Here is a 206,004-nt window from a genome sequence, read left to right on the forward strand (position 1 = left end):
CCCAGCCTATGCCTCTGCAGCCATAAGCAAGCATCTTCTCACTGAATAAGCCTCCAAGAGTGCTTTTCCTAGCATTCTTTCTGTATTCTCTAATTCTCTTGTTATGTTCACTTTCTGATGCAGAGTACTGAAACCAGTCAGCTCATCAGGTTATAATTGCCATGGCTTCCTTTTGCCTTTTTTCCAGCCCCTGCATTGAGCTTAGTCACAGAGAGGTTTCTCTGAGCCTGAACTTAGAACCTTCTTCCCAGGATCTCTGTAATTTCTTGTGGATCTCTCAAGTTTGCAAATCTGACTCTAAAACATGCTGATAAGCTCAAAAGTGGTTAGGAAGAGCAGTGGTACAGCAGGCTGGGACAGGTGCTTGAGGCACCTCTGAGGGCAGTGGCACAGGACCAGCCTGCTGGGCTCCTGCAGTGTGGTGGCAGGGCCCTTTGCAGGAGGGAGGAGAGCACTGCCTGGGCAGCAAGGAGGAGCCAGCTGCATGGCTCTGAGGAGGGGCTTGTGTCACGCAGGAGCTGGTTTGTTTATTTTATAAAAATACCTGCGTATCTGCATTTGTTCTTACTTAGCTAAGTAGCAGGATTTTCAGGTGAATAGGTTCCATTTTTGCTTCCAGTGTAATCTTTCAGCAGTTTGTTCCTCAAGCTAATTATTATGCTAAAAAAACTCAAACCCAATCAACCAACCAACAAAAAGAGAGAAAACAAATCCCTCCCCCCATCCAAATTTACCTCAATACTAGACCATTTTTCTTTTGATTACACATTACATTAAACAGAATTATCTTTTATAACCTTTCTGAAAAATGACAGTTTTTATTGTGCTACATTATTTTTCTTCCATGTCTCTGTTCCAGGATGGACATTATTAGCCTTGATCGCTCTCAAAAGAAATCTATTTTTCTCATCCTCTTCAGCCTCTTTTGGCTTTGCACAAGACTTGAACTGTTTATTAAGTGACAGGTTACCACTGACAAAAAAATTCTGTTCCAACTTAAGGGTTGAAAAATTGGACAAAGCTTTTAAAATGTGTTTTGTCCTACTACCAGTAATTTTTCTACTTATTTACATGGCTCCTACTGTCCCACATGTTCCAATAACAACATCCTTCTGTGAAAGAAAGCAATGGGAAAGGAAAGTGTTCACAGCCCCTCTGAAAAAGAAACGATGTTGAGAGATTTAGGTCCTGGTTTTAAACAGTATGAAGGCTCTGATTCCTACTGTCACTGATGTCAGTGACGAGCCAGATGTCTGATGTCTTTAATTTGGACTTCAGTGATTTCTTCAAGGTATAAGAAAATCATGGTCCAGCTGAGATGTGAATATATCTATAGTGATAAATTGCCATCTTTTATCACCAGCCAAATGCCATCATCACAGGCATGCCTGTTTCTTTCTAATAAAGCCATCCCAGTCATTAAAAATGGTCCTTTCCTAAATAGCTTTTCCAGCTTAGCTGTCTGGTTCACAAGCCCTTCGAGCTCTGAGGCAGATTAAATCTACAAACACACTCATAACTTTTGTTTATGGAATGGGAAAGACTCAAAGAGAGCTCTAAGTAATGGTCAGGAGAATAGGATAGGCTACTGACATCACAGTTACAGGGCTTAAGGAAAAGAAATATTATTTCTAAACTCTGAAAATAGCTATTATGGTAAAAACGCTTCTTTCCCATGTCATTTTGTAAACATTAAGTAAAAACATAAAATACAAGTTATTAAGAACAATGGTGACAAAGTAATGCTTTTAATATTCTTCTTAGAAACACTTTTGAAAGCATTTATTTGAAATACTGAAAAAATTTAACTGTATTTAGTTTTTATAGTTATAAAATTTCGAACACTCTTCTGCATAAAATAAATAAAGCTACAGCATTTCTCAAATTTCTGAGTAACAGCCAAATAAACTACCAACAATTTCATCCTTCATGTAAGTATCCACTAAGAGGTATACAATCAAGACTGAACCGTACTTGTATTCTTAATTCATTAGTGGAACTTGAAGGCCCTCTTCTGGATTATAAATTACTGCATGGCCAGGCAAAGTACACGGAAATGACAAAGCCAACCAACACTATGAAAAGTGTCTTAAATACATTTTATTCATGTTATTACCAGCTTCATTTCTGGGTTTTCCCTTGTATTTGCCCATTTTCATTACTATAATTTAGTATATAATTATATATATATATATATATAAAAAATATATATATACACTAATATATATATAAAAAATATATATATTTAGTATATAATTTAGGAGCTCAGAACAACTTCTTAGTGGATTCTTAAAAATGAAGTATTTCTTATACTGATATTCACAAGAGGAGTGGACAGCCTAAAGAGAGTTGTGGAGTTTCTCCACAACTCTGTATGAAGGTGTTGTGCAGCCAAGTGATATTTGCTTATCCTTACTAAGCAACAGCAGACAGAAACGGACATGTAATTGTCTGTATGTCCCTGTCTACACAGGTATGTGACTTTCAGAAATTACCTCTGAAAATCTGGCTTGTGCTAAGGTAGAAAAAAATGAGGAAACATTTGCAATGGTCTTAAGTCTTCAAGGACTGTCCAATTCCTTTATATGCCTTTTGAATGAACATACACACACAGACTGTAAAGGACTTACAAATGTAACCTTCTAAGAGAGTTGCTTGCTTGCCTAAGCAAACATTTGCTATTGAAAAGCAAGATGCTTCTCCACACACAGAAGGAAAAAAATATTCTAGAATGTACTGTACAGAAGCACCATTTTAATGGATCTGTCTGTAAACAAGTGGACTTGAACCACCAATTTTCCTCTTTCTAAAAACAGCCATTTACTCTTGATTTGTCATGGTAACAAGAAACCATAAATATAAAAACGTAGGAACAGGTACTAAGTATCCTATTAGTAAAAACTCTGAAGAGAAAATGAAACATAGTTTGATTGAACTGCACATTTTCAAAAAGCAGCATGCTGAAGAAACCTTCACATATTATTTTTTGGTAAGTGTAGGGCTACTGACGACCATCCTTTTTCCGTACTTTGGATTTTGGTGCTGCCAAGAAACAGGAAAGGAGAAGAATCATCAGAAGTGAATTACAGTAATTTCAGTGCCAACATTCTTTTAAATTAGGTTGGGATCAAAATGGATGCATTAATGTAAAACCTACCATTGGGATTTTCTTGTCTGTAAAAAGCTTTTAACAATTCCACTGCTTCTTCAGCACGATAGCCAGAAGAGCACTGCTCAAATTAGAATGATGTTAGTGAGCACATCTGAGAATAACGTATTCCATGCTTCACAATAATGCCTTGAGTACAGAATAATTTTAAACAACTGTACTGTCAACTTAGGGGTCAAAAAAAAATTTCCTTTTTAGGTTTAATACTTAATACACTTTAAAAACACTACGTTGGGGCTTAATAGAATAAGTAATTTCTGTAATAACTTAATATTAGATAAAACAAACTTTCTTAGTAAATTCTGTAAGTTTTTTTATGAAATCTACAATTTCTTTCTTATTAATGTGTTTCCAACCTCCCATACTCCTCAAGCACTTGGAAACATAAGAAAAATACACCTAGGTATTTGCAGATAAGATTCCTGACAGAAAACACTCATCTACGTAACTAACAGTCACCTTTCAGATCTTTTTGGTCCTTCTAAAATACTTTTCTATGCCATGAACACTAATGACAAAGCATTTAAATGTCACTCATACTAGATAAATCTCCATCCATGCTAGGAAACAAGTATTTACTCCTATACATTCCACTGCAGTTGCCTACAGAAACAAAAGATTCATAGTATCGAGAACCTTCTCCTTTCTGTCTTCTGAATGTATAAAAAAATGAAATACCACATGCCAATGTTAGCAAATGAACACTCTTCCAGTCCCAACTACACCAATCAATTCAGATGTTAGTCTCACTGACACACTGACAGAAAGCTGCCTAATATGTTTACACTGGAGTGCCAAACAGTATTGTTTTCCTGACTGAAATTCTTTGAGCCTTGAGCCTTTAGTGCTTATTTGCAATGCTGAAATATGCTACTTGTTTTTTACATTCATTAAAATCATTAATGTGAAACATGGAAAAGAACTCCAGGAATCGGTATCACTGTCTAACGCAAAATCATGTACAACTGTGAATAATGTAATAAATAAAATGCTATAAATAATCTCTACATCTATGTATGGGTACATAGGTAGTATCATGCTGTAAAGCACCTAGATTTAATTTAAACTCTGCCTCCACTGAATGCTTGTCCAGCCTTTCTCACATGACAAAGATGCCTAAAGCATCTCAGACACTGTTCAGTCTTTCAGTATCCCTACTATTCAGAAAGTTTCTTGCTAGCTAAACTGAATTTCCTCTGCTACTGTTGCAGTTCAGATTTATTTTGGGATTTGAACTACATGAAGTAAGTCTAAGCTAATACATTTTATCTCATAAACACACAGACTGAAAACAAATACAATCATTTCCAGTGGCTCAGCTAAAACCCAGCAATTTTATAAGTTGCTGTTACTTGATATTTATTGATTATGTGTTTGTACATTGTGCAGCTTAAAATAATTTCCCCCCATCTCTTCCTGTAGCATATATTTACTGTTCTAAGTATTACACGTATTTTAGATATATTTAATTCTTACCTTGTCCCACAAGCATAATTCTTTCCCTTACCCTTTGACACATCCTTTTAAATAATTTAAGACTGTCATCAGGGTTTCCTCAGTTTTCTTTTAGGACCTAATTTTTTTTTACATTATTTTCTGATTAGGCCAACTTTACTTGACTTTGATCATCTTCCATCTGTGTCCTCTTGAAGTGATGCATAAGATTCTAAAAGCCTGGTAGCAAAGCCAGGCACAGTACCCTAGCTGGAAAACAAAGGGAAACATTTTACAGCCTACTTCAAATGGGTCTCCTGAGTCCACCATATCATCAGATGAGATGCTCAAAACGGAGCCACAGCCGCCAAATCGCTCATTTCGACAGCCGTACACGACCCGTGGAATTTATGGGAGTGAGTCAAGGTATTAAGTGAAAAACAAGCAGGAAGTACAGAAGCCTGATCTAGGCAGTCATCAAATTTCCTAAAATGTGCTAGTACTCTTCAAACTAAATTAGCTTGAGCTACAATTCCTCCCTCATAAAATCAGAACTTACTTTTGAATGATGTAAGATGTACTGCTGAAGATGCACATCCAGCCTTTCTCAGAAAAGGGGAAACATGAATCTCCAAAGCAGGGTCATACAAAGACATGGTTTACTGATTGACACAACATTCAAAGCTGAACACTGAACTGCATTTGACTCATTTTACATCCTAACAAACATCTCTAAAATGTATTTTTAATCTCTTAACAGTTGTTTGTATCTCTGTCATTCCTGAGTCCCTCGCTGTTCATCATGGACAGCTGGTGGGTGCAGACCCTCAAACCACCCCTCATGCCTTTCCCTGACACTGTCCAGCCTTTCTTTGTGGGCCCACCATGGAAGGAGTAATGGTTTGAGACAGTTTCCCAGAGTGAGTCAGCAGGAAAGGATACTCATCAAGCGCAGAGCAGCTGCACACATGATACAGGGCTCCACAGTTACGTACAGCACCAGCTGCGGGAACACCTCCCGATAATCCCTCTTGTGCTGCTTGCACCACTCAAGGACCTGGTCGATTGCCACCATTTCTGCATGTCGAGTCGCCTAGAAGATAAAAATAAGTATTTTCTTTAAAGTTTGCATTTATTCACTTTTGTTAGAGAAGTAATATAATGCTCTTTGCTGGTTCAAGTTGCAAAAGACATTTTATAGCACCCAAACTGCAGAAGAAATACTCAGTCCAAGAAAGAAAATATTCAACTCCAACCTCCTGTGTGTAGCACACAAGATCTACAAGTGACAGTTTTTTCTTCTACTTTTCCCAAGGCAGAGGAGCATGCTCAGAAGTTCTCCTCTCTCAGCCATGCCAGCACAGTGAGGCAAGACATGAAAGCTCTGCTTGATACTTCAGGGACACACAAAGCTCACTGGCACAACTGACATAGTCCATAGCCTGCTCTACTTCCAAAAGCAAGAATACAGGCTGGATTACTTTCTCTGGAAATATTAACAAAATGCTCCCTGCTGGTACCTTTCCTCCCTCTGACAATATTCCTGTGCTCACAAGGAACGTATACACTATGAACAGTTTGCCTCAGGTTTAATGCTGCCTGGGGATACATGTCCAGTAAGTCCCTCAAGTAATAGGCAGGAATTTCAGCATATGACTGATTACAAAAAGACAAAGGAATAATAATTTCTCTTTTTTTATCCAAGATAACTGAATGATTAGTATCTCAGTATCTATGGCACAAAAACCTGAATGGAAGTGTTGATTTTATTAGCAGAGAGACCAAAATAATCAGTAATGTCCCAGTAGCTCTCTGAAATGTCTGCAGCACTGTGTTACACCAATGAAATGTGACAGCAAAAATTTCAGGAAGTACTAGTTTTGAAAGGACTCTTCAGTTAGAGCCTGATGCTTATTTGAATTAAGACTGTTAGTATTTTCCTTCCTTTTCTATCTATTCTGAAAAACAAGATGTTTTTGACACAAGCATTAGAGTAAGACTTAATCAATCCAGATTGTATTTCTACTCCTCTTTTGTATGTCCTTACATGACCTTTGATAGCTTCCTCTCAAAACATGAACTTGGGTTAATGTTTTAGCACTGTGAAGATCTGTGGTGATAACACTGGGATGCTCTGCAATACATGGCAAAGGACTCATAACTCACTGCTATGTTTGATACTGTTCAAAAACATTTTAAAACTCCTAGAAAGGCCAAGCAGCTGCTGCAGGTCCTACCAGCTTCTGCAGTAATAGAAGACAGCTACACAAATGAGATTACACTAATATAGAACACTACTACACACCAGTGTGCCCATATCTTAAGTAAAACACACTGTTTTGGTCATGTCATGTCTTGAAGACACAGGAACATCAGGACAAAGTCTCACCTCAGGGTGAGAAAGGATTATCCAAGTTACAGAACAGTTTCCATTTAGAGACTAATTAGACTGTGGCTCTTAACAGATACAGCCAATAGTTTTCCAAGTTAAGAGGACTACAGTAGAGGTTTCTAAAATAATCAAGAAAAATGTGGAAAAATCACAGTTATAACTGTGATTTATTATTTCTCATAACAAGTGAGTATCCAATGAAATTATCAGGCAGCAGATATAAAATAAACAAAAGGAAGTACTCTTTCACAAATTATATTGTGAAACTCATTGCCACAGGATGCTATGGGAGCCAAAAACATAAATGAGCTCAAAAAAGGTTTAGACAAATTCATGGAGGATATGTGCATGGAGGATAGCTATCAGAAACAATGACCCAGATATAGGCCTTGGACTCTGGAAGTCCCCAAGCTATTCACTTCCAGAAGTGGAAAGGATGTGCAAGGAGAAGGTTTACACTTGTTTCTTGAGCTCCCTCCTTACACAACCTATTAAAAGTCCATCTTAAAGACAAGATAAAAGGGAAAAACTGACCTTCCAGGTCTGTCTTAAGATTTTATTTTGTATTAAGATAGCTTTTTTTTGATTTGCTGTGTATAAAGCAACATACAAGAGGGATTATTTTAATTTTGAATCACTGACTCAATTCATAAGCTTAACTTGCCAAATATTACACACTATTTTAAAACCAAGAAAGCAAAAGCAGGTTAAGAGTAGCAAGGGAAAATGAGAATTGTTACAGAGTGGCAAATGGTGTACCAAAGGAAAAAAAGCTGACTCAGTGGGGTAAAAGCCTTGACAGTGCCCCAAACTGTGGCAAACGTTTCACAGACAGTAAAGGTATCTAAAAAGCTTGCTTTCTAAATTTTAGACCATAATTAACAAGAAAGAGTAAAGGGGTCCAAAGCTCAAATTTCTGTGTCATTTTGTGGCTTCATTACACAAACAATACTTCAGTTTCAATTATCCCCTACTGTGCCTGCAGGACACTTGCTAAAATGACCCAAGAGAACAGAACAAAGAGGAGATGTCTGTGTGTATCAACAAAGGACCTAGGACAGAGAGCATTTTACTGGGAAGTGAATGATTTGATCACATGTTGGAATAAAGATGCCAAAAACACATTTCTTGATGGGCAGGGTCACATATGCTGTGAGGGAGAAAATTTTCAGGTTGGTCTGAGGCAAGACTGTGAACAAGCAAGCAAGTGTGGGAGCTGCCAGAGGGAACACAGCACTGGCACACGCTTGAGAACGAATCACCAAGCTGTCTAGACCCAATGTCTTACACAGACATTTGCTGCACTGTTGCCCAAGGAAGACAAGTAGTGTCATGTCTATTTTGAAATGCTGATGCCACAGCCATGCTCCTAAAAAATAAAATAAACCAAACACGGCTGCATACAAACTCCCTCCTCCCAAAAGCAACTTCTCCCAGAAGAATGTAATGATCAGAAATTTTGCAAATAACTTCCACAGAGTAAGCAGCAGTATTTCTGACATGAATGTGTTCTGCTGTGGACATGGCAAGCAAAAAAAAAAAAAAAGATGCAGGGTGACAAGAGATAGCAAGTTTTTGGCAACTAAATCTTTTTGCCAAAATGAGCAGTTTAGGAACGTACTGAAAGAGGGCATAAAGAAGACACTACCTGCTCCTAACTTCAGCCCATTACATCACAGGACGCAGGGACCTGCTTAAGGAGAAGACAGAATTTATTTGACAAAAGGCTCAGAGGCAAGCTGATTCCTGACCAAAGGCAGAATTGCAGGGAAGGACTGAAGATCTAGTTGGATAAATGATCACTTCTTCAAAGCAGGAACCAAGTTTTCATGGAGTTCAAAAAGTCAGTACGTTATAAAGCTGCATTTTTGGGAGCCAGAAAACTGCCAGTCTCATGGCAACACTTTAATGCATCAAGGTAGAGTGTTACATGAGTGAAACCTTCAGAGCAAACAGAGTCACAGTAATAAACACCAGGAAGGATAGGTGTCAGGATTGTACGACACCTATCCAGGAGGGTCTCAATAGTAAAGCAGGCAAGATACCAAACCTTTAAAAGTAGTGTCATAAGGGCTAGTCCTTATAAAAGGTAAATTAAACAAGAAGATAGCTGAGACTAAATTAACTTAGTAACTTTCTTTGACAAATGTTTTTTCTAGGCAAGAGAAACATCAGTCTCTCTGGACATCTCCAGTGCATCTGGCACAGCACAACCTGTGAAATTACTGTGAGTGGGGAAAACAGCCTAATGCAAGGAATGTAAGGTGAGCAAGAAAAGAAGAGACATTGCACTGACAGGGGAAATATTTGTCCAGGGGGAACTCATTACCACAGACACTCAAAGATCATTTGGCTTAAATGTTTTCAGTTGTGTCACTGACATTAACTGGAAAAACCCCTACAGAAAGCAGCTGATGATGTGATGTCTTTTGTATGATGAAAGACATCACGAGAAGTGACAGGGTGAGAGTGTCATTCAGGAGGTGGATGGCCTTCAAGACAGGAGTAAAGAAAATTACAAAAAAATAAAATTAAAAAAAATAACAAATGAAGAATAACAAAACAGCATAAAAGACCAAGGAAGCTCCAGAAAACATTGGTGGACTTTCTTCCAGGGAGAATGTGAAGTACTATTGTTATCAAACAAAGCACAAGTCCATCCAGAATAAAATTCCAGTTAAGTGTTCTTAAGAGTTCTGGTTAAGTGAATTCAAGAAAAAATGAATCAAAGCTGGAATGGCTATGTAAAAGAATTATTCTAATGAACACAGAAAGCCAGCCTGTCTTCTGAGAGGAAATTAAACAGCTGGCTTGAGAAAAACAAAAGCTGAAAAGGAATAAGACTTTAAATACATCCAAGCTATGTAAAGTAATGGATGGTGCTGGCACAAGAACAGGGAGATATAAACAGAACATTAAAAGTTTGAAACTGGAAATCAGACATTTTTTAGCCATCTGAGGAATGATGTTCTGGAGAGGTCCTTCAATATAAGGTAGGACAATAAATTAGTTTTAAAACAGACTTTGGCATTTATGATGTCTGCTGGAACTGCCTCAATGGTTCAAGAGGATTGGTTTTTTTCTCCAGGATGGTCCCTAAATAATGCCAGAAATCGTTAGAAGAAAACTGAAAACAATTTCCTTTGTTCACATTTCATAACAAGTACTGCTTTCAAGCTTAGATTTTTTTCAGACTACATGGAGCAATTACGTATCTGATAAAAAATTTAAAAGCACTAAGTACCCAGCATTTCCAATCACTATAATATAAACATTCATGAAAATTGAGCCACAAAAGAAGTGAAATTTGAGCTGAGCAGCAATTCGAAAAAAGCTTGGCTTTCAGAGATATTAACAGATTACTGTTTCCAAAATCCAGATGATTGTTTTTAAATCAGGCTCCTTGCATTTTAGTATGTACCTTCAAACAGTCCTGACACAAAAAATGCCTGAAAGCTTCCCTGACATTCTTAAGTTGATTTTGATTTTGTTATCAGTCTTGCAAGTTATGTTCTGTTTATTAACATGTGATTTCTACACAATATTACTATCTCTGGCATGATTTTCCCAAGTGTCTGCTTCCCCACAGTGCTTACAATGGTGTAACATGAGACACTTAACTTCTCTGTCACCTGGCTTTCTTAAAGCTGTATTAGAATCCTCTTAATACATTACAGATTGTCCTGCAGAACAAATTACTATAATAATTCATCTTTACTGTTACATTTTTCAGCTTAGAAGACCAATTTTAACTTTTTATTATGTTTTGAGATTTGAGACGTCTAATATGAATTACAGCCAGATCCTGCAGACAGATTAATTTATACACAACTTCCAGTTGTACAAAATCTCTGTTGGCACTAATGGGTCTCTCAGCGCCAGATCTTATAGTTGATTTGATGGTTAAAGTTGCAACAGGTCTAAAATATACAGGAAGTAGTTTTTTGTTCTGGCCTGTGGACAGAACTTCATCAGGAGAGGCTGCACAGTCATTTCTCACTCCTAACCCCCAGGTGACTTTAGGAGAGCACGTTTGAGACCCAGCCCCGGGACGAGCGCAGGGCAGGGCGGCATAGCCCCGATGTTCCCGGCCCACGGGACTCACGTTCTTCGTCTCGTTGACTTCGTTCCTGCCCCTGCCTATGACCTCGCCGTTGTAGACCAGCAGGCAGCCCACGGGAACCTCCCCTTTCTCCAGCGCCTCCTTAGCCTGTGGGACGGACAGACACACAGACAGACTGGCGAGAGGCACAGGACAGCGTTACAGCAGCGGGAGGAGCTTCCGCCGGCCCCATCCCCCGCCCCGCCCTTCCCCGCTGCCGTGAGGGGCCCGGGGCGCCCCGACGTTTCCCCGCGGCACAGCGGGAGCCCCGGCCCGCACTGACCACGTCGAGCGCCTGGTCCATCCAGGCCAGCACGGCCGCCTCCCCCGCCTCCGCCATCCCGGGCCCGGGCGCTGCTTCCGGGGCACCGCGGGCGGTGCCGCCGCCGCCTCCGCCCCCTTCCGCCGCCGCGGGGACCCGGGGCGGGCCAGGCTCGCAGGATGCTCCGGTCGCTCTGGAGTTTCCTTAAGCGGCACAAGAAGAAATGCCTGGTCCTTGGCACCTTCCTTGGCGGTGAGTGCCCGGTCGGGGGGCGGGGGCGATGATCTGGGGGAAAGGCGGTGTCGGCCCTGGGGCCTCCCCGCGGGGCTCCCATCGGAGCGGCCCCCCGGAGCTGGCGCTGGGCCCCCGCGACCGGGCGGGCCCCACGCCGGCTGGAGGGGATCTGGGGAAGCCGGAGTGCTCCCGTCCGCCGCCCAGAGAGCCCGCAGGACTTTCTCCCGAGGCTGGGAGGGAACCTACGCGCCGTCACTTAAGCCCTAAGAGACGGGAAGGATCTCGCGTTGCCCAAGTGCTCTTACGGCGGGTGATGGCGTTACTTTGAAACAACATTGAAGCGCGCAAAGCGTGGGTGTCACTGGGGTTGTTTTTGGGATGGAGGCTGACAACCTCCACTTTTCATATGTGACTTGTGTGTTGAGGTGAATTGTGAAATATCACAGAATCAATTAGGTTGGAAAAAAGGTCAAGGAGTCCAACCTTTGACTGAACACCACCTTGTCAGTTAGACTATGGCACTCAGTGCCACATGCAGTCTTCCTTAGACACCTCTAGGGACGGCGACTCCACCACCTCCCTGGGCAGCTCATTCCAATGTCTAATCCCCAATGGCATACCTGAACCTCCCCTGGCACACTGTGTGCTCTTGTTCTGTCACTTTTTACTTGGGAGAAGAGACCGACCCCACCTGGCTACAATTTCCTTTCAGGTATTTGTAGGCTCCCCCTGAGCCTACTTTTCTCCAGACTAAACACCCCCAACCAGCCACTCTTTACAGGACGTGTGCTGCAGACTCTTCACCAGCTTTGTTGCCCTTCTCTGGACAAATATAGATCAGTTGCAGACACAAAACTTTCACAGAGAGGATTTGCATTAATTATTCAAGCAATTTCTCCCTTAAAGCTCTTGTTGAACCTGTAGGGTGGTTATGGGCTAGTAAGCTCCACCTTCTGTTTAAGTTATTTTTGGGTTTTTTTTAGTTGGAAGTAGATTTAAAAGAGCACATTGGATCTGTCTTTCTGTTTAACAGTGAAGTGCATAGCTGTGCAGCTGGAGATTAGATGCTCCTCAAAAGGCACAGCCATGTCTTTGTGCACTCAGTGTTCAAATGTTCTTATATGCAGTGTAAATGACACAGAACTGGAACTTGCCTGAACAGTTGAATGTTCTGAGGGCTACAGGGCTTTTGTAGTATATTTTGTCATATATTCAGGTGAAGTCCCCTGTGAAGGTGAACTGTATTTACTTCTGGCTTGCTGTGGTTCTTGCGTTGTCTGCATTCTTTCATCATTAATTCCTTCTGGGGTTTTCCAAAGAGTGCTAATTAATCCACGATAACAGGCTGGGTGATGGTTACTGCCGTACTGGTAAAACTGCTCCTCCAGGTCACCCTCTCACCTGCAGGTTTGGTGGCTCTGTGAGTGCAGAGCTGTCATGTTTACCACCACACTTGCAGCCCACCACATTCAGTAAACAGATTTGGTTTCACACACCAGGAAGATGTTCTCCCTCCTTCAACTGTCTGTGTGAGAGTAGTGGAATAGTAAAAAATCACTTCTCCTAGTTTCAACAACTAAACATGGATCAGTTCCCAAGTGGGAAAGCAGGTGTCTGGGAACTTGGGGCTCTCATAGTCTGAAATCTTAAATTCCTCATGCATGAACAGCCTTCTGCCAGCCTGCAAACCAACCTAGCATAACTGAGTTTGCAGTTTTTTCCTTATCATTGGTTTTGTTTATATACAGCTCAGTGTCCCTTTCACTAAAATGCTACTGACTGAAGTGTGCTTAAACTAATAATTATGGCCTAAATTAATGTAAACTATGCTATCATTTTCTGCAGCATGGCTCAATTATCTGTTTCTTCAGGCCATGTAGTATTTGAGGACTGTAGAGAATTGCTTTTTATGCATTTGAGACAAGTAAATCTGGGCTTCCACAAGCAGCAGCTTTGCACCGTGGTGTTTTAAGGCAGGCAGGGAGATGGAGTGAATTACTGCAGAGTGCTGCTTTATAGCTGTTCAGCAGCTCAATCTTGAGTGCTTTGGTCATCTCTGTAAGTATGGATCAGATCTTAAAAAAAACCCACGAGCTACAGCAATGCCACCACCAGTGAATCAGAACTCTGAGATCCGTGGTGGACTCTCCAAAAAATACTGCTGAATCTTGAAAGATGGAATGCAACCTCACATACTGCTTTTAAACAAAGACAGAATATTTGGAAGTTGCTGAATGATTTAAGGAAAGTATCCAAATCTGCTGACTTAATAGCAGAGCCTGGAATCTACATTTCTGTGGTGTTTTTTTAAGAGCTACAGGTGCATATTCTGGGAAGGAGGGTATAACAAGGAAAATAGGACATGACAAAATTTAGTGATTTTAAGTCCTTAACGGGCACATGGTCAGAGATTAATGTGGATATTTAATGATCCATTAGACAATATAGAAAAGTTTCTACATTATTACTGATACAGTATTGTATCAGTGTTGTGTTACTGAATTACTGCACCAAAATCAGAGTTGATTGGTAGCTTTTTCTCTCTTTACTGAAGTGTATTCCATGTGTATTATCAGTGGCTGTCATTCTTCGCACAATTGCTTTCAATCCCAACACTACAACAGATTTTACTGCTTATGAAGATACAAATCTCATTAAATAAGAGCTCAAATTGAGGGAAAAAGCAACTGAAAAATATGTGTAACTCCCCCTTAACCACAGAGTCTGGTTGAGAAGGCCTCACCTTAGCAAAGACCCTGTACAAACCCTTTCTTTAGAAGTTTTTTTCTTTGACAATATAAAATACATTGCATACTGAAAAGACTTAAATCTCTTCTAGCAAGCAAAATCTAGTGATCTGTGATCAACCCACTAGAAATACGGAAAGTAGAGAGAGAGAGAGCATGATGGAGCTGTAAGGACAAATTAGGTTCAGGTCTTTATTGGATAGTTTGATTAAAGTAGTTTTTATTTCGGTGCTCAGCATTCGAGGTAGATTTCAGTAGATATTGCAAAACGATTCACCATTGAAATTCTGTTGCTACAGTGGAAGAACAAGCTCAGGGTGTGTCTGGAATGTATGGTTCTGATTTCCGTGGTGCATTAATTAGTGCTGAATTTAATCTGTTGCAACCTTTGGCCTGCAGAAAAAGCATTTCAATTCAGAAATCTCTCTGCTTAGCAGAGAAAGTTGGCTTGGTTTGTGAGTAAGCACAGGGGCATTAAATATGTTCTGGTGAAACTCAGTCTTACCAAGAGAATAAGGCTTTAGTGCCTGCATGTTTTAAAGATGGTTCCATAACAGGACAATTGTATGTCCCTTGATGCATGTCTTGCTTGAACATAAGGATAAACCACAACTTATGGAGCTGTTTATGTCCTGGAAGTCCTGGAAGGATGGAGGCTTCTGTGTGTCAGCACAATTTCTACATAAAACTGAGATTTTCCCTTTTTTTTTTCTTTTTTTTTTTTTTTTTTTCCCCTGAGGTAAGTATGGCAGTGAGGGCAAAATTAGGGTTGTAAAAGAGGTTTCCTGAAAAATTGATGCCTCCTTATTACCCATCCCATTCTTCTGCTCAGCTCTCCATTCCACCTGTGAAGAAGGGAAAGGGGCTGAGGGAGAGAGAAGCCATAACTTATGTGGTGTGAGAAATCCCCTACCTCTCAGAGGCTACTAGAGTGAACATGTAAGAGCCTGCAGACTTTGTAAACTTCTTGCATTGCTTACATTTAGGTGGGAAGAGACTCTACAGTGCTACAGCCAGAGAGGGATATGGAGACAAATCAGAGCATATTTGTCTCAAATCAAAGTGTTGCTTCCAGAGGATATAGGTGCTATAGACCCCAGGGTGCTTCCCAGCTGGCAGCTAAAGCACCACAGAGCCACTCACACACACCCCTTCTCCAGTGGAATGAGGGAGAGAATCAGGCCTGACCCATGCTCAGCTGTCCCTGAACATGCTCCCCCCTTCCCCTGTATTCCCCTAATTTTACTGCTCTGATGACATCCTATGATGTGACATGTCCCTTTGACCTTGTGGGATCAGCTGTGCTGGCTGTCTCCTCCCAGCTCCTTCTGACCCCCAGCCTCCTTGCTGGTGGGGTGGTGGGATAGGCAGCAAAGGCCTTGCCTTTGTGTAAGCCCTGTTCAGCAACTCCAAAACATCTCTCTACTACCAGCACTGTTCCCAGCTGTTGTGAAGAAAATTAACTCCATCCCAGCCAAATCCAGCATAGACAGCCAGTGCACATGTAAATATGTTTCAGTTCCTAGATCAGTTGTAAAACAGTATCAGTTGTAGTTTGAGATCCTTACTGAGGTTCCTGTTCTTGAAGGATCTGACTTCAGGTGATGTGTTTTTTTATCACTCATCTGTTTCTGAACCCTCCAAATCAGATGTGTTGGGACTATAGTATTTTCTGTAGTTCATATTTTGGTGAAGATAGAAAAAAGTTTCCGTAGGAATTATCTCCTGCACAGCCTCACTATTTCTGAATTTTCTTAATTCCTGGTTTTGTGTGTAACATATGGGAAGATTCAGCGTGAAGTTCCATCTATACAACAGTTTAGCTCATTAGACATGAATAAATCTTGCTGCTGCAGCTTTTTGCAGACCTCCTATCCTATACTGAGCGGCAAAACTAAGTTATATTAGTTATTATAAAAAGCTTATATTGGCTTTGCATGTTTATAACAAGGGACTTTCAAAATGTCAGCTTAGTTTTTTACAGGTTTGTTAGCTGACTTGACATCATGGCAGTTTTTGGATGTGGCTTTCTCAGGTCCTGCTTCCAACTTCACATGATGATTTTATGTGATGCATTAATTCTGGACTTAGAGTCTGTATTATTGTCAAGTCCTCTGAATTAATGCAACATATTAATATAGATACACATGGTTGTCCTGAAGAAAACTGCAAACACCCCTGCAAGCCAACCCCCCGGGTGGCAGCTCCTTGAAATGTCTCCTAAGCCGGAGACTTGCAGAGGCTCCACTGCTGTTCTCAGAGAATGAGTGCAGTGGGCAGAAGTTCATTGTCACAGCTGAGACTTGAGTTTCTCCAGTGACTGCTGTGTCCTCCAGACCACTTGGAGGTACTTACAAGCCCTGCAGCTGCTAACAGAGAGAGTCTGCTGCTGGCAGCCATACCTCAAGCTTACTGCTGTTTGCTGGGTTTGCTTAAGGTGGGTGAGTGGGAGGGTGGTGTTCAGCAGCTTTTCCTTTGGTTAACTTCTAATGCATCACTCTCCAGAGAAGAGGATAATCCTGGATCAAGCAACGTCTGTTAACAGTGGGTCAAAGTTAATACTTTAGTACAGGGAAGGGAGGGAGAAACAATGTTGTATTGTTGTGTTGTATTGTGTAAACGATGTGTTGCATTGTTTTGGACAAGTGGTTTTTTTCTGGAGACTCCTTGTTAAACCTGGATGAGAGCTACTGCAGCTTTGTACCCTCCCAGGCCACAGCAGCTCTGAGTACAGAGTGGGCACACAGCCCTAACAAGCCGGTGTTAAGCAATTCGCTGCTGTCTCAATCTCAAAGCTGCTGCTCCTGTGCATCCCTCCAGGGCACACACATGATTCTTGAACCGATTGCATGTCTGCTATGACATTCATGCCTGTCTACATTCAGGAAGTCTTGTGCTTGTGTGTGTGTGAGTGGCTCTGTGGTGCTTTAGTTGCCAGCTGGGAAGCACCCTGGGGTCTATAGCACCTATATCCTCTGGAAGCAACACTTGATTTGAGATAAATAGGCTCTACTTATGACTTTTCTGCTACCTGAAGTTAAAAGGATTTCTTTTGGGGTGTAGGGAAAGTAAACAAAAGTAGTAATTTGGACAAATGACTATATGTTAATGTAATGTGAAAAATGTAGTGGGGTAAAATGATTGGGAAAATCTTGTGTTCAAGAATTGATCAGTAATGCTAAAAAATTGTTTCTATTTCAATATGTTAGCTGAAAAAAAATCAGTAACCTGACAGTTGTATTCCAAATAGATATCTTTGGCAGGAATTGGTGACATTTTAGATTAAAATAATCTCGATTGTGAAATCTCATTTTTGATTAACAATTAATTGGTGGAATTGCATTTTTTGTATATGGACCCATAATATTTAAGTTTGCATCTGATGAAGTGAATATTTCATGTGGCACATGGGCAGTCTGCCCAAAGGCTGAAGTGAGGGAGAGACTTACCCATTTCTATTTTATGAGGCTTTTGGGAAATGGAAGTGACTGTGCTTGTTCCAGACTGGTCTGGCTTGTAGTTGCCTGTGAGCAAACATAATGCCAGTATAAATAGCTGGATTTTCTTACAACTATGGAACACAAAGTTGACAAGGCTTTTCAAACACTGATTATAGTTTTGGGGAATATTTCGGAAGGTTTTAATAACCTAAAAAATGTAGCAGAATTCAAAACCTTGGGAAGTTTGGGTTTGTTTATGGGGCTGGTGTGTTTGGTTTTGGTTGGGTTTTTTTGGTCTGGTTTTTTTTTTAGGTTTATAAAATTAGTTTTGAAATTTTCAGCTTTCAGCAACTGTTAGATGCCTCATTTGTTCCAATATTGGCTTCAAAATTGCACTTTGAAGAAAACTTTGTGTTTACAACTTTAGAAAGTACTTTGAAGAAAACAAAATTAAAAATACTTGATTTGTTACTTGCATTTCTTCTGTGTGCTGTTACTGACCTGGCAGATTTGGAGCTGACTCTCTGTAGAGGAGCTTCAGTAATTAAAGTATTAGTCCACACAGACAGCAGATTATTAACCTGTACTATAGTCCTCTTTTGCATGGATTTGTTCCTCCCTTATCTCTGTGCCCCCTCCAAATCTTTCATGAGAGAACACTGGTTACACACTCGAGCAGGAACCTGCTGCTGCCAGTGCATACAGGAGGCAGCAGATGAGCCTGGCACATGGTAGGTGCTGTAAGAAGGCCTGGGTGGAGGGGAGCAATTAATGGAAAGCAGCTTACAGTGGGCAGAGGTGCTGAGGATAAGCCTAGAGGGTGTAGTGGCACCTTGAGGAATGGCTTAGGAAAGGGGGCAGAGATGAGGCAAGGTGGGAAGAGGGCTGTGGGCAGCCTGGCTAGGTATCTGAACCCCTGGTGGTGTGAGACAAGCAGCTGGGGGAATCTTCACAGGGGTGGATGTTGGAAGAGATGAAAATGCAAAACAAAGATTTTTGATGTGTCTTAATGGAAATGACGAATCATAGTGAGAGTGATGAGGGATGGTCAGACTCTCAAGAGAAGAGTGTGGCTGGAAAGTAGGAATGGACTGTGCCTGTGTGAACAGGCACAATCAAGCCCCATTGGAGCTAAGGTTCTTCCTACAGAAGTTTCAGGACCAAATGAAGGAAGTGTTGATCTATAACATTTTTCTCATATGTGATCTTTAGTACTTGAATTTTATTTCTAATTTCTACTAATTTTAGAAATAGATTTTTTTAAAATTTTTAATTTTCATCCATCTCTAGACCTGTGCATTTCTGTTTGTTTTCTCTCTTTTTTTCTTACCCTACATTGCTTCTCTATTTTGTTTCAGTCTCTTCAGTGCTAGTTGTTCACATTGCAGTAGTACCAAAAATGTCTTCTATGAATGGCAAGATACCTCTTCTCAGGAAAGTTTCTTCTCCTGATTCAAGTCATAATCCCTGACATTTTAATTAATTTTGAAAACATTCTTTCTGAGTACTGCTTTGCCAATAATTATTAAAATACTCAAGACACCCATATCGAAAAAAAAAAACCTAAACCACTATATACCCTTATGCTTTAAAAAACAAATAGAGGTTAAAGGATCTTTCTCACTTTTTAAAAGCATCTTCTAATATGGCTATTTCTCTGTAGGAGTCTATTTACTGGGAAAATATGGGCAGAAGAAAATCAGAGAAATCCAAGAGCGAGAGGCGGCTGAGTACATTGCCCAGGCACGAAGGCAGTACCATTTTGAGAGTAATCAGAGGACATGCAATATGACAGGTAAGGAAAAGAAATAGCTACTGATTTAGATTAGGGGGAGGTATTTGGGGATTTATGCTACAGGTTGTCAGGATGGAAGAGCAGTAAGAAATGTAGGTAAATTCAACATCTTAATTAAATACTGGTACAAAATAGAGTTGTTTTGCAGATAAAGAGAATCTGAAGAGTAGAGAACTAAAGGGAATTTAAGGGGCATCAATAAATCTACAAGTATACATGCAGGTTACAATTTTTTGGACCAGGACCCTTTTGCCTTAAACTGCATGTAGTAATGAGGTGTGAAACAGCATTTAGATTCAAACAATACTGAATTTACAGCGAGATTATGTTATTCATTATATCACGTCATTAGTAAGCTGCATGGAGAACTTGGTGGACAATTTTTAATAAGAAGCACATCAGCCATCAGAGTGTGAAGGTTCCTGACTAGCTGGAGAGCAAAAAGAAAAAGTACTTTTTCTTACAGCACCAGTCTTAGGATTTTTGGAAAGGCGATGACAGAGAAGAATTTTAACAAATTCCTCATCACTGTAAAGACAGGCCATTCAAAACTATTTTTATTAAACAAATTAGGCAGTATTTTCTTATTCTGTCTAAATTTGTAATGGCTTCTTGGGTGGCTGTAAGTCTGACCTGTTTACCCAAACCAATTGGTATTTTATTTTCATCTTTTGCATTTTGTACTGCTGAGAGTGATCTTACTGCAAGGATTAGGTTTTTCTTTGCCCTTCTTTGTGCAAAATATCTTATGTTTGGCAGCATGCATTCCTGACAAGATTTTTCATACTTTGTTCTTAGTATTTATCATGTTTTCCATCTCCTGTTCCTGTCAAGTAACAGCAGATCAGACATTGTTCTGAAACTGAAAGATTTTTTTCCCACTAGCTTTCTCTCATTCATAACATACCTTTCTCCGGTTCTCTTGCTGGAAAAAACAAACCTCAGATCTTTTTCTTCTCACTGGGAGAAATGCAGCAGTGTAGGTTTTTGCCATATTTTCTTCTGGGGAGTTGGAGGCATGTATATGCAGGATGTGGATACACATCTGTAGCTGAGCCAGTAAAACCACGTGGTCACGTAAGGGCAGCATTGTGCCCCAGCTCCTGAGAGGCACACAGGTTATTGCCCTTCTGCATACTCTCTGGGCTTCCTATTTGCTTGTCTTCCCAGCTTTGCCTGTTGAGCAATGGGATGTGCATCCTATAGCAGCTATTCAGTGTGAGCTGAGGATGGGTTTATGATGGGGTTTTTTTGTTGTTGTTGATGCTAACAGGTTTTGTTGTTTGGTTTTTTTCCTTTTAATAACAGTACTGTCAATGCTTCCAACACTGAGGGATGCCTTAATGCATCAGTTAAACTCTGAGAGTCTCACATCTCTTCTTAAAAATAGGTAAGACTGTGTTAAATAGGTTGAACTTCACTTGTTTTGATGACAAGTTTTTTTCAATTTATATGATGTAGAGAGTATGCAGAATTTTGGTTTAGTGTCCCATTGAATCATTAGTCTAAAGGTGTTTTGAAATCACTATGTAAATATTTTGTCATGTTACATGTATTTTGATAGGTATGGCATTTTCCAAAAATTACAGGAAATAATACTTCCTTTCAGGTGCTGCAGTGAGAGCCATGTTTTTTCTTGAAATGGGTATAAAATAGGTAGATAAAAGTACTTGGAGGATCTAGTTCTCTCTTAAACAGAACAGAATATTATGATTGAGTATGACTGAGTTGTTGATGTTGTGTTTGTAAAAATGTTTATGTAATCTTACCAAGTTCAGACATGAGTAGCAGTGGAAAGTATCTAAGATGAGATTGCAAATGCCTGTAAGTGATGAAAAGTAATTTTTTAAAATTTATTTTTGAAGTTGAACAAATAGGGACATGTCATACATTAACAGAAATGCTTCCCTGTCAGAAAACACCTTGGAATTCCTTGCAACTGCAGGGACAAATAGCCTGTTTTTAAATACATAAAGTACATAATAGCATATCTTAAACCCAAATTGCTTGGCATATGGCACAGAGTAAGAGTGTTATGGAGGCAATTAACTACAGGATTTCTGACTCACTGTAGACTGTCTTTCTAGTTTACCTCCAGCTAGTTTATTTATACAGTTATAACTTCAGCTGTCCAGCATTTAATAGGTTACCTACTCAGTCACTGCTTTTTTCAGCCCAAAAACTTCCACAACAGAGCAGCCTGATTTCAAGGGGGAATTGCAGCCTGAATGATGTTTTTGTAATAAACTCTGGGTATTTGCAACTGTTATTGAATATTATTTACCCCAAACAAAAAGAAATTGGGAAAAGTTAATTTTAATGGAATAAATGTATTTATCATAATAGAAGTCTTATTCAATGAAAAAACTAAACTGAGTGAATAAAAGAGCTTGTGGGTCACCAGATAGGTCATCTGAACTGTGCAGCAAATACTCTGCAACACTTTGTAATCCTTTGTTCAGTGGTGAATACAAATAATACCTTAGTTTGTTCTCTGTAGCAAGCAATCTTATCAAGATACACCTCCTGTCTCTAAATTGTTTGACCAGTTGAAACAGCATAGGGGTACATTACTGCACCTCTGAGTTCCAACAATCCTACTGAAAATAGAGATAGGCTTTTTCGTTGTTACAGGTATGCACTTATGAAAACAAAAAAAAATTTAATGCTTGCTACATGCAACATTCCATAAGCATGGATGGCTGTTTAGAGTGGAATTTGTGTCTTAATACTTCTTATTTTACTAACACTGAGGAAGTTTTAACTGCATGCTTGAAAGTTTTGAACTAAAATGTAGGGAAGGGGTTGTGAAGGCACAAATAATGGAATCAGTCATCAAAGCTCACTCCACTTTGAAGTGATTCTTTGAAGAAGCTCTGCTATGCATGGAGGTATCGATTTCTTTGCTTTCCACTTCCATTTGAAATCAACCAAACAGCTCCAGATCCTTGAGTGCTGTTGTTGACTATACAAAAGAGCAGACACAGAGATTTACCTTTCTTTCATGTCCCTGAAGATGTATAGTTTTCTCACATAATCTGTGTTGTGGCTTAACATGTTATGGTTCTATGTTATCATATGTTACACATCATATTATGCCTTAGGTCATCTCCTTTAACTTAAAATCCACTGACTTCCTTAAGTTTGAGGTGGCCAGTGGTACACTGGGGGTGTAAGGAAGCTGAAGTTTTCAGACCTTCAGAGAAATTTTTGAAGAGGTATCAGCACCCAAGACCACAGATGTTCTTGCTTGAACTGTCCTCCTCTTTTTAAAGCCCAGTGATTGGATGAGATAAGGTGAAGGCCCTCCTTCTGCAGCCTTGCAGATGTTGCATATCTCCAACCTCTTCAGCACTTAGCTTTATTCCAAACCTCTGGTTTCTGTTTGCATTGGCCTTTCCTTCCATAGTGAGAACGGCCTTCCAAATAAATAATTATGAAGTAAAAGTTGAGTTTTGAGTAGCAGCTGAGTCTTAGTAAATTGCAGGAGATGAATTGCGGGAGATGAAAAATTAATTTCCACTGTTAGGCTTTATACTTGCAAACTTTAACTGTTATCTGGCTGCTGCCTTATGCTGTAAGGAGAAGCTCTGTAAGCTCTAGAAAATGTTTTGATATAGTACGTGCAAATGTGGTTGGCTGATGATGTATTGGCTTCTCTATATCTCTTCATTCTGCATGAAGAATTTAGCCCTGATAAGTAGCTTTGAGTCCCATTATATATTTTATGTATAGAAATACTATAGTATTTTTTTACAAAGTTCTTCCTTTGTTTTGTTTCAGCAAAGCTTTAAGAACTTGCATAGAGTAGCTTGCAAAATGTGAATTGGTTATGTTTGCCATGGATCCATGTATCTCTTTCAGCTACTGTTTATTTAATCTGTCTCTTTAGTTTTCAGAGTTGTAGACTTAATAGTTTATTGTATCAGTTTATTTGCATTATTTGATAGTGGTGAACATAAAAATTTTATATATTTGAGTAATAGAATGTTCAAACTAGTGCCAAAGTGCACATGTGGTGCCTGTAAAGAGAAATGATTTCTGGTGAGAAGTGCTGGGATTTGGGTGTTTTTTTTTAATAAACTGGGTTACTGTAAAGTATAGGTTAATTTGAACTCTTGGCTCTAAATATTTAATTGATAATTCTGATCCTAAGAAATTACCAAATGTTTCCTTAAGTAACTTTTGCAATATCTGTCCTCCACAATAGACATACAGTAGCCATTCTTTACTGACAGTGCTTAGCAGGTGAGAATGGCTGGTGAAAATTTTGGGTCGTTAGCTTGCTCTTATTGCTGCTACAGCTGCTGTATTGCTAAGATTACCTCTGAATAGTAGTTATAAATAGGCAATGTACTTCAGGCAGTTCAGGTGTATCTATGCAATCTACAGTCTTGCTTTGTTGACTGCAGAATATAAACTTCTAGGAACTGGTCAGGTCAAAAAAGTGAACACGCCTCTACAAAAGAAAAGAAATCAACATGTGTTGGTGTGGGTGGTGCAAGACTTCTTTTCCATGGATGGTTGTGATCTCTTTGGTTTTGATGATCATATATGAACTTAAAAGACATCAGGCAATGGTAAATCTTGCTTGCAAGAGAGTAGGACAATGAAATTCTGATCCTGCATTTATTGCACACAGAAAGTCCTGCTGAACTGAGTCAACATTAAATACAGAGTCAAGGGCCCAGAAAAGACCACTTTGTACCATCAGTGGCTTTTTCTGACTGCATACTGTAGTAACTCAAAACTGATCTTGTAAGTGTGTAATTGACATCACTAATGCTACATTTATACATTAATGTTTGAATATCTTTTCTATGCCTTTATAGTGTGTTGTTTATGTACTGCTTTCTTGAACAAGGCCTTTCTTGAATGAGATATCGACCTGGGTATGATTTGAGTAATTATGGTAGCTAAATAAGTTTGCCTTAAAGCACTACTATGTCATTTTCCATACTTGTTAATTTCCAAATAAATACAATTCTTAATATTTCCATTTATTTTTCCCATAGGCCAGCAAACAAGTTAGAAATCTGGGAGGATTTAAAGATAATAAGTAAGTGGAAATGAAAGATTACATCTGCATAATTATTTAGTGTAGATTTATAATCTCTTTCACACCATTTAAAACAAACTTTACACTGGGATGTTTCAGTAGATTTGAAGACAGTGTAACACACAGAGCAAACCTCCTCTCTGTCCCTGCACCCCCAAAGGCTTTTCATGAAGGAACTTTTCTTAGCTCCATGGTTAGAAGTTAGAAGTTCAGAGACCAAGATGAAGAATTCTATTGGCCTTCCTGTTACTCTACTCAATAAAATTTTGTGAGACCTTTCTGTGTCATTACAATAAAATGAAACTAGTTTCAGAAATTCTATGCTGAATGTAGTGGAAATTCAATCAGAAATGTAGGTTAGCCTTTACAGGGCCAGCAGTTCCCTCTTTTTGAGCCTGTTAGAGAGAACCACTATAGCAGTGGTCATGAAGCCTTTGGATCATCTTATTTATTGGCTGATGAAAGCAGTGGAAGGGAAAAAAAAGTAAACTCAGATAATTATGCAGTGAAATTCTACCATTGCTTCTTTGCTTCCTTTTGGTTTTCTTTCCTTTTCATTAACACCTTCACAGATCCTACTTTTGATCTGACTCCTTTCTTCCCTTCTGTTCTTCCCTGCTTCTTCTACACACCCTCATTGCCTACTGGCTGGTAACTGATAGTCATTTTAATTTTCCTTCTTCAGATCTTAGCTGCTCCTGTCTTAGGTAACTCTTTTGACAAGCTGCAGGTCGTGTCTAAATTGCATGATGAGGGCTAATATATGAACTGTGTATTTCCTGGCCTAATGAAGAAAGATGATTTGACATTAAACATTTTGCTTCTGGAACAACTTGTGATTTTTATTTTCTCAGAAATAACTTTGTTAATGTTTTGTGTAACTTTGTGTAAAGTGATATTAATGTAGGACTTTAAATGGGACACTTTAGCTGTAGATCCAGCACATTAGACTCATGACTATCTTGGGTATGCATTGTGAAAACGAGTGAGAGAAATGTGAGTGCATATTTAAAAGTAATCAGCACTTCTGAGTCTTGGGGAGCACTCTCTGCCCTTGGCTCACCCGTATTTCCCAGCCCTGGCAGTCCCTCTGTTGTGTTCCCAAGGTTTCACCCGCAGCATTGTGGCTGTGTACAGCACCTGCATGCTGGTGGTTCTCCTGCGAGTGCAGCTGAACATCATCGGCGGTTACATCTACCTGGATAACGCCGCGCTCGGCAAGAACGCCACCGTAAGTGTCTTGCTTGGTTTCACACGTAGGACTTGCACTTCCTTGGAAGGGAAAGGATTATTTGGTGAGATGAGAAGGGTGTAGCTTAGGACTACTGGAATGAAAACAAGGCTCCTTACAAGAGTAGGGTACGTGGGAGCATTACTGGCAGCGCAATATATTGATGTCCTTTAATAGCATCTAAATTTGGATGATGTGGTGATACTGTTGCTTACCTGAATACCAGCAATATTGGAGAATGCCTTTTGTCTGCATTTGTCTTGCCTGAAGAAGGCTGCTTTCTATCTAAACTCCAACAGGAAATTATCTTTGCTTTTTTTTGGTGAAATGGTAATACTATGTGAATGATTCAAGATATGTAAGCAAATGCATATAATAATATTAGGTCTTCCTAGTACATACATTAATTTCTCCACTTAAATTTTTCTGAGATTAAAGAAGAAAAATGTTGTCTTTGAAATTTTGAATGTTTGGTTTCACTCCGAAAGGTCATCTACATAAATGTCTGTTGGTGGGGTCAAGCAAGGTAGAAGAGCTGGTTTTTGTTGATATAGTGTATCACTGCTCAGTAAAAATGCATCCACTCCCACAGTAAGCAAGTACCCATTGTAGAGAGTGGGACCTGCAAATTGCTGGGTGGCTCATCTAAAAATAATGGATACAAGCTGATTAGTTCTCATCTGCCCCCCTGTGATAGCTCCTGCTGAGAGTCAAGGAACAGCATGTCAATGCAGGATGGAGAAGAGCTTTCAGTAGGAAGGCCAGAGTTGACTGAGGTAGTGCTTCATTTTGTAAAACCTGAAAAAGCTGTTTTAGAAGGGCAGAATGAATTTGAACCAGAAACATTTCCTCTCTGTTAGTTTCTCATAGAGAAGTGAGTTGACAGGGCCAACTCTGAGGCATTCCATTGGGACTGACTGGAATCCTGTCTTGGTTTCTGAAAGCTTCTTTCTGTCAGATAAGCTTTTAATAGATTTCAGCATAAATAACTTACTCCACTAGATTTAATTTCTGGGGTGGTGGAGAGTCTAGTTTCACCTGCAATGTAGGTTTTTAAGAGAGTTTCCTTTAGGTGAATGAAAAGTGAAAGATTTTTCTGTGCCACTGAAGATGGAAGAGAAATCTGTATAGGTTTGAAGAAAAGAATGCCAGAAGACTTATGACACATACAGGGGTTGATGGGTAGGAAGAGTCAGTACAAAGTTGAAGAAAGTGGGGCAATCTGTTTGCTGAAGAGTATTACAAAGATTAAGGATATTATTTTTGAAATTATTTTTGCATTGTTCTCTACTGTTGGCATGTTACAGAACTTGGTTTTTTTTTCCCCCACAGACACCACTAGCACCCCCTGAAGTCCAGCAGCAATATTTATCAAGCATTCAGCACCTTTTAGGAGATGGTATGCTGCTTATTAAGAGCTAACTACACTTACAAAATTCTGGTTTTTTTTGGGACTTGAACAAATCATTAGAATAATTTTTACTTTCTTACTTTTAGGACTGACTGAGTTAATAACTATTGTTAAACAAGCTGTGCATAAAGTTTTTGGAAGGTAAGAGCTTGCATTACTTTGTGGTAAGCTGTTAAGTTTTATTGTGATGACTGTTCCCAAAATAAAGAGTTTTATAAGAATTAGGGGGAAACAAAAGCAGGCATATTGACTTTTTCAAAACAATGTTTTTATTATAGCAGGCTGTGTCTGCCAGTGCAAACCCACGTAGCTGATTGGAAATTTGTTACTTGTGAATATGTTATTGGTAGAAAGAGAAAGCAGCATTACTCATTTTTCAATCAAAATCATAGTCTTTTTCCTTTCCAGTATTTCCCTTAAGCAGACCCTGTCTCTTCTGGAACTGGAACAGAAACTTAAAGATATCAGGGAAGTAGTGGAACATAAAGATTTGGATCAGATTGCATCTTATTCTCCCTTATGTCATTATCTGATGCCAGATGAAGAAAACCCTTTGGCTAGCCAGGTACTTGATTCAGTTCCTTTCACCTTTTTTCATTCTGCTTTTTTTTTGGGGGAAGGAAGGTGCATAACAGTCCTCTAGTGCACCATGGCATCTGTGTCTTTAATAAATGGTGAAGCCTCTTCCATCATAAATCAAATGTCCTTATCTCTTTAATCCAGGCACAGTTATATTTTCTTCAGATTTGATAGAAAACAAGTGTCACCCTCAGAATATCAGCTTTGTGCTCAGAAATGCAGCCCAGTTACTGCCTTTAGCCTGTAAAAGAAGCTGTGACACAGCTTAACTCAGGCCTAAGATAAATTGTGCCATCCACACTTGTCTACTGGCAATATTCATGGAGTGTTGGAGCATCTTGGCTGGTGCACAAGAGAATGGTGTGCTGGAGTCCTCTGGGCTGAAAAATGAACAGGAGTCAAGAGAAAAGTGTATCTAATCTCAGTTGCAACGTTAATTTCTTGAATTTTATGAAGGTGTTTGTCTCCATCCACACCACAGGCTGGAGAAAACTCATTCTGCACTTGGTGTTACAGTGGTGTAATAAGGAAACCTGGGCTTCAGCATGTGGCTACATGCACTTATGCTTTAACTTTATTTGATACGCAGGGATGATTTCAGTACTGAAGGTCAGAATTGAAAAAATTACTTCCTCAAACACTCTGGTATTTACTGCTAGTATTGTTTTTAGTTTAAAATCCTACAGTGACCATTTAAAACACAAATTATAAAGAATCTCATTTGCAACAATATTTCCTTTTATATTTGACTTAATTCCATGATACTCAACTTTCCTATTTCTGCTCTTACGGTCGCTGATGGCACTTGCTAATGGTGTCTGTCTTTGGTTTTTCTAGGCCTGTGGACTCACAGAAAGAGACATTGCTACAATTAAATTACTGAATGAAACTAGAGATATGCTAGAAAGGTATAGAGAAATATGCTGTATTCACATTAAACTCCTCCTCAAAACTATTGTTTATGTAAGACAATTACTTCCTTACAAAAAGCTGACAACTTTTCATTTGAGAAATGTGACCATTCTGCATTAAATTTTTCTATTTATCAGTTGTAGGCTGGGATTATTAAAATTTGTGAGCTCTGAAACTTTTAAAGAAATAATGCTGCCTTAATAAGATACCCAGAATGTCCTTGGCAATCAGACCTATTATCTCTTCCTTACCCACTCTGTAGTAATGTAGGAACAGAGGAGTACTTCACTTCTGCTAAAGCAGGGTAAATTGAGAGTAATTTTATTGGATTTACTTGCTTTGATAAAGTGAACACCGGTTTTGGCTTATTGGAATTTATTTTTAATACACGGTTTTGAGGGTGGTTGTAGGTGTCCTTTTACCAGAGAGCTGGTAAAAGTGAGGCTCCTATAATAAACCTAGGACATGAGGGAATTGAGACAAATGTCAAACTATTCTTACAGTTTGGCTGCTAGGGGTGCGGGGCACTTCAAGATTAAGTCCCTTCTATGTTATTACAATAACAGTAAGAAATAGAAGTGAGGAAGGCTTCAGGTTTATCTGGGTTTTAGTAATCTTAGGGCAGAGTTCAGGTTGCTGAGAGAGATGGTGTTTCATGAGGTGGCAATGCTAGTGGCATTTGTCTGGCTCACACATCACCTGTGAGGGGAGGCACACCTGTAGCACTGAACACTTGCAGGGCTTTTAGTTTGAAAAAAATTAAACCCAGGAATAATACCTTTTTTTCTGTTATTCTTTCTTTTCAGTCCAGACTTCAGTACAGTTTTGAGCACATGTTTAAATAGAGGATTCAGTCGGCTGCTGGACAATATGGCAGAATTTTTTAGACCTACTGAAAAGGACCTTTCTCAAAATAGCTCTGTAAATAGGTAAATATTTTCTTTTGTTGTGGCTCTCATGTCAGTAATCCTTTGGCTTCATAGCGAATTCCAAAAAGGCTCGTTCTTGATTTTCTTGCCTTCTTGGAGTTCTTGTGCTGGAAATATCATTCTGCTTCTTGCTCTTCAAGGATCACTGGGATCACAGGTAGGCAGGTAGGAGGATTCATGTTTCCTCCTGCCCATGAAATCACTAGAATTAGGTGACATTCTTTCCCACCATTACTTGCAGACCTAGAAGTAGAGATCAGATGACCTGTAGCCACTTCTTGCCCAAACACAGTACAGGCAGGCTGCCTTTTGGGCTGGGGAGGGTTCACCTTGTGCTGGTGACTCCTGACAGATGTGCCCAGGGAGGCTGTGAGAAGGAGAGCCCTCCCTCCCTCCACTGCAGCCCATGAGCTCCAAACACCCCAGCCTCCATCAGTTCCTGTGGCTCCCAAGGAAGGGAGGTGGGCATTGCCCTGATCTTCCAGTGACAGGGAGCCAAGCTGCCATGGAGCTTTAGGTTTTACTGGTATGCAGATAAAATGCAGTAACATGTAGGATTTTCTACATCCTCCTAGAAGAATGTTTAAAAATAGCTTTTAATCTGAAGCTAACTTGGGGTTTAAGCAGTGTGGTGAGAGCATTACAAATCCAAAAGCTGAGTTCAAATCCTTGAAATAATCTTTCTCAAATATTATAATTAAAACCTGGAATGATAGTTGGGTTTATGTATGTTTATTATAGTAACTTGGCTTTCAGAGAGTTGAGTTTTAATTTAAATATATACTATTTACATCACTTAAAATACCCCAAAGTCTGTAGTTTGGCTATCTGCCTAAGCCTGGTTTAGTTTGAAATAGCATGAAATTGTAGACAGGCACTTCTATGACCTGTCTACTTACATACACATGCAAAGACTCTGACTAAACCATAATGCTCTTGCATGAGAAGCAAGTATGAAACTGTAATAGGAACGTGGACTGGAATTGAATTGGTACTTCTCTGTATTAAAGGAAAACCTTGTTATGGAGAAAAATCCCTTCATCCATACATTTTAGTTTGCAGTCTTTCAATTCTTACTTTTTAAGTGTAATTACTTAGAATTATATAATCACAGTCTAGTGGCTTCATCTGTGTCTGAGCAGGTCACTATTTTTTGTTCTTTCCTAGTCTTTCCAGTGTCAGTCTTCCTTTAGCCAAGATAATTCCAATAATAAATGGACAGATCCATTCAGTATGCAGTGAAACACCCAGTCACTTTGTTCAGGTAAGAATCTGTCTTCTTTACAGTATCCCAAGTAAAATCTTGAAATTAATGTTGTTTATTTCTTTTTAATAATTGTTTAATTTCAGTGACTTTAAAAAATAAATTGAAAACAGTTGCCATAACAAACTTTTGTCACTTAATATCTTCCAAAAATACACTGTTTTTCTAAAACTTTCTTCTGCTGAACCATGCAGAAGCACAAACTTCTTGCCTTGGTTCTACTTGCAGGTCGGCTCCTAAACTTTTCTAAAGCAAGGAGTTTTGAGTTGTGCCTGTGGGAGTGCCAGGTGTTTTTCTTAGGAATTCTGTACTGCAGTACAGGCAGAACAGTGGGGAATGTGTTTGATTAAGGAAGTTTATTTTATACATTTCTTCCAGGACCTGTTGATGATGGAACAAGTGAAAGATTTTGCTGCTAATGTTTATGAAGCTTTTAGTACCCCTCAGCAACTAGAGAAATGACCTGCACATTTGTACAAATGGATGGTGTATTTATAACAAATCCCTGGTGACTACTGATGGGACTTGGGTTAATTTTATAATGGTGTAGGAGTGGCAGACCAGCAGAAAGAGCACTCTAAGGAAAGTGGGAGTGAGCCCACATTTTCTTCTAACTGAATTATACTTCACCCATTAAAAATATTCTCGTTGAAAGAAACATGGTAAATGAAGACTTTTCTATTTAAAAAGTGGTTAAACTCTTCTGTAATTCATTGGATTATTTTTTATTGCATCTAAAAGGCATCTGGTGGCAGTATTACAGCAAGTTACTAAAAAACCCATTTTTTTGCCTGGGGTGTGTAAGTTTGGGGAAGAACTAATGATAGTGATCTAAGAATAGCACAGAGCAGCAGAATGAAGTAATGCTTTTTTCTTCTTCTTCCCCCAGATTTTTCTTTCTATAAAGTAAATCTTTTTCCCCTTAACTTTACAAATCTTGTTCCAAAGTCTCTCATTCTTCAGAAAGCCTTTGCCAATGGATGCATGTTCCCCTTGAACAAGCTGGGGGTCTGCTCTCTCTGTTACTTAATACTAAAGGAATGTGGTTTTTTAGACATACTCTTGTTTATGCTGTTCAAACAGCTACACTGTACACATTACCTTGTAAATATTTTATCTTAATTTGTATTAATTTTGAGCCCAATTGTCTGTATTGTAATAAAATATTTTAATGTACAATTTGTGTGTGTATTAACATTACTAGGGAAGAGAATAACCTGACTGGCCAATCAACTCAAAATCCTGGCAGAGTTGAAAGAATAAATTTAACTTATACAGTACTTAATTTGCACTCACAAACATTATTCAGGGAAAATAAATCTTCAGTCTCTACATTGAAACAGAAATAATTCATGCTTTTTGTTGTCCTTTATCTCCTCCTCTTTGCAAGTTTCACCTTGTATGTCTATCCCTACAAATCATGACACATGATGAGTTTGGAAATTTTTCAAGTTGGATGCAGTCTAGTCTCTGCTTAAAATGTTGTCTCTTTGCCAGAGTTGAAGATCCTTAGCAACTCCTGATTATTTCTCTTTTTCAAGAGTTAGTCACTGAAGTATATATTTTGTTTAATAGTCCACAGAAGGCACCCTGGTAACTGTGTATAAACAAAGGCTGTAAACAAGAGACAAGTTTTACCCATGTAAAATCATACAAAATATCAAAAACCCAACCCTCTCCCAGTTCACCTGTGTCCCAATAATGGATGGAGTTACTCAAGAATAGGAACATGTAAAATTAATGACCCATGCTGAGAAATTATGATGTATATATGCATTGCCTGTATGCATTTATGATTAATTTCTAACCCTTACAGGCCTGTTCTTGCAGACATTACCCTATTCAGCTGAAACTGACAGCTACCACTAGCTAAACACACCTGGAAAAAGAATATTTTTTCTCTAAAACTGTCAGATTTTACTGTGCACTTTTGTGGAAGGTAAATTTCTTGCATTAAAGAGGGTGTACAGCTGACTTACGTGCATTTGAACACTGGCTTGAGCTTTATTCCTTCTTTTGTCTCTGAAAGTCTAGTGCCTGTTTCCCCCCACCTCATTCTTCATGTAATTTGGCCAGAAACTGACTAAACCAAGTGTAGAGGTCATGGTAGCTGCTCAATATTTCACAAAAGTTCAGAGAAACAAACTGTGCAGAGGATTAATTATCTAGTGCTAGACTTTGTGAGGTTTGTTCCATTCCATCCTTTAATAACAGCGCACCTCTCATAGAAAAAGTGAATTTATTGGTCTTTCTCAGTCAATCAAGTTTAAAACCAGTGATAAGAAAGAGCAAAGCATCAACCCTCCCTGCTAGCCAGGGCTCCAGCAGAGTATGGCTCAGTCTACATCAGTCAGTTGTAGGGTCCAGCCCCACTGACATGGCATTTGCTGAGGAGTCAATTGAGGTAGAGCAATAACCATTCCCTTTTCTCCCAGAGCAACCCATTTCAGCAGTTCCCTGTATCCAGCCAGCTTCACCTAAAATAGAAACACACATTATAATTAGAACAGTGCCTTTTTAAAGTACATATAAGTGCAATATTGACAAAGTAATTATTGATCCATAGCTACCTTACTCACCAAGTATCCTAAAAATGCCACTTACTAACCAAATGAGTGATAATTATTAAAGGTAATGGGAAAACATTTGCAAGTAGATATGCAAGTAAAAAAGCTACTCTTGTTGGGTCTTGAGAAGGACTTAGGGCTGTAGAAAGTGAATAAACATCTTTTGGAAGCATTTGGAGGAGGATTTAGGTCTAAGCAGAGATCTAGCAGCCACAGTACTGAGCTTTGCATTCCCTGTTTCCAAACTGCCTGCTTCCCATGATGAAACTTGTAGTCTTGAAAGAGCATGACTGTTTCTTACAGAGGGCAGCCAGGTATCTCGGAGAAAGCTGATCTGAAGAACTAAAAACCACAAATAGGTTGATGCTGTCACACCAGCTGGTGACTTGCTGGAGTGGCTGCAGACCAGTCTCTGCTACTGAGGAATAGTACTTTCTAGTGCACATAGAGTCTACTGCCCCCCTAAAATTCCAGAGGCATCTCCATCACTTCTGAAATTACTCTTTCTCCCCTATCACAGAGCTGTCTTGGCACCAGTCAGACTACTTTCATATGGAACTAGACCAGAAGGGGCAGTCCAGAAACACTCCTAATGCATTTCAGCAGCTAATGGACATGCAGTGCATAAGACCAGAGCAGAGCTAAACCAAAGTGAATCTCTCCTTAAATGCACAGAGTTGATACCAACTTCTGCTTCCATTGGGTTACTTGCTACTTGCCAGTGTAGGTGTGGCATCACTGTCCTCATCTTCTGACCTCCACTTGGTATAAGATCTAGGGTAACACTGATTGCTCTTCAGCCTACCTGGGCAACAAAAACCTCTGTGTACATTCCCTTCTGCAAGGCTTTGACTTCAAAAGTTGCACCACTGCAGCAACTCTGGTATCACTAGATGTCCTCAAAGTCATGAGGACAGCTGCTTCTAAAGAAAAGTCATGCTGAGTTAGGAGTCTACACAGGAAACAGGAGGGGTGGCACAGTTTTTTCCCCTGCTCCTTGGCCTCTTTGTGATTCTTAGTTTGCAAGCTAAAACATATCCCAGCGACATCTCAGTCTAAGAAACATCCGACTGAGAGGACTATGACAAGGAGGTCCCAGAAAGAAAACAAACATTTTGCTGGGTCTCTTCCAAAATACTCTGTCCTAAGAGCTATGCATTCCCAAAGATGCCAGAAACTTCAATAAACAAGATGGAACATGACACATCCTAGAGGGATGGGAGAGGAGTGTGTGTGCACTCTCTTTTACCTGTGTTTCTCCAGGCTTAGCCTGTGGCTCACCAAGTTCCAGAATCCCAGAGACTGGCCAGTTAAGGAAGATAGCGTTGACTTTCCCGTCTTTAGGGGTGAAAGTGTACCTGGTTGGAAATGGGGACCAAAAAGGCATGTCAGCTTTTCCCTGGCAATCTTTAGAAGTGATACATAAGAGTGCTTTCAAGACTGGAGAAATGGATTAGAAAGGTCAGGATTTATTACATTTTCACACACATAACCACCTGGTCCTTTAATAACGTGCTGTTCCTTGAAAATTTGTTTCAACAAACTAGAGGTAATGAAAACTATTAAAGAACTGAATTCAGAGGTGAACATCTGTTGTAACTTTAGTGCACTGTATCAACTCAGCCATATAGGAAGGAGATGCTTGCAGGATGGGGAATCATTAACAGATAACTGTAGGTTATATTCAGAAAGACATGGTAACTCCCATCTATACACTAACAAGCAGACTAAAAGAATTTAAAAATAGGATGGGCAACAGAGTTTCCACTTTGCATAGCTAGTTTTTAAAAATACTATTTTCATCACTATGCCATTGGAAATCTTGTGGCATACCCCTGAAACATTCCTCCCTCCTTCCTATTTAGTTACAGTTTTTTATTGCTCTTGAAAGGGATTTTACTTAACAGTCAACAGTTCAGCATCTCCAGGCTAAAGCCAGATGGCCAAATCTTGCTGGGAATGGGAATAAAAACATCCACTGAGACAAGGGGGCCAAGACCAAAACCCTGATGGATCATGAAGATGTTAGAGAACCTACAAGTAACAAGGGCAGAGGGGAGGCCAGAGACTGACTGTATTTAGCGACCAAATAATTGCTGTTATCTTCCCACTTTCTAAACACCAAGTGACATTGAGTATTCCTTTGTTCAGATAAACACTTCATAGCAATCTTGTATTTCCAGATTTTTTTTCATTTCTGTTGCCCACTAGAAGCAACCAGAATTACCTAATAGATTAGCCTACACCAAGAAGCAAAAGATGACCATAGAAATGCTTGCAGCTTTCCTTTCAGCCTCAGCATCATCCCAAAACTAGTCTCTACCTACAGCTTTATACACATTTTAGATGCAGTTGCTTACACTAACCAAAGGCATTAATTCCTTCACCACATACAAACTAAGATGGTGATTTCTGTAGCATCCAGTCCTTAGGGATTTCAAAACTTCATATATCATTGATGCTGCTTTCCAGAGCCTGCATTATGGCTCAGTAGACTTACCAGACTCCAGGTGTGACAGTGTCGTTCTGTGCTCTCCATGGTTTTGTTCCATAGATGGCCTCTCCATTGACCTCCAGCCAAGAGCCCACTTGCCTCAGGCGCTCCTCAAACACAACAGCGATGCGACCGTCGTGGGTGGGCCCAATATTCATCAGGAGGTTTCCTCCACAAGACACTGTTTCTACAAGTTGCTGAAGTGTTTTTAAACACACAAAGCACATGGTTATGAGTAATGAAATCACATATTTGCAGTACTTTCTAAAGTCTGCTGTACTGCTTCAGAATGATAAATAAACCACATGAGTTATGCTACTGCTGCATGCTGAGACTTTGGGGTTCATCCCAAAAGTTAATACAAAATTTAAGCTCTCATAAAACAAAGCTCTACTGTCAATTTTTACATCCAAAACCAGCCCCAAATACCTTCTTGCACCAATATGTCTGCCTGAATCTACATTAGAATCAGATCCTGCAACTCTTTATCATTTCAACTTCTGCAAGAATGTATTGAGGGTTTTACCAATAGGACAGATGACTTCTCTGCACCAGAGCAGAATAAGGTGAATAGTTGCTACTTCATCTTTATTGAATCTTAGAAAAGCAACTTCCTCCTTCCTCCTGTTTGATGCTTTTCCTATTTTATAGAAACATCTGTAAAACACAAGGAAGCCTCCTACAAAATTTGTGTTCACATCCACACTGCCCTCCAGAGATCATGGACTGAGATGCATAAGTCTGAGAAACAGACGGCTGCAGACATGCTGCTGAATTAATTCAAACCTTCTGCCTCTGAAAAGAGGTTACTTCAATTTCAAATTGTCTTTTGTGAGGACCACAGCAGAAACAGCAACAATATTACGCAACAGTAACAATCTTTCCCTTACTAGCTGAATTTTGCAACTGAATGCATTATTCTGGAAGACTGATTAGTCTTCCTTTCATTCAGGTTTTCTAAGCTTCAGATCTTTTTTAATACCTCAACCTAGTAAGAGAATCAATGTTCGAACAACACCAGCTGTCTGCTTCTGGTAGTGTATCTGTATGTCTGTAAGGAAATTTTCTCGCTACAAAGTAAAACTACTGCTGAGTCATAAACTGTTTCTATCATGTTGCAGTGTGATGTAATAGCCTGTTTCAGTCATCCCGGTTCTTTCCCCAGGTGTGCCAATACCCTCTCCCTTCCCCTCCCCTTGCCTCCTGCTGAGTGCTGTCCGTCAATCTTGGTATTCCAGCAAGGGCACCGTGTGATTGGCAAAGTTCTAAAGATGCCTCTCAGCCCTGGGGACATTGGGCATCCAGGTGTCATTTGGCCCCTGAGACTTCCCCCCCCTTACCTGGTTGGTGGGATCCCTACCCCTTCTCTTCCCCTCTCCCTGGGGTTAAAAGACCCAGCAACCACGTGGTTCTGGTTCTTCATTCTGTTGGAGCTGTTGCTGCATTCAGAGGCCTGTGTGCCAGGAATAAAGCTCTGGATTGAAACCCTCCAGCAGAACTCGACTCCTTTTCCTTCACCTCACCTAAAGCCTCTCCACCACAGGTAAACCTGAGTTCCTGCATGCCTGGACTTGTCCCAAGCGCCAGCTGCAGCACCCAGCCAGCCAAAGGTGTCTCTGAGGTGAAACCACCTCAGCTGCCGCCTCTGGTCAAGCAGCAAGGGCCAGACGAGCCCAGGCACGTTCCATCCGGCAATATTGGTATCTAATTCCAATACTATCTGTAGAAAGGGGAAAAGATGTAGCCTTCCAGTAGGAGTTCCTAAACAGGAGCTGTGAAACTGAAACTGTTTGCTTCCCATCAGCTTGCCTATGCAGTTACCAGAGAAACTTAGTCGAAAAGGTAATGATGAGACTGTCCAGAGCAGTCCTTGGCCAGTTACTCACAGGGAAAACAGCTTCTGAGAAACTGACTGAATTTCTACTAGAAATTCATTCTATGGAAACAACTAAGAGAAAGGTTAAGAATTACATGGGTTTTCCATCCTGCCAGTGTGAAGGCTGGAAATTAACAAAATTATTATTTCATGGATTCACTATTGAATTAAAATAATCTTATTCATAAAAATAGATACATAATTGATATGTTAAACAGCACAATGTAACAATCAGGAGAGAGAACGGGGAGTGGCAGCAGCTGCTGTGGCCCTGTACCTTGACCAAGTCCTCGATGGGGAGGTAGTCCCGGAGCCGCGCGTCCCGGCGGTAGCCCCAGGAGCCGCGGTCGATGGTCATGCAGTTCTCCCACTTGTGGGGCAGGAGGCGCCCGGGGTTGTAGCGGTCGCTGCACGTGTAGAAGCCACCATGGGCACAGATGCTGCCCGCTCCCCAGCGGTCATTGGTCACCACTGTGTCCCGGACCGGGCTGGGAACAGAGGAGTTTTATTATTTTTATTCTATGAAACGCGGTCACAGCCAGCGTAATCCCTTCGCACACACATCCCTCCCAGGAACTTATATTTTGGATGACTTCTGTACTATTAATTTTTTACAATAAGATTAAGTGCAATGTCAGGAATTCTCATGCTTTGCTAATAAAAGGTCCAGATCAGAATTTCTTAGGGAAATAAGTTCCAGACTTTAACAGGACCTCTGCCAGAAATCACTCTGCACTTCATATCCACTGCCAGATGTTCAGCCTGTGATGACAACGATGCACCCATATTCTCAAATTGTCCTGCTATCCTGTGTTTCTGTGCAACAGCAAATACTTAGGGAAGACTGTGATTAAGCAGAATAGCCAATACCATCTTAAATGATTAATTTGCAAATGTGTTTAAAAAATACAAAACAGTCTTTTTCTAAAGCCAGCTTTGATAGTTCTAGGAAAGATCTGGATTCTGTATCTCAGGAGAGTTAATATTTTGTAAAGTTCTCTTAAGCAGAGGTAGCAGGTTCCAAAAAACAAATAGAAAATGAAACAAACTAGACACAGCAGAATTTCAGATAAGGAGCTAAACCAGCATTGTCATGTACCTGTCATTATACAGCCAAGCCAAGAAACCGGTGCTGTTCCAGTAAGTATCTGGAGCATTTCCATCCCCATCAGACCAAATTATTTCTGGCTGGTACTTGGTCACAATTTCATAGAGTTCTGGTAATGATTTGCTGGTGGGAAACTTGCTTGTGTTAAAGGCATTGGTGGCATCCTCAAGGAAGAGAGGATTGAACCATTCAAACAGGGAATGGTACAACCCAAAATGCAAGTCAGTCCTGTTTCTAACAGATGTTGCTAGTTCAGCAACAAGATCTCGCTTTGGTCCCACATCAACAGCATTCCAGTTCCAAGAATATTTGGACCCCCACAAAGTAAAGCCTAAAAAGAGAAAAATCAGAGGATAAGAAAGAAAAGAAGAAGCGAGGACAATACAGTTCTTTCTGGAAAGTGGTTGGAAGTGTTGCAAAAAAGAAAAAAAAAATTATATCTGTAATAATATTGTTGCCATGGTATAAGGTGTGCCTATAACCTGTTTATGCACAATGGTAGTAGCTTTAGTATCAGAACACCATGTATTTTTATATGTATGCATATACATTTATATTTTCCAGTTCTGTACTGCTTAGGATAATTATTCCTTTTCTTTAATTATTCAGTTTATTCATATGTGCCAGTTAAATGAACTAGATGACTTTTAAGGCCCCTTCCAACACAATGCATTTTCTAACTCTACAACTCTGAAATCAACCAAAAATACAGCAGCTTTTGAGGCATCTAAATCAAATGTGAACTGTAAATACACAATCAGCAAGTGAAAGATAGAATTGTTTCTCAGCTGCAGAAAGCCCAAGCTATCATTTGCATTCAAAGACTGTTCTCTTTTCTGTTTCCATCTAATGCAAATGTTCACTTTTTGTTTGCCTTGATATTTATAACAGCTCAATCAACTACTCTGTACATGTATGAGGAGAGAGCAAAAACTCCTGAAACAGCTGTTAAAAGATCAAGATTAAATATCAGAAGGGATTTGACCTTTCAGACATCCATCAGTCCAGCACAACCACTTACAAATACTACTGCACTGCAGACTCACACCACTGCCAGAGGAGCTCCACTCTCACCTTCTAACCCCTTTATACTCACTGTCTAATCAATCTTGTGCTATTTCTGTGAACTGGATACATGCAATTGTATGGACTAAACAACCTAAAAATTCATGCACAAGGCTATTTGACAGACTAAATGAATCCTGGTTTTTTTGAAGTCACTGGGAATTTCACCACAAGTGAAATTCAAGATCAAGAATTATGTGTGTCAGAGCTGAGATTAAAATTGACACTTCACAAGTTGCCAGCCTTAAACCCACATCTCACAAAGACCAACAACATTCATTAGATGTATTGTAGAATATCTTAATATTTTATACTTTCTTTGCTAGTGTAGTTCCTTCCAGAAGCTTTCTTTTTCTTTACTTTTCTCTGCAAAGTACCTTACAATTACAGTGCTAAAAAAAAATGTGCCTGTAAAGCTACAGATCTGGTTCAAGGTCTTGGCTTCTGTCACTACATCAGGAAGAGTTATACCTTTCTAAATCTGAAGTTGACTCCTGGAACATCTTCCTAAATTCCTTGGAGAAACCAAGGGAGTTTGCTACCTGGCTGCTCACAGCAGCTCTCCAAATGTTAAACAGTGCAGAATTCACTTTTATGGTTCCTTCAGCACTAAATTGCACAGAAATAAAAAATAAACTGTGGCCACTGCAGGAGGCTCAGCTGCCACCACCACTTCAGGCTGTCTTACCTACAGCAAGAGAACAGTGGCACAATCTATTGCTCCTCCTATACAAACTCCATAGCCACAGCTTTTGTGTAAAGGTCAGGAAAACACCTGCACATCTCTTGGGTGTTTTTTGTTTCCTCTTTGGCTGTGGTGGGGCAGGTAAGCCTGGCTGGCTTTCTCTATGTCTCTTAGAGGTAAAAAAGTCACACGTTTTTTACATCTGTGACAGAAATGCAGCAATTACTAACATTCACAAAGCTCCCACTTACCCTCATGATGTTTTGAAGTTAAGACAACATATTTTGCACCTGAAGCCTTCAGAATATCTGCCCACTGGTTGGGATCAAAGAATTCTGCTGTAAACAGAGGACCAAAATCTTCATAGCTGAAGCCAGGTGGGTAATTTGCATCCATAAATTTCACATAGGGCTCTCTCTTTTCCTTCTGCCAGTACCACCTACAAAATACAGAACAAAGCATGTCTGCTGATGTATTTTTTGACAAAGAAAAGAGAATTTAAATGATCGGCTCCTATTCAACACTGAGAGGTAGAGGCATTGGAGGTACACGACACTGGCAATAAGACAAAATTCCTCCAGGAGAGTATTGATTAGCAAAGATTTCATTTTTTCTATCTTATTTGTCCATGTTCTGCATCTTTGTACTCCACTTTAGAAAGGTCTCAGGATTTCATTTGAAGCAATGAAAAAAGCAGCTACACTTTGAGAATGGAAAAATTACAGTGTTGATAAATACCCAAATCTCAAAACTGTACTAGAGACCACAGACAGTCTGTGTAAGCAGCTCAGGTGGCAAGAGAAATGCATTTTTCCTGGACTTGCATGTCTCACCTCCTCAAGTCTCACACCTCAGCCATCAGGCATCTCTGCTCTGCCCCCAGCATTGCAATCCCTGCCACCCACAAATATGGGGATCCTCACCTTTACCTCTCTGACAGTCCCAAGCCCTCTACACAACTGCAGCTGAGTGACCCAGTGTCCACAGCCCCAGGGCCAGAGAGAGCTGTGACCAGGTCACTGCAACTCTGCACACCTGAGGCCTGCAAGCAAAGCCACCCTGCCAGAAGAAGACACATCCTCCATCCAAAACCTGCCCCTGCAAGGACACCACACACTTACAAATGCACCTCTGTCACCTTTCTGTGAATGAAACCAAACAGCACAAATCCTCTTATTACAAATCCTCAAATTTAGACTTATATGAAAATAGATTGTAAAGTGAAGGAATAAAACAGGCCAGAATTTGAATGTTTGAAATTAATTTCTCTCTCCTGTCCTGAGCTGGACTCTGACCTCAGTTCTCTGAGATCACAGTGTGAGTATTGTTGTAACCTTCCCAAACCACTTCAGCATAAACCAACACAATCTCTGGCAGCCAACAATGGAAAAAAACTTAGAAGAAAGAGGCTGAGACAGCTTTCCTCATTGAAAGAGCCAGGGGCAGAGGAAATAACAACAATAAAGCAAACCAAATTTTTAAAAATAAAAACAAAAAACCCCTCTGATTTCAAAGTATGTAATTTCTTAAATTAAAAAGTAACAACCTTGCTTCTCTCCCATAGTCACATGGTTTGCTAACATGAACACTTCCATGCTGACAGGATTAGATTCTAGAAACATCCTTACCAAGGCTGTGGAGCGCTAAGGGAAGGCACACAGGATGGGTGATAACACTTTGTGACCTTCCATTTGACACTGCTAATGCAGGACCTCAGTCATCTGACTGCACAATCTGTCAGAAGGCCCTGAAGCAGCTCTAGACCCACACCTGCCATGGGATAGGAGAATACAGGAATATAAAAAACAATTCGAGTTTTGGGGTCAAAAACCAAATGCTCCATCCTGAGCCTGTACACCACTATCAGAGTACAGCACTGTGAGTGAGGCTTGAACCCAAACCTAGTTCTGTCCCAGCTCTCTAAAAGTAATTTATAAGTAAATGTAGTCTGCATTAAAAACCTGCTGAAACACTTGACCCTAATTCTGAAAAGAACAGGTGTCAGAAAACATTGGTTTGATTAGATACATGTTGGCTTGTTTTGCAAATATAGTAATTAAGGTTCGCCATAGCTCTGCCATAAAGCTACCCTTATCTTCAAATTGTAAATAATAATGTGTCTCACTTGCAGTCTCACAGGAAGTACCTGGTAGAGCATGGAAAGGTGACAGCAAAAACATGCTTAGGGGCTTGAACCAGTGAACACTCACAGTACAAAGATTTCATTGAGCCTCTGAACTAAAATTATCTGAAGAATCAGAGTTTTAGGTTGTCTTAGGTGCAAAGCACTCTTAAATAATAGTAATAATTGTAAAAAAAAAAAAAAAAAAAAAAAAAAAAAGAGAAGAAAATCATCAGCAGCACAGAATGTGCACAAGAAAACAGCAAGGCTGCTTGCCAGGTAAGGGTAGCAATGGGCTCTGCGGTCCCCACAGGTCTCCAGCAGGTGCGCAAGGCTGCTCCAGAGGCTGGCAGATCCCAAATGCCTGTCCCCACAAGGGAGACCCCCTTCACCCATCCCTTCATGGTGCTCCTGGAGAGGGCCCTTTTGGCTACTCCACCAACCACCTCTCACCAGCACTGTTGTGCTGCAAGGCCCTTCTCTCAGCTCTACCAGCTCTCTGCTTGATTTAGTCACCTCAGCCTGGGTATTCGGGACTTTAGGGGTTGGGCAGACAGGTGCTCAGACACACCAGAAGCACCTCAAACTCCACCTCCTCTGCAAACTGCGCCATGGAGTCCGTGACTCGGGTGGACACAGAGCTCTTCCCACACACCTGAGCTCCACGGTCAGCCTGCAGAGGGGCTCCAACCCAAACCTCCGCTGTCCGGGGGGACACCACACCATCCCCGCCTGCCCCGAGCGCTGCTCCGCAAGCAGAGCCCTGGTCCCGCCGGCACGGCCCGCCCGCCGCGGCGGTTCCGGTGCGACCGGAGCGCTCTGGCCGCAGCTCACCAGAACCACTCGCTGCCGAAGCTGGGTACCGAGAACACGCCCCAGTGGATGAAGACGCCGAACTTCGCCTCGTCAAACCAGGCGGGCAGCGGCCGGGCGTCCAGCGAGCCCCAGGTGGGCTCATAGCGGGGCCGGGCCTGCGGCAGCCCGGGCAGCCCCAGCAGCAGCAGCAGCGCCAGTGCGGCGCGCCCGCCCGGGCCCGACATGGCGGCGGCGGCGGCGGGGCCGGAGTTCGCGGCGCTGCTCGGCCGGGCCGGGCCGGGCCGGGCTGGGCTGGGCTGGGGAAGAGAAGAGGAAAGAAGCGGGAGACGGGCAGGCGGGCCCCGCGGCCCCTTCTCTCCTCCCCCGGCCCGCCCGCCGCCCGGGGGCTCTTCCCCATCGGAGCCGCTCCATCTGGCTGCTCGACCACTCCAGGGGCTGCTCTGCCCCCTGGATTTTAAGGATTTTAAGAAATTGAAGTAACTGGCTGATGCCTCAGCCGACATCCCGCCTTGCTTCCCCCGCCCCGCCGGCTCCTCCCCCCGAGAGCGGCCTGACGGTGTCCGCTGGATCTGCGGCCGGAGCCGGGTCCGAGCCTTGGATCTGCGGCCGCTCCGCTCCGGAGGTGGCCTCGGCACCTGCTGGGTTTGCCCTTCCAGCTTCCCCCGTCCTCCCAAGAAGGGCAGGGTGTAACATCGCTCTGCAGCTCCGTCCAGCCGACTTGTACGTGGAGGCTTCCAGGGCAGAGAGGTGGCCCAAAGCCTGTCAAGGAAACATTTCTTTCTTCCATCATTAGCATGGCCTGTGCGGAAGCTGCCTCAGTTCAGTAGACGACACTTGCCGTTTGTGCTGCGGATCACGGGTGGCAGGCACATACTTTAAAAGATACATTTTCCATCAATTTGTTTCCCACCCTGGTGCTTCTCCGGTCTTTCCTGATGCCCGAATTTTGTGTTTTTACTTCAGCCCCCAGCTGTCATGGGACAGACTTTGTGAAATAATTCAGTTTAATCAGCAAATACTAACTTTTCATAATCAGCACCACAAATAGAAATTTCTTTGGCAATCTCATCAGAACAGTCAAAAATGAATGAAATTAATTCAGGCAACTGAATTAATCTCTCTCCAGCTGGGAAGGACATATACTTTACTGCTGTGCTATGGAAGTAGAGCTTCAGTTTCCAGAGCCATTAACCACAACTGTTACATCTAATTAAAAAAATATTTAAAGGGCTGTGGAAACAAGATGTACATGATTTTGTAATTTTTTCATTTCTATACCTTGAATAATATAATAAGTTACGGGCAGATAAAAAACATTGTGATTTCCAGCACATTATTCTTTCTGACTGTTCACATTACTCTGATTTATTAAAGCACTTTGATATTACAACAGGAGCCTCTTCATATCTCTTTGATATTCACCATTGACCTACTTTATGTCTTCTTTTTGCTTCACTCCTTTAGGTGTCGCTTTGCTTCTCAAATGGAATCTTTAGATGCCTTTGACCTCTTGTATGGTATCCTTTCTAGTTTATCTTTCGATTTCTTCATGTTCTCCTTTTTGATTGCACCAAAGGATCGCAGACACTGAGCAGCTCCTTAATGTGGGAATTTTGAAGCATACATTCTGTACAGCATGACAAAGTTACAATTGCTCTGTAGCACAAAATGTTTGGAAGAAAAAATGATGTTAAAAAAAGTCAGAGTCTGACCCAAAGCTCGCTGACCTGCCATAACCTTTGGTGAGGTTTGGAGCAGGGACTGTGTATTTCAATATTGAACTTGAACACACCTCTTAAAGAAAAAAAAAAGGAAGGGAAAAGGAAAGTGGCAAACATTTCAGTAAACAGCAGTGATGAGTACACTTCTGATTAAGGCATAAACAGGTCCAGAAAATGTCACCAGCCCACACACGCCCAGGTACAGAAATCCCTGTTGGGTAAAAAGGTCTTTGGTGTACAATCACATTTGTAATGATGCAAGCTGCAAAGGGTAAATAATAAAAATAGCACATTGTCAGATTTTGTAAATAACACGGGGCTGGCGTGCACAGCTGCAAAAAGCTCTCTGGGCATGGGTACAACGTTCGTTCCTGTGTGACCATGGGACCTCTGGGCCCGTGAGAGGGGCTGTAAGCCTGGAGCTCACTGCCGTGCCCTGCGAGAAGCCCGTGCCTCTCCCTCTCCCAGCACAGTCCCGCTGGGAAAGCTCTGTGGCTGGAGAAGGAGCAGGCTGGCCTGTCAGCAGAGGGAAGAAGGAGAGGAAATAATGAAGGCAATCCCCTGGGGGAAGCTGAGCAGAAAAGACCTTTTGACCTGACTAATGGCTGACATACGAGACTTCTGTGCCGGATCAATTGCTTCCACAAATGCGGAGGGTGACGGCTGGAAGATCACAAAACCCCTGCGCCTGGGGAGCTGCACGGGCTCGGCATTGAGATGAAGGCACTCGCTTGCCTGGGTGGAAGCAGAAACCAGAAACTGAATTTCAAGTGGACAAATTTCACACTTCATAGGTTTTGATTCAGACCTGGAGAGTCGTAGTTGTTAAAATGCAGCCTGAATGCAACTTTCACATTGGATACCTAGATAATGCAACTCTGGATGAATTAAAAATATAGGGTGAAGTCTTTTCTGTGTTTGTCATTGTGGCTGCACAGCAGCGAAGATTTTATTCAAGGTAGAATGTAATATGACTTCCCTGTAAGAAGCAGAGTGAGCATAAAATATCCTTTTAAAGGTGCATCTTATTGTAAAAGGGTTTCTGTAAAACACCAGGAAACGAAACCATGAAGCTTGATTTTGCTTCTGCCTAGGTCTGTGTGGCTGATCTGAAAGGCAGTACCTTCCTGCCGAAGTTAGTTAAGTCTCTGACATGCAACCCAATCCTTAAGAAAGATGGGGAGGGAGGTGATGGGTTGGGGAGGATATTTGACTCGTCTCTCTCGCGGCTCTTTTGCAGGGATGCGGTGCCTTGTGCAACTTTCCGGCTTTGCGGGGGAGAGGGCACCCTGTTACACAAAACAGAAGTGGTGGTGTGGGTTACTCGGCTCTTTTTAACTGATTCTCTTTTCCCTTTTTTCCGTTTTTTTTTCCCCCGAGAGATGGCAATGGCGGGAGCATGAAGACACCCTGGGGGATGGGTGCATCCGCGCGCCCAACCCCCCACTTTGCTTTGCCCCTGTGCAAACACAAAATTTATGCTCCCAGAGACCCAAAATCGCCGCCGGCGTCCCGGCGGGGCGGTCGGAGGAGAGGGGCGGCTCTTCCTCTGCAAACTTTCCCTGTCCCCTCCCTCGCCGCCTCTCTCCGTCCTCTTCTCTCCTCCCTGCCCTTCTCGGCTGCCCGTCGACGATGGCAGAGAGGCCAGGGAGCAGCGGGACAGCCCCGCTGCCCGTCTGGTCCTTGCCCGGTCCCCGCGGCCGCTCCCAAAGCGACATCTCCTCCTTCTCCTCCTCCCGGAGGACCTGCCTGCTGCGGTCCAACGTGGGCGGCTCAGGTAAGGGGAAGGGAGGGAAGGGTCCTTGTGTCCGAGACCTCGGAGCCGAGCGGAATTTGGGAATTTGGGGAAAGACGTCCTCGCCGATACCCTGTCCTGCTCTCCCAGACGTAGGACCTGTCTTTTCTCGGTGGCCGGTGGTGTGGATTTCTGGGGTACGCGGTGCTTGATCTTCTCCTTGATAAGATGTTTGGAGAGTTCCAGGTTTTTATACCCATGTTCATACAAATGAATGAATGAATCCTAGTAGCATCGTGGCTGCACATCTGTTTACCAAAGCATCTCTGACTGCAAAGGCAGAAAATTCCCAGGGAAGCCTCAGGGTGTATTGCCAGGACACCAAAACCCCTCATCTTGCTGCTTCACACAATTACACTTCAACTACATGTCAGAATTTTACCTCGTGCCCTTGTATCTGCTTTGGGATTTTAATAGGTGAGAAAAGCCACTGTGTAAGTCAGAATCCCACCATCTTCCCTCAGGAGTCAATCCCTGCGAGTGCACACAGGATGATTGGGGGTGGAAGCTGGCCCTTTGGGACAGAGTAGGCTTCCTGCAGGATTTGGAGAAGATTCACTGTATAAAACAAGAGGAAGTGAGGGTCCTAGTGTACAGTGCAGAGACTTGAAAGTGGCCAGAGTGGCTGGGCTGTGCTTTACTCTGTCTGTTTCCTGAGGTAGGGCACTAAGGAAAATTGAATTCTGGTCTCTGTAGGGCTGAGTACATTTTGAAGATGTGTGCTTGCCCAGTTGCAAATCAGCCCTGCTCTGCTGACTAGAAAAAGTCTATAGGCACACACAGCCTGGCAATGTTGGTATTTTGGATGCACTCACACACTGCTGCACAGAGGTACCCCATGAAACACCGTCAGGGAAGCTCCAGAGTGCACTGAGGGACCTCCTCTGCTGCAGCACAGGGCAGTGCAGTGCGTGGTTGGGCCTGAAATGGACCACAGTGTTCTCTTATGTTTGTTCCTCAGGGAATCTTAAGATGAAGCAGAACATTTGCTTGGGGAAGATCAAGTATACAGCTATGCCTGCCTGATGAAGGGAGAGGGAATGAAAACTTGCTTAGTCTCATAGGAGCCAGTAGATTCAGCTTACGGGGCCAGAGGCTGCCATTTTCTGTATAATTTTCTGTTTTGCCTTTTTCTGTGCCTGCTTAAAATTTATGGTGAAGGACTTTTGGGACAGGGAGGAGGGAGGAGGTTCTAGTTCTTCAAAAAGGACTACTTTTAGGTGTATTTCAGCACCACCTGGGAGTGCTGCATGAGCAATGCCCTGTGACTGGATGTGTACACCCTGGATCCAGAGGGATCCCCACAGAGGGATCCCCACAGAGGCTGACAAGATTGAGACCATATCAATATAGACTGTGTTGGTTGGTGGTTTAAGTACTAAGACACCTGACAACGAGCTGAGATGTCATTATGAGAGACTGGCAAATCTAATGGAGGTAAAATGACAGTGTTTTCAAAGATGTGTTGTTATTTGTAGTTTCTTACACATGACATTTTAGCATCCTTGTTTCCTGACTTGATTTTTTATTTTAATTTTGAGGATGTGCTTCCTGCCATTAGAGAACAAGTGTTGCTTTCTTTGTTTTTCATTTTTTTTGGTAATATTTTTTTAATTGTATATTTTCTCCCTTGCTGCTTCCTGAATATTTTTTTGCAGTTGCTCATTGGACACAACAAAAACACTTACTTATGGCCACACAACTGTTGATTCTGTCTTCAAAAAGGAAAGTATGCATTAAAGATGCAAAGCTATTTAATGTTTAATATGGTGGTTAGAGAATTGGTTTTATACTGAGGTGCCATTAAAATAACCTGCTTTTTCATTCCCTTACTAACCTGGAGAACAACTGTAATGGGGGCAGAAATGTGAAGAAACAATATGAGTCATTGTTTTTGCTTCTACCTTTTTCTCTAGCCATATCATTTGATTAAAGTAGGTGACTCATTTACATCAGATGTTACCTGTGCTCCAACAGCTGCATGTATAGAAGAACAATTTGCATTTTAAATAACCTGCAAAATGTTTACTTTATGCCTGTTCCGGGACTGAGTCACTTGCAACTCTTGGCAGCTTCTGTTGCATTCTTGTTTCCATTTTCTAGAACCTGACATGAGTTGTGCTGAGAAGATGTTGTCTCCTCACACCCTTCCAGTGATGGGTTGGTATCCTTGTAGAGGTTCACACTGTCATTTATTTTACCACCTCCTGATCCACGATTCTCAATGCAGGGTCTATTATAAGGCAGTATTTTTAGAGACCCTTCTAGCCAGGGGAAATATAATGGCTTTTTATAAAGCAGTTTTGGCACTGGTTCATGAAACGCATCTGTTTGTTATTCTAGGTCAGTACTGTATGTATCTTGATAGTGCAGTGAGGCTAGTCGGGTGGTCCCCATGTTTATGCTCTCTGTGCTTTCTTAGCCCCACTCCTCCTTCTGCTGCTCCTACACACTGACAGAAGCAACTTCCTGGTATCACTTCACAGCATCTCACTTCATTAGCTGCTATCCAGGATGTGAGAACAATATATTTTCAGGATATTCTTCTTAAAGCTGACATTTCTTTTAGTGCTAGTGGTAAAAGATTATTTCATTTCTCTTTCTGGGCCATCACCTCCATCCACTGTTTTGACAGGCCTTTTTATTTGTGGTAAACTCCTGGGAGGAATGAAGTGATACTCATCACGAGTATGGGTGGCATGATCTAGAATTTTGATTTAGGTTCTGAAAAAGTGTAATGTTAGCAAAGTTCAAAACCTCTGTGGCAGGCATAGCTTGTGCATCACTTCAACATTGTGGTATGCCCCAGCTGACAGCTGGCTGGTTCGTCAGAGTATCTGAAGGAGATGAGTAAAGCAAAACATACTCTTGTAAAATTTCAGGCAACACCAGAGCCACTTGCAGAAAGCTGCTTGAATTACATACCTTTAAGCAGTTGTCCATATTTAGTGACTAGATTTAAACCCACCTTAAAGGTGGATCAATTTAGTCAAGTTTCTTAGTGTGTCCAACACAGATGGGGACAGAACTACAATTGGAAAAAAAGACCCTGTTCAAATGCTTTCCCAGAACTCATCCAAAACCTAGATTTGGTGGCTGTGAGGCTGAAGGTAGCTGTCAGCATGAGCTGTGGGTCCTGGGTTGCAGGGTGGAAGAGGTGCTGTTTCACATCACATCCGATGGCAAAGCAGTGGCAGTGGTTCTCTTTGTTACAGCTCTCAGGAACCTGACAGACCTCAGGCTGCCACGGTGCCTGCTCTTTATCTGCACTGATCTGCATGTCCGTGCAGTTTCCAGTTCGCTCTCCTTTTAGTGTTGTGGGTTTTGTTGTACAGCCTTGCACTTTGTTCCGAAGGTGGTGAGGTCTGTGGTGAGGTACATCTGGGTGAAAAGGGAACCTTGTTGCTCAGATCAGAAGTCAGAAAACCACCCATCTCTCTGCTCTGGGATTGATGCTCTCAAAATGTTGCAGTTCCTCTTGAGGTCTTGCTCTTTGGCAGCGAGAAGCTTCAGATAATTTGTTCCATTGGTGAGAAATGCACCTTTCAGGTGGAGGGGTGAGCACCTCACGCATCTTTCCATTTCTTTCATGGTGTTCTTTGAGCCCTTTTGATGACAGACAAAAAAAAACCTACCTAAGAATTCAGACAGCAATTCATCAGTACCACAGGCTTTAGCCCAGATGTTGGGTTGAAGAAGAAAAGAAAGCCTGAATGCAAATGGCAGTCCTGCCTCAAAACTTGTATATCCCAGGATGATTTTGGCTATTTTTGTGGGTTAATTTATTCAAAATGATAAAGAGTGACATCTATGATGCCATCTGCTGCTGACTCCAAAGTAGGGTGGGTGAAAAGATTACTTAAAATTCCCCAGTTAAGTGAAGAACTGAGGAAGCTTTCTTGTAGTGATCAGAGCATCAAAGTGGCTGATGCTGTATGAGAAGAAAATTTATGATTTTTGGACTTACTTAAGCTTTTCATGACTAGAGTAACCCACTTTGCAAACTTAACAAATGTCAGATTCTCTTTTTATTGAAAAAATTCTCTAGTTGATGCAAAGGACACATTTTTGACAGCTGAAGGAATATGAGAATCTAGAAAGGGTGAAACCCAGAATACGCTCTAGACATTGACCTCATTATCTGGGAGGGTGGATTTTAGGGGTAAAGGGAAATTTTGGGTGGTTGGATAGGTAGCTGTTAACGTGTGCCTTTATTTCCTTTTGCACTTGTATTTCCCCAAAAAACTACAGATTCCAGTCACAAAGAGCCTTACCAAGCTGTCTGGGAGCTAGGAAAATGTTGTTTTTCAGTCCTAAGATAGGGTTGATGAGGGAGAATATTCATGCTGTGGGAGAACATGATAAATAAAGCAGCTGATTTTGATACATTTTATGCAAATATGGGAGTTATGGGAAAACATGATTCTCCATCATATTAAGCAAGACTTGTTTACAACATAAATTGAAGTACAGAATTTTGCAAGAAGCCCAAGGCAGACAATTTTTGGCAGAAATCAATAGTACAAGTTAAGACAAATAATAATTTGGGGGGATTTAGGAACTCAACTCAGCATGACTAGGTCATTATCAAGAGTTAGTGTATCCTGTCCTAGGTTCACATTAATATTTTTGCATCAATTTTAAAATTCAAACTATCAGGAAGAGGCAACAAGCATAACCAAATGAAATTTGCCTTATGCTTATAGAACTGAAGCAGCTACTTTGTAATAATCTATTTAGGCCATCGTGATAATATTAAATCCCATCCTGGTCAACCTTACATGTAACTTGTAGTTTCAGAATGATGTTGAGGAAAAGTTTAGGAATCATTTGTACTGCATACACTGACAAAGTTCAAATCTGCCTGAAAAACAATTCCGTTTATAAAATAGATGGGCATATGGAGAAGAAGCATGTGTCAGAATATAGTCTGTCATTTCTAATGTGAGTTTATACCAAAATATACACAAAATAAGAACCTGCTTGTTTTATACTGGACTAAAAGACATTATTCCCCACCAACTCATGCAGCATGGCTGAAGTAAGTTCTTGTAATAGCCCAGCCTGATTAAGTGTGAAAGGGGAAACCCTGGGAATACCATGGTTTACAAATATAAACCATGTGTTCTACATGTCATTTACACATGGCATAGTTTCTGAGACAAAAGCTTTATAATAATATATTCAGACTTGGGTTCAGGCTTAAAAAAAAGAAGAAATTACATGTGATGACAATCTTCATGGTTGGCTAAGTAGAAATTTAACTCCAAAGAACTGCAGCAAAGTATTTAATGCATGTTTTGCAGCAGCTAGACCAGCAGCTGATGGTGAGATCTGCTTCGTGGTTTGCTGCTGAGTATTTTAGTTTCTCAAGGCCCTTTGGCATTTAGCACTTCCTGCTGCTCTGTGGCTCCTAGCAAGTAATCACTTAATATCAGACCGCATGCCAAGTATGAGGGCTGAAGAAGTGATTCAAAGAGTAGCTGAAGAAAAATTGTTCTTCTCTTACTGAATGTAAGCAACTTTTTCTAAAAAAGCTTTTGTTTTGGTTTTAAAACCTAAATGTTTAATTAGCCAAATCCATCATTAGCATAAATAGTTTATCTTTCTTTCCCACCTCACTCCTGCATGTCCTTCTCTTTTTGCCATTGTTTCCAGAAAAAGCATGCACAACTTATGGTCAAAAAACTGGGGAGAATTAGCAGGTTTTTTAAAGGTTCATGAAAAATTTACATTAAATTACATAATTTACATAAAATTTATTTAGGCTTTTTGAAATCATAATCTTTCCAGTGCCAGAAATCCTGCAAGATTTCAGCTTTCAATAACACCAATACTAGTTATGTTTCTGAATTTTCACTAACTCTCATTGAATATGCTTTATCAGAAAGCAAACATATTTTTACTGATAATCTTTTATTTTTCTTCCTTTTCCCCTAGCATTTTACCTAGCATGTTCCTACTTTTAACAAATGCAGAAATTGTTTTTTCTCAGGTACAAACTGAGTGGCACAAAAGGAAAAATATCCTGAAGAAAATAGAAAATTCTGACTTCAATGTTCTGAGTTCATTCACTTCTCACTTTATCTTTGAAATTGTCAGTCTTAAATCCCACCACAACAAGGGGTATCCATTCATGTGGAAAGCACTGTGATCTTCCTGAAATGCAAGCAGAGTTTGTAGGTACTTCCCTTGGTGGTGAGCTGAAAAAACTTGTTCCCCATCTTGAGGTTTTGATGCAGAACTGGACTTCTAAGACGGTGTGTTGTACAAATTCTGTTTGTGTCTTAGATGTTGTCACGATTTTTGAGTTTTGAAACAGTGAAATATTAGTAAATTTTATCAGCATCAAGGATTTAGTAAAATGGGCTTGGAATTCAGCCTGAAGCTGCAAAGCTGCCATGCTTTGCAAGTTGGCCGCACTCTCAGGTGGAGGGAGAGCTCCACAGTGGAGCTACAGAGCAGCTTAAACCACTGCATCCTTTGCTGATGAGACACTTTTCTACCCTCTCCCCTTTCTCTCACATTTCATGACACATGTTTCTGACACATCCTGCATTGCCCTTCACATTTCTCATGCCAGGCTCTATTCAGAGAAATACAGGACCTAAGAGAGTGGGGCTGGGAGGGAAATGTGGAAGAGGAAGCATTCAACCACAGATGGCAGCGTGGTGACACTTCACACGAGATAAAATATTTTTTAAAATCTTTTCAAAATAATTATAATATTTTTACAATATTTTTACAATATTTTTCAGACAATGTAACAGTTATTTTGAATTAAATATGTGCATTGTAGCTTGGTCCACATTTTCTAACATTTGCACAATTTACAGTATCCAGAAGAAAATTTGTTTAGAGAGAGTGGACTCCCATTAAAAGCAGATGCTTTTTGTTTCCCTTTAACTTCTGGCATGACTTCAGTCTCACACACATATTGTGGTGGCTCCTACTTGGGGAATTTGCCCAGTTGCACAGCACCTCATACTATTTCCCCCTGGATGGATTCATCAGTCAGCAGCTCTGTTTTGGCACCTTTACCAGGTTCTTCCTATCCAAAGTATACTAGAAGTAAGAGTCTTTCTTACTTTCTTTCTTTCATCTTTCTTCCTTTCAACTCTTTCTTGCTTTCATCTTCTGCCCAGTCTTTCACTCCCCTCTTTCCTACTAACTTCTTTTCTGCCTTCTCCATAGCTTCCATAGCAGTTAATGTCATTTATATTTTGTTGATAGCCTACACATCACTTTGGGTGATCCTCTGCCGAGGTCTGGTTAGGTACATGTGAGGTTGCTGTATCCTGCCCATCTGAGTCTAATACACTGAGATCTGAAGGGACTAGGAACCTCCAATTAATGACATTAGGTTTATAAAATAATAATGCAATCCTCTGCAATTAATATCATCAAGTAAATAAACAGTAAGTTTATTTTCTGTCTGTCACAGAGAGATAAAGGTCAGAATTTGTACAGGCTAAGCAGAGATTCCTTAAGAATTCATTGGGAAAGGGTAAAAGATCTCCTAAAAATTCTGAAAGAAAGGGTTGCTAAGTATTAGGAATGAAGGAGAAGTGCTTCAGAGCCTTTCCAAGATAAAGCCTAGCACAATGGCAAGGATCAGGAAACATGAACTCTGCATCATCCTTACTTTATTTAAGGTTATTAAGTTAAGTTTCTTTGAATACAGTTTTTTCCTGGTAAGAGTTTTGTGAAAATCAACTTTTCCTTTTTTTCTGTAGATCCCGATTTCAGGCATGTTTCTTAATTTTCAGGAGAAATATCTGACAAAAAATTTTGAAAATGGTAAATTGTCACTTCAAAAAATTAACTGAGGTTTCTATAACTTTTCATCATACAGATTTTTGGTGTAGGGTTTTTTTCTTCTAGTTTGGGAATAAGGAAGAGGAAATGAAGCAGCAGAGAAGTGCCAGAATTTCCCCGCCACAGAAATGTGATTATCCTGAGGGATCCTGTCCATCAAGTGCACACCCTTCCAAGGCAAGGATAACCACTGCCAGATTCCTTTACAAATTATTGGATATCAAAATGTGCAAATGCCTTCTTGACAGAGGTGTGGAATATATCAGAGAACCAGACTGCAAAGAGCATGTTGAGCAAAGCTCTCCCTCCAGAGCATGTGTGTTTGCTTTTCTTGTTTTTGGGGGTAGAATCACAGGTTTTAACATATGTCTGTGACTAAGACACACATTACTAAAGAAAATTACAGCCACTGAGTAGAATTGGTATTGAGGTATTGTTTTGCATCCTCTACAAGCACAGTAAAGAGGGGTTGTGGTGCATTTGCAATTGAATGTGCCCTAATTGCAGGCCTTCTTTGTGTTCAAACACAGGCAGCTATATTTAAACTTTATGAGTGAAAGGATAATTAGCAGTCATCTGCTTGCCACTTTTTAATTTAAGTCCTCTCTTGCCCAGTGTCAGGGCTGCCAGTAAATGTTAGTGGTTTAAACCACCAATGAAACTGTGACTTTTTATCTGAAAAAAGATTAGTGATACCAAGGCGTAGCACAAAAAGGCAGAGTCTGCAAGACATAATTCTGATTTTTATTCTGATTTAAAGCAGTTTTGGCAAGATCAGAAGGGTTGGATTTGAAATATGTTATTTTGCTTACACAGCCAGAGCCAGAGTAATTGATCAGGGACTAGTGGACATCCCAAACCAGGGTAAGAACTGCTTCAGTTCCAAGGATGAAGCACGGCAAAGCTCCCTTTGTTACTTAGGTTTATAGGAACCTCTGCCTGTGTTTCTGAGTAGACTCTCGACTCTGTATCCTTAGGAGTGAGCCAAGAGAGAGAATTACACCTCCCCAGGGGCATGGCATCTTTCTTCCAGCTGTCTGACTTTTGAGCCCTTAACATTTTTTTTAAAATCATGGTGCCTTCCTGTTATGTCTTCCTGCAAACAAAAGTGAGTGGCAAATTTCACATCATGTTTATTTTAGTGAAGAGCAACTAAAAAAAAAACAACTCTGCCACCCAGCTATTTAAGTATTTGGAGACAAATCTGCTATGAATTTTGCCTTTCTTTAGAAGTCGAGATAAACAATGGCTTTTGATCTACAAATAGCAAAAATCGTTTTGGGGAAAGATTTCCAAAATATCGATGCAGTAATTTTCAGAAATTTCTCATATTTAGCTGGTCATCTTGGGATTTGTCTAATGGGATTTTCCTGAAGCAAACTGGTGAATGTGTGTGCAATTTTGTAGGCGATTTCAGCTCTCAAGCCACAAGCCTCTCTGTGGTGCAGATGTTTATCACTGGCCACATGGCAAATGAGAGCCTTGTACACACTCCTGCATGTAGTGGTCTACCTGGAAGAAGCTGTGAAAGCTACGCCCTTGCAGTGCAGCACTTGCCAGGCCTGGAGGGAATGAGCAGAGTGAATTACTTCCCTCCACCTACAGGGACCAAAGACTTCAGGACTTCAGATGTGCTGCCTGCCCCTTTTTTGGCTCTGAATCAAATAGCTGTCCTGATGATCACCAGATCCTGGAAGAAAGTTTCCCCCCTTGAAATTTCCATAGGGATTTCTTTTTTTTTCAGTGACTGCTGTGGAGGCAGTGCCAGGCAGCTCCACAGGTTTGCCTATCCTTGGGTGAGGGAAGATGGCACACCATCTCAAATAGCAAGGTAATTGCCTAACAGCAGCTAAGGCATTACTTTGAAATCACTTTTAATTCAAGCTGGGTTAAGTAAAATGCAACCAAAGCACTTCTTTTTATAATTTCTAAAGTAATTTAGTTGCTGGTCTTTTAAAAAGAGAAAGGAAACATCACAGACAGCGTAAGTGCTGGCAAGATATTTGTAACCAGTCTGCTGAATACAGGGGGAGAGCAACCCATCAGACTTTACCTTGGTGTCAGCAGTTTAAAGATTTTCCATGCTTCTTTTCCTACGTCTTCTGTGAGGTTTGTAATAATATTGTCTGTTTTGGACGGCTTTGCATTTCAGTAGGAATTTGTAATTTATTGAAATTTTAAATTATGTCTTGCTGACAACAAAGAAGTTGTTATCCCATTAATTTCTGGTGAGTGGAAGTAACTCAGTCGAGTGCACAGCTTTTGCAACTTTATTGCATTATTATATAAAGTCTGTGGGGAAAAAGATATTTGTTCCGCTCATGATAGGCCAAGATTGGAAAAGTGCTGTAAGCACAGGAGGGGATGTGTGAAATTTCTTGGGAGTGATATTTATTGGGCTGGGAAATGGCCTCCCAGGAGGAACAGTGAAAGTTGCTCTCCTTTAAGTTCTGGAAGCACTTGAAACCAGAGCTGGAAACATACTAAAAGTACGTGAAAATAAACTTTTTACAGCAACAATGAGCAGGGTCTTTTGCAGTCGCGAGTGTTTTGTTTGGGTTTTTTTGGTTTGGTTTTTTTATTGCTGTGTTTAGGCCAAGTCAGGAATGACAGTAAAGGGACAGAGAACTGAGTATACAAGCCAGCCATCTGCCAGACTCATGGGGCAAAGGAAATAAAGATGGATCTTGCTTTGTTAGTGGATGGAAGAACCACCTCCATGACCCACCCTCAGTGGCAGTGTGTCCTCTCTGCCTCCTTTAAAAGCAGACAGAAGCAAAAGATGGAAAGGAATTCTCCCAAGCAGCAAACAAATAACTGACAATTAGATAAGCAAAATGAAAGGGCAAAGCCAAATCCACCCTTAGTATTTGGATGAGGATTCTGTTACACACAGTTTTATCCTAAGCTTAAGATAAAGGTATATTTAGATGATTTTGGGTGAATACTTAGAATATTTTGATGAATTCTAGACAATGGGGTTTTGACAGTGAGAAGTACTTTAAATAAACAAGCTTAGTCTGCTTTCTGAGACAATCACCTTCTTTAAAGATATCAAAGAGATATCTTTAAAGATTCAGGCACTAATTAATGAAGTGAATTCTAATATTTATTAGAACTCCATACCTCTCCTTCAATGAACTTGTCTCAGTTATATATGCCCTACAGAGAAAATAAATCCCAGAAAATGAAACTTCATGCATATCATGTATGAAGTGATATTTGATACAAAATGTTTTCATACAAATGTTGATTATCATAATAAAAGGAGAGAGGGGAAAATCCAGAAAGAACTCTGCAAATGGCAATATGCATCTCTCTCAGACTCAGAATTAGATGCTTCAAACTATGCACATTTATAAGAAGGACTAGATTTTTAAAAAAAACCATTCAAATGTTTTCTGATTCTAATAATTTTACATGTCAATAACAGCTATCAAAATATGTGCACTTGGCAGTAGTCCTAACTCCATTTGTTAATATGAGTTTAATCTATAGAAGCAGAGTTGTAAGAGTAACTCTTTTTGCAGAATTTGGGTTTCCTGCAATTTGGCCAGTCTAATAATTATACCAGGGAAAAATCAAAAGCCAAGTTCAATGGCATTTGGTAGATGCCAGATATCTGTGAGATTCATTCTGATGTTGAAGACTCCTGTAGGATAAAGGCTGGTATGGTTCAAGGAACCAAAATTCCTTGTTTGTCTTGTAATGAAATACTTCTCTGTGCCAGTCTGAGGGATGTAACATCCCTAAGTGGATTTTTCTGGGCCCTGGAATTTTTATAATAGCACTGAACATTGGCTGAGTCATGTGGCTAGCAGGCACTGAAATAAATGCTGCCACAGAACTGCAGGACAGTTTTTATTAGCTGTATATTTTTTCTGTAAAATTGCAGTAGATTCTCCTGCTGGGAATTCACGGCACACGAGGAAGAAGAGCATGTCAAGGGTGCCCTGCACATAGGCAATGAGGTGCTCTTGGGTATGATAACGTGTGTATGTATGAAAAAATAGCTACCCAGCCTCAGTTCAGTGCAGTCCATTTAAGTGACATTTTTCTAAACCACTGAAATATAAATACCAGACTGGTGGGGCCTTACTTTCTCTGCTAGAAAATACAGATACACAGCCACAGGGAAGGAAGGAACTGCTCAGTGGCTATTGAGTATCTCCAAGAGAAATGCTGACAACTGGCCACAGGGACCCTTGCTCTGAACAGGGCAACAGGCTTCAGTCACTGCACTTTGAGATTGCCATGGAAGGAAAAGGGGCTGGGCACCCCTTTCCTTTCCCTCTCAAATCTATGCTGTCATCTTTCCCTCCCATTTCTATGATTTGAGGTAGTGTGAGTAGATAATACAGACTTTTTGATCTCTCTGCAAATGCATTGGCTTTGAGAGCAGGAGGAGATGCAGCAATTCCAGTAGACCAAGCACCCTTCAGTGAGGATGCTAAGCCAGAGGGGTCCAGCCAAGCCATCACTGTGACTGCATCCCACCCAAGCTTCCCTGTCAGGTGCTGTGCAGCCCCTTTGAAAGGCAGGAGTGCACTGCCAGTGAAGGCTGCTGCCATGGGTCTGGCCTTGTGACTTCATTGTGACTTTCCAGTGCTTAACATTGTTTTGGTTTGGCTCTTACAGTCACATTCTCAGTTGTGGGGGTTTTTCCTTCCTGTGGCTGCTGGACTTCTTTGGTGTTGAAAGCTTCTGAAAACACAATTCTCCCATGCTTGGGCATTCAGAGGTTTGGAGAAAGAGGCAGAAAAATTGCTTTTTTTTTTTTTTTTTTTTTTTTTTTTTTTTTTTTTTTTTTTTTATTCCATGAGAAGTTATAATATGCTTTCTACTGCATCTCCATGTTCCTGGAGGCTTGATTCATGATGTTGGTGCACTTGTGGTTGGCAGTGCAGCTATTGACTTCAAAGGGTCAAAGTAAAGGTTTGGGCTGGAATAGATTGCTGCAGCTTTTATCCCAGGAAGGATTCTTTACAACACTTTACAAAGATGAGGTGACCTGAAGTTAAGTATCACATTCCTGTAGAAGGCAAAAGTCCCTTTGGGAGCAGACTGGCATTTTTCAGTTCCAGCCTCTTAAGAAAATCCTGATGCAAGCAGGGATGAGATGCATTAACAGGGATGAGATGCATTAACAGGTTTTGTGATTGGCCAGGGTCAATAAGGATCAAAATAAATGTGAGATTGTTTTCCAAAGGAAATTAGACAAAGAGCAAGCACAAAGCATCTACAGCAATTCCAGAGTAGGTAAAAATACACAGCAGTTTCTAACTTTATCCTGTGAAAGCCCTATGAAGGTCCACTTGGTGATGTGGGAGTCTGCAGGCAGCCAGCCTTCAGAGAAGAGGATCTCCTCATGGGAGGAGAGCCCTGCTTTGGCTCCTTGTTACTCAGTAAGGACAGAAAGAGGGATGGGGGGGGGGTGGGGTGGGGGGGGGGGGGGGGGGGGGGGGAGGAAGAGGATGGGATTGTCCATGATTATCTGTGATTGAGGGGGGGGTGGAGGTGGGGGATGGGTCGTGGGGGGGGGGTATAATTGTTTCCATTTGACTCCTTCCTCTGCTGCATGTGAGTGGGAGAGAGGAGTCTACTAGCTCTTCTTCTCTGGTGTGAGCAGTATTATCTCCCTCCACACAGCTAGGCCTTTTATTATGGTACCAAGAGGAGTAGGAAGGGCCAGGAGAAATCAAGACAAAAAAGTACTGACTCATATAGCAAAGAATATTTGAAATGGTTTAAAATGTAAAAGATCCCCATCAGAAACAGAAGAAATTACTTTACTGAAAATTTTGATAGCTTTTTTTTATGTTAGTCTGCCCTTATGTCCACAAACAGAGCAAATGATTTCTTTATCTAGAAAAATCCATTGATTTTGCTCTGCTTCTTTCACTTTATCTCCAACAAATGACCTTTTAGCTCAGCATCTCTGATTCCTGTTCAGTAGAAAATCTTTATTCTCCAGGTCTTTTGTATTATGATGTCCACCAAGTGTGGGAAAAGTAGGGATGCTCTCCATCTAGTAACAATTACTGTAGGAGTCCATCTGCCTATGGTGGCCAGCAGAGATGACATGCTGGACCCTTACCAGCTCCAGTTCTGCTCTGCTATAGATATGAGAATTGTCCATAGACTGAGATTTTCCAACAGGTCTGTGGAGGAATCTGAAAATAGTGACAAACCACAGCAAATGACGAGGTTGGTGGCTTTAAACAATTTGTTTGCATTATAGTAATTGCCTAAAGAAAGCATCACTTATGTGAGCAATCTTTTTCATTTTTTTTTCCTGTGTAATGAAGGTGTAAAGTAATGGAGCTTTCTTCTGCTATTGTTTGTGCTATTTCCTGTCCTACAAGGCCCAACAGCTTCAGTGACCTTCCTGCAGGGGTAGGGAAATGGGAAAAATTTGGAAAAGCCAAGCTTTTTGGATTTTGTGACTATGTTTATGTTCATCAATATATGGCCAAAACAGAATATATTGCCCAGCAATAAGGTAGATTTAACCCCCTTATGCCTCCTGTTTTGTTATATCTTCCTTACTCTAGTCATTTTTGATAGGACTTTAGGGTTAAGAGCACCCTTAATGTAATTACTGCAGCATCTTGCCTTGTCACCATCCAAAGAGCTTCCCCTGAGCCCAGCCACACACTGAATGTGCTCCCAAATTCCCCCTCTGCCTTCAGACCCATTTGCTGTGCCTCCCATCATGTGTGTCCTGCACAGCCTGGTTAGGAGCCTTCACCTGCCCTGCCAGGGGCTGCTGGGGAGCCCTGGGCTGGGGAGAGGTTCTGTGCCAGGGAGGAGCTGCTGTGCGGGGCTGATACACTAGATGGAGTGGTTGTGATGCTGAGCTGCAGAACCTGCTGAGCTGCAGAACCTGCCTCCTGAGCTGCAGAACCTGCCTCTCTGTGCTGGTTTTTTGCCTGGCTCAGGCACCTGCCCACAGACAGGATCTGAAATACAGGCTTGTTTGTAGGGAGTGAGCAGCGGCGGATTGCCCTGAGCTGGTTTTGCCTGGTTTCTGCTCCTTCCCAGAGGAAGACACAGCAGGGTCTTCATTAGTTTCAGTGCCTTAACTGTCTTTAAAGGCACAAAGCTGGAGTGGGATGGGATGGGATGGGATGGGATGGGATGGGATGGGATGGGATGGGATGGGGACGATGTGTCAGCATTTTAAATTTCCTAATGCTCCCTTCTCCCCACCCACCTTTTTTTTTTTTTTTTTTTTTTTTTTTTTTTTTTTTTTTTTAAATCCATAAGATGTCTATTTAAACAACCCAAAATGTTATCATCAGCCATTGCTCTTCCCTCAGCCAAGGTAATGCTGCAAGCTTGGCATTATCGGTCGTGCTGGTGAAATTGGATCTCCCTGTTGTATTGATGTACTTTGGTCAGGGCTTGTGGGTTCTGCATCGATCTGTCAAAGAAACTGCTGAGGAGTGAGGGAGCAAGGTCTGTTGTCTGTGTTGTTTGGGAACTAACAGAAGCTCCTATTTTTTGCCAGCAGCTTGTTGCACACTTGGATATTGATTCATTATGAGGGAATCAGGCTTTAATTAGCACCAGGTTTTCCAGTATTTGTGCAGAGTGCTTTGACCCCAGTCCACAGCCAGTCTGCAAAGGCAGACCCTCAGTCTGAGTTGCATATATTACATAGTCTTCTGAGAAAGAAATCATTAAAATAATTGGACTAAAATTTCTGTGTGTGCTGGACATGAAGTACTATTTTCTAAAGCAAAATTCAGTTGGATCTAAATAAAATGTGTTCAGAAATACATCTAGGCCTTGATTAGCATTGTGCACTTAAGTATCCTGATGGCTTCCTGGCCTGGTAGACATTTAGATTTGGTACATGCAGCTCTAAGGGCAGATGCAGAATCCCTTGACTAGACTGAGTGAGGTGGAAAATATTAATTCCTTCTTCCAGCCTGGAAATTCCAACATTGGAAAGACTTTCCCCAGAAGCCTAAAAGAGAGACATCACTCATTCTTTCCAACCTCAAAACAGTTTTATGGCAGGAAAAATCTTTTGTTTTCCTTTTTTCTTTTTTCAATTTCTTTTCTTTTATTCTTGGAGGAGGAGGGCCTGGTAGATTTTTGCTTTTAGACTGTATGTCATGGAAAATAACCCCACAGTAATGTTAAGTGGTTCATATACAATTGATAAGTATCAAAGATATCATCAAAGTTTTCATGTATACCAGTCCATCTGGTATACATGAAAACATGCAAGAGAAATTTTTTTCTACATGAAATAATAAAGATTATAGATAGTCGATATATGACTAAAAGTAAGCTAAAGCAGTTTTCCCATGACATATCACCAAATGAAACATGAAAAGAGCACTCTTACTCACTTACCAAAACATTTCTCTGTTATTTATTCAATACTGCCTGAAATGAACATAAAAAATGACTCAGTGAAAAATGACTGTGTCATTTGATAGAATGTAATCCATGTCAAGAAAATGACATCTGTAAGTCCTGGCCATCTCCCACATATATGTGCAGATGAATAAGGAGAGAGAGGGAGAAACTTAAAAAAAAGAAAAAAAAGCCTTTAAATAGCTCTTCTCAGCCAGGTCCCAGGTGAGTAGAAGTCTTGAGCTGTCATACTCTTCCTGCCATGCCTGAGCATCCATTGCAGCACCTGCAAGACTAAGGAGCCAAAGTTCCTTCATTCCACAGCATCCACAAGAAATTCTTGGTGTGTTTCAGCTCCGGTGGCTCAAGAATATCTGGGATTGCTGCAGGTTTTCTGAAAGCTTTGGGCAGGCTCTGTTGCAGAGCAGCGTGGTAGAAATTCTTCATTCCTGGACTCTGGGGGAGATAGCATTGTGTAATTCCATCCAGGTCTTGAAATGTGTAATTGATCATATTCTTACGTCAGGATGAAAAACACAGTTTCTTAGTTGGTTGGTTGGTTGGTTGGTTGGTTGGGGTTTTTTGGTTGTTTTGTTGTTGTTGTTGTTGTTTTTCTTATTTTGTGTGGAGTTTTTTGTTGTTTTGTTTGGGGTTTTTTGCTTCTTTTGTTTAGGCTTTTTCATTGGTTGGTTGATTGTTTGATCTGGGTTTTTAAATGAATTTTAAAATTATGCACTAATCTGGTTTGGATTCAGATAAAACATTGACCTAAAGATACAACTAGTAGGGTGGTCTACTATGTTGCTTGTTGCAGCCTTAGAACAACATAATACCCAAATTCTTTCTTTTAAACAGATTAACTGTTTGGCCTCCTTCCAAAGGGATTTCATTCCTGATTTGGGCTTAAAAACCTGTGGGAGATATATAGCAGAAAATCTTCATGTTCTGGCTAAGCACTTTAATGTTTATCTATTTCAATTGACATTTCATTTACAAAATAAAAATATTTCAAATACTTTTTTGTCAGCATCCTTCTATAATATTCTCTTTCTTAGTGAAGGAAAGAAGCTTAAACTTCTCACCACCCTGCAATGCAAAGAGAAGGGCAACATAGCTCTGAAATATTCAACCACCAGCTTTAGTGAGCTTTTTCTTCTTGCTCTCAAGAGGGCACCTTTCCCTGCCGTATCTAAATATGCTCTCCAGTCAAATTCAAGCATCATGTTCTTGATGAAATGTTGTTATTTTTAGAAATAAATAAAGCAGGATACATAATTTCCCTTCCTACCCCTTTGTTGATGCTTTTATGGAAAGACCTGTGTTCAGAAGTTAATTGCAGCATCCCAGATTGTGCACAAAATAGGCACTGCAACTGCCAGTGGGTGCTATTGTAAGGGGAAAAGAAAAGGAACAATGCCATACAAATGTCACTTCGGGGTTCTTTTTACATCTTATTCCCACCCCAGGAAAAGAGCACTGACTTGCTTGCCACAAAAGGGATTAAATGGCCTTGCATGACACTCTGGGAAGGGATGCCTTGGTGAAAGGCATGTTACAGTAAACAGGGTGTTTTGGGTAACAGCTAAGGAAGGAGAGAAACTTCAAAAACCAATTTGCCATGTGGATTCGATCCCCTCTTGAACTTTCACACAACTTTATGTGCTGTTTCACTTAGGATGAAAAACTGATAATAGAAATGTCTTCAATTTCTTCCTCTGTCAATACACCAAGTCTGTTTCCCAAAAATAACAGGAGTCAAACAAAAGGGCATAATTTCACTGTTAGCAGCACAGTCTTTTTCAGCTGGTGTTTGGCCATAGGTTTTCCTCAGGGTGCATTTCCAGAATTCCCCTGGCATCCCTGTTGCCTCTTTGGTGAAATTCTCTGGCCTTTCTGCCTTTCTTCCCCAGATATGCACACTTCTGTGCAAAGCAACCAAGCAGTCTGAACCAGATTTACAACGTGTTGTTGATTTCATTGTAGTGCATCTTTCAGCACTGGAAGTTTTTATGTTGTTGAATAAACAGTAGTTTATCCTCTGGCTCTGTGCTACATGTGGAGTACAGTTGGAGTTTTGACTCAGAATAAAAAGGTTTGGGATGCTGAATTATCAGCATTATTACCTAAAATGACTCCAGGGTTTCGCTTCTGCTATACTGACTAGCTGTGGCCTAACAAAAGTACAGCCTATGGTGACACAGTAACATTCTGAAGTGGAAAATATTCACCTTGTCTATTCATTCAGCAAACTTTTTCTAATGCATGTTTTCCCAACACCTGCATGTGGCACATCTCTACCTTGCCAGTTTGCCTGAAGTACTTTGCTGATATCAGCCAGACTCTGTGTTTGTCACACACGGTTTACAGTAAGTTCTGGCAAGCACACTAGCTACTAAATAAGATTAAAATAACTGGTGTTGTTAATGAGCTTCTGCAGGTAAATATGTATTTTATAATAATTAAAATATACCCATCCTTTCAGTACCTTTGAGGTGCATCTGGACATCTGTTGCTGGTATTAGAATATCATCAAGCTGCACAAGCTAAAGTGGTCCTCTATGTGGCACCTAGAGCAGTTCAGGACAGGAATTGAGCAGAAATCAAATTGATCAGACATTCCTGTAACTGACCAGAGTGCTGAGAGTTAAAATACATATACACCAGCAATCAATTCACCACACTTTCTGCGCTTTAATAGGTGAAGTCAGTCTCTGACTGTTCGTCGTTTAAAAGAAACATCCTTTGGGGGGAGTGTGAGGCACCTTGTATAATATCTGGAGCTGTGATTCTAGTCCAGCTGGATCCCTTGAGGAGGTGGATCATGCAGACAAAGCTCTCAGTCATAAATCTCTCCCTCTGAGTCAGGAAAGAGCAGGAGAAATAGATATGGGAAAAAAAGATGTTTTGTTTCAGGGGTCTCTACTGGCAGAACACAGACAGACCCCAACCAGGCATGCTGGGCACTCTTTGCAGTTACACAGCCCATTCAGCTTGAGCTGCTGCCAGTGAAGGAGAAAAGCAATCATTGCAACTCCATGGAACCCCAAGGACTGGAGCAGGAGTAACCCTGAGCTTTAAGAGGTGGGATGTAATTCCATCAGACCTTGTACAGATACTGATTGCTCATGTGCGCAGCCATAGCTTGGGCTGTGGGTATGTAAAGCAAGTCCCTTCCATGTGGAACAGAAGTTGTGATTAATTAAGTGAGAGTGCAGTCCCAACATGGTAAAATATAGAGTAAATTAATAGATAAATATAGATAAAGAGATATTTTTAACAGTCATTTAGGAAAACATGCTCAATCGGTGTTTTTCACTCTGCTTTAGTTAGGCTCTTCTGCCATTCTCCTTTCCAACTATTGCAGAATATCTGGCAGCACCCGAGAGTGATCCTTTATTTGATGGTCACTTCTGGATGATGGATTTTACTTCAATAATGTGCACTATGGAGTTTGAAAGCAATACAGGTTAGGGGCAAGATCTATATGATAACTAGCAACACCAGGAGGGAAGAGACAGCAAGGTAACAAGCTGAAGTTATATCTCTCTGTAGTGCATCTTCTCAAATGTGTTCTCTGATTCCAGTTTATGTCTGCTTGGATTTGTGTCTCAAAAATCAAGTTACAAAGCATTAACCTCCAAAGAGACGGTCAAGTTTGTCTGGCTAAAGGTACAGTGCATAATGTACAGCACATGACTGCACATCAGCAGTTGTTTGTCAGCCTTTGGAGTCTGAAAAGCTTTTTCTTTCTTGGTATTTATTTGTTCATTTTCCTAAGGGTGGCATTTGACATTTAAGTGATCATTATCTAGCTCTTCCTTGCCTAAATTTTTCTTCAGCTGGGAGACAGGGTTAAGAAAAATGCCAATAAATATCTTAAATGCAGTCTTCTATTCCATTGCCTAAGACTTTATTGATGTATTTTCACTCACACCACTTAAAACAAACTGAAACACCCAGAATCTTCCCTGTCTTTAACATAAATGTGGCCACATGTTTTATGTCCAAAGTTTTGGCCTGACTAAGTGGAAGCTTTGCTGTTGGCTTCACTGTAAGTTGGTATCACTTCAGATCCTCAGACCAGGATATATTGTTTTTCCTTGTTTTTTTCTTTACTGGATTATCTATTAGCAGATTTTAAGAGAATATATAAATAGAGCCATGGTTATGCCTTTCAATGAGGTTAAAGTCCCTCTCTTTTTATTATACATAAGATTGCAAGAGAAAAATCTACAGAAGACACAAGAGGAAAAAAAAAAAGTGGAGGGCAGAAGGTAAGAATAAGGTCCTGAGATAAGGAGCAGGGTAAAATGTTCTATAAATCTATTGTATGCAGTCATTAAGGCTGATAAAAGTCTGACATTTCACTTCAGCAAGGATAATGAAGACTGACCTTTTTACATGGATTCATGGCACTAATGCCAGAGGGGTTATTAGGTCTGACTTGTGTGATACAAGCCCTTAAATTATGACCATTAACACTTTTGTTGAGCTCAGTGATTTGTGTTTCATCCAGAAAGACATCTAGTCCTGATGTGATGACCTCCAGAGACAGAAAATCCACGATAGCCTTGGTAACTTAATCACATTTGCTGTTGCAAAAGATACATGTTTTTACTTGAACATGCTTAGTCACAGTTTTTCACCAGTTTTTTTGTTGCAACTTCCACTGACAGAGTAAAAGGCATTTTGTTTCTTCTTGGTGCCCTGGCCCCAATGACTCAAAAGTGTGTTCATTTTTTACATTGCAGTAGAAGGCTGAAGAAGTTTTGCTTGTTGTAAAACAAGCCAAATGCTGAGATGGAGCTGTCACCCCAGCAGCCTCAGTGTGACCAAGACAGAGGCCAAGTGGGACCCAAAACTGGCTGTGTCTTCATGCAGAGGTTCAGCTTGGCCCCTTTGGAGCAAATCTGGTCTGAGACAAACACTCCATCTGGCCAAATATCGGAATGGTTTCAGAACATTTAAAGATGTTACTAGATTTCCAAAGTCAGAATGTTTTGTAACAGGCTCTGTAACTGTCTGGCTCAGGTGTGAAAAGCCTACAGCTCATAAAATGGAGTTTCAGTGTGGAATTCTTTCTGTGGACATGTGGAAGCAAATTTTTTAATCCTTGTTATAATAATATAATACTGAGGATTATAGGAGCCTGATACCTTAAAATTACACTTAAAAATTCCTATTTTGAATGGATTTTCCCTATTTTCTATACCTGATTTAGCTTAGCATTCTGGGTAGCAAAGGCCATGCCATGAGGTAAGGTTTTGATTGGAGCTCATCTCTGTTTCCATAGGAATAGTAACTTGTTTCAAAGCATTTGTTTGTGATATTTAAAGAGAAAGGGAGAGAGGTTATTTCAGTTTGCTTGACAGAATTCATTTATGTGAGCAATATGTTATATTAATGCATGAACACCCACACCAAGCACTATGAATGGCTGCCCAGGGCTTGTAGCCTTTCACCTGGAACACTTACCCAGTTTTCTGACAGAGAGGAAAATACATCTTCTGGACCCTCCCAAATCATAGCCCTAACCCCTTTGGTAGCCATTTGCCTTTCAAAGTAATTTCCAATTTTGGGAGACTTTAAAAAGCAAACAGAAGGGCATATTTTGATTCTGACAGCAAATGCTTGGCAGTTCAGTGGAAGACGTGTGGCAGTTTCAGATCTACAGAACTTCCCTCTGTAGCAGCCACCCTTGGCTCTGCACAAGCTGGTACAGGGCTGAGAGTCTGACTTGCAGGAAGGGCAGGGCACAGAGGAATAACCACAGCTTGGGTTATGTGTGGATGTGTGCTCATGAGAGGGCAAGACAAGGGAAGAAGGGCAAGTGATGCAGCAGTAATGGCTGGCTACAAGCAGGATGGAGCACAGACAGGTCTGAGACTTGAGGCATTTTTACCAGCATGTCATTTAGACCTGACTCTGAGTAGATGAAATTGTTTTCTGAAGGCAGACAGCCTGCCAATAGCTCTGAGCTGGTTTAATAGTAGTAAAAATGCTTGAAGCCATTAGCCATCATGTTTGTGAGGCCCCCATCACCAGCTGTGCAGCTGTGCTCATGGTGACACCAGCACATAGTTAATATATATTTACTTTTGGCCATGCCAGGAACAATTCATTCAAGCATATCCAAATCCAAGAAATCCTCTTAAGATTTCCAGGGCTGGGTAGGCAGTTAGGCACATGCAAAGCCTCCATAAAGGAATCAGTGAGAAAGCTATAGAGGAAAAACTTGTGTTTATTTTTCCAGGTATTTCAAACTAAACACACACCATACTGCTTTGTAGACATGAATTCACTAAAATCCAGGATAAAGAAAAAAAGTTACCATTTCCTTAAATAATGAAGTATTTAGAGATGTTTTTCTTGTCTGTGCTTTTATCTCCTGCTGAGCTGCCCTCTTTATGATATGCTGAAACAGATTTCTTGACCTGTCCCCATGTCCCTGCTTTCCCTTTGCACTTCCTCTATCTCCTCTCACTCAGCCCTGCCACTCTCTCTGCACCAAGCTCAACATACACCCAGGCCCTTTTTGCTCCCTCTGAAAATCCATCTGTGCTGTGAAACTCCCCACCTACAACGACCCCATATTGCTGTCTCGATCCCACTCTCTGCTTGTTTTCTCAGTTTAAATCTGTTGACTTCAGAGGTGCTGCTTCTCCCCTTGCAGCTTTCAGCAAGAGTCAGAGCCACTGCATCTGCCCAGGCTGTTCAAGGATAAAGTCTTCCTGGGGAACAAGAGGCTCCTGCTCTTTGCTCAGCAAAACAAAGCACTCTCTGCACTTACAGCTGGTATTAACGACATTCCCAAATTGAACTGGAGCTTCTTCCCAGGAAAGAGCATCCTTGTAACTGTCCTGCTCTCAAATCTCCTGCCTCTGTAAGGCAGGGGAAAGGCATTTGGCAAAACCTGTTCCCAACAATGCTGAGAAATGTTCGTGAGGTTTAGGGAAGGCTTCTGCTAGAGGTTGATTCTGCACTTTGGCAAATCCTCAGCCCTTACCCAGGGAAGCCTATTCCATGCATACTGCCCAGCATATACTCAAGAGGTTTTCCCTTTTGCCTAGCAATTTTCAAGAGCGTGCCAGAGACGGTTTTCATACACATAAAGCCTGAAGAATGTGTATCTAGCAACTTTGTATTAATAGATATACTAATTCTGGATTTTGGTGCAGCTCTTGAGGAGCAAAGCCACATTGTGACAAGCATCAATCTCTGTTACTGACTGAAATACTGGGATATGTCTGTAGCAGAGTGCAGATCTTTTGCTGTCATTCCCTTACTTTCTCAAAGTGTCCTTCCTTCCCTCCCAGTGAAACCACCTCACCATGGGGACATGCAACGTCACCATGGACAGGCACTTCAGAGAAGGAAATACCTTCTGGAGGGCTACAGACCCATTGTACTCAGCACAGCTGTTGCCCTGGGGCTTGGTGGATACTTACAAGAATTGCATTAAGTTGTCTATTTAGAGTATTGACGATCACTATTCAAACCCACAGCATCTAAAAACAAGTATAGCTTATCCCAGAGACACCTGCCTGATGATTTCTGTGTGGGAAGAAACAGACACAGTGAAAGGGAAGTGAAACATTTTGCCCGAAATGGCATCTCACAGAATCAGATCTTTGCAGTGACAAATGTGCACTGAACAGAGCCAGATTTCACATTTTCTAAATGTGTTCTTAGGCATCTCTGTCATGATTGGGAACACCACAGCTGAAGCTGTCCATGGATTCTGCAGGTTTGTCAACTGTGAGTGTTTTTGATGGCTGGGCACTGAGGTCTCTGTTTACCCTGATTTCTCTGTTTGCTGCTTACCTGTGCAGATTTCTGTGCCTCTGTGAATCCTCATTGATTTTCCTGGGAGGGAAATGTCATTGCTGCAGCAGGCTGTGTACATCAGGTATATTGGAGAGCGGGATCGTTAGGGTTTGTGTAATTAGCAGTGCTACTAATGTACCCTGTAATGCTTTCTTCTCCAGGGGTTGGCCCTGATTATCTGGGTTAGTGACTTCATCGGCTCCTAGCTCTGCACTGGGGTCTCACACAACCTCCAGTGTGTTTATCCTCACAGCTGAGGTGTGGGAAGCGAGCATGGTACAAGCTGTTCCTAGGTCAGATGTTGGAGGAGCCTGCACAAAGTCAGGATGAGCAAGGAGTTGAGCCCAGGTCTTCAGTGCATATGGCTGAAATGGGTTGTTAGATAGGACAGCCTCAAAGGTGAAGAAAACCAGGATGCAGTCGGGTGGAGTATGATATTTTTACAAGATGAACAGAGAGCTTTGCACCTGTGCAGATCTGATCTTCTTAGCCTTTACCTAAAATTGTCTTTAAAAAGACTGAGCCATTTTGGTGTCATGCAGCTGTGTATGGTGATGGGGTTGCTCTGTACTCACAAATTAAGTAAATGTATGCCTGCAGTATATGTATATTTTACTTCTAAGTAACAATCACATTCTCCTTGTTGAATTCCATCTCTTATCTGTAGCTTTCTTTCTCCCATGTTCAGTCAGGCCAACATTGCTTTAATCCTGTAACAATGGCATCTGATTGTACCTATCTGTTGATTTCTATGAAATAATCTAATTACCTATAATTTGTTTAAAGTCCACCCTAATTCACATATTTTGTAAAGCTTTCTCTTTTTTTAAGCTCCCTGGTGAGATACGTCCTGTTAAATGGCTATTTATATCACATGTCTTATGAAATTTCCATTTATAGTTAGCTTTCAAGAGTTAAAAAATTCCAATAACAGTTAATTTCATTAACAGTTCTGTCACACAGCCATGTCACACACCCAAACTCAATGTTTATCAAGCTGTTGCAACTGGGACTTCCCACACTCTAGCTAGCACCTTACAATCCTGATTCTTAGCTGACCTGAAGCTGTGAATCTGAATTGCATGTCAGGCAGGGACTGGGTACACATTCTCTTCTTCCAGGGCATCCTTGGAAGGAAACCTGTGCATGTGGGCAGGAAGGGAGCTGTGGTGTGCTCCTGTAGGTCTTCTCATCTGTGTGACTGGGGGACCAGCACCCTGCAGGACACCATGAAGGCCACCTGCCCTGCAGTTGAGGTTCAGCCATGGCATGCACTCTAGGAGTGCTCTGCAGATAGAAACAGTCACTCTCTGGAGCTCTTCACTTCCTTGAGGTCTGTGTAGGTGCAGCTTTGCATCTTCCTTTGGGGTCTCTGGCAGGGGGAGTTACCAGCTGTATTCCCCAGCCACAAGGGCCAGGACTGGTTTCCTAGAGCTGCACCCTTGTCTGGCAGCCTCTCAAGTGCGGAGCTCCCCATTTCCAACTTCCAGTGAAACTCAAAGCAAACAAGTTGGATTCAAAACCAATTTCTCTCAGTTTCAGTCAGCACAAGATATTAGCATACATGGTGAGATATAAGATATCTGTCCTTCTGCCCTGCAGAGGCTTTGTCACCATCCCACAGTGCTGTTTGAGCTCAGGCACCTGTAGGATTTGCGGTTCTGCAGAGCCCCATCTCCAAACCAAGCCATCTCTTCTTTTCACACAGGCAGCTTGCTGTTCCCTGGGTTGGCTCCCTAGCAGAACAGTAGCATCCTAGCACAAAGGCACAATCCTCTGCCTTTCTCTCCTGAGCAGTCTGCCAGCTCTGCAGTACATCCCCTAGCTCTCTCCAGGACTCATATGGCTTTAAAGACACACCAAGACCCTGCACTTTTTCTCTTTTCTGCAGGAACCCAGCACTCTACAGGCAGCTCTTTCCCACAGAGGAGCTGGAGAAAAGTGCTTGCCTTTATCAGATGGTCATCACACAGCCTCCAGTTTAGTGCTCCTCTGCAACTAGATTTCACCAAATGCACATTAACCAATTACCCAAATTGGCACATTAATCAATTGCCATTAACTGATACAGGATCTAGCAAATGAATAAGCTCCTTACTGGTCATCTTTAACCCTTTGTATTAGTGTGGTTGTAGCTATCTGTGGCATGTACTAATGCAACATGCTTATGCTAACTTCTATTTTTTATAAGCTCTTCATAAGCAACTTATAAATAGAAGCTTAATATGAAGTGTGACAGATCTCTAATCTTTAGTCTCTCCTTAGCCCTCCAAGCGCTTCCTTTCTGGAAATACAAAATATATCCAGTGTGCCCTAGATATTCTCCATTCTTGCTGATGACTTTAGCTCTCAGCCATTGATTCTTTCTACTTCTTAATCAGTGTAAATAGATCGGGGCTGCAACACTCTTTTTATTTAAAATTTTTAAAAGACAGATTACATCAAAAGGACATTTAAGGGACAATGAATTGAAAATATATTCTGTTGCTCATGTGATGCTGTGAGGCAGAGGGTCAATATAATGGAGACATAAAAAAACTGTTTTCCTTCTCCATTGCAATAAAGAGGATTGGAGTGAATTATCTAATGGAAGGTACAAATATTGAGAGAATACTGTGCAGCATTTATGAAGTGTCAGTACTTTGTGACATTCTCTTTCACTAAAGGCCATGTGTGTGATGGTGCCCCTGTCACCACTGAGCAAACAGTGTAGCACAAAATGCCTAGTTTAGGGTTACACAGCAATCAGTTCCAAAACAGGGCATGAAACCAGTTCTTAATATCCTGGTACAAGGAAATTTTTATGAGTCTATACTTTGTTTGCTTGTTTGTTTACTTCTGTGGGGGAAAAGCCTGTTCTTCAGAGTCTCAGGTGATATGGAAAATTTCGAATTAATACCTCTTCATTTCAGCATGTTACTCAGATTTTGCTGAGTCCAATCCCTCCAGCATCCAGTGTTTTTTACTTTGACTTTAAAAGAAGTAAAGCCCTGTAGTTACTTTTCACCCTTTCCTTACATTCAGCTTTGATCACTATAATAATGTATGTTTCCAGGCAATTAATATATTGATATGCATTCACAGATAAGCACGTCTACTGTGTTTCTCAGAAAAAGGAGAACACCTGATGTAGAGAACATCAGGTGCAGAACTTGCAGGATTTAAAGCACAAAGAAAGCTAATGGCTCAAATTGTAGCCTAACCTAACACTTTGTCAGCCACAGATTCCTCCCCCTTTTTTTTCCTCCCTAAAACTTTTGCTGTTGCGTCACTGATAAATAACAGCCCTTTGCTCGGTAATAAATCCCTTCTGTATTTAAGGTTTTGCCTTCCTACCCATTAAACCTCTCCTCGTCAGCATTACTTTTACTTTTCAGAAACAAATATTCAGTATTACAGGCTAGGAGTTCTTTTGTTTTCCCCCCATGGATGTAAAACCCTGGGGGATTTACGTATCTACTTGATAGGCTCACACAATCTTAATCAGCCTATAATGGAGCTAATGGCTGTTTGTCATCCTTGGAGATATAAATTTCCTGGTGATGTCTACTGCAGTCAGTACATGAAGTATGCTCTGACTGCCAGCAAGGTCTAATAACCAGGAGAAGGGCAGCCAGCTTCATTAGCGAGCCTGAGACCGTGCCGGCTGCTTTTCTGGGGAACTGTGCTTTTTGAATGCCGAGAGGGAATAAAGGGAATAATGGACAATACCGGTAAGTGGAATAAAACAGATCCTCATTCCTCATAGTGCAGCTCCGGGGTTCGTTTGTATCCTCTCTCACTCGCTGCAGGAGATGTGTTTCTTTAGCCTCTGTGGCTTCTTCCTTTTAAATGTCCTTTATTAAAGCAAATCTTTATGTCTAAAATGTGACACACTTAAGTTGTTAACCCCTTAACAGTCTGATTTTTTTCTGCTCCGTTTCCTGGAAATGTGAACCTAAACTGTAATGTAGGATCTGCCTTTTTAAGGTATTCAGTGTTATTTTGGAAGCTATATGCAGGAAATGTGGCAGGAAGGGAAAATGCGTTTACTTCAGAAAGAAATATCTCTCACAGTTTGATCTAGGTGTGGATAGGTAACTAATAAAGCTAACAAAAAGTAGATAATATTTAGCTCCCATCTGTCTTATTTTAAGCTGGCTCTGTTTTCTCTGAATAATGCCTTACTCTCTTTCATATGTGGTACATAAAATACGGAATATATTTGCACTTTTTATTTTCTTTGATGTTCCAACTTTAGATCATGCATTTTCATCCCAAATAATGCTCTTCACGGTTTCTAAGGAGGAGAATCATTACATCGGTGATGAAATGCATTATTTGCATTCCCCTTTTGCATTACCTTGTGTCATGAGGCAGAGAAAAAAGAGAGTTTTTTGGGACAGGTATTTTGCATGCTGCTTTTACTGCTGTGAAACTTGAATATGCCAAGATCTCACAGATTTATTAGTACTAGTACAATACGTATTAAGAGACACAATCTGCAGTAGATTCAGTGTCCTTTGAAACCTGCTCAGCTCATCAGATTTGTCTAATGTTGACCTTAAAAGTGACAATCATCTCTACAGTGTCAAAGATTATTCTACAGTAGGTTTTGGTGATTTTTTGAGAGGTTGTGGGTGGTTTGGTTTGATTTTTTTTTTTAAATAGTAGAAGCAAAACTCTTGCTTATGTCTGCCAAGCTGTCCAGGTCATTCTCAGCTCACATGTATCATTATAAACTTCTGTGACAAACAGATAAAAGGGTCTTGCTGCCTTAATTTCTATAAATTCCAGGACCAAAAAAAAAAAAATCTAGAATTTAAAATGTAACATCATGGAAAATTACATTGCCAGCATATAAAAAAACCTGGCATGGTCCTAGTAAAATGTTCATTTCCGGAAATAAATAAGATTAGCAATACTCTTTGCACTTGGTGCTTTGGCTAGCTTTTAGGGAGCCTTAACACAATAAATAATAATGACTTGTGTTTGATATTGCATGACGAGGCAGAATTTTCTTCTGGAGGAGAAGGATTCCTGCTCTCTGACACAGAATATCTGTGGGCAAGAGATACCCTGGCAGGCAGAGCTGCTAATTCCTCCAGGTTTTTACACTCCTCACCGTCAACAACTAACACTATTGAAGACTTGATGGAGATACCACTTTAATCCAGCTATAAGAATCTGTTCTGGAATGAGTCATATTTATTTAAAGGCCAGTTTTGGGGGGATGAAGAGGGAAGCTAGTGTCTGAAAACCATAGAAACAGATTTTCCTTTTCTTTTTTTTTTTTGGTTGGTTGGGGTTTTTTGTTTAGTTTTTCTGTTGGTTTTTGGTTTTTGGTTTTTATCCTAAGGAAGAATCCAGTTTGGTTGCTATCTGAAAAAAGTTAAAATAAGTAAGACTTGATGCCTGCACAACTTACCAGCTATTCTCAACACTTCTTACAACATTAGTTTGCTGAATAACTCCAGATATTATTTTTCTCATGTGGAAACAGTGAGTGATGCTTTCCTTTTGTAGAAAACAACCTATATACCATTAAAATTGGTTAAAATAATCCTTTCAGACAATAACTAAAATCCAGTTGTTAAAAAAAAAAAGCCACGAACCAACCCAGCAACAGATGAAACTAAGCCATATTGAAGACATCATGGCAGAGTTTAAGGCTGTGATCCAGTTTCTTCCATGGTTACCAGTGATATTCCTGCTGACTGTGGTCAGCTTGCTCCAAACCCCCAGAGGGCTTCAGCCCCACGTGGGGTATGGACACCCTCCCTTCTCCAGGCAGCTCTTCTAAGAGTCCTGCCACTTACATATTTTGAGTGGTATTGGGAATACATAATTTCCAAAGATCCCACAGGATGCTGGGTAAACACAGCCAGGTCTCAGGAATGTTTAGGGCTCATGATCCCTAACTGGGATGCCAGTGTGGGGACTGTGCAGCTGAATACCTCAGTATATCTGTCCTGTCCCTCAGACATCTGGAGGGATCGGAGAGCACCTTTGAAAACCCTTGTGGTGTCATCTGGGCACTTATGAGATCAGAGAGCAGCAGGATTATTTGCATGCCTAAGCCCAACTGCCTGATTAATTTGTTCTTCAGCAGTCTGCCAACTAAAATGTAAACACACTGATGTATATAAACTGGATACCTGCCCGAATTCTTCCTGGAGAGATGCTATTTCTGGCAATACAGAACTGCAGAATATTAGCAAAGCTGCGTGTTTTAGCTACTGAGTGTTAGAAATTTAGTATCAGTGTCAGTGAATCAGGCCTCTGTTATTAAACTCATCAAGCTGCTGAAGAGACTTTCAAAGTCAGACCATGGATAATTGTTGGGCAAAACTCCATCTTCTGCTCTGCACAACAGAAATATCTCTGTAATTCATCACTCTTCTCCTCTGCCATCATTAAAATTACTTTCTGGCCAAAACTGTCATTTAAAAAGATCAGTGTTGCTAATAAGTCACCTGCATACATTTTTAGCTGTTATGGTCGATGCCATTTTGTGGGGTTTAGAAACAATGTTTTCATTTTAAAAGTCCTTTCCTTTAAGTGTTAGATTGCTCTTATTTTTATTCTTGTACCGAGACAACTCCACATAATTGTTGTCTCGTGTGTTCTTTTAAAAGCCTTTCCTGGAATAACAATAAAATATTCATCCATCTGTGTAGGGCACAACAGGACAGTTCTAGTTGTATTTCTTGCCTATTTTGGCATCAGCTGTTTGTGACAGGCTGTCTGCAGGTATTCAGCTGCAAGGCTGCCTGCTGCTCTGGGCAGGGGAGGGCAGCCAGCAGCCTCCATTGGCAGATCCTGGGCTCCAGCTTTGCTGCACACATCGACTTTGGGCCAAACACATCAAGCCTGGAGACAGTAGTGATGTAACGAAACTAATTTTTAAAAAATAGGAAGGCTTGGAAATAACTTTAGGGGGGGAGCGGGAGGGGGGGTGGGGAAGCAAGTATAAAACCAGCAAGAAACTTGTATCAGGAGTATCAGGAAGAAAGAAGCTGTGGAAACAGAAGTGCTCCCAAGTGATGCATTTGGCAGGGGGGGGATTTCCTTTAAGGAGTGAGATCAGCAACATCCCTTCCCCCAGAGCTCCTAGTCAGCTCTGTCCTGCTCGGACAGGCATCTCACCTTAAAACAGACAAGTCTTGCACACTTGTTCTTAGAGTGTGAATGCCAATGTGAGGTGCCAAAAGGCTGGGGGAGGCATCTCATGGGGGTGAATGGCACCGTAGTGAGATCCTGTGTCATGCATAGCATACCAGTAGTGAACAAAACCAGGAGGCCTTGTTTCATGTTTCTTGGGGATTTATATGACTTCTTTGCACTTGAAATATTATTTTAGAAGTAATGAGCTAGCTGTGGTTAATTGTTACCCTGAATTATGTAGGTTCTGCAGCTGTGGCTGCAGGCTATGCCTTCAAGTAAAAACTGTGTTTTAAGGGGACTGGAGGTCTTCTCTGTTGTATGGTCCATCTCTGAGGAATATCCAGTAGCAACATCAAACTTTATATTTGAGCTATAGTGAAACTTGGAGCTTTCCACTGAGGTGAGACTTTAACTTGAAGCCTGAAATGCTGTGGGGCGGGGAGGATAGCAAGTGATCAGTTTAGCCTTCTGCATGACATCATGTATTCACAGGAAGGGTTAGAGACACAGGAAACCATTTGTGGATGGAAATCCCCTTGCTTTTGAAGTAAGTGGTCATTTTTTGTCTTTCTGTAAGTAAATAGGACATATTTAGCACTCAGTAAGACTGCTGGGTTTGAATGCTGGTTGAGGATTTGACCTTACAAACTCTTTGTTACATCTTACCTGTTATTTTGAGGCAAACAGGGTACATATTTCTAAAATACAGAGGAGAAAGAAAAACAGGCAGAAGAACAAAACTGGGAGGAGGATTTCAGCTTATGATCCTGATTTCTCATCAATTCATAGTGTTCAAAAACCTCTGATGTAGCTGAGCTGATCTGTATGCAGAACTAGGCTAGATAACAATCTCAGTGAGTTGTAAGGTTCATTTGTTGCCCATAAAGGGCTATGAAATCCTTTGGCCATCTAAGGCTTAAGCTGTCTGAATTGTCCCTATGAATTAGGAAACCCATTAAACAAAACCACTTGTAATGGAGACGGCAGCAGTGTCACCACAGGTTTGTGAGCCCTTGAGACAATTCCCAGCTCCAGTGGCAAAACCAGTTACATCCTTTGGCAGCTTCTCTTTTGATCTTTGATGGTACCTGTCCATGTTCTCCCCAAGTGTGAAGGTGTTTTTAGAGGGGACAACAGCACCTCCTTTCTCTGTCCCGCTCTTATGTAAATGGGGCTATCCACGACATGTTTCTTTTATTGCTCCATTTGGCAAGTTCTATAGATCACAAAACTGTCTGCTCATGAGCAATAAAATAAAAAGCAATAAGCAACTCCTTTATACTACATTGTGTATTCTAATTTGCCTCCTATTTTCACCCATGCCCCTGGCTGAAGTGAACACTCTAGTGTATCACAGGTCACAGTCTGCTAGAAAGTTGGATTTCTTCTTGTTGTAATTTTAGAATACTATTCATGGCTTATTACCCCTTTACCCAAGAATTGGCACAGTGTGCTTATAAATCCATGACCTTGGAAAACATTTCTGTGAGGATTAAACTTCCTTGTGATGCTGCTGCTCCCTGTGTTAATGTCAAGTCTCTATACACATAGCGCATGGAATGACTACATAGGAACTTGTACTAGAGGTAGCCAAACATCATGCAGCACTAAAATGATGGAGCACCTTCTAATGTGGAGATAGTCCACCCACCCTCCTTCAAAGGGTTTGCTTTAGCTAGAAATGCTGTGGTTCCACTGTGCTGACACACACTCATGATATTTTAAGCAATGATTCCAGTTGCTGCAGTGCTTCTTATGGAGAAGCAGCATGAACTCTAGCGGGTTTGGAGATGTGGTATAACTCTGATTTTACTTACAAATAATTTATTATTCTTTTTTTCTGGTAAAAGCCGGCAAGCATCAAACCATCTGGTTCTGAGTTCATGCCTTATGTTTACATCTGCTGGTTGAATGGCATTTTTGGCCTGCTGCCTTTCAGACCTCTGTTCTGCACTCTGGATCATCACTGCCACCTATGGTGAAGAAGCAAGTGCTGTGCACAGAAGTAGTAATCCAAGTTTGAGAGGCAGCACTTCTCTGTATGCTTCCAGCAAGGATGAAACCAAAATTGCAGGAGCCAATTATTTTGACAAGAAATCAGTCCAGACAAGGAAAGGTTGTGTTAAGAGGCACTGGCACAAATTGTTCCAAGAAAAACAGTCTGTGTTCCAGGGGCTTTGAACCCCAAAACTGACAGGGCTGGAAGAGAGTGACAAGGGGGAAAGCAAGATTGCATGATCAAAGAGCTGGTGGCTGATAATAAGGATCTTGTCTGCTGCTGTTTCACCATCATTCATTGTCTCTAACAGGGAGTCTTTCATGAAATGTGATACTTCATTGTGGGGTGACTTGCAGGGGTATTTCTATGGGCTCAAAAAGTAGACTGGGTGGAATTTTACCAAAAAAATCCTCACTTGCTCTATTTTTTCCCTCCCTTTGTCTCACTATTTAAGCCTTTTTTATATTTTCACATAAAACCTTTACGAGACTTCTTCCTGAGGTATAATTGAAAATGTAAGTAGCTTAGGACTATAAGAATACCCAGCAACCTACCTTCTCCCAGCAGACAGGAGCAAATCCTGAATAAAACTGCTGAGTTTGTGTCTAATCATTCTTGTTGGCAAGTGGGGCCAGGGTGAGTGTGAAGGTCCCCAGGCCAAAGTGAGTGTCCCCAACTGGTGCCCATGGAGAGGCACAGTGGGTGCTGGAGAAGACAGAGGGTGCTGGAGAAGACTGGGCAACTGGAATTGTTATCCTGCACCCACAGAGCTGTGTGTGCCTGACTCTGGGCACAGCTCCACACCAGAAGGGATGGCCTATTCACTGCTGGAGATGCAGGAAGAAGGAAACAGCTGTTGTCATCTTATTGCAGGGGTTCCATACTGTTGTCTCCTTATCACAAAAGTTTCATACCTTCTTGGCATTTTCTTCTGGGCTACTTCTCAGAACACTGACTCTTCTTCTTCTCAACCAGCCACCCACTCTTTTATAGCACTCTTCTTCTCATTGGTTACAGCTGTGGCCTGTTAAAAGTCAGGCCTGTTCCTAATCTTTGATAATTGGCCCAGCTGCAACTCCTTAGAGGTAAGATTACTTTCTACACTATTTTTATTTTCTTATATTCTATCCCCCTACAATAACATCCATTTGAACAGATCTATCACCTTGACTGCAGATACTGGGAGACTGAGGCTGCTGGGGTTTGTATTGATACCTGTACAGAAGCATCCTCTGCAAGCACCCTGGGGGCAGTGGTACCAGCACAAGAACTTCCTGCAAAGGAGACAAGAAGGGGTGACTTGTCTGCTTTCCTCCCAGAGGAGATAAACTTAGCCCAGGCTTGTCAGCAATGAGGTATTGAGTTGCTGGAAATATATGAGTCAAATAGTGGACTTGAGTGAAGAATTGGGTCCCTCTTACCATTCAATTTTTAAAGAAAGCAAAAGTCTAGGAGAAAATGAATTGGCCAGGGCCAAATATTTGCTTAATTTTCTCCGCAGCACTTTTCCTGTAATGTAACTACCAGAGATTGCTTATTTTGCAACTTATTGTATGGGAAATTCCCTTTAAATGTACTTCTAAAAAGCAACAGAATATTTCATGATAAAGTCAACCGTATGTCTCTGTAGAGAGGCAGGCACAGTGGGAGACAATCCCAGAAACAATTTTTTCACCCATGGCTTGACCATTGCTAGAAGGCATGCACAATGTAGTTCCAACAGAAATATGACAGCAGCTGGTATTTCCACAGGAGACAAAGTTGTGATCGATTCATCCTAGCTCCAGCTCCTGCTGACTCACAAATCCCTTCTGTCTTTCTCACTGGGACTTGGGTCAGTCCAAAAAACAAGGGGTATTTCATTATGGAGGCTTGCCTGGTAACCATGTGGAGAGATGAACTGAAAATATGGCGATCTCAGGCATAAAATTTGTGCTGCTGGGAGCTGTTTATTGACATTTAAATCATAGTTCAGCACGACTTTGTTATAGCCCTACTGTCAGGGAAAATGGTTTGTTGATGGAAGAAGCCTATGGAGTTCATGACTGTGATTTTATCACAAAAACAGGCTATATATTTTAGCTGCTTTTTTTGTAGCTGCAGTTGTTGTATGTCTCCTTTTTCTTCTCTTTTCTGTTTCTGTTTTTATTGTTTAATATTATTAAAATAACTAACATGACACATTATTCTGGTTTAATTTCAAGTGAAATTTGTCAACTTCTACCGGTGAGATAAGATTTAATTGCTCTTGGCGTTTTAAAAAGAAATGCAAATGACAAAGATATTAAACTGACAAATTATGACAGCTCACATAACACTTTTTACAATGTTTTTTTTCCATGCATTTTTAATACCCAGCATAGTCAGCCCTAATACCGCCATATTTACAATAAATCATTATTCTAATGGAGACATTTTGCTTTGTCAGGCAATACACAATCAGCAGTTTTCAATAAAGAATCTGAAAACTGTTCAACATTAATTCTGTGACACAAACTCATAAAAGCCAGACAATTTATAAATGGGGCCAATATGCTGCCCTTAAATTGGGATATTAAGGAATAATTAGAGCACAGTAAGGGCAGGTTGCCAAACGTAACTTTCAAATCCCCCAGTTTGTGTCACTTAGCACAGTGATTGTAATGTATTATGTGCCTTCTGTAAAGCACAAACATGCATTTCCTACAAAACCGCTTAAGGCGCCCACGAGAGGTTGAAGTAGCTGTTTACTTTGGCATGAGTGGCTTCAAGAGGCATAAAGCACCACAGAATTTAGGAACAACATGGCTTTGGGGTTAAAAGGGAAATGGGAAGCCATGGTAGAGTTTGCTTTTCTCAGTGTTTCTGCAAAACTCAGCAATGGGGTGTTTTGTTTGTTTGTTCTCTCCTTTGGTACCCTGCAAAGGCCATGTCTGCTCTGGGTGACAGGAAGTCCTTGAGGCAGCTCTGAGCACGTTGGTGTGGTGTGGTGCCAGCAGACGTTAAACTGAGCCCCTAAAGAGCACAGCCATATCAGAACTGGGGGCTGGACCCCAACTGGTGATCCAGCTGGGGTGAGGTGGGATGCAGGGTCTTATACCTGCACAGCAGCCCACTCAGGACTCAGCTGTTCTAGCTCTAGTTCTAGTGGAGGATCTTTCACCACTGTGCTGTTAACTGATGCAGACAGGCCTCAGAACCTACCCCTGCCCATGGTTTTGGAGGTGCTATTCCCCCTGATGAATTACCTGTCTAATTTAGATGCTGGGGAAGGTTACACAGTGACATGTGAGGGTATCTTGGCAGTTCTTGAGGTTAGATAGTCTAGATAGTGGGGAAAAAATACTTTTTTTTTAACCTACATGTGGGAGGTTCTAGGGCAAAAGTAAATGTGATAAAGTCTTGAGCAAGATTTTGAGGTCCCTGAAGATGAACGATTTACTTTGCAACATCTGAGAGTGACGAGCAGTGCATTATATTATTATATTGTCCCCAAAATAATGTAATAACTATCAATTTTCCTTGTTTTAGCTGTGGGTGTTGTCACCCCAAGACAATTCTTTAACTCAAGCACTAGAGGAGATGCAGTAACTCTACACAAAGCTCTTCATTCTCACACAAGTTTCTGTCATGTTTGCAAACCCTCAAGTTCTCTAAGTATTGCATAGATTCTCTTATATTGTGTCTCAGGAAGCCTGAGTGCAAAGAAGAGCAGGAAGATACAAAACTGGCAAAGTAGAGGTACTGCTCAGCACAATTAGAGTCTTATTTTGAGCTGCTGGAGGAGAAAGAGTAGAGCCAGTGCTATTTCCCAGGATGTTATCTTCTGCCAGGGAGGAATAAGAAGGATGATTGTGGGGTCCCCTTCCTCTCTCAGATGGTGGCCTGCCTCCTGCTTTACTCTGCACTGCAGGTGAAGAAGCCAGTGATATGCCGCTTAAGCCAAGGGGGCAGTTTGTGCAGCTATGGTTTAAAAACACTTTTCTGAGGGTGGTGTTTCTCCACTGCACTAGTAATGCTGTGTGTGCATCAGTGGAGCCTTGAAGTCTGCTTCTCCCTAGAGTCCCATTGCCTGTTGTGACAGAAATGCTGTTAGCTGCTTTGTGGAATGGCTTGCAAATTTGGGGACAAGATCGCCCTAAGTTCCCTCATCACTGCTTGCAACCAAAGCTAGACTTCTTTGGGGTTTTTTTTAATCAAAATTTTAAATTCTGAAGGCAAATTCAGTTTTTTCCCCCTGGTAGAGCAGACGGCTCTAACAGTGTGTAGAGTTTGTGTACGTCTTTCAGGTGCAGATAGGGTTTGCATCCATTTCAAAGGAGCACTCTCAGGGTAAGCAAGGTGAAGGCAGGAGTCAAAATCCTTCCCAGATCAGCATTTAACTACACTTTAGTGTCATTATTGCCTCTTGCCATGATCTCCTTTTCCTCTGCTCTGCCTTTAAGCTTTTCCCCCAGGGCAATAAGTGCAACCTCATGCATTTGATCAGACTGCTAATGGAGAAGGGGGTTGCCACCAGGACAGCTGATAAGTGCTTGCCTGAAAAAGCACCACAAATAAACTTCTCAGCACAGGGTGGATGGAGTTGTGTAACCTCAGGCTTTCCTTTTCTCTGCTTCTGGCACACCACACCAGTCTTTTACACCTTTGCCTCTTACAGCTTCTCAGGAAAGCACCCAAGAGCCCACAGGATGCAAAAGTGGTGATCTCACAGCAAAGAACCTATTGCCTGCTACTGTGTTGGATTGGTCCCCATAGCTACTGTGGTCCCCTTCACTTTCACATTCTCATGCTGGTCTGCATGCTCTGTGTGAATCTGTGAATGATTGAGGTTTTTATTTTATTATTTTCTTTTATTTTATTTTAATTTTTAAAATCTTTTTTTCCTTCTCCCCATTTTCACAGTCATAGTGTATTACAGGCAGAATAAAAAAGGAAAAAAAGTATTTTGAAGATATTAGTAGCTTGGCAACCATGAAGCTTTCCCGTGGCTTTGCAGAGGAATTTGGAGTGCTTATGTTCTGTACTTCCCTTTATCTTGCTCTGCACTGTGCACCAGAGCTCCAGTTCTGCAACTGATGCCATGAAAGTAGGTTGCTGTGCTCAAATCCAGGGTTTTTCTGAGTCTTCTGAGTCAGTTCAGTGTATGCATTGCTGATTTAGATTGCTGCCAACGGGGATCACCCACTGGCTGTCTCATAATATTTGGAGCGGGGAGTAGGGGAGATATTAGCTTGGTTTCTAGGAACAGAAACAAAATTGTAAGACAACACTTACCTGTATCAAACTTGGCTTCTTCTCAGCTAAGGGAAAAAGCAAAGAAAATTTTCACATGCCCCATGATTTGCCTGCTTGCCAACTCCCTGGTCACATTGTCTCGACCCAAATGTGAGAAACTGGAGATTCTTTACACAGGTATGAAAGGACTTCCCATAGCTGAGAAGCAGCCCCTAACCTATTTCAGCTTTTGCTCTGTCAAAGGTGACTAGTCCAAGACATTTACCATTCTTAAGCATATGAACATTTCCACTTTGCTCCCAATATTTTCCTCCTATTTCACGGTACTAAATCAAATTCCATTATGTGTTCATTTATAGAACAAGCTGTGTTCTCATGATATTTATGGATGGCTGCATCACGTGCTCTATGCAGGTCAAGAGACATTGCAAACACAAAGGAACAAAGATGATTCCCAAGCACACCAATGCACTCCTCAGCATGTGCAGGACTGACTTGCATGGGTGAAGCCCCTGCCTGGACCCTGTAGAGAGTTTGCAGTGCTTGGAGGCTCTCAGAGATGGAATGCTGGGCTGGGTGCCTCTTTCCTGTGTGTGTAGGAGGGGTGCAAGTATGGCAGGGAGGCAGGGAGCTCCCAGCCTGCTGCAATATGTGTCAGTCTGTAATAGTGGTGAGTAGGGAGAGTGATGCAAAAGAGCTGCCAACAGCTGGCTACACAAAGGCACAGAGCTGACATTCACTTTGTAGCCCAGAGATGGAGCTGGCACAGCTTTCTGGCCTTCTGTTTGTGGTCTGGGAAGCCAACGAGTTGCCTGGGCTCAGGAACATTCTAAAGTTAACCAGGTAAGGTTGACAATGTATTCCCTTGGTCTTCCTTGTGAGAGAACTGCATGCTCTTGAAGAAATTATTATAAATTTGCCTTGCAACAATTTTTAAGGAGAGTAAATGAGGTAGACTCATAAGCATTAGCTAGTGAGCTTGACATCAGTCCCAGGCAAAAATGTGAAACAGATGATACAGAGACTGAGCCAGAAAGAATTAAGAGATTGAATACAAATAATTTCAATTAACATGGGTTGGAGGAAAAACAAGTTTGAGGGAAATATTTCATACATCTATCTTGCTGCATGAGAAGATGCTTGCCTTAGTTCTGATTTGTAGAACCTAAAATGATGCAAAACTTATACACTATGTATCAAAGGGGTTCTTCTGTACCCAAATGCCAGGTTTCAAAATACAAGTGCATTTTGGAAATTGTTTTCCCTCATCAGGTGTGATTCAGGAGGTATCCAGCAAGAGCTGGTCCTTTGCATCAGAGCTGTATGGTGCTACTGGCACTGACTAGCAAGAAAATACAAAATTATGTTTAGGTAAGAAAAGAATGCATTCAGTATGGACAAAGGAAAGGCCATATAATCAGGGACAAGACTAATTAGATCATAGTTACATATTGGGAGGCTCAATGTTGAGAGGCAGTGATTTGCAAAAATACTTGCATAATAACATTATGCTGGAGGCACATGTGCAGCTGATGAGCCCTGTCTCAGAGAGCTGAGACACTTCTCACATGTATTTGCAGCACTGAAAGGTGCTGTCTTGCTCTAGTTGGAGCACTGGAGTGACTGCTTCTGGGATACTAAGTAATCTTTGGTGTCCCATGTCTTCCTTGAAACACAAAAATCTGAGGAGGGTCAGGAAGTCTTGCAACAATGCAATCTGAGCTACTGTGAAAGAAATTTTTTAAATTCTGAATCTCCTTTGCACCTAGCCCTAAAATCCCTTTGCAGCTTTCTAACTGTAATAATCCTACACATTGTTCCATGACTTCTTACTGGACAATACTAATTCGGATCTCTTAGTTCCCATTTATGAACAAATATCACAAAGATCTCTCTGTAGAGGTATATTGTTGGCAACAACAATAAATGTCTACTTTAACATGTCTGTGTGTATCTATATAAGATTAAAATAGTGGTCATTGCTGATGCTGATTCTATTTCAAATTAGAAAAAGGAAGGTGACTAGTAAGTAGCACAAGTAAAAAACAATACTGCACAACTTACATCAGATAGACTGCTAAGAAGGCTGGAAATGAGGGGTCCCAGGTGTTAGAAAGCCTCCAGCAGGGTGCTTCCTAATCAACACTCAGAATTTCTCCTTCCAGTTTTAATAAAGTTGTTTCCCCTGGATCTTGCTGCTTCTGCCTTAATTGCCACCTGTCGGACACAACAGAACGGCATCGCTGGCACACACGAGCCTGGGCTGTCCTGCCTTCCCAGCACCAGAAAAGCTTGCTGAAATGATGCCCATTGTACTGCTTTTCAGTGCACAGGTAGCTAAATGCAAGAAGTTTAATTCTTTCTCATCACCCCAGAGCCAGCCTGAGCCAGAGATCCTGTACAAAGCATTCACTCATGTTCATTTCAAGGGGTAACTGCTCACAAGAGGGGCAGGTGGGGGTGAGGCAGAACCAATTCAGTCCTTTATATCCACTCACACCAATGGAGGGGCAGATTCTGGCATTATCTCAGCAGCTCTGAAATCATGCATCCTCCCTGCTTCTCAGTGTTGCTGTCAGCCTGGCAATGTAGCTGGAACTCTCACACAGCTGCATAGAAACCATGGTTAAACACTGCCTGGGTGTTACAATTTGCAGGAAGGTTTCACTGGCTAAACCTGACTTCTAGGTCACTGGTGCTGCTCTTCAAACTGCAAGACAACACTTTCCAGTCAATTTCATTGCTTTGTGCAGGGGCTGTGGCTTTCTCCTGAGTACTCCAGAGAGAGGTTGTTTTCTTAAATATTTTTTTAATCAAATCATTTAAATCCTGAGTTTTTGATGTCATTCTTTGTGTGGCAACTAAGAATCCTACACCACAGGGAGAAGAGGCCTTCAGAGACAAAAGAGCTGGAAGCAGCAGGGTGGATTGTGGTGAGGGTGAACGCTGTTGTTGGAGCACACAGGCAGTGTCTGCAAACTGCACAGTGCCTAAAATAACAAGCAGCTCATTTTGCCTTAAATAGACTATGTATATGATAATAGAGCCTGCTGATCAGGGCCTTCATCTGCCCTTCTCTGCACCTACTTAAAATGCAGAAGTTTTGTTGTCGTTGTTGTTTTGTTGGGTTTCTTTTTGTTTTGGTTTGTTTGGTTTGGGTTTTTTGTTTGCTGTTTTGTTGGTTTTTTTGAGGTTTTGTTTTGGAAGGAGAACTAGAAACAAGAGCCTAGCCCTATGCCACTATGCTAACAGTACTTTATTCTCCATGCAGAAACATGACCAGTATTTCCCCCTAATCCCAGCTGGTAGGATAAAAGTCCTGAAATACTGGTACCATACCAGCAAAAAGATCAGGTTATTTCTGTCACTGGAAAGTCAGAGAAGCAGGAATTAATCCCTTCAAGCAGAAAACAATATTGAGTCAAGAACCACCCCCTAAACTGTCCTGTGTCCTGCCCAAGCTATTGCATGGGTGGACAGAAAGAGTCTTTCCATCTAAATGCTGGCATTGTGTGGGATTTAGGCTGGAAATAGAGTTCCTGTAACACAGATGACAGACAGCCTCACTACCCAGCACTGTGATATCTAAGCTCATCTCTTAGGAATGGAGATCCTAGAAGAGAGGAGAAGCTTTTTCCCCAAACATGCCTTCTTTGGACCACCCCAGGTCACTTGAAAAGGCTCCTCAACAAGCAGAGTCTTCAGGACTCTCTGGGGCTCTTCAAAAGGGACTGGGCACTATTTCTCCACCAGTGTGAGTGCTAGCAGGGCATTGCTGGGGTGGCACTCCCAGGGGGATGTTTAGCTGCCAGGGAGGAAAGCTCCAGTGTACAGTCATTCTGGTGCCTGTGTGGCTGGGCAGCAATGAAGGAGGGGGTTGAGGACTGTGGAGCTGAGAGATCAAAGCAAATTTCAGTTAAAGGAAATAATTTCTCACAAAGCTATGTCTATATTATGCCTGTTGCAGATCTGTTTGCTGGACACTGTGGGGTACTCAAATATTGCAGTGAGGAGGAGCCTGAGGTTTGCTTTATGCCATAGCTGGTCACCTCTCACTGAGCACTCTGGTCCAGCTACTCTGTGTTTTCAGGATAAATGTGCTCTTGCTGTACCTTCTACTTTCCTGGGAGGCAGAAGAGACTGACTGTGATGGAGACAGCCACCACACACAGCAGGTGCATTCTTTACAGCAAAGGGGATGGGAGTCAAGGAGTCAGCTCTGGGTGCAGCCTTTCCTTGTAACCTTTTGCTTACATTCACAAACAATGCCCTATTGTGGTGCTTCCTGCAGATTATTCTAATAACCGCTGAGCAGTGAAGCATGAGCATGTGTTCAGGTTTCTTACATTGGATTCTAATGTGGTAAAACATGCCAGCTTTCTAAGGGTCGATAAAAATGCACAAGAAAGAGAATTGGATAAAATGGAGCACATGGAACTTTGCTGTAACTCTTGAAACTTGGAAGCTTCCTGGAAGAAATGGACTTTATATTTAAGGACACACAATGTTTGTTTCCTTTTCTGCTATTTTATCACTTGTCAGTTATATTGATACATCTCTTCTCTGAAAATGCATAGCCTGGTGTAGGTAGTAAAGCTTTCATAAAGGCTTGATTGCAATTATAATGGGGGGAAAGGGTTTTCCTGTGTGTGTGAAAAATACACGGCCTGGGCCTTGCATGGTATTTGAGGCTACAAATGCTGATTGAGCGCCTTGCCAGGGAAACACAAGGAGTCCCAGAGCTCCTATGTGGCTGCTGCATTGCACATGTGCTTGAGCATTAGAGGTCTTTACTGAACCAGCAAATTTGTAGCATATTAGGTATAAAACTTATTGACAGTGAAATACGTCGTAGGGACCTGAGTGAAACAGCAGCAAAGAGGAGCAGAATGGTGACTGCGTTTGGCAGCTCAGCACCAGGCTGCTGGCAGCAGGGTCCTGATGTGTGCACGGAAATGTTCTGCCCATGGAGAAGGTCACCCTCCCCCATATTCTGGGTTGTCTTTTGTCCTTTAAACTGAGTCAGCTTCTAGCAAGCAATAACCTGAGAGCAACGTAATGTTTTGTTGTTTGGAACAATTTGCAGTCAGACAAATTATGTTCAGTGTAAAAATTAACACACAAGCCTAAAAAAACTTCAGAAAATGTATGGATTTTTCTTACTAAGATGTTATGGTCCATCAGTTAACCAATGTTGCTAGACAAGTTATACAAACAAAAAATGCCTTGCATGAATTGTGGATCTAGTTGTCTCATATTAGTTGATTTGATGGGCCAAATTATTTCTAAAACACCTAATATTTATCATATCATAAGGAAATGCCAGATTTGAATAGGTTACTAGCACCATACTAGTTTAATAACACTACTAGTTTTATTAAAGTGTTTAATTTACTAGTTTAATAATGAAATACCTTAAAATGCAGATTTCTTTTTTTTTTCTATTAGAATGGTAAATAGACGTCTTTAATATGTCTTCCTTTCTATACTTACAGTTCATAAATTTGAACTGCAGGGAGTCTTGCTGCTGGAACTCCTATTCAGACTTCTAAAAATTTTGTAGGATTAATGGGATAGTTTAACACAAATGTCTAGGCACTGAGAAGGTTTTCAGTGATGCTGGCCACACAGGAAAATTTGCAGTTTTTTACCTGTGAGCACATGCAACTGACTTGCATTCATTTCACATATCTATACATGGATATATGCATAATTGTAAATACATTCACGTAATGAAATATTTTACTTAAACACAACCTGCCTTGTGAGGCCAGGAGTTTGTACTGAGTGCTGAACAAGGGTTAAGTCTCTGTACCTTTAAAAAAATTCACTTTTATTAGCTTGAGCTGCAAGGATCTGACCCCTGACAATGTAATGTTATTTTAACCACACTTTGTCTTGAATTGAATGGACGTCTGCCTGGATCCCCAGACTGGGACATTGAGCTTTTGTGAAATTCAATTGCACAAAATGAAGGTGGCCCTATTTTGTCCCTTAACCAAAAGGTGATCTCTCTTAAGGGCTACTCTAGAAAGGAAGAAGTTTTTACTCTGTATACATTATTTAAAAACCTAAAAGCTGCTCTTTGCTTTCCTCAAATGTTAATCTGCATACTGCACTCTGATTTACGTTCAACATGTCAGGATAATGGGGATGGAAAGCACAGGGCACCCTTCTTGGTCGCATAAAAACATTGTAAAACATTCTGAAAGTTCTTAGTCTGTCTCCAGCAATGGACCATTAAGTAAGAGGAATAAACACAGAAGGGACCATTGACCTAAGCTCTGCATAATTTACTTTATGACTGCCAGCTACATTCACAGATTTACAGGCACTGGGTTTTATCACCATGTGTGAGTCAAGGTTGTGGTTCATAATTACTGTGCAGTTCATGGGAAAACCCTAAAGACATCTTGTGTTGTATTTTAGTAATTTGAGTGAGATCTGTGCTTGAGAATGCTTTGGAGTGCCTCTTGTCCTGCTCCATCACCTATGTAGGTGAGACCATTGGAATTAGATCCCAATATTACCGGGTGGGACATGCCTGGGCTCGTCTGGCCCTTGCTGCTTGACCAGAGGCGGCAGCTGTGGTGTTTCACCTCAGAGACACCTTTGGCTGGCTGGATGCTGCAGCTGGGCACTTGGGACAAGTCCAGGCAAGCAGGAACTCAGGTTTACCTCTGGTGGAAAGGCTTTAGGCGATGGTGAAGGGAAAAGGAGATGGATTCTGCCAGAGGGTTTCAATCCAGAGCTTTATTCCTGGCACACAGGCCTCTGAATGCAGCAACAGCTCCAACAGAACGAAGAACCAGAACCGCGTGGTTGCTGGGTCTTTTAAGCCCGGGGAGAAGGGGGAGGGAAGGGGTAGGGATCCCATCAACCAGGTAAGGGGGGGGAAGTCTCAGGGGCCAAATGACACCTGGATGCCCAATGTCCCCAGGGCTGAGAGGCATCTTTAGAACTTTGCCAATCACACGGTGCCCTTGCTGGAATGCCAAGATTGATGGACAGCTCTCAGCAGGAGGCAAGGGGAGGGGAAGGGAGAGGGTATTGGCACACCTGGGGGAGGAACTGGGATAGCTGAAACAGGCTATTACATCACACTGCAACACGAGACTATACAGAATCTTGCTTACTGATTTTGGGGGGAACAACTATTTACTGTGCCACACAGCTAACATACAATTAAATGTCTCAGGTATTCTGGAAAGGGTAACTGTTTAAAAAGAGAAATGGAGTGATTGTGGGTGTCTTATGTAGGATACCTTTTCTTTTATCACCAGCTAGCACAGTTCTCCAAGTGACTTTACAGAAAATAATGCCAAGCTGGATTTTGTGGGTCATACCCCACAACCAAAGGCATTTGTCTTCCATCCAGAGAGCCCAGTACAAGCTATCTGCAGTGCACATGAAGGCATTTCTGCATGGCATGGGGCTGTGCCTTGCACCCACATGAGGTCTTAGATGGAGTTTGGCATTGCTGCCTGGTTCACAGTGCTACCAGGGACTGTGGAAGAGGCCACAAGAGCTCCCCAAGTAGGTCCTGTTTTCAGAAATGTGCATTTTCTTCCTTTCACAAGGGGTCTTCTTGGGTTAATGTTTTCTACACCTAAATACTTGCAAAAACTGAAATTAAGTCCTTTTTCTCCCAGTAGGTGACATACCAGTAAAGGTCTTATTTCTGGCTCTCCCACATCAGCTTTGCTGTGTCTATACTGGAATGTAATTCAGTGAGCCACAGCACCATGAAAACATCTGATGTACTATTTTTTAAATAGATTTTCCTCACAGAGAAGCTATCTTCCTGAGCATTTCTTCTGTCAGCCCAATTTAATTGGATTGTAGCTGAAAACAATAATAGTAAATTTACATTAGCTTTAAAAAGTCTCTGCATTTTTTGCCCCTGCAGCCCATCTGGCTCTAATGTTTCTGAATTTAAATTTAATGAAATTTTTTCATTTGAACTGACTAAAAGTGCTGCATTAATAATCTGCTGTATTAAAAAGTAGTGAGAAAAAATGTGTAATATTGATGTTTAGTCTTGGTAAAAGCACTTTTCCCAAGAACCACTCCTGGCTTATTTGATACAATTGTTTTAGTTTCCTTATGTGTGGATTTGCAACTGAATGAACCCAAAGTAAATCAGATCAAAAAAGACCCCCAGGAGCAGCGTGGTTAAAGCATGCTGTTTCCTCTGGCCACAAGCAAGTCAATGAATGACACACAAGGATTTAAATATCAAAATGAGAGTCACAGATTGATACTTGATTTATACAATCACCATAAAAAGACCAAATGCCACGCATACAGGAGGAGCTGGAGGCAAAGCTCACCAGGCTTTCTGCCCTGTTGAAAGCAGCCCTCAGCAGGGAGATGCTAGCAGGTTACCAGATCAGAATTCTGCTACAGCACACTGGCAAGGGTGCAAAACCCAACCCTTTTTAGCCCTCCCTATGCACAGCCATGCACACTTGCTCATACAGAAGTTAAAAAGGGATGAAATGTTCCCCACCATCAAGGATGGCTTTAGAAACAAGTGGTGTGTAAAACCTACTACAAAGACAGCTACCTCCAGTTAGGAGAATGAAAGTGGCTGATTCTGAAGGTTCAAAACAAAACCCCAAACAAGTGCTTGGGAGGGAAGAGAGGTGCATAGTGTGCATGTTAGCATGAAATTGGATCTGATGGTATCCTTGAACCAGTCACACCTTTCTGACATTGCTGCTCAAAGTACAGGGCCAGGCCACTAAGGCCAACGCCCACAGAACACATTCCCATTCCAGAGGTGCCATGAATCCCTGGCAGAGCAGCCTGGGAGCTTTGCCAGCCCCACCTGCTTGCCTCTGGCTGCTCTTTGTGAACCCTGTGGATCCTGTCTATGAAGAGCCCTGTGGAGAGCTGGGGCCAGACAGGCAGAGAAGAAGCAGCCCCAGTCTGTGCTCTGCTAGTGCTGGTGTGCCTCTGCAGCCATCCAGACCATGACAGAGCCAGCAGGGAGGGGACATCACTTCCCTGTTAAACCTCTGGGGAATACAAGTGGAAAAGGGGGATGCTCCACCAGCCCTACTCCTGGGAAAAAATATCAATTAGTGTTTGCATTTCATTGAGAGGCAAGAACTGAGAGCAAAAGACTCAAATCTGCAGGAAAGACAGTTATCAGTACAATTTTGTCCAACAAGTGGGAAGAATAATGAGCAGGACTCCATGATATGAAGAAGAAGTATATAATATAGTATAATATATAATATAATATAGTATAATAAAGTAATTAATTAGAAGGCTAATTAATTACTTTATTATACTATATTATTCTATACTATATTGCACTTTATTACACTACATCTAAACTGAAACTGAACAAGAACTCAACTGAACCAAATCTCGTGACTGTCTCCTGACCAACCATCAGGACACACCTTGCAGCGCTTGGTCAAGAAAACAAAACACTCACACCAGAATCCAATTACCAAATCCCTTCAGGTAAACAGTCTTCCATAATGCATTCCACTTGTGCATAAACACAGGAGCAGCAAATGAGATAAGAATTGTTCTGATCATTCTTTTCTCTGCTTCTCCAGAAAAAAACCTGAGAGAGAGAATTGTTTCTCTCTGTTCAGAGAATGTGAATCTGACAGACAGTCTGCACTAAAGCAGGAGATTCATTTTACACCTTTGTTTTGGACACTTGTAGCTGGTTGTGGGCTTTCTTACAGATCAGCAAAGATGTAGACCAAGCACCACAGCTGTAATTGTGGTAGGTGCAAAAATAACCATGGAATGGGTTGGACTGGAAAGGATCTCTGAAAGGCAATTTAGTCCAACACCCCTGCAATGAGCAGGGCCATCTTCAGCTAGATCAGGTTGCACAGAGCCCTGTCCAGCCTTAAAAATTTCCAGGGATGGGACATGTACCAGCTCTCCAGGCTACTGTTCCAGTGTCTCACCACCCTTACAGTGAAGGATTTTTTCCCAATATGGAATCAAAACCTACTACCTTTCAGATTCAAGCCTTGTCCCATCTCCACATTCTCTTGTGAAAAGTCCCTCTCAGCTCTCTTGTAGGCCCCCTTTAATGTACTGGAAGGTGCTATAAGGTGTCCCTGAACTTTCTCTTTTCCTGGTTGAATAACCCCAGCTCTCCCAGCCTGTATTCATACGAGGGGTCTCCATTCCTCTAATTATCTACATGGCCCTCCTCTGGACTTGTTCAAACAGGTCCATGTCTTCCCTTTGTTGAGTGAGTCACAGTAATCCAGGTGGGGTCTCACCAGAGCAGACAAAGGGGATTTTCCATGATAGAAAACTGTCCAGGGCAAGAAGAACTGCTTTATAGCATCTGAAAGAAGCAGACAAAAGATGGGAGAAAGAGTCTGCCAATGAGGAGTGCAGCTGAGCGGAATGCCCTCACACCTTTTGTAGCACACTCACTCCTGCCATCACCCCAAATGAAACATGGAAATGGTACCTTGGGGATAATAACACTTCCCTAGAACCAGCAAGAGTTGCTCACATGCTATAATAATAGGTGCTGTGTAAGTGCTGCAGATGGAAAGTGGATATTGGCTCAATATTTGCAAAATGGGAATAATAAGCCCAAAGTCTTCCAGAAGACTGTTCGGCGAGTGTGGTGCAGGAAAGAATGTCCACCACCAGCTCTTTATTCTGCTGCTCTGCAGCCACTGATGAATTAAGTGCATGCTGTCTTGCTGTGAAGAATAAGTGGAACAGACATGGGGAGATGTCTGACATATATTTTGAGGTGTATTTAATATTGTAGTGTTTCCGGATTCCACTCGCATGCATGGGGTTTTGGCTTCGAACCAATGTTTGCATCAGTACCATGTGTCTCTGGAACAGCAGTGCTTACTTTAGAGCTGGCTATGAAAATAGTTTCCACTATAACCCCTTGTTTTCACATGCTTCTTTTATTTTATTTTGAAAATCCTCTTTTGAGTCAAAAATTTCCATCTGTATCTTTGCCAAAAGGTGAAGTTTTTCCCTCTTCTTTTTCTTCAGCTTGGAGAGAGAATCTTTCAGATGTTTTTGAGTCATGGGAGAGTGGAAAAAATGCATTTTCCCAGTAGGATAAAAAAAAATCCACGTTTTCACAGTAGTAGAAACATACAGGGAAGGGAAACTGAAGGCTGAAACTTGCATTTTGGTCCAGATATTTCTGTAGTAAACCAGCTTCACAGGGAAGGACTTTGATTTGCCAAAGGCAGAGATGATTCTGATTTGGCAGTTAATCAGGCATGGCTCCAGGTTTGAAACTTTGCTGACATTCAGAATATTGTTCAAGGTAGTGTCTTTACAGCTGGCCATTTAAAAAGAAAAGAACCAGTCCCCAGTGGACTTCTGTCCTTCAGAGCTAATTATAGTCCAGCAATACATTTGCATTCATTCTAAAATCTAATTGAATGGAGAGGAACTAGAAGAACACTGGTGCCAAACAGTTTTGAAACTTTTTCTCAATTCTCACTCAAGTCAGCAAGAGCAAATGAATGTTGTTGAAATCATGGGCAGGCTGATGCAGTTCAAAAGGGCCAAAGTGCAGGACAAGGTATGTACACACGACTGGCTTCAGCAAATGAGAAACTTCATTCAGTATGCCTGCCAAATTTTTTGTTGGATGTCTTTTCCCCTTCACATAGGCTAGGAAGCATCAGTGCAAAACTCTGCTGTGCTATGTGTAGTTACACTGAATCAGTTAAAAAGAAGAAAAGAAAAATGGAAAGGGGAAAGGAAATGGAAAGGAAAGAGGCAGGCATCTAACCATCATGCTGATGAGTGATCCTGCACCCCTGTGCTGCTTTCTATTACTGTTTTCTCCCATTGAGAGTTCTAGTGGATACATTACTAGTAAGTCCCCTCCATGTGTTCCAGAAAATCCACAAGACCTGAACAATTTGGGACTGATGATACTGTTGTGACCCTCAGTTTCATATTTTCTGGCTCTTTTGAAACTTTAACTACGCAGCCTGCACATTTCATTAAACCTTTTGCTTTCTATCATTCAAAACCTGCTCCAAGTGTACATACATTTGGCAAAGACATCCAAAATGATGTGTTTATTTTGCTTCAGTGCCAAAAAGCAGTGATTCATTAAGGAGCTTGGAAACACAGAGGAAAAACCACAGCCAGCAACCACCACACGTGCCCTGAAGAGCAGAGAGCTGTGTTTTTCTAAGGAAAATGGTTAGTGCAGCTGAATCAGTGTCATGGCTGCTTCTCTCTCTCTCAGCTGGGCAGGCTGGAGAGCACAGGAATTCTCCTGGATAGCTGGGCTGTGCTGCAGCAGCAGCAGCCAGAAGGCAGCCAGAGGCTGCTGCTATACCCAGAGGGGAGAGAGAAAAAATGCAAAATGGCCAAGGGGAGTTGGTCCAGCTGGTAGGAGCCTTTCCTTGAATGATGAATTAGGGACCTCCAGTACCATGCCACTGCTATGGTGAACACAGTGAAAGGTGCAACAGGCCTTGAGAGAAGAGGTGGAGGAGAGGTGGTGACCTGGAGAAAGAATAGGCCTCCAGCTGCTTTTAGCTGCCCTACTTCATTTTCTCAACTGGGGACATGCCAGCTTGTATCAGTAAAGGGGCCTGTTCATTCTGTTTATGGTAGCTCCTGATACAAACTCTAGCAGCAGCTAAAGCCTGTGAAAACCTGGCAGAAACCCGACTGTTGAGGAACTCTACACTCCAATGTGCCATTGTTACACCACTGCTTTCTTCTTCCCCAGTGGCTTGAACTAGGACAGGCAGGATGCTATTTATAATTCCTAATGTAGTCCTTTTTTGTCTTTCATCATAAATCTGGAACCCTGGACAAAATTGAAATCTGGTGACAAACACACTGTTGATTAGAAAATGTCTGATGGTTATTTTCTCCCTGGAAAAGAAATTCTGTCCTATGCTGTCACAGCGCTGCCACACAACAGGAGATGCTGGGATCCAGGAGCCAGAATGAGGCACAAAGGAAATTATCGTGCATGAAATACATTAATATCAAGAGTTCTTGCAACTAACAGTCAAAAATATGTGGAAGAGTTTTTGAAAATTCAAGGTTTAAAATTTAAACCAGGACTGTGGCGTTTACATTATTAAGTATTCAGGTGTGACCTTACAGACTTTGGGAAATATGTCATGTCACCTACTGGGGGGTTCTTCATCTGTTTTTCAGGAATATCTGATCTGGGCTTATGGACATCATGTGATCCAGTATGCCAGCTTCCCTTGATGCTTTAAATAAAGACAGAAGGTAGCTCTTTCCAGCATCAAGGGAACACTACTTAGCCCTTCTTAAAGGAGGCAAGATTCTTATCCTGAAGAGCACACATTTCTTATATTATTTTTCAGTAAATTCAAATTTAAAAGCTCTAACACTTGTGTCAGATGGGTCTGATTAATCTCTAATTTTTTCACTTTCATAATATTACACAAGTAGTTCTCAAAAATCTGCTGATTTGGAGAATTGATTGGAAGTAGTGAATGACACTACTTCCACTACTTATATCAGAAGTCTTTAGGCAGCTGATAATTTTTAAAACAATAGATGTGAACATAATAGTACTCCAAACAATTGGTGAAATACCCTGAGAAACCTCATTTTCTGTGAGAAAATGAAGGTTCCTGCATAGACCAGGCTTAATGAAGTGAAGCAAGGGAACTGGCTCCAGATCATCACAAGCAAAGTAAACAAACATTAGCAACAAGTGTGGGATGGAGGGAAAGGTCTAAAATCTCAGAGGGATTTTAAAGTTTTAGAATTTGCCTTTAAAGAACATTAGGGAAAGAAAACACCTTTGAAAGATTTTGTGGGACAGAACTGGCTGGGAATGAAGCATGTAGAAATGGAAATGTAGGAAGAAAGCACAGTGGGGGTGTAGGGCAGTTTCTGAAGCTGAGGAATATCCACAGGAGAGGAGCAGATCTGCTCTTCACAACTCACTAAATATTTATGTTGGGATCATTTTCTTTCTATTTTCTGCCTTTCAGCCACACACAGTATGTAAATTACTTTAAAAGTCCAGTGTGTACAGTACCACAGAAACTGCAATCTGTTATTAAAATGACAATGGAGATTTTTAAATGTACTTGCATTCTTCAAGTCTGTAGAAATCATTCCTAGAAAAACTTGCTAAGCAGCTACTTAATATGGGAAAGAGCAACGTTAAGTTAAAGGTTACAACACAAGAAAGCCACATATCAGATGATAAAACCACACAAGTAGATCCATAAACATTCATTACTAACCATTTAAAACCATACTGATGTGTTTTTTATGCAAGTTTCCTCCAGGCACAGGTAAAACCCCTGAGTCAGAGAGCACAAAGAGATGCCCACGGCTGAGGGCACCTAGCACACAGCCTGGGTGATAAATTATTGAACTCCTGTTGTCATGAATTGTTCACCTGCTTCCCTGTGTTCAAAACTGGCTTGCAAACCGCTATGGTGAATAATTTAGAGTAGCAAACAGGTTTGCAGGTGCAGAACCTATTTGGAGATAATTTGTGAGCAGAAAGAAAACCCATCTGCGCCAAATCACCAGGAATGGGTTTGCCCAGCTGTGCTGTTTTTCCTGCCTCTGATGACAAAGATCTAGTATGGATAAATAAGAACAGGCATTGAAACAGGAGTTGAGATCATCTGAATACTAAACAAGTCTGAGCCCCTCAGATCCTCCATCGATGACAGCCTAGCTATCCATGCAATCTTAATGTGAACAAGCAAATCTCATCCAAAACACTTTTGCTGTACGTTTTGATCAGAATAACCCATATTTGCATATTAACTCCTGTGATCTAAAGTTCTGAACCCTTACCTTCCAAATTTGGAGACTGAACTACAGAAGCTCCTCTCAGCTCTGTATAGTCGCCTTCCATTCTCCTGTGTAGACAGAATGCAATGGGGATTTTTGTGGCAGGAAGACTGGTGATGATCACTCACAAAAACAGCAGCCTCTTTTTTAAGGAAGATTTCAAGTTGGTTTTTTTTCCTTACACTTGGGCACTGAAAATAGTGGGTGACACTGGTGAAGGCACAGCATTGCTGAGCCATTAAAAGTAAAAAAAGGACACAAAAATATATTTTTAAGTATTTTCAAATAAGAGAACATTCTGGGGTTATTGAAAAAGTCTCTGTTATAATCCATGATTATGGCCTGTGACTTTGTTTTGATGGTGCCTGTTTAAGAACTGGATTCAGTTTCACAGAAAACAGAACTAGCTTTTTGCTCCATCATAGCTGATATTTCAGTCTCAAGCAAAGAGACTGTGGAGGTACTCTCCCCAAACTCTTCCCCTAATACCTGCAGGTTCTCTACAGACAGGTACAAATTCAATGTCATTGTTACAAAGCTTATTGTGACCATGGCTATAAAAGTGACCCAGCTTCTTGCTCGTGTTTGCTCCATGCCATGACCTTTGCCTTGTTTGTTGTATCATTCAGCTCTGCAGCCTGCCAGAGACCGGGCTGATCATCTCCAGCAGTTCTGCAGGAGTTGCAAGTGGGTGGAACACATAAGAAATGACCTGTTTGGATCATTTCTGCTCTAGACTCAGTGCCATCTTCTTGGTTTTTCCTAATAAGCACCTGGAAAATAGTCTTTTCCTGTTACATTTGCCAGTCCTGCATTACAAACCCTGGGATTAAATGTGATAGATCCTCCTCATAGCTTCTGTTATATTTAGGGCCATAAATTAATCTTGGTAACTGAGAGAATAGAAATACAATTTCCAATTTCACCTTTCTAAAATGCCTCTTAACATGAGCCTACAGAACTGTAAAGACCAGGCAACAACATGCTCTAAGTCATCTATTGCCATCCATCATCCCAGTATAGTAAACACTGAAATAGACCTGTCTTTGATGTTTTATTGAGGGGAAGGCATTTAATCTTTCATATGTGAGATAGATCATTGTGTGTATTATCTCACTCTGACTTTGGAAAAATTTGGAAGTTTTACATCATCTTCCATGAAGAGATCTCATGCCAGCCATTTCAACAAGTGAGACATTCTAGTTTTACAAACACTTCTGAAATTTAGGAAGAAGCTAATTTTTTCCCTTTTGGTGGAATATTTCCCTTCTTGAGGGTCAGCAGAGTGTCTCTTTAAGAGTACTCTCCACAGTATCAACGCAGTAACTTTGTGCAAGAAGAGGAGAGTTCTGTGTGTGTAGCATGAAGCAATCAGACATTATTACTCACATTGGATTCTCAAATCTCCCTGGGACATGGGTTCCAGGAGCCCCATTGATGCTGCTGTGTCAGAATAGTCTGGCATGACTTACTGGCACCTCTTCTACCCATCAGCTGAGCTACTGCTTCACCACCAGATAGAAGACACACTACAGTATACAAGACTAGCCTTGGCTAAAATGATCATGGAAATTTTAATCCTGAAATTCTCTTTTTAATCTTCCCCTGCCTGTATTTGCTTTGCCTGCAATTGTGGATTTCCAGAAACCCCAGAAGACTAAGATACTACAAAATGCTTAGAAGTCTGTTTGAGTGTCTTACCCTCTTAGATGTTTAGGTGCAAAGTGGAATATACAGCTTAAGATATTGTAGGATCATCTACACCCTAAAAAACAAGTATACCAAATAAAAGTGTATTTTATCTACATAATTGTAATCTTAAATCTCTGCTAGAATAATTTGTTATATCCTTAAACTGTCAACTGTTCTACATGCCAGCTATCAACATGGCAAGAAACCTAATGCACAGATGAGAACACCTGTATCATACTGCAGAATTAAAGTCTACAGACAAGCAAATATTAAATGTGTGTATTTTGTGTGGATGCTCACATGTGAATGTCAGTAGGATGCCAGAATCTTTCTGTATGGAGGCAATTACATAAATATAGCCCTGCATATGAGAAATGTAATATATCTTTCAACAGCCCAGTTTCCCTTACCATTCACAGAAAAGAAAGTTGTCACCATCAGTTAACTTAGGAAGAAAAAAACAGAAACAAACACAACAACTAAACCAAAAGAAATTGGCAACTACTTCAGTTACATGAAGGATGTGGTAACTAAATTTCATTTCTTTAGCTCACAAATTGACTTTGAGGACTTTTTTACGTCACGTGAAGCCTTGCAGACAGATGGTATACACTTTTGCATTGTAAACTGGGCTTTTACGCAGGAGGGGAACACAATTTCCTTTGATAAAATTAATGAGATTCACCAGAGGCAGACAGGAAAACTTTTATGTTCCTGTTTACAAGTGACTCCAAAGAGGTAACTCGAGTTTCTCAAAACAAATCCTTTAAAAATAACTTTTCAAGGTAAGAAAAATGAATGTGCCAAATTGCATGCAAAAAAAATCCTGAGAAATTAGTGACAGAAGTCATCTAATACAACAAGCCACCCTTCTGGAATCCTTTCCTTGGGTGGGCAAAGGGAGATCTCCCTTGCCTTTGGCTCCCACTGCAGAATTCAGCCTGGTTCTCTGCATAAGCCCCACTTGGTTGTCCTCAACACTGTGCTTTGTATGGAACCTTGATCTGGGGGTGTCAGACAAAGAGTCCTTCCTTCAGTGCTTCAACATCCAGGAGTGTTGCAATGCTGTTCTTTTCTTGCAAGGGCACTCTTGAGTTAAAATGCAACATGTCCGTGTTTCCCAAGTGCATTGGCTTTTTCCACACCTTTTGTTGGAGACCGCTTTCTGCAATTTCCATCTTATCTTGTGGATCTCTTTCCAGCTCTCTCACACCACACAGCATCTTTTTAAGGGAGAGACAACAACACTGGGTATGGGACAGCACCTTTTGTCTGATAAAAAAGCATAACAAGGCAATGGGATTTCTACCTACCCTTTTCTACTTGCACAGTTGTATGTACATAGCAATCCCTTTTCCACCAGCACTGGCTCACTAGGAGCTCATGTCGAATTTCTCCAAGCTCCTGTATGGAGTGAATTTCAAAGATACATTTCTTGGCCACGTAGGTTGGGTTGTTCCATCCTCCAAGTCTGACTTTTTTCTCATTTTGACCCTATTAAAACTTGTTTGAAAGACCTGAGTTTGTTGAATAATCCAGATAACTCTGTGACTGCCTTGTTCTTATTATCACTCCGTTAATATTTACTGTCTAAAATTGCTGCCTGTGGTGATTTATTTAGTCTTTTTAAAGCTGTTTGAAAAATACTTCTCTAGATTCCTGATAAAAACTCTGAAGAGACTTCCTGCAGCTCACCAACATCTTCATTAAATGCTAGTGCTGCTTGGACAATTGGTCTACATTTCATTTAGCTCTTCATCTGTTTGTGCTTTATTAATTTTGTGCTGTACTCACTTTTTTTCTCTTACTAAATCAACTACCTAGCAGAAGTCTATTACACTCAAGCCTCTGGCAATTTAATGCATAATCATATAAAATGAGGAAATAAAAGAGCTGTTTACCAGGACCTATTTTCTATAAAAAAACAAGACTAGCATTAGTTGTGTTCTCCATGTATTAGCTGACAATCACAGTTCTTCTGCCTACCACACAGGCAGCAGCAACTTCTTGAGCTCCTTTTGTGTCCTTGGTATAGGCCCCACACTAACAAACACACTTCTCCATCCTTGAAACACCACCACAGTGCCAACACAGGCAAAGATCAGCTAGCCAGACATCACTTCAATCCCTCTAGGATTTTCCTCTAGGATTTCCAGACCACTAGGAAATTGTAATTTCATCATGTCTTGCTAATAGATGTTCTTTAGGTGAGCCTTAAGTGTCCTCCTGTGATGTATATGAATCTCTGCTTATTTCTAGATGCTGCAGAGTAATAGCTATTAGGTGCTCAAGTTTTTGGGGGCTTTTATTTTTTATTTTATTTTATTTTTGGTAACAGTTACTTGTTTGCTCTAGCATTAAGTTATATCACTGCTTGGATGATGCTTAGGCTTTAAGGAAGACAAATTAATAATTTGTTCGTTTTGCCCTAGAGCTAGATGCACAATGTCTGTTTTCCCCCATCTTCCTCATAAGTTTATGCCATTCATTCTGTCCCTTCTTGTCACCTGTTACGGCAGAGTGCTGTCTGGATACCGCTGTCCTTGGCTATCTTCTTTCTCCCAAAACTAAAAGTAGTCGTGTCTCCGATTATGCACCTCTGTGTGTGGCGAGCGTCGGGCACTTTTCCAGCGCTCAGCCACAGCCAAACGAGCCTGGTCAGGATGCCATGCCCTGCCCGGGCGCTGCTTTTCCACTCGCGGCGGCAGCGCAGCCTGAATACTGCTTCCAACAGCAAAGAACCTCCAGCGGGGCGATGGGATCGCTCCCTGAGGCTGTCTCAAGTTTCCCCTGTACCTTCAGAGGGGATGAGAAGGGGTGGGAATAACTCCGTGTCTGGACTAAGGCTTTGGAGCAGGGCGGGGGGAGGCAGGGACCGGGACGCCAGCAGCGCGGGAAGCCCCGCCGGTAGCGCACCGTCCTTCCCAAACTCCGTGTGGCCAAAGGGGAAACTCCGTGTAGCTAAAGGAGGGTTTTCTGCCTTTGATTTTTTTGGATTTTTGGGGGTTTTTTGTTTGTTTTGGTTTGTTTGTTTGTATTAAAGACCCCTGCGATCGCGGCGCTGCTCCGCGCGGGGCCGGGGCGGGAGCGGCGCTCAGCCCCCGGGCCGGGCCGGGCCGGGCGGGGCCGGGGCGGTGCCGGGGCGGAGCGGGGCGGGGGCGAGGGCCGGGGCCGCGGCGGTGGCAGGCGGGCAGCTCGGCGGGATGACAGGCGGCAGCCGCCGGCCCGCAGCCGGAGCAGCCGCCCCCCGCCAGCCGGCGGGGAGCGCGGGCCCGGCCAGCACCGGGATGTGCCCTCGGGAGCAGCCGCGGCGGAGGCTGCGCGCCCCGCGGGCGGCGTGAGCGCCTCCCGGCCGAGCCATGGGCCAGACCTCGGTCTCCACGCTGCCCGAGCCGGCCGGCGGTGAGTACCGGGGGCGGCGGGGCGGGGGGCTCCCGCCGGGGGTCCCTGGTGGCGGCGGGGGAGCCGCGGTCCCGGGGCGGGCGGAGCGGTGCCCGCGGTCCCGGGGCGGGCGGAGCGGTGCCCCGGTCCTTCGGAGCTCAGCGGAACGGGAGGCGCGGCCGCTCCCGGCGCTGCACTGCCCGGCTCGGCGGCCCCCGGCGGGCGAGAGGCTCCGCCGTGCCTCCCACCTTCCCCGGGGCTCGGGGCTCCTTCTTTTCCCGTTATTAAATAAATAAGAACGAAGGCTTCCCCTTCGTAGGGAAAGGGAAGGAGCTCTGGCACCTCGCCCAGGAGCGCGGCTAGTAACCCGCCCAGCTGGTTGCTTTTAGCTCCAGGACATTTTATGTGTAAGCAGACTGTTGAAAATAAATAAATAGCGTGTGAGTGGAACTGTTTCGGGTCCTTTTCCCCGCCACTTCCATCCCCCCACTCCCATCCCCCCAGTAAAGCAATCCTGGCTGTTTGCAACTTTTTGAAGGTAGTATGAGCTTCTTGGGAATGTTGTTAAGATAATCCGGTGTGTTTTAGTTACTGAAGAGCGGGTCTCTTCCCACAATAATAGGATGTAGAATCTAAATTAACTTCAGCGAGATTTGAAGTTTCCTGCGAAATTCCTGCATGCCTGTTTTTCCTCAACGCCTGTTTCCTTTACATCCTCAAAACAAACAAACAAACAAAAAAACCCCAACCAAACCAAAAAAACCCAACCAACAAAATCCTGTTGTGGACTTTAATGCTGAAGACTGAACTTTATCCTTAATTTGCTTATTGCTGTTAATGTGGGAATGTTTTGTGAAATGGGAGACAGGGCAACAAACTTTCTCTTTTCTCCTTTTAATTTTTTTTCATTGCTGTTTCAGAGAATAGTTTTAGTATTAATGCATAATTTTCAGACAAACTTGGTTATATTCCTAGTCACACCATCCCAATCAAAACCTTGGATGCTTTTCTCACCTGTCAAGCATTGCATGAAAGAAAAATTGGACCGTTTCCAAGAAATGTTACCATCCTGTTGAAGGTTTCACCTGGCAGCCAGTGTGTTAGGATTGTTTCAAGGTAGTCATCAGAAAGCAGATGTAAGGAAACAGATGGACTGGTTAAAAATTTTTGTTAAACTTCCTGTACAAAAAAAGTGACCAAACTCAAGTTCAAAAGTCTATTGTGAGAGCATTTTGCCTTGGGGGGGCATGTATCTTGACCAAGGATAACTGTAGTGCCTGTGTTTGCTTGGGTGGGTGATAATGGACAATAATTGGGCTGAATTTCTAGCTATACCTCAAAGGAAAAAAAAATCACTGTTGGATTCTTTCCTGATTGAAAAGAAAATTTTCAATCAGGAGCAGTGAGAGACAGGCATCTGAAGATGTAAGTTATGATGATGCTGCCTCAATATTGCCAAGTAAATTTTAGTTATCTCATTTTAAGAGCACCTCAGTTTGTGATGAGACAGTGGTAGTGCCCCCGGGAGGTTTCTAGCAGAGTAACTCCACTGCACTTTTATTGCTGTTGAAATTGTTGGGATGGTATATCCTCAACAAGAAATGATAGGGGCAAGTAGGTTTCTGGGTGGCATGGATTCTTGGGGGTGCATTTGTTTTCTCTAGTCTGTTTTACTGACATGATCTGGACACTTAATCCATTGTGAAGTTTGGGAGGCCCTATCCGTCTGTGATCAGGGCAGGGGAATGACTTCACTGGTTCCTGTTCCATGGGTTGCCCTTTAGGCAAGCAGGCCTAAAATCTTCGTTGATTTTGGTGTTCCAGGCAGCTCCAAGCCATTTAAGTCTTTGACAGCTGCTAGAGATTAGAGTTGAAGCAGATATCTGTCCTGCACACGCAGGGGCTACAAATCTGTTTTAGTGCTACGGAATCAATAGTGCATTCAGGTCCTCACTGAGCCACACAAAAGCAGCTGTGACGAGTTGCTGCCTGTTCGCTCCCTTGTCCTCCAGCCATGCCAGCCTGGAGGGCTCAGGCCCTGCCCCACGAGCCCGGCTGTGCCCCTGCAGGGCTCAGAGGGGCTGTTGGCTCTGGGCAGGGGAGGGCACCACTGCTAAATCACCATGGGGCCTTCAGGTAGACTGCTCAAGTGAACATGGTTTGATGTAGCAAAGTAAAATAAAAGATTTTTCCTGAAAGTCACAGAGTGACTTAGAAGAGATAAAATAAATACATAACACAATACTCAGGATGGACCTCCGCCAGTGTCCTGAAGGGCTGGGTTTTTAAGATTTGCTTTAAGTTAAAGGTTTTACTCTTGGAAATGTAAATATATGTTGAAGTATTTAAACAGATCAAGGTCCCAGTGTCACTTTCCTATTGGGTTAAGGGCAGGACTGAGGTCTAATCATAACATTCAAAGTCCTTCTCGACTGGGCAGATGTAGACTCATACCAGATGGATTAGCATGCCTATAAAGAGAGGAAGAACTTCAGATTTTCATACTCCATTGGAACTTTCTTTAGCCATACTGTTGGGCTAGAGTTTGCCATCAGCTGCATGTGAGTGGGTATTGAAGTGTTTTGGACAGGAGGATCTGGGCTTCAGTCATCTCTCATAACTATGAGTGGTAGATGGGCAGCAAAGCAGGCCTTGGATTGCCTGGTTGGTGTCCATAGGCAGCTTTTGCTTCTTCTCCCAGGTTACAGCTTTCCAGTCATTTAGATAGATTTTTAAAGCTTGTTTGTTATTTGCCAGGGTTAGAAAATGTGAACAAACATCAATCACAACAGGAGCTTGGGAAGACAATATAGATAATGTGGATAATGGGGAGCACATATCCTTGTTCATTTTCTTTCCTCTTCTCTGATTTTCCCACGCCTGGCAGGACTTGATTAACGTGATCTCTCCCCATTTACTGGCTGGAGTTGAGTGTTTTTGGGGGTTATCAGTCATTGTGTGCAAAAGCTATCTCTTCTACTTTCTGATCTACAGCTTATTAAAGGGCAGCAGAGCTGTGCACTTTTTTCAGTTTGTTTTTTTTTTTTCTCTTTTAGATTTCTTCTTTGGTAGTTCAGTACCAACCATAGCACAGAGAAACAAACAGTGGAGACACGATCAGCATATTGGGAAGGTAGCATTTCAAAGCAGAACTAGTTAGGTGGGAAAAGATTTTTGTTGTTTCTTGAGTTGTGATGCCTTTTCAAGAATGAAATTTCCAGTAAAAACAGACCTTGTTAGTGTTCCTAGGAATAGGTCAGGCAGCTCAGCCTGGAATGTGGAGCACAAGCAGAGGGTATGGGAAGGGGTAGGACAAGTTGCAAAGGGAAGGTCCCGGGAAACTCTTGCCCCACTGGTCAGGGTGCTCAGTGGGGTCAGAGCCCTGTGCTGACCTGCTGTGCCAAGGATGAGATCTGCAGGGCTGCACTCTGGGCTGGGGGGAGTTCCTCTGCTCACATACATTTTGCAGAAACAGAGCACAAACTGTCTGGCTTGCATTTCATCCTTTTACAGTCACACAGTTTTGTTTTTTTCAAGGGCATGAAAATGTACTTCAACAGCACAGGAAAACCATTTCCCACCCAGCTCCCCCCATGAGATGAAAGCAGTCACTGGTAGGATCCTGTTGTTTGTTGACCTTGGCACTCGGTGAGATGATTCTCATAGGTCAGAAGTGAACATGTTTCTCAGACTGCTGCTTTTCATCTCTCTTGGCTTTATGGGATTTCCTGTTCATGGACGAGGAAACAACAGCTTCACCTGTGTCTGTGCAGAGGAACTGTAATTGTGTAAACTGGGCGAGCTTGTCATAATCCTGAAATGAAATGGGAAACTACTATTTGCTTCAGCACTTCTAGATGCTGCTAAAGAAACAAATTGGTTATCCATGGAGAAATTCCAAGACTTGTCTAGTAGAAGTTGTTACTCCAATAGTGCTCTGCATTAGTAGCTGCTTGTGAGCCTTACTAAGGGCATTGTTGTGGAGCAAGCCCTCCTGTTCCTGAGGAGCTGGACATGGAGATGCTCAGCCATAGACCTAAATTCTCATCCTGACTCAGTCCACTATGACTCTGAATGTGCAGAAAAGCCCTCAGAGTAATAATTTTTAAAGGGTTTAAAAAGGAAATTTGTTTTTCTCCTCTGGCTATTTTTCCTTTCTAAAGTGGAAGAACTTTGAAACTCCTTGCACTTTACAAGAAGGCATTTCAAAGCACTTACAGGTGCAGTGAGCTACTTCCAACACACCTGTCAGCTGGTCATTTCAGGTTTTGCTGCACTTGAAAGAGTGGAAAGCAGAGCTATTGAGATGAAATGGTAACTTTCATTTGATGTGAAGCCCTAAATGACTTGTCCACAGCCACAAAGGACATACTTAGCAGAGAGCCTCATATTCCGTATTTTTTTCCCTGAGATTTAAATTGGTTTGGGACTTTGAGGCTGAACTCTCATAAGACTACGTTGGGAATCCTATTCATTTCTCCCTGTTTTTTTTAATGCTTTTGTAAGTTATGCAAGAGTTTTAAGTACAATGTAAAGGTGTACTGTTTTCATTTGGTGCTAAATTTCTATCCAAAGCTATTCAGCTATTTTTGGGAAACTGTTCACCCTGCCAGTGTTGTCAGATGGGACTACAGTTGTGACAGCTTCAGAATTTGGGTTAATTAAATATGTAATCTGCCTTAGACTTCAGGCTGATTGAGTGGATATTTTGGATGCCTGGTCAAAGGTATAAAAAGGCCATGTTTTTGGACAGAATGGGTAGCCATGAATTTGCCTGCTACTAATGAGAACTGCAAGAGCTCTTTTTAAAATTTGACGCTTGTGTTTATTGAGCTGAAATATGAAAAGCAATGACAGCTGCTGGAAGCGCGGGTCTCATCATGCTCCCAAAACCATGATTCTGATTTGAGCTGTTGGTGAGGGTCTGAATGTAAGTGTGTGGAATGAACCACTATTTATAGAGAAAAAATTGTGCACCCTTTGAGTGTAGCATGTGTATGGAATACAAAGCGTCTGTGCTGCCACACGCTCTGTGATCCCCGGAGCAGAGCGGTGCCCCCGTGGCTCCTCAGCTGCAGCAATTCCTCACTGCAGAGGAGGCTGCAACCTGAGCCTGCACCCTGGGGCACGGCCAAAACACGGGTCTCATAAGGACACAGGGCACCAGCCTCACCATGGGGACCACATCTGTGTGAAAACAAAGATGTAGAGCTCAACAGGTTGGTGTCTCACCTCCTCTCCCTCTGAGGCTGCTTCAGGCATGACCAGAATTTCTCCTCATTTAGCTGCCATGGTACGTGACCTTTCATGTCAGGCATGCTGGCTGAGATATCTTCATGTGCTGATGTTTGGTAGCCACTAATCACCTGTTCCCAGCGTTAATCATCAGCTTCCTCATCTGCCATGAGGAGAACAGGAGCTCCCGGGCAGGGGCAGAGCCTTTGCTGGCTGCCTGTTTGTGTGGGGGTTGTCTTCTCAGATGACCACCCCGATACTTCCCCCAGATGAAAAGATCTTGTTTCCTGCTGAGCCCCCTGTGCTAAGCCCCAGTGACAACTGATGCCACGCTGCTGGATCCCAGCCACTCCTTGGATCAGTTGTCCTTCCTTCCTAGATCCTCCTCCTTGGCTTTCTTACTCCTGAGGAATTTCTCCTGAGTCATATGGCCTCATCCTTAGGTGGTGTTTTCTGTTATAGATTTCAAAATGCTTTCCAGTCCTTTTTATTTAATTCCTTGGTTTAAATGGGAAAACTTATCAGAAGTAAGCAGGACAGCACCTAAGATAGCCAGGACGAAACAAAAGAGCTCTCAAATCCTCATCAGTGTTTGCATCATATCAAATAGTCCAGCCTATTAAAAACAGAAAGGACTTACACATTTATATATTTCTTTGTGTGTTTTTTTCCTTAAAGTTGTCCTTTATTAATTTTGAACGCTGATGCTTTTTGAGGTTTAAAAAATGTAACGTTGCAGAAAAATACTTCTGAAATCATGCTGGTATGAGTTTGTTTCTCACTGAATTAATTGTTTTAAAACACAGTGCTGAGTGCTCTTAGTGCCTTGGGTCAATCTCTGATGGATTTTTAAAAGTACTTCAGCAAGCAGCCTGCTCCCAGAACTTATTTCTACCTATTGTATTAAAATTGTAACAGTGGCTAGAAAAATTTTTCTGATATGCAGAAATACTCCAACTAGCTGCCATTAAGTCCCATGTGGAGAAGTAATTTCTGAGCTGTCCATATGTTGTCTTTTCTAGCTGGCACAAGGCAGGTTCCTGATCCTGTTCTTTTTCTGATATGTAAGGATTGACTTTTGAGTAGGGCCAGTGCTAGGCTTAGGAAAAAAGAAAGGAGGTAGTTAGCTGATGATGACAAAATCACTCTAATAACAGGCAGTGGTAGCTCTGGTCTGTTTTGTCCCCAGCAGATCCCAGAGAGTGAGGCTGGTTGCTGGTGCCCCTTCTGAGCCAGGAGGAACTGTGCCTACAAGCCATGGGCAGGGAAAGTAGCCAGATAATGAGGGGTGCTTTTTGTTAGTTTTTTCATGCCCCAAAGCCAAATCAAAGAGTGACACTGAGTAATTTGTATCCCCCCCGTACATGAACTCTACAAGCCTCCACTGTCAAGTGTGTTTTTGGGCAAATGTAAAATTATGGTGGGGTCTGAAGTGTGCCATTTCCTGTAGTGTCTTATGAAATGGTTCAGTAGGAACTAGGTAGGAAGATCACCATGGATATCCAGGTGATGCAGGGTATGAAGATGGACTGTTTTTTCTTCTCACTCTGTTTGACCAGAATCACATGGGTAACAGGGCTGGGGTGTCCTCTCTTCTGGGTTTGGAGGTTTTTTCTAAGTTTAAATATTATGATATGTGAATCAATTTAACCTTGCCTCTTTGTAGTCCACATAGTGGTTTGGACTAGCAATCTGCAGAGACCTTGAAATCACCTCTGTTAATCTTATGACAGCTCATTATTAGGAAATTTGATTTAAGACTTTAGTTTCTTGCAAGGCATGATACAAGGTCACTGCAAAGGAACATGAATTTCTTCTGTCCCTGACTTGGTTTATGGACACTCGGAAATAAAGTCTCTGTCCAGAGGGAAACTTTTATTTGCGTTTTTGTTCTATTTCTGCTTTGTACAACTGTGATAATCAGTGTAAGTGGGAAAAAGCTAGGGAGAAATGAGGATCTATGGATGCTCCATCACTCTATGGAAGTATAGGGAATGCAGTCAGGTTGCATGTCAGTAGAATGAGAATGACAGATCATCAGAGAGTTAATACCAAATCTGTGTCAATGATAGCTTTGTGAAAATGAAGTTTCATATGAAAAGATAAGGGCTGTCTTGCCTTTTTCTTCTCTGATTCCTGCATTGCTTTCATGTGTATTAGAATGATGTTTTGCCTAGCAGAGTTAGGCTGTGATGCAGCTGTCCTAACATTTGGAACTGTATGAGCAAAGCTGGTTCTATTCCCAAAGATCAGCCTGCATTCCTCACCCCTGAGAATGTGCTTTTTTATTAGTGTTTTAAGATGTCTTCACTCTGACCATCTGCCCAAACTGTTAGCAAATCCTCATCAAGTAGATGCATCATAGTCATTTCAGTGTTATTTAATCCTTTTTGTATTTTCTGAATCTGAACGTTTTAATGTCTTGCCCAGTAAAAGCCCAAGAATGGTGCAGGGGCCTTGGATACTGGTTGGGCTTTAGAGCCTGGGCTATTGCATGATCTGTGCAAACAGATCATGTAGTTTATGATCTAGAGATAATTTGCAAAAAATTACAGAAAATCTCTAATATTTATTGATTTTAGCCAACTTAGTGATTTGCACAACAAGAATAACTGTGATATATGATGAAACTTGGTGTTTTCACTGCTATTGTAATTTACACTTTCACCTTAAAACCTTGCTGACAAGACTCAGAGACACACGGGGACTCTTTTCAAGCTTAAGAGCTTTTCTTTATTACTGGAAGCTTCAGCTCAGAAAGTGAACTCTTGACTGGGGATTTGTCACCCCTAGTTTTATTTCTGGGGCTTGCAACACTGTTGATGCGCACTTAAATGCTTGTTGTTTCACTTGACCCTTTCTGCTGAGGAGGAAGACAGGAATGGCTCTTTGTGCCCTCTGCCTGCATGGCTGTAGAGCAAGGCAACAGAAGGAAAGTGATTTGGATTCCAATTTCTGTTTGGTAGTCAGATCAACTAAATAAAATAACATTTGTTATGAGTGAAATTTGGTTTGAATGCCCAGGAAAACTCAGCCTGTCAGGGAAGAGGATGGTGTGTTGAAGAAACAAACTACCTCAATGGGAGCCTGGAAGCCATGATGTGGAAGGTTCCCTGCCTGTGGCAGAGGGGTTTGAACTATATAATCTCCAAGGTCCCTTCCAGCCCCAAACATTCTGTGATTCCAAGAGCCAGGCTTTGCATTCAGCTCAGCCTGCTGCAGTCAGGTGCAGCAGTGATCTTCCCTCTCAAAGCAGAAGCTGTGAAGCCAATGCCATGTGCCAGTGTCCATGTCTGCGTCCTCAGCCAACTGCAGCCTCTGCTGGTGTACCCCAGTGTAAATAGTGTTGGGAGGATGTCTGGAGCAATAGGAGCTCATGGAAGAACCCCAGCTGCAGTTCCTGTAGGGCATGAGGTGCCCAGGATACATGTTCCTAGGCAGTGTTTGCCCCTGAGGCTGTGGAAAGCCTCAGCGTGGCTTGTACGTCTTTCACCTCTACTGTTGAAGGAATTTTAGTGCTTGGGCACCAAACAAGTGAATTTCACTCAGCAGCAGCATCCTGAGTTAAAAACATGGTGTGATGTGGGTAGTAAGAGAGGATCCAGTTTGTGACTCCTCTCCCAATTGCTCGCCTTGCTTATAAACCCCAGAGATCAACTTACCTGAAGTGTTTATGTCATAACAAGCAACATAAAGTCCCCCAGGCTGAAAGCTAATCTCTGTGGGCTTCTTCTCCCTCCCTTTTTCCCCCCAAGATCCTGGATGAATCAACAAAGAAATGACACTTCCATTGCATGCTTATGAAAGAGATTTAGTGGGATACAATCAAGTAATTTGAGTCACGTTACAACTTAAAGTCCCCCTAAGCTGGTGGGAAATGATTCTTAGATGCTATCTGTCTTTATGAGAAGAAAAAAACCCAAACAGTTCATTGCCAAGAAATTAGATGTATTTAAATTATGCATTTATAATGTGTTATAATTTATTTCATTGTTAATAATTCAGAACTGGCTGTGCATTTCCTTCCCTGTAAATTCATTCAATGTGTCTGAAGATTACTGGTTTGTTTCTTGGAGTTTTATAGATTTATTGCGTTTCTGAGGGGAAGGAAATGTTGGTTTTGGCACAGATGCTAAGAATATTCTTGTTCTGAAAATGTGAAGCAGTGTTCTAGTGCACTGCAAATCTGGCCTCCTTTTTGTTGATACAGAGAAGGGTGTCGTGGTTTTCCTGCCTTACACATTTTACCACCATGCATAACTCTCCTATTCTCATGAATTGTTCAAGTGATTGACAAAAAAAAGGAGAATATTGGTATTAATAATTAGAGCTAAAAATCCATACAAGGTTTAAGACAATTGCAGTAATTGCAGGGTAGTTCCTGTGCTTAAATTCCTGAAGGAAAGTTTTGGAAGGCTGATCTGACTCTTTTAAGGGTACACTAGATTTGATTTCTTTGAAAAACAATGTTGTTTATTCTTGCTTGAATAACACTGCTTTTGACACGCAGAAGTAGTGCATGGAAGAAATAAGTGAGATATAAGAGAGACTGTGTCTGTGCAAGGGAATGAACAGTTAAGTAGACAACTAAGACTGGGGATAAAGCCAGTTTCTGGAGAGCTGGACAAAGACCAAGCAGAAATGGTATATACTTTAGCTGGAGGAGAAAGTAATTAGAGAGTAGCAAAACATGAGCCAGCAAGAAAAAGAGATATTAACTACAAAGCATTGCAGAAATTACCTGTCACTCTGCTTTAAAAGTTTTTTGTTGGGCAGAATTGTCGTGTAACTGTGTCATGTTACAGAGAGAACATGATTCTGAAAAGAGGAAGAAAGTTTGTGTTGGAAAAGCCTAGGGGAATTCTCAGAAACCTGAAACTGAAAAAAAAAGTATCTCGGACACTTACAGCAACACCTCTCTCTTAACTGCCCCCTGCACTTCTCCTCCGGCTGATTTAATTTTCCCATTGCTACCGGAGGCAAGGAGGGGAGAAGAGGAGGAGAACATGTTTTAGCCAGATCCAGCAAGATGAACAGGGTGTTTCTGAAACGTTTAATGCACCTGGAAACTCTGTAGCTTAGTTTGAAGTGCATAGCAAAAAATGTGTTGAAGGAAAAAAAGCATTTAATGTCACTATTGGATCTCAAGGATGATGTATTTTTAAAGAGAAAAAGAGCAAGAAGAGTGTACCTTTCTAGCTGAGACCCATGAATGATGAAAACCCTTGAGAATACAGGTTTTGGCCACTAGAAAGCATACAAAAGTTAAGCATCATTTTCAATACATTTTAAACCATTAACAAAAGGTAGGGACTCTGCAGATTTCTCTAGTTAGTAGGAGAAGCTGGACACAACATTTGATGTCTGTCATTGCACACTGTCTCTGTTGCACAGACCAATTTTACTCTGGCAATGGCTGCAGCTCAGCCCTGTTAAGGTACAAGCCTTTCCAGCTGCCTCAGTGCAAAATGAGCAAGATCTGATAGCATGTGAGAATAAAGGCCACAGAAAATCACCCTGGCATCATCTGGAAGCCCAGCTCTGAAAATTTTCCATGAGTATTAATCAGTCCTGAAGATGGGTTCTGTGTGATAATTAAATATTGTTCCCCCCCCCCCCCCCCCCTCCCCACTTAGCTGCAGATGGATCATGTCAGATCTGACAGTCATAGACCATGGATGTAAGTGATTCAACAAATGGTTGAAGTCATGCCATGGGTCTTGGTGGTTTTACCTTTCCACCAGCTGTCCTTAGGGATCTGCTTGTAGAGAAAACATCTCTCTCTCTTTCTGTAGCTCATCCTACATTGCACTCAGGGTTTCCTCAACCACAGAAGAGAAGCACTGCAGGAAACATCAGCAGAAGGTGAGATGAACAAAACACCATTTGTTAGGTGAGTTTACAGTGATGAGGGAATCAGCTGAAGACAGCTAGTGAATTATCGCACTGCTGTGGTTAATTCTTTCTTCAGCTTTTGCAGGGGAGCAGGCTCCTCAGCCCCTGCCTGCCTGTGGTTTAGCAGATAACATCATTACATCCTGACAGTCCCTGGATGGGAATGCTACTGGTTAGCATATTTGGCAACCTGTTTTTTTCCCCTGAGGGCCTGTATATAGCAGCAGGGCTGAAGTGAGACCAGTGTCCTCATGCCAGCAGGGAGATGTCTGGTGGCACAGACGAGTTTTTCTTAACCCCCTCAGAATTGATACATCCTCTGTCTATAAGGGCCCAGACGTTTCTTGCTTTAAGTTTAGATTTTTTCTTGTTTGTGCAGAAAATTCCACATAAGACTGAGTGAAGAATAAAGGAAGAACAGATGCTGCTAATTAAATTAACCATTTCCTAAAAACAAATAGCAGCCACTTCAATCTCCTAAAAAAATACCAGCATGAAGCCTATTCTTTCTGGTTTAAGTGATTACTTACATGTCCAGATGCCAATTCAGGGAAAATTTGCAAATGTAGAGAGGTTTATTTTGTCTTACTGTGTTATTTCCTTATAATTCAGTCTTTGCACCTACCATTTTTGGTGCCTTTTTTTTTTCAATTTATTTTTTAACGTATGGAGTGGTTGCAAAAGTTTTGAGATAAAAAAATGTCCTTCTTGTGGGGTAAAAAGCCCAAGAACTGTGTTTCAGGTGAGAGAGAAGGGAGGGAAACTGGGATAATGCTGAGGTGGTGCAAGAGATGACACTTCAAGGAGTTGGGTAGTGAAGTAGGAAGTCTTTTATGAGGGCTTCCAGTAGCCCTCCTTAGTCTGGCAGCAGTTAGGTGAAAAAGGCAACCATTAGTTTATCTCAGTGGTATTGTTGGTACCATATTGATGGCTCTTCTTCTGACACATTGGCAGGAACATTTTTCTTCTAACCCAGGAATTATGAGTGAAGTCTCATTGAGTGATGCGCATGTGTGGAGTCACATATACTCACTGAAGTTCTTACCATCAGACTAGGATTGATGTTATATTTTGCTGTGAACGCCCATATCACAGTTTTCAAGAGAACTGACAATTTTTCAAAACATTTGTCGTGTCCATGAAAATAGAGAAGCCAGAGGTCTGGTGGTAGCACTTGTTTGTGGTTGTAGGAAGGGTACACGAGAGAAGGTGTGAGATAGAGCAGTGCTCCCCAGAGCTCCCCAGTAGTAGAATAAGGCAGATTTAAGACATGTGGTAGGTTAGGAGTCCCTTCAATAACATGGATTTGCTCTGGGCCTCCCCAGTTTTGAGTAGGTGCCATAAGAAGTAAATTGGATCCTTCAATTTTGTGGATACAGCTCTGCATTTCTTCCACTGTGTCTGTATTTGCCTGATAAAAGAGCCCCTTGCATTAGACTGCATGTCAATGAAATTAGTGATGAGAACTTTTCCTTGCACAAAAACCTGCATATTTTCTAGTTATAGTCCTTGCAGTATTTTCACCAATTACTCACCTCTTCCTACCAGCAGAGTTTTGTACTTATAAAAACAACATCCAGATGCACCCCAGTCAAGTACTATGACTTCATATAAAATTGAGATTACATTCAACAGCTTGACCAAAGCACATCAAGGGCAGTATTCTAGCACATTTAGCCTTGGCTTAATGCTCTGGCTTGTTTTAGTTGTGAAACTGGTGGGTTTATTAAAATATTATATAAAATATATGGAGTGAGATGTCCTTTCTAAAAGCCAGCATGCAGGGCCATGGATTCCAGAGTATTTAGAAACAAGGCACTTCCCTCTGTATGAATAACAAGAGTCTCTTCATATTTTGTGTTTGTGCTTTTCTGTGCTCAGTTGCCTCCCTGGGGAGCAGGTGCTGAGCCTGGAGTGCTGCCGCTGCTGGGGAAGGGAACTGTGCATCCCTGTGAGCTCCACACTCCAGCCAGAGGGCATTCCCAGCCTGTAGGCTGCCCCTTTTATTGCATAAAAGTGTGCAGTATTAGTAGCAGATAAACCTATGGTATTCCTAGCACTTGAGCAAATTGGGCAAATACAGTGTTTTGTATTGCTCTGAGTGTGAAGAAAATAGAAAATGTGTGTGGGGTAGTAATCTTTCTATTTTTCTTTCTTGTTATTCATTTCTTTTTCTCCTTAACTTTTCTCAAAGCTAAACTTCCCACAAAATTCAATTATACTCTAAAAGTCTGTGTTGGCATGAAAGATAATTAAAAGTCCACTCAAACCTTTGATTCCCACGTGGTTGAGAAGACAGAAGTTTAAAGTTAGCAGAGAGGCTGACTGAAGTGGGAAGGCGATGTTGGTGATGGAGCTGTTTGGATTGGAAGCTTTGAGGACACATCTGAAGGTTTTTCATGCTCCTCAGAGCAGGTGTTACCTGAAAGAGGATCATGTTTTTGCTGGTATCTTGACACAGTCCATGGACCCTTGCCTTTAGCTGGCTGCTCCGGCATTGCGGAGCTGATTTGGCGAGGGCAGATTTACGTGGGTCACCGACTGGATGCTTGGCCAGGCTGCTCCTCCTGTGCTAACATCTGGCCAAAAACTAAAGGCAGCCTTTCAAATGCATGGCCCCTGTTGTACAGGCCATGTACATGTTCACAAATATGAAACTAAAGTCTTCTGGTTTAAGTGAAACTTATATATACTTTATTTATTTATGCATTGAATACTTATGGAGCTGGTTCTCAGTGACCACTATTCACAAATGCATGAAATGTCATAATGTTTGTCAAAAAGCTTCTGAGTGGGACACATCTTGCATTTCTGTGCTTTTCAGTTTAGCATGTTATTCATGATCCTATACAGGAATTTAAAAAAAAATAGAGAAAAAGAGCCAGTTAACACTTGATTAAGTTTAATTTCATTCCTTCTACAACAAGAAAATATTCAGTGAAGGTTAGTGGTGCTTTTCTAGCACTTTTTTTTAACTTGAATCAGACTGTGCTGCTGTGCTTACCTATATTCCTTGTATTCTTCATTTGTATTGATATACAGAAAATTTCCTACTAGATACAGAAATCTTGTGGTTTGCTTATCGTGGCTTATATGTGTTTCATCACAATTCCAGGTTTTTCTCTGATCTACCAGAGCTCTTGTGAGCGCAGCATGTGAAAGAAATGCTTGCCCACAGCAAGGAGTTGCATGGTGTAATGCACCAGTCACTTTTTGGGTCTCTCCTGGTGTTAAAATTACCACTCTCTCCCAAAGTTCAGCATCCAGCTAGGGTGAAAAGTGAGTACAGGTTCTAAAAATGTTGAATATGTGTGTGAATGTGTGCCAAGTACTTGAATGTTAGCAAGAGTGGGAGGGAGGTTTAAGGGAAATTGTAAACCTTTTTCAAGGAAAGCAAAATGACTGAATTCTTTATCATTTCTTTTCAATTCCAAAATGTCACAGCTTCTTGCTAAGCTCGACAGAGTTGCCATCATTTATTTGTAAGCGACTTGAAGGTGCTCTTTTAAAGAATAGTTATTAACCTTTCTATTTCAAAACCTGCTCTTATACAAAGCATTTTTCACTGGAGATGGCATTACAAGATGGTTTTTTTTCAGTATGGCATAGAATTTTTCAGGAGTTATTTTATGAGGAAGGTAAATTTCCAGGGATTGCAGGAAGGCCCTCTGCTCCTTCAGTTGAGGATGTAGCTCAACAGGTTCCAAACCACACAGTGCAAGTAATGCTGGGGAGTGGCTGCAAAGACATTGTGCCTTGCAGAGGGGCTCAGGGACTGGGTTTGACTCCTGCTTGCCATTCCAGGGCTCTCCAGTGTTCCCTCTGTGCTCCCTGGGCATGGGGAAAGGATCATCCATCACCTGTGGGATCTCTGCTTTCCTTTCTCTCCTTGGATCCCTGCAGTGATGTTCTTTTGGGGTGTGCTGGCTGGGAAGAGCAGAAACCCAAGAAAGCCCTGCCTGCTAGGGTGGACTACCCTCAGAGAGAGACCCTGTGGAAGTACCACCAGTGGAAACAGTGATTGCTCCTTCCTTTGTGGGACACTTTGGCCATGTGTTGATTCATTGTTGACCAAGCTGATAATTAGCCCTTTCTCTCCCTTGCTGGGTGCATCAGCTGCTGGGTGAGTTGCAGAAAGCACAGGATGAGAAACAGTCTGGTCAGGCAGAAATTGCAAGCAGGAATTTCTGAAGTATTCCTGTGGGCTTTCCTAAGAAACGGCTCGCTTTCCCAGGGACCGATGGAAACAGGCGAGCACTCTGGCACATGCTGTTCCCTCTCTAGGAAAACATTTGGTAGTAGTTTAAAAAAGAAAGCTTTATAGAGCTTAAATAATGCCAAAGATGAATTTGGTGAAGATTGATGCTGTACATACTTTATTTGCAACGATTTGGAATTTCCAGTGCTGCTCGGAGTTGCTGGCAATAGGTCCAGGGCTTGCCAGTCATATTCGGGTTTTTTTGCACCACCTCTTTCATTTTAATCAAGTTCTTACTATGGCACTCTTAAGCACATGGCTAAATAATAAAGCTTTTGTATTCAATTCATCTGTATCAACAAGGTCATGGCACTTGTAATCATAAAACTAAAGAAACTTGATAATTGTGAGAACAGCTTCTGTTTCATTTGGGTTTTTAAGTAATTCATGTCAGTGTTTTGTATTCTGGCTCGTAAGTACTCAAGGGTCATTTAGCCTGGTGTGCCTCTAAATAAATAAGGAATAATAAAAATATTTTTTTTAATGAAAGCTAAATTGTTTAAAGTTTGAATACAGTCTTAAAGAAAATACAAAATACAGTGAAGCGTGTCATTCCATGCAGTTTGGAGTGACCTTTGTCCACATTAATCTCACTAAAATAGGCTAAATTATTCTTCTTGTTCATATTGGGTTTTGGACAAAGTAAAAAAACAATATATTATCTGATTCATAATCAGCCTGAATGCATCATAATGGTAATTGGAAGGCTTAAAATGTTTCATTGGGCTATGATGACTGCTAACTCCTAATTCCACTTAGAAAAATGAAGGGTTTTCCTGCACAGCAATGTATTGATGCATTGGAGTAGCTGGGTGGGCCCAGGTGCCCCTGACAGACAAACAGGCATTTCCTCTGGTGCCCTTTGAAGCTGTGTGTGCTGAAGCTAATGAAGGAATATATTAGGCCATGGGGTAGTATAGTACTGGAAAGCACTGCTGGGGAGGAGATGTGGTCTGGTGTTTCTGTTGGTGCTTGCTTTCTGGCTCAAGGGGTGCTCATCCAACACCAGCTAAAGCAGTTCAGTTCAAGCTGGCATATAAAAGTTGAAGCTGGCATTTTGTTTTAGTCTGCAGACAGCAAAGATCTATTTTATGATTGCTTAAAATGCAAGTGTCCGAATGAGAAAGTTGGAGAGGGACATGCTGGCAAACAAACTCATAGAGGCTTGTGGATAGCTACAATTTTTTTTTAAATTTTAAAATGCAACAGCTGAGCAGGTGTCAATGAAAATCAGAAATCTGTTGTTCAAGTTATTGTCTCTCATTTTATACTTGGAGCTGAAGCAAGAATGGTCTTTCTGGTGTTTGTCCATACTGCTCTTTAAACAAAGAGGTTCTGATCTATGGCCAGCCCTCTTTAAGCACTGTGATAATGCAGTCATTCATTATTAACAGAGAGCAGAGGAGAAATGGAGGCCCCAAATACATCAGGAACAGCCAAGTGGGGAAATGAAGGTATCAATTATGTATCTGCCATGTTGATGATGTTCTTACAGAGCAGCTGTTTTCCCCTAAGGGAAGAATCCACTGGGAGAGCAAAGCATGTTCTCAGTGCCTTCTCTGGCAACAAGATGACATCTCCCCACCTGAAGCTTTAACAAGCCCCTTTCTTTAGCCCCTTTCCCTCCCAGGAGTGCTTGATGCTCTGCTTAGTCCTGGACTGGTGCCTGGATCTAAAAGGAGAGTGCTGCTGGCTGTCCCACAGGGAAGGGGGATCCTGTTTTCCAGCCCTGCCTCCACAAGTGACAGGCACCTGTGCCCCCAGGGTGAGCTGTGAGCAGGGCAGGCTCCAGCCCAGCATCCCAGTGCAATGAGCTGCAGGGCAGCAGCTTTCTCATTTGTAATTTGTTCCAACTAAAGGTTTTTTTATTGCCAACACCCCACTTCCATAAACACTGATTCCATGGAAAGACTGAAGTAAAAAAATATGTATAAATACAGCCTCAAACCTTCATGAAGATGGTCCTACAATTCCACTGGGTTTTACTGCAGTGATTTACAGTGCCATCACCTTTTTTATGGAATTACTGTTTCTTGATTGTGTAGGAAAGGGACCATAATGGTTTTTAAAGTAAAACTGAATCCCATCACAGTTGCACAGACTCGTCCTGTGACAAGGACAAGAACGTGCCCTGCTGAGAAGGGCAGCTGAGCTGACAAATATATCAGCTTGTGCCTGATTTTCCTCACCTTGGCCTTAGTAAAGAACAAGTTACAGGGAGTAAAACAGCTGTTTGCTGTGTGGCTGGGGATGAAGAGGGTAATGAAACATGATGCAGAATGAAAGTCAGCTGCAACTTGGCAACTCCCTTTTCCTCATAGCAAAGAAGATAACTTAGACTGTATTAAGAATTATGATATTATATGTACAGAAGGATTTTTATAGGCTGTGGTTTTAGAGTTGGCAAATTAGTATTTTGACTAAGAAGACTGCATTTAATCATTAATAGGTTGTTCTGAGTATTTTGGAGTTTCACTATTATTGTTTATTCAAGCTGGTATCTAGCAACAAAGATGAGCATTTTAAAGGCAGCTAAAAACTGAACTTAAAAATAAACACAGTTCTTTCTACAGAGACAGCAGAGCTAAAAGCCTGTACAAATATTTGCAATGACAGCAACAATCAGAAATTTGTTGGTTGGGTTTAAAAGTGTTCTTGACCTCCCTGGCAGGGTTCTGAGGCCAGCAAGGTCACATAAAGAGACTATTTGCTTTGAGGTTGACTTGCACACATTTGGACAAGTGCAGTACGCTGTTTCCTGTACTAGAAAAAAGGTGTTGAAGTGATGCCAGTATAGAAGAAAATGGTGCTCTTGAAAGGCAGCACAATGAGCTCTGGGCTGTCCTGTCCCAGGCATTTAATTGCATGACTGATCAAATTGCTCCTAAAGTTTTGGGTATGTTCATGTTCTGTTATTTGTAGATCAGGAACTCCTTGTCATAGGAGTGGGGAAGCATTGGGATGGGAGCCCACAAAACCAAACCTGCTTTCAGATATATAAACATGTTAATTGTGAAAGATTTGATTAAAGGTAGTAATAATAAAGGAAAAACCACATGTAATAGTCATACATAATTGTGTTTGGCAAGGGCACTGGCTGGTCTGGAATGAGTTGAAGTGGGTTCCCCACCTTTTTCATGCTGAGGAGGAAAAGAGCTGATGATGTTAGGACTTCAGGTGGTTATTGCTTCAGCACTGGATGTGTTGAAGGCATCAGAGCATCTCTCACACCTGCTGGCAGTGAGCTCAGGTGATCACTTCCTGGAAGAAGTCTTCCCTCTCTTCACAAACTTCTCTCCACTCCTGTTCTGCTCCTGTCCCAGCTCAATGGTACATTCTCTAGCTCAGAAGTAGGACTCAGTTTTAGAAGCCCAGACAAAAGGCTGTTTTGTCTCAGTGTAGTAATAACGTGTTGTCATCTCATTTCAGGGGTTCCATACTGTTGTCCCCTATCACAAAAGTTCCATACCTTCTTGGTGTTTCTCATGGGCAGCTCCTCAGAGCACTGCCTCTTTCTTCTTCACAAAGCAGCCAACTGATGCCAGTTCCCTTCTCAACCAGCCACCCCACTCCTTTATAGCACTCTTCTTCTCACTGGTTACAGCTGTGGCCTGGTAAAGTCAGGCCTGTTCCTAATCTTTGATAATTGGCCCAGCTGCAACTCCTTAGAGGTAAGATTGCTCTCTACGCTATCTTTATTTTCTTATATTCTATCCCCCTACAATAACATGCAGCCTTACAAATGGTCACCAGCATGGCTGTGGTTCATCTGAGGTTTCTGTTGAGCTGGTGCAGAAACACAGGCTGAGATGACTGGAACCCCACTTGTGTGGGCAGCATCTCTGTAAAGCTGTACCTGTGTGCTCTCTCTGCCTGCAGGGGTGATGCCTTCTGGGGACACAGCCAGAGATGTGCAGGGAAATGCCTTTGTCTTTCCAGGTGCATCTGGCATGGCTGAAAGGCATCGGGGAGGGATCAGCAGTGAGTTCTTTAGCCAGTGATGCAGAGATGGGGGGTTAGCAGAATAATCTCCTAACATCCTGCAGCATCTCCTTTGGGATGGTGCACACCTCCAGAGGAGCCAGCCAGCTGAGACCTGTGACAGCCTCAGGCTTGCTTAGGGAGAGGAGAGGAGGGATAAACAGCCCAGAGTAACTTTGGCCATGCTTTTACTCTTTTCCTAGGTTTTTGACCTGGCCTGTTTGGGGCAGATGGAGAATTAATTGCTGCTAACTGGGGTGGTGGAAACCAGGGCCAAAGGCTTCCCTGTGACTCTCCTCACCCAGTTTTATCTCAGCATTGGTATAACACACCTATTAACTACTGCAAAGGTGGTTGCTTTTAATTCCTATTTATCACCACACAGGGGGTGAGAGGGACCACAGGTGCTTCAGTTTATTTTCACACTTCTAGCCAATATCTGCTGGGGAGATTTACCTCTTGCCTGCAGCTAAAAAGATTCGTTGTGAATTTATTGCAGTTATATTTCTCCCCCATAATAAGGCTATGCCAAGAAAAGTCAGTAAAGAAATATTTCCAGGTTTGCAGTTCTGGTTTTCAGATGTGATGTTTTAAAATATCAATACAGAATTTAATAAGATGAGTACATGCACCTTACTTTTAGGTGAAATTACAAAATCATCCAAAAAATATTTGAACTATAAATAGAAATATATACCATTCTAATCCAAGGAGATTTATCCCTTAATATTCAGACACAAGAAGCATTAATTTGCAATTAGCAGCTCAGTTGCTCAAAGTAGTTAGGTTGCTCATTTATGTACAATGCTTTTAGTTGTTGTTTTTTCTTTCCTCCCCACATCTCTGTTATTGTGCCTGGATTTTTTTCCCCCTGTTTTTGTGGAGGAGTTGCTTTGACCTTTGATATGATGTTTTGTATATCTGGAAAATGTAACTGTCTTGAAACTTTCCATTTGCTGATTTTTTCTCAAGTATTGGGGTTGAAGAAAAAATAATGAGCAGCCTGCATTAAACCTATGATCCCTTTCCTTCTGGTTGGAGCCAGCTGTGTCCAGGGTGAGAAAGGAGGTAGTAAGGAGATTTTTTGACCAGATTGCTTTCAAACCTGTATAACAGGATGGCTGAGCATTTGCTTGTTCCTTCTTCAGGAAGCTGGAAGTGTGGAAGTTAAGCATTTTACGGAAGAGGAGGAAGACGTTGTGTAGCCGTTCCAATAAGGACTGCATGTTGCCAAAACGTCAATAATTAATTTACAAACACATGTTTGTGGGTATATTGCAAACATAGGTCAGATCTTTTTTTTTTTCCAGACCTTAAGAGAGTCCCTGATGTGTTTTGACATAAGAAGCAGTTGAGAAGAGAGGTGGTGTGACTGTAGAGCACACCCAGCTCAGATGCCAGTGTAGATAGAGCAGATGAGCTCTGAACCATGAAGTTCCTGCATGGGAAGTACAATTCAGTGAGGCTGGGCAGCCCTGACTGGCTGTGTTGCCTTTGATATTTTTAGTGTCTCTACAGAGTGTCCTACAATCACAACTTAGCTTTTTTTTCTCTGTAGAATTAACCCCGTGGGAGTGAAAGCTATACTGTGAAGTAATGCTGAAGCTGAGGTTGCAAGTGTGTTATCTGCATTTGGGATGCACTAGCAAGAGACAATTTGTGGTAATGACAGCTTGGAACCTGACAAACCAACCAACAGCACTTAAGCTGAGGTGGTTATTGTGACCAGGAAAAAGAAAAAGCAACATTTTTTGCACTTTACCGCAGTGATGCAGTGAGCACATGTCAAGCCCTAAAGCTAACCCTGTTTTATGTCCTGTTTCCTGTGTAATTAGTAGGAAGCTCAGGTCAGGTCTCCTGCTTGCTTGCTGGGGATCATAGTCTCTTAGGACTAGGGGATTCTACCTAGGAGACAGATAACTAAATAAGCTTTTCAGCCTGTTAATCCTAGGTGTACAGCTAAGAAAGTGAGAACTAGAAAAAATACATCATTGTTTGAAATTCTGGTCAAATTTCTTCTCTACACGCTGCAGAAGAGAACAGTGTGGCTGAGCATCCCTCTGAGCCATGCAGCTCTTTCAAAGGTGGAGCCCTGAGCATCCATGCTATGATTTCAGGGAAAGCACAGGCTTCCCTCTTTTCCTTTGAAGTACCTGTGAAGCAGTACTTGTGCTTTTTGCAGAGCTTAGGTAGGGGCTCATCACAGGCAGAACAGATTGTGGTCTTTTGAGCTGAGCTTTCCTCTCTTGCCAGGTTTGACTTTCTGCAGCAAAGTAACATTTTGCCTGTGGAAGCAGTGGGAGTTGCAAGGTTCAGACTTGAAACCCTTTCTGGACTTTGGCACTGCTCATCCAAGTGTGATTCCAACAACCCCAGAGGCATTTGTGTGTGTATCCATGTGGAAACTGGAGGTATTCAGGCCATCATCTCCATCCCTGCTGTGGTTATCCTAGGAGGATTCCCTCTGGCTCTTCCAGGGCAGCAGCCAGCCTCCCTATGAAGTAGCCACTACCCAGCCTGTTCAGCTGATTGCCAGCAGGACGTCCAATTAACATTTGGCAACATTGGCAGGTCCATATGGAAACTACCACTCTGCCACCCACATTTGAACTTCAGCTTTTTCCTTTCATTTGATTAAAACACAATCAAGTCAATTAGCTCATGACAGAGTTTCTCCCAAGTTAAACTCCAGATGTATGGCAAGGCAAATGCATGCAGATGCCAATTCATTGTGCTGCGTGGAGGTAGATTATATCTCTCCCATTTACCAGTTTATCCACCATGGATTAGCTGTATTTTTTTCCCTTTCAAGTAGGTTAAGAAAAGCCAACAGCAACAAAAAACAAAACAAAACCACCCACAAAACACAATTGTGAGAAAGAAAAAAAAATATCCATCTGGTTCAGGTCAGGAAAAATAATAATTTGAGATACTTATTGAAAATGACATTTATAGTGTCAGAATGACTTCTGATTTTCAATGACTACATCAAACCTTTTATCATGCAGTGTCTTGAAGGTTGCCAGTAAGCTCGAGGAATAAGCAGCTTATATTCTATAGTAAGTTGATGACTTACTGCTAATTGGGGATACTAGGAGCTTGAAAACATGTTCATTTTACTGGCATAAAAACCATGATTTCCAGCTCTGTGCTCTCTGGCAAGGTAGTATGGAAAATCCTATTGTAGTCAGAAGAGGTTTTGAGGTCTCAATAAACCAAGAGGACTTCTGCAGCACATCCCTGCAAGGCAGCAGGGTGCAGTGGGAGGAAAAGAAAATAATAACTGTACTAGCTAACTGCTGGTTAATAAGCACAGAAATTGTATCCAAATCCACACACAAGGTAACTGAACTGGGGCCAAGGCACCCTCTGCTGCATTTCTCAATTCATTCATGGTTAGATGAGGCAATACCCTGAGTCACCTGTATTCTGACAGGATGAAAAGGTTTTCCTCACATGCTTCAAGAGTGATGTGGTGATCCCACAGCAATACTGCAAGAAAACTATTGCTAGTGAAAGTACTAGGCTACCTCAGTGCCTTGGTATCAGTGGGGCACTTGATTCTGTGCCCTTTTCCCTCTTGGTTATGTTGTCCAGCTATAGGAGGAGGACTTTTCCTTCATCTTGCCACTCTTAACCTTGCTGTATGACAAGGATGCAGAGCAGAGTTGCAGTGCAGGTGGGTAAGCCTTGGTTGATGTGGGTGAGAGAAGGGATTGCAGCAAGAAAGGCGCAGCACAGTGGGGAAAGAAGAGAACTTAATGTCCTGGTGGCACCTTCTTGTACTTAACAGCCCAGATGTGAGAAAGAATCCCTTAAATATATACCAGTACTGCAGCAGGATTGGGTTAGATCAGTTGTGTAAAAAGGTGCTGGTGAGGGGAGCACAGGTTAGGTTCTTCTGCTGGCTTTTCATTTTCACAGCCAAGAGAAAAAAATAGACAGAAGCAAAAAATACAGAACATCTAAAGTCATAAATATAGTCCTCTTTTCTTTTAATCATTAATTTCTTTAAGTCAAAGTTTTTTAAAAATGGTCTTGCTGCATTCTGATCACAAAGCCTGGAACCAGCAGAAACACACTGCTTAGCTCACAATAAGTGACATTAGACTTGCTTGAAATGATCTGGTGGGTCGTTTTTCTGTTGCATTTTGCTCTTATAAAGTTAGTTGTAAGTACTTACCTGAAATAAGTGTTAGTGTGTGCCAGTGCTGACGTCTTAGTGTTGAAGTGTACCATGCCCTGGGAAAACTGTGATGGTTTCACACACCTGCCTCAGCCCCACAGCATCTCTGGAGATCATTCAGAGCACTAAAATGCTTCCTCAGCAGCTACAGAGATCAACACTGCTTATTGCAAGTAGCCTTCCCGGGATGAGACACGTTCAGTCATCTCTAAGCATTTGTAGGAAAGTCAGGGTCATCCACAGGCTGATCTGATCTTCTCTGGCTGCCCACAAGCTTGAGGAGAGGCTGTCCTTTTTGTATATTTCATCTGATTACAGCCCATGTGGCAAGATTCAGCTTTGCAGTGCCCCTGCTAGCCTTGTTGGCTTTTGCAGCAAGATCTCCTCGTCGTGGGACAGCGACGTGCAGGATCCATATCCTCACTTCTTGTCCTTCTTGTGCACCCAGCTGATCCTGCAGCTGGAAAATCTTCACCTAGGGCAAATATATGGAATATGACTGGAATATGGTCATGTAAACTATGCAGGTACTATAGCCAGAAGTCCTAGTGTCAAACTTATTAATAATGTTTATTGAAGACAACGAAGTGACTCACTGGGTTTTTGAAGAAGGCAGGTCTTTAAGACACTATCTATACAAATAATAGAGTTACACAAGTCAGCATGCTCCTCTAAACCTTAGAAAGCTAAGATGTTTCTTTTCCCCTCAGTGAATATGTATAATATTTATAATGATTAATAGAAGGTAGATAAGTTCTCTGAGGTGAAAAACACACTGCTTTATTCTTAAGTAGTACATGGCCTATAAAGCAAATTGTGTACATCTGAAGCATCGGTTTCCTGTGGAGTATTTCAAACAAGAGGAGTAATAAGTTTTGTAAAGATCTTTCTAAAGATGCTCTGAAATGTCTGCTGAAATTGTGAGTTTTTTTAAAATAGCTTGTTAATTGATAAAATGTGCTAGCTTGTGAATATATATGTATACACATAATATATGCACTTTTGAATATAAATAAGTTCCTTTTTCTAGACTTATTACTTTATCTTAGATTATTTCTAAAGTTAGTCTGTGATATCTGGCTATGCTTATTCCTTCTTTTCAAATGCATATTTCAAATGAGGGAATTGGTGCAAGGTCCATGGATTAGTAAATTCCCAATTTTGAGCACTTGTTGAACTCACTAGATAAATCAACTCCTTGCCTTTTATTGTCAGAAGGAATTAATGTTGACATCTGTTTTCAAAAGTTTCAGTCTTCCTGAATAGAATTATTTTCCTTGAATTTCATGTATTTGGTCAGTTTGAAGCAGACAGATTTCTGTAGCTAGGATGAATATGATTATTTTGGAGTTACCAGTTTTCAGCAGAGGGCAGAACAGGAACCAATGTAAATCTGTATTTCTCTGTGAGGAGCTGTTGGAGCCCTAATTCTCCTCCATTTCTGCTGCTAGGCACAGGGCAAAAAAATCTAGATGAGGTTTTTGTGAAAGTGGTCTCCTGCAATGGGCTGTACTCCGTGACTCAGGAGCATTTGGAAAGATCAGCTTTCCAGTGCTTACAAGCCCATGCTGTCTCTCAGCAGAATGCAGGCTCTTCACACCAGTAGCACAGCATTTCTAAGCCACTGGAGAGAAGAGCCTGGCTTTTGTCCTGCTGCCTCAAGGGTGGGTAGCCTCTCACTGCCCTGAGCTGATATCTCACTGCTTCTGCCAGTGAGATATTGCCTGGCTCCTGCCCCAGGACAGGACTCTACAGCCAACACATCCTGGTCTCTCTTCTTCATGGCTTTATTTCTGAGCATTTGGATTTACTAGAGCTGATTTCACAGAGAAACTGTGTTTCTGCATCCTACAGCACCATGGGAGTCTTGACTGGGAGGGACTCAGGAGGTTACTTGGAGCAGGACTATTCCTGACAGTAGGTGAGGTCAGCCCCAGAAGGAGCTTTGGAGGTTTACCTGGCTGAGCCTTCACATCCTTCCAGGACCTGTTCCAGTGCTGCACTACTCAGCTCCTGGTGGTGTTTTCCTTACCTCTTTTACCTGGCTTTTCCTGGCTGCAAACTGTGGCACTCATCCCTTCTTATGTCAGCTGGAATTGAAGAGATAAATTTTGCTCTCTTGTCTTTCTACATACACTTCAAATAATTGTAATTCTCCCTTAGATCCACAGTTTCCAGCAGAGACTTCTGCATTCCATAGGGGATTGCAATCCCTAATTTCAGGCAAGGCGCCTGTGCAGGGCTCCTTGTGCTGCCCTGTGCCTCTCTGCAGAGCTGCCCACTGCCCTTGGTGATCTTCTCATCCCTCATCTCTCACCCGGCTTCTCAGGGTGTGTTGGAGGTAGCTGCTTCATTTTAAGGCAGTCTCATGTTAAATCTCTCTAAGGTTCACCTCCTTCTATCACTACTTTTCATAGACTTCAATGAAATTATACCATGAATCTTTCTTGTCAGTACTTTATTTCAAAACATTGGAAATAAAGTTTTTTGGACTCTGTTTTCATTACATAGCTTTCTCACAGAAAAGATTTATTTTTTTTTTAACATCCTGGATCGATCTTAAGCCTAGGACAAATATAGGATTCATTACATGTCATTTGTCTGAGAAACAGAATAATAAGATTGCACCATGTTATTATGTGGCTGAATTTGTATCTTTTTAGCAGCTAGGTCACAAGACCAGGATTCAGGAAGCTATTTGGCAAACATAAAATTAAGCACTTAACAATTCTGTGCCTCATATTTTCCATCTGTAAAATGGGGACACTGGTATTTCTTTCTTTGAATAGCATTTCTGATTTAATGATCTGTGATTATCATTACTACTGTTCAGAGTGGCATCAACTTTGTTCCGAATTGGTTATAATTAGAATTTTTAGATGAATCAAAGAAATTACAGAGCCTATACGTGACCAGTTAAGCCCATGATTAATTTTGTGTCTCTAAGTAATGGCAGTTACTTCGTTGTTCATAGGAGTAAAATTTAGCACATTGAAAGTGTTTGGAGGACTACAAATGGAAGGCTAATTCTTCAATAGAAATAAATAATAGTAGATTTCTCAGAGTAGTTTAACTCTCTGCTACAGGATGTTGTGGGATGAGTCTTAATTGGTTCACGAAACTCAAAATCTGCTAAGTATTGGCTTTCATATCATTCAATATGTTTTTGCAGTAAAGAAATCCTTCTTTAAGTTTTGGCTGCAGTTCAAAAGCTTATTGTTAAATACACTTTGTTAATAAGAAGCCTGACTCATGGTAGGCTATGCTGGGAAGGACTGATTACCAGGGATATCAAACAGACCTGTTCCCATTCCACTGCCAGAACAGTTATCTTTGGAGTTTGTTTAAGAAAGGATTAACTTTACCCAAAAGAAACAGTTTGTTTTCACATTGCAAGGGTTTTGTTTTCTATGTGATGATAGCTAGTTATTCAACTTCACCGTGGATTGGGAAAAACTCACCCAAACATATGTTGGAAGAAATTCTTCTGTAGTGATAGAAAACCACTGGACTGTGCAAATACATACATCAGATGAGCATCACGAGAAGCAAATTCTGCACAGCTGCAGTTGCAGTGATGAGAAGCACTGAAGCCCAGGGCTGCCTTCTGGAACAGGAAAAATCCATGTTGATGCACACACAGCCTGTTGCAGTCTGGTAGTGGAGGAGTTTAGCTGTTGGGTGCTATTTTGTTTTCCATCCTTCAGTTATTTTTATTTCTTTTCTTTATACAGTTGATGGTTTGGACAAGGCTTCAATTGCTAACTCAGATGGACCAGCCCCAGGATCCCAAACTCCCCCCTTCAAGAGGAAGGGCAAACTCTCCAACATTGGCAAAATCTTTAAACCTTGGAAATGGCGGAAGAAGAAGACCAGTGACAAATTCAGAGAAACATCAGCAGGTATGTCTGTGGCCCTTTGGTGGCAAATAATAGAAAACACTGTGATGGTCTTGCAGGGTAATATTTGAAAAGCTCTTTCAACTTGTTAGATGGCAAGGATTATTTAGGCATGGTATTTGACATGCAGAAAAACCATTTGATCTTTGGCAAGGAAAAACCGAACCTTGGTCAGCTTCTGTCTTGAGCCTATCCCCTAAAATACACAGCTGATTTGTTTACTGTACATGTCCTCAAATACCATGGAAAATCTCTCTGTCCTCCTGGTAGTCAGTGACTTGAATTATGAAACAAACCTGGCCTTTGTGGGGACAGAAGTTTGGGGCAGAAGCAGACATAGCCATGCCCAGCAGAAGAATGAGGATCAGCTCTGCAGCCCCTGCCTTCACAGAGGCTGCTCTGGCCCTTCACTTCCCCACCGACAAGGTCTGAAATCAAATGCTGTGATTGACTTATATTCTGTTTGAAAAGAGGGGTATTAAAGGCTGGGATTTAGTTAGCCAAACATAGTTGTTTGGGGCCACCTGAGATGCTCTGGGTGTCCTGGCTGCTCTCCCAGAAGTTTTGATATCATATTTGTCATCCCTGTGCAGACAGCTCCTGGGGCATCTGAAGTGGCTGTAGACATCCATGTTTAGAAAACTGAATACCACCCTGCCTATATGTGTGTATGTGTCTTTTTGTCACTGCTCTAGCCAAACTTTCTCTACAAAAATCCCAAAATTCTGGTTTGGGATTCATACATTTGATGTTGTGGTTTCCTAAACTTGAATCTAATTAGAGTCCACTGAGCTTCTGTGAGCTCTCTTTAGATTCATTGTCACAGTGCAAGCCCTCTGTCTACTGTCCTCCAAGGCTGTGGGCAGTAAAGCCAACTCTAGTCTCCTGAAGTGTTTTCAGTAGCTTCCCTGAACTCTTAGAGGAACACTGCTTGACATTTTAAATCCATACCAACCCCTGACAGTTACAGCAAGGAGCTCTATGGTTTGACAGCAAAACTTCTAAAACAAACTTTTTTTTACACAAAAAGGAAAAATAAGCCATTTTGTCTGGTGTCTTCATCACTCCAGATGCCAGCTGAAGTTTTGAACAGATTTCTGAGATCTTCAAATCCTTCTTTCTCTCCTTTTTCTGTTTTTTTTTTTTTTTTCATTTTCCCACATACCCTGCAACAACCCCCCCACAATTTCTTCTGTTACTGCAATTAAAAAAAAAATCCCATCAGTCTGAAATCTCTTTCGTCGCTTCCCGTTTCCTTCAGCTTTCCCAGTACTTTTATCATATTGCTGAAGCAAAGTTATTTGTAGTTAATGACTCCTCAATGCTCTGCAGCTTCTCCTGGACAGGTATGTGATTTTATATGCAACAAGTTCTTCAGAGTAATGACCGTTCATAAGCTGTGTATACAGAGATTCCCTAAACTTTCACAACCTATTAGCATGTGTTAAATTGTTATGCCGTTAAATAATAACACATGTATCATTTTTCAATTATTTTTTTGAAAACTAATATCTGGTAAGTTCATGTTAAAGGTTGTATTTCTTATGTTGTACTGTGTTTCTTCTGAGGGCCTGAATCCAGTCTTGCAAGCATGACACATCAATTCTTATAATACCAAGGCAGAGCATGTGCTAGTATTTCTTTTACAAAAGCAGGAAATTAAGCACAAAGAAATTAAGGTCAACATTTTCAAAAGTGCCTCCTTAGATACTCCTTCTACTTAATTTGCTGGTCTTGTTCATGATGTTGTGGTCCCTCAAGACACTGATTTGCTTTTAAACTGTGCATAGGATCACTTGTGTTTGTGTATGTGCTTCATGTGAGGCTGGAACTTGAATTGAGAAGTAGTTTGGATTGCATTCATCCTGCCTTAGATGGTAATTTCAGGGATGAATAAAAATAGTATTCCCTGTATTTCTTGAGGAAATAGACCCAAGACCAATGGAGACTGAGAAGAGGCATTGACGTGGCAAGCTGCCCCTTGTTGCTTGCTCAGTGACACGGCAGAAGAAACTTGCTTACCTAACTTGAGAAGGAAATGGGAAGACATCCATTCAAAATAAAAATCCTACAGGATATCCTCTTCCTCACACTACTCAATCAGAGGTGTATATTCATGACCAAGTGGGAGCTGTCTGCCTGCCTGCCTGCCTCTTACATGCAGGAAGCCCATTTCCTGGCCTGGGACCATGGGAGAGAGCACCACGATCCTCATTTATTGCCAGCCCCCTTAACAGGGCTTCAGCATGGTAAATCCACATGCAGCTGAAGAAAGGGTTTCTTCTAAGACAGAATGTGGGCTATTGGAAGGAACTCTCACTACTTTCTCTGGGTTTTCAATTGGCTTTTTGAAATAGGTCCCTGCTGTGGCCTTGCCAGGACATGTTCCATGGAGAACTTTTTTTCTTAGGAGCAATTGGAAGATGTTTGTAAACAGCAAATACCACAAGCATCAAAAAAGGAGGGATGTTTAGATGTTAGATGTCAATATCTGTGCCAGTGTGGGAATGATGGTTGGAATTTTTCCCTTTAGCAACGTGTTTTCCACGCTCTATCTCAGAAAGCCTGTTCTTTGGGCACGGGCTGTATGCTTTTTGCCTAGAGGGCTTTCAGAATCAAGGAAAAACAAACACAAAATGCCATCATCTCAAGGGTTTCTCTCCTCTGCAAAGTTTTGCTGCAGAAGAAAAGACAGCAGTTTGTGTCTTGGCACAAAGTAGATGCCACTTCAAAGCTTCACTGCAAAAGTATATACAGAGAGGGATCAGAAGGCAATTTTAGCTCTTACTAGGTCAGAGAAAAATTAATAATCAGAATGCTCTCAAGCGTCTCTTAGAAGAACAAAACTAAGTACTGGAGACTATCCAGAATCTCACAGCACTCTTTGAGTCAAAGAATGGGTTTTAAGACTGCCTGAGGTTTGCAGCTGCTGACCATCACTAAGCAATCTTTTTTGTGGGGATGAGGAAAGGGGGAGAGAGAGAAGCTACTTTTTGAGGTAAATTGTTCCCATTATTAGTGTTGTTATTATTTGTATTGGGCAAAACAGCAAATATTTGTGAAGGGAGTAAGATTTACTGGAGTAAATGAGGGCTGCATACAATACAATAAATTTACATCCTTTCTTGTAGTAAACCCCATGCACCTGGGTAAGGCCCCATGGAAGATCGAACAATAGGAGCTGCTGAGACAGCAACATAAGTTCCTGTCTCCCTGACCCCCGCCCCAAAGCTTATCTCTGTAACCCTATAGGCTGTGTTACCTGACCCTTACTATTGGTCAAGTTTGGATCCCCCTTAACCCTATAAAAGGGGCCTACTTTAGCCCATTAGACAGAAGAGGAGCTGTCGCTGGGACCCTGCACAGACTCCCCCAATAAACATTGCTGTGTAATGCCAGGACCTCTCCTTCTCCTCTCTTGCATCTGCTGCAGCCTCAGCCAAGGACACCCTACCTTAGCAAGCAAGAGCTGAGATCCCAAGAGAGCTTGCAATCACTAAAGAGCTGATAATCACCAAGCTTGCTAAGGGGGTCACAGCCCGTGGCATCCGCTCGAGCTAGCCCAGCTTTTGGGCACCCTGCCTCCCTGAGGACTGGGCTCCCAGGCTATCCTGCACTGCTTGATAATAAGGCCAGAATAGAGGCTTTATTATACTTTCTGATGGTTACACCTGAAGTCAGGGCAATTTCTGCTGCTGACTGATTTTTACCTGAGATTTTCTGATTCTTCTGGATCATGAGACTGGGGACTGCCTGCCTGCCTCATCTCAGCCTTCTTCAGTAGGCAAGGACTCAGAACCAGTTACCCTCATAGTCAGGACTGATCTCTGTAAAAAATCTCAATACACACATGTACACAGACAGAGAAATTGTTCTTTACATTTTATCATTGCTTAAAGTTAGAAACAGTATGTTGGTGTTCATGTTGAATTTTTTTTTGACCCCTTTATATATACACATATATATCTACATATCATATATATGACAGGCATGTTGAGATATATATATATATATATTCACATAGATAAACATACATTCTTATATACACATATTGCAGAAAAATTTGTGCTGATAGCATCATCTGGTCACTCAGCCTAATTGCACAGAGTTTTAAGAATCTCAAACCAGTCAGCTGAGCTAACTACTTTTGACTACTGTTATGTTTCAGTAAGCTCTCCTAAAATGATAGAGTTACAAAGTCAAGCATGCAGAAGTCAGGAAATGTTTGAATGATGGTTCTGGGTGACAGGATGGTACAAAATACTTTTGTATTTTGAATTACACATTTACTATATAAATGTGAAATATATTGCATAATCTAAAATAAACCAAATATATAGCATATTCTTCAATGAACTGTATTATTATGATGAGTCCAGGCTAACTAAATAATGCCCAGTATAAGTTCCTAAGTTGACAGGCTACTCATTCCTCTTACACAAGGGGACATATTTTTGCCACTTTGATTCAAATTAAGATTCTGCCTTTTGCTTTGTATGAATTGAAATTATGGTACTAGTAGTGAACACTAGCTTGATTTTTTATGTTCTATCCATGGGGCCAATAATGTTTAAAATAAATTAGCTTTTCAAACTGAATTAATTGAGCTTAATCAGTTTAAATAAAACCACCAATCATGGCTAACATTTTAGAAGATGGAGGACTGGGACTTAAGCTTCTTATCTGTTCACAAATTTTCTAATATGTGAAATGGAGATAGTTATGTCTCAGGGTTGTTATGAAACCTGTGTAATTTATGAAATGCTTTGAGGTTTTTTAGTTGAAGTGTAAGAGGTTCATGCCTTTTAATGACAATTTTCATTTCCCATGATAATTAATTCAATACAGTTGTTAATTCAGTGTTGTAGAACTGAAAAAAATATATCATCCTTAAAACTAGAGAGACATTGATGGGGCAAGGTCTAGATCCAATGTTCTTAACTTGATGGAAACACCATTGTTGTTTTCAGGTGGCATTGAATTGTCCCACAGATGTGTAAGAGATCATCTCATTTCACTGTCCCCAAGAAAAGAGATGTAAAAAGGAAGCAGAGAGAAAAAAGAGAGTGGGACTTAAATAATATTTGTAATGCTGAAATAATAATAAAACAATATTTAGAGTGCCAGCAACAAAACAAGTATAAAGTGCATGTGTACGATGCTCATCCTTCAGGGCTGTGTCAAAGGAGATTTCACCCTGCTTGTGAATGCACCTGCTCTCTAGAAAGACCAAGACACTCCATCCATGCCTGCCCACATGGTCCTCTGTCTCCATGACCACCCATCTCTCTTAAAACAGTCCTTGTGGGACTGCTCCCCTACATGAAAAACTCTTTGCAAGCCTAGGGTGTGTTCCTGTGCCAATGTGTGGGACAAGGCACATGCTTTTAAATATACAGGGGAGAAACTGGAAGAGCTTGTGAGTAATTTGTGTGTGGGACCCAAGGCAGCCTAACTTGATCAGAGTTCACATTCTCCCCAAGGAGGCTGGCTGTACTGAGAGTCTGCAGCCACACTCATGGGCTCCTTTATGCTGTCACATGTGAATGCTGCAGAGCTCTGACCTTTAATGGACAGATCCCTCAAAGTACCTGAGTATATAGACACAGACTTAATGCCAGCTTACATTCTTGAGCCAGTAATGCTTGCATTTGTGAGCTCTTGATCTCACAGGCATGAGTAGCTGGAACTGGACTGGTTAAAATGTTTACTCCCTCCAGCTCTTCTGCCAGGAGTGGGTGCTATTTTGATGGGGAAATGCATCCTGTGTTGAGGAGCTGCTGAATCCCTGCACTTTGCAGTGTGAGAAATAAACCTGGTACTGTTAACTTCGGAGAGCACAGAATCTGAGGGACTACTGCAAGAGCATGTAATGATAGAACAAAGGGAAATGGCTTTAAACTGGAAGAGGGTGGGTTTAGATTAGATGTTAGGAAAAATTCTTTACTTTGAGGGTGGTAAGGCACTGAACACCCAGAGAACACAGAACATCCAGAGATGTTCTGGATGTCCCATTGCTGTAGGCATTCAAGACCAGGTTGGATGGGTCTTTAAGCAACCTGGGTTAGTGGAAGGTGTCCCTGGTCATGGCAGAGGGGTTGGAATGAGATGGTTTAAGTTCCCTTCCAGCTGAAACCCAAATTCTGTCATTCTGTTCAACCTTCCCCTTCACTGATGGAGAAGGGGAGTGGGAAGCTGTTAGCAGTGGTGCCTTCAGGCACCTGAGGTCAGCCAGTCTGGTTGTGTCAGCAGCTGAGCACCTGCTGCTGGGAAAGGTGTTTTGCTGGGCATGAAGGGCAGCTTTCTCCAGAGTCAAACTGCCTTTCTCCCTGCCTTCCCAGGAGCCTGTCACTCCTCTGTATGGCTGAGCCACTCCAGCTGGGCTGGCACAAGTGAGATTAAACACTGCACAAGGTATTATCACTCTGCATACAGCAATTATTCTGACCCTAGAGGGTGTTTGAATTGGTTAATGAGACAAATAACCCTATCCCATAGCATTAATAGGATGAAGTCCAGCACAGCTGGACTTCAGCACATGCCCTCAGCTTGAGGTCCAAATGTCACATGGATTTTGATGTCTGTATGAAAACAGAATCAAGATGGGAAAGTGTGAGACTAACTTTTCCTAACAGGGGAGACAAGACTTTACAAGTGATGCTCACATTTTGTGAACATTATGCACCATGGTCCCGTGGATCATTACAATAATCTCCCAGATCACTGCATCAGTTTGGGGATGGGATACAATGTGGAACTACTCTATTCTAACATCTGTAAATGCTTTTCCCTATAAAACTGTTCAGCAATTTTCCCATGGGAAAGAAACATAATAATTAGAATGCTTTGTGCCACGGTCTTGGGGGTTTTGTGTATCAGGTTGTTTGGGGATTTTTTTGACATAAAAACGGGATGCTGTATTTTTTTTCCATGAAAGTCAACCAGCATCAATCGATGAGGATGTTACATCCTTTTAGAACACAACTTTCTGGCTTCTGTTAAAGGTTGTTTCTGTTTACATCTCTTTTTTCCCTTTAAACAGCTTGCATATCACAAGGGATACTCTGTGAGTTTCTTTCTCTGAGCAGGATTTGTGTCTCGCTACTCAAAACCTGTACAAAGCAGATGAAGATATCTCCAACTGAGCTACTCAGTCTAGTCAGTGGGAAAAATGTACTTTTACATGTTAAATGCCTATGCTAGGATGAGTTCAATTTCACCCTGAAAGTACCTTTTTCTATTGACCATAAAAGAAGCCTCAGGGAGACTTGCTGAGCTGAAGATACTGGAGCATATGAGTCCCCACTTTCTGTGCCTGAAATTGCAAGGCAATATTTTCAGAGACTGTCCAAGAAAACCCAGACCACTTCTTCTGCAGAACCGGAGGAAACAAGAGTTCTCTTTCTATAAAATAAAATCAGTTCTCTACATTTTTTTCACAATCATCAGCAGTATGAGAATAAATCTATTCTTAACTGTGCTTTTTCTTTAGTGTTGGAAAGGAAGATTTCGACAAGACAAAGCAGAGAGGAGCTGATAAGAAGGGGAGTGCTGAAGGAAATGCCTGAGCAAGGTGATAACACATTAACTAGAATTTAGCTACTAAGCACTAAACATGTATGATAAAGCCACTGTTGCATTGTTTCCATGTAGTATAAATAGGTATGAGGGGACCAACTGAGAAGTGTGAGAGGTAATTTGGGCCAGCTGACAACTGAAGTTAAGTCAAAGGATTTGTGTTCTGTAACTGCTTCTGCCATAGGTGCCCCAGCTAACCTCTGGTCATATCCTGAAGTATTTTAATGCTCCCTGTAAATAATGTGACTTCTGTGGCTCCTGCCTATTGTTTGCCAGAATTTTTTTCTCATTAGTGATAAATCTGTTTTTGAGTCAAGGTCTGCTGTCTAAAGCCACTAGAGTTTAAAATGAGAAATTTTTGCTGAAAAATTATGGGCTTTGGAACCCAGAAAAATGAATATAATGCATTTCAGGTATCAAAAAGTACAAGTGCTGGGATCATATGGATCCTACTGCTATCACAGAGGCCACAATCACAAATGGTACCAGCATAAAACAGTGGGCAAGAAATCACTTGTTTCAAAATGCTCTGAGTTTTAGTATCTGGCATTAGCCAGAATTTACATTTTGAAAAGCATGAGTAAGCCAAGGTAGATACCTCTGTGCTACATCCAGTTATGTTTCTAGTGGTATTCTCTCTAATATTCTTCATCTTTTATAAATATAGATCAGCTAAAAGTCAAGTGAGTAAAATAAATTTCTGTTGCTTAAATTAAACCATTTGTCATTTTGTCAAGGAGTCTAAGAACTCCACATTTTCCAAAAAATAATTTTCTCCAGGAAATTGTGTTTTTCTGTGTGGTCTGAAGAATGAGTAAAGTATCAGTGTGTATGGGTTGTATCATACCCATAGATACTTAGAAGTAAAGGGTCTGTTTGTTGATGTGTGACGTCCCTTGACCGTACAGAGTTTGGCTAATTATCAGACTATGACGTTCAGCACAGCTGGCTTCTGCATTTGTCTCTGCTACTGTCACTGTCTTAAAACAAGGCTTGTAAACTCTCCATACATCAGTTTGTCCATCTGTGGCTTTGTTGTGGGTTTTGCCATGTGCTTTACTGGGGACCTGTGTGACCTTGTTCTTTGAAGGTTGTAAATTGTAATTACAGTGGGAACAGTTAATGAAATGTAGTAACTTCTCTGGTTGGTTACAGTCTGAACATAAATACTATAATTTGTGATAAAATTATGAATACTTTGGTCATCAGTGTCCTTGACCCTCTCTTCCATTCTTAAAGGAGTGGGACTTTGAGTTCCTTACAAGGATTGAGCAAAATGAGAAAAGGATATAAGTATGAACAATTTTCTCTTCTTCCTCTCATATCAATCTGCGTTATCTTCATCACATTGTGCTTCATGTTTGATGAAAATTGTAATTTTTAAGGACATTTTGAAAGAATATGGGGTTAGTTTGAAGGTGCTAAAAATAGAGAGGTAGGAAAGACAGTTGAGGAGTGTGAAGGTAGAAGGAATGGCTATGAGGATGAAAGCTAAAAAGGAAATTACACGGAGACTTGAAAAGTGAGAGGTAAGAAATGTGAAGAAGTGACAGCGAAGAAGAATGAAGTGGAAAGTGGCAAGTGCCACTTGGAGGCAGGAGGTGTTTGCAGGAGCAAGACGTGAATATGAGGTGGCAGTGTCATATGTGGAGGTGGAAAGAGTGGATTTCAGAAGCCCTGGAAGAGAGAAGCTGAAGAAACTGAATGTTGCAGTTAAGGTAAGTGCAAGTGTCAGCTGTAGTAAATTAGACAAAGTTAGGAGGCAGAACTCATTTTTTTATAAATCAAGTTGATGTTACTGTGCAGAAGGTAATGAAACAATCACCTGAGTGGGGGCACCCAAGGTGGTAGGACAGAGACTGCATAATTGTGTTGAAACCAGGGATGTGCCAAACATCCAGGTCTGTCTGATAACACACAGCAAGGAAGAGAAGTGGAATTGCCACAGTTAGGGAGGAATCAATGGGAGGAATCAGAGGAGATGCCATGTAGATTTGCTTACTTTTTGGATTGACAGCAAGAGAATCCTGCAGAAAGAAATTACCAGAGAAGAAAAGCAGCAGCAATTTTAAAGTGCATGGAACAGAGAAAGCTGTAAGCCAGCAAGAATAGCACTTTTCAGCAATATAGAGACAAATAGGGAAATAAGTTTTTTTCAGAGTCAGGAAAACTCTGAAGCTGAGCTAGTCTGGGTAAGTGAGTAAAGTATCATCAAAGCTGAGAAAGAATTTGACTTGCAGAATTTAATTCTGATATGATGTGTGATACAGGAAGACTTCACCTTGGTTCTTAAGACTGGATGATGTCTTTGTGGCATATTTTTATGAAGTAAATGGGCACATACATTCTGAGAACTTCTGTCCAAATTCCTGGCTTATTTACATGCTGGGAGTGCACCACAGTAGTTCTGCAACTCTGCCCCGCTGTTGTCCATTTTTGGAACATGCTGGAACATGTTACAGCTTTGTTGTGGTCCATGCACACATTTCTTTGCTGTGTAAACCAAGCTGCAGGGATAAGAGAACAGGATGCTCATGAGCAGACATGAAGGAGGAAACCAGCATGGACTTCCATGCCTACAACTGCAGAGGTGTCTACCCAAAGACCATGAAAGCCTGTAGAGTTTCTTTACAGAGTTACTTTCCAGAGCAGATCTACAGCCTGATGTTTCACATTTCAGTAAGTCTTTCTGCTTTTCTTCCACAGAAGCTTGAAAGCAGAGGGATGCTGTGTGTTGTAAGTAGGTGCTAAGTAAGTAGTTAAACTGGGCAATGACTCTTTAATTTTCATTTCAGATGGTGATGTAACAGTAAATTTTGAAACTTCAAATGGACACACCGTAGCCATTGGTGAAGAAACCATACAGGAAGAAAATGTGGTCAAAGCCAGTGGAAATAATGGCACTTTATCAGAGAAAGCATCAGCATCAGAAGGAAAAAAAGAAGATCAGAAAGGTAAATTAAAGTATTCTTCACAGATTGTTTTTTGCCTACTTTAAATATTAACGTGTTCTTCCACTAGCACCTATACATGCTGTGAGTTCTGTCCTGCCACAAGGATGCCAGCAGAACCTGCTGAGAAGATAAGACTTGTGAAACACCAGTATTCCCTCACTGGTAGGCATGCCTTTTCCTGTGCATGTGGTAAGGCAATAAAGAGAAGCATGATCTGAACATCACAGTGCATGCAGGGAGGTTCAGTTTCTCAATTCACTGTGGGCCTTTCCTTGTAGCCATGGCCAACCTTTGGTGTCAGGTTTTCCTCTTATGAAAGAGCACACCGAGTGCATATGCATCACCTTGCAGCATCATTGTAGAAGTGGCTCGTGGGTTGAATGTTCAAAAGTGTTTAAGTCACTTGAAAACCATCTATAATTTTGAAAGTAAGTTCAGCAAGTCATTCCAATTGGTTTTCATGGACTCTTAAACACTTGCAGTCCAGCACTTCACAAACATTCAAGGGGCTGTGTCACTACTGCAAACAGAAACTAGGCCATTTATGGAAAATGCACTTTACAGAGTTTTCTATAGATTAATTGTAGCAAATACTGGTAAATATTTAGCAGTTCCAGTGTCCATCTTAATTTTGCTACCTTTACTCAGATCTACCTGAGTTTGACTCATAAAGGAAATGTAAAGATTATTGTGGTATCACAGGATATGAACCAATTTTCTTTCTCTACCATCTTGAATAATGCACCACTTCTTTCCACTGTCTAAAAGTGTTCTTAACTAGTATTTCATTTATTGGATTTTCCTAGCAGAAAGAGAAAAGATACAAAAGATCAAGACCTTCATGGCTGGCTGAAGCTATGGAGGCAGGACAGAACAGTCTTTCCAATGTCTTCTATTAAACTCTACCTAGTGATGAATGATCCTCTGGAGGTTGAGAGGGTCAGTTCAGCTAACAGAAAAATTTGAATTCTTCTCAGAGCTACGTAAATGACTTGACTATTTAAAAAGTGGATAGATGTGCAAGGAGAATCTTATGAGATTTCTAGTACTTCCTGTCTCCCAACAAGGCAGAAATACAAGATTAGCCTTTGTCATGACATTTAAATACATCTTTCTTTTGGTGCCAACTAGAACCAGATGTGTATTGGGTCAGGGGAAAAGAGTTATAAAAGCCATGGAAAACTACTTTAAAATGGTTCTAACCCTTTAACTTTGGGGTTAGATCAGACCACTTATTATTTTGTGCATCACTAAGTACAGCCTTTTGGAACTGTCAGGACTTGGAAGTTTTCCTAAGGTACAGTTTATTATTTTAGAAATACACATTTCTAACCATGCTGAAATCCCCTCTAGCTGACTTTGCAGAATGTAGAACTCCAGTGAAGCAGGAGAGGTCCAATATCTATTTCAACATCTTATTAGACTCTGCACTCTATATATTGTTTTGACCTTATGGGGAGAAATTAAAAATGACTGCTGTACAGGAGTAGATTCAGTACAAAAGAAAGTATAGCTATCACTCCAGTCCCTCTCAGAAAACTAAGACTATATGGAGGAAGGAGAAGAAAAACCAAAAAATTAGCAAAACTGGTATTCTAGGTTTCACTGAATCTCAATATGAGCATCCAGAAGATGCAAACCCCTGAAAGTATACTTTCCTCTTGCACCTAAACATGAAGTTCTGCTATGAGTTAACACCTTGAGTCCCCTGAAACAAAAGGAGGTAGATTTATTGCAGAGAATACTCTCCCCACAAAAGGTGTTAAGGATCAATTCCACGCATGAGAAAGTGTTACACTGTGTAAACCCAGTACAAGCCACCCCACGGTCATGGTGAACACACTTCAGTTATTCTTTATTTATAGCACACTAGGCAAGCAGGTGAGCCAGCCTGCTGAACTCAGTGGAAGAGTAAGGCCCACAGAATCTCACCTGACAGATTAATCCTGGGGGATTCTTTTATGGCAGATGCAGTAGGTTTGCATTACACCCACGCCTGCTGGTAGAGCAAGGGATCAACAGCTGCAGAGTGGAGGTTTGCTAATGCTCACTTAGGAAATCTCATCAGAGCATCAAAATCAGAGCTGAAGCAGGAATACTCAGCTCACTGTCTTCTCTTAAGACCAAAAAATGTGCTGGTGCTTCAAATCACAACCCTCCATCATGAGAACTGAGATAGGTGGATTGAACACTAGCTGACAGTCAGGAGTAAGAGCTGCAAGAGGTTCATCTTCAGTGAGGCTAATGTGAGGCTTCTAAAGTCATGAACTCAGGTGTAAATTTTGAAGGAAGATGTGTGCACCTGCCACATTTGTAAGACCCAAAGACAGGATTAATTCCTGATGCTTAGTAGCACGGTGTTGTGCTGCATTTCCAACTCCCAATGAATCAAAGTTTGCCAAAAAATGCATCTCAGCCTTGTTATTTTAAAATGCTCTTAAGAAATGGTGGTGGTCTCTATTTGCCCTCTTGTTCAACTGGGTCTTGAAAATGGTCTTCTCATAAAATGTGATGACTGCAGCAGCCAGAAGCTTAAAAATAGCACATGGTACAGGCACGTTGTGATAGTATGGTGAGAGCTAGCAGCAACAGGTTGTAGAATCTGGAATATATTAGGAGTTAAAACAAGTTAAAGGAGGAAAGTTTTTTCAGCATGAGTTATGGAAATACAGTAGGCAAGCAATAGACTCAGCCATGCATATAAAAATGAGTAAAGCAGAAGCAAGTGAAGAAGACAGCCCCTGAAAGCTGCTCCCCTTGCTGCCAGGCAGTCCCATAAGCTGTGTACCCATCTGCTGCCTATCAGCTCACAGGTGCCTTTTATATGTGGTGAAAAATTCTCTTGGGCAATTTAATAGTGTAACTGTTACTCTTTGTAGTAATGATGACAGTCATACAAGCAGGGTGTTTAAAACAAAATTTCTCCTTTATGGCAGGATGATTAGAAACAGGTGACAGTTTAACATAAAGCAGCTAATTGATGGATAAAGCCTTGCTATTGAAAAATCAGATAAATCTTTTTCTGAGATCCTTTATTCATGTTGCGCTTGCACTGGGTTGACTTCTGAATTCTTTTGTTTTGACTAAGGAAAGTCAGTAGCATCTTTTGCAGAAAATAAAGAGCTAAACTATAACTATTTTATCTGTGAGCCTTGCAAGGGATACAGGATCCCCAGCCGTGCCCAGAGCTCCACATTCCAGGTGGGGTCTGAGCATTGCAAAGGGGATCCAAGGAAGGGGATCTCTGCTTCCTGCCCCCTATAGCAGTGTTGGACAAGATCAAGAGCCACATCAGCAGAGTAGGTGTGAAAATTGTCACTGTTTGCCTCCCTGGATATCAGGAGCTGGTGTGGCGATGCAGCATGCCTGCTGCACATAGTAAAGCCTCCGGGTACTGTGTCAGAGATGTTTTTCTCCTTCCAACCCTCCCAAGATGTCTGGAACAGAGGTGCACAAGGGAATCCCTTATTTGTATCTGAGTTCAGTTTGTAAACTTTGGTCTTACTCATTTTTGTCAGAGCAAGCTAAATCTTTTAATGATTCTTGCAGATAGTTCCAGATTTCATAGTTAGCTCGGGCTTGAAGAAGCGAAAGGCTCAGTAACCATCAGCAAGATAGTGCCTGGAAAAACAGTAAGAAGTTCTGTTTTGCATACCATCAGTCAGGTGTGTTAGGTGCTGCTTTGATAAATAATTGCATTGCAATAAAAAAACAAGCCAGAGCTCTGTTACAGGTGCTGTGGGTGATACGGGGCATAAGCTTCTGGAATGTTCCTGGGACATTTGCAGGAGATCAATCTTCTCAGGTTTCCTCATGTCTGAAGTAAGCATGAATAAAGGAAACAGTTTTTAGTCCTGTTTCCAAATGAATTGTTGGGCTACATGTGCATATTTTTTCCCCAAGAGGTTAAGTCTCATATGAGAGCTGGAAACGGTTCCAGGCCTTAGTATGTTGGGTTTACAGGTTCTTTCCTCTATATTTCGTCTGCTCTCCTTAAATCTGCCATTAAATTTAATTTTCTCTTATGGGCAAAGAAAAGGCTTCTTATGGGTAGCCAAAGAAAAGAAAGTTGGAGGCACAAACTCTGGTCTTACAACCATGCATAGCTGCTCTCTAATGCCTTAGTTCATCTACCAAGGAATGTTCTTCAAGGTCTAATTTTCTAGGTTCCTTTTCTCAGAGGTCTTTTCTGTATTTCCCCAAAGCAGAACAAAACCTGTTTGAATATAAGGTAGTAACCCTCATCTTCCAGGGTCTCAGACAAGAGCCTGCTTTGTCTCAGAAGATTAAACCTGCAAACCAGTCACTGTGAGAAACTAGGCAGACTTTCATCCCTCTTGTGTGCCTAGCTGGCTTCCTGCACTCCTGAGCTCTGTAGATCATTGATATGAGCAGCATACATAAAAGGCTGTGGGCTTTTTTGCCTGACTCCCTAAGCATCTCACTCCAGCTGAGCTATTTGCTGGGTAAAACCAGTTCTTCTAAGAATAGTATATCTTCAATTCATCACCTGAACTATGTAAATGTGGCTGAATCCAAGTATTCTTAAAAGGAAAGCTACTCTAGATAAAGCTGTGTTTGGCCAGAGCCTGTCCACTAAGTCAGCAGGGCTGGCTCATGCTGGTAGAGTGATGAGAGAGGCACAAGCTTTCACCCAAAAAACTGAGTGCCTAAAGAAAGCTCCTGACTTGTAAAGTTGGTTTATTTGTTTCAGTTTTTTTCTTTTATAGGAAACACATCCTAGTGTGGCTCCAGAATTAAGATTGTCCAAATACTTTTTTTTAGAAATGAACTATTCAATCATTTGTGTATATCTTTACAGAAAGTATAAGAGAATGTAGAAGCCCACATGCCTTCCACCTTCCAAGATTCTCACAGATCAGATGAATATGTCTTAGGCATTCTCTTTTTTTTAGCAGCTTACTTCTTACACAAAGATTGAGCAATTAAAAATGTAGAATGATAGGGTTTTTTTTTTTTTAGCCTTTTTTATCTTGAAACTAATGCAAAACACGTGAATGTGGTTGCTTTAGGTGAGATGTTACACCTGTCCCTTTCTCCCCTCTCCTGTTACATGTCACACCTGTCCCTCCCCCTCTACCCTGTCTCTGTTATAAGGCCTCTTGCACTTGGTGTTGTTGAAATTACGGAGTCAGTAAGATCTAGAAGTCTGCAGATGTGCAGATCTGCTTATCCATCTTCAAGAAAGATGAATTCAAAACTGCAGAGAGAGTGCAAACAGCATTGGGAGACAGCTGTCCTGGTTCAGGGTAGCAAAACAGAGCCCAGCCCGAGAGAGCCTGAGTGCATTATGTTGCAAGTTGGTAAACAGCCAGGAGAGAGCATGGCTAAAGGACAATGCTGGCACAGGTAGAAAGGAATAAACAGTGCCTTGAAATACAGTTAGAGTAGAAATTAAAGGAAGCTTTCTAACAATTTGAATGGGTCTTTTCTTGAACAGAATTTTATTAGTAACAGCAGGAACAAAAAATGGAGCTGGTTAAATCTGAAGTTTTTGAAAGGATTTGTCTGAGTTGACCACCTGCATCAGCACAATCAATGAGTCCAAAAAAGTGACAAAAGACACCTTGTCTTGTCCTGTGTCCCATGTTCCTGACTGACAGCTTCCTGGATTTTGATTAATCAAAATGTAGTTCTCTGCATAGTCTGGAAAGGAAACTCATGATCTGCAGAACTCTTACAGAGTTTCATTGTGCAGGGAGTCATCCTGCAGAAGACAACAAACATACATTATTTCCAGCTTTCATTTTACATAGTGTTTCTCCAATGTGTTGTGTTCATCCTCCAGGAGGAGGGTGCTTTGCACTTGATGGAGATCATACACTGGTGCTGCAGCACTGCTGCTTTTCTCTGAGGTAGCTCCATGACACTGCACAAGTTGTACAAACAAAAATACCAGTGCTGTAGGACAAAATCCTCAGGTAGAAAAGCTCTGGCCCGCTGTTCCTTAGAAGTTCACAGAAGTAAAGAAAAAATTGTTGTATAACAATTACAATGTATTACAACCTATCCTCTGAAAGTATGTCCAGCATTTTTATAGGTTCATTTGGTCCAGAATTTGCAAAAGGTCCCACTTTTAGTTTGAAAAATAAGTAATCTGATTTTCTAGTGCATGTGACACACTGGCATCTCTCTGAAAATCTTTCAGATTTGACAATTCCCCACAAGATCTGTTGTATAGTGAGTAATTTTTAATTCTGACCATCATTTAGGTGTTTACCTCAGAACAGAGCTTTGTTAAGAGTCTGGCCCCAATCACAATTTCTGGAAACAGGAAAATCTGGTCTGAAAGTGAGGTTTGTTGAAAATCTGGCATTTGGAAAATTTATTATAAACATATCATCAATCCAAATGCTTAATGAGATATTAACATTTGCTTTCCTGTTAAAGATGTAATTTATAAGCAAGTTGCTTTTACAGCAGATATTTCCATCAAGGCAGCAGTGGATAAAAGATATTCCTATCTGATATGTTTCAGAGACTTTTTGTTAAAAGGTCAGTTCTTGATGAACAGATGTCTAAATTATGAAAAACAACAGCAATATGAGTGTATTGCAGCTGATACTGAGGTACCTGGGGGATTGGTTTGAACAAATAGATGGGTCTGAACTGATTCAGATGCCTCCTTGTTTAGGCAAAAGAAAGAGCAGGCATGAAGAGCAAGGGTCCATGTTCAACCAGAATCATGTTAGGGAGGTACAATTACAACATAATTGTATCTGTAGCCATTTACAGACATCAGACCATCTCTGTCACTGTTCAAGATCAAGCCCCTGTTGCAGTTATTAGTTATTTGTATTTCTACAGTGTTACTGTATATACCAGACATTTATTATAGCATCTTACATAGATGCAGAAAACCACAAGAATTTTCCAATAGACTTGCAGTAAAAGAAAGGACATTATGATTAGGCACTGGAAAACAAGAGGACACCAGACCAGGATAAAAAGCACAATAATGGCAGCCTAAATATTGTCAGCTTTGGCACCACCGCAGAGGGGAGCTTAAGGGAGGACAGTCAGTGAATATTCACAAAGCCTGAGGGTCAGCAGAGGAAAAGCAATGAAAAGCATCTGCTTCAAACTTGGCTTGTCACTGTCAAAAGCTGATATAATGGACTGGTCAGGTAGGAACTGGAAATCTCTGTCTCAAGTAAATGGGAAACTGTACCATGGGCAAAATCAGACTGACAGTGAGATAAAACAATGAAGCTTACAAAGATAAAAGCAACAAAGCTAATAAGATGCCAGGAGGAACAATATGGTCAAAGACAATAATCTTCACCACAGATTTCCTCCTGGCTGTGAGTAAGAAGAAGGTTTGCTGTAATCAAGGGGCAGTCAAGATTGGATGAGAGGTGTAACTATCTGAGCAAGTAGAATGCAGCTGTGCAGGAGTCTGCCAATCTTTGGAATGAGGTACATAACACTATGACAAGAGCTGTCTTAGATAAAGGTAGGGTTCCAGTAATGGCAAGGCATTTCTGTTAAAATAAATGCTATACAAACTGCCAGTTTTTAATCACAGAGTAAGTCTGCAAGCAAGAACTTTGATGTGAATAACTGCTACGGTTTTGCTTTTCATTTATAGTTTTTAGTTACTTGTCTACAGAAAAATTGAAAATTATAGGTTGTCACTAGGATGTGTTTATTTGCAACTAAATAAAACCTTAGCCTTATATTTTATTTTGTATCTTTTTTCCTGATTCAAAAGATAAATTCTGATGTACATTATTTAATCAGTTATATAGTTTAGTGTAGATTGACTGTATTACTTTGGAATGTGGTGAATGCTGTATTAGTTTTTCTAAGTTATCATTCTTTTTTTAACATTTTCTCTACTAATGAACTGAAACAAAACACAGTAATGGTATATAAGTAAACAAGTTTTTAATTCTTTCTTAATAGTAAATAAAATTTTAGCATCATGGATCTTTAGTAATTTAGTAAAAAAAAGTTAATACATATAGCAAAGAATTGTTTACACTTATATTATTTCTGATCATCATGTCCTTCAGGATCTTCAAAATACAAAATCATATCTTCTCTTGCCCTGTTTATTATTAATGGACTTCAAATTTTAAAATGTCCTGCTTTTTCAGAATTATATCACCATTTCAACTTTGAATGAAGGTAGGTAGAATTTCACAAGGATACCCTTTTGCTGTAAAAGGAGGTCAAAATGTAACAAATAAGGATGTTTCTTTCTCCATCCAAAGTCTTTCTATGGAAAACAAAGAGATGGTACAAGAATCTGTATTCAAAAAAATCTGTTTGAAAGTTGTAAAAGGTTTCTATGAGAAAAGCTTTAGCAAAAGCATATTAGTTTATAATAGGCTGGAAATAAAGGAGGAAGACACTGGACGGTTAATTCCTTCAGCTCATGAAGACACATGTGTGCATGTTGCTAATAATAACTGCAGGTGATGCATTAGGTTCATGTTAACAAGCCTTAAGCTAGAGGCTGGAAAGGCTTTGTTTCTGAGAGGAAGAATGTCTTTGTTGTCTAGCACATTATTTGTTTTTTCATCTACTAATCTTAAAATTAAAATGTGTTGCTTATCTCTTGGGAATCTTTAACATGGGAAAGAAGAGAGATGAGAATGTCCATTTAATGTGTGTTAAGAGTGAGGCTCTAATAGGAACATAATGCAAGAAATGAAATGGTTTTCTCTTGAGTGAGAGAAGAGACTGTTAAAAGTCTTTTCAGTATTAGCTTGTGTCCTTTCTTCCCCAATCAAGTTTTCAGTAACATGCAAACAAAGCCTATATGATTCTGATGGAATGCTCTTTCTTCTATAATATTCAGTTTCAGAAAGGTTTGGGAAGGTTATCTTGAGACAAAATGGGCATAGAATTGGTTTGGTTGAATAGCTAAAATTCCCATCTGGGAACTTCAGCTCTTCCACCTGGGAGCACCAAGTTTTACAGCCATAGTGATCATGTTGCAAAATCATACATTGACTTTAAATGGCTCACCTACATTAACATTACAACTGGCATTAGGTATGCACTTTTTAAATTAATTTCCTGGTCATCCCCACTTACCCTTCTTTGGTTTGCAGGCTACAAACAAACCAGGGTGGTTTTTTTTTGGAAGAAACTAAGCCAAAAAATGCACTCAGGAACTTTTACTCCCTCCACCACTAGTCATGTAATCTGCAGAACTAGCCTGAAGAAAGTCCAAATCCTGAAATGCAGATTGTGGCTATTGGGTCCTCAGTGCTACCTCTTTCACTCTGCAGAGCCATTCCTATTGCAAAGCACAATTTAGATAAAGACCAAATTCCTGCTGACTAATGAACTCTAGGCTCTTGAAAGTGCAGTTGTGTAACAAAGAACCTGCAGGAGGGGAGAGCCTTTCCATGCCAAATGATAACCTATCTTATTTAGCTTCATTTGTTTCTGAAGAGTAAAAATACTCTGAGGAAGTTACCCAAAATAAAGCTGCTATGAGCAAACAATATGCAGCTCAGAAGAATGAATTGCTCCAGGGGAAAACTGGGAAAATTTCCGCTGCATAGCCATATGCAAGCCTGTGGCTGGGAGAATGGCCCTGTTCACATTCAGGTTCACATGAATCTGACTTTTACAAACTGTTGATCTTAGGGTGGCTAGGCTTGAAAAGAAGCTGAGGAGATTTGTTAGAGAAGTAAATAGCATTCCCTCATTTAGTTTTAAGCCAGCACTTTAATTTGGGATACTGAATGTAAAGGCAGATCCTTGGAGGTCTAGAATAGATGAGTCTGAACAGAGTTCCAGGTAAATATTTTCCATGAGAAGATCCTGGGTTGAGGTGAACAGTAACTTTCTTCTGAGGTAATACTGCCTTAAGAGGCAAAAGATGAAGTCGCTCCTGATTCCCAAGAGCTCAAGCAGCAGAAGTAGTCACTGTTGTGAAGCTTGCTGTTGGATTTACATGGTGTATGTCTGTGTCAGTTGGCTTCTGTTCACTTTCTTACCCATAGAGAGCACTGGTCCCTGCCCAGAAATCCCGACATCACATGCTCCACCACTACCTAAGCCTAAGCCTAAACCTAAAAAAGCTCCGCTACCACCAAAAAATGCCATTGCCGCTTCCACCGCCAGCAGCCATAAGGGTAATGAAGCACCTCATGCTAAAAAAAAGGGAAAGGCTCCTGCTAAGCAGCCTCCTCTCCCACCACCCAAGCCAACAGGTGCCAGTGCAAATCGAGAAGCTGGTGAGTACTGCCCAGCAGTGCAGCTGCCGTGGGTGCATGTGCATGGGGCTGCTTGGCTTGGTGACTTGTGCCTTTGGACCGAGCAGTGTTACTGAGGAGCATGCCATGGGTGTTTGTAGAGAGCTTCCTGCTGGGCTCTGGTTCTGCTGGCCACAAACACCCCAGAGAATACACAGACCCCCTCGCTGTTGAGTGAACCTATGTACAACACCGAGCACAGCAGAGACAGCACTGAATTCCCAGTTCAAGTGTGATAGCTGGCAAAAAAATGACCCAGAGAAACAGCTGAAGAATAAGCAGGATAGAAGCTGACTTCTGAAACCAAGCACAAGTTACCCTTGAGTAAAATTAATTTGATATTGCTGTAACTTTCTACTGGAAGTATCAACTGTTCCAGTTAATTTGACAATATGACAAGATCACAAAGAAGTTAAGAATAAAACCATTGAAGCATCTTAAAAGATTGTTCAATAGTAGTTGGATTAGCTGACCAAAAAAAATGACAGCCATTAGAAATGACCAGGCTTCCCTCAGGTGCTGTGATTCTAAGTACATACTGGAAATGGAAAATATCACTCATCAGGCACATAGCATGTGTTTATCACCACACTATTAGATCAGAATTCAGCAGTGATGCAAGATTTAAGATTATAGGTGGATGCTCTTAAGGTACTAATTTTGAGTTTGAATGGTTGCAGTGTAAACAATGACCAAAATTAAAACATCCACACAATTTGAACGCAAGCAGTATTGTGATGAATGGGCTCCATATATGTATTGGCAAACTTACACAAGCCCTGTGCTTTCAATCTCTGTCTGTCTTTCAAAGCCCTCCAGTCCCTCCAGTTTTCTCTGCAAGTATTTCTCTTCACAGCTTGTACATTTTGGCACATTTTGTATTTGAAGCATGCAGAAGAGGACTGTTTGAAAACATTGTAAGACTTCTAGAATTACAATAATAACTTTGCCATAAAATATCCATTAACTTGGTATTAACTGTCCCTACTACATCAGACGACTACAAGAATAAACATTTTGAAAATCCAGAATTTGCTGCTTGTATTTCACATGCAGCTGGGAAACTCAGCTCTTCCCAGGTGAAGGAGCCTTGTAACAGCAGACCTTTCAGAAATAAAGCAATCCATCACATAAAGAACTGTTTAAAACAGTGGTTGGTAACAAGCTGTCAGGTATCTGACTTTTTAGACTAAAATACATTCAGGTTCCAGATTTGTCTTCTATTAGCCTTGCTGAAATGTCAGCCAGTGCTTGCAGACCATACAGATGTAAAATATATCAACATCTATTCCTTATTCTACTGGTAATTTCTTCCAAATTTAAAAATATATTGTGTTCATTCAAAGTGGGACGGTACTTAATAAGCAGAGCTGGTTTGGAACAGTGTCAGTACAAGAGGTTTGTCAGATCCCCATGAAAATGAACACATGATGCAGCCAGTGATCAAGTCCCATGAAGGAGGAGAGGAATATGAGTAACAATGAGCCGTGGCTCTCCTGAGGGCAGCACAGCAAGTTTCCATACTGAAATAGTGGAACTGGGAGAATGGGACTTAAATGGAGGTATGGATGTATGCCAAAAGGCAAACAACAGCCATTAAATTTTTCATTTAATCAGAATTCAAATCTTCTACTGAAAAAGAGGCATGACAGAAAATTGTCAGCCAGCCCAGTCAAAAACAATAGCAGCAATAGCACTTTTGACCCGTGTGGACGCATAGGGCGGTTTTCTGTGGGAGAAATCTTTTAAGTTTCTGTATCTAATTGCAGGTTCTGAGAATAATGTAAGGATTTTTACAATGGAAACATGTTTCGACATTTTCCCAGCCACAACTGTGTGGTCATATATTTGTACTATGCTGCAGTTTTTAAGTGCAAGCATGTAACTGGTTCTGTTGACCTCCAGCCTGCTCTGAAGGGGATCAGAACCAGAGCCTTTTGTTTCTACCATCCACCTACTCAGTAAGACTTCTGTTAAATAATGTGCAGGTTAGAACCATCATCTATTTCTGCTGTAATTATGAACTTCTGCCAGTGCCATTTTTCTGCTTCATTTTGTTTTGCATTTAAATTGAGTGGTTTGTACCTGATGTGGGAAGATGAGTGCAGTGTCAGTTGATTCAGGACAGTGCCCTTTACAGTCACCTGGGAGCACAGAGAGGAACAGAGATTTGCCTGAACTTGCTATAAATTTTTTCAGATATACTGAAAGCTTCACAGCTTCCTAAATGTTTTTAAACCATAACAGCTACAGAAGAGAACAGTAAAGTGTCTTTTGAATTAGCTTCCATCTCCTTTGAGAACAGTCTCACTGTGAGAACTGTTTTTATATCATGGACTTATTATGGCCAGTATCTGCACTTTGATTCTCTCCCAGTCTCCTGGGGAGTTGTTTTTATTTAAATGCTTATAAGTAAAGTAGGCCCTTCAGCAGATTTCTATTACAGCTTTCTGTTTTACTCAATAAGCTTAGCCAGAAGGCTGCTATTTAACTTTATAATGCTTTCATTTGTTCTCTGGAACTTAATGAATTTTTGGAATTACAGCAGAAGCATTTGAGTCAGATGCATTTTGATGAAAAGGACTGACCCATTAGATGGTTGTCATTTTTGTTGCTTTTTAAATGGAAGTCAGAAGTTTGAAGCTCCCATCTCAGGTGATGACACAGCATGACATTGACACAGCAATTGGAAATGTGGCTGGAATGCACATGGAAATGTGGGCTAGCTGAAATCTTTAGTGAGATTCTTTTTACATATATGCTTCAGTATGGTGAGCATCACAGGATTAAACAGCCAGCTTGGCCAGCTTGTACAGCTACTGTCAAAACCTTGTTTCACTACATTTTCAAGACTGCCTGAGGTGCTCACTGGTAAGATGAAGGCCTCCAGTACATACAGGAGGCCTCCAGTGCCTCCTCCCTTCTGAAGGTCATTTGTGCACAGTGACAGCAGTGGTTTCTGCCTCTCTTTTGGGGACAGACCCAGCTGGACACAAGGCACACCTTGTTTTGCTGCCCCTCTGCTGTTTGTCATTACTTAGGAGGACACCAGCTGCAATAATTGTGAAAGGTAAATTGACTGATACTCAGTAACAGTCTTCAGATGTTCATTGAAAAGTATAAGGAAAATCACAAGGTTTTCACAGTGATCAGATCAGCAATTCATGTAGTAGGAAAGGTCAGGAGGTCAGGCAGCTTTCTCTGCCAGGGAGTTTTTTTTTTTTTTTTTTTTAAGCTAAGTCACTTCACATATTTTTAGAATAAGTAGTGGACTTCTTAGAAGATGTCCAGGCCAGGTGTAACAGGCAAATTCAGAATACTCAAAACAAACTCCTACCTATTTGTAACGTTGGTCCTCTCTGCTGTTCTTGGGCAAGTATTCATCATTTCAGTGTCTCCCACACAAAGGTGAAATTGGAACTGCAACATTCAATCATCTCAAGCATTTACATGAGGTATTGTAGAAGTATCAAGTGTATTTTTTTTTTAAGACCAGCACAAGTCAATTCATGCAGAAAATACACTGCAAAAATCATATAATTGCAAGACTGTAAAATGCCTTTTATTTTCTTGTTTTAGCTGGTTCCTCTCATGCAAAAAAACTACCAGTCTCCAAGTCTTCTTCATCACCATCTCCTTCGTCCACATCATCTCATCCCAAAGCCTCTAAGGAGACTTCCAGCAAATCTGGCACATCAGGGACTCCCAGGGGCAAGAAAAAACCTGGGAAACAGTCAGCCCCACGAACAGCACCAGACGGGGCTGCTTCTTCCCCCTCAGGTGTGACAGCCGACAGTGTGGAAGCGAAGGCAGAAAAACCCAAGCCTGAGCAAACTTCCGCAGTCATTTTTGACATGGACAACGCGGACCAGTCCAGCAAGCTTGTTGTGCCCCCTCCTCCCACCGCTGCCCCTCCTCCACCTCCACTTCCACCTCCTTTTCCTGCTGCAGCTAGCCAGCCTGCTGGCTCCTCAGATGGGCAGGATGTGTCAGACAGCTGTGTGGCAGGGCCACCTGGCTCGGACACAAAGGCTCTGCTCTCGACCGAGCGTGGCACAGACCCAAGTCTGAGCAGTGCAGCCCCAGGCAGCGCTCCAGGTGCTGGAGGAGAACACACGGAAAGGTGAGACAGTATGGCTGTCCTGGGGGAGTAATAGGACCACAGCCAAGGAAGCCACATTTGTTTGCACTGTAGGCAGTGGGGATCTCTTCTGCTGCTTCTGCTGACTGGGAACAGTTTGTGTGGCACCCAGCACAGTTTGTTCCTTCCCAGCACCTTCGAGCCTTTCACCTGCAGCACCTCATGTTTCCCCAGAAGGTCATTGCTCATGACCTGTCTCTTACTTCATTGTGTGGCTGGCACTGGGGTCAGCAGTTCAGCTCAAAGCTGGTGACACTTTTATTTATCTCTCATAAAGGCAAACAAGAAATTATACCAAATTATAAGGGGGTTCTTTTCTGTAGATGTCTTTTTTTTTTTTCTGTAGATGTCATTAAATATCTCACTGCTAAAGTTCTCAATTCAATAGCTGAATTTGCTTGAACACTTGAAAATGAGGGTTCTTTACACTTCAGTTAGTAGGTGTTTGGTTTTTTTACTGCCTAATAACTTGTCTAAATCTCAGGTATTGTAAAAACTGGTCAAGAGAAGAGTCATACTTACATTTTTTAAGCAAAATAATTGGCAGAAAAATGAAACTGGCTTATTAATTTGTCTTTTCCCTGCCAGAAAAATCAGCATCTTTTATATAAATCCAGGAGGGTTTAGTCTAGATGCCAGTAGCCTAGGGACCTTCTTTTAAATTCTTTCTGGTACACCTATTGCCAGCTCTACATTCTAGTGCAGCATCTCCCCCTCCTCTACCCTTCCTTTACGTAAAGATTTTCCCAAGGTAAAGGGCAATCTCCTGTTGATCCCCAAGTTCATTAGTAATGAGCATGAACATTTTTAACTCAACTGCAATGAGATTGTATCTACAATAAATAGGGTTAAGCTTCCAGAACAGGAAACTTTGCAGTCCCATCTGCTCTCCAACTTGCTCCTCTCACCCCCAGAACTGTTCTCTCTCTCGATCCCACCCCACAAAAAATAGAAGCCAATTAAGATTTGTCTTAATGCAGTCTTTACAACACATCATTTGGGATTGTTTGCATCCTTTTTCATAACACACATACATAGATACATATACATATCTGCATATGTTAAAAATGTCTTATATATGTATGTTTTTTAGAAAGTAATTACTTTGATTAACAGACCTTTTATTTTCATCCTTGCTTTTTCAATTGCTTCTCATTGGTGTTTTGTTCTGGTTGCATTGATGTGTCACCCTATCTGCTCATGAATAAACAGCTTGGCTACCAAAGAAGACCAGGAAGGGGAGGCTCCAGATCAAGCATTCTCTGAGCTAGTGGAGGAGGCTTCTGATGCTGCTGCCCCTCCTGAGAGTGAAAGCAGCAGAGAGAGCCATGGCAGTGACTCGGACTCAGACGGGCCGATCCTGTACACAGATGATGACGACGATGATGATGATGATGATGATGATGAGAATGCAAGTACTGAAAGTAAGCATCCTGCCCAGAGAGCTGCAGGCTGCGTGTCTGACCCGTGCCAGTGTGAGGCAGAGAGAGGAATAGCTGCAGGGAGTGCTTTTAGGGGATTTAGTATTTTGTCACTACTGAGAAATGAGTGTCCTGCTCCTTCCAGGCACTGACAGTCAGAAACCTGCTGGGGCCTGTGCATGTGTGAGAGCATGTCGGGACCCAGGACATGCCTCTGGCTGACCTGGGTGATTCAAGACCCCGGCAAGGGGCTCAGAGACCTTGGCACAGAGTCAAAAACACCTGTGCCTTAGATTTTAGTCCATGGAAAAAATTACCAACTTTGTTTGCAGATTTACAAGCCACAAGAGTTTGAGTAGAATAATAGTTAATTTGTCACAGGGTGAAAAAGCAGAATTTTTGGGTTTTCAAATGGGGGTTCAAGAAGCAAGATGGAGGAATCTGGACGTGTTGTGCTGTCCTTCTTCTCCTTCTTCTTGTCCTCCATCTTCTGCTGGGATGGTGACACTTTTTGATTGGTTTAGAGTAGAAACAGACTGACATAGGTGATAGGTATTGGAAAATAATTGTAAATAAAGTACACGTAGATTGTAGTATAAAATGTTAAGACGACCCCAAGGGCAGGTGCTGTGCCACAATCCAACCTGCTGGACAGATCCCAGCAGGTCAGAGAAAGAATGTAATAGATAAGAAAAAAATAAACAACCTTGAAAAGCAGAACTGACAAATCTCGACTTCTTCAGTCGTGAGGCTGGGAAATAAAGACTTTCTAATACTTCAGGGTCATCTCAACCACAGAAGCCTGAGAAGAGCATATCAATCATTGCAAGGAGGAGAGCAGAGGTGGGAGGAACAGGCTCAGGAGGACATGAGGGTGGGACAAGGTGGAGACCTTAGGGCATCACAAGCCATTCATTTGGCTTTCCCACACCATGAGTTCCTTGTGGGAGCTACAGGTGTGGTGGATGGCAGATGAGGCCCATCAGTCAGCAGCTTCACTGTCTGAAAGTCACTTATTCCTCTTTGATCAGCATGTTTTAAGCATTGGAGCAACCTTAGCAGGCAGAGCAGATCACAGTAGATTACATCTAAGTTTTACAGCTTTGAAATTTCTGGGGTCATGACTCTTATCATCACCTTAACTGGGCAGAAGCCCTGTGGTGCTGAAGGAGTTGTCCTGCACCCATTCTGCCTAATCCCTTCTCCCAGCTGTTTTTTCCTTAGGGTAGAGTTCATGTTTATTTTTGTAGGAGCAGCTGTTGTTGAGCTGATTTTCAACAGAATTTGTGGTTCCCTGATCCAGCTCACCCAAAGGCTTCTCCTTTGCTTGGGCAAAGAAGGTGGCAGCAGCAGGCTGTCAGGAGCATGAAGGAGGGCAGCCCTCCGTCTACCTCCTCAGGGGTGGCTTTATGTCAGTATGAAATCACCATCAAACCATAGTTTCAGAGTCTTGCTCACAGCTCTTTTGGAGGAGGTGCTTCACTGTGCTCAACAAAGAAGGTTTGAGCACCAAGTGTACCAAAGTGGCATGAGTAAAAATGAACGTGTTTTTTGCTTTTTTTCCATAGCCACTGGTGCAGGAGAATGTGAACTGCTAGGTAGCTCAAGAGGCTGAAGTCTCCTATAGTTCTTTGTTGGGTTTGACTACAACCTGAAGTGATAGAAACCAAAAGTTCTTGTGTTCACACAGTAGCACAGTGTCTTATGAAAAGTGAGCTGGGAGCCTGTGGTCTTACCAAACTGCTTACACAGTGAAAATCTGCTAACCTAAGGCATATGGTCAGAATGTCAAGAGACAAGGGAAATACTATAAAGGCTGTGAAAAATGCCCTTCCTTCCACAGCTGCCTGAAGCTAATGCTGGCCAAGCTGCAAAGCCCTTGTCCCTCCAGTGTCGGTTTTATGCAGAACAGATTGCTGCAGTGTCTGGGGGTTCCTGCCTAGGTTACTTTACAGGCACTCAGAGCACTTTTCTAAGCTGTATTTTTTGGTTTAGTTTACAAATAACTTAGAGATGGAAAACACTATAAAAGAACTAAGTGGTAATTGAAAAAAAAAGTTGAAAGAATGAGGGAAATGATGATAGAATGAGACTAAGCCATTTAAGGCTGAAGAAAATGAGCAGCAGGTTGCTAAATATACTAAGTAGATAAATAAGCCGACCTGTAATGTATTAGACTTCAAAGACATTTTAGTGTAGATTTGTCATTTTTATCCTATCACTTCACAGATGACAAGTGATGTTTGTATCAATTTGGCTGGTAGCTATTCCCTCCAAGCCTTTTAGCTTTTTATTTTCATGAACTGAGCTAAAATTTTTCTTTTGATGTTAATTAAAATTCCTCTCCTGCATGTGGGAACAAGGTTGCTTTGGGGAGGTATTAAAGTTCTCACTGGGAGTTTGTGTCTGTAACCTGAGCATGAATGAACTAAATCCACCCTACTCCTCCTTTCCTCAGGCTCTTTGGCAAGTAAAATTCGTCGTAGGGATACTCTTGCTATCAAACTTGGCAACAGACCATCTAAGAAAGAGTTAGAAGACAAAAACATCTTGCAGCGTACATCCGAAGAGGAGAGGCAGGAAATCAGACATCAGATTGGAACAAAGCTTGTGAGGTATCAGTCACAGGGTCAATGTGGTTTCACTGGGTGGAGATGGAGGAAGAGAATTGAGAACACCGGGTTCATGTTTTAAATGCAGCCCAATGTGCACTGCAGGATCTTTGTGGTACAACTGTCTGGAAAATGGTGGATTTATTTCTCACAAAACTTTAAATTGTCAATAATAGATTTTTTGTTCTGCAAGAAACAAAACCAGAGAGCTTTTGGGGTTTTGGGTACTTTAGTTAAAAAGGGAAAGAAGAGGAAGAGGGTAAGAATGAGTCCACAACAATCAATGCCGTGGTTCTGGTTCTTTCTCAAATTTGTTAGCAGAACTTCCACTTGTATACTCATCTCAGGCAGAGAACTAGTTCCTGACCCACAGAGCATGCCTGTGCATGTTGTCCATTCTGACTCTTCTCCTCTTCCTCTGGCTCTCCAAGTCCTTCATTATCATGATTCCAGCAAAAGAAGTTGAGCCGGTCAGTGTTTGGTGTTTTACTGTACCCAGTGCTGAGACACGTCTTTCTCAAGCTGTTAAACTGCTGTGGCATGGATATTACTTTCTCCTTCTGGACTTGAGAACATTGCATTAAAAAATTCACTTGCCTTTTACAGGTTTAAAAAAAAAAAAAACTTCATGTTTATTTTGGTTTTTGTGGTCTCTGAGAATAGACTACAGCATGCCTGTATTTTGCTAGACCTGTCCTTGTTTCTGTTTGGCTCAGGAATGTTGTTCAGATTTGGAGGATGTCCTGTGTTTTTTGGAGATTCCCAGATACAGGGTAGTCCTGTTGGTACTGCTCCAGTACAGAGTACACAGCCCTGCATCAACACCCAGAAGATGAGCTGAGTTGCTCTGTGAACTGGGTGTCTGGCCAAGGCAGCTGTTTCATTACTGAACTGTAAGAGTGATACATCTACTGTGCAGAGCCCAAGGGTCATTTTTCTTCTGCCAATAAAGAGGTGTAGTTGTTATCATCACTTTCCTGAACAAATCCCAGCTCTGGTGATCACATCCTGCTTGTCAGTCCTCCCTTGGGGGCTGCAACTGCAAAAGCTGCTTTGGGGTTCTGCTGGAGAGCTGAAAAGCAATGCACACAGCTCTGCTTTGGTGGCAGGAGACAAGATCTGTGTACATCAGGGCTGTACTCATACCCAAAATCACATCCAAGTTTGATGCCAGCTTCTTAAAAATTCCTGCCCTGGCGGTCAGCACCTGGCAGCATCGAGATCTGTGGAAAATCTGTTCCCACAGCTCAGTCAGGGTTGAGTCAGGTCCCCACCTGGGACTTCCTACAGCTGGGACTGGTCACCTGTGGTAAACCTGCCAGTCCTCTGGGACAAATCTGTAAGTCCAAGAGCGATTTCAACTGGATGAGTGTCACAAGGCTAAAGACAGCCTGTAGTGAGCTGTGTGAGTGTTGATGAACAGACACCTGTCTTGAACACACCTGCAAAATAAGTTTTACTGATGAAATTTTTCTTGCTCCTTTCCTCAAGTGAACAAGTGGACTTGTTTAGTAAACACAGAGACAACATCAACCATGTACAAATCAGAAAATTATTATCTCCGTTTGGGGTTTTTGTAATGGCAGTTGTTATATTTAGGTAACTAAATAAAATTAGGTTTCAGGTGAAACTCCCAATTGTATTGTACATACAAATTAATGAGGAATGAACAGCTTATGGATTTTGTTGGTTTTGGTTTTTTAAAAAACTTTAGTAAGACTTCAAAATATCAAAAATATCAAAATTCATTCAAAATACCTGAGAATAATCTAACAATTGCTCAACTGATTATAATGATGGTGCTTGGGAACAAAGAAGGTATATGGATTTATTAATAAAATTATACCTGTGAGGACTATAAATTTGCTAGCACAAATTCTGTAATATTGTTCAAGTATCAGTTATTCATGTGTTCAAATGACAACACTAAATCTTTTAAAACAAATGGCCACTCTGGTTACATAAGCAGTTGTTATAACTGCCTGGAAATTACTTCCAGAAATTACATTTTTTAAGCTGTATTACAAATCCTAATGTGTCATTTAGATCTGGTTTTAAATCAGTTGCTTACTTTGTTCTCACAGGAGGCTTAGCCAGAGGCCCACAACTGAAGAGCTGGAGCAAAGAAATATCCTGAAGCGTAAGTATTTAATTCAGGTTTCATACAGTATTTGCTTAGAAAGTGAGCAGGTGTTGGATTCATATGGAAGCCCATCATTGTTGCTCCAGTATTAGAACCATAACTAGAGAGAAATTATGTTCTAGAAAATAATGTATCAACACTTGATTTATACACTAACCTGTAATTGTAGCTTGGAAAATTCCATTTATTGAATATGCCAAATTTTACTTGTCACAATCTCACTTCTTGAAGCTGGTCCCAAAGACCAAGAATGACTTGGATACCTCTTAGAAATAGTTCTAGGCTAGTTAACCTTCCCCCTGATTTTTAGGAGGAGGAGGAGGAGAAAGGATTATCAGTTGGATGTGCAGGTGGGATGGGGCAGGAAGGGCAGAGGTTGAAAGGAGGAGTAGAAAGAAGAAAGGCAAAGTGTTCAGCAGAAAGTCAATAGGTATATGTCAGCTACTTCAGCATGCTGGCCTTCATATTCACTTCTGACATAACTGTCTTCTGTACTGAAAAATGCATGAGAATCTCACTGAATATCTTCCCATTGATTAAATCATTCCTTATATCTATGCTGAAAAAAGAGTCTGTAATTCAAATAGTCAAGGGTGGAGGAAGTACATTAGATGTTTACCCTTTATACCTATTCTGCCATTTACTTATGTTGCTTCTGTTCTTTGGCTGGCAAACTCTTCAGAACAAGCATTGTTTTGTCTTCCTTTATGAATCTTTCCATAATGAAGATGTTACCTAAAACACACAGTGCAACAGGTGCCATGCCCAGCTCCACCTAGTCCTGTGTTCATCCTGCTAGTGGCTAGTACTTGATGGTTAAGTAGAAGAAATAAATGAAGAAAAGACACTTTATAGCAATAAATCAAAAATCACACAAATAGCAAACAAAAAACCTCTTAAGGCATGAGAACTTCTCACACCTGATCAAAGAGTTGGTATGATGCTGTTATGTTATTTCTAGCAATTGTTCAGTAAAGTTGGAGCTCATCCATGCAAGTCTCGTGTCAGCCCTGATGTGTAGCATGCTAATGGGAAGGGAAGAAAAGAAAATGGGATGTTTACCTGACAGCATCCATGGACTGATGACTCTATCACTTGCTCAGGCTAGCAAATCAGGGAAAGGGCAACTATTGGCTTTCAGGCAAACCATCCTGATAATAAAATGCTAATAAAATCTTACTGCTGTTTTTTGAGTTCTCAAATGCCAAATAGTGCCATATCTTACTGAAAAGGGAAGCTACAGTTCATGCTTGCACAGGAGAGGGATCAGGGAACTCCTGTCCGGCACATAATGTGAATAGACTTTCTAAAACTGTAATTTCCAAACCTATAAATTTCAAAGATTAATAAAAATAAAATTGGAAATAATAACTTTTTTTTATATATGACAAACTGCTCATGCTGGACTGTGTGAGAAGCATAAATCCAAAGCATCTTTGGTGGGCCAGGATACAGCCACTGAGCTGGGAGCACCAGCTGGGCTCCCTTATTGCCCTTTCTCGCTTACCTTGAGGTGACCAAGCCAGCAGCAAACCTGTGATGTATTTATTATCCCCTTTTGCCAGTGTTTATTCCATTCACTGCTCTTGTAATAAGTAGCTCAAGACTGGAAAGCAGTTAATAGATTTCCTCTCCTGTTTCAGCTTGTTTACTTTAAGCTTTTGGCAGTGCACCAGGCTTTGCACTCAGTGCCTCCTGCCATCCTTCCCTGCTGCTGCTGGGGGGTGTCTTAAAGAGGCCAGGGAGAGTGAAAAATGAAGGCTGGGAAGCAGAATTGTAAATGACAAAAAAATCACAGAGACCCTTGTGAGCACATGAAGGAACTGCTTTTTGCTCATCACTGAGATATAAAATATTTCAAGTTGAAAGTGATCTATTAAAACTAAAGCAAACCAAAAGCAATACAGGGTTTGTGATGAGAGTCTGACTCAGAGTCCTTTCAGGGTGCAAGTTCTCTCTAAACCATAAGGCACTTATATTTTACATCAAAATTATTGCCATTCCTTACTGTGGATCATTTGAAAATGTTTACACATCTTACATGCCTTTGTTGGTGTAGTGAGCTTTTGTGAGTAAATTGGGATTTCTTTCATAAAGTTTCCTTCCTCATATTTTTTAAGCAGTGGATGGGGAGAAAGAGTTATATTATTGTGTGTATGTAAAATGCAGCTAAGGAGATGTATTGTTTTGAGTCATATTTATCAGACTTTGAGGTTACATTAAGTGGTAAAGGTCCAAATGTTTACTTCAGGATAAAGTTCAGCCCAAACCTTCTAAGAGGTTCAGAAAAAAAAAATCCCTACTTTTTTTCTTTTTTTGTATTTCCAGTTAGTGAGTAAGTTTGTTTTGCAAGAAGCTTTGTTTTGATAATATTTCCAGATAAAAAAGTTACTGAAAATCCTGTTTCCAAGTACCATCTCAAGACATTGCAGGCGGATTTGTTTAAAAACTGTTTGGATAACACTGTCCAGACTTCTGAGACTTCCCACACTAAAACAAAGTTACGACAACTTGAGAGTCCACTTGAAGGAATACATAAAGCCCTGTGTTTTTTATAAAAGCAGGCTTCTTGTACATTGGCTTTGAACCAACAGTATTTATAGTATTGCATTATGACAAAGAAACTTTTTAGTCTTCCAAGAATTTCAGATTAAGATAACTGTAATTTTTTCCCTGTATTTGTAAGGGACAGTGAATTTCTTGTACAGTGCACCTGCGTGCCTGCCAGTAATGGCTTTGTAGAAAATGGGGTTTAGCTCTCAAAGCTTGTTAAGGAATATTAATGGTTATCTTTGCTTGTAAGACCAGGAAAGAGAAACAGCTTTGTGCATTTCAGAGCACTGCAAGAAGCAAGTGCTTTGTTTGTCTTTTCTTTCTCTTTCCTTAGCAAGCCCACAGAGAGCTCTAAACATAGCTAATCCCATAGGGACACAATGGAAAGTTCGGTTTTATGCTCCAGGAGTACTTTTTGGTCAAGAATTGAGCAGTCCTCAGGCAGGAAAATTTGTCTTTTTTCTTCTCCCTTCTGCTACAAAACAAATGTCCCACAGAACAGAAGGTGACCAGATGTAATGTGGTAAAAGTTGCAGGAGCAATAATGTATAGATGACAAGGAAGCTGCTTTGTTTGGCTTTGACTGGTGGATTATTTAACTTGACGGCCACAATAACTGATGCTAAACAAAATTGTTTCAATTAGGAATCAAATCCCAGTTTGACCTCCTAGGAATTGCAGGGAGGGAAGGAGGGAAGCCATAGTTTTGCTGGGATCTAATCAGAGACTTCTGCAAGCAAAGGGTGCTCGTTGGGCTGGTTCTTTGCCAGTAGGGCAGCAGCAGGACATCTGAGGAGGGGACTTGCAGCTGAGAACGCTGTGTTTATATTTTCTCTCTCCACATCACACAGATTAGATCTGCTTTTAAGGTGGAAAGCAGTGATAAGTGTGTTCCTGTGCATTAATGTGTTCCTGTTTGGCCAAGTGAGTCACTTCATACCTGCAGCCAAATCTTGGCCCTCTGGCTGGAATTTTCCACAACACCTACAGGAACCAGGAGCACCGGACCCATTATTTTTAGCACCACACGTCTTCTTAGCTCCCTACAGCAACCTTCAAAACTTTTACCTTAAAAGACCAAAAACACACTGTAGTTTTTACTGTTTGTAGGAATTTGTATCCAGGCAGTGTTTCCGTAGCACCAGGCTTAAAGCAAGACTCTGCCCAGGAGGCTGGAGCTGGGAAATTGGTGCTTTAGGTACAAGTCAGTGTAGAGACAGGGGCCCATGTGTTAAACAGCAGATTCAGTATATTACTAGCAGCCACAAGATTTCAGTCCATTTCCTTTAGCTCTTGAGTTTTATTCCTAGAAGTAAACCAGTTTGAATGTATAAAATCCTGTCCCTGACCTCTCATGCAGAAGACTGTCTGTTCCCCATGGGTTTGATCCTCTCCTGCTTTTCCCAGGATTTAAGGAAGCTCATGGTGCCTCCTGTTGGAATTAGCCTCCAGAAGATGGCCTCTTCCGAGGGGTACCAACACCCTCTGCCCAGTCACTAAGATGCTTGCCCTTTTTGGGGCATTTTCCCTTGTCTCCCATCCTGCTGTGCAGTCATCTGCTCTCCAAAGGGATCTGGCTTCACAGCTTGGAATAGGCAGCTAACCTTCAACCTTCCTAAATGTCTAGAGAAATATTTTTAAGGTATTTTATCCTCCCCCAAAATACAGAGAAACACTATTTCAGGTGCCATGCCGTTGGTAGTTCTTCCTTAAGGCATGCATTAAGCAGCATGAGCCCTTGTTTCTTACATGAAGCATCTTATTGCTGCTTCTTAGGAAACACTGTGGTTTAGATAGCAAACAAAGGCCAAGATATGAATAATGCGCAGCATATTTTACAAACTAAAGTAAGGAAAGGGCAGTACAGTGATGTGTACATTCAATTGTCTTTTTTTCCTGTTACTGGAGATTGTCTGAGGTAGGACTTAAGCTATTCCATTCATGAGGGGACAAAATTTTTATGGTAACATGATTCCCAAGTGAATGGAACCCCAAAGTAATAGTTTGTGTTTAATTACCTCAGCTGCTGTGTCTATTGATTGCAAAGACAAGATGTTTAAACAAAAGCCTACAGATGATTTATCTGTCTCAAAACAGCTAGAGACCTTTTGACTTTTTTAGATGATATTATGAGATTAGTTATCCTTTAAAGTTGTAATTCTTTAAATAATACCCAACTTATTTATTGATAGATATATTAATTAAATAAATTAAAATGTAGATTAATCTATAACTCTCCAGTTACAGTTATTCTTCAGTTTGAGTCCATTTACAGTTATTCTATGGAAACAGGCTATCCATTTCTTTTCCTTTTAACAGAAAAGCAATTAATAAACCATAAATTGCATCCATATTTCAATATCTCAGTAACATCACCATCAACCTGAAATCCAACCTAATCCTGGCAGCAAGCCTGTGTGATTGCACCTTGCTCTTGGAAACCTGGTGTTGGTGTTGGAATCTTCTCAAAGAGAAGATCTTGGGCAAGCATTGCCTTTTTCCTGCTTTTTTCCTTCTTACTTTTTTATTTTTATAATTTGTCCTCTCCTCCTTTCCCTGATATTCTTATTATATGAAAGCATTTGAGTAAGCAAAAGATATCTGCAAGTACCATGAAGCGTCCTGTCGTAGCATTTGCTCCACTGTGAAAGTCATTACACAAAAATTCTCCTCAGGCCAGGTCACCTCTACCAAGACAGCAGTCTGGCCATAGGAAACAGGGCAAATACAACTATACCAGGTTTTAAAACTCCCTTTTCATCTATACAAGTTGGCTGTATCCAGAACAAATGAATTTCTTTAAATTTATAGTTAGCCTTGAACTGTAATGCAGAGTCTGTAATCCCCAACCATGAATAAAACAGGATCAGAATTTAATGTATTTATCTAGGTGGGCTATTTCAGCTACAAAACATTGCATTTAACCACCAGAGTTGGACTGAAAGGGCAAATACTGTCCTTCAAACCATACATCAATTTAAAAATATGCTGAGCCCACATGAACATGTCTTTCTAAGTGTGCTTTTCACTGGCAGTCAAGAAATCAAGTTCGGTTAGAACAGAAATTTGTTAAAAGGAAATAGTTTCATTCATATGCCCAAATACATCCTAAAAATGGACATCATTTTCTGCTGTACTGGTTCATCTAGTCCAGCCAGTGGCCCTTATCCAAGAGGGCTTGAGTGTTGGATCATATGCCCCCATTATAAAACCAGAAAAAAAATTATGTAATAAAACCAATTTGCTGACAAATGACAGTGAAACAAATGTCATTGATTCATGTCTGTAGCAGTAGAAGAAACTTGGGTAATTCAAATACTCAGAGCAAAATTTTCACTTGGCATTTATAAATTAGATTCTTATTCTAAAATCAATGTTGGAAGTAAAAGCAACAGTGATTGTAATGCTAAAATAAGTAATTGAAACATCAGGCAACTCTTTCAGGGTATTTGCTTACTGGCATACAGAAAGGAAATGACAGGCACCTTCTCTTTGCTGTGCTCATGACCCACAGTTGACTTGAGATGTCTACAGAATCAGGGGAAATGCGGATAGGGAAAAGAATGAGAACAGACAAAAGCCAAAAAGCAGACAACACAGGCGGCATCATCCAGAAATATGAGGAAACATGAGCCAGGACTTGGAGTTCTGAAGCTTTCAACCAAGAGAAATACAGTATGTGCAGTTATAATACTTAAATATTCACTCCTTTTTATCTCTTCTGAAAACAGAGAAGAATGAAGAAGAGGAACAGGAAGCCAAAAGAGAAATAAAACGTAGACTCAGTAGAAAGGTGATGATGTGCTTTTTTGTATTGTGTATTTTTGTACATAGAACTATGTTTCATAAGAATCTAAAAACCAGTGTGTAGACATTGCTGCAAATGTCCATCGGCCATTTTCCCAGATTAGAAATCTGTTTAAAAAGCAGTACAAGCCAAGCCCTTGTTGGGGAAAACCCCATCCTGTCCAGCTCCCCACACCTGGAGAAGCATACCGAGCCTGCCATATTGCTATTTCTCAGCAGGGGACATAAGTGACAGTTTTCTTCTGTAGCAGGACCACCCCTGTCACGTATGATCAAGGGCAGCCACACCTGTATATCCACTCCTTCCTAGAGCAGTGGAGAGGGCAGCAAAACAATGTGACCCCTACGACATCCCTTCAGTGCTTTTCTAACCACATCAGTGGTCTTAGCTTCTGCAGGTGGGATCATGCTCATTGTCCCTGGAAATGGAGCAGTTACAGGTCTGTTCTGGGAGAGGATGGGAGGAGTTTTCTTAAGTATCCCTGGTCTGCCTGTCTCTGCAAAAATACAGTTTTCTTAATATGATCATCCTTAGTTAATTAAAGTGAATATTGTTTGAGGTGATTGAAACAATTTGGCATTATAATGACCCCTAGATGGTCAAAACGAGGGCAGATGCTTCCAAATGTCACGTATTTTTGATATTACAGTTTTAACACGGTATAACTGTTAATGCAGATGGCCTAGTGGGATAATGCCAGTTGCAAAGTCACAATTAACATTCCAGGGATAACTGTCATGATTCTCTGTGACCTGCCCGACAAAGACTATTTTTATAATTGAAGAAATCAGGTTAGGCTGCCTCCCCATTCCTGCGCAGCACTCCCAGGATGGTGCCTTTTTTTAGACACCTGAAAGTGACCCTATTTAGAAATACCATTAAAGTTCTCTTGAGATTACATCACACCCTCCTCTTTTATTTCATTTCATCTTATTAAGCATACTATTTTCTGCCTCCTGCTTACAGCTCAGTCTGAGGCCTACAGTGGCTGAACTTCAGGCGAGAAGAATCCTTCGATTTAACGAGTACGTGGAGGTTACGGAATCTCCGGATTACGACCGTCGTGCTGACAAGCCTTGGGCCAGGTTAACTCCTGCAGACAAGGCAAGGCACAAATGCAGATTATAAGAAAATGCTTTCATCTGTCACTTTTGGGGAGTTTTCCTCTAGTTTACATTCTCTTGATTGCCAGCATCACAAATGATATCTGCTGGTGACAGCAAGATTGTCATGGTGCTACTGTGCATCTACTGCTTGCAGCTAAGAAAACCCACTCAGGTGCCTATTATGAGCATATTTTCCACCTCCATTATTACAGTTTGAGCCAGAATTTCTAATTTTTGTTTTCTAATTTTTAAAACCTTGCTAAGACAGATGAAAGTTTACCAAAGGTGGCCCTGATCTGTGGGAATTCATGCAGGGATTTGCAGGCAGAAGTCTGCGTCACTGCTACCGGGAGTTGCTTTTGCTACTCATTTGAGTGAAAAACAGGTAGAAGTTCCTCCATCCTCCTCAAGGTTCTTGGCCATAAACACCAGTGCAGGGAATGACCATGTGCGTGCAGCAGAGCTTCTTGGGAAGATTGCCCCTAACATCCTACAGTTAATAAAGCTCTGCTGCCTGACTACAAAGGATGAGATAAATGATCCTGTGATTCTCATTTTTAAAAAATATTAGTCAAAGGTTACCATAAGGTACTCTTCCATTTCCCCCCTACATTACTTAATGAAAGGAGAGCTGTAAGATTCAGGTAGCCCAAAGTGCTGGGTCTTAAAGCACTGGGTCTGAACCAAGACCTGTGGACTTAATGGAACTCCTGTGAGATGTGCGAGATGTGCTTGACATGAAAAGTGGTGTGTGCAAGAGCCCACTGTATTTTAGCTAAGGGTAGTGAAGCACTGATTTTATTTCAGCTTGTATTTTAATATTAATATTTTTAAATGGCCAGCTCATCTGACAGTTGTCTCAGGCCAAGGTGAAATAGTTAAAAATGTAGTCAGAAGAGTTTGTAGATGTTGGTTATGGGAGATGCTGAGCACTGTCTAGTCCTTCCACAGTCTGTGGGAGGTTAGAGGACCCAGCACCTCCACTTTGACAGAGGTCCAACCAGAGTAAGCTGCACTAGAAAAAAACATTGGAGTTGCCTACCTACTTCAGGGTAGCAGTTTTTAGTCTCAATTCATTTTGTAATTAACAGCTGCCCAAGGCTGATCCTCTCAGCCCCGAGTTTATTTTCCTTAGGAGAATAGCAGACTTGGGATTGCCTGAAAACTCCCTTGTCCTTTTTTTCTCAGAGAAATCATTCTTCTAATTCCAGTAGGAGCAGAAAATTGTGCTGCAGCTCTGTTACAGAGCTGGAGCTCTGCTTTGTTGCTGATTTGGTGCTCAAAAGTCACTGTCTCTTCACTAGCTCTACAGCAGCCTCATGTAAGCAAGCTGTTGTGGCTAAACACGACCACCCCTGCTTAAAGCAAAGTTTATCATTTATAAGACTGCAGCCTGTTGATGCTATAATTACATCATGCTGCTTGTCTGCTCTGCGCTGAAAGGTATGCACACTAGATGACGTTTCTTTAGGGATTAATGAAATTATGTCTTTATTTAAAGTGGTGAAAGAAAAGAATGAGTAAGAATAAACTGTCATTTCCTTTAACAGTGAAGGTAGAAAGGTGTGTGGCATAGAAACAAAACCTCTTGTAGTATATATTAGAATATTTCAGAAACTGTATTTCCTTGATGAAGTAAATTGCTTATCAATCTCTTAACGTAAGCAACAAGGCATTTGCAAACTGTACTGAATTTCTGCTGTTCTTTAGTATCTGCCAACTAAAAATCCAAGCCTGAAATGTCCAAATATTAATGTCATTTTAAATAAAACTAATCAAACCAAGTGATTAATTTCACTTTAAAAAAAAAAAATGCTTTTTATCTTGCACTCCTCAAGTCCTGTCTCCAGAGGGGAGATACAAGGACCCTGCTGTGCACACAGTGCCTGTGCTGGCAGAGTGACTCACCAGCTCCTCAGGGCTGTGCCTGGAGATCGATAGAATCCCCTCCTGTCTGCCTACTCAGCAAGTGATTGTCAGGGTAATCCAACCCCTTGCCCATTTTTGTCAGTATAAGTGCTCTGTTTCAGTGTGGGCTTTGTGCACCCATTGCAGTTGATTTGGTGTTTCTTGGTTTACTTTTGGTGCTTGATGCTTTTCATTTCTTTGTAGTGGATGAGTACTTTGAACAGCTCTAATTGAAAAGTCATTCATGTTCATGATTAGAAATGTGTGAGAGCTGATTGCAGTAAGGGAAAACTGAAATGGGAACTGTAAGGGACCTGCAATGGTAGGGCCACGTTTCTTTCAGACTCTTTGTTTTCCTGAAAATTCATATTTCTTACGGTTGCATATATCATTATTGCTTATTAGGCAGCAATACGGAAAGAACTGAATGAATTCAAGAGCACAGAAATGGAAGTACACGAGGAAAGTCGGCAATTTACCAGGTGGGTGAATCCCCCTTCTTGTGTAAGTGTGAGAAATGAGTATGACAGCAACCCTCTGCTTTCCTGCAAGTTCTCTGCAGTTGTGTCATGATTTGTGTGGATTCCTATCATGAGTCCCCTTGAATCCCACCACTGATTCTGTTGGAATTCCCACTATTGCTGATGCCATCTCTATACAGCAGTGCAGGTGACTGCAATGGATTGGTCACTAGAAAAAGATTGGGGAATCTAAAAAATAATCTTATGCAAGAACCCGTCAGTTCTTACAGATGAAGTTAGTGATCTTCAAGCACACAAAATAAAAGGGGTTTCCTTCTCTGGCAGCACTCCCTTGCTCATTGACGTATACATTTGTGTAGATGCATTTCATAAGTGAAAATTAGATGATGCTTTGAACTTCAGAAAAGCTCACCAGTGTCTTGGCGAGCTTTCTAAGGATCACTTAGGCTCCTGGCAGCAGTTTCTGGGGAACAAGATAGATTCCCTTGTTGCAACTTCTGATGTGTTAATGTGGATTTGTTTTGTTCTCTGCTTTGGATAACACCAAGATGTTGTCTGAAGCATTGTTATTTGAAGAAGCTCTGAAGTATCCACAGTATTTTAGCAGGGTTTCAAATTTGGCAGAATTATTCCTAGGGGGAGGGACACACTTTCTGAAATCTCCATGGCTGTATTCATTTTTCTTGGAAGTTACAATGGCTGAAAATTGCCACCAACAATCGAAACTTGATGTTAGGTGGGCCAACATTGTGTCCACAGTATTAATGTCTTTGCTTCCACGGAAAATTGTCAGATAGAACCAATTATCTAAGACTGGGTCCCTTCTGTTTCCTGCTACTGTTTCAACCAAACTCAGGATCTGAGCTAGTGAGTGTGAATCACCTAATTAAAAAATGCATCACAAGGAAAATTCATGATGGGTGTTTCATGTATCTGCTGCTTCACTGTTTGATTTCACAACTTCAGTGATTTCTTTCTCACCAAAACATGGAGTTTTTAAAAATAATAACATCACTTCTGTGTAGATACAACATAAACAAATTCATTTTTAAAAATCCAAACCAGCTTCACAGACAGCAAACCTAAGCCACAAGACGAACCAGGATGCAGGGGTTTAATGTAGTGTTGCATTCTGACCATTAGAAAATGTATTTTTCAAACATGGAGATGTATCTTTTAATTTGGCTTCTGATGTAATTTTCTCTTTAGGTATCACATAGTATATCTTTTTCAGAATGTATAAAAATACTACTTTTAAAAAAAGAGCATCCCAAGGGAGAGAATAAAAATAGCAGGTATAGAAACCAACCCCCTGCTTACATTGTTGTGTTTCTTGAGTTGCTTTGCAATACTGAAGCCTAAGTACAGACAGGCATGATTCATACAAAAATAATTGGATATTTTTTCATGAGCTTTGAGAACAGTTGAGGCTGATTGCAACTGGATTCTTGAAAGCTGAACCAGGAATCTCATGGAGTGACAAACCAGTAAAAAAGTGAATTATTTACTTTAAGGAGGGCCTTTGAAAATGGAGTAAAAAATAGGAACAGCCAAATTGTGATCAGTGCAGGCAATGATTCTACAGGGTGCTGAAAGCATTTCAGCTGAGGGAAGTCAGTTTTTTTTTTCTTTATCCCTGCTGTTTTGTTTCACTGGTCATGTTGTGGAGTTACTACACAGAAGTCAGAAGAGTAACACTAGAAAAAACTAATTAAGAGCAGAATAACATGCAAATGTTTTAAGTCAATTGCAATTTTGAAAATAAAAAGCGATCTAATTTTTTCTGTTTTCTGATACATAATATTAGATTGATACAACAAAAGTGATTTAAGAAAACCATAGACAGAAGTCTCTATCCAGAGAATTAATTTCTCATACATTAATTATTTTCAAGATCACTGAGATTATGCAAACCAAAAGGCACTTGCATTGGCACCTGATTAGCAAAGCCTATTCTGTGATAGACTGAGACAACAAGGAAGCTGCTTAATAAACAAAAATAGTTTGTAGTATATGGTTTCCTATATTATTGCAGATTAAATATAGATGATTTAATACTATAATCAGTATTTACAATATATTTGAAATGTTAAAAATTTATATCAAACTTGAAAAAGAAAGAACAATGGGTTTCATTGTTCATTGTTTACTGTAATGACTGTTACTTGACTGGTTTTCTAGTCCTAGTAAATTAGACTGATTCTTTCTGTTATTTCTTAACAAAATCAAAGAAAATTAGTTTCTAAAAATAAAGAAATCAATACAAGTTTGGGAGGAGCATATTAGCAGGTCTTCATGAAGTGTTTCTAAGGAAAATGCTATATATAGTCCAGTATATTGTTTTTCCACAAAATAGAAAACCCCTGTGTCTTTTTAGCAATCCTCTGTACCCTCATTTAGCAGATCAGCTGCATAGTTGTGAATGTCAGGCTTTGTGCACACCTCCTTCATTTGAGAAATCCATCCCTGTATTGTATTGAATCAACTTACAGGGATAATGTGTGGAACTATTAAGAGAAAATGTGTCAAACAAAAACTCAGGTAAATTTTTTGTGTAGATGTATCATTATCTATGCCTTTTTCAGGCTGCTGCATCTTTTACTACTTCATGGACAGATACATTTTTAAAGCCATTTAAACAGAGATATATGTCTATACACTGAGAACCTGATACTGGTGCCCTCCTTACCCTTTTGCTTGGATTCATTACATTTAGCATGATTTAGAATTTCAGCTGCTGTAGGTTCCTAACTTATTATAGAAAGGGTTGGTGACACCTTTTGGAGCAACCCACTTCTCTAGCCATCATACAGGCAATCTGGAGTGATGTATATGCCCTACCTAAAAGCCTAAAAAAGTGAGGTATATTTGGGTCTCCATGTACCTCAGTTCACTGCTGTTAATAAGAAGAAAGCATCTGAAATGCTATAAAATTTGCTGCTTACTTAAAAGAAAATACAACATTTTTGTTAGCCTCATTTTACACAAGGATTAAAACCCCAGAATTTTAATTTTTATGGTTTAGCAAAGCTTTTCTGATAATACTTACTGACAGTATCTGCAAATAATGGATGAAATTGTAGCTAAGTCTGTATAGGCAAACAGACTGGAGACTCTTCTCTGGCCCTGAGGCCAGCAAGCTTGGCACAGCTTGAATCCATGCAGTTAACCTGTTCCTCTCACCTCAAAACCCTTCCCAGCCTGCCTGCTGTCTTCTGCTAACCCCAACCACGCCCAGGCAGTACCTGAAAGCACTGGCTGACCCAAGCAAAACACCGCTATGGACCACACTGGCAGGTTAATGGCACAGACAGACAGTGCTTGAGCCACACCAAATCTCTGTTTGGTTTTCTAAGCAGAGAGAGATGGACACCAGGAAATAACAGGTCTGGCTCTAAACCAATACAGATCAGGAAAATCAGGAATAACTGGCTGACAAAAGGAAACAGCTGTGAGAAGGGGATGAGGATCAGTGTCATTGTCAGTTGAAATAACATAATTCTAAGATTTTAATTCATCTTTTCAGGTTTCATCGTCCATAACTGTTTGACCGTATCCCATATTTCAAGTAACAATTTTCTTTGGGGAAATCATTGCGTCCTGAAGACCTGAAATTGCACTGGAACTAGATTATGAGTGTGTGCTACAGCTTACCCTGAGGCTAATGAAGAAGGTGGCCCTTGTCTTTGTCAATGGACAAATGATTAGTCTTGGAGGAGAACCCACAGGAAGCATTTGTCCATGTCCAGACAAACCACGGTTCTGTGGCCAGCCCACACGGACAAGCCAGTGGACTTCTTTGTGAGAGCTCCATGAGTCAGGAAGTGCTGAAGACAATCGCTGGAGAGCCTGCTGCCAGGATCTCATCCGGCTTCATGGGGCTGGGACTGAGGGGAACAAAGAGGGAGCGGGGGTGACAAAAGAACTGAGAGCTGGGGGAAAAGAGACTTTGTCTGTCAGTCCACAAAGCTAGGTGGAATAGATGGGACTGCTCAACAATGCATTTGGCCAGTGGGAAGAATTATTTTTAAAAGAAAGACTGTAAGCAACTGTGCATGTAGGTTTTTTTCAGTGGATGCAGCCTGTCTTAAAAAGATAGCAAGCCATAAGTCCTTGTGTCATCAGTATTTAGGAAGAACTATCATTTTCTTTGGTGCCAGTAAATGCAGTTGCCAGAAATTAGTCCTAGTATAACTCAACTGTCTTTTTTTAAATCCCAGTGCACATGCTTCAGGAAAATACATGGAACATTCATACAGAACAAGTAATATATTTTTCGGTTTTTTAATGTTGACATACTCTGGATCCTCAGAGATACATAAACAGGATTTGAAGGACAAATAATGTGACACTATGAATGCAATGAAATGCTTTGTGTTTAGAAACACTCCTTGCTGTCTGTCACTTGCCATTCAAACCAGAGAGATGATTATATTTGTCATCCATGGCAGGCAGTAGTGACAACTTTGACATCATGCTAGAGTGAATCCAAAGTCAGAATTGAAATTAGGCACAGAAGTCTTTATTAATAGGCCTGAGCAGTGACTACTAATTTAACTTTTTACATTTAAGGACTCTTGCACTGCTTTGAGGAAGAACTCCCAGACGAATCAGCATGTCTTCAGCTGATGGTCCTTTAAAAGTGAAAGAAAAATCATTGGAGTGTCTCCAGCCTGTTTTTGTTGAGTGTGAAGAATGCTTCTTAGATTCCTAATTTTTTATACTATCTTGAAATTGTACATGTGAATAGAATACTATTAAAATTAAGTGATATGGAGTGTGAAAGGCAATACATACATGGTTTTTCTAAATTGGCCCAAAGGCCTATTAAAAAGCCTGTGGCATTGTTTACACTAAGAAATTCTCTGTCCTATATTAGCACTTATTTATCCTTTGAATTAGTGTACACAACAGTGGGGGAGGGGGTCTGGAATTCACATACGCATACATTTAATGCAGTATTACAATATATTTGCTATTTATCCTTTCTAATGTGTGTACATATTACAATTTATTTTTGTCTTTTATGTGTCCTGTTCAGTTTTTAATTATGAAGTGTAAGTATTTCTTTTTCTGGCAATAAAAGATTTGTGTAGATGTGATTTTTACCTCAGATCCTGTGATAGATTCTTGTGGAATGTGTTTAGTTTATAAAATTGAAGGTTGTTGTTAGAGATGTCAGCCTGAAGGCAGGAAGGCAATTTGGTGGCTAAAATTAGATATCCCTCTTTAGAGCTATTTACAACAAGACCAGGTTTGCATGAATGAGGTGGATTATTTTAATGAAGAACACTTCTAGTAACAGAAGAGTGCTTTCCAACAGCTGTCACTCTCTGTCACTCTATTATTTTTAAAGACATTAGAAAAGCTTTTTTAAAAAAGGTAAAATTTAAATGACTTTTAGGATCCATTACACTTTGGTAAAAATCTAATGATGTACAAGCCACAAAATATCAATAACCAAATAAAAAAAGCCATCTACATGCTTATAGCAAAGAAAAGGAAGCAGCACCTTCCTTTTTTAATGGAATCAATAAGAGCCACTAGGATTCCATTTGCAGAAAATAAGCTTCTGGAAAGTCCATCATTTTATAAATATAGAAACACCACTCTGACATCAAGGAAGCAGTGAAAATGTATTCTTTGGCACTAAATCATACAGGAATTAGCAGGGCATTAGGTTTGTCAGCAATTCTGGTAGAATGCTAATTTTTATTTTTAGAATTTGAAGAGTAAACTCAAAAGTTACACTAGAATAGTTCTGCTTAAACTTTTTTTTTTTTTTGCTGATGTTGCCAATGTGTGAGGTAGGAATGTGTGTCCAAAATCATATAAAGGTCTACTTCAAAATATTGACTTTGAAGTATAAAACACAGTATTTCACTTCAAAGGAAATGAGAGGAGCAATGAAACAGATCTCAGTGTTGCATTAATCCCATTGAAACATTTGAAAGCAGCCAAGATACTGAAGGCAGAAAGACAGCTGTTACACAGGCAGAATAACTCGGACAAAGGTAAGGTCAGACTATAAATATTTTATATAAGACAGTAGCTCCACCCCCATGCCAAGGTGGTGCTTACACAAGCAAACTAAAACTTGTTCAACTCTTAGGATGAAGTGAAAAAATTGACTTTGCAAGAAGACATTCCTTTATACTAGGCCTGGACCATGGATGGAAAGTCACATCCCAACCTTATTGTTTTAAGAGTAATAACACAAAGATGAGGATACAACTTCTGGCTCAGACTTCTTCAAGCTGAAGTTATGTCATAAGAAATAAGGATGTGTCGGTGAGGTATCACTTAGGCTTTTCCTATCTTCCTTGTGGGGTTGGAGGGGTTTTTTTAAAGTATTCCCTCCAAGCCATTTCTAGTTGCAGGACTCTAGCCTTGGTAGAGATGCTGAATTAATTTTTAATTTCTTACTATTTTGATAATAATCAGATGCATAGTGTGGCCCACAGTTCAGCGAACCAATTAAGCCTATTTATGTAACTGGACAAAAAGACTTACCTTTATGGGAACTTATGTAAAATTTTATGTAGTATACTACATAACATAATTATAAGATGTAGCAGAATTAGAACTTCAAACTATTCACAGTGTATTGTATCCACACAGTGACACAGAATTGTATATACTATTTTTGTATTCTAAATACAAAATTTAGAACTTAGAATTTAGAATTTTGAAATTAAATTTTAAAATTGAAAAATGGAATTTAGAAATTTAGAATTTTGTGGCAGAATTTTTTGGCAGAAAAACAACAGCTGTAAAGTGTTGTCCATGCAATAAAAAATAACGAGAATTTGGTATGTCACCATGTGCAAGTTTGCTTCAAGAAGCCTGAAGTCAATTTCTGCTGTTTCTCCTAGTTGTCTATATTGATAAGTTCAAATGTTTTCCAGTTGCATCAACAACCCATTGGAAATATTACACCATATACCTGCTTTGGTGCTGCGTGCCTTCTAGAAGGGAAAAATCAGGGTAAGTCCTGAGAAATTAATGAGTTAATAATCCTAGAGTTAAAAACATGTTAAATAGGCAAAGAAAAAATAGCACTTTTCATGCAAAGTATAGTACAGCCCAGTTGGCTAAGAGGGATCAGCATGATAATTTTATCAAGTTGGATGAATCATTTAAATGTCACGCACAAGATATGACAAACCTTACACACATGATACCTATGTTCCCACAGAGGTATGTCTACATCCACAGAAAGAGAAAATGAGCAGCTTGAAGTGGCTTCTGAAATTTTCTAACATATAATATTTATCAGTATAATCACACATCACAGTATGTTGCTGTGGGTGCAAAAGAATGGATGCTTAATCAAATCCTTATTTCTTCTTCACATAAAAAATTGAAATGGTTTTAGAGTGTCTCATCTTTTGGGTAATACATATTAGTCTTTGTAACTCAGATACAGTCTATCTGGATTTCTTTTTTTAATTGTGCTATATATGTTGACTCAACAAGTACCAAAAAAAAAAAAAAAAAAATTAAATGCTAATGATTATTTAAGCTAACATTTCAATGGTGACTTGAAACATGTTAGGACCAGAAGCAATATCTCTTCAAAGTCACTGAAAGTATTCATGGCCATTTGTAGCTCTACAGACTGCATTTATTTGTTGTGTTTATCATTTACCTACAGTTGTGCATGTCCCTTGCTGTGGTGGACTTCACTGACCTCTGATGTGGTGTGGGGCAGGACAGCCCCACCATCTGCTTTGGCCAACCTGAGCACCTCATAGAGAAGCACCACAACCTCAGTGCTGACATGGAAAAACCACATCAGATAAGCACCCATGTTTTAACTTGAAAACCAAATTAAAGCTGTGAAACAAAGGGATGAAGTATCCCTGATATTATAGAAATTAGACCACTCCTTCCAGGTGAAGTCAGTGCTTGGTTTCCTGCAGAGATGCTTCAAACTCAGATCTGTAACTAATAATACTACAGCTACATGAGACAGTTTGTTTCAAAGTAACAGTTGCTTAACCTGACTATAGACTCAATCTGAGCCCTGATTTTGTATCATCATAAAGTGCAAAAAGATACAGCCAGCAACAGGCTAAAAACATCTAATCCAGTCTGGCAGCCTGGGAATCAAGCAAAACTCCCCGATTGTCTGCAGCTGGCAGGGCTTGGAGTCAGGGTAGGGAGAGCCACACTGTCACCTGGGTACCTGGCAGCACAGGCCTGTGTGAGCACTGCTGACATCCTAAACAGAGACCAGAATATTGGCCCATGTCTTCATGTCTGTTAATGCTTTAATGACAAAGAAAACCAAGCTGAATGCCTACATTTGCATGAGACTGTCAGGTGCACATGAACCATGTGTTTAACACTTTCATGTCCTCTGGTTTTAATGATCTTCAGGAGTTAAGATCTGTGCCATTGCTGTAAACTAAACTGAAAATATACTCAGGGTGAAAAAGCAAGTATGGATAAACTTGCCTCCTGCCTTTAGGATCTTCCACATTTAGTTCCATTATTAGTTGCTAGCTGTAGTCTTATTATACCAAGATCAGTGCAATATTCACTGATGGGGCACAGATTATGATGGAAAGAAAAAATATATTCTGAAAGATTTTATAAAGATGATACAAAAATATTTTGAAGGTCGGTTTAAAAAAAAAAAAAAAGCAGTCCCCAGAATAGCTTAAAACTTCTATTTAACAGAAATCTGAAAAAAAAAACCCACCCAAACTTATGAAACTGTATCTATACAGAGAAAGGGAGAAATGGAGTGAAATTAATATATATTTGCTGTAATGTTCAAACAGGTTTATATTTATAAACTCTAATAACTAATAAGGTCTTGTTTTACTTTGTGTTCCCATTTCAAGATTTTAATGGAAATAAAGCTCATATGAACTAGATACAGCATTTCACCAATATTTTATAGAAGCTACATACTGCATTGGATAGAAACAAAGAGAGCAATGGTATTATCTGTATCTTCTTGTTCAAGCATAAATTCTTTATATTAAAAAAAATCTTGCAATACTATGTCAAATTTAACAATATTTGAACATTGTTATGATGTAGTAAAATGTTAAAACATTGCTAAACATATCTCCCATTCACTACTTTGTGTGGTGGTATATTGATTTGTAAATTTGTACAAAGTTTAGAATTAAAGAAATACTGCATTTTGGATTATTATTATTTTAGCTGGTGTGGTTTGAAACAAAAATATCAATGGCTTGTTTGAACGGGCATTTGACTGTATCAGCAGCAGAGGAAGGGTGTGGAGATGGCACATGCTTAATTGCCTGCAACTCTTTAAATAGCTCTTAAGTTTTGGGGGGAAGAGGGGGTTTCCTTAAAAAAAAAAAAAAACAACAGAATTCCATTTACAACCAAACTGCAAATCTGAGAGAGGCACAAGAAGACTGCGGAGCACAGACACTGTTGTGCACTCAGGAGCCGATAAGCTGGTAAGTTTGTGTCCCTTCCCGGCGTTCTGCGGCACAAAAGCTCAAACGGTAAATCATGGCAAGGTTTGTGTGCTTTGCTTTGGACCCAGCTGCACCTTAAACACTGGGAGATCACAAACCTTTATTTCTCTGTCAGAGCTGCAGTACACCAGGACAGGCTCAGCAGTAGGAATCATTGCTCTGCTGCCTCTTCCAAGCAAGCCTGCATGGACATGACCCCAGTAAGGAGGGCTCGATCACACATCCACAGCAGTGCGGGCTGCTGAGCTCCAGTATGCTCTTCCAAGGGTCCAGTACAGCCACAAGATTCTTACTTGTTGAACAGACTCTAAGGCAGCCACAATCACCTGTAATGGAATTGGCACATCAATTCATTGCAAATAAAATTTTGCATACAGAGTGTCACCCATTCACACACACTGGGCCAGTTCTTAGACTTTATTTTTTCTATTAATTTGGTGAAAAATAGTAAAAAATTATTCTTTAAGTAACTTCCTTTGATTTCATTAAATGTTCCCATTTTCAAGACAAGTAAGGCAAAAAAATTTCAAACCTTGGTTCCCTATTGCTAAATAGCTACTGGTAACTAAATAGTTACTGGTAACTACAAAAAATGTATCTGAAACATTATCAGCTTAGAATTGCTGTCCCTCCAAAATGTGCTTTCCACATGTTTCATTACTTTCAAAAGATGGAAGGCTGTGGAGAATCAACACCGACAACTTTTCAGCTTACGCAGGGTGAATTTTATGTTACAATTATAAAATTAATGCTACTTGGTTCAGTGTGATTGAATATGGTAACTCTGAAGAAGTGGCAGATCTGATACTGCATTTTATACTGGTGTGTGATATCTGTGAATGCCAGTAACTGTTACAAATTAATGATAGCTACTTCTTGAGATTTTACCTGTAATGTAATGTGTATATATATACACACACAAACACACACAAATATAGTCCAGTATCATTGCCGGAAAAACATAAAGAATGTATTGGGGGGTATATACAGTACATATGTTATGCTTGTTTTATGGTGTTTGTATTAAACAAAGAAACTGAAAGTGTGCTGCCTAGTTGGACAGTACTGTAGGATCCTCTGCTGTGCAGAGTTCCAAGCACTTTAAACAATTGTTTACCTCTTTGAATTATAGATATATATGAATGAATATATATAAATAGAAAATTTTAAAAATCACCTCTAGAAAATTGTTCAGAAAATCTTTACTGAAAATATTTTCTTCTTGAATCTCTAGCATGTACATGGGCACACATAGTAGAGTTAAATTCAGAGAGCTTCCAGAAGCCAAATTAAATTTCCTCCTTGTGGAAGTGAAATGAAAGAATTTTCCTGAAACCTTCCTTTGTATTCTGGCAGTCCTTCAAACACATCTGGTAAATTCCCTCTGTGTGGTGTATTCGTGGAGAGGTGTGTTGAAAGACATGATACTTGGTTCAAAAATACAAAGTTAGGGCTGTAGCTCAATGGTTTGGAGACCTAACCCGTGCTCCCAGTTTCCCCTTTTTTATCAGCAAGAAGTGTTTCTTAGCAGTTTCACTGACAGCAAATTTACACTGGAAATACACCTGCTGCAGAGGAACAAAACTGATCTGCACAGCTGAGGGTTTAGCCTAGACAGCAGTGCAGCTGCCAATCTTTTAACTTTCGAAGTGACTGACTGTAACTTTTGTTTTTAATTACTTTGAAATATTTCTTCTTTGCAAGAACTAAGAGAAAAAAATGAACATAAATTTCCTCACACAGAAGGCAAGTTGATGATTATGTTAAGGATGTGCTTCCAGCATATTATCTTTTAAGTGGCTGCCTTGACAGTGAGACTGTTTCAATACTGACCATTTTTCTTCTGCAAGCATAAAAGGAGGGCTTAGTGACCTGAGCACTTACCCCCTCAGTCTCTGTAGATGCTCTTTGCTGAGTTCTGTTAGCAGTCTCTGTAAAGAATCTGAGAGAGAGTGCAGTGGGATGGATGGCCTTGTAAGGCTTGCATGAAATGAGAAGCTTCAGCAGAGTCTCCGAGACACTCTCTCATACACAGTTCATATACATGTAATACTAAATATTGAATTTTGATATAAATCAGGAGATGACTCAGCCTCAGGTATCAACAAAGGAGGCAATGCGGTGCCTATTGTTGCTAATCCATGATTCAAACTCATACCCAGATGTATTATAGAAGTATAGAGATATATTACTGTTAGTATACATTAGCAATCTTCTGTGATATTCTGTCCTAATCTCTGTGTGAACATATAATACATATCCTTCCCCCTAAATATCTGGAATCTAACCAGAATGTAAATTAAAGAAAAACAGAAAACACTGAGACTTAACAGGTAAACTTATATGTAGGAAACAGCTGAGAGCAAAAGTTAATTTTTCCCACATCCAAACTGACACAATGCTCCTATACCAGATTTGGGGTGTGTGGAATGACAGTACTGCCAGCACCAGATATGGAGGTACCAGGTTTAGGGGATTGTGAAGTGTAATCCTGTCACCAAGTCTATGTACATGCACTTCTGTGGATGCCAGAGGCATGTCAGGAACTTGGAAGCAATAAGGAGTAACCTAATCTACATCATTACCCCACAAATAAATGCTAAGTACTGTGTTTTCAACAGCTGAGTGACTCTGTTCTTAATTACCCTGTGAAAATCCAGCTCTGCTATTCCAGCTGGGTTGGCACTACAGACCTACTGCAGGGAGGGAGCTGTTGCTCCTGGGTGCAGCCATGAACAATCCATTTGCAGGCTGCGGTCCAGCAGGGCTCATTGCTGATCTCCCTGTGCCGCGGGGTGTGCAACACACCCGCACACGACTGACAACAGCGAGGCACTCACCGGGCACTTTTTGCAAGGCAGAGGAAAGTCCAGCCTTTGCACAGATACAGGCAGAGATAATCTGAATCCTCCGAGTACGGGAGTTATTTCAGCTGATGGATTGGATCAGATTAGATTGTGCACTTCTGCAAGAGTGGTGCGACGAAACTGGATAAAGATTCAAGACTTCAGAAAACAGCCAGAAGAGTGAAAATCTGCGTTCTTTCGGAGCTTTAGTGACACCTACTGAAAACTAATGAAACCCACCCAAATATGACTAAAGCTAATATTTAAGGTAAATACATGCATCTATATTTAGCTGCATCCATACACACATAGCGTGGATAACTTTTCTGAATTTTCAGTGAAAACCTCTTCTTAGCTTGTTACTGTTTTATTTGCCTGTAAAGACATGGGGAAAAACTGCTCCCCTCTGTTTTATACTTTCTTTTGAAAAGTAACAAAGCTGGTTTTAAAATACCCAGCATACTTCTCTTTTTCTAAGCAAGGAGCCTGTACGTGAGTGCCCGTGTTTCTGCACAGCCCCACTACATGGTGTAGGTAAAATTTATACAGCTACAGTGTCATATTGCAGAATGGTTCAGGTTGGAAAGGACCACAGTGGATCATCTGCTCCAACCTCCATGCCCACGCAGGGCTATCCCAAGGCACATGGCACTCCACTGTGTCCAGACGGTTCTTGAGTATTTCCCATGAGGGAGACTCCACAGCCTCTCTGGACAATCTATTCCACTATGTGATCACCTGCACAGTAAAGACATTCGTCCTTATGCTCAGGTGGAACTCCCCGTGCATCAGCTTCTGTCTATCGCCTCTTGTCCTGTTGCTGGGCACCATCAAGCAGAGCCTGAATCCAAACTCTTGACACCCTCCCTTCAGATACGTATGGACACTGATGAGGTCTCCCCCTTAGTAATCTCTCCTCTGAACAGGCCCAGTTCCCCTAGCCATTCGTCATCCGAAATAAGAACTCAAATATGGCAAAACACTGTTAATACCAACACGTGTTATTCACTGCCGGTCCTTCAGACTCAGCCCCCACAACCCGCCCGTCCCTCAGCCCGCCCCGCCCCAGCTGCTGCGCACGCGCACTGCCCCATGGCCGCCTGCGCCGCGCTCTGCCATTGGGAGCGCTGGCGGCCCGAACCATTCTCACAATTTTGAGGGGGGGAACTGGGAAAATGTGTCGCCGACGAACATCCACTGAGCCTCTCTTTTATCAAAATACTATTTCAGTCTGAGAAAAGTCTTGTTGTTTTGTTGGTTTTTTAACTAGGAAACAAAAACTTACAAGCCTGGCCGGACTGGCCGCTTAACTGGTTCCCCCCGTTGGTCATTGGTGTATCCCAAGATGGAGGGCACAGCCCGGTGGCCCTGACGCCTGGCCCGCGTGGGAGTGAGTGGAGTTCGGGACAGCGGGAGCGGCCGAGGGACAGCGCCATGGTGAGTGTGCTGTGCTCTGTATTCGCAATTGCCTGGGGAACAAGGTTAGAGCAAAAGAGTCGCCCCCAGATATCCCATATCGGCCTTAACGCGGTTTGTTAGGTAAATAAAGGCGGAAACCTTTCTGGAAGTGTTTTCCAGGCCAGATGTGGTAACTCGTAGGAAAGGCGTTCAGCCGGTTGGAATACTTGGTGGCTTTGTTGATCCAAAACGCAGGTGTGTGTCGATGTTAGAGCAGTGCCTGGGTAGGGGTGCTGCCGATGGCCCTAATGGCTGGTGTTGAATTGCTGCTCTAGGAGCAGCCGTCTAAAGCACGAAGCAAGATGTGTCTAGATGAATTTCCTTATCAGTTTCCCGTGTTTCTTGGATGAAGTGCGTTGCAGACTTCCTTTCTAGGCTGTATATTAAACTCCGTGTGCTGTTATCAGATATGTACTGTTCCATGCATTGCCATTTTGCAGCTGAATAAGCTGCGTTTGCTGTTAGAACATACGAACATTGCTGTGCGTGTGGGGAGGTGAGTTAAACTCCCACCTGTCTCCAAGCATATGTTTATAAGGCATTGCCTTAAAACGAATACAGCAGCACACTACAGGTTCTGTTAAGGTGCATTTAATATTTAATTTTTTGTTAAGAGTTAACCAAATTTCCTTTTTCAGCCTCACAAGAAGAAAAAGCCCTTCATAGAGAAGAAGAAAGCAGTAACATTTCACTTAGTGCACCGAAGTCAGAGGGATCCTCTTGCTGCTGATGATACTGCACCCCAGAGAGTTCTGCTGCCCACACAGAAAGTAAACACTTGCTTTTAATATTGAGGTTCATTCAGATAAGAAACACCTTGGAGAAAAAAGTTGGTATGCAATTATACAGTTCAAAAACAGCCTGAGAGAAGGTGGTTTTCAGTTCAGCTTATTAAAAAAGGGATGTTGTAGGGAATTTCATAGTTGTGAGTTACTGCCTGATGGTTGAAGGATGACTTAACTGGCATTAGAGGTGTAAATGTATTTTAAAAACAGCAGCGAAACTTGCCTGACTCACTGTGATAAAACAGGCACTGTTGGGTATGTTGCTGATGGTCCTGCTCAGTCAGCACCCAGACATGGAACCAGCTGATTACAACATTCTAATTGGCTGTGGATTAGGGTAAGAAGTGGAGAGAGGACTTAAACAGTCAGACACTCAGTAGATGTGTTGCTTTTGTTTTTGCTAGTAAGTTTTAAATGGACTTAAGTAACTAAACATATTCCTTTTGATTATTTTCTTCTCCCCCCTCTTCCTAGGGGCATGAGGAGCAAAGAAGGGAAGAGCAGCGCAAGTATGGTGTCTTCTTTGATGATGACTATGACTATTTGCAGCATCTCAAAGAAGCCTCTGGTCCCTCTGAGCTTGTCCCATCTGTGTGGGGACAGCAAAGCAGAATTGTCATCACAAGTGAGGGGCACATAGAGGATGAAATTCAGAGAATTTCAGTAAGTAGTGTTTTTGCTGATGGTAACGCTGTTCTTTGGAGCATTAACATTTTCTAGACACATTCATTGTGTGTGTGTATGTATATATTTATATTTATGTGTAAGGATCCTTTTGACCCACAACCAACTTGACTTTCCTACAAACAAACTCAGAAGCTGACAAGCTGGCATTTACTGATGAACATTATTTTGCTAGCACAGTGTTAAAACACTTCAGGTACCCACAACAAACTTTTTTCTACAGAGATGGCTTGCAAAGGTGTTTGTTTGAACAAGTTGTGTATTTTTCTTGGGTGGGCATTTGTTTCTAAGGTTTTTTAAAACTTTTGAATGCTCTGGGAGTTATGAATATGCCAGGTTGTATTATCAGCACACCATGTTTTTAAGGGGGAATGTAATAGAAGCCAGACAGAATAAAACCAAACTTTTCAATTGCAGGCATAACTTGTAGAAGTTCACGATGCTGGATCACATTGGAGTAGAAAAGCAGTAAATGCTTTGAAGCAGTGAAGCATGCCATTGCCAGTCACTTATAGCTGAGGGTGTTTGATTTAAAAAAATATTGTCATTTTAGTCAAAACCAATAGTCTTAGTCAGAGGTACCTTTCTGGTACAGCTTGGTGATACTACGTAAGGTTTAAAAGTTAGGGTAGATGTGCATGTTGTGAAGCTTTTAACAAGCCATTCAGTAAAGGGGTGAATTCAAACGTGTGCTAGTGTTCTCCAAAACAAGCCAAAAACATTTTAAAATTTCCATGTGCCTGCTGTACAACTATTCTCTAAAAAGCTTTAGAGATGCAAAAAATGCTGTTTCTGTACCTGGAGAATACTGACAATATGAGAATTGATGCTGCTAGCACTTTATGCAGCTGTCATTGTATAACTCTGAAAATTTGCTGCAGATAATGTAGCACTTGTAACATTTAAGTGGCACTAACAGAGTTTCTTTTGGTCACAGGAGTGTCTGCATGATTTTTGTTAATGTGAGCTCAAATAAGAAGCTGAGAACAAATACATTGTGATCCTGTTTTTCTGTTTCTTTTTCTAAGGCTCCATCCATTAAGTTGCCTTCCTCAGTATTTGCCACAGAGTTTGAAGAGGATGTGGGCTTGTTAAATAAAGCTGCTCCTGTTTCAGGTATTTTTTACCTTTCTGTGATGTGAGTTGGCATCTAGGAAGTAGATGGTAATTAGGGCTTCTGTTGTGATGTCATGGGTTTTTTTGGCTTAGAACTGGCTCAGTAGCAGACATGAGGAATGATCTTTCAGAGACCCATGTTTCAATTTGAGACTTACTTCTGTGATTGACTAATGGGAGTTCTTTAGCTTTGCTTGGAGAGGGTGAATCCATGATCTCTTACTATTGCATAGCAAATGCAAACTAATAACAGGGAGAAACTGTAGATAATACTATTAATTTATTATTCTGTATCTTTGAATCTGAGTCTGGAACTGCATTTTCACTCAGTTTCTTTTCAAATGCTGAGTAGTGTTTACATCCCTTCATTAGTGTTATTTCAGTGTTACAGGCTGTGAGGTAGGTTTTTGTTATGTATCCACATTTGCACTGGACATTGACTCCACAGTTATCTCCATATTTCTTAACAGTAAGGAATTGTAGCAGTTCTCTCTGTCCTGACAGAAGGATGCTAAGGACAATTCTGTTAACTGCAGCAGAGAAACACTTTTTAGCCTTTTGTAATATAGGGAATTTTAGGGTCGGAGCTAATGCTGGTGGCTGATCATGTGGTGTTTTAACCTGGATTTTTTTTCTTTTACAATATTCCATATTAAAATGCATTTTTGGAAGATCTCTGGGAAATGTCTTTTTCTGAGTGGTAAAATTGACAAGAGATTGCTGGCATGGCTTCTATCAGATCTACAAATATTCTTGAGGAATTTTGTGTTTCTTTGGTTTAAGCTTTCCTTACTGCAAATAAACAGTCCAGCTGGCTTGTTTTTTATCCAGGAAAGTAGCTTTGTAATGTCAGAGAGATGTAAATATTTATGTTTCGCTTTTTCAACTTTCTAGGACCACGGCTAGATTTTGACCCGGATATTGTTGCAGCTCTTGATGATGATTTTGACTTTGACAATCCAGAAAATATCCTGGAAGATGATTTTGTTCTGCAAGCAAATAAACCACAGAAGCGGTAGATAGAGCTTTTTTGAAATATTTGTTATGTAAAATAGGAGAGATGCTATTTGCTATTGCATGTGTTGGTGTAGGAAGCCACAGTGGTTTCAGATTTCCAATTGAATACTTTGGTGTGTTGAAAAAACCTTGTGTTACTTGGATGGCAGCTTGCAAAATGAAATTTATTACATTATCCAAGAAGTGGGTTTTGTTTGTTACTTTGAGCTTATGGATTATATGCAGTGTTTGGAATAATAGTGTTCTTGAACTGTTTAAAACATTGTCATCTATTACATGTAAAATACATCAGTAATAGTATTAATGAAGGCTAATGGGTGTTTCTGAACCCTTTACAAATGTTTTGTGTGATACCCCACTGCATTTTATCTGCTTAGGTGTGGTATCATTCTCACAATTTCATGAACAGTAAGAATTTTTGCTTGTTTTAATAGTCAGGAATGCAGCTGATATTTTTCTGCTTTGACATGTACAGCTGAATATGAAAACAACTTTGGTCTCAGTGCCCAGATGCATGGTCCAGCTAGCAATGCTTTCAGCTCTCAGACAAGTGTCTCACTCAAGATTTAAATCTGTTATTGCTGAATTGTTTCAGATAACCCAACGTAGGTCAGAGCTATGTAAAGGTCCATGTATTATTCTAAAACCATTTTGTGCTTCTGTTCAGGGGACCAGATGCTGAGGATGAAGATGAATGGGAAGATGTGGAAGATGATAGTGATGAGAAGGATAGCTGCAGTACTGATAAAGACTATGATTCAGAAGGTCCTTTGTCAGATGGTGAGGTTAATGGACAGACAAAAGAATTCCTTTTTATGCAAGAAGAAACCAGGAGTCGTTTCACAGAATATTCTATGACATCTTCTGTGATAAGAAGGAATGAGCAGTTAACCCTGTTGGATGACAGATTTGAGAAGGTGAGGCTGCTCAAGAGTGTAACTGTGAAGGGTGTTAAATGCTTCTTTGTCTATTGATTCATTTCATCAGGCAGTGTCCTGTATACCTGTGCAGATTTTACTGCTTTTAGCAGTCAGGGCATCAAGCTACAGATCTTTGCATGTATTCTGCATTTAATACTGGTTACATTTAGAGGCTTGTGTCACCTAGGCTGTAGTGTTAATTACTGTTGCAAGGCCTAGCACTGATGGGAAGTAAACAAAATTACTCCAATGACTGTATGAGCATTTGTAATTAGTGTTACATTTTGTCTGAGAGGCTCAGTGCAACACAGCAAGCCATTTACAGGTCCCTGGTGAAGTATACATTTATGAACAGAGCATGGAAATAAGGTGTAAGTTTTGTTCTGAGCAGTGACAGGCTTCTTAAGGCATAGATTGAAATAATGCATCAGAATAAAAAATGTTTTTTAGAAGCTGGTTTATACATTATTATAAGATAACTTTGTGAGTGCCATGTGGAAAGAATACTGTCAGTAAGGAGGAAATCCTACTACAGATTTGGCAGTTGTTCAGCAAATGCAAGGGGAGAGGAAAAAGAGCCAAATAAAAAGAAATGTGTGGCTCTTTACGCTATCAAGCAATTGCATGGCAAATGTTGTCTAATTTCAGATATCCACTTCTTTTTTTAGTTTTATGAACAATTTGATGAAGATGAGATTGGAGCCTTAGATAACGTGGAGTTAGAAGGCTACATTAACACAGACAATGCTCGGTTGCAGGAAGTCCTGGATGATTACTACAAAGAGAAAGCAAAGAAGTATGTATTCCCAGAAGTACTGCTTCACATAAGTAGTTCTGTAATCCCCTGTTTATATGGAAGTTCTGGGTGTGCTGTTTCAAGTTCATGTACTCAAAAGATTGCATCCCACAATAAAAGCAGCTGCATATGAGTATTATCCATTTGCATGATAAAATTAAGTGAAGGAATGTTGTTGGTTTGAGTAAGTTATGCTCCTTTTGTATAATTGTGTTGAACTTCATGTAAGCAGTATCTTTTAGAGGCATTCATCCTGTTGAAAAGCAGAAATACTTCTTTTGTTGACTGTGTCTTTGTCCTAATGTTTTTAGTTTATTTTGAGGAGACTTACTTAAGGGAACTTAATTTTTGCTGCAAATTTCATTAGAAATAGCTTTATTGGGTCTGGGGCTTGACTTAAGGGAGTCTGGGTTTACATAATTATACATTTTCAATAAGAGATAAAACATTTTTTTGTTCTCTGAACTTTGAAAAAGTTGTGTGAAATTGGATGCTCTTGAACCTGATGAAGATTTGGACTCTCTTGTCAATGAAGAAAGTGAGGAGGAAAAGGAAGAAATAGTAACTGTAGTTATTGAGGAGCCAAAAGAAAAGTGGGATTGTGAATCCATTTTGAGTAAGTATTTTGGAGTTTGCTTATTTGTTCTTAGGATTTCAGAGTAAATGATAGGTGATTTCAGAACTTCCCTGGCAGTGCTTCAGGTAAAATGGTTTATTCTCTGAGCACAACAGGAGAAATTCCCAAAACCTAAGTAGCAGTACAATTCATAACTGCTATTTGCAAGCCTTTCTTGACTACTTTCTTTTTCCTTTGTGACTTAGGTACCTATTCAAACTTATATAATCATCCAACACTTATTAAGGAGCCATCAAAGGTAAAATTATTAAACCTACTCTGATGAACAACACTGGGAAAACTTGAGATAAATGTGTTTGTTTTCTCAATGGGTATCTGTTTTAAAAGACAGGGAGCAGAAATGAGGGTCGGGGAGGGCTCTGGTATTATTTCTTCACTAAAGAAGAGTTTGGATAAATTTTTTCTTATTAGAAGGAAAATGGAGTCAGTTAAAAGTTTCTGTAATAGCTAGGCAGAAACAGAGCAAGGAATTTCCTTTGTTGTTATCTGTAAGACTCCTGTGAGATTTGTATAATGTATGTGTCTCACAGCCACATACTTGCTCAGGTTTATTTTCCTGTGGTCTGGAACAATTTATTCTAGTTCTTTGGTCTTTCATATCTTCCCCATCATTAGAGCACAGCTTGATATTCCCAAATTTGAATTGAAACCTTTTTCTTGCAAGCTTATAAAGGAATATTAAGTGACTACTTGAGTTCTTTTTTTTTTCAGTAATATTTAAATAGAAGGGAAAAATGTTTTTCTTGTTCTGGAAGGCCAGATTTTGTCACAGATGTATTGATTTTTTACTTTGGGATTAATGTGTGTTTTTGTGGGGGAGTTAAACAGTATGAGGAGACTTAACATTTACTACTATTAAATCTGGATTTGAAGTTTTTACACTGATAAGGCAGTGCCATGTGCACTTCTCGGAGAGAAAACTAGGGGCCACTAATTCCTATGCACTCTCTATTTTAGCCCAAACCAATAAAAATTTCTCAGAAGACTGGAATTCCCCTACACATCCTGCCTCAGAAAGGTCTCACTGCTAAGCAGGTGGAGCGCATGCAAATGATAAATGGCAGTGACCTGCCAAAAGCATCAACACAGCCTCGTTCCAAAGCTGAGAGCAAAGAGGATCGCAAAGCCAGGAAACAGGCAATCAAAGAGGAGCGAAAGGTACACCTGACTGCAAATAAAACCTTGCAGAGCATTTTATGTTACCTGAATTCTGTCTTACAAACTTTGTTTAAAACTCACTTGTCATGTCTGAAGATAATGGGAAAATCTTCCTGGTCTCAGAGGCCTAATTATTGCTTCTTTAAAAAAAAAAATCCACTGGAAAGAAAGTAACATCACACTTTTGTCTTACTGATTTCCAGTATCGAAACTTTGGGTCTGTTACTGTGGCCACTACTGCAGCAGATACAACTGCTGAAGGATCATCAGATTTCCTTACAATCTAGAGTAGCAAATGAAATAGTTACTTTTCACTTTGTGTGATCTAAAACATCATATCTGAAAGGAATGTGGAAAATCCTAATTTGCCACAGTGAAATCCTAGATGTCTTATGTAGGAACAGAAATTGCCAGCATATTAGAAGCTTTGGCTAACTGAAGATGTTTACCCTGGTCGTTCATGCATTAATTTGACTACCAATAATTAGTGCCATAAATAATACTATTCTCCAGATTGCTCTTATCTTCATGATCTAGAAGGGTTAATTGGAATAGTTTGATTTTGCATAATAATTCTTGTTTTGTAAATTTGTCATTATTCCTATGTACAGGAACGCCGAATGGAGAAGAAAGCCAACAAGCTGGCCTTCAAACAGGAGAAAACAAGGCAAGAGAAAGAGTTGCTCAATCTGAAACAAAATGTGCAAGGTCTGAAGCTGTCCTGATGAAACTGAGAAACTTATTGTGGAAACATCCCTAATTTTTCATTTATGTTGAGAAAGGAACTGCTAACTCACACCTTTGCCAGTCCTGCTCAGGGGGAATTGTTCATATCTTGCTGTAACAAGACCCAGTAACTTGTCATTTTTTTCTGACTCCATATGAAATAATGTATTGGTGATAGCTATTCTGTCATGAGTGACATGGCAATTGCTGCAAAGTTTCATTACAGTAGAAATGTATTAAAATTATGAATATTTTTCTTACAAGTTATCACTGAATGGAGTTATATATATTTGTTGAATGTATTCAACAAATCAGCAGAATCCTACAGATTTGATCTGATTAGATTCTTCTATTAAATTATTTCAGTTTACAAAACAGTATTTTCATTTATGTCTTTTCTCTTATACTGATGGTTGAATATAGTTCCTTGCTATGATACAGTTTTGTAAGTCAAGGATTTTACACCCACTCCTCCTTGGGATTTTTTTGGGGTGGATTATTTATTGTTTTGGTACTATGATGGGAGCCTTTTGTAAACAAAGGTGTCTGAAAAGCTGTTTTGCAGCTAGACATCACTGTTACCTAATCCGAGTTTTACGTTTCCTGGCAAATAAAATCTGTCACAAGGAGTGTTGCAGTTACAGTTGTCAGTGACCTTTACTGTTGCCATTGGAATTGGCTTTGCTGGAAGTACTCAGTCTGAGTAGGATGGCAGGCAAACAGCAGATACTTGGATAAAAAGTGTGTGTTGCAGATAGTCACCATCTTGGTGTTTCTAGAATATCCTTCCTCGGGTCTTGTGTTTGACTTGGTTTAATTGGGATACAAACTTAATGCCCACTACTATTGTTATAAAAACTTTATAAAGATGAGCTGAGGGCCAAAATCTGTAGGTTTGGTGTGAACTTAAATGTTTATACTGTGAACATTAATTATTTTGATAGGGACTGGTTCATAGTGTGGGTGAAATGAATAGGATTTGTAGTCAGCCCTGAATCCTTCTCTATTTACAAAAAAATCCCATCAGGTTTATGTCTGTATGTTCCAGACAATCTGCCTTTATGTGAAAAGTTAACCTTTTTACTGGAAGGGACATGGTGACCAATACATCAGCGCAGTGGCCTGACTACTGGTGAATTCAAAGCATCTTCAATATTCCTTCCATAGTTTTGTGAACACTAGGTGGAGACAAGCTAACTGGGACTGATAAAAATTTTTAATGTACAGAAAATTCAAAATACTTGTTTTTATTGGAAGAAAGTTTTTATAATATATTTTGATTGATAAAGTATCATGATTTTGGAGAAGGGAATAAAGAGGCATCTGAATCTGCAAGTCTTGATCGCTGCTCAGAAAATTAAAGTATCATGTACAGTATACATATCTAGATTAAGCCTTCATTTTCTAGAATTGTCTGTTAACAGAATCAATAGAAATAATCTGTACGATTAGAAAAAGTTTCAGCATTTTCCTTTAGCTGATGCCTGTACTAGTTTTCATGTGTTTGACAAGCTTAAGTGGGATCTGCCTGTGTCTTAATTGCTAATTGTGTATTCACTGACTCTGTGGTAACTGGAACACTGACCACCCAGTACTCATGACTCCTGACAACAAAACAGAAAAGGAAATCTGAGAAGCAAGTCTGTTGAGGTGAGTCAGATACCAGGAAATAAGTTCAATGGAACAAGTAAGTAACATGCTGTTCAGTGCTTTGGGGTGGAATGTGATTTTGTGGTTTACCAAAAGGGACAGTCTGACTAAAGCCAGTGCACACGTTCTTTGCTAGGTTTCTCATCACCGATTCAGTGGTACTGTGCTTATACCTAAAGTCCTTTAAAATAAAAACAAAAGGGAAAACAAACATCTAGAGGGGATGAGAACAGAATAAAGAAGTGGGGGAGGCAGAGGAAGGCACTTGAAATGAAGAGTGTAGTCTGGAATAAGGACAGATGCAGCTGTTGCTTGGAAACAAAAGAGGAAAGACATTTAAACAGAGGCAATAGGAAAGGAGTCAAAAAGATTTCAGAATGCTTTGTTCCTCTTTACTTGTAATCAGTGAAACACTGCAGTAACCTTAACAGTGCTTTGGAGTGTAGTAAAACCCCAAGGAAAAGGTAAAAAACAAAAGCAATCATTCATCTGCTTAGCAAGACAAGGATTTCTTTTGTTTTAGCAAGAGGAGGTAAAGAACACTTACATGAGAAGTCCTTACAGAAGTTAATTTAATGAAGTACCTTTGTAGGTTGCAAGTCAAATGAAAAGGACTCTCTTTTACCTGAAGTTTTCCTAAACTTTTTGTTTAATAGAAGTCATGTCCCTGCTCTGAAATGAGTGTGATTGTCTTTTGAGTTAAAGGGCCTGAAACTACTTTCCATGTAACTTTTAACACCTACTTTAAAAAAAAAAAAAAAAAAAAAGGTGATTTAAATGCAAATCTCAACAAATTTAACATCTACAAAGATCATCTTGGAATGCTGTTTAGCATATCGTGGAAGCATTCCACCTTAATAATGAAGATCGTGCCACACTTTGCATGACACTTTCTACCTTAGCCATTGCTGGGTACTCACTAGCTGACATCCAAACCATAAATCTGGGTGGGTGCAGGTCACCTGCCCTGAATTTAGGCAGTGATGAACTTAAGTATTGTTCCACCGTCTCCTCAGCCAACTGTGATGTCATTGTGAAAGCACATACCTGAGCAGTCATGTGGAAAACAGAATGCTGCCTGTCACAGCAAAGGAGAGCTTGTGCTTTGTTGGAGCTGGATACATGAGGAGGGAGTTCTGCAAAAGGGAACCCTGGTATGCAACAGGAGAGTTGGATTTGATAGTTCTTGGGTCCTTTCCAGTTCAGGATATTCTGTAATCCTATGGAGATGTCCCTTCCTGACAATGAAGTACTGTTCCAGCAAGAGCCCTGTCCAAGTGCCGACTCTGCCACAGTCACGACATCCTGTGCTGTGTAACTGAGGCTCTTGCATGCTTTGCATTTTGCACAGCTCCCTGAAGTCAAGGTCTGGCTCCTTCTACAACCCGTGGAAAACACTTTGCATACTTTGTGGTAAAAACTGCTCCTTTTTAATGGGAATTTCAATGCATTCAGCTGAAATGGGTAATGAGCACTGAGGAAGGAGGAGGTCACTGCTAGTAGAGAAGTGAGTTGAACAAATTTAAACAGCAACTTATCTAGTAACTGCTTTCATTAGTGAACTTGATTAGAGAATTTATCCTGCACAGACACACTGTGAATTCATCTTCAGTCTTGCACTGTCTTAATTTACCTGCTTGTCCAAAACCATGTTTACTATACACTGAATTTAAAAGAATGTATTTTCTCTTGGTGAGGCATAAATTACTAACTTGCAGCTTCCTTTTTTGTTCCAGGGTTTTAGGCTGAATTTGTTATTTCAGTCTTCTTGGAAAAAATAGACTAATAAACCACCTGATAAGTGGTCCCTTTGACAGCATAATGTGGGCACCAGGCTCTGTTCCAAAGCCTGCTGAAGTGAATGAAAAGATTCCCCTTGACCTCCCTGATCTCTGGATTACAAACTGAATGCATGACTGCACAGTTTGCCTGTGCACACCCCAAATGCAGGGGTTTTCTGCAAGGGGTGGGGCTCTGCACATACCCTTCTGCTCTTCAGTTTGTGTCACTGATCCTGTGTCTCTGTGGTAGATCAGATCAGCTCTACAATAGGGCTAAAACCTGATCTGGCAAGAAAAAACCAAACAAAACAAAAAATACACTGAAATTGGAGTGACTGCAAGAACCAAGACAAAGGTGCAATTACTTTGCCTTAGTAGTCCCATGTTTGGTATCTCAAGATTCGTGAAGAGCATAATGGTTTTATCTAGCAAAATAGTTTGAAAAGAGAGAGATGTGTGTTGTAAGAGACGTGAGAAGTTTTGTGTCACCATGACTGGTGTGAGATCCAGCTCCTACGGTGGCTCTCCATGCCCTGGTGATGCAGGACTGGTTTGCTCCTCAGTGAGCAGGGCACAGGTGTCTGCTGCACTTCCAATACTGCAGAGGAATATTCCTCTCAAGTTTGCTGTCAAAAATGTCTAATAACAGAAGGTAAGGACCTGAGTCATAGAAGGTTCAAAGGGAAATGAGGATTGGGAAGTGTGTGTTTTTGTAGAATGAGGTTTGTTTTAGTCCAGCTGAGCTGTAACCAAAGTGCCTTGCTTAAGTATCTGCTTAATTCCTATGGAAAGAGTGGACAGCATAGAGAAATTATTAAGATCAAGAGTATAACTGAGAACTAGAAAGAACTAGAAAGAACTAGAAAGGGGGAATAAGCAAAATAAGATAGGAACAGGGTCTTTAATTTACCAGCTGTGGATGGACTCATGCAATTCACAGTGCAGGAAAGAGGCTTTAGTTTGATGCTTGCTTCCATGGTGTTCCTTACAAAGGGCATTGCCCATCCTGTTGCAGAAGAGTGAGAGTGATGCTAAAATCTGAGACATTTCTGAACCTTACAACCTCATTTGTTGTGAGGCATGGCCCTTATACAAATTTGGCACTGGGTATTGTGTCTACCTAAAATTTCCAGTGCTTCCAGCTGCAGATGCTATCCCTAGCTTTCCTTCTGTGTTGTCAGGTGTTACAGGTACTGGTAAGCAGCTATTCCCATTCAGCCTGGGGCTGTGGCTCTTTCAGTGATGTTAGTGGGATGGGCAGCACTGCTGTTTGTCAGGAGAGACCCCACTCTGGAATACATCTACACTCAGAGAACTAATAATGAAAATATTGGCCCCTTGAACAGGATCAGACTGGTCTCCATCTTAATTAAGAAAGAAAGAAAACCAGGTGTGTGGGGTGGGAGTCCAATGGGACAGCTCCTGTTCACAGACCCAATCTGTTCTTGTCTGCATGTCATCATTTGGACTGCTCTCCAGTCTGTTCCTGAGCAGAACAAACTGGAAATGGCCTTTATTTCTTATTTGTGTTGAACCACAGCTTTACTTGGACAGTTTCTGAAAGTTTTGAAGTCCTTTAGGAGTTAAACTGAACCCAAAACAAATACTGCTGCAGCTCCCTGTTCCTGGATATAAGTAATTTTAAAGCTTGAGTAAGAAAGCATCATTAACAAAGCATCACTCCAACCCATAAGTAACAGTTTTTCTTTGCATCCCAGCTGACCCAGTGTTCCAAGGACGCCTTCAACAGGAAGTGCAAGCCCTTCAGCATTTTGAGACAGAGACTATAGGCAAGAGAAATCACCACTGTGAAGAAGCAGCCCCTGCAAAGGGTATAGTTAAAACTGAAGTGTGTGTTTGTTTTCTCCATATGAAGTCTTTTATCCAGTAACACTATTATTTCCTCCAAGGACAAAGCCTGGATGTTGTGGATGAGTGTCACATATGTGCTTGACTGGGTGCCAAATTCTTTCCTCCCCCTCCCTGTGCTGCTAGTGTTTGGCAATATGAAGAGCCAAATCAGTAGATGTCATGTCTGCCCTGGGCAACTAAGTGTCTCTGCTCTTCAAGTAATGTTCAAATATATTTTTAAAGACAATGTGAATCTGTAATAGATTTCTCTTCACCTAAATCGGAAAGAGAGCATGATTCAATGATCCATGAATGCCCAAGGTTGAACCTGAGAGCTGCCCTCATGTGTGAAAGCACATATGAAGTTGCAGAGATTCACTACCATTTTACTGAAGGATTAAAAATGTATTTGAGCTGAACTTATTTACCAGAGATGGAGGAAAAAGATGCTTAAGCTCTTACTGGAACAAGTAATTTTGCTAGGGAGGAGGTGAGTACACATGGACATGCATGGATATTTTTTTATCCAGAAGTGCCAATTCACTACTGATTTGGTCGACTGCTGTTGTAAAATGTCCTTTAAAATCACTTGTGGAAAGAAAGAGAAATGCACAAAGGTTTAAAGTTAAAAGAATGTGACAAAGGGAGAAGGGAAGGTGTCTTTTCTGGTCCTTCCTAAGTGCTCTGAGGTCTGCCATGACCATGGTACTTCTCCCCCACCAAGCACCAATCCAGATTTGTGGTCTGCTTTCTTTTTGTGGTTCTTGTATTGATCTTTGATAAGGCAGTGACATCTTATTAACCACAGATGGGATTCAGTTTTTCACCCCTGGCACAACAGAATGTGAACATTAATTCCTTCCATAGACTCTGATTTTCAGCTCTATTTTTTGGCTTGAATTGAGTAAGAATGCAAGGCAGAGGCAATGGAAGAGAATATTAACCATACGTTTTAAACTTAAAGGAAGGAAATCTGGAGTCTGATATTAATACTCAGGAGGAGAGTCAGGGATAGCTGTACTATCCTATAACAGAGGGTGAAATACATCCTCTCTCCATTCAAAACAAGTAGTTTTGAACAGAGGCTTCCCCACTCCCACAGGGTGCCTTTTCCACTGTCCCCTTCTCCAGCCAGCTTTGAAGAGAGGGAAAGGCATTTAGAAAAAGACAGGTCTGGTTTACTACTTAATACCAAGTTCAGCCTCTGCACAGAGCTCCCTATGTTAAAAGTCACAGCTCCAAAAAGATGCACACACAGACAATATTTCGTGATAGTGTGATTTACAAAATGTGGGGCAATCTTGGGAAGGGTGTCAGTGGAGTCCTGCCTGCCTTAGGAGGGCAGAGGGCAGAGGGAGAAGGTGGCTCTTTGGGCTCCCTTCTGGAGCAGGAATTCATGACTGATAGCAAAAGCAGCTGCCGTGATTCCAGCCTCTCTCCTCTCCTAGATGACAGCAATGCAATATAAGCAGCAGGACATGTCCTCCTTCCTTGATTAGGGTCAAGCTCCTCTCTGGATTTCCACCGCTGCTTTAATGACTCTGTTATTGCTGGTCTTACTTTACTAACTCTAAGAGCAGACCCTCCCTTTCCTTCTCCCTCTTGGAGGAAACCAAGCTGTGCAAGAGCAGCAGTAGCTGTGGAGAAAGGAATTGGAGAATTGCTTTTTAGGAAGGACAAATTGCTTAGAGGTCTAGTGGGGGTGTATATCCTATACTACAGGACTGGTGAGAAAGTACATGGATTGTGGGAAGGAGAGGAAGATTTAGTTTTTGTCTCATCCTACTCCAAACAGAGCCCAAAACTCCCCATTCTCCCCTGAAGTCCCAGGTGTCCCCACTGCACCCCTGAAGCCAGATATCTGCCCTGTCTCCATCCTCCCCTCCCCTGTGCTCAGAACCATTTTGCCCATGCTACTGGTCTGGAGCAGGCTTTTGGTGGCTGCTTGGGACATATTTTCAGTATTGTTACTGAGAGAAATAATTTATAAACATGCTGTATCTTTAGTATTAAGGTAAGGACACTTGGGTTGCTTTTGTGAAAGGCACTGGACACAGAGGAAGGGTCTGAGAGCATCAAGGGCAGGGTGATGTCTGAATGTGATTGCAGTGACCCTGAACACTGATTGTTCATTGCAATGAGTTGGATTGTACCTGCCATAACAGCTGCTGAAGAGCTTTTAGCAGAATCAGGACATCAATACTGTCAAAAGAGATTTTAGAAAGCACCACTTCATGTTCTTCACAATGCTGCTTCACGCCCAGAAACCTGGCTCTTGGATGCGCCTCAGCTGATGGGACACAACTGCTTCAGCAGTGTTTTGGTACATCACAGAATCAATTAGACTGGAAAAAACCTCTGAGTTCATTGATCCAACCTGTGACTGAATGTCCTTGTCGCTGCCCACCTGGACAGTCACTGGTGTGTAATAATCTGTGTGCTGACTTAGTCCAGAGAGTCTCCTGGTAATATCCCTTACCCAGGCTCCAGCAAGGAGCAGACTCCCCTGTGGTACGAGTCTGGTTGACACACAGGACACTCAGCTCCCCTCAGAAGCAAAGCACCCACACCAACCACCCTTCTTTTGTTACCTGTAGTTAGTTGTTATCTGGCTGTCTGTCCCTCTGGCTGCCTGCACTGATCTGGGACACCCCCTGACAGAACTGCTTCTCCGCTGTTGTCTGCCTGACCCTCAGGATCCAAGGCTTCACACCTGTTCTGTAAGGGCCCCATGGAAGGCAAGGGAAGCCAACAGGGAATTCTTCTGCCTCCCTGGGCAGGGACCTGTTTCCATTTCCCTGCTTTTAAGTCTCCTTCTTCAGCTTGATGGCAAGAGAGGCGGAGCTCCTCAGACTCCTGCTGCTCTTCCATCCATTGCATTTCTCTCAGGGATGGAAGGGTGCAATTCTATGAGTCTACATCTCTTTTGCACTCTCTGATACTTCTCAGCCTCCCCACCTCCTCTTTAAGCTCTGCCACAGGCTGAGCAGGTCACTGTGCATGCAGGTGTCTTCCCCACTGTCCTCCAGCACCTAACACTGGGCTCAGACACTCCCTGCAGCCAGAGGCCTGGATATTCACACGCTTCTTGAGGAGATCTGATCAGACTAATTTATTGTGAGGTTGGGAAGGGGTAGGACTAGGACAAAGATAATAAAATCTGCTTTTATTAATCCCCAGGATTTATTCCTGAAAGCAATTACTGTTTGCAGGGTTGATACCATAAGCAGGCATTTTAGTGTCCCAAGTGTTTTTCTAGAGGAAGGTTTTGTAGTTCTGCTAAGTTTGTACTTTGGAAGCTGATGGGAATTCATCATAGGCACCTGCTGGTGGGACCAGGTATTGAACTGCATCTTGAGTGTTCCAGAAAAGCAGGGGAATTCTTCTCCTGTAGTGTATAAACTGTGATACAAGCAGTTCCTTTCTTTCTGTCCAACAATATTCAATGTCCATTATGCTCTCAAAGGTTTGCTGAGGCTCCCTGACAGAGGGACATGGAGTTTTGTGGGAAGCAAGCTGTTGGCCATGCTGCAATCTCCACCAGACAAGCTTTGGTAAGCAAACACAGTCACACTTGTCTTGTCCTGGAAGTAGATTTGCTGAACTGTAATTTGTGGGCTAGTAAAGGCCTATATTAATACAAAAATTGAAATTCCAGGGAAGTTGATAAACTCTTATAACAAAACACATGCTGGATATCATCTGGGAGTTGCCCATAACTGGAGCTCTTTTTCTGATTAAAAAAGTGACAGAATATGACAGTACAAAAAACTGGGGACAACAACTTCTTCAGACTCTTCTGCAGTTATATTCCAGGGTAATAGCTGTAGACAATCAGAAACCTGGCGGCTTTTGCAGTACTTTGAGAAATCTCTTCCTGTTCTTTAGGGCTCTCTGCTGTTGGCAGGTTTGCTATTCCCTGGTCACTAGACACAAGACCAAAGGGCAGAGCCCCTTGGGAGAACCAGAAAAGTAGAGCTAACCATCGGTGTCTTGAAGTGAGATCCTGTTTTGTTATAGAAAAGAGAATAATATAAACAGTTCCTTTAGGAGAGTACTGCTGGTTAGGGGGGATTTTGTTTATTTTTTAAAAATATGTTGAAAAATCGGATTACTCTTTCAGCTATTCAGAGCAGGAAAAATGGCTTGCAAATGTGAGAGGGTGGGCCTTTGGCCTGTTCCTTCCTAGCACTGCTTCAACAGCAATTTGGAGAGTTTATAGGGTCTATAAGCTCGGTGCTGGAGTTGAGTGATGATTGTGCATCTTGTTTTACTAGGTCAAGCAACCATTGACTGAGAGAAAAACTCCAACATTAACACCTGCTGTGTTAGCACTTCTGGAGAGAATACAAAAAGAGAAACATAAGCCAGGCAAAGAGTTCATTTAGTCATATTTATGTGTTTCTTATAACAAACCCTGAGTTATTTGAGGTGGGGGAGGCATTTTTTAAAGCAGATCCTAGGCTTTGGAATCCTGTTTTCTGATAGAATAATGTAGAATTATAAAGTTTGACTTTTTTTGCTGGGCTTTTTTTTGCAAGTCTTGACATGAAATCCAGAACTTATTTCTGCACAACACTTGCTATAACTGAGAAAGGACAAAAAGTTCCAAGGGGATGTTGTTTAGTGAATGGCTTTCCTGGTCATTATCTTGATCCCTTGTGTGGACTGTACGCACAGAGATTTTCATTTGAGTCCTCAAGAGAGACCTCAGGAGTTAGAGGCCCTCAAGCAGAATTATCTATATAGACCTAAAATATAGAGTCTGGCTTTGAAGTTCTTTTTGCCCATAAAGAACTCCATAACCTTTACTCTTCAACTTTGACATTTATTCCATCCTTTTTACCTTAAGTCCATTTGGATGACGTACAAAGCTTTGTGTGTTGTTTTTTTCCAAATGCCCTTGAAGATTCAGCTTTAAAATTAACATCACCACTTCCTAAAATAGTTCCCTCTAAGCAGGATACCCCATAATATGTTTTCTAGGAACCATTGCTACTGGTAATCATGACCTGTATCAGTCTATGTTTAGAAGATTTTTTAAAAAGTTATTTTAAAGGTTATAACCTGTGAATTATAATACACACTGTTCCTTGTATCAGTATCTTTGATCCGTGTATTTCTAAGGTTTGAGAATTTATGTAGATTATCATGTTTTATGGCAAGTAAATTTCAAAAATAATGATCTGCAGAGAACTCTTCAGAAACACCGAAGAAAACAAAAAAATCTAGTAG

The 206,004-nt window shown here is 41.1% G+C and overlaps 5 protein-coding genes across 10 annotated transcripts; 3 read left to right on the top strand and 2 right to left on the bottom strand.

The window, feature by feature from the left end:
* Positions 1-880: 880 nt before the first annotated feature.
* On the bottom strand, positions 881-11,513 carry ADAT2 (adenosine deaminase tRNA specific 2). Of its 2 annotated transcripts, XM_071434341.1 has the most exons (6): positions 11,381-11,513; positions 11,101-11,205; positions 5,546-5,696; positions 4,907-5,013; positions 3,158-3,230; positions 881-3,042 (listed from the first exon to the last, which is right to left on the bottom strand). In XM_071434341.1, exons 1-6 carry the CDS (start codon positions 11,435-11,437, stop codon positions 3,002-3,004), a joined length of 534 nt encoding a protein of 177 aa, XP_071290442.1. In that variant the 5' UTR covers positions 11,438-11,513; the 3' UTR covers positions 881-3,001. The 2 variants fall into 2 exon arrangements, 1 of the variants encoding a protein (XP_071290442.1); XR_011680317.1 differs by having other exon boundaries at positions 3,158-5,013.
* Positions 11,454-32,139, top strand: PEX3 (peroxisomal biogenesis factor 3). Its single transcript, XM_071434328.1, has 12 exons — positions 11,454-11,611; positions 19,444-19,575; positions 20,884-20,965; positions 24,591-24,634; positions 25,741-25,865; positions 27,198-27,264; positions 27,363-27,417; positions 27,685-27,841; positions 28,693-28,763; positions 29,574-29,696; positions 30,864-30,960; positions 31,339-32,139. Exons 1-12 carry the CDS (start codon positions 11,539-11,541, stop codon positions 31,420-31,422), a joined length of 1,110 nt encoding a protein of 369 aa, XP_071290429.1. The 5' UTR covers positions 11,454-11,538; the 3' UTR covers positions 31,423-32,139.
* A 1,041-nt stretch (positions 32,140-33,180) lies between these two features.
* Positions 33,181-44,625, bottom strand: FUCA2 (alpha-L-fucosidase 2). 2 transcript variants are annotated; one of them, XM_071434314.1, is made up of 7 exons: positions 44,329-44,625; positions 41,007-41,194; positions 38,997-39,336; positions 38,175-38,385; positions 36,028-36,218; positions 34,777-34,885; positions 33,181-33,437 (listed from the first exon to the last, which is right to left on the bottom strand). In XM_071434314.1, exons 1-7 carry the CDS (start codon positions 44,487-44,489, stop codon positions 33,297-33,299), a joined length of 1,341 nt encoding a protein of 446 aa, XP_071290415.1. In that variant the 5' UTR covers positions 44,490-44,625; the 3' UTR covers positions 33,181-33,296. The 2 variants fall into 2 exon arrangements, with proteins under 2 accessions (XP_071290415.1, XP_071290406.1); XM_071434305.1 differs by having other exon boundaries at positions 43,712-44,625.
* A 2,406-nt stretch (positions 44,626-47,031) lies between these two features.
* PHACTR2 (phosphatase and actin regulator 2) lies at positions 47,032-178,987 on the top strand. 4 transcript variants are annotated; one of them, XM_071434356.1, is made up of 13 exons: positions 47,032-47,191; positions 132,763-132,930; positions 140,420-140,500; positions 143,301-143,459; positions 153,449-153,682; positions 157,280-157,823; positions 159,054-159,265; positions 161,721-161,877; positions 163,959-164,014; positions 170,302-170,363; positions 171,345-171,482; positions 173,798-173,874; positions 177,401-178,987. In XM_071434356.1, exons 1-13 carry the CDS (start codon positions 47,047-47,049, stop codon positions 177,414-177,416), a joined length of 2,049 nt encoding a protein of 682 aa, XP_071290457.1. In that variant the 5' UTR covers positions 47,032-47,046; the 3' UTR covers positions 177,417-178,987. The 4 variants fall into 4 exon arrangements, with proteins under 4 accessions (XP_071290457.1, XP_071290488.1, XP_071290477.1 ...); XM_071434376.1 differs by lacking the exon at positions 47,032-47,191 and adding an exon at positions 74,477-74,940; XM_071434365.1 differs by lacking the exon at positions 47,032-47,191 and adding an exon at positions 105,245-105,494.
* An 8,477-nt stretch (positions 178,988-187,464) lies between these two features.
* Positions 187,465-196,124, top strand: LTV1 (LTV1 ribosome biogenesis factor). Its single transcript, XM_071434402.1, has 11 exons — positions 187,465-187,627; positions 188,287-188,418; positions 188,908-189,096; positions 190,146-190,233; positions 191,128-191,248; positions 191,918-192,167; positions 192,839-192,966; positions 193,443-193,582; positions 193,789-193,841; positions 194,561-194,761; positions 195,373-196,124. Exons 1-11 carry the CDS (start codon positions 187,625-187,627, stop codon positions 195,484-195,486), a joined length of 1,419 nt encoding a protein of 472 aa, XP_071290503.1. The 5' UTR covers positions 187,465-187,624; the 3' UTR covers positions 195,487-196,124.
* Positions 196,125-206,004: the final 9,880 nt, after the last annotated feature.

This window comes from Agelaius tricolor, unplaced genomic scaffold (genome assembly GCF_023055355.1).
Source record: "Agelaius tricolor isolate 1412-34295 unplaced genomic scaffold, bAgeTri1.0.p SCAF_1, whole genome shotgun sequence".
In the NCBI taxonomy this organism is placed as follows: domain Eukaryota; kingdom Metazoa; phylum Chordata; class Aves; order Passeriformes; family Icteridae; genus Agelaius; species Agelaius tricolor.

Excerpts from the sequence above, each read along its gene's own strand:
- ADAT2 (XM_071434341.1), bottom strand. The coding sequence starts at position 11,437 with ATGGCGGAGGCGGGGGAGGCGGCCGTGCTGGCCTGGATGGACCAGGCG. Across the intron at positions 11,206-11,380 it reads TGGACCAGGCGCTCGACGTG|GCTAAGGAGGCGCTGGAGAA; the intron begins GTCAGTGCGGGC and ends TCCGTCCCACAG. Across the intron at positions 5,014-5,545 it reads AGCTGCTCTGCGCTTGATGA|AAATTCCACGGGTCGTGTAC; the intron begins GTATCCTTTCCT and ends ACTCACTCCCAT.
- PEX3 (XM_071434328.1), top strand. The coding sequence starts at position 11,539 with ATGCTCCGGTCGCTCTGGAGTTTCCTTAAGCGGCACAAGAAGAAATGC. Across the intron at positions 19,576-20,883 it reads GAGGACATGCAATATGACAG|TACTGTCAATGCTTCCAACA; the intron begins GTAAGGAAAAGA and ends TTTTAATAACAG. Across the intron at positions 27,265-27,362 it reads TCAGCACCTTTTAGGAGATG|GACTGACTGAGTTAATAACT; the intron begins GTATGCTGCTTA and ends TCTTACTTTTAG.
- FUCA2 (XM_071434305.1), bottom strand. The coding sequence starts at position 44,196 with ATGTCGGCTGAGGCATCAGCCAGTTACTTCAATTTCTTAAAATCCTTA. Across the intron at positions 39,337-41,006 it reads AACTTCAAAACATCATGAGG|GCTTTACTTTGTGGGGGTCC; the intron begins GTAAGTGGGAGC and ends TTCTCTTTTTAG. Across the intron at positions 34,886-36,027 it reads ACTGTCACACCTGGAGTCTG|GTACACTTTCACCCCTAAAG; the intron begins GTAAGTCTACTG and ends ATTTCCAACCAG.
- PHACTR2 (XM_071434356.1), top strand. The coding sequence starts at position 47,047 with ATGGCAGAGAGGCCAGGGAGCAGCGGGACAGCCCCGCTGCCCGTCTGG. Across the intron at positions 47,192-132,762 it reads GTCCAACGTGGGCGGCTCAG|TTGATGGTTTGGACAAGGCT; the intron begins GTAAGGGGAAGG and ends TTCTTTATACAG. Across the intron at positions 157,824-159,053 it reads GGAGGAGAACACACGGAAAG|CTTGGCTACCAAAGAAGACC; the intron begins GTGAGACAGTAT and ends ATGAATAAACAG.
- LTV1 (XM_071434402.1), top strand. Across the intron at positions 188,419-188,907 it reads TTCTGCTGCCCACACAGAAA|GGGCATGAGGAGCAAAGAAG; the intron begins GTAAACACTTGC and ends CCCTCTTCCTAG. Across the intron at positions 192,967-193,442 it reads TACAAAGAGAAAGCAAAGAA|TTGTGTGAAATTGGATGCTC; the intron begins GTATGTATTCCC and ends ACTTTGAAAAAG.